This window comes from Pelecanus crispus, chromosome 6 (assembly GCF_030463565.1).
Source record: "Pelecanus crispus isolate bPelCri1 chromosome 6, bPelCri1.pri, whole genome shotgun sequence".
In the NCBI taxonomy this organism is placed as follows: Eukaryota; Metazoa; Chordata; class Aves; order Pelecaniformes; family Pelecanidae; genus Pelecanus; species Pelecanus crispus.
In genome coordinates this window covers 32,244,427-32,482,757 of record NC_134648.1, presented here as the reverse complement: position 1 = coordinate 32,482,757, position 238,331 = coordinate 32,244,427, and the positions used below count along the sequence as shown (strand labels likewise).

The following is a 238,331-nucleotide window of genomic DNA, read 5'->3' as shown; positions in this document are numbered from 1 at the left end:
AAGTCTGGTCTCTTCACACCTCTTCTTGCACATCTTGTTGATCAGTATAAAAATGGAAGGAAAACCAATTCACCAGTTCTGAAAGCCTGTCATCCTTAAAGCTGGTAAGATGGAGCTCTCAAGCTCAAGTGCTTTTTTTTTATTTTTAATGCATTCAGGGAGCAAACTGGCAAGTGCTTGAGATATTAAAGTGATTTCACGCTTGCCATAAAACTCCAAAAGCTGCTGTGTATTCAGGAGAATGACGGAAGAGTGCTCAATGTTTCATCCTCCTTATGTTCTTTCAAAATAAAACCAAAAAACAACTCTAAAGATTAGGCCAAAATCTAGTTGATTTTATTTTTGGTTCAATTAAACTACTTGTACTTACACATCATAATAATCTTCCCAAAGTGGTCAAGCTAACATAGTGTCTGATTCTGCTACAAGTCACCTCTTACAACAAAGAAATACACAATGCTATCAGGAAATAGGATCTGGGACAGGGGGAAGTGTGTGTGTAGATATATATATTTGTATGTATAAGAGGTTTTCCGTCTCAAATGGCAAACAACTTTCTCAATGTTACACAGGATGCAGTTACAATAAAAAACATTTAAAATGTCCAATGTGTAATTAAGTTACCGTGGGGGTACTAAAAAAGAGCAGATTGCTCAGTTCTGATACTTTTGCTGAGGCACTAGACCAAGATGTAACCTAGGTATTGGAGTCTGTTGTGCCTTACTTCCATGTTTCTCACAGAGTGGAGAACCAACCTGCACAGCCACATCTATAACAATGCACAGCCACATCTATAACAATGCAAGTGATTGTAAGTGTTATTAATGCAATCTAGCACAATCTCATGTGAAATATTCACATTACGAAGAGGCTGAAGTGATAGTATCAAAAGCAGGACAAAGAGTTAATGACTACTTACAAGGTGGTAGTAAACACCTCTGACTTTCACAGTTCAAATAAAATCCCAGTTTTGCCTGACTTGAGGGAAGACTTTTCCAGTTGTCAGCATAAGCAGAGTAACAATACAGGCTCCATGTCTCTACCATGCAGAAAAAGCTTAATTCAGTCATCAGTAAATTAATCCTTGTTGCCCGAAGGAAAATGTCAGTAAGTTATAAAAGTAGTTACAGAATATGCACTCTGGTCAGCCTACTGGAGTATGGTTGTCTCTTTTTCCAAGGGATTCTTCCCATGCGCCGTTTATCTGGGCAAGTGAAGTGTGTAATTAGGAAATGCTCTTGTTTGCACTTGCGGATGAATGGAGCTAGTTACTCAAAATGGAAGTCTTGAGCGTTTTCTTGAAGGTGGGTGCCGGCTCTAGTGTTAGGCGTACATCGTGAGCTGCAGCCACTGAAAGAAGAGTTGGAATTAAAGGATGAAAGACTTGTTGGCATCCTCCAACAAACTGTATTGAGACAGCACTGTCTCTCTAGCTGGAAGGCAGCTGCTTGCTGATACTTAGTATGAAGCATACTGGCAGTGGGGAATTTTGTCTTAGGCTTCTTGCTCCTATTCCTCCTTCCCTTGCAAAAAGTGAAGGGGGTTTTTTGTGGTCTCCCTAGCAGAAGACATGCTTTTAAGTTGAAACTTTCTAAGTCGTCTTAATAAGATTTTAAAAAAAGGTAAAGAACTATGTTAAACCCCATTATCAGTTAATGCCTTTAAACTAAAGTATGTTTGATTTAAATTGCCTCATGAAAAAAAAAACTTCAAAGGTTTTTTGTAGTACTTTAAAGATGATATGAAGAGTCCGCAGCTGTGCCCTTGAACACCAACTGGAGTCTTACAGAGCAGCTGTTGCTGGCAGATCATAGATACAGGTGTTTTCTGTGTAAAGTAGGTAGCAAAATTTTTAGGAGGTTTTGTGGACTCTTACTACTTGGATGACAGTTTCAGACCAACTCTCATAGGCTCCCTTGAGAATGTGTGCCATGAATAATACAAATAAAATTTAATATTGTGACTTTGTGTTAGAAATACTGGCATAAACCAGTTTACCTCCAGGACATTGAGCTTAATGATGCCGTCTCCATCTTTATCAAAGGCATGGAATGCCCCTAAAGCAAGGAAACAAAAGTAGAGTAGATTAAATTACTGTGTGTGTAAAGATGATCCCAAATAGCAAACCAAATTGTGCTCCTGCTGTGTTGTGCAAACTTGTGCAGATATTTACTTACGTGGTTAGCAAGTATTTCTGCTATGTTTTTCCTTAGCTAATACAAAGAGAAACACAATGGCTTATTTTCTTTTGTGTTTGTATGGGACAGCTGTCATATTTTAGATTCCCTAAGCACATAAACTATTAAAACTATATATAGGTAGTAGTGCTTTGAGTACAGCAATGTGTTTTGGGGGTGAGGAGGGGAGGCAGCGCAGTAAAACTGGGGCAGCCACTCACTGAACATGGCATCCAGGCGCACGAAGCAGCAGATGAAGCTGTCAAAGTCAATGTTCATGTTCTTGTCAGCGTAGCGCATGGTGATGATGTCGTAGAGCTGGTTGTTCAGCCGAAACCCTGTAGAGGACCAGAAACAGGGCACAGCTGGGCTGTGGCCGGGGGGAGGTGCTGGTGCCGGAGAGGGGCTCCAGGAGAGGTTTGGCCATCAGCGCTTCCTGGGCACAGCCAAAGCTTAGGCTGGAGGCTACTGCTGCAGCCACTACTAAATAAAATGAAGTAAAGCTGTAAGGAGCTTCCCTCTGTCCAGCTGAAGTAGCATTTTGAAATTACAACTTGGGAGGGCCAGTAGCACATGAGTTACCTCATGCTGTAAATATGAAGAGGAGGGGTCCTCCACCAAAGAGTTTGCAGCCTAGCTGAGCCTGATAAGAGCAAAGCAACAAAAATGGCAACAGAAGCCAAGGAGGAAGTTGCTATGAAAACAGTTACATCATGGTCAGAAAAATAGATAAGGAGGTAACTCTTCGGCATGGCGTTACCAAACTCTGGCACTAGCTGCTGCAGCATGTGACCATGCATCGTAAAGGGTCTGTTGTGATTTGGGTACTGCTGGTTCTTGGCTAAGTGCAAGGTCATGCACAGCCTACGTGCTGTAAGACAGAAATTTTTATTGCAAAATGTATTCTTAGTTCTAAAGTCAGGGTAGGAGGTATTTAATTTTTTTTTTTTAATTACATTGACAACTTTCCTGGTGAGAATGGAAACCTGGAAAATAAAAATGACCCACATTTCTACTGCAGCAGGAGTCCGAATCCAGGTGTATTTTTGTCCTTAGCAAAGGATCAAATCACTGATGTTTTGTAAAGTACATGATAGCTATCTGTTTCTGTTCCTTGATGAACTGGTAACTGATGTGCCAAAATACTACTGAAGATAAAGTGTCACTGAAATCATCACATTTAGGTTTATAGTGATGCTACAGATTTTCTGATTAAAGAAGCCATCTTGCTCCCTTAGAGAAACAGCAGCTGGTAAAGATATTTGCTGGAGAAGGCCTGCTGTCCAGGGAAAGAAGCACACCAATGAGCTTGAGACAAGAAGCAAGAGTCAAAAAAAAAAAAAAAAAAGTCAAAAGCCTCTTTTTGCAAGATGAATTTCATTAGCTGCAATTTTTGGAAAAGACTTTCTTCTTACTGCACAGGTAGAAGAGGAGACTGAGCCCACAGTGGCTTAGTGCCACTAAGAAACATGAGTGGGACTCAGGAAATGTCCATCCAGTTGCCTCTGATGCAATCTTGGACATTGACTTCCTCTACCTCAATTTCTGTGCCTGTACACTTGGGTTGAAGGTTTTCCACTATTCTTTGATTGTTACTTACACAAACATAAAGAATCCACAGCTTAAATGAAATCGAATGTCTTCAGGGCTCACTGGTCACCCTGAACAGCAGGACCCCGAGTGGGAGATCCTAAGGCAGCACAGCATCATTCATTGGAAAGTTTAAAGAGCTGAAGAGATCTATTTGGTGGGCAAGACATACAGACTTGCTGTTTGGATATTTGAGAAGCTCTGCTGGGGAAAAAAAGATTTTTGAATTTCTGTAGGGTGTCTTTTTAAAAGGCTGCACTATGTTCCTGATTTCACCTTGTGATAGATCAACCAAAATAAGGTCTCTTTGGCTGTTGGGCACTGAATGCTAGGAGAATTACCTGCATCATTGACTGCATTGCGCATCTCGTAGCTGTTAATTGTTCCCGAATGATCTGTGTCATAACGCTTGAAAATTTTCTGGAAAAAGAAGAAAAGAAATACACAACAGAAATAAAAGCTTGTACTTTTGTTGAATGTACCCACTGAGTGGGTATAGGATGTGTGCCTCAGGCACTTGGAGGCTTTGCCATTTGCCTTATATTGCTGCTTCTGGATGCTCTGGGTTGTTAGCACAGACCTCCTCTTAGTCACAAAGTAAAATAATTCAGACCCATGCTGTGAGAAGCAAAAAGCTCTCACCTAGAGACTCTCTGTGTTTGACTTATGTGGTTATTACTCTCTCTTGACTGTCCTAATTAAGCTTTTCATGAGGCCTGATTCTAGTTCCCATTGCCCTCCTCCACCAATTTGTATGCCTCTGATATTCTCATGGGGGAGGTTCTTACATGAGTGCTGGAGCTTCAGAGATTCAGGCTATTTGCTTAGGCTGTGAGTAGGATGAGGGGAGACATTACTTTTCTTTTTAGAAGCTAATTTGCAATTTTTTTAGCTTTTCTTTTTGTTGTAGTATGTGTAGAGAGGTCTGGTTTTCCCACACAAGCTTTCACGCTGCAGAAGCTGTGAAGAACAGCACTGCGGATACCAGCAATACCTGCCAGCTTTTGATCTTGTCCCAGAGATGTCGAAACTCATCGAAGTTTATCTTCCCTGAGCCGTCTGTCTGTGATGCGAGCATTCAGGTAAAAAAACCACAATATTTTGAAGAGAAAATTAATTAAGTCTGCAGCTACTGGTGAAGGGATGAATTTGAAACCGAGTTCAGGATCTCCTCAGCATAAGAGCTGGCTGAGCCGCGCAGTAAAATATCCGCGAACATTTTGGCTATTGTGCATAGTATTTTGTTTCAGGAGTGTGAAGTACTATTTGTACCTTGTGTAGAAGCAAACGTGTGGTACAGGAGACAGGCTTGCTCCTGGAGCTATTACAAAGTATATGAGCAGGATGTTTTAGAAGGCTCTTTCCAAATACGTCCAAATGTGAAGCTTACCCAACATCTTTAAGACAACTGAGCTTCATTCTAGAGTGAAGCTCTTTCTGCCTTGCTTAAAATGAATTGAGAACTAAGCAAAATGTTGACTAAAGCCATATCCAGAAATGTGTTTGGGCTCAAACTATTGTGGCTCTGGGTTGTAGCTAGAATTTTTAAGAGAGAAATATAGTAAATTTGTTGGCAAGAACTGTAGTTATGTTGAGTTGGTTTAAAAAAATTTTTTTTAAGAATCATGCTTTAGTAATGAGCTGGCAAGTCACTGATATCCAAGAAAGGGTATCATACTAACTGACTTATACTGTAGTTTTCTATTTTGGGATATTTGCATCTGCCAACTATGCTAATGTTGAAATGACTGGAGTTAAGATGTGCCAAACCAGGAATGCTGTGTTACCTGACTACAGACTGTAACGTACTGTTCGGGTTTCCTGGCTTATGAAGTTGTGTGTGTGTAGTGGTGGGAAATACGGCCCAAGTGGACTAGTGTGGTATCAAGCACTCCTCTTTCACCAGAAAAGGATACATCCATTAAAGCAATCATGCTGCGGCAGGATTCCAGTTCAAATCCTTCTGACTTTAGGTCCTTATCTGAAATAAATGATCCCAGGTGAAAACAGATCATGCAAGTCAGCAAGTGCTTCTTCCTCTTAGGTGTAACTCTACTCAAAGTAGAAGCCAAACCTACTTCCTTCATCCAGTAAGAAATGAGTGGTAGAGCAATCTGAAAAGACTCCAGGTAATGTTATTGCACATGAACTAGAGATTACTTTTCTTGGTCTGTTGTATAGAATAAAAACTTTAGGAACTCTAAACTAACTTCCAGGTAACTAAGCAAGCCCAGGGTCTGTAGGCTAAAGTTTGCTAAACAGGGAGAAAGGTCTGCCTCTCCATTAGAATTTTTTTTTTTTAAAAGGGCATTTGCAGGCTGCTAGAAATGCTATAGTATTCTGTGTGGCGCTTCCAATGAACATTTGCTCATTTCTGCATTATCAGTACTTGATCACTCGTAGAGAGCATCTCTATGAAAACTTCAGCCCGCTAAAGTCTTGGATGCAAAGTCCATGGAAGTTTAACTAGGAAATTTGTGAGTTTGATACTGTAAATAATTTTTAGAGTGCAACTCAGGGTGGAGGGTTATGCTATACCACAGATTTCTTTGTCCAGAGTTACTGAAAAACATGCTCAAACTCACGTTTTTTTACGACATTATTGAGAACATTCCTGAGTTCTTCAGCATTGATCTCCATGTCCTGGTGGGAAACGTGGCAAGAATATCATTAATTACAACATTCCTTATTAAGCAGATCATTTTATGGATAGATATGCTAAAAGTATGAAGTCTTTAGCTACTTTTCAGTATGGCATATACATGTTTCAAACTAGAGAGCATTCTAGTTCATATAAACATTAGTCCAAATCTTTCTTGAGGCTGCAGTATGAAGTAGGTCTAAAGTTACCATATAGTGTTTATTAAACTACAAATAGAAGAACGACCAGGAATTTCAAGCCACTATATAATTTTGTATAAGCCAAAAATCCCTGTAACCCATTTGCAGCCTCTTGATTTATGCAGTTCTTTGATCTGTTTTTACTTTTAATTTCCCTTATTAAGCATATACTGGAGGGCATTGTATTTCTAACTTGTTTATACGTGCTATGTAAAATAGCATCTTGTAGTAGTGATAGAAGTAAAAGCCTGAAGTTAAATAAGGCTCCCTTGTATGCAATGGGAATAGCTTATATGTACATGTGAGGATAGCTGTATACTTAATTGGATTTTGATTTGATTTTGCTTAGCTTCAGGTCTCAAAGGGAATTTGATGGAAGGAAATTCAAAGGAAATTTAAAAATTCAGTATTTTGAATCCATGACGCAGTGGATTTAGGTGCTGTTGTGGCTAGGCTGCTTTAATGGCAGAGACAGGGATCAGTTGCATACTCACATCCCCTGCAATCTGTCGGAAAATATTCCTGAACTGTTTTTCTTCTTCAGTCCCCTCACGAGCTTTTGCTGAAGGACGCTGAAAAGAGACAAGCAAAGAAGAGATACAACCTTAGCGCAGCAGGGAAGGGAAGGGGTCTGGGGGACTCACTCGTGCTTGCGTGAAGGAGTCTCATGGTGAATCTGGAGCTCTTTGGAGGAAGGGGTCGTCTTCCTTTCCCCTTTTTTGGCTAAATGTGTTCCTTGGCAAAACTGCTGAGTATTAACCCATTTCTCTTGGAAGGAGCCTAAATGATTACTTCCACTGACAGTTGTTTATCTTCTAATTTTTTGTTTCAAAACATTGCAAAGGAGAAGTTTGGAGCAGAAGAGGCATATCTGCTCCATAGCCACCCTGTAGGCTATGAATTGACCAGAAGGACTCAGGCTTGAGAGCTCTTTGTATGTAGGGGGTCCCTTGCTGGAGACAAGTAGCACATGAGACACAGGAAAATGATGAAAGTGAAGCTTTCTCAGACACAAGCAAAGAGCAAGCCTGAACTCTGAGGCTGATACTGAAAAAGGAAGCTATATTTTATTTCCCTCCCCCCCAATATTAAACTACAGGAATTATGTGTAACCAAGTGAATTTCTTGGCTTAGTTCTTATTTGTGTTTGTCTAAATGCCAAGGAAGGTTAAGATTGGTCCCCACTTCGCCACCTGCATGCTCTGGCAGTCGTGCAGCAGAACAGCATGCTCGCTGTAAGCAGCCACTCAAGCCGTGCCTCCAGATGCCACAGGCCTGGGTGCAGGATCTGGCTGCTGCATTTCACATCCCTTGCCCACCTGCAGGCAGAAACTCCAAATTCACTACCCTGTTTTCCTCCTCTCTGGTAGTGAGAGAAAAGAGGAGGGGTGCAGGAGCTCCTAGGGTTACTCAGGTGTGTTTTCTCTGGCCAACAGGGACTGGTATAGGGCTGTGTAATTTGTAGTGGGGAGAGTCTGTGACCATTGCCAGGAGCGCCTGAAGCCCCTTGGGTGCGACTTGCGCATGTGCCCTGTGTAAAGCAGGTACTGCTTCAGGGGGCTGAGCAAGAGTGGGTTGAACTGCACTGCTCGTGGGGAAGGGATCTCTCACAGATGGGATCCTTGTATGACAGCGCAACCAGGAGATGTTTTCAAGCAACTACATCCTCCAGCATAGGTGTTAAATAACTGAAGGGAGAGTGGCTGTTCGCTCATGCTCATTAGATCCACATAAACCAGATGCAAGTTGTGCTAAGATTTGATGAAAAGCTGTTAAGTATCTAAGTATGTTTGCCCCATTCCTGTGCTCTACCCAGCCACTCATTCATGCTAGCCAGCCCAAGCCCTATTTAACCCCTTGCTGCAAAACCTTTTTCTCATCCACATGGGTTTTTTCACCGTCTTTGCCAGTGTCTTCATCTGCTGTCAGCTCCTTATTGCTGTTTGCTCTGTCGGAAACAAAGATGATAGGCTAGAAGAAGAAAGAGAGCAAAAGAGAAGTGGAAATTACACAAAACATAGGGGAAGGCAAAGTATTTGGGGACACCCATTCTGTGGTAAAGCACATGCAGCAACAGCTCCTGCCCTGAGAGGGTGCCTGCAGAAGCCAGAGCTGGGAATGAAAGAAAAGAAAGAAAAGAAAAGGTGGGGGAATTTCTGAAGTTACTGCTCTCCTCATGCTACAAAAGCTGCAAAAGTCTTTTTGCAAAATATTGCAATCTCTGGCTTCTAGCTTTCCTTTTCAGAAAGCCAGTAACCATTTAAAAGTTACTTTTTTTTTTTTTTAAAGCAAAATAAGCCTCCCAGATTCTCAATTCTCAGTTAAACTGATGAACTTTCTCCTCTCTATGAAGGACAGTAGCACTGAAAGCAAACAGAATCTGAATCCTACACAGAAAGCGCGTGTTTGTGTAGGAGCCTGTTAATTATGTGAAGCTTATGTTCTTTCTCTGTGTTAATTCTTGTAGCATTCAGCTGTAAGCAGCCACATGCAATTGTTCTGTTAGTACATTTAAAACACGGAAAGCTGCAACAAGATGTAAATGTGTTACCATAGAGTATTAATTGCCATCAGCCTGTCTTGAGATTAAAATGCCTGGTTACGTTTTCAGGGTCCTAAATGTGTTGTGTAGAATTGAAAGGAGAATCCTGGACTCTGGTGAGCAGAAACTTCAGGAAAGAGGAGTAGCTGCATTAGGCAATGGAAAGCGAATGTGAGACTATGTGTCTGGAGAAAGGGTGATTTTTCACTAGAAAGGGGTGTTGGGATGCCTGTGGAGGGGCAGGAAGGAAGGAAGGGAAGTTGAGCAACCCAGAGGATCAAGCTTGTAAAGCTGAAAAGTTTCTGTCACCCTTTTCCCACCCCTTTGAGTGAGAGGGGTATGTGATTCTATAGCTATTTCATTAGATTTTAGTGTAGAAGGGCAAAATCTTTGCTGCCTGCAAATGGCTTCTTATCCAGTGCCCTTCATTAATGAGACCAGTTTCCAGATGCAGAGAAATCACTAATGATACCAAGGAACTCTGTTCCTGCTGCATGCATTGCACATGCTCTTTGTCTTGCTGGCACGCAGCACACTGCACAAGTACCCACCTTGCCCTTTTTCTTCTTCTGTACAAAAAGAAACAATTTTTTAAAAGGTGTTTTTAAACAGAATTGTAGATTTTGTGCATATTATGCAGAGCTGATGGTAAAATTTCATTTTTTTCTCTTTCCCTTTCTCACGTTTCTTTTTCTGATTCTTACACAGTTTCCAAATCTCAAAAAATGAGGGAAAATGCACCCACCAAGAAATTGCATACTGAAAGACAGAAATTGCAGAAACACAGCAAAAGTGTCCTATCTCATCTGGGGCTTTCTCTGCTTGAATAAAATCTCTATTGTACCTTTAGCTCTGACTATTCCTTTTCTTTTTCCCAGCCCATCAGTACAGTGGAGATTGGACTTCTGTGCCCACAGATCAATGTTATCTGAAGTGGCAATTAAATGCCACCAGACCTGGACAGCTTTTTTGTTATCATGACAGCAGATGGAAGGGGAACACTTCTGAGCAAGATTGGATGGCACTCTGTTCTGTGCAAGAGCATTTCCTCTGAATTTTTTTTTTCAAGACTAATTGTATTGTTAGCTCTAGTATATTCCCATATAGATGTGTAAAACCCCAGGCTGAAGAGTTAGAGCTTCTCATGGATGTAGTTTGAATCAGAGTATCAGTAAGACCCCTTTCCAGAAAGCATGTACTTCAAAATAAGGTACTTTTTTCTTTATTAGATGAGATACCAATTTCACAGACAAATCTCAGAGCACAGAGCTAGGCCTCCGCAGTAAATGAATACTCTCAATTGATGGAGGCAAAGGCAATGCTTAGCATCCAGCTTCTTTACGCCAGGAACAGACTTCAAATCTGTCAAAACATTTTGGTCTGTCCAAATTAGAAAGTAGCGTATATAAAGCAAGTGTTAATTAAAGTATCTTGATGAGAAATGTGGCCATAAATGGCTTCCTCCTGCAGGATTCCCTAGATGTGATGCTCCTCCCCTCCCTACTTCTATTCACATACACAGGAGGCCCAGGACAGTACTTACCGATGGACGCTCTGCCTCGATCATGTTTTCAACCTCCCTAGAAGAAAGCAGAAAGTAAATAAATCAGGAAAGTGGCTGTTCCCAAAACTGCTTGTGTCTGTAGCTGGTTTGTAAGCAGCCACTTGACCTTTCCAAACAGGCATTGGTGTGAGCTGGCTTCCAAGCATTGCAGCTGCAGGCTCTAGACATAGTGTTTCCCACTTTGAGCTGAGCATCCCGAGTACCACTTCCAGGAGCACTGCTGCCTGGTTTACTCCTCTAAAGGGTCTTGATAACACTGAACTTTGACAGCTGGGAGTAAAACAGAAGCTGTTTGGCCTAAGCAAAGTGATACTGGCTGCAGTTTGTTGAGATCTGGGAAACTAGTTGAAGAGCAGGATGGAAAAGAAATAACTACCTACTTTTATGTTTTATTTGTGACTGAGATTAGATCTGGTTCAATGATCTATCTGGTCAAAACTTCAGCCAGTGGCATATAGCAATAAAAAATAAACAGGTTCATTTTTGTTATTAAAAATGGTATGTTTACAAAGGATATCCTGCAAGTAGTAAGCTTCTCCAAAGACAATTCAAAGTAGGCTCTTGTTAGACTATAAGGGAAGTTTGGGGAAATAAGTTTGCAGCTTGGAGTTTGTAATGAGGTTAAGAAAATTAAAAGCAGGGTGCAGCAAACTGGGAACATGACTATAACAGTCTAGCAAGTTCACATCCACCTTTTTGGCCAGATAAATGGATCTGCAACTTACTCTGACAGACTTCTTTTCTCTGAGAAGACCCTCAGGATGAATTCTCCCTCCTGGTGGGGTTCATATGTCGATGGGATGATGACGTACTCGCTGGGAGGTAGCCGGAAGCGCTCAGAGATTTCTCGCATGTTTATATAGGTCTTACTTCTAGCTTTGGAGGCATTGTAGAGGAAAAAATCCTTTTGCAAGTGGTGCTTAGTACCATGCATCTGCAGAACAAATGAGGCGGTTGGTCTTCAAGGAAGTTTTACCCATTCCCCAAGGTAGCTTGTCACACAGGCAGTACATGGTTGGGACAGAAAACACATATGAAACAGCAGCTTAGCAAGCAGGGAGCTGACGAGGGATGCTAGCCTGGAACAGATATGGAGTCTGTCACCTTTAAGTTGCTACTGGCTGGGTCTAGTTGGCTTCTGAGGGCTGCTCCAGGGCCCACCTGCAGAGCATTGGCTGACTTCTGCTGTGTAGGCCCTTCTATCTGACTGTTTTGTTGGATGCTAAGTTGTGTGTAACCAAAGTTCAGCTACTTTCCTTGGAGGGTGGCCTGGCAAGGAATGGTATATGCAAACTCCTACATGCAGTGTGAAGGTGCTTTCAGTGGAAACCTGTCGTTGCCTGGACAAAACATGAATTCTGTATCTGCTAAAGAAACATGATAATCAAACATTGTATTGGTTCAAATAGAAAAATTAAGTCAAGAATTTTGGGCTAAAAAATTATTTTGTTGCAGAAATAACCACCTGTAAAATAGTCAGCAAAGACAACATTCAGACTGTCATCTTCATGTTTTCCAGGTAACATAGCCTTCAGGTGAGCTTGTTTGCAAAACTTGTGATGACAATGATTCAGCTACTGGCAGGCTCTGAAACACTTAATCTGTGTATTTTTAATACGTTTTCTTCAATGGCTGAAAATACCATTTTTTGTCCAAACAAATTCTGAGACTATAGAGAAAACTCTGTGGCTGCAGGATACAGGCCATTGGCATTATTTGCAGGAGGAAATGAAAGTGCTTTAGGGTGCTTCTGTGTGGGGTGTAATGCCAAAGTGCTCACTGACACTGCTTCCTGCAACCTAGCTCACTGACTGGCTGTGCAAGACATGGCCAGGTTGCATACGAATAGAAAAGAAGGGCAAAGGAAAAGGTGCAGGTGAAAATGGGGTGTGGGTGAGAAGGAATTAAAAATTACTCGCAAAGGGTTACAAATAAACACTCAAAGCAGAAAGGTTAGCAGTTTCACTTTTGTTACATCCCTGAAAACAAACTTGACTTGGATGGTTTCCTGCTGACTTACAGACAGGCACAACAGTAACACTAGCTGTGAGCATACACCAAGATGTCAATCTGCCTCCGTTCTGCTCATACCTCTTTGGGCACCTGAAGGAGAAACAAAGAGAAGAAACAGTCAGAGCTGCTGGGTGAGTCCACTTGTTTATAGATAATACAGAAGGGCGTTCACATAGATTTCTGGGAATGCAGACAGTAAATAAAATGCCCCAAGTTACATAATTTTTCTAAGCAATTTCTTTCTTCCTTTCCAGATTTCTTGGGATCTGCATGATGTCGTCCACTAAGATCTGAACTAAATATGTTTGTGTGAGGGACTGAGTAAATTGACTTCTTCATGAAGTCCATAGCAGGGACAGAGGTTAATTGGTTAATTGCTACGTATGAGTCTTGGATATCTGTCTCCTTTTTTACACTATTCTGTTAATGAAATGTTTAGTTTCAGCAAGGATGAAAGGGGGATTGAAGGATATATGGAAAAGAATATGTTAAAATCTGGCATTAAGTCACCATAAAAGCCTAAAAAGTGTGTTACTTATAGATGGGGTAAACCCTGAGTTTACTATGGGCTGAATGGTTAAAAAGCCTTGAATTTCCTTCCTCTCTTCCAGGTTTCCCCTGAGTTCCTTGCAAAGTAAAAATTGCAATCCGTGTAGTCAGGCTGAATGATTTAGTGGCACTCTTGGTAAATGTATACTGTCAGAATTTGTGACCATGGTGCTAAGAACAAAGTCTAGAGCTGGTACCTCGTAGATGGCAAAGCCAATGGTGTACAGGTTGGCTCCCAGCTTGCGTTCTTTCCTCCTATTTTTCTGCATCAGTGCAACAAGGAAGCTGCAGACAACCTCTTCATCCTCAGGATCATCATCTTCCTCCAGGAGCTTCAAGCGATACTGGGGATTGGTCCAAAATGTATCTGTGAAATCCCACCAACAACCCAAAGCAAACATGTAAAGCTTCAGTTTTCTAACAATACTCATGATCAAAGAGAACCTTTAAGTTCCCTGCCTGTGGCTCCTGAGGGAAAGGTTAAAATTGGGCTAATACGTATATACTTTTTACATGTTATGGGTTTTACGTAGTTCTAACCAAACTGCACAGCAAAAGAACATATAAAATGAAGAATTGACATCTGACAAACTTCCAAAGAACCTAAAGCTATCAGAAAGTGGATTTCACAAGTGAAATCTGTTGGAGTGAAATTGATCTCTCTTATCTTACTTGGGGCACTGTGAAGTATTTGAACAATGATTTATCTTTGCCAGGCCTGCCTTTTGGGCTTACAAGGTGCTGTCACAAACCTAGTGACAGATTTCCAGCTACAAAATCATATGCCTTGTCCACTGAAGAAGCAAGGCTTTTCCTATGACTGAGCACTGATCAGGCTGCAGTATGACTTAGCCTGTGGGATCTAATACAGTCCCTGGCAAAGAGGCCTTATCTCTCTTAAGACCCATTGCTCACCTGGATAATTGCGGCAACCTCCAGCTGAGCAGCCTCTCACCCAGCGCCCTTCGTTGACTGACACAGTCCAGGTATGGAGTTTGTCAGCTTCCAGCGTATCAGGTGTGAGGTTACAGATCTCAAGTTTTGTGAAGTGCCTCATGAAATCTTCAAATGATATCCTGGAGCAATTGAGGGGAAACTGAACCCAAACGGATTTACATGGTGGGTGGTTGTCCTAGTGAGGTGGAGGAGGGTGACCCATGTTACTGCCACTATTAGGGCAAATTTGCAGTAGGAGTGCCATGGCTAGTCAATTAACACACGTACTGCTCCAAACTGTGGGATGCTAGGCTGAGAGGATGGTACATAGGAAGGGTGATGGAGAGTTTCTGGAAGTGTGGCATAATTAGAAGGACTGTGCTGGTGGCACTCCATAAACCCTGGTGGGAGAATGAGGGGATCACAGAGCAGGGCTCATTGGGAATATGAAAATGAACAGGGATTACTGCAATAGTTTTAGCAGATTTAAGTAGTTCAGTGTGATCAATTTTTTATGTAGTTGCATATCTCCTAGCGAAACACAGGCTTTTGACTGATATTCTCACCAGAACTCCCCATCCTCCATGATCTTGTGCTGCAGGCGGATTTTCTCTGCTTCATTAATGAAGTTCCACTCCTCTGACCTTCAAAAGAGTACATAAGTTAGATTATGATTTGCAATACAGTTTTCATTTAAAATTTCTACTCTTTACTGTAAGCCTCGTAGAATGGAAAGTCAAGAGTCATCTTGCGACATCCATATAATTTTTCCTTTGTGAGCCTTGCAACCATTTGTTGTCAATGCTACCCTCCTCTCCACGTGCCCAAATAAAGAAGCAATTGCCCTACTTCTCTCTGCCTTCCCTTCAGACTTCCTCTTAGCAGCTATCAAAAAATCTGCTGAACTGTGTTAATTTTATTTAGCTTGAAGACAAAAGTGTTTGCAGACTCTTATTGCTGGAGCAGCTATTGAAATGCCTTTTAGTAAAACCTAGTGAGAAGCTTTATCCAAACTCACTCATATACTGACATCTTGCTTCATCCAGTTCTTTCATAACTTAAAAGATTTTTCTACTGTCACATCTTGTTTTGAAAATGGACATTGCCGAACTTGCTAGAAAGTAAAATTAGATTGACTGGGCTCTCTCAATTTCTATTGATTAAAGCCACTCTTAACATCTTTTTTAGGTACTCTTTTCTTTTTACAGCTTCAGCTAAGCGCTCAACTATGATCAACTTCAAAGTGCATGCGTCAAAATGACAGCAAAGACAATTCTCATTATTAATGTTTCATCATTAACGTCATCATTCAACATCATTAAATTTTATGGTCATGCACAAGCTGAGTAAGGGCAAATAAAGCTACTTTTTATTTTTTTCAAATTGCATGAAGCTCCATTTTACTCACTTGTCACTCCAAGGTCCGTTCCATTCCACCTGCCCCCAGGGGTTTCTCAGCCTAACCAGACGTATTTTTTCCCCTTTAAATGTTGTCTAATTGAAAAAGAATGCAACAAGAATAGACAGAGTGGGTTCAAAAGGAAATGTTCTGCCTGTCAAATTGCTGATACCAGTTCCTCCAGTGATGGTGCTTTCCTGGGCCATTGCCCAGCCTAACCTACTTGGGGTGAGTGTGGGAAGGCTGTAAGACCAGGAGGTGACCAGCTGTGGCCACCTTTGCCCAAGCAGAACATGGTGGAATATCCATTTCCCCAGAAAGCCAAAACTTGGACAGGTTTATTTCTCCACAAGGCTTTAATTTATTTAAATATAAATTTTGTTTCCTTAGCTCATAATTTGTTTTGCTTTTTTGCCCCCTCATAGCTTTCCTGACATGCATGGTTCTAGGCCAGAGTAGACCACAGCTCCCCATAGCTGGAGGAAAGGGACTGTACATACCTGTTCCACGGCTGTGACAGAGTAGGCATGACCTTTGACGAGCCCGCAAGACATCCGGGTTTCATACTGCATTGGCATTATGGTCTGTTAGGCACAAGATTAAAAATTTGTAAGAGTCATGCAAAGCTCAGCCAGCTGCTCTAAGGCAGGTATCGCCACCCAGGGCTTTTGGAGGGAGGATGACACCATTCAGGTGACAGGGTTTTTTGTTGTCTTCTCTTCTTTGTGTTTGCCAAGGTGGCCAAGCTTAGTGCCCACAGAATTAATGCTGGTTAGAAAGGAGAGAAGCATGAACTAAAAAAGCAAAAAAATTGATAATATCAGTTGGAAAGGACATTTTATGATTTACTTTTTCCCCTTTGTGGAGGTTACTGCTTTTTGCACTTGGAACATGCTAGTATATAGCATGCTTAATCAAAATAATTAGATTTTTCTATTAGTGGGACTATTCAGCCCTTTCTGGGATAGTATGTTCTTGTATGGCTCAGTAAGGTTATTACATATGAACTGGAAATATCAGAGCAGATCAATACCTAGAATACTTTCATCTTTGCACATGGTTGCAATCTTATCAGAATGACATTAAAACACCCTATTTAATATACTGTTCCTACTAATTTTCATTTTTTTAAAATTAATTTCCTGTGGAGACTTACATTTTATTCCATAATCATTAAAATCCTCATGCTTGAAATTTTTTCCAGCTGACTTTCAGGAAGAGCATAGCTTTCTTCAGCAATGTGTTGCTCAGGTGTAAATACATTTGCTGTCTTGGTAATCAACTGTGTCTGATAGATTTTTATTTGCAAATCTCAGAATTCTGTTTATCTGGGACATTAAGATTTGAGAGGAGGATGGCAGGTGCACACAGTCCGCTGTGTTTGTAGGAGAGATCACTGAGAATGGGGGAAAGGGAAGGCTCTGCTACGCACACATGGACCATGTGAGAAACTTCCTCTCCTCTGTTATGTTTGTCACTGAGAGACGACTGCAAGGCCCTGCCAGCAGCTCTGCCATCCCTTCTTGACACATCTGAGGGCATGAGAAAAGCAGGGATGGAAATGGAGAATTTATAAGGTCACACAGATACATTCTCAGCTTGCACAGGGAGGATCTCATCCAAATATTTCCTGGCTGCCGCAGTTATTTTCCATTATTTCCCTTCTGTTCCTCTTTCTTTCTTTTTTTTTTTTTTTTGTTGTTGTTCTTGTTTCCATACTTTTAATGGTAATAACCTCACATCTATTTCTTTTATTCTTCATTTCTACTCATGTTGTCATCATCATTACTTAGCAGAGCCCCTTTCTCTTTTCTATTTAAGAATATTAACATCTGCTGGTGTCCTGAGCCATTTCTCTAAAGTGCTTCTGAAGTCTGCCTTATCTGCCTCTTTCCATCAAGAGTCATGATTCCCACCCCCTGCCCCGGTGATGGTTCAGGAGTATATAATAACCAGCAGCAAAACAGCTGCCGGGGCAGCAACTTTAGAGAGTTTTCCAAAGAGTCACTGCGGAGGAAAATCCCCTCAAAACATGGGTGATTTGGGCAGCCATGCTTGCAAAACAAGACAGTCATACTGGACTTTCTTGAAGAATTACATCATTTCAGTCTTTTAGGAAGACTAACTATGGGTGTCAAAAGAGGAAAAATCAGCTATTTCTGCTGCAAACGCAGAAGCAGTTTGCACAACCAGAAGTTCGAGATGATGTAATTGGGGTGGGTGTTGGGTTTTTTTTCTCTCTGTGAAGTGAGACATGTAATTTCATTGTCATGGAAATGCACCTTCCTAAAGGGCAAGGTATGACAGCTGCCTGACAGAGAGAAGGAGAACACAACGTGTCCCTCTACATATCTGGAAGCTTTTAAGTTTCCCAGTATGGGACTTTTCTTCAACGGTTTTAGCATCCCTCTCTCTATTTTGCTTGATACTTAGGTATGCTGGAGTTACTTTGTATTTTATCACACATGTAAAACTCGACACGTTTTTCATTTTTCCTTGTTAAGCATTTTAAATTAAGATCGTAAAGGCAGTAATTTAAAAGGAGCATCCCGAGAGCAGACTCCTCTCCATTGGTGGGCAGAGATCTATAGCACACTGTCTCAAAATAAGTTCACCAAGAGCTTTTGTGCCTGGAGTGAGAGCCATGCAGAGCCTGCTTTTTCTTTCTTTCCCACCCCCTCTACACTCAGGAATCTTGTTCCATTCTGCTATTTTCATTTTTTCACTCTCTCCATCATTTGCAAGTGAGGGACTTGATAAAATACACTAATCATGTCTAAGTCCCAAATACAATAACCAGTGTGCCACTTTGACATATTTGATGTGATTTTGCTCTCCATTTCTACTGTACGGGTAAGCTCTGGAAATTATAAGCCTTTGCCACAAGCCAAGAGCCCTTTGCCTCAGTATCAGCAAAGCCCTCTAGTATCAGTCACTGTGTTTGAAAGAACGGAAATCCTTTAATATGTATGTCAAATAGCATCCGTAAGAACAGGTCTTTAGTGTTGGGATAACTCAGTGAGGCCAAATAAGTATTTAAAAGCATAGGTGATATGTTTGTCTAACCGTTCTGTCTGTAAATAAAAGCCCTGTGAAGTCAACCACTTCTGGAAACATACGAACCCAGGCTGGCCTTTCGTCTGTCCCCTGGTAGTCTACAGTGGAGTAAGTCATCTGTGCGTTTTCTAGATTCTTCACCATTCGAGCAATCAGTTTCCCAATGTCGCTCCGAGGAGCTGATCCGTAGGAAAAGCCTAGGTTATCCTGGTACAGAGAATGGGAGAAAAGTGTCATGCAGAAAGATGAGGCAGGGGGAGAGAAGAGAAATGATACAAGAAAGATGAGTGGTGAAAGGTGAGTGGCAAAAGATAGCCTAGATAACTTCTCTCTCATTACATGCTAGATGGTCCATACTCATCTACAGTGGTTGATAGCACTGGTTCTTCTTCTGCCTTCACTGCAACTTCATACTCCATAGTGGTTACTGAAGCTAGTTTTTTTACTTTCACTTGTAAATTAACCATAGTAAATGAAGACTATTTAAGACTATGCTGGCAATTGAAGGGTTGATTTCCCAAGCATTTGCACACTTAGCATCTTTGACATGAAAATTTGTATCTTAACAGAGTTGCGGCACCCCTCTACTAACCTTATTTTATTGGGCGAGGGCACTGAGGGTGGGGGGTGCTGGTTTTGCTGATCGCACCCCTTCTCCCCACCTCCATGTTCTGCTTCTGTTTGTTTCCCTTTTGGCACTTGCTATTTGCTTATGGGTGGTGTCTAGTGGAGATTACTCCATCTCCTAGAAATGGATGTTTGCTATGTGGACTAAACCAAGCAGTTCCAAAAGGTGGCATGGATTTGATTATGGATGAAGAGGTCCCTCTCCTCTGCCATTTCTTATGGCTCATCTGCAAAGTTCATATGGACTCACATCAATGGAGCTGGCCATGAGGGATCCTCTGTCAATGGCATGTTTCATGATTTTATAGATATCTTTAGGGGCATCCTTTATCTCATAGAACTCTGTGACTCCTCCAGTGAAGTCCTCCATGGCTTCGGTGGTGTTGCCTCCTTTCAAAGCTTCGTATGACCCATGGAGTCTTGGAAAGAGAAAAGAAAAGTAAGATTCTCTTTTACACAGATAAAGATACCTACCTATATATATATATTTTTTTTTACATTATATATATTTATTTTGTGTGTGTATATAAATAAAGATATGTAAGCACACATACTAAAAAAACCCACAAACTGGGGTTTGGTAACCCTCAAGTTTTAAAACATGCCACCTGCACACATCAAAAAACAAAAAAACCGAACCACCCCACCCCAATAAAGAAAAAGATGTTGAGAGTCAAATGCAGACCTCTGAATGAGTAGCAAAACCCCCTACAAAATATGTTTTACACCATCCCCAATTCTGAGGCATGAGAATCTATGGGAAAATGCACTAGTATGTTCAGAGCCTCTCTATGTGCTCATTATAGGTCCTGTACATAGTGGTTTAACCACCTCCCCAGCCAAAGCCTTGGTGGGGAGCCCAGCATGGTCCAGCTGGTAGTTTTACTTTGCATAGGCTTTTTCCAGGAGGGCGCTCCAGAACTCGTTGCGCTGGGAAGACTTCGTAAAGACCAGCTGGTTGTTGTAGGTGGGTAAGCAGTCATCAATGACGACGTCCACCCAGTCTCCATAGCGCCAGAACTGAATAAAGACAAGCAGAAAAAAACTCTGGGTTGACTTGGTGCAAGGAGGGGGAGCCTGGCTGAAAAGCCAGGCTGAGAGGGGAGAAATGTGGACATTAACCGCTTCGTAATGCGGCAAAAAGCGATGGCCATTGGGAGGGAGGCAGCTGGACTGAATTCCCCTGGGCAACGCATGCGGGACAGTGAGAGGTCCCTTAGGAGAGCCACGGGAAATGTGGAAAGCAGTCAATCTTTTCTGAATAAGCGGTTCTTCAATAACTTGTTTTTGACAGACCAGCTGCTTGCGGGCCTAAAAATAGATGCTCTTGCCAACTCTCAGCGTGTCTGTGCTGGCTGTAGTGCTGCGTCTGAGCAGCGAGGCAGGACTGGGCACCTGTTGCTATCCCTTAGGCGCAGGACACAGCGATTTGCAAATGCTTCTTTGGTGGGTTAATGCTCCCTAATTGCCTGTATGGTCTGGTCCTTCTGTGACTGCGCTCTTGGAAGAGTTTAGGGTGAGGCAATTCAATCCCTCTTCCTTCCCTGCTGTCACTCACACTTCCAAAGGGTGGAGAAGCAACAGAAATGAGCATGCCCGAGATCTGAGATCTCTCTTGGAAAAATACGGTTACATCTGCTTCCTGCTAGATGAAGGGACTCACCTGGAAGTGAAAAATGCCAGCATAGTTTTGTATAAAGGACTGGTCATGAGGTATGACTCTACAGAGTAGTTTTTTATTCAGGGTCAGGCAAGCAATGGCAGCCAGGAACCAGCAGTCACCTGTAAACAAGCAGAAGCAGCAGACAAAATGAAGGGACAGAGCAACTAGAATCAAAGGGAAAACCTGAGATACTGCAAAGAGACACATTAATTCATAGTAGAGCATGCCATCGCCTTTCAGGAGAGGGCTCTTCTCCATGTGTTCTGCAGTACTTTAGCACTTTATTTATTTGTACTCTGGAAATGCTCATTGGCATCATTTGTGGCTAGGTACATGCCTGTTAAATAGATAATGTTCCCTGTAATTTAGAAAAAAACTCCAATCTCATGAGCACCATCACCTATGTGAAGATTTCCCTGTCCCATGTGAATGCCTATCTGACTTCCCATGTCAGTTCTCCTTCCAAGCTTAGGACAGAGACCAGCTGAGAGAGAACTCTCTCCCAGGTGGACCTCTGTACAGCTGAGATTCAGTCTCTCATTTTCATTTTCTGCTCTCAAGATAACCCACTGTCCCAATCATTCTGTGGGGCCTCTTTCCTGCTTCATTGCTCTGATGCTTTTTCCTATTTTTGAATCCATGTCTGCACTGCTGTAAACAGTGTCCCCTTTAGTGCTTTTCACTTCCTCCTTCAGACTCTTGCACAAGTTTGCTGCCTCTGTGGGAGCTCTGGGAAAGCGATTTTCTCCCATAGTACTGTGTTCAGCAAAGGATGCCTCAACCCTTGATTAAAACCTCCTAGCTGCTACTGTAAGAGAGGTTATAGGGTAAGCTTGCCTGAGCAGTGTGAATTAGTGGGATGAGAGAATTATATGAGGTAGTGAAAACTAAACCTGATTGCAGGGAGTGGTAAAAGAAATTTATGAGACTGGTGGAGTGATAAAAGAGTTAGAAATACATATATGTATATATTTTGGAAAGCCATCTCTATACATATAGCAGTACATTCTAAGTTACCTATTTCCCCTTTAAGAAGGATGTGGGGTCCACTGTGAACAGGACTTTTCTAAACTATCCAATGTTCAGCAGAAGTGAAAAAGGTAAACAATGCTATGTGTAGTTGGGGAAGGAATGGAAGACAAAATAGAGAACATATGCCTGTAAATTCATTTGAGTCCACACCTTGGCAACTGTGAAGTTCTGGTCACCTCAAAAATAAAGGCAGTTTTAAATAAATGTAAAAAAAAAAAGAAAAAGTACTTGGAAGGTGATGAGGACAGTCACAAACACAGAACAACACTTAAATGAAAAGATTAACACACATTAGGGTGTATTAGCTTAGGAAAAAGATCACAGGAGAAGTTATAAAACCATGAAAGACATGGGAAAACTGAGTGGGGAATGATTTTACAAAGCAGTGCAGGTGAGTGCTGCATGGACAACTATTGCAGAGGCATCACTTATACCTAAGGAGTGGCTCTATATACCAAACTATCTTTGAGCATCTGAGCTTAAGATCTTCAGTATAGGGGTTGTCCTTGAGTACAAGGCACACTTAGCTGGAGGCCTTCAGAAGCTCCTGTATGGAAATAACAGGACTAAATACCTGAAAAAATACAACAGTAGCTGATTGGATTTTTCTCTCTGTCAAATAACTCCTTCTCTTTATCTCTTATTCTTGTCTTAACTAATTTTGTCCCTCCTCAAAGCCCAAAAGAAAGGCCAAATGGTGCTTTGTAACACACTCATGATGTTCATGAAAAGCAAAACACCCTGCAAAGCACCTTTTGCTTACAGCTCTTCCCTAGATTGCTACTAGGCAGATATCAACGATTTGCTATAGAGAGAAGGAGTCAGTAGGTGTGTAGTGGTATACTGAGGCAGAGGATGTCAAATATCACCTTGGAGGCAAAAGAAAATTAAGTGATGCAGGCTTTAAAAAGTGCAGAGTTGAAGTAAGAATTTCATACCTAATTCTCCTTGGCAGATATCTGTTCTGTTGGCTCCACCAATAATAAACCGTGGATTCTCACAGATTTCCTGCAAAATATAAACAGAAGGATGAGCAGGAAAAGCATGCATTATGATGCCTGTTTGCCATAGAAATAAAGGCTGTTTCACGATAATGTTTTCCTGTAGGATAGTTTGTGGATATCAAAATCTCTTGCAGAGTTTTCAGTTGCAGAGTTTCACTACAAAGATGTTTTGGAATCTGGATGTTCCAGACTTCATCCAGAGTTTTCTCCATGTATCTAGAGGGTCTAATAGCTAGCCTGGAGGGCTCCCTCTGTACAGGGCTCAAACACATTAAAATGGGAAGAATAGGTAAAAATATTTTTCTACAAAATAATGAAAAAAACCCCACTGGAGGAGACAGGAGAGCAGGTAGGTGGAAAGAGCATCAAGGGACCAGGTTAAATTCTTTAAAAATGACTGCAGGTTTAAGGTGTCCAACTTCCAGTAATGAATATGCTGGGGCATTAATAGGGTTGAAGAATGTATTTCATCAGGAATGAACCCCAGTAATAATCCTCCTTAAAATTTGCCCAGGATCAGATGTTTAATTCTCAGGAATAGTCAATTGCTGGTTAAGAGATTTTATTCTTTTCCTCATGTTGCAGTATTTAATTGCTAATGCTACATTGTCCTGGTTTCAGCTGGAATAGAGTTAATTTTCTTCCTAGTAGCAGGCATAGTGCTGTATTTTGGATTTAGGATGAGAAGAATGCTGATAACATGCTGATGTTTTAGTTGTTGCTGAGTACTGCTTATGCTAGTCAAGGACTTTTCAGCTTCCCATGCTCTGCCAGGTGCACAAGAAACTGGGAGGGGGCACAGCCAGAATAGTTGATCCAAACTGACCAAAGGGCTATTCCATACCATGTGACATCATGCTCAGTATAGAAACTGGGGGGGGGTTGGCCGGGGAGCAGCGATCGCTGCTCGGGAACTGTCTGGGTATCGGTCGGCGGGTGGTGAGCAATTGCTTTGTGCATCACTTGCTTTGTATATTATTATTGTTATTATCATTATTATATTGTTATTATTATCATTACTATTTTACTTTATTTCAGTTATTAAACTGTTCTTATCTCAACCCAGGAGTGTTTCTCACTCTTACTCCTCCGATTCTCTCCCCCATCCCATCGGGGTAGGGGGAGTGAGCGAGTGGCTGCGTGGTGCTTAGTTGCTGGCTGGGGCTAAACCACGACATACATTCAGAAACGTATACAGACATCATTTGTCTCTGCGGACAGGAAGCTCTTCTTTTGTCCTGCACTTCGGACAATGTACTGGGTTTGTCAGTATTTATACTAGTACAGAATGGGCACAAGATGCTGTACAGGCATAAATAATTAAGGAATTGCTATAGGGAGGGAAGGACTACGTAGGAACTACCAGCAAATGAGGTGGGACTATTGCAGGGTTACACAGAACCTTTTCTATATGGGACAAAGAACTGTGGGGTATAGGAAAGCCAAGGGAAGAAGTAGGTACAGCCTATCCTACACAGCAGAAAAAGTCCCTGCTTTATCCCATCTCTCATACTCAGATACTTGGTATGAGGAAGAAAAAGACAACACTTAACTTTTGGACCCAGCTCTTGTGAGGGTGAGGAAAGAAAGATATTGCAACATGAGGACCACTTCCCTGAGCTGCTGCAAATGGGGAAGAAGACAAAGTATAGTCCAAGAACCCAATCTGCTGGAACATGGCAGGGCTGGAGTGGGGAGAAGAAAGAAGCAGCAACTGACAATTGCTTGTGTGGTAGTAGAGGCAGCTGATGCTACCTCTGCGGTCTAAAGCTTTTTTCCCATGTCATCAGGGTAGCCCTGGATTTTCCCAGACTCATGTTTCAGGTCTAGTAGTTTCACTTAGCTTAAGCCCACTTTTTTTGATCCTTCACAGTAATCAGCAGAGTTGCTTTGATGTAAATATTTGGATTAGTCATATAGCCAGATAGATAGCTTCCGCCTTCCCCCAGCAGTCACCTTATTGTCCTCAAGGCAGGGAATGGAGGGATTGTCCTGTTATTTTGGGCCTCGGTCAGCTGTCCTGGGGTCCATTTCTGTCAAGGCAGCTGTTTGAGATGCCTTCATACTTTTTTCCACCCACTTGCTTTGTTGAAAATATTCTTCCTCACATTGCTCTCCTGAAAACTAGCTGTGAGATGCCAGGTTTTTGGATTGCATTTTTTCAACCTCTATTACTGTATTTTAGCTTGATCCTGCTCCTATTGAAGTAACAAGCTCTGAAATCCAGCATGCTGTGTTTTAGATGAAGGTAGTTAGATGGTGCCTAAGTGTTTCCAAATATTACATGTACAGAGATGACTGTTTCTCAGTGCAATTTATTGCATCGTGGGCTCAGTTGCATTGGAGGATGGTTGGTAAAGGAATGCAAAGGAGGGAATCATATAATTGTGTCATATGGACTAATTTAGCTATGACAGAAACGTTTTTCTTGCATTTCTTTATGGCGGCCAGTGCATTTAGTATACTGTGGATATGCTTTTAATATTGTATTACTCTGGTTCATCTCCAGCTGTGCTGGTTGTGCTGAATACAGCCAAAGTTACAGGGAATGGTTTCAAGGTCTTCTAAGGATGATGAGAAGTACTCAGTTAGCAGAGCGAGATGACCTGGTGTTCAAGATGCAGGTGGCAGGTCTGTCCTTCCAGCCTTCCTGGGTGAGCAAGGGATTGCTCTTCATCTCTTAGGTCGAGTTATCACACAGAATCCCAATAGGCTGCACTTCACTGATGCAATGATTCATCTAGAAAGAGTCTCCTCTGATCTGAGTGCCTCAGACTGCTTTGGTACTATCCAAAGGACCTTTGTGTTCAGTGGGTTGATTTGGTTCAGACTGTAATTTCATTACAAAGTCAAAGTTACAGCAAGGGAGACAGAGTATCCTAGAAAAACCCATCAGTAGTGCATGCTGCTTTCTGGGCAGAGGGTACTTACAAGTCAGTTGGAAGGGAACACTGGAAAATGCAAAGGCAGCATGCAACTAAAAATGGCATTTGACCTTTGTTGTATTTTCATTAGCTTTTCTCCTGTGAGAGGAAAAATTCCCCAGTCAGCTTATACTGTTGCAGCAAAAGGCATTCATTCCTTTAAAACCTGCTGTTAATAAACTATGGCATTCTAAGTAAATTCCCTAAACTGATCTGACACCAAGCTGGTTTTTGAGTTTCAGAGTTGGATTACCCTCATCTGAAACTCCTGCCTTGGTGGCACTAAATGCTGTCTTTGCGCTGTGATACTGCCTGCAGAGGCACACATTTTGTGATTACTAAATTCAAACAGCTTCACACCTGTGCAGCAGATGATCTAACTGATTCATTTTCACTCTAAGCAAAATCCACCAGTCTGCTGACTTGATTTGATTTGTATTCGTCATGAAAAGAAAGCTTTTCCTGCTGATTTTCTTGGCTACAGAGAGGATCACCACAGGGAAGTCATTGAACCTGGTGGTTAATGCTATGACCTCCTGGCTGTGGGCAAGGAGAATGACAGCGGTGCATTTGAAAGCACAGTGTCATGGCAAAGCCTTCCTATTAATGTCCTAGGGTTGTTAGATCCAAACAGGACTGCAGTAGGACCTCTCGATACTTTGTATTATGTTATAATACAGACTTTTTCTCAACTCTCAAAGATCACTGACCTCGTCCCAGCTCTCAGCTAGGAGAAGCTCCTGCAGGCAGCGTAGGTGTGGGAGGCTGAGGCCATTAAGAAAGCTGAGCACAGCCCATCACCGAGCTAGATATAACCTGGTGCATGTGAGAACAGCAATTTGGGCTTCTCTTAACTTCCATGGGTGAGTGAATGATATAATATTATGCATTAACTGAGGGGGATTTTATTTCCCCTCTATGTACCTAAACCACGCTCATGCACAGTCTGAACAGAAACACTGGATGGATCCTGCAGTCTTTACTCAGGGAAACTTTCAGGGCTGTCACTTGGCTTTTGCCCAAATTGAGTATTAGGAGGTCTGCCCTGCGCATTCATTTCGTGGCATGGCAGTCACCAGCTGGGTAGAATTACAGGGGCCTTCTCACCGCTCCCCATGCCACGGCTCACAGCTGCCTTGCGTGGCAGCCGTCCTTCTGACGGTAAGGCACAAGACCAGTCCTCCCTCGCAGCAGAGGCCAATCATTTCGGGAGGTGGTGGAGGTAGACCTGACCTCCGGGTAGCACTGCCTGCAAAGAGATGAGCCTGTAGGGCCAGATGCATGAGAGCAAGAGGTAGCTCTGGGGCTGGGATGCTAGACACCTCTCACCACCTCAGTAACAAATTGCAGGAGCCCCGAGGCAAAGATCAAGTCACAGCATAGCCATTGCCAGGGGAAGCTGAGAGAGCCCAGGTCCCTGCAGCCCACACGTGGGAGGGGGAGTTGCCCATGCCGGGCTCAGCAGGTGCCTCAGCTCAGAGCTGGGAATCGGGGGAGTGTCATCCATGTGGCTGACTTGCTGTGGGGTCCACATAAATCCCAGGTGCAAAAGCAGACTCACAGCCTTTCCATATGTCGGCACAGTATGCTGAAACCTACAGCAAAGAAGCACTATTCAGCTGAGGAACATCACCGTCATCAGTGCTTGGTTATAGTGTTGGTAACTGGCAAACACATGCCCTTTAGATTAACTTTGTGATTCCTCAAATACTACTTGGAGCTTCTGGAAAAACTTGCACTCAACAATCACACATGGATTCATGTCATTGCAAATAACACTCATTTAAGGCTAGCATTAATCTTTCGTGTATATTATATGCTTATACATTGATCTCGTGTGGTGGGGGGGAGCTTGGATACAAATTGGTTAGGTGGCATGACTCAGGTGACTCAGAAAGCCAGAGGCAGTCAGGAACAGGTTGCCTATTTCCCAGCTCTCTGTTTTAAATGAGATCTTGGAGCACATTCATCACTTGTTTATTTGCTATTTCTGGGGGTATGTGGCATATAAAATATGCCATAGAAATCAGGGAAAGGATCTAGAGTGAAGCCAGTGTTAGGATATTCTCTCAGGACTTCTGAACTATCTGGTATTTTGCTTTCTTTTAGAGTACATTATCAAGTCTGATTCAATTCAAGTTTGACCTGAATTTCAAAGTGATTAAAAATTACCACTTTATAAGCTAGTTGCTTTCTTCGCCAAAAAAATGCCATTGCAATTTAATATGAACAGAAGTTGTGCGTATCTTTACACACTATTACAAAACACGTCCTGTGCAGTTGAATCTTTACATTTGGTGCTTCAATGATTGCTTTAATCTCTTAGAAAAATACTCTTTAGCCCAGTATTACTACTTCATATTCATTTGACTTTATGATGTTCCATTAATGTGTCTATTGTGGCTATTTGTGTATATAATATTATCAGACAAGTCCTCCTACCAGTGCTATATAACATACAGTTTCAAAGTTCAGTGAAGCAAAGTCCTGGGTCAATCTGAGATCAGCACCAGCAGATACAAATCTTTTGCATCAGCACCCAAGAGAAGTCTCACTTTGCAGTTGTGGTATGGATGACAAGGTAGAGGGCACATTATAAAAGGAGAAAGCGTTATATGTGAGTCTCTCTTCAGGGACCTAATGGGTATAGCAATGACCTAAATTACAGGGTTTGTTTAAAAAACAAAGACATTTGCAACAGAAGGCACAGGCACTTCTGCAAATCAGACCTGGTGTGTCCCTGGTAGGACAGCCATCTCTATCGGGGCCAGGACTGACCAGATCTGTGATCCCACAGTATGCCAGTACTCGGGAGGTGCAGACTGCAGCTCTCTGGATCTCCTGCCTCTGCCCTACCTGCAGCTGGCACCACAGATACACCAGGTGCCTGAACATTTGTGTCAAAAGAACACAGATAGCTTTGGTTTTGATGCTTAGGTTGTATTTTGAGTCTTACACAGTCCCCAGCTTGTTGTTGCTACATGAATAATAAGTGCAGAGCTTCCAAACTTATTAATGAGTGGCTTAAAGAAATATCTTCGGGATAGAGACCCTGAAGTCTGAACCTTCCCAAAAACAAAGGCTTGATCTGTGCATGCTCAGTTACATTAGACAAGCCTAAGGTTACATTGTGGGTTTTTTTACGTTTTGATGCTTTCTCATATGCACACTTGCACTCTGTCTGCCCCAGGGTGCTGACACTCACCCACTGTACTGCTATATCACTTTCCTCTGTGTACGAATAGGGGAAATCCCATCCTTTAAGATGATTGACTTGCGGCTGCATTTAACTCATTCACACACATTTCCAGGAGCCAATGCAGCCGTGGTGATGACGAAGGAATGACAGAGCATATGTGCATAGGGCATGGCAGATGGGGGAGTCACGTTGCTCCCCCCACGCTGCTCACGTTGTGACAGCAGCACATGCCCTTCCTCTGTGTCTGTAACAGCTACCTGCAAGAGCCCCTGGTCTTTTGCTATTTAGTTACGTTCCCCTGGTTAGTTTTATCTATCACCACTGACTTTGCCATTGAAACATAGATCTGGGTGTTGGGGAGGTATGACAAATCTAGAAGAGGTGGCCAAAAACTACCAGAGAGAGGGAGCTGGGGAAGCTCCTCAGAACTGCGTCCTCACTGCTGAACAGGGGACGGCAGGGGCCGAGGCAGCGTCCCAGGGGCTGCCTCGCTGCAGGGGAGCAGCTGCCCAGCAGGAATGACAGGGAAAGAGGATAACATCCCTAGCAGGATGGGGAATCAATTGGGAATTGAGGAATGAGTCCTCTGCCTGTGAGAGAGACTCAGGGTGGGAAAGAAGAGGAAGGCTGGCTGGGGAATACCCACAAGATAGGAAAAAAAAATGGGATTAGCAGGCAGGAGTGGGCCCTCACAGTGATTACAACACCCACATTCATGGTAAGTGGATAATATCCTAAGCAACCTTTGCAAGTTGGCTAAGCAATGTTGCAAACAAACAACGGAATAAAAGCATATGTCATACCATAACCTGTCCTTTTATTTTCACAGATTAGGAAACCAGCAGAATACTAAAGTAAAGTTGTAAGTGAAATAAGGTAGTGTTTAAAAATTAAGCCCCAGCAAACCCATAACTTGTTGCAGAATGAGGAGACTTTTTCTTTGGTAGTTTCAGACAAGAAAATCCCTAGCAAATCATGCAAGAAGAAAATTAAATTCTGTATTTCTTTTTCTATATATTTCATTCCATCTCTTTTTTTGTTTCATTTTGGTTTATGGTATTATTTTAGTCATTACCTACACACACTCTCTGAGCTTCCAAAGCCCTAGCTAGTTATCTTCCAGGAGAGCTCTGACGAAATATACTTTCCAGTTATTCCCCCGGCCCCCCCCAACACACCCTTTCTGCAAAAATGTAAGCTCACAGTGAATACTTCAATTTACAGAAAGTAAAAGGCACTCAGCAAACATGTTACTTACATGTGGTCTTTTCCATTCAAACTTGATGGGGATTTTCTGGCTATAGAAGAGGGAGGACTCATTCGGTGGGAAATCAGGATCTTCATAGAGAATGTTTTTCTCCAGGCACTTCTTGTGAAGCTCTTCATAGGTCTTCTCTTTAACTCTGATAATGGGCTGGTTGCGACTTATAATGGCAGAATAAATCCCCCCTGTGCCCCCACCTGCACCTTCAGTTGTAGTGCTAACAGTAGTGCTGGGAACTGACCCAGCAGCTGTCTGCTGAGCCACTGCTGCATTTATGGCAGACGGCATGGGAATCAGGCTCAAAGCAAATGTTGAAAGAAAGCAAGATCTTGCAAACTGGAAGGAAATTCAAGAAAAGAGGAAGTTGCTGCGTAAACTGCTTTTTCTATCTGTTGAAAATCGCCTAGTCAAATTTGCAAGCAAAAAAATTCCATGTGGTTGAGCACATTGTGCATCTTCTCAAAGGCCAGTATTTTGTCATAAGAAATCGGAACTTATTCCTTGATGTGGAACAAGATAATCTGTTGGCTAACTCCCGTGCCTGAGTTGTAGTATCTACAGCATGTGTGTGTTCCTGCCCTGTGCATATAAGTGTCCAGAAGGGACAAGCTTTAACCCATGAAATCTAAAAATAACTACAGGCAAAGAGTGAGAGAGAGGGAAAGTGAGAGGGAGGGGGTTAGTGAGATGGTGTCAGTCTTCTGCGCAGCTCACACCGAGGCCAGGCATGTTCCTGGGACAGGCTCTGTGTGCAGGCTGACTCCTGGTGCAAGCAGCTCATCTTTTCCTTGAGAGAACACTGAAACTGGAAACTAAACTCCTGCTGGTTTGGGAACGTACTTATGAAGTACTGCCGGCCAATAAACTACTCCTGACAAGCCTGAAGAACCTGTTGTACTCGACTTGTTTTTTCTACCCTTTGCTGCAGAAAAGATATATAGAGATTTTTACTAGTAGAGAGGATTATTCGAAGACATGCTCCTAATGGTGAAAAAGGTTAATTATTTGATGCTACTAAGGTCAGGTCAATACCTGCCAGCTGGGTTTGGCTCCTCTAGAGAGCAGCTCACCAGCACTGATACACCTAGCTACCTCCCATGTAAAAGGCACCTTTTCATATAGGGGTGGAAAAGTCCATAATGGGCCCAGCGCGGAAACTGGGCCATTCTGTGTGTGTTAGGATATACCAGTCTTACAGGAGACATCTGACTTCGCACATTTATTTTGTCAAACAACAGTGGGATAAGGGACAAATTCACAGTCTCTGTGAAAGGAAAATCTAAACACATGTTGCTCTTCTCTATAATCCAGTTCTTTAAAAGGTGACATTGTTTATGTGTCAAGAAAAGCCCCCTAACATCTTCATTTTTCTTTGACTGGTAAGTCTTAAATCACACAATGACATCAGTGTTATTTTTGCCTAATGACACTAGACTCTGGCTTGTGTACACATTGCTGACCTTCTGCCCTAGTACTATGGTGTTTTCTAAAGCACCAATTCTTTTTTCTTTCTCAGCCATTTGCTTGGTTTACACATTTCAAATCAATAGTACAGTGGGCAAGCTCTACAGCTCATTAAAAAAATTCAGCATGGGGAACTTCTAAAGAAGGTAAGATAGTTGGCAAGCTTGACTAACCTCTAGGAGTATTAATCTTCAGTCTTCTAATGGTGGCCTAAATCCTTTTCTTTTTATCATGAATGCAAGCCTTCTTGCACCAACAGGGCAATCAGAAAGGACAGATTAAAGTGTTTGTGGAAATAGGAATGCAATTGCTTCAGGGTGGGTTGTCCAGATGCAGAATTGATGACTTCCTCGTTACATTTAGATGCAAGGATTGCAGGTCTCATATTTGACATTACTTTGCAGGACAGCTTGGCAGAGCCCTGTGTCACTCTTTCCAGAATATTTCAAGAGCAATGCCAGTAGTGAGATGCAAGGACTTCTCACTGCACAGCTTCAGCAAAAATGCTCATTTTGAATCCTTTGCATACGTTCTTTCTTCCATATTCTCCCTTCTTGCCCAATACAAAAATTCATCTATTGCATCTCATACACAGAGCTCTGTTTCAGGAAGAATGCCAGTAGCACAGGTGTGATATTTGACCAGCTCCTTGTGGGCTGCTGGGCAGGATCAAGTGAAGGATTAGCAGTGTGGGGTTTTTTTTTTTTTTTTCCCCTTTGGGTGTTCAGCAAGTGTCAGGGCATGACCTACTCCTACAGCCAACAGTTCAGATAGTGCCTGCATAGGGAATGGCAGGTGGACATGCACTTCTCACTTCTAACCCAATGTTGCTTTTTACAGATGTTCAGGAGCATTTTGTGGTTATACCAGTTCACAAAACAGCTTCTCCTTTTCTTATTTTTTACCAGACAGATGGTTTTATTATGTAGGTCTTTTTTGTGAGAAACAGCAGTTGCTAGTAAAAGAAAGACAAATGGTGTCTTTAAAGAAACACAGGTTACCATAGACAAGAATGGATGTGCTGGCTGCTACAAACAGCAAAATAACCCCTTTTTCCGTTAGAAATTAAACCACCTTTTGTGCTGGAATTTCTTGCAAGCGGAAGTACCCCACTAGATGACTGTTCAACAGAGCAAAAGTGAACTACATGGATGATAACCTTTCTGTTTGTTTTTTATGAAGTTTTATCTCCAGTTGTTTTCAGTAACTGAATTAAATTACTTTTTTTGTAAAGATATACTATAAATTTATTTTTTCATTTATGGCATAAATATGTGGAAAAGTATGTGAGTTGCTACAAATATCAATGTAAATTATATTCTTTGAAATTTATTTCCTCAGATCTAAAGACACAGCTGCTAAGAATTTCAGCAACTGATTCCTACTGAAATCCATAGAAATTAGGCACTTCATACCACTGAAAATTTGACCCATGAGTACTTACTATAATGCAGATATCATACTGAGGGCCAGAGTAAAAAAGCTAGTCATTCACTTTAACCAGATACCCTGGGAAGAATACTTAGTAGAGATTCTCAACAGTAGAAAGAAGGTTGGAATGAATAAAGCATGTAATTCGCTTCATTGTTACTTTATTTCACTTACTTTCCAACTTGAGAAATACCAGTTAAAACATTTCATTAAAATGCTCCAGACAATAATTATATCCTGTCAGAAGCGCTGCTATGTTTAAACATAAGAAGCAATCATCAATTACAGCTTAGAAGCTGATAGAAAAATACAGTCTGTCTCAAAAATAGGGTCTGTCTCTCTTCTCACAGATGTAAAAGATCTATTTGCTACTACTGTTCTACCTCGATTAACTTGTCTGCATTAAGCACAGCAGTATTCAGGCTGCCAGCTCCTGCAGTAGAGGCTCACACTGTCTGCTAAAAGGGGCTGACAAACAGCTCTGCAGAATAAAAAAGAAGGATCCTAAGGGTCTGGTGGGGAACAAACAGCACTTGGTAGTCAAGAGCGGAGTAGTCACAGTTTGCTCTCACACTTGCTGTTGCCAGAAATCTGCCCTGCAGAGGACAAACAGCAGCAGGTGGGAATGACTGACCAAGCACAGGGAGAACTTAGTAAGAAGAGTAGGGAACAACATACAAACGGACTGTTATGTTACCTTTAGTTGGCAAAAATGGTGACCATCCTCCTCTGCTTCCTAAGAGTTAATATACTGATGTTTTTAGAAAATACTTCCTTATCTTGCTGAAGGAAATTAAGTAAATTTTGCCCTTTTATATCCACAAAACCCAACTGATGGCATGTTCAGGTTTGACTCAAAGCAGAACTGGTTTTAAAATAATATGGTTGACAAGTGTAGCAAATGGAAAGGGCAAACAACTTGAGCTGTGGAGCAATAGTAGCCTGTGAAAAGAGATGCCTGATATGGAAAGGGCTGTGGGAATAGGCAGGATGTAGGGGATGGGGGACTCAGCATGTCTCCTAGTTTTCAAAGTGAAGAAAGCATCAGGACACACCAGTTCTGTTTGCAGAGATGGTGGGAAAAGGAGGCAAGGGAATATTGGAGTGAGTTGTAAGTGAATGGGGGAATAAGAATGAAGTGGGGCAGCTAAATACAGAATTAACCCCATTAAAATTAAAAATTTGCTTCATAAATACCAAGCTCAAATCTCAGCCAGATACTAAAAACTGACCAAAAAATTACTAAAATATATGTAAAGGAAGCCAAACCTTGGCAAGAGTTGGAAGATGTAGAGAAGCACAGCTTTCCATAAGCAGAGTTGCTTCACTGGGCTGGCTTTAACCAATGACATTCAATCATCCAAAAATGCCAACTCTTTCCTAACAGAAGACTTTTTTTTTTTTTTTTTTTAAGTAGTACTTGCAGAGAGAGGGGAGCAATAACATGGAAAATGTTTCTGCATGAGTCTAGCTGCTACCCTAAGCCAATATTGCACTTCTGTAGACCCGTGCCTTTCCAAAATCCAAATACCAGTTTCAAAGCCAGCTATTGGGGAGAATTCTGCACTCCCACATTACTGTCTTTTAGTACCGCAAAACTGACTGGCACAGCCTACTCAAATCTTACCTTCAGTGACTGAACTGTTTGGCTAGCCTGTTGTTTAGTTTCCTGTACAGACTGCCTAATTTTGCATTGTCATTAAGGACTAGAAAGAGGAAGTGTCTGTAACCATGCTGGGTGGCTCCTTCTGTTTTCACAAGGCAGCTTGCAGGCAGAACTCTGATGATAACCTCTGCGTCTGGCATATCTACTGGTGCTGCTTGTTGAACTGGCCCAGATCTGCTCTTCTCAAGTACTCCAGTCTCCGAGTAGTGGGATTTCCAAATACTTACACTAAACCCCATGCCAATGATCCACAATCTCACCCCATCAATTTACGATTTTTTGGTGCAAGTGAAGGCAGAACTCAATGCCTAACTGAAGCTAGCCTGGAGCAGACAGTATTTAGGTTTTTTCCCCAAAGATACAATCCTGGTGCTACTACTTTTGCTGAATAGAAGAGCTATCCAAGTTGAAATTAGTGCTTTCAAGGAAAAATTGTAGGAAATGTTAGTTTGGGGGTGTGGGTGGGAAATAGTTCTTTGATTTGATTGGATTCAAGTGAACATTTTAAGTCCTCCGAACTTATTTCCCCTCAGCCTCTCAATGAATTCTCTGAAGGTGCATCTCCTTTCAGTTGATGCAAATCTCCCAGTCAGCATTGACATTCAGGGCTAAATTTTCCAGCGTCAGCGCAGAGGTCTTCGTATCGTATGTGAAAACCACTTCTTTTTCTTTCCGATCTGAACAGGACAAGAGACTTTACTATATGATTTAAGAAAAACCCTTCTGAAACACAGTTACACATGACTCCCTCCAGTTTTTAATTCAGACTGTCCCTGCCACTGGTGGAAAGGATTGATTGAAAATGAAATAGTAGTCAAATCTGCCCAGTATGCACATAAGAATGCAGCAGAACTGGAAAAACTATTTCTTTTTTTCTGACCTTTCAAACTATGGTACATCAAACTATGGAACTATTCAAGGATTTTTCTGAAAAAAATAACCCTTGTTTCAGCACAGGCTTTCCCCCAAGCACCCTAAAAGTCCCTGAGATTGACAGGTGGAGGCAGAAAGTCCATGTCCACACAATTCCCGAAGTGAAGGGACGTGCTTGGAAAGCAGCCAGAAATTATAAGCCCTTTCTGTAGATGCTACTGCCTATCCATACAGGATCCCTCACAACTTCTAGAGATCCCCACATAGTCACGAACTCCAGACACTTTTGAATGAGCAAGAGAACAGAAGAGTAACCCTGGTTTTGTCTGCAAGTTTCCTGTTCTAGACTAGGCAGGCTTAAGGATCTGAGGAAATGGTCCTTCATTTGAAATGCTATCTCTGGTCATATTCTGTGCAGGACAAAGTTATCTGAACTTGTTAATTTTGAACCACTTTTACTGATGTACCTATTGCCTTACAAAGCAAGTGTTCTTCAGTTATGCATGTAATATTAGTGGTGAGTAGCTGCTGGCTCCTTTCACTAAATTCTGTGCTTGATATCAAAAAAGTAGCAAATAAAACTAAAAGACACTCCCTATGCTGTAACACTTCCTTTACAGAGCTGTCAGCTGGCCACCTCTAGTGAATGGCAACACAGTCACAGTATTTCAAGAAATTGTAGTAAAATAGAAGTCAGTTCATTACCCTTAGAACAGGCTGTCACAAAGGTGGGTTGCTGTCCAAATCCCAGAACTATCACCCGTTCAACCACACATGTAGTGCGGTATTGTCCACTTTCATCTGTGCAGCTGAAAAAAGAAAATTATTTCATGTACATTAGTTTCTGTCTATCAGTAGTAGTTGGGCATCATACAGAGAAAGTACTACCTTCAGTCTCACCCTGAAAGTTCCCTATACTGGTGTCCTTTCCATTATTTACGTTTCTCCTGAAACAAGTAAAACTTTCTCCCATTATCAGCTAATTTTTCACTGCATAGCAGATTTCACAAAGTTAGAAGAAAAAAAGTTTGAGAAGATATTTTGTGGCAAAAAGCACGGCTTTGACAACCATAACAGTTTTGGACTTTTGCAAAAATGTAGTTAAAACTCCTAAGTATAAATGTAAAGCTAATTTTAACATTTTTCAAGTAAGATGTTTCAATCTGAGGCACAACTGTCTTTCATTTTGAAACTTTCCTTCCCGGAGTGAACAGAATGTTGTACCATTCATCTCAAAATTACTTTTTTCCAACTTCTAGATTTGCTAGCAATTTAGCAACATTTTTCTTTTCCAACCTGAATTTTTAAGCTTTTCAGATTTCGTATCCCAGATAAAGAGATCTGAAGCATACTTTTAACTACATTATCCAAGCTAATTTGCTCTGTGTTAAATTTTGTAGTTTTAGGACCACCTCCTACATATTTTTGAACACTGAAAGAATAAAGAAATGTCTGTAAAATCACCATCTATGCACTGCACAGCCTCATGGGCAACATACCTCAATAGTAGAAGTGTCATAGTGACAAATTTAGCATCTCTTTCCTTACAAGCAGCTATGGATACTCTTGGCTTTTAGGTTGTTTCACTCAACCTGTGCAGGTTGTGTCCCCTTGTGCTTCCTTTCAAGTGCTTTTTTTTGGTATATTTTACCATGCTAATACATATGGTGCATTTGTTAATGACTTTTGGAAACTACATGTAGTGGTGTCTGTCTGTGATTCCCACATAGAATCATAGAATATCTCAAGTTGGAAGGGACCCATAAGGATCATTGAGTCCAACTCCCTGCTCCTCGCAGGACTACCTAAAGCTAAATCATATGACTAAGAGGATCATCCAGATGCTCCTTGAACTCTGACAGGCTTGGTGCCTTGACCACTTCCCTGGGGAGCCTGTTCCAGCGACCGACCGCCCTCTCAGTGAAGATCTTAGAAAAATACATCTTAGAAAATACAAACACTCCAGATGTTGCCTGTTTGCAAATCTCCCAGTTTATCTTCTTTTGTCAGATAGGCTTTACTTTTGCTGATGACTTTCTTTGTATTTGAGTAAATCTGTAGAATCTGTAGATTTGACTAGACTGAAACAACATGAGATAACTCAGTATTTCATGTTGCTGCCCTTAGACTTATGCAGAACATTGTTTACCCCTGCAGTTTCTGCATGCTCTGAGGCTTCACTAAGCAATAAATAAGACTAATACTTCCACATTTGTAAGAAGGCCTCATGAACTAGAAAAGGCATTTCCAATGACAGTGTGTTGGTGGCTTTCTTCCATAATTGCTGTTACCTGGAAGAGAGAATGTTCTTGTGGAAAGTGAATTTCCGATACAGGAACTGCTTCTTGTGGAGATATTGAAATGAATGCCCATCATCTAAGTAGAGCTCACCTATTGCATAGGCCTGTGAAACACACCAGATGGAGTACAAATTAACAGCAGCTTCTAGTGCTGGACAGTTGTCCTGGTTTCGGCTGGGATAGAGCTAATTTTCTTCCTAGTAGCTGGTATAGTGCTGTGTTTTGGATTTAGTATGAGAACAATGCTGATAACATACTGATGTTTTAATTGTTCCCAAGTAGCGCTTATACTAATTCAAGGACTTTTCAGCTTCCCATGCTCTGCCAGTGAGGAGGTGCAAAAGAAGCTGGGAGGGAGCATAGCCAGGACAGCTGACCCAAACTGGCCAAAGGGCTATTCCATACCATAAAATGTCATGCTCAGTATATAAACTGGGGGGAGTTGGCTGGGGGCAGTGATCGCTGCTTGGGGACGGGCTGGGCATTGGTCAGCAGGTGGTGAGCAACTTGAATTGTGCATCACTTGTTTTGTATATTCTTTTACAATCATCATCATTATTATTATTGTTTTTTCTTCCTTTGCTGTCCTATTAAACTGTCTTTATCTCAACCCACAGGTTTTACTTTTTTCTCCCAATTCACCGGAGGGGGGCAGGGTGAGTGAGAGGCTGTGTGGTACGACTGGGGTTAAACCACAACAACAATGAAACTAAAAATGTCTCACTATATGTTATGCTTCATAATGAAGGGTGTGTGTTTATTTCTCTTCAGTGACTTGTATCCCCAGAAGGCTCAGTGAGTCCAGCTCTGAGAGTGCTTGAAGACTTGGACATCTTGGTTTTGTAAATTGATGTGGGTGCCAGGTGTCACCTCATTTATTAGAAAAGACAGTTGTGGGAAGTTCTCTCTGTGTCCAAGAGGAAGTTTGTGGCCTGCTCATTCTCTGCTCCTTCCTCGAAGGGACTAGACAAGGACTGAGAAAGGACAGAAAAATGTTCTGCCTCTGCTATACTCAGATAGTCTCACTTTGAGGGAACAGTGGGAGGGAGGTGGGAGCCCCCCAGATAGGAGAAGTGGAAGAGAGCCATTGGGCATACAGATGCAGATACCATCGTGCTGATCGAACAGGTGGCAAGGACCTAAAAATGGAGTAGAAGACAACTTTGTAAAGGGAATGTCGTCTCAGAGTACCTCTGTGTCCAGGGCCACGTGGAGTTCATACGAAATGTCCATCATCCATTCAGTGGATTTTCCAGCCTTGGTCTTCAGAGGTATCACAGTGCCCCCCCGCTGGAATACAGGAATCTGCAAAAAAAAAAGCCAGGGTAAAAAGGTTCATATATCTGATCACATAATTTTAACTTGGAACGGGGATAACTAAAGCTTGCTTTTATAAAAGCTCAGAAATGAATTTTTACCACAAGTTGTGGCAGTGTGCCCCCCCACCCTGCCATAAGCAATAACCACCAGTGGGGGTCGTGATGGCTGCATCCAGCTTGTGCTGGACTTTGGGGACGGATAGCAACACAGTAGCCAAGGGCTGTCTGGAGCAGTGATCCAGAGGTCTTGCTGGTATGCAAATATGACTGTAAGTCAATCATCTTACTCCATAAATAGTGGGCAGCCCAGGGCCCTGTGAGCTCTCCCGCACTCCTCAAGGTTGAGAGATTCCTTGCCGCAACAGATCATCAGTAAGTGACTAACAGTATGCTAAACTTGCAATCTTAGCTAAGTGATATAAAGGACTGACTGTGCATATAGAATCCTTTAGACATAAAGCGCTGACCAAGTCTGGGACTAGGACTAGATCCAGCCACCCCTAGACTCCTCTCTGAGAAAAAGTTTAGAAAGCAAGGGGGTCCTTTCTGAACCTTATGACTTGATGGAAGGGTCTCCCTGACAGTTTTGTCTGACCCTGTCCTCTATGCAGTAAATAATCAAGCAGACCTTGCCATTGAATCTTTTTAAACCACTGTCGCATTTACCATTGAACTTTGTTAACTCAGTGTTTTATATCAATAAAATATATTTTTGCTTCTCTCTTATGAGTGAAGTGCACTCTTGCTCTATCCGTGACACAAGTACATAAAGAAAACTAATCAAGTAACAACAGGAATAGTAGTACTCTTCCTGTGCGTGTACAAGCCAAGTATCTTTGCTTGGAGAAGTCACCCTTACATCATCTCGCTTTTCTCAACCACCAGGACACATTAGTGTTCCATCTAACAACAAAGGAGATGGGACTTTTCTTCTCTACAAAAGGTATTTCAAATTACATTCCTACAAGGAAATTGAAATGTAATTTTTCTGATTTTGAATGTTGACAAACCAAAAAAACTATTTGGGGTGGGGGGGTTCTGCTCAATGGAAGTAGCATTTTAAAACAAACACATACATTCTCCAATGTTACTGGGATCTTCAGAGTGCCTGGATTTTCCATTCGTTTCAATTTTCTAAAATCATACCAAATCTAGGAAAAATGAAAAAAGAAAGAGCATGACATATATGGCAAGATCTGTTCCTTCTGCAGATGTAGTTACTCTTCTGCTTAACCTTACTGTCACTGTTCCTAACAGCCTATTTGATGTGTAAGAAATAGCATTTACTTTTTAAATCAAATGACCTTCTGGATGGAAAAAATAAATTCTCATTCCTGAACCACAAAAATAAGCTGATCTTTTCTACAGTTTGCATAACATCTTCTATGTCTTAAAGCATCGGGAAGTGCAAAACAATAAAACACCTTTTTTTTTTTTTAATCTAGAAATGCTGAGTTGCAGAATAAGCATATTTATATTTAAGTAAAAATTAACAACAAAGGTGCTAATAACAGGTGACAAAAAAGAGCTACATATGAAACTTCCCATGCACCACACTTGCCAGCAGTTTTATTGGCTTTAGGTGTGCCAGGCAGTCAATTCCCACAGACATCTTGAAAAAAATATTTTTTTTATCTTGTTTGGAGAGCCTAGTCTGTTTTTCTCCTTATACTGAGAGGAATTCTAAGTGTCCTCAGATGCATTAGTGGAGTCACAAGGTTTGGCATGGTCTCACACACTCCCCTTTGCTGCTGTCTTTCCTCTCATTCCTCACTAGAGTCTCAGGCTTTCCCTTAGGAACTATTTTCCCCAAATTCCTTCCCTTCCTCCACCTCTCAGCTGCTGCAGCCAAATGCTCTGTGTGGGAGTGGATCACAGTGCTGTCCTGCAGATAAATGACTTTACTTGAGAGAGGAACCGATCTCTGTACATGTCAAAGTCTTTGCTATACGTGTCCCAGGCTACAGAGGCTTATTATTTCCTTGTTATAATTTTCCCTCCCCACAGCTTCCCTCTTATTTCATTATGACCTTTCTTCAAAGATCCCTTTTCTTCCACATAAAAGAGAAGTTTAACCCAAAGAGAAATACATGAAAAAAGGGAACTGACAATTTAGTGAAGCTTTTTTTCAGTGTTCCGTCGCTCTCTACAACTACCTGAAAGGAGGTTGTAGTGAGGTGGGTGTTGGTCTCTTCTCTCAAGTAGTTAGCGATAGGATGGGAGGAAATGGGCTTAAGCTGCATCAGGGGGCGGTTTAGATTGGATATTAGGAAAAATTTCTTCACGGAAAGAGTAGTCAAGCATTGGAACAGGCTGCCCAGAGAGGTGGTGGAGTCACCATCCCTGGAAGCGTTCAAAAAACGGGTAGACGTGGCACCCTGGGACATGGTTTAGTGGGCATGGTGGTGTTGGGTTGATGGTTGGACTGATGATCTTAGAGGTCCTTTCCAACCTTAATGATTCCTAGTTTTTACCTTCATTAAAAAATAATCCAGCCACCAAGCCAGGAAACATGAAATTATTACTCTACCCTTAACTGGTTTAGTGGTGGACTTGGTAGGGTTAGGTTAGTGATTGGACTGGATGATCTTAAAGGTCTTCTCCAACCTAAATGATTCTATGATTCTATGAAGTAGCAAGCCTTGAGGGGAGATTTAAATTATAGCAGACCTGAGATTTGTGCAGCAGCTCTTGGAAAAGCAAGAAAGTAAATTTACTGTGAGCCAAGCATGCACGGTATCAAGATGGAAGGAAGGTTCAGAGTGGCACAGAATGGCCAGCCAGCACTTGGCACAGCAGCAGTGCTCAGCAGTTACAAGATGGGGAGCTGGAAGGTTGCTGTATAAAATACTTCTCTGGGCTGAAGAGCTGAGCAGCTTCATATTCATCCTCACCTCCTCTGACCCTGGAAGCAGAACACTCACTGCCTTGGCATCTTGCTCCGTGACTGGATGCACCAACAAAGCATTTCCTGGAGAAAAACATAAACATGGCTGTGGTCATCAAGGCATGTGTAGGGAGCTGATGGCTGCCTGGGTCTTGTTCTGTTCTGGCACTGGGATGCAGCTCAGCTGCACTGTATACCCACCAGCTTGGAGGCACTCCTGGGTCCCTCATAGTCTAAGAGATGACTGCCTGTTTGCTTTTTGGTTGAACAAAAAAATATGCTTTTCTAACCAAAAGAATGGAAGGCAGGAATGTCTTAAAAAAAAAATCCAAAAAAACCTGCTTACACTTATTGCACTGTGGATGATTCTTCTTTCTCCTAAAAAAAATACATTATGGACTGTACAGTTTGATAAACTTCTTCCCTCCTTGCCCACTGGTGATGCAAGCTGAACTCCCAGAGTCCTCTGAAATGCTCTGGTTCACCACATTTAGCTTTGCTGCTGTGTCCTGCCTACCTTGGTCAGATTTCTGTGTGAGAAGTGAACATCCCTTCATTTGAAAGCCATTAGTAAGGCACTCTTGAGCCCAGCGGTAACAAAGAAATTAATGAAATGTGACATTTCCCTCCCATTTCCTCTTCCTGAATAGGCTGAATGTGCTTTACATAATCATGCTCACCTCTTAAGCTTAGTTTCTGAGAAAACTGACTTTAACAACCAGCCATATCAGAGTAAAAAAAAACTATCAGCTTTGGATGGTAGCTGTTTGCTACTGTCATTTCTGAAGCAGACTGTGGTCTTAGCTGCTACAGTGAACTTCCATGTTTCAGGTCAAAACAGACCATGTTTTTTCAAAGTGACTAGTGAGACTGAACTCAGGTTTTGCATCTCATATGACCCCTATTTCAAAGTGCTGTTAAAACTAGGTCCCTTAAAGAGGTCTCAAGTTCTTTATTCAGTTACAGTATTTTAAAAAGTCTTGGGCAGAGTTTTCATGTTTTCTTTTTGTCATGTGACACTCTATCACCTCAAAAATATTTAACTCAAATTCCAGAGAATGAGAAGACACCTGCTTACCCAGCATGTACTCATTTTCCACGCCAAAAGTTTCTATTTTCCCTGGAAACTCTATCCAGAGAGGCCTGTAGGAAGAAAGATAGTGGGATTCAGTTAGTTTCTGCTCTCCCACCAGCCTGTTCAAGGCCTTCTGGCATTTTATTTTCAGGCTCCATTTCTTCCCTCTCTTTACAAGGCACAGCTAGCAAGAACTGAAGATAGGGCAAGGTCCTCTTCTGTGCCTTAAAGTACCCCTTTTGAGTCACTGATGAGAGTTCCCAGTACAATACAGGTTAAGACACTCCAATATACCTACAGTTTGGCCTCCTGCAGCCTTACTTTCTTCCCTCCTGCCTTCTTCCTTATAAACTTTCACTACATATGCCTTCCTTGTAGCAAATGAGAGATGGATGAGCTTTTCTGTCACAGTCTACCAGCAATGCTGAGACCTGATGAGCCAGTCCCTGCAGCACTGTCCTTCCTGTTCTCAGCAGCTCACTACTGCTTTTATAGCATGTCTCCCCCTGGTCACGACTGAAAAACCTGCCCCAGAAGTTAATTTTCAGTCTTTCTCAAAAAAGGGCAGTGCAGTAACCATCTGGTTACAGAACAGGAGTTGTATATTTGAAGTTTGAGAGATTATGACACTAACAGCTCATTCAGAGACAGGGTCCGGGTTTCCTTACATGAAAAGCCTGGTTCACCTGCTCACTCATAAGCATCCACTTGTTCACTACAGCCCTGCTGTTCATGTGATTGCTAATGAGACACATTTTCCACTCTGCTTGTCTCAGTGAGAAAAATACCATGCTGCCTCTCTAATTCTGTACCTACCGCAGCATATTTAACACAACTGAAGTTTTACTTAACATTGTGGGCAGTGCACATGTCAACGTAAGCTTCACTTCAAGACAGACAGAAACCCACTGTCTATGTCAGTGCATACAACAGGGGCATCTACGCCTATATATGTGCAGACAGATGCTCACACTATGTCTGTAATGCAAATCATCTTCAAAACTCAAACCACTCAACCCTTTTCGAAAAGACCTTTACCTTTTTAAAACTTAGGAGATGTATTGTATTTGCATAACAATAAGTAAAGGTAAATGTATTGCAAAGGACATCAATCTACCAGGGAGATTGATGACATTCATCTCTTGCTGAACGGATTGCTGCATTCAGTTCCACTGAGACACTTTCTTAAAGGCTAGAGAGCAGCAGAACAAAAGTTTATTTTCTAATCTCATTTCTGTTCTAGATTATTAGATTCTCTACTAAAAGAAAAAAATATAAGAAATACTGCAGAGATAAATGATCAAATTATCAATATGAAATAAGCTTTTATAACAGTAACAATTCAGCAGTAAGAAATATTTTCATGAGGGGCAAAATGGCCTTTATGTTTTTAGGTCAGCAAGTTCAGAGTTCATTAAGCACTGTTTTAAGTGTGGGTTGGAATACTGCAGTGTTCTTTATCATGAGGAGAAGTCTGGAGTCCACAGTACTTTAAAAACATGTTTAAAGACTGTGCAGTGTTTACTGAATTAGTGTGTTCCAGGCGTCATTTGGAAAAAAATCCAAACCACATAATTTTCCTCTAAGAACCCTACCAAAGCTTGCAGAATGCATGAAAATAGAATTTAGTAAATTTTGTGTTGTTTTTCTTTTTAATATTTAAATAAATAATCACAAAAGTAAGAGATGGTAATTTAACTTCCCTCCTCCAAGTAACTTCCTGAAGATAATCACTAAACCTCCTGACTTATGCTCTTACCTCATAACCGGTTCAGCCGCTGTGTGTGCCCGATAGAACAGTGTGTATAAGTATGGCAGGAGGACGTAGCGCTCTCTAATGGCTTCCCTGATGATCTGGGTGTTCTTCTCCCCAAAGAGCCACGGTTCTCGCCGTTTGCTCTCCATGTTAGAATGACCTCTGAAGAAGGGCTGGTAGGCTCCAGCCTGATACCAGCGAACAAGTAATTCTGGTTCTGGATCTCCAATAAACCCTCCCACATCAGCTAGATATTGTGCAGACAAATAAAAATACACATTTTTGGAAATTATTCTGAAAAATCTGAAGTTTTCCTCTAACAAACATTCCAAGTGTATAAATCCATGCATTTCACAGTGCCCTTGCAGTTCTGCTGTTGGGCCGCTGCTTGTCCAAATAAGACTGGAAAATTTGTGTAACAAGTTATCCTTTAATAAAAATCTCAAGAGCTTTTTGAGGCTGAGTGCCTTCTCCAGTGACAGAGGACTGTCATGGTGCTATGGAACACCTCTTTAGGATCACTGCTCCAGATGGAACACAAACACTACATAAGAGTCGGTGGAGAAATGATGGTGAGAGCCAGGTTACTGGCTTCTGAAGCCAGACTAATCTGTGAAACTGCCTGGAAATGCACTGTACTGTCGAGCTTTCCACCACCTGTGTTGAAGTCTGCCTTGGGATACAAGCCTGGTGGCACCAGTGATTTATGCATAGTGAGCAACTCCAGCTAAACACCTTACCTCCACAGAATGAAATCCCTGCCAGGCTGATGGTGAGAAGCATTGGAATGGATATTTTCAAGTAACCCCACTCTGCCGTGTTGTCTCCAGTCCACACTGCCCCTGGAAATACCCAGTTTCAGCATTACACAGGAAAGTTGGGCGCATGCTTCAGCTTATGCTTGCGGTTAAGGAAAGAAAAGAATGGTCATAAACTACTGGTGAACTACTGTTCATTGCAACTTTTTTTTCTTTATACATGCATGCTTCTGAAATATGCAATAAAGGCAGGTAGTGGTTTGTCACAGGACACAGGTTGTAATTCTGCCTTTAACTTGTACACACTTTGCCAGCCTTTCCCAATTTTTTTAATCACTTGCACTCTCATGAGCTCACCATGTCAGTATTTCTAAGATAGCTTCTGTCCTCTCTAGACTTAACTACTACACACCAAACTTAATGGAACAAAGCAGCATGGAAGGCATCCAGCTAGTCCTTACCATACTTCTGTGATCCAGCGAAGAAAGATCGTGTGAGGACAAATGGCCTCTCTTTTCCTGAAGAACGCCTGATGAGTCCTTCTGCAGTTGCCATTTGCTGCAAATCATTAATATAAAAGTCAGGAAGACAAACACTTTAATTAGGATATTTGCTATACGGCCTTTTTAGCCCTTCCAAGGTACCCACAAATAATACCTATTATTAAAGCAACATTTTCTTACTAGAATATACTTGAAGAAAAAGAATTATTAGTATCGTGTAGTCACAGCCAACATCATTTACATTGTTATGCTAGAGAGGCACAGATGTTGTCACATTTTCTTGTGACGAATCACAGAGTTTATTTCAAATATAGCAATATCCAGCACAGCAGAGTTTCAGTCCTTGATGGAGATTACAGAATACCTACCACTGTGTAAATTACCACATTAGACATACTCCATGAGAATAACTGCTGGTTTATGTCTCCAGATACTCTACCTGGTAGAATCCGTAGAGGTTGTGTACTTCCCGATGCTCCCAGTTGTTGTAGTGCACAGCATCTTTCTGCATTGTTAGTTCTGCCCCTTTGAAGACCGAAGGCTCATTCATGTCATTCCATACAAAGAGGATATTAGTGGATCCCTATGATACAGGGTTGCAATTAGAACTTAACAGAGCTATTGCTGTGACTTATTGTGTTTATCTCTGGTGGGTGTCAGATGAGTCTGGGGTATGAGTAGAAACAGCAGCAGCAAAGCAAGACATGGTAATTATACTCCTGTGGTCACTTGAAAGCTGGCATTCATCTCACCTCTCTTGGTGGCCCTTGTGGTCAGGGTGGCAGCCTACAAGCCCATTTGATTTCTGCAATTCTTACAAAACTCAGCAGGTACTTGCTATTCCTGCCTTCTGGTGAGGGAAAAGAGGCAGGGAAAAGAGAAGTGTTAAACAGCCATGAGGAAAAAAATCAGAGGCGGCCAGAAGAGAAAAACTGGAGAGGAGAAGCAGCGTGGGGAAATGTCTACTATGCGTGTCTACTAGGAGAGTGGTTTCAACAACCCAACTGCAAAGCAGAACTTCGGGGCAGGGGGGGAAAATTGAAGGTGTCCAGTAGGGTTCACCCAGACACTTTCAGCACTAGGTAGCAGTGCTGGAAGGAACGTCAGGGTGAAGTGACCATGAGCTATGAGAGAGCACTCCCACATCACTCCTTGTGTGTTATCATGGTAGTAAAAGCTGGAATTGCAGCAACTGTGTTAGATTATGCGTTGCCAAAATGCCTGCAGTTTGTCCACCCTACTGCTGCAACTAAGTGAGCAGGTTCACTGGTGGCATATGGATTTCAACTTTCTTAGTACAGACAAGTCCGTGGAGAAAATTCTTCTGTGGTACTTCAGCTTATCAAGATATTTTCCTCTACATTATGACAATACAGCTACAAAAGCCACCAACTTGCTTAGCCAGTAGTTTATCTTCCCCTTTTCCCCCGTTTTCAGGCTTTCTGGGATATGCAGATCAGAGCAAATAAATACACACCTTGTATGTTTTGAAGGCAAATTGATCTGCGTACCATCTTCGCACTTCAGGACTGGTGAAATCCAGGTAACAAGAGGAACCTGTGGATGTGGGAGATCCCAATTATTTACCTGATTTTAAGAGCATGCATGCATTCTCTTTGCACCTAAACACAGCGGCCTAAGGCTAGGATGCTTTCTACAGTGGGCAACAATAATGTGGTTGCTATTGTTTCTGAGACAAAAGCTCAAGAGCAAATTCCAGGTTGACTTGGAACTCAGTACTTCCCTTGCCGTGTTCTGCAGACAAACACAGGTAGATTCTGGAGGTCTGAAGCTCAGCACCATTTAAGGATGACTGGTAGCAGTTTGAAATATGTTCAGATGTGAACAGGAGGTCAGGGAGAGAGAGCATCCCTGGTATTTTGAGCTCAAACAGGAAAGTGTCACTGAGAAGCTGAATAACTACATCCTGCCATGCTACTAGAAATTGTAATACGTCCTTGATTTTTCCCATATTCTTTCATTTGACAGGATTGTGGGCTTTCTGTCTGCAAAGAAGGGGAACAACCTCCTTTGCCTCCCTGCAATGAGATCTCCTCGTGAAAAATAACATGTCAAATCACTGTATTGTGATTGAATCAAAGCCTTCAGTATCAGGGTTCACTTAATTTCATCCAGCCGACATAAGCTGTGCTCACTGCAACAGACCAGACTGCACTTCTGTTACCCAAGACAAGCTGGGAAGAGGGATGGCTGTTCTGATCAATGAAGCCAACTTTTTTAGCTCTAGGCACTGGGACTATCTGCAGAGCCAACAGACATAACAGAGGAAGTTGTACAGCTGAGGCAATTAGAACGTGTCTGTACCAAAGAAACCACAAAGTATTTGAAGTTATGAATATTTACAAAAAATGCAAGGAATGTAAGAATTTAATTTCACTTCCGTGGGTCCCAATTAAACTATTCTGCAAAATTTTTAAAATAAACAACTTGAAATGTAGAGACAGAGTGTTTTTTTACCTGGCCAACAGATGCCCTCAAAGTCTTGCCCATTTCTGTCTTTCACAAAATATCCCTTGTCTTTTGCCTGTGAATACAGGGTATACGTAGGATCAATCTTAATGTGGGGATCTACAATGACGACAAGCTGCCAGGATAAGAAAATAAAATGTATCATTAGCATCAACTGTACTGAATAAATCAGTAAGAGTTCACTTCTGATAAAAGGCAGATAATGATTTCACTTCAGGTAAAGAAGGTAGCTGTGTCACTAATTTTAGAAAGCAGTTACCAGTTCTTGTACATACTGTGCTAGACTTATGTATAATAGCTGAATTTACAAGGAGGGCATGAATTCATGCTTACCCCTCTGAAATAAGGGCCAAAAAACATTGTTTCAGATAAAAGCAAATACCCCAACCCCTAAAAAACACTATGTTTCATTCACTGCTGTATTCTGTGAATGCGAAAATATCTGACTTCCATGTTCATGTCCCTGCTTAAAATAATTTGCCTTAAAACACTTAAATATATCTTAGCTTGTATAGCATACAACAGCAACAGAAGTTTCTAATTTTTTTAAACATTCATGTATTGTATTTTGCAGTTACTTTCTGCTGCCATTAACTGCCTTGCTGTAAAGCTGAGAAAGTACTATAGCTCTAACAACTATAAAACTTGTATGCTATTTCAACAGTCCCGCGTTCATTGACTTTTGGCAAAGATCAAGCATTAAGTAATCCTACAAACTTTTAGATATTAAGTGTGTGCATTTTAATACCTCTATAATTCCAAGGAAGATATTTTAGTTGTAAGAGCAGAAATAAAGACAGACTAAGCTAACAGACTGCACATCATACCAGGACTTCACCAGAAGGAAAAACCATTTAGCTTATGGTAAGTAATTGTATCAACATAAAAGACAAATCTCAGTTAGTATAAGCAGAAAATAAAAAGTATTATCAATACAAAGAAGAGCTGACGTGACGATAGCAACTACCAATGGTGAAAGCTCATGTTAAGTAGAAAAATCTTCTACTATGCCCATCAAGGACAGCACTGGGCTGCTTCTGTAAGATGGAGCTTCGCATGGGTCAAACTTAGCCTGATGGTCAGGGTACAGAACAAACTATGAAATAATAAAATGGCACAAGAAACTGAATTAAACAAGATAGCTGGTGCACTGAAAGCATCACCAGACCGCAACACAGTCTAATTTACCCTGTTGTAGTTTGTTTCCAGTATCTGAAGTACCTTGGTTAAAGCTAGATTGGGTAGCTTTGCACTACAAAGAAATATTTTCTTTCTTCCTGCTATATTATTTACCTTGCGTTTTTTCTTCCTGAGATGTTCTTGCATCTTTCTGGGGTTCTGGAATTTCTTTCTGTCCCAAGTAAAATACCTCTTGTCATCTGTGTGCTCTATGTCCAGCCATATCACATCATAAGGAATGTCATGTTCATCAAAGCCAGCATCTACTGCCATGACATCTTGCTCATCCTCATAATTCCAGCGGCACTGATGGTAGCCCAGAGAAAAAAGCGGGGGCAGGGCTTGGGTGCCTAGGGAGAGTATATGAATGAAGGTAACACTGTTAATGACTTTCAGGATTGTATCTCGAGGCTCTAGAAAAGTTAACATGATTAATATGTACCTGTCTGGACCTAGGGAATGATGACCTAAGTTGAGTCTAGAGCATGTTCTTCACACAAAGTGACTGAACTCTTGAAATAACAAACACTACAATGGGCTCAACAGCCAGAAAGAGCACAGGGCTATAATGATAATTCAAGAGTGAGAAGGAACTTGCTGTTCCATGATGCTGAATTCCAGTAACTAATATAAATTTATTCTTTATTTTTTTCTAATGCAAAAATATTCTAGATTAGCTTAACTGTCATTAACGCAAACAATTAAATAGCTTTTAATCAGTAGAATGCAATTCCTGTGACTGCTTGAACCTGACTAGTGTAAACAGGCCCACAGGTGCTGCACTACAAGGAGAACCATGGAATTGCAACTGTTAAGAATTTTTAAAATTAGAAAACATGTGTGTGTATGCATATGGCAAAAGGGAGCTGGGAAACTTTCCCAAGCGTGCACCTTTGCCTACTTCTCTATTCCTGTTCAGCTGAACCACAGTCTCTCCGTAACAGCTGTGCAGCAAACAATCATTGCTAACACAGTAAAGAACTACCAGGGTTGTTTCTGTGCTTTTAATTCTCTTCAGTATATAAAGAATTTTGCTTTCATAAAATGTTAGTCCTCTTGCTTCCATTTTTTTTAGTCTCTTCCTGAGCCTCTTGCTTCTTTTGTTTCCCATATCTGCATGCCATCTCTGCTCCCTTCCCTAACAGACACACTGGACAGTTTCCTATCTTCTTTCTCTACTCTCCAGGATACATTAAGCCATAACTTCAGTCTTTTCTCATTATAAGGCAACGTGTCTTGATGGTGACTGGCAGTTCTAGCCCCCTGTGTCTCCTCTTCATCTAAGGGAGCAGTTTCAGATAGCAGTAACTATGCTGGCTTCTCAATTAGGGCCAAGTTTGACCAGCTGCAGATGCTAGGCAAAACAAGGATGGAGGCCTGCCTTCACAAAGCACCAGCCTTTGCTCTACAAACTGCAGTCTGGGAACAACTGGCCTCCTGCACACAATGGGCTAGGTAAATATTAACCTGCTCTTGGGTACAGCATGTTCCTCAGAGAATCTCCCAGGTGAATGTGCCATACTGACTCCAATTATGTGAGTTAGTACCTGTCAGTTGTGCAAACTGCTTGAAGGTATCAAATGCAGTGGGTCCCATCAGCAGGAAAACATCAATGATCCCACTTTCTGACATCCAGCGCACATCAGTTAGAGGCACTGCTCTCTGCTTAGCAGTCTCTGCAGCAGTTCTGGATGGCATGTGCTTTGAAAGAAACCAAGGTAAAACTGAGTATCTCTCTCTATCAAACTTGTTCAATGAAGGAGCAAAGATGGAAAACCACAAAACTCACTAACACATACCTGGCAGTTATTAGGAATACACACTGTATGTTTCTTACATATCCTTCAAAAATTCTTTACTTTGCATACTGCTTATACAAAATACAGAGTAATAGTTAAGTAGGAAAAATGGGTAATGAGAGGCAAAGTAATTAAAGCTTTTCTGTAATTAAAGACTATACATTTTCTGCAGGATCTTTGAGTAATATCTATAAGTATACCATAAGTAATAAAGAAAATTAATAATTTTAACCACATAATGAAGCCAGAATTTTTTTTCACTGTTTCAATTTTAAGAGAATTCATATGTTTGTGTTTCAGGAGTTGAGTGAGTTCATTTCCTGACCACTTTATGTTTCTTGAAGGTCAATGACATTCCACAGAAGAATGAGCTTGCTAAGCAGAAATGTTTGGCAATTCCAAGAATTTAAAAAGTCAGAAAAATTCTTCAAATCCAGGAGATTGTCAAGATTTTTGTCCACCCTTTCTTCTGTCTGCTACATCGACCTGTGTAGATTTTTTCTGCTCCAATATTTCCTCTCTGCCTTCTCCTGCAGACCTGTTAAGGTACAAGTTCTACAACTTGACTCTTGAAAGGAATCATCTTCTTGATCTTTTCAGTGGTTTAATACAACAAATTTAGCAGAAGGAAGGACAGGAGGAAGAGACTGACAATTCTTCATTAGGGAGCAAAAGATAAATCTTCAATAACGTTGTTATGTTCCTGTTGGCCCTGCCCTGGAGTGTTTTCTTTCATTATTAAATTCTGAGGAAAATGAGCAACTCACCTCAGCTACTGCCTTTGTACTAATATCCACCAGTGTTTCTGAAGAGTTCAGCCAGAAGATCCCTGAAGTTCTGTTAGGCTTGTGTGCTAAGAGAAGGGGCACTGAACCATAAACGCCTATTTTGTCATGTATCTTGTGGCCGAAGATATCCAAATTATAAAGCCGGTAGGCATCACCATCACTAGGACAAACAGACAGATGTGTTTATTTTATGTAAGCATCTGCACTAGGCCAAATTTAGCTCTTTTGCCATCCCACTAAACTCAGTGAACATTCAGTGAAAGCTCTGTATTATGGTCTTTTGTTTAGCATCCAGAGCTGAAATGTGGACAGCCTAGATTACTGCTTCTTTGCTTTGGTCCTAGCTATCTGAATCAAACAACATTTTTGCTGCCAGTGAGACTACTGCTTATTTGCTCTAAGTCCTAAAATATGAATTCTGAACTCTCCCATCCTCCCATGGAGTTGCTCTTTTTAGAGCTCTGCTTAAACATGACCAATCCTGCAATTCTGAAAAAAACTGCATGGAAAATTGAGAGAGAACAGAAGGGGTCATTCATGAAATTGTAGAGTGGAAAGGGAAAGCAGACCAACTTACTCCACGTGGACAGGGGCTACGATTCAGCTTGCTGTATCATTAAACTAAAATATACACTATATAATATACATAACTCAAGCTGTTGTCTGCATTAAATTATTAAGACAATGTTATAGCTCTCCTCTACAAAAACGATACTGCTTTCACTAGCAATCTGCCACCTTTACCTGGTGTTTTTCAGAAGAAGTGCTTCTGTGTGTTGTGGTATTCCATAAACATGGTCAAATCCATGTAAAGAGAAGTCCATGCCTACAGAACTAGGACCTGTGGGAATAACATTAAAAGGGAAGACCACAGAGTTCTATTCTCAGGCTTAGCTGAAAGCAACAGAGCAGAGCAAACTAACTGAACAAAAAATTATTAAGAAGCAGGTTTTAATAATTAGCCCGTTCACACTTGCTTTCAACTTCACTTTCATTATTACTTATGTACTATAAAGGTAATGTTTTAAACAGATTTTATTGTATTTATTCTGATTTTGATCTGCTTAAGATAAAATGAACCACTTCGATAGAAAAAAAAAATACATGTAGTAGTGGGTCACTTCTTTATTCTGTAGTGAAACTGCTTAAAATTATCTCCTGTTTCTATCCCAGTACCTACAAGCCAAGCTTTGCCACACAGTGGTACAGCAGAGTGGACTTCAGAGTCAGAGTTGCCTGTTTTCTATCGCTCTTCACCCTCAGCCAGGGGAGTAGCATGCACAAGAGCCTCTGCCAGTGATATCACCTTGTCACATTACTGAATCCAGAGCAACTTTTGGCAGGTGACCAGAGATCCTGTAGACTGACAAGCAATGGCTTCAGGATCAGAACCTGAATGGACTTTACTCCTCCACCACAGAGAAACAGAAAAAATGATGATGCTGGCCTAATACATCAGATACAGCATGAACAACAAGGGCAGCAGCTTCCTGCCCCTCTGTGTCTTGACTGTGAACTGAAGAAGCCCCTGTGACCAAAATGAAGGTTTTTCAGACTTCCCTCTCCCTACTGCAGCTGCCCGTGTAGTGCTGGTTGGTATGAAAATGTGCATGATAGTGGTAATGGACAAAGCTAACCAGCTCAATTAATGCAGAATACAACTGGACAGACAGCAGATGGTCATAAATTTTGGTAAATAATTTAAATTGTATTTGAACTACTGACCTACAGTTTTCTATAACCTTCTTATCCCTTAAGACTGCTTAGTATTTCCTTTTGTAGTCCTCCACTTAAGGAGTTTTTCTGTGATATTTATTAATGCTTAGATCTGATTTCTGATACGTCATGAGAATAAACCACAAGTGAAATCAATGTTATGTGCTGATACTAAAAGAGAAAAAAAAGAAAATAAAAAGGAAATAATGTATTATATACCAGTCAGCCAACGCAGATAGGGTTATGCTGTGTCAGAAATGGTACACAATGAGCTGATGAAATGGGTCACATTTAATGTGTCCCCTCCTGAACAGAGATCTAATGAATATTTCCAGTACTTTTGTCATATTTGTTACCCATCACTGATATCTGATAGGCAAGTTAAAAGAAGGAGTGAGTGAGACATTGATAACCATTAAACAGCTAAACAAAAAGCAGGCAGAAATATGAATGAACACAGATATATACAAAGAAGTAAAGCTGTTTTCAGAACTAGACTGAGACTTACCATGAGCTTTGATATCTAGGAAGCTGCCAAATTTCTCTTGCCAGAGACCCAGATCCTCTTGTTTCTCCTGCATAAACAGAAATAGCTTAGCCTAGCAAATGCAACTGCTCACACAATGTATTTCTAAGAAAAATATGTTTATTTACATGAGATTTGTACATTGTTAACTGTTTTTTTGCCAAATATGGTTAATATAAATAAATCCAAAACACAGTTCAGATTCTGCTGCAGGAATTTACACTGAAGAACTGATGGGCTGGTGGAGCACACATGCACTCTGCTACAGCATAAAAGTAATACCCGAAGTCTTGGATAGAATCATAGAATGATAGAATAGCCCAGGTTGGAAGGGACCTCAAAAGATCATCTGGTCCAACTTTTCATGGGAAAGGGAGCCTAGATGAGATTATCTAGCACCCTGTCCAATTGCATCTTGAAGACCTCCAGTGATGTGGACTCTATCACATCCCTGGGGAGGTTGTTCCAGTGAATGATTGTTCTCACTGTAAAAAATGTCTTTCTTCTGGATGTTCAACATGATTATGAAATGCAAAGATTGCATGGATGGAACCAAACAGGAAAACCTATACAAACAGAAACCAACCCACTCCCCTAAACAGTAAGGGTCAGACAACAAAAAAACTCTCCAGGCTCTCCGGAGTCCTGTGTGTGTAACTCAAATTTTGAACCTTGTGCCCTGCCACTCATTGTCCTAGAATTTCCACTTTTTGCAGCGTCTTTCCTGGTTTTCTTTTCTACATTCATCCCAGAATAAGTGGATGTGGCCTCTTGCAGCCGTGTGACTCCCCCGAAGCAAGCATGCTCCCTGGCAGAACCCAGAGTTCAGACACAAGTATGCTGAAGGCAGCATATCTCCTGCCATTTATAACAGGATGGTGGAGTAAGCAGCCATCTGCTCTACAGGAGGCTAAAATTATATCATGGGCATAACTTGGCCTCCTGAGAAAACTGGTATGTGCCTTTATGCACTGCCAGGACCTGGTCTTTTTTCAGAGAGAATCTTACTTCTGTATTAACCATGAACGTAAGTGGAGGCATATTTTTGGACTGTTATAAAACAGGTCTCATTCTTTTGAAATTCTCTTTGCAATGAACTGGGAATTTGAAAATAACCAAATATCACCACAAAACTCCCTTTTACACATCTACTCCAAATCAAGGGAGAGAACAAAAGAAAAAGAAATTCTAAATAAAAAGGCTATGGAAAAGACATTTTTGAGCCAGATCTACCTGACTGATGCCTTCTACAGCCCTGGTAAAATGCATAAACCTTTACTCAACTATGAATTTGCAAAATATCTCAATATGAAATACCAGCTCCCTTTTGAATTTCACTGGAAAGTGGTTAGGCTATGTTTATAAACACAGTACCAGAGGAAATAATGAACATGTGATTCTAATTAATCAATTCTCTTTTCTACAAAATGTTCATGCTGGAGTTGGAGTAAGCATGGGTTACCTTAAAGGAATCACTTGCTGCTGCCTCCTTGTTTTCTCCTGTAGGTCTTCTAGTGAAAACAAATACATAGAAATAGTCAGTTTATTGTTAACGTAAGGAAGGATTTCAAATAGAAAATTTGTATAGCACTACGCGTTGTCTTATACATTACACAAGAGTTTTGGTGCTTGACTATTCTGAAAATTGATGTCATAGTTCAGAGCTCTAACTGGCAAATAATTTTAATATTCAATGTCCTAAAACAACCTTCACTCCATATCTGAGTTAGTTTCATTCCTTGGCCTTTCACATTTATTTCTATCTGTGTCAGTGTTTCACCTGCCCAGAAAATCCTCACTACTTTGTTATTCTCTGTTAAAGGCTCTCTGTTAATTACAATTTTTGAAATAATGCTCTCTACGAGAGACGCTTGCTATGCTCTTTTCCTAGTCATGACAGCTCTGGCACTGTGGTTTCTCACCCTTTCAGCACTTTGCAGTGGGATTGACCTGTAAAATCTTGCAGCTATATGGCACGTTGTAAGTTGAACAAAACTTACTTCAAGAGCTTATATGGTGAATAAAACTTACCTAAACACTAAGTTTAGTCATAAAAGGAGACAAAACTAATAACCTCATCATACTATTATCACTCATCCCTGAGAAAGACAAGGGGTACCAGGATACTATAGTGTTTCACAGAATTGGCCATTAAATGAGGTTAGCATTTTGCACACGGCTGCTGCAAGGGATTAAAACAGTCTGCAGTTAATTGATCTAGAATTTCTTTGTTAAAACTTCACCATTGTACTTACTGATATGAAGTAAAAGAAAAGACAGATTTCAATGCATAAGAGCTTCTATCACAGAAAATGCAATTCCATTGAATTGTTTATCTTCAGCTGCAGCACAATCAGTACATACTACAATGCGATAGACAGATACTGTACCTATCACTGGGAGGTGGTTGTAGGTGCTCAAAATATAACAACCCATTGGAATTCATGCTCAGAACAGTCTCACCCTTGGACTGTAGCTCAATCTGGAAGGGGTCTGCTGTGACCTGAAGTTTGTAGTCCTTATTGACACTTGACAGCACCAAAATACCTGCCTCCTTCTGGGATATAAAGAGTCTGGCAAATGAAAAGCAACAACAGCTTTATATCAATCTGCAGCATGTGAAATCCACTGCAACTAAGTAACGATTTGAAACAAAAGATGGGCTGACAATATCCACATACATTATAAAAACCTCAAGGCTAACGTTGAGGCAAAGAACCCCAGAAACACATGCTGTGTTCAGGGTTCACTACCCAGTGCAACAGGTGGCTACAGAACTGCTATGAAAACTATCCAGAGTTTGCATTCCTTTCACATTAACAGGTAATGCCTTAAGTAAAAATGATGCATCATAACAATTAGGCTATTTTCTGATTGGGTCAAACAGCCTCAAGTTTCTTATGTATATGACAAAACTTTCTCCTATGTATTTAACATGAATTTTTGAAAGTAAAGTAACCACATGCATTTTTATTTTCTCTTCCTGTAATGACTTTGTATTGTAGAAAGACAACTGTAGTGTAGCGCAAATGAGGGAGAAGGGAGAACACTCTTGCAAACGAAGCTGTATAGGTTACTAAGGTGCTAAATCATGTTCCCATCACTTACCTCTGGGTGGTAGGTTCCTTTATCAGAACATCAGGAACTTTGTATCTTGCTCTGAGAGGAGCTGCCTCATCAATTTTAAGCCTGAAAATATTGCCTTCTATTTCACAAATTTCTACTTGTAGAAGAACCTGGGAGCAAGCAAAGAGATAAACTGGTAGTGATAACAAGTACCAACTTACTTTTCAACTCAACATCACCAAACACTTACTGTCTGGAAAAAAACATGCCTGCTTTCTGACTTAATGTTCTTTAGCATTGCTGAGCAACAGTCATCATTCATCTGAATTTACACCAGCTAACTCTACTGGTCCCCTTTGAAGAAGCAGCTCTTTTTAAGTGGACTCTTCACCTTCAAGTCTCTCATGTCTAGCATTTTGCAGCTCTCCCCACAAGCAGCATGGAAAACAGGGGTAGCATACCCTCATCTTGAAGTTTGGACAATTTCACTACTGTGCTGTCAACGTAAGAGTGGGATACTACGGAGATGTGGGCTTTTTGCAAAAACATCAGCGCTCTATGTTCACTAGTATTCAGTGGTGCTGACACTGATGAACTGTGTCAGAAAGACACCTAAAGAAAATGCGTAATACTGCCCTACCCATTTGCCCTGGTTTCGGCTGGGATAGAGTTAATTTTCTTCCTAGTAGCAGGCATAGTGCTGTGTTTTGGATTTAGTAGGAGAAGAATGTTGATAACACATCGATGTTTTAGTTGTTGCTAAGTACTGCTTATGCTAGTCAAGGACTTTCTCAGCTTCCCATGCTCTGCCAGGTGCACAAGAAACCGGGAGGGGGCACAGCCAGAATAGTTGATCCAAACTGACCAAAGGGCTATTCCATACCATATGACGTCATGCTCAGTATATAAACTGGGGGGGGGGTTGGCTGGGGGACAGCGATCGCTGCTCGGGAACTGTCCGGGTATCGGTTGGCAGGTGGTGAGCCATTGCATTGTGCATCACTTGCTTTGTATATTATTATTACTATTATTATTATATTGTTATTATTATCATTACTATTTTACTTTATTTCAGTTATTAAACTGTTCTTATCTCAACCCAGGAGTTTTCTCACTCTTACTCCTCTGATTCTCTCCCCCATCCCACCGGGGCAAGGGGAGTGAGCAAGCGGCTGCATGGTGCTTAGTTGCTGGCTGGGGATAAACCACGACACCACTGTAACTTGCTATTTACAGTTCAGGAAACTGGGAAGTCACTCTGTTGTAGCTCATACAAAATGACTCATTTTTCTTCCATGGGGGATCCCTACACCACAAGTCAGATATTTTTGTTTTTTCCTTTCTTAATCTATTCTCCCATGAGACACAAAACTGGCTGAAGAATTTTGGCCTGGTATCTTTTCCCTCTACCTGGAAGCCAATCAACCTCGCTCTCTGCAAAGGCATGAAAGGATGAAAGAGTTGTAAGACCAGAGGAAGAGTAGGCAAGAGAGAAAAGATTCATTTGGAGTTCCAGATCCTGCTTCCTAGGAAATATTTCATATTATGCCATCTTTGTATAAACCCTCAAATAGTCTAGGAAGCCACAGAGCCTTCAGTCGTCATTCTACCTTAAAATCTAGACAAAAAATGGGCTCCTTTTTCTGTGCTGACTGCAAAGGTCAGGATTAACAGGAGAGGCAGAAAATACATTTATGCAGAGTATCTACATAGTGCGATGGTTAGAGCATGGAAGAGAGCTGTAGTTCCAAACTCCCATAATCTGAAGATGGGTTAGGTTGTCTATTCCCTGAGTGAATCTGCTAGCTGCTATGCTGTTAAATTAGAGAAATAGAAGACACCCCTTTTCCTGGCTGTCTTAAATGCAAAGACGACTTCTTTTTCCCAAAAAACACAGGAATGCAAAGGTATGGTTAGGAGGTGCTGGAACATAGGTCTTCTTACTCCATGACAGAAAAAGAATTTATTATTTTGGAACAGTGGAGGAAATTCTGAATTAAAACCATTTTTTTCAGCTCAAAAGAGTTCTATTCAGATTTTTCATAAAGTCATTAAAGATTTTTTTTACGTTCCTTAAAATGTGTGTTCTCCTTGCACAGTCTCAAGTTGTCAGATAAATACTGACTGGTAAGGACATTGTTAGGCTGATACTTTGCATCATATCTTAAATATCTATCACTGAAGAATCTCAAAACCTGCAAATATTATCAGACTTGTTGATAATATTCATTGCTCTTTCTGTAAGCACCCTCTTGTGCTAGGTGGGATCTCACCTTATTCTCCTCATGAATAATTTGGAATTTGACATTCTCATCACTTAACGTGACTGAATCCAACAACGCTCGATACAAGGATTTTCCAGGATGTAGAAGTTTCTGACGCCTGTCAAGACAGAAAATTAGTTTTGGTCTCCCTAATTGTTGTGGCTTACATTACACAGAGGGACATAATATTGTTAGAAATGTTTAGTTAATAATTTTGTCTTGAATTTTTTCAAATACAATTATCATCAGCGCTTCAAGTCAAGGAGAAAACGAAGGAATACATTTCTGAGCAAACATACATGTTTGTGAATGAGATGTGAGAGGGATTTGGTCACCCATCAACACCCTACAGGTTTTTTTAAACAATAATACTCTTAATTCAAGTGTCCAACTACATTCTCAGTTGTCCAGTTAACGTTATTCTTCTTTCTATGACCCAAGAAATTTCAGCTGAATAATCTGTTTTTCATTTTCTGTCTTATACTCCTGATTGGTCTGCAACCCCCCGGTGAACAGCTTCTACATTCTGTTGTGATTAAGTGCTATATATTTGTAATTTGTAACCTCCTGAATATGCACTGAGGAAATTGTTTTTCAATAAGCCTGCTGACTACAGAGTTTTGACTACAGCTTTTGGCCCTGATGATGTTTTTGGACAGAGACCCTGAAATAGAGGCTCTTTCAACTGTTTGTAGAGGTTTTATGAACTATTGGAAGATAAGTGTCTTGGAGGCTACCTTAAAGGGAAGCTTCTTCATTAGTAAACTGACTTCGTTTCCTTGCAAACAGATATTGCACAAATGCAAGCAATCAGATAAAGGATTTCTTTCAAAAGCATAGCAAAGACAGGATCTGATGCTTGCCAACGTGTGGCAACCTCCTGCTGAGAAATTAGATGTGTTAAGTTAAACAACTAGAAAGGGCTGGTGTGAAAAGAGGAAGGAGTCCTGCTCCCACTGGCAAAATGTTATTTGGGGTTTTCTGAACATAATTTCTTGCAGAACAGAAATGAGTATCTGAAACTGTAACCCAGTATGTCAGTGGCTAATTGGTATAACACTGGGCAATCATTCCTTTCACCCAGGCATCACTGGATAGAAGACAATGGAGGATGGGAGTTAAAAAAAAGCTGGAGGAGAGGTATCTCAGTTAGAAATGGGATGAGAAGGATCACTTAGCTTAAGATTAGCTTTAAGAAACTAATGAGCTAGAATTTAGATTTGATGCTGAATTCTGGCCAAGGTACTTGTCCAACAGGACTGTAATCATTTATGCTATTGTCACAGACTAATGGTTTCTATTGAGAATTCTGTTGTTTTGAACTATCGATATTTGCTGGGTCCTGCACTTCGGTGCCAGGTCCTGCACTTTGGTCACAACAACCCCATGCAACGCTACAGGCTTGGGGAAGAGTGGCTGGAAAGCTGCCTGGCCGAAAAGGACCTGGGGGTGCTGGTTGACAGCCGGCTGAACATGAGCCAGCAGTGTGCCCAGGTGGTCAAGAAGGACAACAGCATCCTGGCTTGTATCAGGAATAGTGTGGCCAGCAGGAGCAGGGAAGTGATTGTCCCCCTGTACTCGGCACTGGTGAGGTCACACCTGGAATACTGTGTCCAGTTTTGGGCCCCTCAATACAGGACAGACATTGAGGTGCTGGAGCACGTCCAGAGAAGGGCAACAAAGCTGGTGAAGGGTCTGGAGCACAGGTCTTATGAGGAGCAGCTGAGGGAACTGGGGTTGTTTAGTCTGCAGAAGAGGAGGCTGAGGGGAGACCTTATTGCTCTCTACAACTACCTGAAAGGAGGTTGTAGTGAGGTGGGTGTTGGTCTCTTCTCCCATGTAGTTAGCGATAGGATGAGAGGAAATGGGCTCAAGCTGCGCCAGGGGAGGTTTAGGTTGGATATTAGGAAAAATTTCTTCACGGAAAGGGTAGTCAAGCATTGGAACAGGCTGCCCAGAGAGGTGGTGGAGTCACCATCCCTGGAAGCGTTCAAAAAACGGGTAGACGTGGCACTCTGGGACATGGTTTAGTCTAGTCTACCCTTGATTGGTTTAGTGTGGACTTGGTAGTGTAGGTTAATGGTTGGACTGGATGATCTTAAAGGTCTTTTCCAATCTAAACGATTCTATGATTCTAAGAAATATCCACATCAAGAGAACAACCTGTGTCTGAGTGTACCTATAGATAAAATATTGCTGGGGCTTTGTCAGATGAGAGGATTGTCTCTCTTGAATTTTAACAGAAGAGGTTTTGTATGTAAGGTTCCACCTTTTAAAATATGCTGATTATTGCTTGCTGACATGTGAGTGGAACACTCACTTTGAAAGATAAATCCTGAGAGTAGCAGACTTTCTGTGATTGAAAATCAACGTGTAACTACTTCCTGTATATTTTTTAATATTACTATTTTTTTTAAAAAAACCTCTACACTACAATTCTTCTCTTTACCTGTAAAAAGCAATCTGGTTGCATTCCTTAAAGGTACTTTTGTCCACAGCCTCATCTTGGACACTAGAAAGAGAAGATCAAAAAAATGGTTAAATGTGTTCACCAAACACCTGCTGAATGATCAGATGATGGAGGTCCTCCTCAAGAGGAGTAAGGATTAAAAAGAGTACAGACAACTGTGGTGACATACAATGTGTTGGACTTTGAACTACTGTCTTTGGATATGGGAATAATTTCGTACACATTTAGTTCCATGCTAAACCATTTCCTTTTAAACTTTGACAATTTTGTCAAACAACTGAACCTGTGACTAGCAGAGCTGAATTTCAGCACGAGTGAATTCTTGGGGCTTTGCATTTTGAAGCCAGGTCTCTCTCTGCAGTCCTTATAGTCAAATATTATGTTCCAGTAATAAGAATGGAGAAAGAGGCAGGATTGGCAGAAAAGGAGAAACCCTGCACCCTTCTCTTCTACCTTCTGATGGCCCTGCTGACAGCTCTATGTTATCTCTAGGCCTGAGGTAACTTTTAGATCTATTAGATAATAGTACATTTTTGGCTTGCCTGAAAAAATGGACTGCCAGTAGTGTCTATCATCAAAATACTTTCCACAACATGCTGCGTTCAGACATGCATGGAGGAGAGTAAGGTATTAGTACTGGCAGACAAAGAGCTGATGCTTACAAAATACTTATTAATTATATACACGCAACATATAAAATGCAGATGACAGCCATGAAGACTCTGGTGACACTGCAAACTAAATATTAATAGACCTGGATTATTATTAGAGACCTCACAGTAACCATGTACTTAGGCCATTTAATCCTTCCCATTTTTGCCTGAAGATACCCACGCACTTTTGGGTTTTCGCACCGGCTCTGTGGGACTCTCTTGCCATATTTAACACCCTGCTACCGGACTACCTTCCAGCGGTGCAGCCTGCACCCCAACTAACCTGCGCGCTGTGAAACCTGCTCTCTGGCCCCCGCTCCGCGGCCAGGTAGGCAGGAAGGTTTTGCCCTTGGCGTTATTAGCACCACACTCTAAACAACTGAGCTAACCCGGCCCTAGCAGGGGCGGCGGGGGCACCACCGCCACGGCCCCCGCACCCCGTCCCTCCAGCCCCGGCCGGCTCTGGGCCCTTGCTGGGGCCGGGCCCGTACCCCGCCGCTCCCCGTGGCAAGCTGTGGAGCCACCCCGGCAATACCGGGAGCGAGCAGAGGGCCGGCCAAGGAACCGCCACCGGACAGCGTTACCTGACTTCCCCCGGCGTGATCGCCTCCATGTCGGGGCTGCCCGCCGGCGGCAGGGCGCGGGGAGCTCCCCAGAGGGAGGGGCGGCAGCCGCGGGCGCTTCTCCCGTAACGGCCTCGCCTCGCCCGCGGCCGGCGCCGGAGGCCCCGGCGCTGCGCTCTGTCACCGGCCGGGCCGGCGATTGGCACCCGGGGACGGTGACAGCCCGGGCCCAGCCGGGGAGCGGCTCCGCCCCCCGCGCCGCTCCCGCCGGCCCTCGACAGCCGCGTCCCGCCGTGGGGAGCGGAAGAGGCGCGGCCAGCCCGGCGGCGGCTTCCGTGCGGCGGGGATGGCGGCCGTGCCGCGTTGCGGGGGGCGGCGGTGGCGGCCGGAGGCCGTCCTGCTGCGGCTGCTGGCGGTGCTGCTGCTGGCGGGCGCGGCGGGCGCCGGGCAGCGTTCCAAATGGCGGCTCCCAGTCCTCATGGTGAGTGTGGGGAGGGCGGCCGGGGCGCCGGGCTGGGGGCTCTCGGCCCCGCAAGCCGCCGGGCCAGCTGGCTGCGGCGGCGGTCGGAGCGTACGGGTGCGTGGCGGGGGTGGAGGTAGGGGACGGGACGGGGCGCCGCGGGGGTCCGCGGGAGGGCTGCGGCCTGTCGCGCCCGCTGTTCTGCGGTCCGGCCGGGGGCGTCCGCGCCTGGGCCGCTCCTGTGTGGGGCCTGACCGCACCCGGGGCTGCTGCGAGGGCGCGGGGCCGCGACGCGCCTCCTGCCCCGCCGCCGGGGCCCTCTGCCAGGCTTGAGCCCCCTTGGACGGCTCGGCGGTGGCCACAGGAGAGAGGAGGCTTCTGCGGGAAACAGTCTCGATGGGCGACGGGGGGGGAGCGTGGCCCCCGTGAGGTCTGCGGCGAGGGAGGCCGCCTCCCCGGCTGGGGCCTGCCCTCGGTGGGGGCTGTGCGGGGAAAGGGTGCCCCGCGCCCCCCGTGCGGCTGGGCTGGCGGCCCCCGCTGTCGGGCTGCGCGGAGACCTGGCGTCGGGAAAGCTGGGCCCCTGAAACGCCGAACCGGGAGAGAGGTGGGCCTCTGGGAAAGTTGAAGGGGTTTCCAGCACTTCGGTTATACTGCCTGTGTTTGAAATTGCGTGGAGAAAAGCTATTTTGCCTCACATTAAACCTGCCTTTACTAGGCTGTGGAAGGGCGTAACATGCGTTTTCTGTGAGGCTCTCAAGCTTCAGGAACAAAACTAAAGGATCATGGTGAACACTCTCTTGATTCTTAAAACATTTTTTTTTTTTTGTTGGATAGTCCACACCTTCTGATCAGCAAGAAAATGCTAATCATTTCAAGGAATGGTGATGAAATTGATTCAGTTTTGCAGAACAAAAAGCCCCAAGCCTCTCAAGCTGTCTTTAAGAGTAGGTTGAAAGGGTGGTGAAGCATGACTGGAAAATCCAGTAAGGCTGGCTCCTGATTTGGCATTCACTTTCATTGCTGTATTGACTTAAAACTGAGTGGAAGATGATATTTACTTAAGCTTAGTGACATTAAGACCACTAATATCTTTTCCTTTTTTGTGCCTTTGCAGGGGAAGAAGTTTAACTTTGGGAAGATTCTTTTCAGCAACACCACCATTTTCCTGAGATGTAAGTGCTTACAAGGGATTAACCTGCTCGCTCTGCTGTTTGACACTCTCCCTACTTTAACATTTGGGACTTAAAACACTGTGGTTAACTGGGCTGGCTGCAGTGACAGCTAATGTCCTAGCACTGGATGAAAGCTGTAGCTCTGATATGCTTGGGTGTGCTAACAGCCTTGAAGCTTCCCAGTTGTGATCTGTTTAGGCTGTAGCAGAAATGAATGGTTCTGTTCACACCCTCTGTAGAGAGGGCAAGATGGGCAATGGAAGCACCACTTCATCTCAGATAGCAGGTAATCAGGTGTGGGATGTGTTGAGCCCTACTGTGAGGTGTGCTTTCCCTATTTAAGGTATACTAAATTCCTCCAGCTGGGAGATCTGGTGCCACGTGGGACAGGGGCTATTTGTATTGCAGGGTGACTGATGCCAGTGTGCAGGAGGCAGTGCTTTTTGAGGCCCTGTTCCTTTTTAGCTGGGCTCTTCTGGGAGCGGTAAGGGGATGTTGTTGCACACTACGGCAGAGCTCTCTTGAGAGCTGTTTTCTCCTCCTGATCACAGTATGTGAGTGTGCTACAGAGCAAACATGTTTGCAGCCTTCCTGTTTCTTCTTTCTGTTTATTGCTCTTTGCTGATCTGGCCAGGGCTATGGGTTATGTAGGTTACTACCCAAAGGACAGTTTCTGTAAAATACTGTGTTACCTGTGAACATGAGGACAGCATTTAGATGGCAACTAGATGATGTAAGTGACTTGTGGAAGTGACTAGCTGATTTAGAAAGGCTTGAAATCTTTCCTGTGCACCTTGAGTACTTTAAGGGGTTGTTTGCACCAGTTCTTACCAGGGGATGGGGGGAAGCTGTTTGATCTCCAGCTGCTAATTGGGTAGTTATGCAGTTACAGTGCCTGTGGATGCCTTTCTGCACTTGTGTCAAATGAGGAAATAAAAGTCACTTTAGAGACAATTAGTGGGATCTGTGCCTTTGTCACTTCAAGACTTAGTTGCTGCAGTGATTATGCTTTTTTTTTTAACTGAGAAAATTAAGGTATCATGAGGATTAGCTGATGCTTCTTGATGAAATTGCATATTGCTGTGCTGTATCATGTTTAGTACTTAACTTACTGATTTTCAGGTTCAGTTTCAGATACCTGCCCTTCCTGGGACAGTGTTTCAAAGGGAGTTTGTTAAAGTGCCTCCATTAATCCCATATGAATCTGAAATAGGAGGCTAGTATTAAAGTGGTTATTAATGAAGGTCCATCATGTCAGGGTTAAGGTTTTTCTGCTTGTCAAGTGTAGCTTAAATGCCGAGTTTCATGGCTTGCAGCAAGACAATTGCCAGGTGTGCAGCTGCAGGATCAAAATGTAGAAATCTGATGCTTGGGGAGGAGTGGGGGGTTTGAAAGGGCATTTGGAGCTTTGGTAGGTGTTAGGCTTTGTTGTCTAAAGTTTAACAGAAATAGTGTTCTCATACTAACATGGCATCTAAGACGTGGGTGCCTGCAGTGAAGTGTGTGGTAAGTCTAATCATGAGGGGTACAGCTGAAGTAACCGAGAGAAGGAAGGAACTAAGGCATGGAGAAAATAAAATTTATTTGTTACAAGATAGGTTTGTGACAGATCTGGCGGTAAGAATTTGATCTCCTGGCTCCTGATGTGGACTTCAACTACACTGTGCTGTCAGCCTTTAAATAGGCATTAAGCCTTAAAATTCTTCAGTGAAGACACCTGTTTTACATACCAGTGTGATTAAAAGATTTACACAAATTTAGGTAATGAATCACTGAAAGAGGAAGAAACGAAGGCTAGGAACTTAATTTCAGCTTCTCAGCCTGGATGATACTTAAACTGCATCTGATACTGGGAAGCTTCAACTTTACATATTGTTTCTTTTCTGCCTGTGTCTGTGTGGAAGCTGGTCTCTCTTTTGTTTGCTGTCTGTTGCCTCTTCCATCTGCTCTGTGGTGTTTGTGTGGACAATATGACCCTTCTTGCCAAACATGATTGCTCATGGGTTGTTCATGTTTCTGATGAGCACCTGCATCTCCTCCTCCACCTCCTCCTTTCTCTTTCCCCTTCTTGATTTTTTGATTTTTTGTGTGTGTGTGTGGTGTATTGTTGTCTGATGCTTTCTGTTTCTAACTGGAAAGACTGCCACTGGTGTTTAGTATTGTCAATAATGAATTTATTTTTTATCTAGTACTCCTCTTAAGTGCTATTCTAGAAGGCATCTGGTTTCCTGTCTAGGATTGCGGTAGAAATCCTGCTCTCTGTAAATGGGTACGAAGACTGCATTTGAGTTGAATGTTCCTGTTTTGTTTGAAGGCAAAGGAACTTAGATTTCCACATTGCTGAATTCAATAAATTCCATGGATGCCTTTTCTGTCTTTTAGAGTACTTCATTTTCAAGGTTTCTGTAATTTTGGTGTTTGTGGATATTGGCAAATTGTTCTAGTCATGGCCTGTTTTACCTTTAGTTGGTGTTACTGCTGAACACAGTTTCAATAATCTTATTTTTAATAGGTACAAAGCTATTTAAAAGGCATTTTTGAATACCTTATATTTTTTGGTAGCACTTTTTTGAGAAGTTCCTCATCTGATCAATTTTATCAGAAGAGTCTTTGTCTAATAAGAATTTGCCATCTACCCATGCCATTGCAGTGCTTGCGATGCCTCTTAGTTTCTTTGTGCCCTCTGCAACATCTAGGGCTATGTGGAGAATGTATGCCTTGTTTTCATGCTTGCCAGAAGGTGTCATAAGGAAACTCTTATTTTTCAGTGATTGCATTCCAATCTTTTTTTTTTTTTTTTTTTAATCTTTGGTATTAGAGACTCAGTTTTTGAATTTTTAGCTCTACATATACTTGCTTTAGTAGTCATTGGGTTTAAAGCGGGATTAGTCAGTTAAAACTCCGTGGCAGGGTCTTTTTTTTCTAATTGCATTTTTTTACCTGCAGTGGTCAATATGGAAACATTTATTAAAAGCTCTGTACATGTAACAAATCTGTGGGTGGCTAGTCTGAGATGAATGTTGCCTCTGAAGGTGTGGGGATTTCCTAGCCACTAGAAACATGCTGTCAACTTGAAAGGGTTTTGCCATCTGTTGACTGTCAAAACCCGAACACAATCATCTAAATGGCTCTTCCAAGACTCTGAATAATCACTGCTCATTTTGTTTACAGGTGAAGCTTACCTTCCTAACTTCAAATTCTCTTCATCAGGCTTTAGTTTCAGAATGAGATTTGAAACACAAAAATCACACAAGCTTTTAGGGGGGGAAGGGGAAGTCTTGTGTTTCATTTTTCATGCATGCTGTTCTCTAATAAATCAAAGTGGAAAGTTGTCTTACTGCTGTTTTAGGTAGCATTGCAGCTTCGACAGAGTGAGCTAATGTATAGATGGCTTGTTTGTCTTCTGGGAGTGGGGGGGTAGTTGTTGATTTGCAAAATCTTACCTTTTTATTTATTTTCTTGGTGATGGTATTGGTATATTTAAATTACCTTTGCAAATTGCCCCTAGTATTAACGTGTTCCTAGCTCTCTATACCTCCTATGTCCCCCACATATCTTGGAAAGGGAAATGCTTTTGTGTATTGTAATCACTAGGAGTCACTGCTGTTCTCTTGTTTGGTATTTGCAGTTGCTGAAATATCCCTGATTGTCTTGAGAACAAAAATTTTCCAAATGATCTTCAGCTCTTGAATAGAATTGTGTAATCTTATAATGGAATTCTGTTTTCTACATGCTTCTTTCTTTCACTGAACAGTAATGGATTACTTGAGGAAAATATTTTTCTATTGTTTTGCTTTCAGTTTCATGTTTAAATATAATTATGGTAGTTTGGCACAGAATGGGAGGAAAAGCATGGTGGGTAGAGGGCGTCTTACATGTTCTTATCTGTTTTTTTTTTTTAGTTGAAGGCGATGAAAAAGCTTGTGATCCCTCCCAAAGTTACAATGTTACTTGGTACTTAAGATATTCTGACTGCTACAATGAAGTCTTCAACTTTGGGGTAAGAATTGTGTGGAAAAACACCGGTTATGATTTTAGGGGTAAGCAGATCTGGGAGTGAGGGGATTGGAGATGTCTTGCTTGCATCCTCATTGCTCTTTGGGCCTAAAAGGCACATTCCTCCGTTGGAAGATAACACATTTCTGGACCATTGGGAATGGAATGGAAAGGAATTGATGCACAGCTTGCTGGAATTACTGACTTTTCTGGGTTTTGGGTAAGGTGGAAGTGTTTGTCAGAATTCTTCTAATCCCAGAAGCTTAAGTAAGTGCATCAACTGTAAACTGAAATGTGTGAGTTTATGGTAGATGAAGATATTATTTACAACAATGCTTAATGACAGCAAATAGAAAAAATTGAGTATTTTCATTTTAGTCTAAAATCTGTTCTTTATGGATGCATATTGCAAGTATTAGCAATTTATACAAAATGTATAGTGTTTATACTAAATGGGGTAGAACACAACTGTGGTTTATACTGTTTAACACATTTTCCATGTTTACTTAAAATATTAATTATGAAAGTTGTAACTGTTAACCTAACAGTACTGAAGTCTTTAATCTTTAATATAGTAATGTAGAGGTGTTTTGTGTAGACTGAAGTGCATGCTGGCTGCTGCACCTGCACTGCAGGAATACTGGGATTTCTGGTTTGTGGGTTTTTTTAATTAGGTATTAATTCTACTCAAAGCCTGTATTGGTGTGTTTTTCTTTTTTTTTTCCTCTTTTTTCTTTTTTTTGAGGAAGAATAGTCTTGTGTGGTCTTGATGGCCTTTATCCTATTCAGTTCTGTTCCAGAGTGTGTGCAGAGGGAAGTTATGGTGCTTTCCAGGTCTCGCAGCTGCCTACTGAGGTAAACCATTTGGTATATTGGATGCTAACCTAAGTTCTGTTCTATGTTTGGCAGGATGAACAGGCAGAGTACTATTTTGGGGCTACGTCTGAAGAGCATCCGGGTTGGTCAGGATACTATGCCACGGCTTCTCTCCTCTTTCCAAATTGCTCTGAGCTCTTCAGGCCTCAGGTGTGTGTAGAAACTTCACAGTTTGCTCTGTTCTCTCATATGATATACAGAGAAGGTGGTTGGTAGTTCCTGTTAGATGTGTTAGCATCCTATGTAAGTATCACTGTGGGTTGGGAGGTACTTGTTTTTATTTGTTTATGACAACCAAACTGCAATGATGATTTCTTAATTTTGCTTTATTTAGTTTTGCTTGCTATTCAACATGTGGCCCACCATGGCAGGGGGGGAGAACACTGTAAAGTTCAGTGCTTCTTTTTGTATGTGGCTTTCTGTTCTGAATTTGTTTCACTTACAGAAGGCCAATGCTAGTTGAGTAGAGGTGTGAATCTGGCAGCAGAGTGAAGTTCCCACTAACTGCGGGTTGGTAAAGGACTGGCATTTTTTGCTCAGATAATGTTCATTTATAATAATGGAAATGAAAGTGTGTTGAGAAATGGATTACTTAAGCACTGATAGCAGACTAAAAGTGAAAAATAAGTAGTGCTAAAAACATGTTTGAAACAAATCAAATGGAAGAGAGAAGACAATGCAAAACAGCATAGGGAAGTAATGTGCAAACATAGGTTCTACACCAGCTGTGTATCACCAGGTGAAGCTGAGCAATCATACTAAGGACAGTGTCAATATAACACACTGTCTTTCTTTAATGGTGTACTTAAGAATTCAAGGCAAATTGTGCAGTATTGCATCTGTATTCAGCCATTTCTGATTTAGATGACAAAGGGTTGTGGATAGAGAATACTGGGAAATGTCTTGTAACTATTGAACCTAGTGTTGTGGGGGTTTTGTTTTTTTTTTAATAAAAAAGACATGCCTAAAGGTGACTTGAAAAGGGGTTTTAATAATCTGTTTACATGTCTCTAATTCCTTTGATATGCAAAGATGGCTTGAAAGGTTTTTTAAAATAATCTGTATGCTGCCTGCTTTTTATGTTTAATAATATGACAAATGTCAGTTCTACTTCTACTTGGTTTTATAGAAGAGATCTTGTGAGTTTAGCTGTGTAATGTGAACTTGGGCATCTTAACTGAACGTTCAGGTTGGTGAAACTGGGGTTTTAAAAGCCTAAGTGACTTTTTGTGGTGAGTTGACCCTGCCTGGAGGCCAAGTGCCCACCAAAGCTGCTCCATAACTCCCCTTCTCAACTGGACAGGGGAGGGAAAATATAATGAAAAGTTCGTGGGTCAAGATGAGGACAGGGAGATTGCTCAGCAATTACCGTAATGGGCAAAACAGACTCGACTCGAGGAAAATCAGTTTAATTTATTACCAGTCAAATCAGAGTAGGATAATGAGAAGTAAACCCCAAATCTTAAAACACCTTCCACCCCCTTCCCTTCTTTCTGGGCTCAACTTCACTCCCAATCCTCTCTACCTCCTCCCCTGCCCTGAGCGGCACAGGGGGACAGGGAATGGGGGTTGCGGTCCGTTCATTCTCCCCAGGGGAGGACTCCTCACACTCTTCCCCTGCTCCAGCATGGGGTCCCTCCCACGGGAGACAGTCCTCCATGAACTTCTCCAGTGTGGGTCCTTCCCACGGGCTACAGTTCTTCATGAACTTTTCCAGCGTGGGTCCCTTCCACGGGGTGCAGTCATTTAGGAGCAGACTGCTCCAGCATGGGTTCCCCGTGGGGTCACAAGTCCTGCCAGCAAACCTGCTCCAGCGTGGGTTCTTCTCTTCACAGGTCCTGCCAGGAGCCTGCTCCAGTGCAGGCTTCCCACAGGGTCACAGCCTCCTTCAGGCACATTCACCTGCTCCAGTGTGGGGTCCTCCCCGGGCTGCAGGTGGATATCTGCTCCACTGTTAACCCCCATGGGCTGCAGGGGCACAGCTGCCTCACCAGGGTCTTCACCACGGGCTGCAGGGGAACCTCTCGCATATTCTCACTCCTCACTCCAGCTGCAGTTTGTGTCGTGTTTTTTGGGTTATTTTTCCTCCTTCTTAAGTATGTTATTACAGAGGCGCTACCACCATCGCTGATTGGCTCAGCCTTGGCCAGCGGTGGGTCTGTCTTGGAGCCGGCTGGCATTGCCTCTGTTGGACATAGGGGAAGGTTCTAGTAGCTTTTCACAGAAGCCACTCCTGTAGCCCCCCTGCTACCAAAACCTTGCTATGCAAACCCAATATGCTTTTCCTCCAATTACTTTGAGAAGTCTACTGAAATTTTAACAGAAGGTATTTCTCTCGGATATTAGTTTTTGAAGTTTCATAGAAATTTCTCCTTTTGATTGTTCAGTTTTTTTCTTGTGGTATAGCAGTTTCACTGGATTTCAAGTCACCATAGTTCGGGAGAGTTGGCAAAATCTGGATATCTAATAGGCACCCACTCATCTAGGGACCTTTTTTTGCATAGACTAAGGTAGAAATATCCAAATCCTGTTTCTGTCTGAGTAGACTTAATCTACTAATGGAGATGGCTAACAGATTAATATTTGGAAAATACAATTAACTTCACTACTGTCATGTCTGTGGGTCCAGTTCTAAAAATAGACACCTGCTGTCTGAGAGGGGGGGAAGCAAATCTCACATGACAAAATACTAATCTTAAGTATTCAAGATTCCCTCCACAAATGGACAGTTGTTTGATTTAGAAAAATGAAAGCTCTCTAATACGGCTGTTCAGAGAATCTTTCCTTATAATGAAGTTTACTGGAAGCTGTTCTGGTAATGTCATGTTAATATAAAGTGCCTGTAAATGCTCTACTGTTCTTGTATCTTGCAGATTTTCTATAAAGAATTTGTTCATCCAGAGCCTCTCTCACCTGAGAAACAAGAGGTAAATTTTTTTTTTTCCTTTTAATGAGTGAGTGTAGGCATGGAAGAGATAGTTTTGGCATATTGATTTATCAACTTTTCTGTTTTTCTTTAAGGGCTTAAAAGATAAGAAGGAGAGTGGAGGAAATCACACAATGGTGGCAGATAAAACTGTATGTATATTGAATTTAAACATGGCTTGGAATCCAGCAGTCTTAATTTGTTGTTGGGTTTTTTTTTAATTTACATTTCTTTCTATAAGAAATTACTGGTAGATTTACAGGGATGGCGCAATTCTCTTTTTTTTTTAGCTCGAAACTAGGTAGTACTGTGTGGAAAAACAGAAAACAGTAACAGAGTAACTGGCTGCTAGATGTGAAATATAGAATTCATACCATTCAAACTGGTATAAATTAAAAAATAAATTTCTTTTTTCATAGTAATTTAAAGTAATCATTGATAAGATCTGCTTTAAGTGTGACTAATACTTAGCGATTACATTTAGTTTCATCTTTAACTAGTCAGTCTTTTAAAACATTGTCCCTAACAAGTTGAGTGATTATTTTTGATTTTCAAATCTGTTAGTATTTTTATTATATATTATGTTCAAGCTCTAACCAGGAACTGTTGTCAAAATAACTTCAAATTGAATGTCCTGGATGCCAACAAAGAAAATGTATTTAACTCCCTGCATACTTACAGGGCCATTTACCTTAAAACTGAAACATAAATAGCTGTGTGTGCAATTGTGAAATAAGGAATCAACGCAGCAAGAAATGGAGATATTTTAAAGCAAAATTAGTGTATAAAAAAAAAATCCATTTTCTTTTAAGTTTACTGTGTTTTTAACTAAATCTTTAAAATACAGTCAATATCAGCATAATCTTCTTTTGATACATAAATTTCTGTTGGCTTTAGGTCTTGTAGCCAGGAGGTTTCTTAAAAGAAATGCATGCCTTTGATACTGAAATTCTCTTGGAGAGGCCATTATAAAAAAAGTCTTTGTGGTAGTTCTGCAGTGGTCATGTGAGTGGCATATATGTAGATAAACTTTAAGATTAAAACTAAGACTAATTGGTAAATATTGCAGTTTCTGAGTTGGCTAGAACTTCTTCAGTTGTGGAATTAACAGTTTTGTATGCTGGAACTCAAATCTCTGATTTGTTTTATGGTGCAAATATTTATCTGGGGAAATTTCCTCTGTTAGTTCGCTGGCAGGGTTTGAGTCTTATAGGTGTGAGAGCTGTTGCAGGGGCAGTAGTAGTTTCCACAGGAAATGACTACTATGGACATTTTGTACTTCTCAGCTACCTCTTCTATCTTACACTATAAAATTCAGCCTTCACCAGGGAGCTGAGTTATATGTAGTTGTGATGTTGCCAAACAGTTGATTTTGGGAGGAAAGTAGCATCTCTGTGATGGTCTCCTAATACTTCTAGACTGAAAACAAGGAATAGGATGCTTTGCTGAATTCTTTGTAGCTTTTGCAGTACCTTTGAGATGACTCTTGCAGTAAGGCAGTATTAAATTTGCAAATAAGCTGTGACCACCTCCCAGGTCTTTGAGGATTCTTCTGGATTCAAACAACTAGATTTTAAGTATTATGTCTAATAAAAAGATTTAAAATTTACGTATCAAATATTTTTTAACAAGTTTTAGGCCTGGGAAGAGATGAACTTTATTTTTACATGGAAGATATTACCCAGTATGGCGAGTCTACTTCTTTTTTGTGTCGTCTTGACTATGCGCTGTCTTCACGTAGAAATTTTATTTTCAGGCAATGAACGCTGTTATCAAAACTTGGCGAGATGGGCCGTATATATTTATTGTGCAAATTGGAATTACAACTGCGAAGGATTCTACTACCCAACCTAGAAAAATGGTGAACCCAACATCTTCCTCATATCAAAATAAGCCCTTTACAAGTAAGTTACCTGTTTATACAGTAAACCAAAAATATACTACCATTTTTTATGTATACCAGTCTGAGTGTATTCTAAGGTACTTTTAATATATACCGTATGGTTATTTCCATAAGACACTATCACATAGATGTAAGTATTGCCTTCTACAACTATTTCTTATCATAAGAAAATCAGTGATTGTTGATGTCTTGAAGATCTGAAGGCTGTTGTTCTGTCAGTTTAATAATGGAAGTAAAGAAGAATCCCAAGCAGTTCAATTTTGAGGCTTGGTGTTGTGTTTCAAAAATGTCCAGACCAATGCAGTGATTTATATTAATAAGCTCAAATCATGTAGAATACAAAGATCATAATTGTCACCTTGAAATTATATTATAGTATATCTAACAGTGCATTGATAACCTATCCACACTTTAGAAAAGTTTGAAAATCCCCTTAAAAAGTTAACTTACGTGTGTTTCTGAACTTTCCTGTTACGCATGAATCTCCAGCACAAATTACTTTAAGTACTGCCATGAGTTACTTGGTAATGGAGTGTGTGATTTTAATTGCATGCTTTTAGCCGAGTGTATTATGAGTCTTACTTAACTTTCTCGGATTAAAGTGCGAGCTAGATTTAAAAGCTATGTGAAGATTTGGAATTTCTTTATGCTTGAGTGAAAATCAGTTAAGTACTTTATCCTGGTTTGCTTCTTTTGGTTGTTGTTCAATTTGGTTATTGGATTGTCTTTTGACAGTGACAGTAGAACTGAAGGGGCCATATGAGTATCTCTCACTTGCAGACTATCCTCTGATGATTGTAAGTAAAAGAGCTTTTCTTTGCCCTATACAGTTGTCAGTTGATTTGAATCTCAATTAAATACTCTCCTTCCATACTTTAGGAAACACAAAGCCAGTGTCTCAGAAAAAAAATAATTTAGCAGAGGATGTTTTTTGGTTTGGTGGGGGTTTTTGGGGGTGGATTTTTTTTTTTTTTTTGGTACTAAATACCAGGTAGGGAAAACAGATGTAGATTTCAGACATTTGCATGTGCCACTGATGTTGTCCTTCTCTGGATTGTTTGACTTGATGCCTGTCAATTTGTAGTTCCAGAAGTTATCAGTGTCATTAGCTCAAAACTGAGCAGTTTTACGGACACTGTTTTTCTCCTTAGCTTGTATCTTAGCAAATTTTCTATTCTATGCTTTTGTTTACAGCTACCCTTTCATTTGTCACTGCTTGCTTTGTTCTTTTACAGCTTAATCTTCCTTCCTCCACCAGCTGTCTTACACCCCATGAGGAGGTCCTTAATACTGCCTAACAGTGAAAGCATGGCTGAACTACAAAAGCTTTTTATTCAAAGGAGTTGTTGATTTGGTTGCTAGTTGCCTCTGTCCAGGAAGCTAAGAAAATAAAAGAACTTAAATATTTACGTAGTGTAGACAAACTTCAGCTGGCAATCAATAACAAGTAATGTCTCTAGCCTGACTGTATTGGCAAGAGTGGCCTGTAAATAGGAAAGCCTGACAGAAGTAAAAAGCCTCCCACAGCTCTGTTGACATGTAATTCACTAATGTGAATATCCTTATGTGGCAGGTCCAGAAAAAGGTCTCTGTCGAAATGTTTCTGTAATGGAGCATCTGAATGTGAACTAGCATGCCTAGGCCCTTACTGTTCGAACTTCATGGACTAGTCAGACGTGAAAATCTGTAAGGATCAGTAAGCTGTTCTCCTAAGGAAGCTGTTTTCAGTTTGTAAAAGCTTCAACGGATTGTGCAGCTAACTTCAATGCTTGCTTGGTTTAAAAAAAAAAAAAAAAAATTACCTTCTGCAAGAGGAGAGACTCCTTGATTATTACTGTCCTATACTTTGGCAAAGTACTTCCTGCTATTCAGTTAATGTTTTACTCTGTCCTTCTTAATCCTCTTGTTAATTTCAGTGTCCTTACTGAAAACTTAACTTGCTCTGTTACGGTGCTGCCATTTAGAAAGCTCAGCACTGAGTAGTATTGTCAAGCTTATTGCTTGCCGTAAGAGACATATACCCTGAAAGTTCTTCCAAAGCAAGTAACACTGGACTGGGAAGGAAAAAAAAAAAAATTGCAGAATGATAATATTTAAATGAGTATCTCGGTTTCTTTTTCAGTTCCAGATTTTTGGCTGATCTAAAGCTTGGTCAAAAACTGAGTTTGCTGGAAATTAACTTTTTAGAGAAGTTGTCAAATTATTTGAACAGAGGGATTACAACCATCAGTTATTTATCTTTATTCTGTGCAATGGTGTGTAAAGGTGACTTGTAAGCTTCTTTGCAGAGTACTGTAAATGTACGATGAAGTTAGTAATAGAATAATATGTGAGAAGGGGCAGAGTGTCTAGTACTTGATGATTAAGAGCCTGAGCTCTTACATGAGTTTTTGAAAGCTAGTAGCACTTGTTATCTTCCTTAGAAAAATTGCACGTGAATAAATTGGCAGACTGCTCTTCAAGAGAGAAATTGCTCAGAAATTCACTTACTCTGATTCCCTTTGGCAGCGAGAAATTAGACTGTCACTGTAAAAGAATCCAGAGAAGACAAACGAAGCAATGCTTATTTCTAGTCACTTTTGTATATAAAAACTTCAAAAGTTGTTATACTTAGGGAGAAAATATAGCTATTTTACAGCTGTGGAGTGGAAACAAGGAAATTATTTTCCTGGGTCTAAGGTTCCTATTTCTTGCTTCTTTTTGTGTAACAGTTTTTCATGGTGATGTGCATTGTGTACGTATTCTTCGGAGTTCTGTGGCTTGCATGGTCAGCCTGTTACTGGCGGGATCTCCTGAGGATCCAGTTCTGGATTGGTGCTGTTATCTTCCTGGGAATGCTTGAGAAAGCAGTTTTCTATGCAGAATTCCAGAATATCCGCTACACAGGGGAATCTGGTAGGTACCAATTGCAGCTTGCAGTTTAATTGATGGGCCATAGCGCTGATGGCTTATGCTAAATTGGGGTGACAGATGCATATTAAGTATATGCATCTTGAAAAACTGAAACTTGAGGATTAAAACTTGAGGATTGTTTTAAAGCAAAGAACAGGGAACCAGAGTTTCTGCATTTTTTATATATTGTAAATATGATCATCTGTACTCTTCTAAAGCTAAATGCTGTTGCTTTCTCTGACTTCTGAGTGTAGTGTCTTAGGGATTGTTGTGGTTTAGCCCCACACAGCAACCAAGCACCATGCAGCCGCTCGCTCACTCCCCTTGCCCCGGTGGGATGGGGGAGAGAATCGGAGGAGTAAGAGTGAGAAACACTCCTGGGTTGAGATAAGAACAGTTTAATAATTGAAATAAAGTAAAATAGTAATGATAATAGTAACAATATAATAATAATAATATACAAAGCAAGTGATGCATAATACAATTGCTCACCACCTGCCAACCGATACCCAGACAGTTCCCAAGCAGTGATCGCTGCTCCCTGGCCAACCCCCCCCAGTTTCTATACTGAGCATGATGTCACATGGTATGGAATAGCCCTTTGGTCAGTTTGGATCAACTATTCTGGCTGTGCCCCCTCCCAGTTTCTTGTGCACCTGGCAGAGCATGGGAAGCTGAGAAAGTCCTTGACTAGCATAAGCAGTACTTAGCAACAATTAAAACATCAGTGTTATCAACATTCTTCTCCTACTAAATCCAAAACACAGCACTATGCCTGCTACTAGGAAGAAAACTAACTCTATTCCAGCCAAAACCAGGACAGGGATGTAAAATGCTAGATTCTGGAGAGTACTCACTGTAGTGCTGGCTTGAAGTTTAAAATAGGACTTCCTAAGTGTAGCTTGTAATTAATTTCTGTCAATTGGTATTGGCCTTGGAAAGAGACTTTGAAACTCTTTGTTCAACATGACAGCATTGCAGATGACTTTTGGTATTCAGCTCAGCCTGATAACCCATTTTAAGCGATTCTCTCCCCATAAAACTTTGGGACTCTGGTTTTGAGCTTTTAGGATGGATGCATACAAATGAAACTCTGCAAGTAAAACTTCACTATTGACTTTGTTAATTGGCCACACCCATGGTACAGAAGGTTTTGTTGGTTGACTTGTTTGGAAGATTATCCAGGCTGATCTTATGTATAAACATTTTATGGATCATTTACTCTCCACTTTCTATGGATGTAAAATTTTTCAGTAGCTTTTTTATGCTTGACCCATCTTTTCTAAAAGCTTACTCCAGATGTAGGTAATAAAAAGATTATATACACTTTAATAGCCTACTTTCTAAAAATAATTGTCTGCTCTCATACTACAGTTGCATGCAGTAGTTAATAAATTATTTTATTATATTTATTAAATTAAAAAAATTAATAACCTAGCTTCCTCCTCTTTTGGTAGTTCAAGGAGCAGTAATACTGGCAGAACTGCTTTCTGCTGTGAAGCGCTCATTGGCTCGAACTCTGGTCATCATAGTCAGCCTGGGATATGGGATAGTCAAGTGAGTAATTCTGATACAGGTTTTTGTGTTCTATAAAAGGCTTTTCACTGGTGGTTTTTAATAACTTAGGGCAGTATTCATCTCCCTGTACTTTGCTACTTAAAAGGTAGGTGCTTTGGTTAAGTGCTGTAAAGATCTGGACTTCTTCACTAGTCAACAGAGACATACAATTCCATATGGTGATTACTCTTCTTCCCACCCCCTTCTGTGTACCACTGTTGGGTAGGTTTCTGAGTCACTGTTGAGATACTCCGCTGACTGGAATGGGAGCTTTATATACCTTCGTTCTGGGCAAGGAGGAGCTTCTAGAAATGGGGTAGGACAAGAATCACCGACAGGGGAGGGAATCTGCTTTAGGAAGCTTCTGCTGCCAAGATTGCTGCTCATCTGTCTGTCCCCAGCTGTATTCAATGGTAAAACAACATGCTGTGTGGTAGTGGAAGCTTCTACCAAGTATGGGTGTGCTGAGGGAATGGGTGAAGAAGAGGTGGGCTGAGACTTCTTTAAATGTTTTTAAAAAGCCAAACAGGTTAACTAGGAAACAGGACTGTTACCAGTCTCTTCTTTAGTCGCACCATACCATAAGACAAAAATGAATAGTAAGCTTCAGGCACCATGATAAAATTATTTCTGGATCTAGAAGTGGCTTGTTACAAGGACCTTTTATTCATATGCTTCGTACCTTATTAGACTCAAGTTGGCATGACTTCACTTCCCCCCCCAGTCTAAACTGCACTTTGTTTTCCTACAGGCCTCGCCTTGGAGTTACTCTTCACAAAGTAGTTATGGCTGGAGCCCTTTATCTATTATTTTCCGGCATGGAAGGTGTTCTTAGAGTCACAGGGGTCAGTAATAACTGCTTGAATTTTCCCACATGCCACAGATACTACTGGCTTTATTTACTTATATGCTAAGGGAGAATCCCAGGCTTATGCTGAAAGAAGGGAGCAGAGACAATGAAGTGGTTAAACTCTGAGACTGTGGATATGGATTATTGACAATTATTTTAAGTTTTATGTCTTCTCTATTTATTAGGATGTAATTCTGTGTATTTTGAAATAATTCTAATAGTTTTGTGATTAGTCAGGTTTCAGACATTCAGGCACTACATCTGCCTGGACCCTTATGTCTAATACTTCAGATTAGGTAGGGCTAGTCGCAGACACAAATGTACAGCTTGGGTCACCTGGCCATGAGTCTGAAAAAAAAAATGGGGGAAAAAAAAAAAACCAAACCCAAACCACCCAACCGAAAAACCAAACCCAACCAACCAAACCCCATCACCAGTCCAATTTTGGAGGCTGTACCTGGGGAAGTATATGTGAGTGGTGCTGCTACTTGCTTCATTAAGAAGCGCATCTCAGGGTGTAGATTTCTGTTGTTCTGTTTTTGGTATTTTGGGATAAGGTATTTAACTTGTCATATATTTGGTACTTTTTCAGTTTTTCTATGACACTGTGGCTCTGATAGCAAACTTGGCCCTGTCCATGATTGATGCCTGTATTATTTTGTGGATATCCTTTCATAAACTGCAGAATGTTACAAGCTTATTTACAGCTTATTATTTCTGTCTTATACTTAAAAGGATAAAAAGTGATTTGCTTGTTTCAGTTAGGACTTTGCCTTTGTGTGTACATCAAAAACTACCAATTTTTGCCACTTTCAGTCAAACTCATTGTTGCCAGTTTGTCCGTGGATAGTGTAAAAGATTTCTAACAAGCTGATTGCTAGTTTTCTGTAATGGAAGCGGCCGAGCACATTGTCCCAGCAGTTGCCTCAGCAGAGGCTCCTTTTAATGGTGCTAGATTGACTTAATCTGGAAAATTACTTGCTGGTGGAGAACTAAGAATTGACAGTGTGGTATTGTGAGTTCTCCTCTGTGCATTGGGCTAAACTCTTGGTTCAAACCCCCTGCTTCTGTAGTAAAACTCAGAAGCGTTGTGGTGGAGTATTTCTGGTTTTTCATTAAAAAAAAAAACCCACAAACCACCAAACAACCCTGACCCTCCTCACTTCTTCTGTGCCTTGTTTCCTTTTCAGTTTGTTCTTATTGGCTCTCTCTTTGTCTCCAGGCCCAGAATGATCTTGCCTCCTTGGCTTTTATTCCCCTGGCTTTCCTAGATACTGCCCTGTGCTGGTGGATATCCTTCACTATTTTACTTGGTGGGGTGTGTTTTCTTTCAAATTTTGGGTTTTTTTGGGAGTCTTTTTGGCTGAACTTTTTCTTTTAATCAGCTTTGAGTATATGTTCTTTCTACTTCTGCTAAAGTTAATAGAACCTCTGTAACTGAGTGTTCAGGTAAGCTTCTGCTACAGCCAGTGCAAGGAAAACTAGTAGACACCTGTGTTAGAGCAGCTGCTGAATATAACTATTAAGTCTGTCTGTTGTCAGTCTCTGATTGTTGAAGTGTGAAATTAATTTGTTCCAGTGTAGCACTAACAATACTGTAGTAGTAGCCTTTGGAGAACAGACTCAGTTTATGTTTTGGGGAGGTTTCTTAGCCACATCAAACCTAAAATTCTTTCTGTAAAAATTTGAACTCATCTTGAAGTAGTTAGGTGACAAAAGGGTGCAGTGTTAACTTTTTGGTGTCTTGACATATTACATCCAAACCACCATAATCTCATGTGACTTTAGCAATTGCTGTCAAATGCCAAACTCAAAGCCACGTATAGTAAAATCCCTATAAAGTGTGTTTAGTGAAAGTCAATCACAAAACTCTATTTACAATTTGAGTAGCTTGCTGCCCAGCCATGACAACCCTAATTCTCTCAGACAGTGATGTCTCTCCTAAGCACTTGCTTTGTCACTATAGAAATGAAACTGTAGGCAAAAGGGTGAAGACACCTGTATGTGCTGTCTAATTGGATTTTAACTTGCTTCTAGTTCAGACTTGATTTTCCATTTATCAGAAACACCTTTGACACTTTTCTGGAGGAGTGGGCCACAGTCCAAAACAGATACTTGGATACCATCTTTGTGTGACAAGAGTTCTAGGTTTAGATGACGTGAAAGGGGTGGGTCCTGCTCTTTAGCACCTTTGCCATATGATGAATTTTTCTTCTACTGAGTCTGGTCTGCTTTTTTAGAGGACTAAGCGTGTGAGTGGGAGAGCTGTTGATCATAAGATCTGTGTCCTCCTAAGTCGGTGACTAGCTTGTCCCTTCAGAGGCTTTCCTTGACTTTCCATACATATTCATCAGCTTAACTCAAACAATGAAACTGCTAAAACTTCGAAGGAATGTTGTGAAACTCTCTTTGTATCGGCACTTCACCAACACACTCATCTTGGCAGTAGCAGGTAAGCAGAAAATTGTTAATCAAATAAGAGCACTTGCCATTTCCATATGTGGCTTGATTTGATCACTAAAGCAGACTTTGAGTTGGGTGACCTTTCTGTAAATGCAATCAAAGTACTTGGTATTTCTAACACTTGATGCATTTCTAATAGTTGGTGTATGCCAAGTGTTACATTGATACTTCAGAGGCAGTGGATTATTAGTCCTGATGTTAATAAGATGAGTAGTTCTGTGCAGCTCCTCTAACTGAGCACTTGCGTCCCTCTTAAAGCTGCCATGGGCAAAAGATTATTATCCTATGCTGTTAACTTCACAGAGGTGGTTTTTGGCAAAGTCACAGTATCACTGTGTACTAGTGTACTGTGGGATTTTTAAGATGTCTGAAGACCAGATAGCTGAAGACCAGAGTGATTCTTGGAAGAACAGTATTCTTAATATTGTAATGCCCTCTGTGTTCTGGAAGAATACAGATTCAGATTCTCTTCCTATGTGTAATAGCGAAGAAGTGAACTTCAAGAATAAATCTGTTGGTGCTTCACGGTGCTCAGCTCCTCATCTATTTGGAAATGCTATCCATACAATGAGCAGAAAACTTCTAAGCACTGTGCTTTTTTATTTAGACAAACAAAAAGACACATTCCTTTTAATCAACAGCTCTGATTAAATTCCTCGCAGCATCTGGTTCTTAGTCATCATAGAACACCTTAGTGGAGGGAAGCCTCATCTTCTAAAACTGTGGTGAGGGCATAGTTTGAGCACTGGAACTCTTACGGGTCAAGATCTGAAAGCTTAGGCATTCAGGCAGATCAGATGGTTCATCAAGGTAGGCTTTATTTGTCAACTGATCATGAAACCATGGTTTGGAGACTAGATGGAAGTAGTATAAGAATAGTGAATAGGGATGAGGAGTTTGACTAAATACTTCATACTTGACTTGTGTCCCTGAAGAACCAAGAACAAAATATACTGGTCTGTGCCTAAACTACTGTATAAGGTCAGGGCAATAAATCAATCTCTTGTTTTCCAAAACTAATAAATTGGATTCCAAGAATTCGCTATTTAAGTCTTTGCCCTTTGTGTGGGAAACATGGTCCTGTCAGTAGTATATTTGGATTAGCATATTTTGCAGTAATAAGCAGCTTGTTTGTTTTAATCTTGCAGCATCTATTGTATTTATCATCTGGACCACCATGAAGTTCAGGCTAGTGGACTGTCAGTCGGTGAGTTTATATTGAATGCTTTCTGCGATTGCTGCTTCTTGATAATACACCTGGCAGTGTAATGAGAGTGAGATTGTGCATTCTGGAACAGATTTTTCTGTGGATTATGTCTAGAGTAATGTATCATGCTAAAATTCTCAACTGTTGTGGTAAACGAGCCTCTTTGTCAGATGCCTGTAGTTTACCTTTGGAAAGAGCTGAGCACATGGAGTCTTTCTGCACAACTTTTCCTATTTGTGCTGCTGTTTTCCTTGACAGGACTGGCAGGAGCTATGGGTGGATGATGCCATCTGGCGTTTATTGTTTTCAATGATCCTTTTTGTCATCATGATTCTGTGGAGACCATCTGCTAACAACCAAAGGTTCAGCTTTTCTTACCTCTTTCTAAAAATACTGGGTTTTGGGAATGCTTGTTTATCCAAAGAAGTACTGGTGGGTGATTTTTAGTTGTTGTATACTGATCCATAAGGATACTAAGCAGTGTGTGTAGGGGCTTGAGGAAAAGTAAGTGTAGGAAGTCACATAGATAAAATTCAATCTGTTCCTGGTGGTGAACTTATTTAAAAGTGACTTAAGCTTTTGATTATGTAGTTTAGCATAGGTCTTAAAATCAATGAACTACACAGAATAATCAAGTCATGTGAATGTCAGGGTAATGAATCTCTTGGGTGGCAAGAGATAGCTTTCATTCTTTTCCTCCTAAAGGTTTGCTTTCTCACCACTGTCTGAAGAGGAGGAGGATGATGAGCAGCAAGAGCCAATGTTAAAGGAAAGCTTTGGTAAGAGAAAAAACCTTTTTCCCCGCCTAATTTCAGTGTTGAAGAGACGCTTCTGTGGAGGAAGGTCTCTTGCTCTCTGACAAAAAGTTCATTATTGCTGTAAAAGTAGTGTCAATGCCTCCCTGTTGCCATTGATTTATGCAGTTGTAGAGGAAACATTGGCTTTGTTTAGTGTTTACATTGCCTGTTTAATTCTGGGGTTCTCAGATGATATTGAACACAGTGCTACTGTTGTGGTTGCTTTACTGTGACTGGACTTTGTTTTATTAAACGTGTCAAGCCACAGGTTTGGATCCAGCCATGATGATGGATATCTGAGGATCTCTTGGATATTGTTGCTAGGCAGTGGTTTAGTTTGCAGTTCTCTTTTAAAATCCAGTTTAAGGATTTTCATTTATTATCTGTTCTCTGAACTCTGCAATCTTCTTAATTGTCCATATTAGGGCCTAGTACAGGAATACCCATATGGATGAATATGTTTACATATTCATGAAATCTCATATGAATGAAAGAGCGCTGCTTTTTAACACTAGGTTATGTCTTTGTCTCCACTCACTCCCCTACTACTATAAAACCCTCTCTCTTCCCTGCCTCCCATCTCCCTACCATGTCTATTGTTCTTGTTACACTATTGTTTATAAGTTGTGTAAAAGGTAGGGTGACATATCCACTTCTGCTGTCTGTCTACAAATCAATTCTGCTGGGATATATCAGTGCTGTTTCCCTTGTTTAGGAGCTGAGGAGGGGTGTGAAAAAAAACGTTCCTTAGGTACGTTTGCCAAATCAGCTATATCTGGCTGTCTGCCAGGCTGGGGGATGCATGTTGCCTCTCAGCTCTTATGTCAACCAAGTGGCTGGTCAGCAGTCAGTAGGTGAAATAAATTTTGGAAGTTTCATGTCTCAGAATGGTTGAGGTTGGAAGGGACCTCTGGTGGTCATCCTGTCCAAGCACCCTGCTCAAGCAGGGTCACCTAGAACAGGTTGCCTGGGATTGTGTCTAGATGGTTTCTGAGTACAAGGATGGAGATTCCACAGTCTCTCTGGGCAACTGTGTCTTTAAGTTCTATGCTACTTAGTCTGGCTTAAAAAGAAGGACTAGAAACTGATATTTCCCAGGTAAAATTGCAAAATTCAGGAAAAGATAGGTGCTCCACCTGTCAAGAAAAATACAAGCCTTTCAAAGGGAAAGCATCATCTTAATGAGGAACTTGTCTGTCTTACTCTGTCTCTTTGGATTTGATGAATTATTCTGAATGAACACTCAAGACTTTCACTTACAGTCTATGAACAATTATAGTTCAGTTATCCCAATCTTTTTTTCCTTCTTTTGTCTTCAGAGGGAATGAAAATGAGAAGTACAAAGCAAGAACCAAATGGGAATGTAAAAGCAAACAAAGCTGTGAGTATACTCTCCCTACCTCGAAGGATATAGATGCATCTCTCTTGTTTGGTTGCTCCCCTGCCATAGTAGCTCACAAATATGCAAAGTGTTCAGCCTATAAATGTGAGTATCCTGGTTTGCTTCAGAGTGGGAGTGAGTCAAAGTATCATGTTTACAGTACTTTTGAAAAGAAAGTAAATACAGGTTTTTCATCTAACTCCTTGTAGGTACAATGGAAGCTTTAGAATTTGGTCTGTTCTTCAGGAAGTTTGCACAATCCAGTATAGATAGAACTGTATCATACTATATTCTGATAATGAATAATACATTATTTTAACAAGTTTGTCAGGCTGAGAGGGAGGCTGGGCCGTATTTTAAATAAATTAATTGCCCTTCTAATTTTGAGATTTGTGATTCATTACTCGAATGGGGTGATTTGTATATTATTATGTAGCTACCTAAATAGTTTGGGTTGAACATTTTTAATATATCTGCATTTTTTCCATGTGGCTTATAAGCAGAGGTGGTTTCACATTCAGCTAGGAGGTAGAAAATACGCCTCAGAATCTTTTCATGGAATTCATGCATAAATTCAAAAGTGGAAAGAACCTGTAGGATTTGATAATAACAGCAGTAATATTTTTGTTGTTAACATTGTTTTTTCTCAAAGGTTGGTTGCAACTGTATACTACTTCTCTAAGGATAACATGAAAATCAAACTTTTCTATTTGGGGGACAGGGGATCAGAAAGGATCAGGTCTCCAGCTTCAAAGCAAGTGTGCTTGTGTTGTGAATTAGAGAGTGTCCATCAGAAATGGGAAATCCTGACAATACAGTTTAACTTACCTTTGCAAAATCTAGCTTTTGCTTTTTATAGTAATTTTTCATCTGTAACATCTTCTAAAGATAATGTTAATTTGTGGGAGACTAAACTAGATTATGTAAATACCCAAAGTGTCCTGAGGCCCTGCTCTTCCTAGTCAGCATTAAACTATTAGAGTTCACAGTAAGTTATAGGTGGGGTTTTGTTTTTTCCTTTTTTCTTGGAATGTGTTTTCTGTAATCCAGAAATCAAGTTGAACGTGGGTTTTTGGGTTTTGTTGTTTTTTCTTTAAGTGATATTATAAATACATTGGGTTTTGTCAAGTAGGCTGAGAAGAAAAAGGCTTGCATGTGACAGCATTTTGGGAAAATTTACTTCTGTTTTCCATTTAATTTCGGTACTTGTAGCAGGAGGATGACCTGAAGTGGGTAGAGGAGAATGTTCCTTCGTCGGTGACAGATGTGTGAGTATTTTTATAGTCACAATAAAAGCAGGTTCCTTGGACACAGGAACACAAATACATTAGAATGCCTTATAACTTGTGTGGTGCACTACTGAGTTCAGCCTGGAATTGGCCTCTGACTACTTAGCATGCTTCCAACTTGACTTTATGCAGTCTGTCAGACTTGCAGTTCATGCCACTTGAACACATGCTGACTTAAGGAACACTGTCTCTGACTGTGAGACCACAGGCTGATTTGTTTGCACTTCACTGAAGTTAAAACTAGATAAATAAATCCAGAAAAAGAACAAAAAAAACCTTCTCTTGCTGTTTAGTGCTCTGAAAAGTCCTTTGAGTATCTTGCCGAATGTAAACTACTGAATAATGTCATTTAGTTCTCAACTTTATTTGGTATGTCTGAGTCATTTTTATGCTTCTGGCAATATCATCAGCTATGTAGGCAGTCCATATCTATTCTGCTTTTAATAACTTTTACATCGTAAAAACGTCAGTGTCTAAATTTTTCATAGCAAAACACAAGTTCACAGATTAATTATATTCACAGATTTGAACAGGTAATTTTGGCAGAGGCTCTGGATTTAAGTACAAAACTCTGCTTGAAGTTAGTTGAAGACAACAAATCAGGTGAAGCTTCAAGAGGATGAAAAAGTTCATTTTCTCAATTGAATTTGTTTCTCCCAGTTCTAGTACTTATTTTTTGAAGAATGGTAGGATTCCTTAAGAAAACAAGGACTAGACTGGTATAAGGCAGGAAAGGGCACTTTGAGGTAGTCTGCTGCAGGGTTTTCTGTTCTTGAAAGTATGTTGATCAGGGTTGTGAAGAGATGAGATCCCAATAGGTGGATGGAAGTTTTATTGTAGCTGAAAAGGCTATGGTACCAATGTAACTTGCTTGATTTCTGGGATGTGTTTTTAGAATATGGTCCCATATTGTAAATGTCTTCAGCGTAGTTCAGCAGTGTTCCCATATGAATGATGCAGCTTATTTCATGGAAACTTGGAAATTGTTCAGACGGTAATGAGAAGCTTAGGGAAAAAAAAGAATTTTAAAACTGTGAAGGTCATTGAGGATATTCCTTGGGCTCTTCCTCTTTTGTATGTCTTTCTCTAATTTCTATCTGTTTAATTGAAAGGTCTATCTTCATTACTGCTCTCCTGTGACCTAAAAAGCTTAAGGTGAAACATAAGGCTGAAAATGGTTGTCAATAATACGATCTCAGTAGGTGCTCTAATTATCTTAACTGTTTCTCTTTGGTTTTTTTTTGGCCCACCCTGCAGTGCTCTTCCAGCTCTTCTGGATTCAGATGAGGTCAGTAAACAAATCTTCAGTTCAAATTAGTCTTCTGACATGCCAAAGGAGTCATGAGTCAGCTTGTTCAGGACTTGGCTTACTAGTACTGGACTCTCTGATCGTGCCAGTGCAGCAGTAAAATATTACAAGGCGGGGAAGGATGGTGGGGACAACCATGATACACTCAGAGTACAAATGTGTATTCTAAATGCGTATTCTAAAAAGTGGTATATCTGCTGTGTAAGCTGGACTCTTGACTTAAAATGCATACGAGTGTGCATTTGTTGTGAATATGCAAAGCATACCACGTTATTTCTGAATAATGCAAACCTACTGGGGGAAATGACAACATTGGGTATTTTATTTTTCAGGAAAGAATGATTACACACTTTGAAAGGTCCAAAATGGAATGAAGGAGTAGCTTTTTGCTATTGGAAGTGGAGATGCCTCTGTTAAAGTTGCTTGGTGGAGCAAGTGCATCCTGCTGACTTGTTTCTTGATCTCAGCATTGGAAGCTTGATGCTTTATTGTCATGAGGGCGTCTTGCTGTGAAAGAAGTTCACAAGGACATTATAAACCTTTTGGAAATTTGAATTTACAAAGTTGCTGCAAGTTTGGATTTTTAAGCAATTTAAATGTGTACTATTCCAGCACCTTCTGTAACTTTTCAAATATTTAATCTGTGAAACTAAAATTCCTAATGTCTGCTTGAGGAGTTTATATTTCAATGCTATAATTGACACGTAGAGGTGAACTGCCTGTACCTTTTTTGGGGGGAGGGTGGGGACAGATAAAAATAAGCACTGAAGAAAAAACAGACCTGTCTTCTGGTAGATAATGGCTTACTGCTGTTGTATGTCACGTGTCCAACATGAATGAGAGGTTTTTAGAGAGAACTCCTGTTAATGAAGAAAATTAAGATGCCAGAAAGGAAATATTTGGAAAAGTTACAGTGATAAGAGTTTTTAACAAAATCAAGTGCAATTTTATTCATAACACTGTGTAAGAAAGATTTTCTATTTTAAATGCCATTGACCTATAGGTAACAGCTGCATGGAGCTAGCACTTGCTGTTGTGGCACATCTCATTGCCGGCAATGTGGTGGATGCCTGGAAAAATGATTTGCCCCCATCTTCTGTGTGTTGCATGATTTAATTTAAAAAAAAAAAGAAAACCAACCAACAAACCAAGCCACAAACATCACCAAACCCACTCCTGCAGTGCTCCTCCACAAGTGCTTGACTACTCACATTAAGCAGATATTAACTAGACATTTCAGCAGAACTCTTCTCTGTGCATGTGTAACATCTTCCACTGAGAAGTCAGCACTCTTCTACAAGAAGATGGCATTGCTTTCTAGGGTGCAAGCACTGCTTACCTTACTTGAAAGAGGCTTTGATGGGAGTACACAGTGCTGGGATAGTTCTGTTCCCAGTGTCTGTTTAGCATTGCCTCCCATGTAAGCGATCTGACGATGGGCTTTCCTGTCCCAATTGGTCCCTGTGGCCAAGAGGTACTTTGAGATCACTGTGTTTCAGTCCAAGTTGCAGATTTCTATTCTATATAATTGCCTTTTTTTTTCTCCTTTTCAAATGAAAAAGAGCTTTTGGACAGTGTTCTGGTTTTACTCTATGCTTGGCTGTAGAGGCTTCACTTGCAATAACTTGTATGTGGGAACCCATGGTGGACTGTATGTCAAAAGCTCTAATTTGGGTTCATAACCTTTACAACTGATAATTACCAGGTGAGCAGCAGCACAGCTGGACTTCTAAAGAGCTGATGTGGGTGCTGCTGGAATGGCATAGGGAGTTAGCTTTTCTGGTTCTTTACTCATAGCTACGTCAGCGGAAGTGAACATGTGCCTGTACTTCATTCCACTGTAAGGTCTGGTACCTTAGCTCTAGTTCATCTTTATCAGCAACTTATGCTGAAACATGGCACTTTACAGTAGAGTAGCTGAGGCACAAGTGCATAGTATCTTCTGCTAGCTGTGCCGTGGGGGCAGCAAACCCTCAGTGGACGGGCAGAGGGGAAAAAAGCTGTGGCTGTAACACCTCAGTCTGCCTCTGCAAGGATTGCTGGAGCTCTTCTGCCATCCCCTTTAGGCCACAGGTAGAATCTTTAATTAGAAAACACTTTGACTTCTAATTTCCTATGCTTAATTGATACAGATGAAACAAACATTACCTCCATGTCTGTTTGGGGAGAGAAAATTTTGTGAAATAAAGCTACATGAAACTCGCTATTTAATTTTGGGTTTTTTTAAGTCCTATTGTTTTTGATTGTTTGGGGTTTTTTGAGACAAATAGGGGAAAAATATTCTCTACTGGAAGCACAAAAGAAGTTTGTATGTACCATTTAATAAAAGCTAGGCAAAGAGTAGAAAGGCTTACATTGTGTCCTTCTACTTTCTTACTGCCTGTTCTCTCGCATGAGAAAGTGTTAACCTCTTCACAAAGCTCCCTCACTTTTGTTTAATTCTGTATTGCATGGCATTTATAATGCAGTTATTCCCAATTTAGCTCTGGGGTTTTTTTTCTTGTTAAGCTTGACTATTAATAGAGTGGAAGTCTGTCATTTGAAAAGCTAATATAGATAGGGAAAATCATAAATTTCTGAACAAAAGTGAAAGATCTAAACAATTTCCCTAATTGCATTCATAACTTAATTTAAAGACTAAAATAAATGTAGTAGCAGTGTGGTGCTTTCAGCCTACAGCTCCAGCGAGTTTGAGCAGTCCTCTCTGCCCTTCTACCCTTCCATCCCTGTAGTAACTTCCATCAGTATTTGAATTTGTCCTGAATTCCACAGGGGGCTTGTTGCTCCCTTAGCTGTTCTTGTTTTTTCCACTCGTTTGGCAGAGTTTCTGTATCCTTGGAAGGTAGCATCTGCTGCCCAGCATGCAGCAGGCGCGTGCTGTGACTTCCTTATTTGCAGTCTTGTGGAGAATTTGTATCGGATCCCGGTTCACACAGTATCATGTGGGCAATGGCACACGCACAACTACTGCTGCAATTACAATTGCAGAAGAAGTGGCCAAAAGCAGCAGATGTGGGTGAGGAGTGAAGAGTTGATGTGCAAAGGAGTTGCAGCAACGTGGCGTCTCCCCTGACAGCACACTCGGTCAGATGTGTTGGTTCTACTAAGGAACTCTTTGCCTCTCCTGATTCTGGTTTTGTTCCTCAAGATGTGTGGGCTCCACTACTTGTCAGGAAGGCTTTGTCAGCAAGCTAGCTTGCTAGAATGCATAAAACCAGAAATCCTGCAGGATTGTTACCTTTAATTATGTACACAGGGAAGACAATGCAAATTTATACCTGTTCTTTCAAAACAGGTAATTTTAAACCATACAGACTACTCTGAAGACTTGGTGAGCAGGAGGGAGAAAACACATTTACTCTTAGGTCTGAGATCTGCAGAAGTTTTTAGTGACTAGAATGGTGTATAGAAGCTGAATTTTCTTTAGAAAATTTGGCTGCTGACTTCAAATATCTTCAACAAGCTGTTCCTAATTGAGATAATGCTCTACTTGCAGAAAAAATAAATGTCTGCCAGGAATTCAAATATCAAGGGAGTTTTTTAGAGTTCTTGTGCCTGGTTAGTTGTGTGTGTGTGTGTGTGTGTGGACTTGTTTGTGTGAAGTAGCTGTGATATTAGTGATGCAATTGTTGTAGCATGTGCATGCCACGCAGAAAACTGAAAACAAAGTAACAGTGGAGGAGATGATGTTGTTGACCAGCTTTTCATTAGGGTGACAAGATGTTCCTGCTAGGAGCTCTGAAGGAGGGACTGAGTAGTAAGAGATCACATAGCGTGGTAATGAAATGCAACAGGCTTGATAAGCACAGAGTGAGTCAGGATCATAAGACCTGTGGTTGGGAAGAGTATGTTTGTCTTATTCCACAGATGTAGGGGTGTGTGAGTTTGTGGGCTTTTTTTTAATCCTTCTGTTACTTTCATGTTGTATGCTAAAGTAGAAGTATGCTACTTTTTAAAACTGAAGAGGCCAATGCCCTGCACGTAATCTGCACTCTGGTAAAGATGGATTATAGCCATTTGCATGTGAAGTTACTATTACCCAGTGTTACTGAAACTTACATTTCCTTTCACTAAATTGGTGCTATGTTCCTCTTTTGTAGGACTCCTAGGTCAAGGAGACCAGATACATGCCTGAGGGCCATAACTCCTTTGGCAATTTGCAGTTCTGGTATCTGTGAAGGGGACGTGACTTAGCATGGTTTCATGCTTTAGCAAGGTTTCATTCCTGAGCAGGAAAGAAGTTGGATGCATGAGTGCCACACTTGTTCTCCTGTTCCTGTGCTTCGATCTCCCAGCACAAAGCATCCTCAGTCCCTGTTTTCTAAAACAGTCTGTTTGTGAAGATGCTCAGAGAGCTTAGCACCATGTGCTTTTTTAGTTTGGTTTAGTTAGGTTAGCTTCTAGGTCAGCGGTGGTGAACGTTGCGCCTTTCCACGGCCGATGTAAATGCAACCATGGCCTGTTCTGGAAGGGACAAGGTAACAAGCAGAGATTGCCTCCTGGAGACTGAACTCCGCCGGCCAAGTTCATAGGATAAGTTCATGAAAGTAAAATTTAGGATCTCCAAACGTAGATGTTTACTTGCAGGGGATGTTTTGCTGTTCTCATCTGGTTTCCTTAGGCTGCGCAGGTCAGTTTTTGGTTTTGCATACAGGGCGACTTTCCTACCTGCCACGGTTTATGTTAGCCAATGACAACCTGACGCCTCCGATGCTAACATCGTTGTGGGGAGACAAAATGAGTGTCTTGCAGTCCACCCCCTTTTCGTGCTGTATGAAGACGCGGAAGGGCTCTGTCAGGGCGACGAGGGTCCCCTCAGGGGCGGGGAGCGCGCCCCCTCCGGCCGCTGGTGCTGGCCGTGCCCACCCGCGTTTCCCAAGCCCCCGGGAGCCGGGGCTCCGCGGCGGCGGGGAGGGTGCTGGTTTTGCGGGGACTGCGCCGGGGCGCGGCCCCTCTGTGTCCGGCGAGGAGCCGCCGCACGGGGTCCGTTGCCGGCACGGCACGGCACGGCACCGAGGGGGCGAGGCGAGGGCGGGAACAGCGCGAGGGGTGGGGCCTTGGCACGGAAGCGGCGGCGGGGCGGGCGCGGTGGCCGCCGGGAAGGGCGGGGAGCCGTGGGACGGCGGCCGGGCGGCGGCGGCGGTGGCGGCGGCGCTGCTTCCCTCGGGGCTGTTCCCCCCGCACCGCCTCTGCCGCCGCCGCGCAGGGCGGGGGGAGCCTCCCGCGTCGCCTGCCTCTCCCCGGTCGGCGGGCGCCGCGGTCAGCCGGGCCCGGAGGAGCTGCCGCCGCTGCCGCCATGCACGACGCCTTCGAGCATGTACCGATCCTGGAGAAGCTGCCGCTGCAGATCGACTGCCTGGCGGCCTGGGGTGAGCCGGGGGGCCGCGGCGCTGCCGCCGCTCCCCGCCGCTCCCCTCTCGCCCTGTCAGCTGTGCTCGGGGCCTGCCGCGCCCTGCCCAGCGGTGGGCCGGTCCCCGGCCGGCTGCACGCCGGGGGGGCCGGTGGCCCTGCCGCCTGACGGGCCTGGGCGTGCGGGCAGCGCGGCGGCGTGTTTTGGCTCGTTGCCTTGGCTTCGGTGCCCGCGGCAGGGGGGCTGCCGGGGCCGGGGCCCCTCGTGGGGGTGCCGGCGGCGGTCCTGCTGTGGAGGAGGCTGCCATGATTTTCAGGGCTGTAACTGTGGCTCGGTTAATTTCTCCCTAAAAAGCGTTCCCTGCGTTTTAGCTAGAATTTTTCTTGGAAAGCCCGTGGCATATTCAAGTCTAAGGTTTAGAGTCTGCATGTATTAATGGCGTATAAACGGAGGTTATTTTTTTGGGTATACCTGACAGTCAAGGTTTTGGTCAGGTGATTGCACCAGCTGTCATCATGGTAAGGCTTGATAAGGCTTTTTAAACTGCTTGAGCAGTTTCCATCAGATGTACTACCATAGCCCAAAATTGGCAATTCAAAAAACTACAGACACTGTGGAACTGCGACCCCTTTTAATCTGTCTTAAGAACAAAATTATAACCTGAATAGTAGTGCCACATTTAAACATCGGTTGTTTATGCTGGAGTTATGTAGTAGAGAAAATGTGAAGATAGTTTATTCCTGCGTTGAGGCTTTATCTGTTTGAAAGTATTTACTCTGCTGAAGTAGAAAAAAGCCTAAACCCACAGGCATGCAACAATATGGTTGTGTAAAAAGAGGTGTAATTCTTCTCTACAACTTTTCTACCAAATAGTGGAAAAAAGGTCTCGTGGGAAACAAGATTTTATTAAAATACCAGTCTCTTTAGTAATGAGAGAGCACTAGATGTAGAAAGAAATACTTGTGTGTGCTTCTTTCCTATATGATCTTCAGCAATGAGGAAGAATTTCAGTCATATTTCATGACCCAGTAAAGATTCTATGCCTTCTGCATGCTATAAATGCTGTAAATAGGAAGTGTCTGAAACTGCCACAGAGCTTGTGTATAAAAAGGTTCTCTCTTGTAAATCTTAAATGGCTGTTGGTCATCCAAGCAATTCAAATGCCATTTAAGCAAAGCTGCCACTGTCCTTCCAGGCACAGCTGACTATTTCACAGAGTTCTTATAAAAACTTGACTATTAAAAAAAGCCAAACCAACCCACCCGCATAGAACTCCCTGTTTTTCTTCCTGACAGTTCCTCCCATTATGTAGCATTGTTCCTCTCTGGGAGATAGTAGTGTCTGAAGAGTAGCTTATTGCCTCTTCTGATGGCACAAAAGATGCAATGGTTTGTTTCTTCACCTTTGTATAAACAAGTGGGATGTGATGTCTAGGCTGTACTCTGTTTTACTGCTTGATCTTTGGCCATCCTCTCCTGAGAATGAAAGCACTTCCACTGGAAAGATCATAGAAGACATTGCGTGTAGTTGCCACAGAAAGTCCTCTTTGGCATTTGAAACAAGTTTCCAAGTGTTCTGATAAATGTAGCTTGGCTGGGAAGGGCAGCAGTCTTTGTTGAAACTAATTAGACTTTTCCCCGTCTTTGTAGAGGAATGGCTCCTTGTTGGTACCAAACAAGGGCATCTTCTGCTTTACAGGATCAAGAAAGATATAGGTAAGTTGATTTTAAGAATGGCACAAAAAGTTGATTATGTTGTTTTTATTTCCTGGACTTTAAGAGGTTTTAGTGATGTTAACACAAGTATGTTTAATTGCTGATTTTTTCTCACATAGTTTAATGAATATTTGTGTGGGCTCTTTAGTGAAAGTGTATATACCATTTATCAGATGTGCAAGAAAGATAGCAAGTAGTATCAGCCTTTTTTCTATTTTAAAGTATGTTTTATATCAGATCTCCATATGTTTCAATTTATAGTAAGTTAGTGTAATTTTTGTGAATACGCTGCAATGTGCTAGTTGCCAGAGGTTTGATGTTTGTCTTCTGTTAATGAAGGACTGGATTAGTGAAAGAGCAGCTTTTTTCAGTGGGTCCATGAGCATCAAGGGATGGGGAAGAGGGATCCCTCCTAACTAGTTCTGTCGTGTATTTACTCTTCTCCCTGCCTCTTTGACAGTCATAAGTGTTCATAGTCTACTCTGGAGATGCCACAAATAGAGCTGTTCTATTTTTGGTTTAGTTAAAATAAATTTCTACTAAACAGATTTGTATTTGCATTATCTGCTATTACATAGAAACTGATGATATTGAATGCAGTAATGTAGTATGGGACAGGAAAGAAAAAAACAAAGATCTGTTTCCAAGTTCATCAGCTCTTGCAAGGATTTTCATTTGTAGCTACTTGGATTCTAGAGACTGAATTCAGCTTGCTTTTTCTGAAACTTGTAGGCTGTCTATTCCAATCAGAAAATGCTAGTCTTCAGTTGCTAGTGTCTTATCTCACATGGTAAATTTCTCCCCCTTTTTTGCATCAATGCCAGGAGAGGTTATGTCATCAGAAAGTGTCTGTAAGTCTTTATCCCTAAAACTCCTTTTAAACCCTTGTGGTGTAGTGTTTATTCCTTGTCTACTTTGCAGTGATGTGCTCCCTCGCAAGTTAAATTGCTGATATTTTTGATGGATAAAGTCTTTATGGGTATCTTGTATCTCTGGGTTTCGAAATACCTAAACATAATTCTTGTAATCTAAAATTCCAGCAAGGCAAAAATGTAACTATTGATGAACTCCTCGGATGGGTATGAGGAGCGTAATTTAAATTTTCACCTGACTGTGTAGAAGACCTTCTGATGCATTTAGCTATTAAGTAAAAGATACCACAGATATGTTAGTCATTCTTCCAGTGTTAAGTGGCCAAGTTTGATTTCATAATTCTTTGTATTAGTGTAAGATATATTCAGCCATAAATTTAAGGGCAACTTCAGTTTACAAACTCTCTCAAAATCTTTTTGGTAGGTTGCAATAGGTTTGAAGTGACACTAGAGAAATCCAACAAGAACTTCTCAAAAAAGATTCAGCAGGTAGGAAATACCATCTTCTTGATGTGGGGACAGTTTTCCAGTGTTTTAAAGCAAGAAATGAAATATGAAATGTACTTCTGGAATCTCTGCGAAGCTTAACAAAGAATTTCCCCAAAACTATAGATTCTTCTAGAGGCAGCACAGCCTGGTGTTTTTGCCCTCTCTTTCCGTAACAGGAATAACCTTGGTTTGGTTGCTAAAGCAGAAAGCAAAGAATTGGAACTTACAGGTTTATTTTTGGCTTTTATGGAAATGCTATTGCTAGCAGTAAATCTTCAGCTGCTCTGACTGAGCATGTTTGTAAAAATGATGGTAATACACCAACAGACTGTAGTATATAATTTGACTCTCGGATAAGATGCTATAGGAACGTGAATGCAGTTCCTCTTATTTGGAGTTTAGAACTAAAGTAACCTATTATCTATTGCCAGTCTTAACTACTGTTTCATTTTTTTGGTCAAACCTTGGCTCATTGCTTTCCTGAGTATCGACATAAGCACTTATTTCAAAGATTTTGCAGCCTCGTTCAGCAGCACTCTGCATATCCTTTAGAAGTACTTCTGTACTAGTAACATACCACTTGTTTATAACATTTTTTACTAGCTCAGGTTGCAAGCTCTGCGTGCTAGCTTGTAAAAACTGGGTATAAGCGAAAGGGGTTGCAATAGCTGGAGGAAGGTTGTGCATAGATAGCTGCCTTGCTGTTTTCGTTACTTTGAGAGTATCTAAGATGCATTTTTCTTAGATTATCTATAATCAAGCCTTGTTCAGAGGCTTAGTTAGTGAATGGAGTTACTAATAGAATTCTTTCTTTCAGATTCATGTTGTTTCTCAGTTTAAAATTCTGGTCAGTCTATTAGGTAAGTGAAGAAAATGTTTTGATATTTAATCAGCTCTTCTCGATGCAGTTACTTGGCTGAATGTGGCACCCTTTCCTCACACCTGCATAGTAGTCTAGTTGTTGAAAAGTTGTTGTGTAGGATTTAGGCTTTTTCGCTTTGCAGAGGAAGCATTATGCAGCATAGTTTGAGAAGCAGCTTTGCTTGTTGTAAGCCACCTTGGAGAACAAAGTATTAACACTAAGTTTTGTGATTAAAAATGAAAATATACACACACGCACTAAAGTGCGTGTGTGTATATACATGTGTGTATATATATAGTTTGTCTGTATTGGCCCATGTGTATATACACATATATATGTACATGCGTGTGTGTGTGTACTGTGTGGTAGGGGCTAAAACTTATGTCCAAACTTACTTGGTGTATCAAACTTCCTGTTGATGTGTAACACCAAATTCAGTTTATATGCAGATGGCGATCTTTTGCCATCTTGTGGAAGATCTAAGTTTGCTTGTCTCTGGCTATATTTGTTAACCTTATGATCTTCCTATGTCTTTTTTTTGCTTATGTTGCTACTCCCTTCTTTATGATCTCCAAGTCCCGGCTCTTCCAACTCCAGCATGTGTAGATTTCTGCTGCCTGCGTCCTCGTGCGTACAAAAACTTGACCACAGCACCCTCCATTTGCAACCATTCACTTTCTGCTAATTTCAGGAGCCAGTTCAAAATGGTCTTTGTTCATACAATCTTCCATCATGAACTTGCTCTGCTCTGGCCTGCTTGCTGTCCCTTCCACTCCCACTTCTTCTGCTTGGTTAGCACTTGTTCTCAGTTCCTTCATGTAATTTTACCAACGCTGGTGTTAGTTGTCTTTTCTGCATTTATTGTCTTGTGTTTGTATATGCCTTAGCACTTGCTTTTCAGCTTTTGGGAAAACATTCCCTTTCCTTTCTTACAGCTCTTAGTTTTACAAGTTCTTCTTTTTATGTAAATATAAAATGTGATAACTTATTTGAATTAGCAATGAGCTCTACATGTATTAAATATTGAATAATAATTGGAATTTTGTTTAAAACAGAAAATAACATTTATGTCCATGACCTGTTGACATTTCAACAAATCACGACAGTTTCCAAGGCAAAAGGTGCATCTCTCTTCACTTGTGATCTTCAGGTAAGAGGAGGAACACAGTGGCACAGATGTCCTTACTGTTTGTAATAAGGTTAACTTTTTTATGTTGCTGTATAGAGTAGGTTTGTTAGTTTTGTGTTATATGCAAGTTGCTTGGGTACTAGTGCTTTTTAAAATTAGTACCTGCTGGATGTTGAAGCTTTGCTTAAAGCAAGAATTTTTAATGTAGTCACCTTATTTTTTTTCCTGTGCTTCATAAGACATCTTCCCGTGCCTGTTGTGGTGGTAGCCTTTAACCTTCTGATACAAAACTTCAAGGCATTTTTATCCTGTAGTAACTTTGACTGCTGTCTTTTTTTTGAAAGGTCCTCTTCAATATAAAAGCCATTCCCTTCCCTTAAATCGCCAGTGTACTAACTCATAGTGGTTCCCTTCACCCAGCATCTCCACCACTGTTTTTATTACATTTTTGTTTCTGTTAAACTGTATTGGCCCAAGGAGTCCCATGGCAGTTGTGGTAGATTCAGGCCATAAAATGGTTCCATAAGGTACAGCAATCCTCTGTTCATATGCTGTGGTTTATTAAGTGACTCATTTCTATCCAAGTGAGTTTCTCAGCCTACCCATGTCATTCTGAAACCTTATTCATAACTAGAAGAGGTGGCTTAGTGCTCTCTATCACTTCTTATCTCTTTGCCCCATGGGAGCTTAGTATTAAATATTTTCTAAATAAGTACTTAGGGGTTTTTAGGTGTTAAAACTGGTGATGTCTTTCAAAGCACCTTTAAATGTGATCATTCCAAAGTGCCTTATTGTTTTGCGTGTACAGGCACTTAGCTTTGCTAGTATTCCTTGTCAGGAAACTTTTCTAATAGGCTAGAATATTAAACAGCTATTAATGTTTTTACCGGTCAGTATAACACATTCTTTGCATTGTTCCATTTCCTCCCCTCTCCTATACTGCATTGAGTTCAAGCTATTTATCCTAGTCTTCAGGGCTCAGCTGATAGCTCTGTACTTATCTTCTGTTTGTGTGTGTGTATGTCTTTGCTGCTTTTTTTTTTTAAATTTTTATTTGGTTTTATTTCCTTGGTGTCACAATCTCTGCAAAAGTTCATTTTTAAGTATCCCACCCCTCTTCTCTCTGTGCTTCCTTGTTTAGGGAGTGCCCTTCTGGCATGGATGAACAAAGCTGCTCAGCTGACAGCTTTGCTTCAGGCTGAGGATTCTTTTGGCCTTGTATTATCTTACTTGCCTCTTAGTTTATGAGTGCCTGTGAGTTAGGCTTGTCTGTTTTCACAGCAGTCAGATACAGGAGAAGAGGTGCTCAGAATGTGTGTGGCAGTGCGGAAGAAGCTACAACTTTATTTTTGGAAGGACAGAGAGTTCCATGAACTACAGGTGAGTTGTGTTGTTTCTGTAGTCTAGCATGCCTCAACAGGGAGTGTAGTTGCTCTTTACTGCTTGCTGTGCAGTCCCTGTTTCTCAGAGGCACTGCTGATTTTCAGAGCATTGACTCCTGTTGATTCTGCAGTGATTTGACAATGAAGCAGCAAATAAAACTGAAAATACATGCTTGAAATCACAATTAATGGCATTAATACAGTTTCATAAATTAAATCGAAGGCTGTGTTCTATACTTCAAAATACTGGTTGTAGTACACTTGTAAGTCAGTGAAATGTATTAGCGTGCAGCCTCTATAAATGTATACCTAACAATAACACTATGGAAGTGGGTCCACTTCTACCCAAAGTTTTCCAGGTATGTCATTAAGTCAGAAGGTAGTTACTGACAACAAGCACAGAGAACTTCACTTGAGAATACCAGAATGACAAAAATAACCAATGGAAATGAGTAGAGAATTCTTCAGCTAGGCTGCTCTTCTAGGAAGTTACCAGCTAATTCAGAGCACACCTCATTACTGTGCATAAATCTAGCCTTTTAGTTGAATACTGCCATTCCTTGACCAGCAGAAGTTGGTCTCATGTGGTGGGGACTATGGTGTCAACAGCAGTGCTGCCTGTTGCTCTCTGTGTTGCCAGATTTGACTTTTGCTTTTCTCTTGTAACAGTTGTTTTAACCTGTCTTCCTTAGGGGGACTTCAGTGTACCTGATGTACCGAAATCTATGGCCTGGTGCGAAAACTCCATCTGTGTAGGCTTCAAGAGGGACTATTATCTGATTCGGGTAAGACTGGGGTTTGGAATACAGTGTTTAAGAAGATTTTGGATAGCAGTAGACACTATGGAGGCTGCTCCTGTGGTTGGGGATTTAGCTAACAAATGTTTATGAAAAACAGCATCTGGTACTCTTGCTATGTGGTTTTGGAAAGGGCAGTCTAAGTCTGTCCTTTTAAACTGATGTTTTGTCAGGAAGTGATCTTCTGTTTATCACTGTAGAAACCAGTGTTTAAAGCTCTTGCAGAAACAAGGCATCAGAAAAGGTATATTTTGGTTTGGCAGCAGTCTGTGTAAGCTCAGTTTGCATTTTATTTAATGTATTAAGAAAGGAGATAGCTCTAAAAGGGAAAAAAGATCAAGAATATCTTCTTATCTGGGAGACAGTGGAGCTTAACCATTTTTCTTTTTTTGATTCTCTTGCTGAACCGTAGTCATTTCTGTTTGAAAGTCTCTAAACTTACTGTCGCTAATTTAGTATTACAGTTTCCACTTACGCTTCATTTGACAGCTTTATTTGATTCTCTCTTCTGCCTTTACAATTGGCTTCTGCCAATGTTATAGGAAAATGAGATGAAGATGAGGTGCACCACACATATGTACGTCTACGTACATGGGTGGCAACACTGATCTGTAGTCAACAGGAGAACTACACAGTAATTTTTAGTTACTTCAGACTGACACTGCTCACAAAGGAAGTGATGCCTTTCTGCAGCACTCTCCTAGATGTTGATTCCTGCCCCTCTAGTGATAGGAGTAGTTGTGCAGCTGCTCAAATAAATGGGGACTTCCTGTCCAAGTGTCTATTTTGGGTTGACTGTTGCTTGACCGACCCATACTTGAATGGCTTCATTTCACTAAGTAGGCAGAAAAAATACACGTTTTATGGTATTGTTTTTTGCTAGCTAGCTGTTTATTTGTGAGAATGCTTGAGCTGTAATGCGAGGGAAGCAGCAGGAACATGTAGCTGGAGGTGAAGAGAAGGATTCTCTGTTTTAGTGGCAGTGAGTTGTTAAATCAGCCCTTGGTGGTTTGGGGTTTTTTTTGGGGGTGGGGTGGGCATGTGTTCAGTTCCCTGGACAGCGTGTGGCCACAAGAATGAGTGAATGAGTGGCTAGGGAAGGGAGGAAGGCTAGGCAGGTTGCTTGGCTTTTAGTTTGTTTTTTATGCGGCAATGCTCTCTCATGCCAGAATAAAACCATGTTAAAGTTTTGGCCTAAATGAAATCCTCTGCTTACACCAAGAAGTGTTTTGACACTTTAACTGATGCTGCTACTATGCTATGCATTTTATAAACCTGTATGAACTATGTACTTCGCTACTGTTAGAGTAACAGGAATACATAGCTCAGACACAAGTATTCATTCCAAATGATGCAGAAGCAAGATAAATGATGATACGCAGAAAATTTTATTGCTACTCTTTTTTTTTTTTTTTATTGCTACTCTTCAAAATTGCACTTGTCCTGTTAGTGATTAGTCTGGGTTGTAAATTCCTCTGGGGGTTTTTGGCTTTGGTCTTATGCAGCTTTGAAATGAAGGTTATTTTGAAAAACAGTTTTTTTATTTTCTTTATTATCCTAGGTGGATGGAAAAGGATCCATCAAAGAACTCTTTCCCACAGGGAAGCAGCTGGAACCATTGGTAGCTCCTGTAGCAGATGGAAAAGTTGCAGTTGGCCAAGATGATCTAACAGTTGTGCTCAATGAAGAAGGGATCTGTACACAGAAATGTGCCTTGAATTGGACAGATATTCCTATAGCCATGGGTCAGAATTAGCAGTAATTTTTAAAAATGTGCTTCTTTACTCCTTTGTATGTGACAAAATTGTTATGTTCCTGATATTTAGAGACTAGCTGGATTTAGAGTGTGACAGTTTCTAATGTATTTCAAGTTGTACTCTGAGTGTGGAAGGTTTCATGTGTTTATTTTTGTTTCTTCCTCTTTGCTTCTAGTCTGTATGCCTATCTCGTCCTCAGAAGATAGGCATATTGCATATGTTTTATAAAGGGACCAGATTTGAAACGGAAGGTAGTGTGTTAAAGCACTGTAGTTCTTCTGGGCACCTGAGTGCCACAGAAATTCTTTATGTTGAAAGATGAACAAAAAGCCTGGTGGTAGTCTATTAGTAAATTGCTGTCAGTGTTGGGCATTGACTTTTGTTTTTAATAAGCAAAAAAGGGACACATTTCAAGGGGGGGGGTGGAAATTGAAGAGGAGCCTTACTTTAAGTCATGGTTTGTTTCAATGCATACTTGAGACCAATCAACTTACATTTTTCACTTGTTTCACTAATAGAACACCAGCCTCCCTATATCATTGCTGTTCTGCCAAGGTATGTGGAGATCCGCACTTTTGAACCCCGGCTGCTGGTACAGAGTATCGAGCTGCAGAGACCACGCTTCATCACCTCTGGAGGGTATTGAGTATAACTGATTATAACTTTTGTTGGTCTGTCTGGGTGTATGGTAGCACTCTGAAAAATTGGTAGAGGAAGAGCTTTTCTAACTCCCTCAGCTTAAGAAGTAGCATTGAAGCAGTCTGTTGTTTTTTATGAGCAGATGGGTAGAGGCCATACCTTAAGGAGTAAATGACAGAGTTGAGTGTCTTTGGGAATTTCTGATCACTGGAGATAACATTCTTCTCCTTTCTGCTTTGCAATATTGCTCAAGTTGCCCTTGTATCTGGTTGATCCGTGTGTGTATTAGCCAGGATTGGTTTTTTTGGGTAGGGTATTGCTCCTTCCTCAGTGCTGGAACTTAGTAACTGACCTTTTTTCTTGTTTACAGCACAAATATTATATATGTGGCAAGTAATCACTTTGTTTGGCGGCTCATTCCAGTGTCCATAGCCACACAGATCCAGCAGCTTCTGCAGGACAAGCAGTTTGAGTTGGCTTTGCAGTTGGCAGTAAGTACTCAAAAACTTTTGGGTTTGCAGTGGATACGCTTGTGCAAAAGTACACAAAAGGATCTTTTCCTTCTGCTTGACTGTAGCTAGTCTGGAGAGTGTAACCTCCCTACTGTCCACTTTGCACAAAATGGTAAAGTCTAGCGTTTTTTGACTGAAGTTTTAGTTTTGTGCTGCCACTTCTCCCTGTTGATCTATTGTGGTTTAGATGTTGATGTATCATCTTGTATGTGAAAGCTGATCTCTCCTAGTTGTTTAATTGGTTACTTTCTTTTAGACTTTGAAGTCAGTTGGAATTCGAAGTCTTCAGACTCCTTGTAAACATTTTTGCTTGGAGTTGTGTTTTGTTTTGACCAGGATTTTTTTTGTAATGGCTGTCTGTATTACTCCTGAAACGTAATAATTTCTTAGAGATGCTGAAGCAGTACATGTAATTATATTGCTATTACTGTTTTAGGATTTTCTGGTTTCTGGAAACTTCCTGGAACTACATTAAAATTAATTAATTGCATTTTGTATCATTAACTTGAAAAAAAAATTTTGAAAATGCAAAGGAGTGAAGAGATAGTTGCTGTGATAGAGCGAGTATATGGATAACCAGAGGTAGCTTTCAAACCCTCCAGGTTATCTCAGTGACACAATATGCTTAGCACCTGAGAATCGCCATCAGAGGTGTTCACTTTGGAAGATTTTTCTTCTTCTTCTTTCTTACTCCAAAGGATAATACTCCTGTTATTTCTGTAGAGTGTTTCATTCTCATTTATGAGGCCCAACAGTTTTTAATATTCATTAATTTGTATGTGTGTAGGAAATGAAAGATGATTCAGATAGTGAGAAGCGACAACAAATTCACCACATAAAGAACCTCTTTGCCTTCAACCTCTTCTGCCAGAAGCGCTTTGATGAATCCATGCAAGTTTTTGCCAAGCTTGGTACAGGTAAATGCTTGGGTTAGCATTGAGATACCCGGGTTAGGAGGAAGGAAGTGAAGCTCACAGACTATTGTGTGTGGGTTTTTGTTTGTTTTCTGTTTTGGTTTGGTTTTAAAACAGGGGTGTCTTGTGCAGACCCAGTCCCCCGTGAATGCAAATAGCCTGGGCAGCAATATAGCTTTTTTTGTGAAACTGGTCATAGTACTTAATTAACTTCAGTCAGTGAGTTAAGTTCAATCATGAATTTTCCCTTTGTGCAGAATATATTTGTATTGTAGACTATGTTACAGTGTGCGTAGCATGTACACAGACCCTTTAAGTTGCGGGTTTCAGCAACTGCCAAAAGCCTACTTGTAGCTTGGAATGAAAAATAAGGAACACCTGTAGATTTGCTAAATCCTTGGACTCGGACCAAACTGAGGATCCTTAACTCTGTTTCCTGTTTAATGGACCAAGCTACTGAAGCCAGGAAACTTTTTTGTGCTTTTGGAAGTCAAAATAGTCTCTGGTGTTATTCTTCTGGTTTGTACTAGGATTACTGGAATAGCACCTGAAGACTGGACTGTACCATAGAATAGTGCTCAAGACTGAGATTGTTTTATTGGTGACAGCACATCCTTTGTGAATTTAAACCTAGAACTTTTGCTTGTTTTGATGACACTTAACATCATATTACTTTGGAAAACTACAATGAAAGAAAAGGACTGAGAACTCAATACTTTTAACTTAAATTAGAGGGCAGTAATTTTGAATTTGCTTAAACTCCATGAAAATGGGTGCTCATTAGTTACAGATGGTGCTATTCAGTTCTTGTTTCAAAAGCACAGTAAATTTTCTCTTGAAACATTGCTTGTTCCTAGAAATCCTGTCCTACTGTCAGAGTTGTTAATGCTGGGATTCTGCAAGAAGAGCAGTAAGAGGATTATAATAATGGCTTGTCCTCCAGGTGTGCCAAGCACACAGGTTGGAACTTGTGCTTGGACTTTGAAACAGTCTTTCTCTTGCTGCTTTTGCCTTGTTTTAGCTTCTTTTCTGTAATAAGCAAATTCTATTATCTGGAACCTTGTGGACATAGAAGTTGACTACAACAGCTCTGTTGGAAAGCTAAGCTTGCTTAAAGGTTACATACATTTAAGAGTTTGCAAAAATAATGTTATGAATGGTTACTAATACTAGTTATTTTTTGCTTAGATCCCACTCATGTGATGGGTCTGTATCCTGACCTCCTGCCCACAGATTACAGGAAACAGCTACAGTATCCCAACCCCCTGCCAGGGCTCTCTGGGGCAGAGCTGGAGAAGGCACATTTAGCTCTGATAGACTACCTAACTCAAGTGAGTGCTCCTATATCTGTTTTTAGAGCAGGGTTATTCCGTTTTAGCATACTTTTTTGGTTAACTTTGATGTGCAGGAAGCAGTACGCCTACTCCAGCTCTGTCATGCTAGCGTTAATGGGCTGTCTTCATGGTTGGAAACTAGGAGAAAGCAGGGGAACTGGAAGACATGAGGTGCCCCGCAGATATGCGGGAGACATCACATGTGACTTTTGTGAAGACTGGACAAAACTTACTCATGGACCAGATCTGAACATGAGTCCAGTATTTTATTTCTAGTAGCCTTCTAAGAGGGCTTGAGCTCTTGATCTTTTGGTTTTGTTTGGTGACTATTGTGGAGGGCACTCTATCCAGGAGACACATCAAAAGCATGCATTACAAGGTGGAACAGGAGGTAGTGGGTACTGCAACTTCCTGTCATCTTTATTTTCTTGTAACTGGGATCTGAATTGTTCTGTTGCCATTCTTACTAGACTAAAAGGAAGTTTGTGTCTGAAGGAGGATAATTTTTGTGCCTAGTAGTTCAAAATCTAAATTGTTCTCCAAATGTTTTAAATGTCTCCTCACTTCTCTAAAATGTCTCTGTTCAGGTTAACCGAGTTTCCTTCTGACTTTTCTCAAGACTCTGGACATCTTGCAAAACTATAAATTTGCAAAACAAATGCATACACCTGAATGTGGTTGGAAAGGTGATGTGTTGAATAGTTAGTAACAATAAAAATTCTTTAGGAAACAATTGATTAAAACAAGTTATTAAATTGTTTTAAATCAGTCTTTTTACTTGGTGGGTTATATTTGCTGAGGTGGGATGGAGAAATCCATGGCCTTTTCCTGATAAAATGTCATTTGATGTTCTACAGAAAAGAAGTCAGCTAGTGAAGAAGCTAAATGATTCTGACCATCAGTCCAGTACCTCACCGCTCATGGAAGGAACACCCACGATCAAATCCAAAAAGAAGCTGCTACAAATCATTGATACCACCCTGTTAAAGTGTTACCTCCATGTGAGTTTCTGCCTGACCTAGAGGCCTTTCCTTTATCATGCAAGCTCTGTTGGAATTTCAAGCTGAAACCTTTGAGAAGGAGGATAAGGAGCTATTTAAAAAATTCTCGCACAACTGTCTCTTTGGTTTAAAAATGATCTGTGAAACTTTGGTGTTAGCTAGTTTGCTTACTGGTCAGGAAGGAGTTTCATGGAATAAAGCAGATGTGTCCGTTTCTGGTCGCTGCCTCTGTCAAAAGAACGTGTCCTTGCCTGTGTGTATTGAAGTTCTGATGAATGCTGCTTGTGTTGCCTTCTACTGTTAAATGCAGGAGAGTATGATCTTTGCTGTCAATGATGTTTTTCAAAGCTGACCTCTGTTGTAGAAGGGGGGAATAGCTCTGATATATTGTTTTCTTTCTGTCCCAACAAATTAGGGAAATGAAAATGGGCCTTGATTTAAGATGTTAAACTGTCACTTCTTATGCTATAAGACTTTTTTTTTTCCCCCTCTGTTCCAACTCATGTTTTGTACTATAAGCTTAGGAGGTGCACATGTTTAAGTGCTCCCTTTTTGCTTGCAGACAAATGTAGCACTGGTAGCACCATTGCTACGTCTGGAGAACAATCACTGCCATATTGAGGAGAGTGAGCATGTACTAAAGAAGGCACACAAATATAGCGAGCTGATAATACTGTATGAGAAGAAAGGTCTGCATGAGAAAGGTAGGTATGAGGTTGGGGTGGGGGGAGGAGAAGGGATAGGAGCACGTATTCCTAGTATTGAGTTTTAATGTGTCTTCAGTGAGCAGGCAATATTCTGAAGAGACTTTGTTTCTGGGTCTGTCTTGTGATTAAATCAGTCTTTGTTCCTGTTACCCGTTTGGCCTGTGTGTTCAAAAAACAAAACTTTGTTTTGTCTTTAGCAGAAAAGGAAAAATGCACTTTTCTGGTTCAAGTTGGAATGATACTTGTGGTTACAAAGGAATGAACCTTTTTGTTTTTCTGAAAGCATTACAGGTACTGGTGGATCAGTCAAAGAAAGCCAACTCACCGTTGAAGGGTCATGAGAGGACAGTGCAATATTTGCAGCATTTGGGTGAGTGTGGAGGAGAGCATTATTTTTGTGAAGGTGTTAACTCTTGTTGGGCTTAGTGGTTATTCTGCTGTTCAGCAACTTGCTACAGACTTATCATACTAAAGGGTATCCTTGTCATCTTGTCTGGTTTCTTGCATAATGCAAACTTCAAGGATTAGTTTGTGAGCATCTTGTTGAAACTTGACTATCTTATTGGAAAACATTCCTTATTTCTGATAAAAAATTTCCATTGGTAGAAAATATGCCATAGTATTCTGCGTTTTCTTCCAGTGATAATTTGTCATCACTGACAAAAGGAAAGTCTAACTTCTGGGTTAGGCTTTCCAGCTGAAAGTCTAACTTCCAGTTGCTGGGTCTTGTAGTATCTTTCCTGAGATGAAGAATCCTATAGGAAGATTTTGTTTTCTGTATAGGCAGATGTAGGTTATGACCTAACAGTTGCAGATGCTGGTCACAGCATCATGGTCGGACTTGCTTGGTTGACTATTCATTGTGAACTCCCAAGTCCTTTTTTGGTTTTTCGAGAATAGTCCCCTCCCATCCAATAATATTATTTATTTCTAAATGCACAACTCTTTAAATGTATCACACTACTAGTTTGGTAGTGAGTAGTTTATGGGGGAAATACCTTTGTTCATCTCCCAGTCTTACACTGTTGGCAAAGCTTGATATTTTTTCTGTAATTACTTCTTTTAAGAACTGCTGGCTTCTGTTAGCAACATGTTTATTCAATGATAATACATTACTTACAATGACATTGAGATCTTTCCAGTTTGTGCCATGTGTCTCTCTTAAACGCTTCTTATTCTTTGGTGGTGTTTGGTAGTGTCATTCATGTTAGAGAACTGTAGGTATATACAACTTTACAAAACAAACTTTTAATCTTATTTAAAAGTAATTCTGTCATCCTGATAGGTCAATTGAGATTAATTCATGTCAGCTGTTCATTTGTTTTACCTGAGATTGATGATGTTTAAGACCTATAATTATCCAAGTTGTCTGGAATGCTTTTCTAAAATCTTGGCAGCTTGCTAAATTTCTTTTAATCTTTTGGAGCTTCTTTGGTGTCTCAGGACCTCCTGGAAATCAGTTTTCCTGTATGCTTCTTGCTCAGCTCTTTAAAATTGGTAAAGAATATTTGGGTCTGTTCACTTCAGAGTAATGAAATACAGTGGAAACAATCTAGAAAGTTAACTATTGCTAATAAATGGAATGTTTTACGGTAATGTAACTTGCAGCTTTTCCCCCCAAGTAAATAGCAGAAATGTAATGCTGTGTGTCTGTTTTTAACTGCACTACCCATTCTGCCTTGATTAACTGATAAGTCATTTCTGGGAGTCTCTGAAATAAGATGATAAAAGCATTTCAGACTATGGGGTTTCTACAGATTTTTCCCCTCTGCTCCCCCTTTGGTGAGGCTTCTGTAGTTACGAGCTTCTAATCTAAGTAATAATTGATTTCTTTAAAAATTTTTTTTAAAATTTTAATTACATGGAATGTATTTTAAGGTGCTTTCACTTACATTCTGATTGAAGTAGAAACTCTTCTTTAGTCATCTCTTGTCTCTAGGTTTTTGGACATTTAATGAAGTGTTCTTAAATAGTTCTCAGGTAATTATAGAAATTTTTATCCAGGCTTGTAGCTGTGGTCTTTTAAGTCATCAAGTATGTATTACGGATTTGAGTTTGCTACTTGCCATGTATCAACAGAGCAAGCACTTACTGTTTGTCGCATCAAAGCGAGTATTAATTGTTAATTCTGTGATTAGCCATGCCCATCAAAAATACACTTTATCTGTGCAGAGTTAGGCACAGGAGAATGATGTATTTGATTGGGTGGTAAATAGTGTTCTGTATTATGCTATTCCTTATCTGTTAAAATAGTGTTCTGCAGAACTTCTTCCTATTATAGCTTGTATTTAAATTAGGGATTTGCTGACAAAGTTTAGAAATTCAGTATCTGCTTTAATTCTAGCAGCACAAAACATATTTGCCTGTGATCTTCAGTGTGAATCCCCATGCAGCTGAATGTTATGTGCTGAGGGAGCCAGTTGTTTTGCAGTGTGGTGTGATGTGATGTTGGCCTTTTAGTATTCTGATCTATAAGCTTTGGTAATAACTTGATGAGTTCCTTTCTCCTTCTGCCATCTTGAGTGTTTTGAGTAGGTTGTAACTTCATGTTTGATTTGGTTGTGATTTCTCACTTGTTTATTAGAAGTTAGACTTTCTCTTCTCTGTCTCTTGTTCTACATGAGAACTTACTACCATGATTTGTCCTGTCCTTTAAATAAATTTTCTCAGTGAGGCTGGCAAATCCATTACCATACAACGCCCTGTTAATTCAGAAAGTGAATTGAAGTTCAGTGAAATTCAGACCCGTGACCTTAGTACCCTTTGCCAAATCACTGTTTTGTTTCTGAAACTTTGAAATTGGCTCTTCTGGGGGCTATTTTAATTGTTTTACTTCGTAGCGCTCATCTTCTATTTTTTTTAAAATACTGCTACTGTGAAGATGCTGCTTATTTTAAATACTTAAAAAGTAACTTACTCCTGATAATATTGTGGGATGAAGAAAAGCGAACAATGGCTGCCTTTTTATAGGGTTGGTGTAGGTTTCTGTTTCTTGTATAGCTATGTTGTTGCATTGTTCGGGCAGTGAATACCTCAGTGTGTTGTGATCAGGAGGGTGGGGGGAAAGTCATATTTTCCTAGCATGTTTTATAAACTTTGAACTAAGTTGTCCATTGAAAGTATTCTTTCAAAGAGGCAGGTCCTAAATTTTCTTAAAAGCTGAAAAGTTATTACCTGTCTTGTAGTTTCTGTGCCAGTTACTTCAGTACTAGGATGCTTTACTACTTGTTATGAAGTATTTGAGCATTTGCTATAGAATTCATTAGACTGACAGGCTGGAAATAGGCTGAAGGAAATTAGACGAATGAAAGTACAGTCTTTTTCTACCCTAATAAAAACAAATTGTAAGGGAAGGCTTTTGGAATGTGTTTAAGACAACTGAGCTTGATTTTGGTCTGAATTGTTTACGTTTGGTGGCACTTAGTATTTGAGTTAATTCTTATTCCTTTTTAAAATTGTGTTTGTGAAGTAATGAAATTGTGGCTTTAGCCTGGAATGTGTGATTCACTTGACTTGAGCGGGGAAAAAAACCAAAACGGATTCTTCCTGTAAATTAAGCTTTGCTTGGCTCTGAAAGCATCTGCTTGTGTTGTGAGTAGATAGATCTTTAGGATTTTAACATTGAGCACTGCTGCTTTTTGTATTCCAGGAACAGAGAACTTGCATTTGGTATTTTCCTACTCTGTCTGGGTGCTAAGAGATTTTCCTGAAGATGGACTGAAGGTAAGTGTGGTTGAAACAGGCACCTTGCCACTGAGATTCTTAGTGCAGCGTATGGAATTGGGAGAACTCAATGTAAGAAGCCATGTATTAATGCTAAATCCAATTAAATACAGAATTTATATGTTCTATGTTCAGTACTGTGCTAAGATTAGCAGTAGATAGAGCAGGACAGTTCTTCTCATGCTTTTCCATTCTTGGAATACCTTATCTTGTAATAAGTAGCTAGGAACCTTTGATACAACATTTAGTGTTATTTATGTCATGCTTTTTGCACAAGGCCCTGATCGAATATTTAAATATCAAATGTTAATTTGCTGTTCTTACTTTCCCTTTCCTCTTTGATATAGAACTGACTTCCTATATTTGGGAAGTGTTGGGTGCTGTAAAAGAAGAGTGTTAACTAAGGCAGAAGTGGGGATGTTTGTTAGTCCTTTCAGGTGCAAGATAGCTTCTGAGTGCCTAAATAAGCTGCTCAGACTTTTTTGTACTTCTTGTGCTTGTCTTTGGACATATGTGATGATGTGGCAGTGCCTCAGGGAAAATACACTGTAGCACTTTAAATTAAAAAAAAAAAAAAAGAAAAAAGAAAGAAAAAAAAAAAAAGAAATCACCATTCTGTGAATAAAATTTTGTTTAACAGATATTTACAGAAGACCTCCCTGAAGTGGAAGCTTTGCCACGAGACAAAGTGCTCAGTTTCTTGATAGAAAATTTTAAAAGCTTGACTATTCCTTATCTGGTAAGAACCCAATCTGTGCTAGTGCATTACATTCAGTACAACATGTTACATGTAAGGCTTTAGTTCTTCAGGCGTTGGAGCCTGATGCTGTCTCAGAGAATGCTAGCTTTGCCATAAGTCGTGTGAAGGAAAAATAATTAAAATACATGAAATCCTGAAGACGAGCTTGGTAAAGGCAAGCATGGAACTGTTGCTTGCTTATAACAAATTACTTCCCAGAGGAAGTTTCTGTAACTGAACATGTATTTACAGGAACACATCATTCATGTCTGGGAAGAAACCGGTGCAGACTTTCACAACTGTCTGATCCAGCTGTACTGTGAGAAAGTGCAAGGCTTGATGAAAGAATATCTCAGTTCTTTCCCTCCAGGTATGTTTAGCCTTTCCTGGTGGGAAGACTGGGGGCATGGGACAGCACAGGGGAGCCTTCACAGTGTACTGCTCTAAGCCTTCCCTCTTCATATCCAGAAGAAGATATCCCAAGTGATGACGGAACTGGAACAATAGAAGTTGTGGGTTTGTAGGGAAGTCTAGTTTATTGCCTCCCTAGAGATCTTAAGGGACCAAGTGACACTTGTTCATGATTAAGTGTAATGGCAGCTACTGCTCCCCAAATTCTACACATTAAGGGTAGGGAAGGGTCTTGAATAACTGAGTCTATTGTTTGACCAGCCACTTGATGTGTTTTAGGGAGATGAAGTAATTTGGCAGAATCCCAGCCCATATAACAGTTTTGTCAGCATTTGTTTCCTCCTCATAATAATTTATCTTCTGTGTACTAGTGGAGTGAAGTGGTTGTCCTACTGTAGCTTATGTTGTTTTCTTCCACATAGATAAAACTCCAGTGCCTGCTGGGGAGGAAGGAGGAGACTTGGGGGATTACCGGAAAAAGCTTCTACTTTTTCTGGAGAAGTCTAGCTGGTATGAACCTAGTCGACTAATTAGTGACTTCCCCTTTGATGGTGAGTTCAGTTTCTATAGGTTAACTAAACCCTAGCTTATGGCATTGTACAGCAAAACCTCCTCACTTATTGTAGAATCATGGTAACTAGAAACAGAAAAGATGGCTGTATCTCTATTTGTAGGCCACTGGTGTATATACTAACTCTGTTTTTGCTGGCACAATTGGGTTTACCAATCTCTGCAGGATTCCTCTAACTGTTGGCCTAAGCCCTTGTGGCATCTCCCATCACTTAAATGTTTAGCCTAACTTTTCGATGAGCCTGAATTGCTCAACAGATCTGAAGTTTGTTGTTTCTTAAGGTTACTTAAGAATTCATAAAATGTTACACTGAGACTAGTGTGAAGTAGCCTTACAGTCTCAGTGTAACTTTAACCTGTGTTGAGACTATAGTTCCTTCTGTTAGTCTGGTCACTAATGGAGCTTATGTTGTCATTTTTCTGTGTAGCTACTAGCTAATCCTTCATGCTATCACTAGGTCTCCTAGAAGAACGTGCTCTGCTCTTGGGTCGTATGGGGAAGCATGAGCAAGCTCTATTTATTTATGTTCATATTTTGAAGGACACCAACATGGCTGAAAAGTAAGATTTTTTTTTTTTTTTTTACTGTTTTACTCACTGCCCTGTGGATAGGATGTGTAGTGAAATGTTGCTGTATGTGGAACATGAACGCTGTGAGCCTTCAGGATCTCCTAGGTTTCCATGTTTTGTTGACTTTTAGGCTCTTCCAGGTATCTGTTCAGTACAGATGATGATGCTGAACCCTTGAGGCTTACCTTTTCATGCGTTTCTGTCATTGCTCTTCAGAGCAATATGACTGTCATCAGTGAGATCTTTGTTTCCACCTGTCCTTAGCTTGTGAACTTCTGTATGTTGTTTTGCTTCCTTTCTCTTTTGAGAGACGTTCACTAGCCCATATGCAAAGTTAAGCTCCTTCAGTTAGCAGAATCCTCTCTAGGAAAGATACGGCATTTTGTTAGATGTATCATGTCAGGGAACCTTCTGAGTGAATCTTAAAGTATTTAGGTGAAAATGGAATTAACTGATACTGGCAGGTATATCTGAACATCGGGGCCTGTTCAACGTAGCTTCTTTTAAAGCTATTTTCAGCAAATGCCTGTCAGAGGACGTTCAACTCTGGTATGCAGTGTGCTCTAATAAACACCTTCTCTTTGTGATTCAGATAAAGTAATTAGATATATCTACACATATTTTTATGTTTTGATGTGTTGGAGACATCTTTTTTCCCTTTTTTTACACAGCTGAATTAAATTTAGTTTCTGCATGAAAGCTTTTTAAATTGATAGGAAGTAGCAGACTTGCACAAAATCTCCCTTTTTCTCAGCATTGTAATGCAGAGTAAATGGTGCAATTTTGTTGTGCAGCTTCATTAATTGATCAGAATTGGATGTATGGTCACCTGACTTGGATGGCTTCAGTAATCAAAGCTTTTTGAATGTTAATTTTGTGGACTGATTCTCTAGGTTCCAAAACTGTCCCTGCATTTCACTTCATTCTTCTCTGTTCTAGCTACTGCCATAAACATTATGACAGAAACAAAGATGGCAACAAAGATGTAAGTAGCTTCACTTTGCAGTCTTCCTTTTCAGCAGATGTATTGGACTATTCATACCATGTTACAGAGTATAATGTTTTTGTTCTGTATAGACTATTTCAGGGTGTGTGTAGGTAGAACCTATGTATAAGTTCTTGGAATTTAGGAATTAGTAGATGATTAGTTTTTTGTTTTGTTTTTTTTTAATTGTGGGGGTGTTAAATTTTTTTGTTGTTGTTGAGAGTGTTACTGTATCACTGGAGTTGAGCATATATTCTGTAGCTAAAGTTGTGATGGAATTCAGAAGACAAAATGCGGTGTGCATATTCCACGTACTTCTACAGAAAAGTTAAAAAAAGAAAAAAAGTTAAAAAGCAGTGAAGTGTTGGTTTCTAAAGGTTATGAATGAGTTATGTAAGATGAGGGAGGTGTGGTTAAAACTACTTTTATAGAAAAACTTCAGTGTAGAATGCAAGTCTTAAAAGGCCTTGAGCATCATTGATACCTTTCAGGTTTTGTTGTTTTAAGATAAGAGCTGTTTAAATGAGCACTTCAGAATTTTGAATGGCATGGGTACAACAATGGGTACCATTACTGGGTTCTACCAGCACTGTCAATTGTGGATGTGGGCAGTGGTTTCAGAATTTTCCTTTTGTGTGCAACAGGTCTATCTGTCGCTGCTCCGGATGTATCTCTCCCCACCTAGTGTTCATTGCCTGGGACCAATCAAGATGGAAGTGCTGGAGCCTCAAGCCAATCTGCAGGCTGCTCTGCAGGTTTTGGAACTACATCACAGCAAACTGGATACCACCAAGGTAAGAAAGACTTGTTAAGTACTCAGTTTGTACTGTTGGCAGAAGGTACTGGAGTAAGCAAGTGAACAGAATGTAACAGTGTCAAGCTAAATGTGTCAATTTCTATTCTATTTTGTTCTCTATTCCTTTTTAATTTTTCCTAACTAAGTATATTTTGTTCCAGGCGATAAATCTACTCCCAGCAAATACACAGATTAGTGAGATTCGGATCTTCTTAGAGAAAGTCCTTGAAGAAAATGCCCAGAAGAAAAGATTTAATCAAGTACTCAAGAATCTTCTCCATGCTGAGTTTCTGAGGGTAAGTACCCACCACCTGTCATTTATGAGAATGGTGTTTTAAAACTGATACTCAATATTTAAATTAACTGTTCCTTATACAGAATGTGCGTCCCCTAGATGGTGCTGTAGTGCACCTGAAATGCGTAGATGTGCATCAAGTAGATTCAATGTCCCTTTATCGGGAGATGGCAAGTACATTCATTTTAGTTTGGACAAGGTGTGTGCATTGGCTGTGAGTCTCTGGACTCACTGTGCTCTGGTGTGCATTGCAGGATTATCTTGGAGAGCATGGAATGGATTTCTTTCAAATAAACTAAACCAGATGATGCACTTCAGTAGTTCACCTGAACACCCCTTAGTGATTAGAATGCCTTAGTCTGTGGACCAGTGTGGCAGGTTCACCCTGGCTGGATGCCAGGTGCCCACCAAAGCCACTCTATCACTCCCCTTCTCAACTGGACAGGGGAGAGACAATACAATGAAAAGCTCATGGGTCGAGATAAGGACAGAGGGCGATCGCTCAGCAACTACAGTCATGGGCAAAACAGACTCGACTTGAGGAAATTAGTTTAATTTATTACCAGTCAAATCAGAGTAGGATAATGAGAAATAAAACCCAAATCTTAAAACACCTTCTCCCCACCCCTCCCTTCTTTCCGGGCTCAACTTCACTCCCGAATCTCTCTACCTCCTCCCCACGAGCTGCACAGGGAGACAGGGAATGGGGGTTGCAGTCATTTCATCACACGTTGTCTCTGCCGCTCCTTCCTCCTCAAGGGGAGGACTCCTCACACTTCTCTCCTGCTCCAGCATGGGGTCCCTCCCACAGGGGACAGTCCTCCACAAACTTCTCCAGTGTGGGTCCCTCCCACGGGCTACAGTTCTTCATGAACTGTTCCAGCGTGGGTCCCTTCCACGGGGTGCAGTCCTTCAGGAGCAGACTGCTCCAGCATGGGTCCGCCACGGGGTCACAAGTCCTGCCAGCAAACCTGCTCCAGTGTGGGCTTCCCATGGGGTCACAACCTCTTTTGGGCATCAGCCTGCTCCAGCGTGGGGTCCTCCCCGGGCTGCAGGTGGATATCTGCTCCCGTTAACCCCCATGGGCTGCAGGGGGACAGCCTGCCTCACCAGGGTCTTCGCTGCGTGTTGCAGGGGAATCTCTGCTCCGGTGCCTGGAGTACCTCCTCCCCCTCCTTCTTCACTGACCTTAGTGTCTGCATAGTTGTTCCTCTCTCCTCACTCCAGCTGCAGTTTGTGTCCGGTTGGTTCCTCCCCCCCCGCCCCTTCTTAAATATGTTATCCCAGAGGTGCTACCACCATTGCTGCTTGGCTTGGCCTTGGCCAGCGGTGGGTCTGTCTTGGAGTCAGCTGGCATTGGCTCTGTTGGACATAGGAGAAGCTTCTAGTAGATTCTCACAGAAGTCACTTCTGTAGCCCCCCTGCTCCCAAAACCTTGCCACACAGACTCAATACAGCCAGACTGGTTGAAAGTAAAATCCTGCAATTCATATAGTGTTGGGTGTTCAATACCACCTGCTCTGCTCTACAGACCTGCTTCTTTGTGCTGTACAACTTGCTAATATAGATAATAGCCACTGAAAATGAAATCATGTGACGGGTTTTAGTTTCACCAGACTAGAAGGGAGCTGTGGTGTGTGGCATTGCTTTTTGAGCAAGTTGGGGTTTTTTTGTTTTTATTCTTCTGTAGGTCCAGGAGGAGCGGATCTTGCATCAGCAAGTGAAGTGCATTATTACAGAGGAGAAGGTGTGCACTGTATGTAAAAAGAAGATAGGTAACAGGTGAGAGAGCATGTGCCTTAAAGCTTGTGAAATTGAATCAAATATGAATCTTGTACACGTAACCTAAGAATGTTGCAAAACTTGCAATGAGTATATACGTGGAGAGAACAGCAGTATGAGGGTTGAAGAGCGTTTGAATTGGAAGTTACATCACTCAACTGGGTGGCTGGGAAAACGTCAAAGCTTTAGTCAGTGAAGTGTATAGCAAGAGTTTAATCCTGCTTTTGACAAAGGATAATAAAATCCCTTCAGAAACTTGTAAGTCTTCCTACTTCACAACTCTAGAAGGCAGAAAATAACTTCTCATACTGAATTTGGAAGATTTTCTAAGAACACTGCCTACTACCTGTTTCTTAACTGGATTTAAGAAGGATGATATGAAGAATCTCAAACTAAGATACATTTGTAATAGTTTCCCATATCTGATGGCTTTGTGGTTCCCTGGCTGTTTTACATTTTGTAGCCTAATTATCTTAGGATGTCTAAAAGTAGAACTAGTTTACTTGATACCTGGATGCCAGTAACTTTTCTTCTACCACTCCTAGTAGGTAATTATGGGTTGGTATAGAATGCAAATTTCATTTGCACTCCTTTTCCTCTTTGAACTCTAGTGAAATGCCACATGACTTATTCCTTGTTTCTCTTGTTGATGTGAACCCTTCTGAGATATGAGTAGCATTCACAATGATAAAGGTTCTTTTTCCAAAACATTTTCATGAACATAGGTCTAAATATACTTACTGCTGTGCATATTGTTTTGCTGCTAGTGTGTAGCATGTAGCATCACAATTTAAATTTGCATATGCAGTATTGTTTTAGTTGTCTGGAAGTTCAACAAGGTTTTGAAGGTCAATTGTGTCAGAATGTCACCCAGTCTTTAATTTGTTACCAGTGACTTCCAAGTAGTGTGCCTATAGAAATGAAAATAGCTACTACTTTTTTTAAATGACCCTCTTACAAAATCCATAGAATTCTTTTGTCTGGTTTTCTCAAGAATATATTCAGGCTGTAATTCAAACAGCAAAGTATCACTTTCATGTAAGCATCTTTTTCTGATTCTGACACAACTTGAATGCTCTTGTTTCAAGAGGGAAAACTGTATTGACAGTTGATTTTTGTGTTCTCTTTGCAGTGCATTTGCTCGATACCCTAATGCAATAGTTGTGCATTATTTCTGCTCCAAAGAAGTCAACACATTGGACACCTGACCTTGTCATGGTCAATCTCAACATTCATATGAAATTCAGAACTGATGACTTAAGAAGTTGATGCCTCTGCGATTTTTGAGGCCTGTTGCTAGGTTCTCTTATACTGGGTAGAAGTCAATTGTAACTGTGGACTGACTGTACCTATCTGGCAATATTGATTTACTAGAAAATGACTTTAACCATGTTATTATAGTGCTGGCAACTACACTGAACCTCTTAGTACTCAGATGAAGAATAGAAACTGATTTTTGTAGTGACTTTTGTATTGCACTCCAACCTTGCAAATGAGTTCTTAGACAACTGTTGGGCATTCACCACAAGTCAAGTTTTGCTATAAAACTTGCCTCCATAGGGTGACAACGTTGTGATTTGGCCTTGTATGTAAATAGTTTTTTCAAAAAAGAAAATTCCTTTAAAGTCTTTGCAGCTGTATCAGTGTTGCATGGAGATCACCAGGTGTTTGGCATAGAGAAGGCTTCTGTGCCTATTTCTAGACCTAGAAAATACAATTTTACTTTCATCTCAGTAATGGGAATGTTTAAATGCTGGCCAAAGGAATCCTTTTATTGATATTCAGTGTTATCACCTGACCTTCTGATAAGCAGAAGTTCCACAGGAGGTAGTCAGACAAACCGGAGATGCCACTAGTAAGCATTTTTTTCTTTTTACTTTAGTTTGAGAGCTGTAAATTGAATTAACTTGTGTGTTGTTTGCACTGTATGTGTTCACTCTTAGCATGAGTGGAAGCTCAGAGACTATTCCAAGAAGTTCACATCTGCACTCATACCAAAAAGCAAAGAACACTCTGTAAAGCAACTTCTGAAGGGAGTGAACTATAGTTACTGCTTGAGCTTCTAGACTACACTTGGGATTTGTGTATATAAAGTTCTTTGGTCTCTGGTTCACTCTCCAGCATTGAAGTAAAATACCGACTATTTCAACATCTCTCTATTTTAAATGCTCTAGAACTGTGTTCTGCTCAGGCTGGTACTGTTCTTAAGTTACTCTTGGGGCAGAAGTCTTAACTACAAAAACTAGATTGTACCATACTCCTTGTAGGCTGTAATATTTTTGTCTAACTTATTTTTCCACAAACTTTAATCTATAGCAGATTGGTATGAGGGATACTAAAAAGTTTGATCGGTTCAGAAAGAATCTGTGCAGTGGTAATGAAAAGGCAGCAGTAGCAAATAACCCAATAGCTGGATGTCTGACTCCCAACATCCTGGTCTAGCAATACTTATAAATATGTAATTATTAAATAGTATGGAGCATGGCATGTAACTACCAGATACTGCCTCTTAATGAACAAGTAGACAAATAAAGCCTGTCTGCCTAAGGTGTAATTGGATCTCAGTTAACGCTACAGGTTTACTTAAGCCATTGTTATGTGAGTGTTTTTTAGGAACAGATCTGCTGTAGGCTGATAAGTCCCAATTCACTTTCATTTGCCAGTGTTAATAGTTTCCCTTGATAACTGTTTTTTCCCTTTCCACATGTGTTTGTATTTCTTGTTCATATGCCGTGCATTCTTATGGATTTCTTGGTCCAGTGTTTTGCTACTTCTGTACCTGGATGTCTTGGGCAGTTTTGCTACTGATGTCTTTCTGCAGAGGCTGGGTAGAGGGAATCTGTGGTGTTAATGTTTTTAACCTTGTAATTCTTCTATTTGAAGAAGAGAGCCTAAAAATACTTATATTGGATTTGCACATTCTGTATAGATCTTTATATACTAGTTCAGGTACAGAGGGAAGATGGTTTGGGAGAGTTGTGTTTACAGGTCATTTGAGAATGAAAGAAGGGTATTTAAAAAAGCCCTGTATTCTTTGTATACAGATATAACAATATTGCTCTGATTTTTACCTATCTTATGTTTAGTACTGTTAGTCTGATTTTTATTTACCTTCATTATCAGCTACCAGGAGAGCTGTATTCACATTATGAGGATCTTTGTGCTCTTACTTTCACAGTTAAGGTTGTACCTCTGTTCACCTCCATTACATACCTTTTACAGAGATGTGGTTTGTGATGTAATTTTTTTTTTGTTGGTTCTTATAATGTGGTTTGGGTTTACTAACCATACAGCAGGTTTATCTAAAGCAATAGATTGTAATAAATATTGTGAACCAGTGTGTGTTTCAATCATTGTGCAGTTAAGCTTCTCTGGGCTGCTGTAAATGATTTTATGTATTAGTCCTCACTTTCTCCTGGAAGTCAGACCCAATGCAGGGGCTCCCAGTATCACTTCTGCTTGAATATGTGTAACTCAAATGAAGCTATGTCATATGAGAGCTATCATCACTTCTCAACTTTTTAGATCTACAGGTTTTTAGATCTACAGGTTTATAGTATGCTTGTGAATGTTCTCAATATCCTACTAAAAACACTTTTGTATTCTCTCTTTGAAGAATGTTTTTGAAAGTCTTATACCATTAAATATGTACTTATTAGAGAACACTAAAATTACTGACAGTTTTTTTTGAGTGGTGGTATGCTATTTCCAGGTGGGGAGGGGTGTTGAGCTCTGTGTGACCCAATCAGGAAATGTTTAGGTTCACAGGTTTGCAGTTGCTTGAATTGCAGGTCATAGACTAGTCTAGTGTTGGAAGTAGAATATACATCTTCAGTTTTCCCATTCTATAGAAATGGGAGATATCAGCACTGCAGAAGAGTCTTTGTGTCCATGTTAGACTAAGGAGTATATTGGTATTTCTGGAGAAAACCAACCCACCAAAAAAAAACCCCAAACTGGAACCTTGATAGTATCCTTTGGAATATTAATCTCTTGCAATTTTGCAGCTGCAAGTTATTGCATCTCAGCTCTCCTCTCAGTGCTGCTAATGGGAGCAAAAGGGGTCAAAGGTGCACTATCTATGCACATTTTAAATACTATATAGTATAGTTGGTGATGGTGTCATTTGTTCATACTTCCTGACAAAAAAATTACTGAATGAAATGTAGATATACATTTACTTTAATCACTATGGGGATGCTAATCCAAGCAGAGGTGAAGTTACCAGGTATGAGGCCATCTTTGTTGCTTCATGTTGATGCTATTTTGCTTGCTTGTTTTCTTAATCTGCTAGGAAATGACAAAAGCAAGTAGCTTCTCTTTGGATATTGAGTTGGCTGTCAACAGTGTCTGTAGATAGCTAAAACTGCACACAAACACTGTTTGCTAATGGATGATCTGTTGATTATGAAACAATTCTTAAGCATATGTTCTAAAGAGCTTTCAGTTTTTCTTGAGAGAAAAATTCAAGAGAAATTCTATAAACATGAGATCCTTGTGCTGAGATTTCATTGGAAGAGGACAGAACTTCAGGAGAAGAGAGGTAAGCCTGATTTTAAATGCAACTGGACACTCACAAGATAAAATACAGGTTTTATATACTGCCTGTAATAAACTGTTGAGAATATTTGTGATTCCTCCATGTTATCTTACTGTGTGAGGCAGCCTCAATTTTCCTGTAATTTATGGTCATGAGATATATTAGATTAAATACAAATGAATCACACTTACTGTTCTGTAATTTTTCTAAGATAAATAAAACCTGATATGACACTCCACACCTTCGATGCAGTGGTATGTAGAAATGCAAAGAAACTGCCTTTTCAGCCCAGTGTCTATCTTCACCATACCATTTAGTACCACGTGAGAGCTTTACAGCAGTTGCTGGCTGTTTTGCAATGGTATTATGCTTGCTTTTTCCCTATGCCTTGACTGTAAGTCTGTGACCTCACTAACTTGTACCAACTTGTTTGTGTTGTAAATGTCGGTGCCTATGTTTTTATTAATTTTCTTAAATTCTCATCTAGTGAGTGACACTAATGACAGGAAATGATTAATGAATGGGACCTCGATGAGAATGTGTCACATTCTCATGTTTGTATGGAGCTGGTGACATGCTGCATTACTGGCTTTCATACATTCTCTGCCGCTTTCTAATTGTTGAAACACTTAAGTTTGGTTTTGGGTCTGCTGTTTCAGTTTAAGCTCTTCAGGAAAAAGCTGCAGAAAAGCCAACTGCCAGCAGTTGTTAACTAACTAATCACTTCCAGTAAACAATTTCCTTCACTAAACTATTTTTTAGACTCAAAAAATCTGCTGTATCTGTTGCACAATTTTTCAAGCACCTTTGGTGGAAGAATCAAGGCTATGCTACATGGAAATGAGAATAAAGAGGGGACTTGTGCAGGCCACTCACATAGTGAGAGGTTAGATGTGGTAAATTAATGTTCTCTGAGACATCCTAGTGCAGCTCAAATTGTGGTGTCTCCACTCAGACCTCCTTGAAACTTCTCTGAACAGCTACAATCACAAATTCGGCTGTGCTTCAGGCTTGTAAGATGGGAATTTCTTCCTATTTAAAAATACTCTTAGCGTATGCTGAAACTCTGAAAGGGTTTGAAATGGCCAAAGTCCTAGACTAGGTTGCTGGAACTCTGAAAGAAAATCCGTACTGCGCATTTTGAGGTTGGTACAGTGATGGAGCGGCGCTTCCTCCTAGTCAGGGCTTCCCTCGTCGGTGCTGCTTTGCTGCCCTTACCGTGTTTTTTACCAGTATTTGAAGAACCTGCCAGCGTGTTTTTTACCAGTATTTGAAGAACCTGCCAGCGAGGTTTTGCACTGGATTGTTTGGCAAGCGCAGGCCACACCTCCGCTTCTCGCAGCTGGAGTGCAGCCCAGTCCTGCGCAAAACTTCAGACGGATCCTGTAGCCAGCGGCCCGTCGCAGCCAGGCGTCCAGGGACTCGGTTTTCTGCGTTTCCCTGTCAGGTTTTCCGCAGAGGCGACGGGACGTTTTTTCCATGTTCTATGAGGTGCTGCGGGGCCCATTTCCGCCCAGAGTGCTGCCTTTTCTGGCAGCCGTGCTTTTCCAAAGAAAGGAGAGGAAAGAGACTGGGTCTTATCACTGGCGGGTAAGACAAATTGTGGTGCTGTCTTTGCGATGGCATTCTTTAGCTGATGTGTTCGGCAGTGACTTCCTGTTACTGTCTGCGTGGAAAACCAGTCCTGTGCTTCTGCAGGAATTGATCAAAAAGTTTATCATTAGGGGAAAATTTTGGATAACAATGCTAATATAGATTCCAGGTTTTTACTAAAGTCGGGGTCTGTGTGAGGCAATGAGCAGGTCTCTCTTTTCTTAGGTTTTGGGGTACAGAACTGAGCTGATGCCAAGTACTTTTGGTGGGAAACTCCAGCATACTGGGCTTCTCATCAGTAGAGACAAAATGGTGCTTGTATGTTTTCTTGCAAAATATCCTTGATTACCATTCCCTTTCTTTTCTGCTCTCTGCCTTATCTCACAAGGCTTAATAACCTAAAGATTACTTCACCCCCTGTTCATAAGGCAGTGCAACCACATTAGATAGAGTGGTTTCAATGTGTTTGTCCTTTAAATGGTTTATAATCATTCCATTGCATAAGATGGTCTGACCTCAATTTTGAATTGCACTAAACTGTAAAGAAGCCTTTGCATAGGAGGTGTGATACATCATCTGATTACCTGTCTCTCCCCTAAACAGCTTAAAATTGAAATGACTGTTAAATGTCACAAGATGGCTTGCTGCCTATATGCCTCTCTGCGCTCCTGCTTGCTGTGTGATAAAAATTATCTTGACTTTTTTTTACGTTGTTGTTTAGTACTTGGGAAGTCAGGGTGGAAGAGACTAGTGTTAGCCTGCCATGATTTTCACTAACCAGTAAGCCACTGGATGTGATGTTACCCCTCATGTGCTTACTATATAAATAAATAAAAAAATTAGACACTACTTAGTGAAGTTTTGCTGGCTGGTAAGGGGAGTTTTGTATGGACTAGTTAATAGCAATTGAGCAAGGAGAGGGGCAGCAGATCACCCTTTTGGCTTTGTAGGCGAATTCAATATGATCAGATATCTTTAACTTTCAAAGTTTAGTCTTAGTTTCACACATCTAAAGACAATCAACATAAACTGAGAGCGAGCTCAGTGTTTGCCACTGCTGTTGTGGTAGTGAGCTGCTTGCACTACTGATATCACCAGGCTGATTATAAAACTTGCCCTCCAGAAGACCATGGTTCTTAGGGCTGGGTCTGAAGTCTCTTTTTGTGACTGTGAGTGCACATTTCTGGAGGAGGAGGGAAAATGAAAGGGGTGCCTAGGAAAGCTGGGAGTTTGCTTTTGGGTTTAAAAGCAAACTTGTGGCACTGTGGCTGAAATAAGGAGGATTATGGGCAGCAGTGTTTACCTGGGAGCAGGAACAAGACGCGGGGAAAGTGCTCCCTTGGTAAATTGGACATTTCTTTGATCGCCTGATTTGCCTGGTAAAAAAGAAAATATGGCTTAGAAGTTACATTTTTTATTTGCTATTGACACCATTTCTGTAATGAAACTGGCATGTTTATTGCAAGTCCTCCACATCCACCGAGAGATGTGAAGTGGATCCCAGCACTTATGGTACAAAGGCAGGTGTTCTGGGCTATATGAGAGTAAAGACTACTGGGTCCTGTAGCTGGATTAACCTGTCTGCAGTTGCTTGCTGCTGCATCAGCACCTTCAGTTTAAAAGATACAGACAGTTGTTAGCGGGTTGAGTGTTTGAGAATTCAGTCTTGTACCCTCATTTAAGGATTTCAAATTTTTTTGCTTCAGATGCACTTTCCTGAGCTCTGGAAAAAGGATGATTCTGAAAAATCATTAAACTGCAAACTAGAAATTTGTTGTTTGCATCTGTCACGTACACTGGTACATTGTCACATATCCTGGTATAAGCAGAACTATCATTATTTGTCCTTCATTTCCCATACAGACTTCTTGTCTGACTTTTCCCTGATGTGTTCAGATAGACCATATCTGATACTCTCATGCTTCATTACTCTGCAAGCTCACTTTCTAACATGCTTGCTGTGCCTTGGCTAAAAGATAAGTAGAAAAGGCACTTGGGAAGGTTCTGGCATAATTGATAGCACAGGCTTGGGTGCACAGTGAAATGTCTGTTGCATTATATGCCCTTACATTTTCCACACCCATGTCATAATTTATCCTCAGCTATATAATGACTGAGTGCAGATCAATGGTTGTTAGAGACCTTTGGAAAGGACGTTGACAGATGGTGTGCAGTAAAAGAGGGATATGCTATCTTCAGGGTGTTCTGTGCTTCCTCTGCTGAATTCCTCTGTGTCTGGATTCCAGGCAATAGTCAGGCTACATGAGTGAAGATTGCTTTGACAGCGGTGGGGGTGTGATCATGTAGCTTCATTTCTCAACAACCTGAAGAGTTGCAGCACCTTTAGTAAGTCAATGAGAATAACCTACGCAATCCTGAATTTCTCTCTGTAGTCCATTCCCCAACTTGACAAGGTATAAAGCAGGTCAGGCTTTGCCTGAGGAACTAGTGTCAGTGATTGAACAAAATAGACACGATTAGGAAAGATTTAAAAAGGAAGAAAAACTAGCATTTGAAGGATAGAGCTCATGGTGAAATTAGATGTGAAAGCAGGTCTTGTTCCCAGAAACAAATGAGGGAAGGAGTATCTTCAACATGTTGATGCTGCAAATAAGAGCCCTTTAAGAGTAATAATAGTATAATTGGAGTTTATTTGCACAAATTTAATTTGGCACCTACATGTGAGATATCTTAGACTATGTGTGTAATTTTTACCCTTCACTTGTTGGTCAGGGTGGATGGCACTCACTTAGTACAAAGATGTTCAGTATACTATGTAAGTTTTATTGTGGTGTTCAAACCCTGTTCTGCAAAAGCTGGCAAGTATCTTAAAGTTATAAGAAATAAGGAAAATTCCACAAGTATGTGACTGCTTAACATAGTACAGTTCCATTTATGAGATAAGGAACATTCAAGAAGAATTTGATAGTTCAGGGTTCATTGGTTTTCTTGAGATCCTAGTTAGTGATATCTAGGGCCTACGTTTTTATATAGTATCTGGCACTCTGCAGCATTTTGTTGTAAGCGAAGATCCTGTTGAATTCACTTGTAGATGAATACTTAGCATACCTGAAATTAAACTCTGGCCTCAAGCCAACCATGTAGAAAATGATGAACATGAAGTAGTGACCACTTGTGAAAACCATTTTGAAATGGGATTTAAGAATAGAAAACGTTCTTAGCTGGCCAGGATTGTGTCATAACTGATAGAAATGAGGCAGAATCCCATTCTCTTCATGAGCCTTACGCAATTGCTTCTGTCCAGTCTCTGCACTAAATCCCTTCAAGCTGTTTTCTCTTGTTTTCCCTACCCTTCCCCCCTTCTCCTTCATGATCTTCCTAGGGTTCAGTCAGGCTTTTCTTTCCTCTTCTCATCTGGGCATTTGGATACTAATACTACTTTCCAAAAATAGCCTCCCAGAAGCTTTCAAGAGCAAGGATTACATTTTGATCTATGCTGGTACAGTGGCATGCATGTCTGGAGTGCTGATACCAGTAACAGTCCCAAATGAGTAGGAATTTAATGTTTTGTCTTTTCTTGCTCAAACTGCTGTGAAGTATGTGTTCCTACAAGAAAGTGGGTTTTTTTTCCTCATTGTAAACAGCATATGCTGTCTATGTCTTTAGACCATGCTGTTAAGATTCTTGCCGTGTCTGCTATTACTCAAGCATGCATGTGCCCTTGACAAGTAGTCTTAAACTAGCCAAGTCATGATTAAAATTATTTGAGCAGCTTTAGTATCTGTTTATCCTTCAGCAGGAATGAACTAATGAAGCAATTCAAAATTGATCTCTAATTAGAGGAAACCCTAAATAAGAGACTTACTTTCTGAATTCTGTGGGGACTTGTTGCTGTGCTTAAAGGGGATTGAGTTTCCTTCTAGACTCCTTTAGTCTTCCTCCGGAACACTGAAAGCACTGTGTATGTTCCCAAATTGACTCATTAATAGTTTATTTTGGGCTGACTGGTCTGATCCATTTCTCTGGACCGATACTAGTGTGGTTATAGAACAGGCATTGCAGTTGTTATATGCTGACCTTGTTCCTCTCTTTTCAGTGGGAGAAGCACCCTTACTACAACCTAACAGTAAAAGTCCTCCGAGCCAGAAACATCAAGGGTACAGATCTGTGTAAGTATTTAGTCAAGGTATTATGAAAACAGATGGTTTGTACAGTGCATACCTGTAACACAGGTAGCATCGTTATGGGAACTTCTTACCTACACATAGTGTATTGCCTTTATGCCTTAACAAAGGCTTCTCTTGCAAAGCATTATATGTATTTTAAAGGCTTGATGTGAGGCCAAGCTGCAGATTAACCCTGCTACTTTGCAGAACAAGATTAGAAAAGTCCTGGTAACCTTTTACTTCCCTGCTCCTTTATGTGTCCTACTGTGGCCCATTCTATGTTCCTTTGCCTGGATTCAGGCTTCTGGTCATGGCAAGTTTTGCCCTTGCTGCTGCTGAACAGTCTTTCTTGCACCTAGAAGTAGCACTCTTCAATTCTAGCTTCCAAATGTTTGTTTTTCCCAGTTGTAGTAGTGCTTTCTTTCATGTGTCTGCTATTTTGTTGATGTCGTTGAAACTTTTTAAAGGAGGTAGGTGGTTGACTGATTCCAAGCCAAACTGCTTTTCACCTGTTCCTGTTTTTTATAGTATGGTATGTATTCCCTTCCTCTTATGCATCTGTATTGAGTAAAGCTCTCAGGGCTGTTTGGGGCATTTGGATCTTTAAAACTCATTTGAGATTTAATTCTGTCAGATTTAATACAGTAAGGTAGTCTGCCTGCCTTAAGTTTATATCTGGCATCCAATATCAAACTACTGAAATGCTAAATGACTGTCTGGGGAATAGAAAACCCTCCTGAAAGACTGAGGGCGAGAATCACATTGTGAAGTTCTTTGTATGGCCTTTCTGGTCAGCTGGAGTGAAGAATGGTTCCCATACTTGCATAGTTAAAGGGCCCTTAACTGGAAGAAGGAAGGACTCTGAGACAATTGGTTATTTTCAGGGAATGGAAACAGAAAGCTCAGCTCCTGGCCAAAATAGGTGAGGGTATAGCAGTGTGTGGATATTGTCTACTTGGACCTTTAGTAAGGCTTTTGACACTGTCTCCCATAAGATTCTCACAGTGAAGCTGATGAAGTGTGGGCTGGATGGGTGGACAGGGAGTTGGATTGAAAACTGGCTGAATGGCAGAGCTCAGACGGTGGTGATCAGTGGTACAAAGTCTAGTTGGAAACCAGGAACTAGCAGTGTAACCTAGAGATCAATTCTGGGCCCCATATTGTTCAATGTCTTCATTAATGATCTGGATGACAGGGCAGAGTGTACCGTCAGCAAGTCTGCCAATGTTACAAAATTGGGAGGAGTGACTGGTACACCAAAGGGTCACGCTGCTGTCCAGAGGGACCTCGACAGGCTGGAAATGTGGGCTGACAGAAACCTCATGCAGTTCAACAAAAAGAAGTGGAAGTCCTGCATCTGGGGAGGAACAACCCTGTGCACCAGTGTATGCTGGGTGCCAATAGGCTGGAAAACAGCTTTGCAGAAAAGGACCTGGGAGTCCTGGTGGACAGCAAGGCTGGCCGTAACCCAGCAATGTGCCTTTGCTGCCAGGAAGGCTAATGGTATCCTGGGGTGCGTTAGGAGGAGTATTGCCAACAGGACGAGCGAGGTGATCCTTCTCCTCGAACTCAGCACTGGTGAGGCTGCATCTGGAGTGCTGTGTCTGGTTCTGGGCTCTCCACTACAAGAGATGTTGGAGCTACTGAAGAGAGTCTAGTGAAGGGCTGCTAAGACTGTAAACAGACTGGAGCATCTCTCATATGGGGAAGGGCTGAGAGACCTCGGACTGCTTAGCCTGCAGAAGAGAAGGCTCAAGGAGATCTTATGGATGTACACAAGTACCTGAAAGGAGGGCGTTAAGAAGATGGAGCCAGATTCTTTCAGTGGTGTCCAGTGATAGGGCAAGAGGCAATGGGCCCAGTATCAGCAGTAATCTTTTTTTGAAAAGTTGCTCCTCCTCATCTTGAATAGTAGTCTCTCTTATTAAGGGCTTTATAGTTTAGATGAACCAGAAAAAGAAATATAGGTAACTAAAGTTAATTTCGCTGCTGTTTAAAGATGTGTACTTCATTAAAGGCTTTTGCTTTACAAGTCCAGCCTTCAATTTGCACGTTTCTGTGGTGCAGTGAGATCTAGAAAATGAGTAGCTCATGGGAAAGGGTATGTTTGAGTAAAGTTGTTCTGATGTGGGAAAGGGTATGTTTGATTAAAGTTGTTCTGATGTCTGTCTCTACACTCTCTGCTGTAGTGTCCAAGGCAGACTGCTACGTGGAACTAAAGCTGCCCACTGCATCTCCCATAGTCTCCCAAACTCAGGTTGTTGACAATTCTGATAACCCAGAATGGAATGAAACTTTCCAGTATCGAATCCATAGTGCTGTCAAGGTAAGGAGTGCACTTTGTGGAGCTGGTTGGGCTACCTGCATTTGTATACCGGCTTACTTTTGATACTTCATGCAAAACCAAGGGATCTTTATTACCCTCAAAACCAGTATTACTTGTAAGGTGTCAATCTTCTTCAGTGGTACAAAAAGCTGTACTATGCATGTCCAGCAATAACCACAGCAGTTTGTAACTGCAATCTTGTGTAAATTGCAGCTAGAATTTTCCATAAATGTCCTTGTGATGCAACTCAAGAAAGGGAAGTTACGGTACTACCTGGTAGAGTTCAAGGAAATTCCTTGATAAAGTAAGTTTCTGTTTGAGGATTGCTTCTACTTTCACAGAGTAGCTGTTGCCTTACACAGCCAAGTGGCTGAGTGAGGATAATGGGAACTAAATTTCAAATCACTTTGCCACTTAGTTCATTCAGTTGAGTTTTGCCATCAGTTCCTATGATCGAGAAAAGCAAAACTCGGACTCGTAGAGACAGTACATCTGTCTGCTGTCTGAGCAGGACCTAATAGAGTATTGAACAAAATCTTCAGATTATCAGCATTCATTCTCAAAGTAGACACTAATGGTAGAGGGAAGGAAATTGTACTTTAAAAGATTAGGTTTAGTATGCCACTATTGCTTTGAATAACATCCTAGGCTTTGGGATAAGGTGATTATTAACAAGCAACTATCCCCCTTACTGGAGTACCTTTCCATAATGGTTGGTGACAAAGGTGGAATGGTAGTTGAATTAAAGGTAAGAAAATTGCAAACTAAGCTTTAGAGCATGTGAGCTTTTTCTTCCCCTGAAGGCTCATGAGGCCTCAGTCATGCCAGCACAATTCTAAGTTCAGTCTTGTCTCCTTGAAAACAAGTTGCTGCAAGGCCACTTTTTGGGTGCCATGTGCACTCATTGTGTCTGTTTCAATTAGTTTCTGCTGGATGTACCTGCTCTGAGACAGGGCTGAGCAGGAAGTGATAAGTCCCTATAACATCCTGGACTGAATCACGTGGAAATTGCTGTTGCTTCCTCAGGCAAATCTGTGCCTGAAGCTGGTGGAGAGTACTGCCAGGTGTATTCAGCTGGGGCTTTTCTATAGTTGGGAAGCTCAGAAAACCTTTAGCTCACACTGTCAACTGGAAGCTTTTTGCTTAACTATGCTTTAAGTCCTGCTGGAAATAGTGAATTCTCTTCAGGAGTGGGAAAGGGGAAGAGTATTGATTAATGCATAAAATGTCTATTGTATCCAGCTACTCGGGTTTGTGGAAGTGTTTCTGTCTTTTCATCTGAGGCTGTTTGTTTCTGTTTGGTTTTAGAACATTCTGGAATTGACACTCTATGATAAGGATGTCCTTGTCAGTGATGAGCTCACTTCTATCGTCTTCGATGTAGGGGGCATGAAGCCAGGTCAGCCCCTGCTGCGCACTTTCAAGTTGAACCCTGAGGTTAGTCCCTGGTTTCTATCCAGGTCAACTGTGAATAGCTGCAGCTCATCATTATAGAAATCCAGCAGTATGTGCTGGTTGATCTGTCTGTGTTGTAGAAGCCAGAAGGGCAAAATACGTCAGCAGGTAGTAACAGCATATATGCTTTTACTGTCATCTGAGATGTTTCTAAAATCTCTAGTGATTTTGTGTGTGTGTGTGTGTTCCACAGTCTTTGGGTTGCCATGCTAAATGGAACTTGGGATGACTGCTGTCTTTCAGAAGATGTTAAAACACCTTTAAAGGGAATTGATTTTTTCAGGAGACTAGAGGGGCGTAAACTGGGCTTAAAATGAATGGTATTTGCAGTCAGCAGTCATTTTGGGGACTGCAGACTGTCTTTAGTTGATCATCATCAGTTTGCAGTGAAGAATTTTATTGCTGCAAAGGTTACCTCTGTATTTAAGTCAAAAGCCTAAGAAAAGCTTATTTTACCTGAGATATGTTCAGTTACATTTAACCTCTGCTTCATGTGGGTGACCTTGGTGCATATGAGCTGCTCTTGGTCCCTGTGCACCTGTTTATGGACTTACAACAAGAGAGCTTGGTTTACATAGCTAAAGCTATATCACCAGTCTGATCTTTTTTGTAACTGCCTCAAACACATTGCTACAATAGGTCTGTATTAAAGGTGAGCTAATGATGTGTTTTCTTGAGAAATGGGGCTTCAGTGCTGTTGGTGTGGTCAGAAGCAGACTAACTGGTATGCAGTTAGCCAGGAGGTGTTGGGCAGTGTCACAGGCACTCTAAATGATTTGTGATCATGGAAAGAGGCTTAGTAACTCCATTGTTCCCACTAACTCTGTCCTGTTTGCTGAGTGCTTAAGCCATCTTGATCAGTAGTTACGGAACTGGAAACCTCATTTCAGTAAAGAGAATTACCCAAACTGGCTTCTACTCGGTTATTTTTATTATTACCCATTGCTGGTTGTACAGATGGGCAGTGATGAGATTACACATAGAAGTCCTAAAGCAATGAAGAGGGACTTCAGGGCACTGGGGCGATTAGTCGCAGGATCGGGAGCGCAGGTAGTGTTTTCCTCAATCCCGTCAGTGGCAGTTAAGAGTGCTGAAAGGAATGGGAAAACTCACCTGATTAACAGGTGGCTCAGAGGCTGGTGCCATTGGTGGAATTCTGGGTTTTTCGATCACGGGGAGGTTTACACAGCACTGGGCCTGCTGGCGGCTAATGGAGATCGGCTGTCTGCAAAGGGGAAAAGGGTTCTCGCCCATGAGTTGGCAGGACTCATTGAGAGGGCTTTAAACTAGGTTTGAAGGGGGAAGGGGATATAAACGGGCCTGCTAGTGAGGAGCCCAGGGGCGGCATGGCAACGTTGGGGGCGAAATCGATAGCCCAGCTCAAGTGCAGCTACACCAATGCACGTAGCATGGGCAACAAACAGGAGGAGCTGGAAGCCCTTGTGCAGCAGGATGGCTATGACATAGTCGCCATCACAGAAGCATGGTGGGACGACTCTCATGACTGGAGTGCTGCACTGGGGCGCTATAAGCTCTTCAGAAGGGATAGGCAGGGAAGGAGAGGCAGTGGGGTGGCTCTGTATGTTAGGGAGTGTTTTGACTGTATAGAGCTTGACAGTGGTGATGACAAGGTAGAATGCTTATGGGTAAGGATGAGGGGGAAGGCGAGCAAGGCGAATGTCCTGTTGGGAGTCTGCTATAGACCACCCAACCAGGATGCAGAGGTAGATGAGGCATTCTATAAGCGGCTGGCAGAAGTCTTGCAATCGCTAGCCCTTGTTCTCGTGGGGGACTTCAACTTGCCGGACATCTGCTGGAAATACAACACAGCAGAGAGGCAACAGTCTCAAAAATTCCTAGAGTGTGTGGAGGGTAACTTTCTGATGAAGCTGGTAAGCGAGCCTACCAGGGGAGGTGCCTCGCTTGACCTGCTGTTTACTAACAGAGAAGGGCTTGTGGGAGATGTCATGGTGGGAGGCCATCTTGGGCTTAGCAACCACGATATGATAGAGTTCTTGATTCTGGGCGATGTAAATAAAGAGGAGGGGCAGCAAAACTGTTACCATGGACTTCCGGAGGGCAGACTTTGGCCTCTTCAGGACGCTGGTTGGGAAAGTCCCTTGGGAGGCAGTCCTGAAAGGCAAAGGGGTCCAGGAAGGCTGGGCCTTCTTCAAGAAGGAAGTCTTAAGGGCGCAGGAGCAGGCTGTCCCCATGTGCTGTAAGACGAACCGGCGGGGAAAATGACCGGCCTGGCTGAATAGGGAGCTTTTGCGGGGACTCGGGGGAAAAAAGGAGAGTCTACCGCCTTTGGAAGAAGGGGCAGACAACTCAGGAGGAGTCCAGGGATCTTGTTAGGTCCTGCAGGGAGGAAATTAGAAAAGCAAAAGCCCAGCAAGAAGTTAATCTGGCCAATGCTGTAGAAGATAATAAAAAATGCTTTTATAAGTACATCAGCAATAAAAGGAGAGCCAAGGAGGATCTCCATCCCTTGCTGGATGTGGGGGGGAACATTGTCACTGAGGACAAGGAAAAGGCTGAGGTACTTAACGCCTTCTTTGCCTCTGTGTTTAACAGCCAGACTGGTCATCCCCAGGGTACTCAGGCCCCTGAGCTAGAGGATAGGGATGGGGACCACAATGGAGCCCTCATAGTCCAGGAAGAAGCAGTTATCGACCTGCTATGCCACCTGGATGCTCACAAGTCTATGGGGCCAGATGGGATCCACCCGAGAGTACTGAGGGAGCTGGCAGAGGAGCTTGCCAAGCCACTTGCCATCATCTATCAGCAGTCCTGGTTAACAGGGGAGGTCCCTGATGACTGGAGGCTTGCCAATGTGACGCCCATCTACAAGAAGGGCCGGAAGGAGGACCCGGGGAACTACAGGCCTGTCAGCCTGACCCTCGGTGCCAGGAAAGATTATGGAGAGGTTCATCTTGAGTGCACTCAACAGGCAAGTGCAGGTCAACCAGGGGATCAGGCCCAGCCAACATAGGTTCATGAAAGGCAGGTCCTGCTTGACCAACCTGATCTCCTTCTATGACCTGCTGACCCGCCTGGTAGATGATGGAAAGGCTGTGGATGTTGGATATTAGGAAAAATTTCTTCATGGAAAGGGTGGTCAAGCATTGGAACAGACTGCCCAGAGAGGTGGGGGAGTCCCCATCCCTGGAAGTGTTCAAAAAACAGGTAGATGTGGCACTTTGGGACACGGTTTAGTCTAGTCTACCCTTGCTTGGTTTAGTGTGGACTTGGTAGTGTAGGTTAATGGTTGGACTGGATGATCTTAAAGGTCTTTTCCAACCTAAATGTTTCTACGATTCTATGATTTTAAAAGCTGCGTTTAGGTCTGGTATCACGCATTTACTGTAAGCTTAGGGCAGGGAAAAAGATGACTGGATCAAAGTCTGTGCAAGACAAAGACAGCAATGAGCTAAGAGTGCAATCTGCTGAAATAAGAAATGAAAGGAAGCACAAAGCCTCATGTAGAAACTGTTTGCAGATATGGTGCTGCAGTGCTACTTGAGCCAGAAGAGGGTGGGTTATTTCTCATTAGCAGAATAATGGATCTGAGAGACAGCTCTCACTTGTGTGCACTTTTCTCCTCAAACATAGGTGTGTCTGGTTATATAAGATATGCCTGGGAGGAGAGGAATTCTTAAAGAACAACAACAACAAAAGGCATAAATTTAAACCTTCCAAAATTTAACTGGAGCTTTTGTAAAAGCAACAAAACCAGTTACTATAGTTTGTAACAGGAAGAAAGCTTAATCTCTTGGGAAAACTTATCATAATTGTATTCAAGATCAAGGGTCATCTGTGTCCAAATTTTATTTTCAAAGGCTAATGAAGAGCTGGATGTAGAGTTTTACTTGGAGAAATGGTGAGTCTTACCTGAAGAGCTGAATGAACTTGTGTGCTGCAGATATGTCGTCTTAGTTGCTTTTTCTGTGCAGAGACAGTCTTGCCCATAAAAAGGTTAATGCTTTACAGTCCTCTGTGGTGTTTGAGTTGATTCACCAATGGCTGATCACAAATATCCTTAAAGCCCCAGACACCAAAACTTTTGGGGTACCAAAAAAGAAACAAAATTTTGCTGGGCTTCATGAGAATGGCAGTGCTGCAAAGGAAATGAAGGTTTTGTGGGTGACGTTACTTAGGAGTGGAAAGCTTATACAGTTAACCTTGCAATATCAACAAATGAATACTTTATATGCCTGCTAGTTTATCTAACCTATTTCTGTAGGTTATCAAATGAGATGGGGAGACCTTATAGCACATGCTTATAGTTGCAGAGGAATTTTTTCTTCAGTATTTTTCCCCCTATTGTTCTGTGAAAGGAAATATACTTGGTGTCAGTCTAGTTTGCATAGATCTCTCACAGTGAGGACCTTTCTTCCCCACTGCTTATCCAGGCAGTTAGTTTGTGAAGTAGGATGAAGCAAACTAAAAATGAAACTCATTGGCATTAAATCTCTTCCTTTCACAGCTCAGATGCCCCTGCAGAGGTATTGACCAATGGAGTCCTTGTGGTGAGTGCATGGAAGTCAATTACATATATGTTGGGCTTTACTCCTGAAGGTAGGTTTTTAGTATTCAGAGGACAAGAATTGTTAAGTATTCAACTCCTGCATCCAAATAGCTCCTATCCTCTCCAGCATGTGCCTCTTTAAAACACCAAATTAAAAAAAAAAAAAAGCTTCCTCAGTTTTTAAAACTTTATACCAACTCACAGAAAGGCTATTTTTTTTTTTCTTTTCCAATGGGGCTGTTTTAAAAGCTGTAAACAAAAAAATGTCTTTAGGAAGCTGGTGAGTCTTGCAGATTGTATTGAGTTTTCTAGCCTAGATGGGGCCAGGTATAGTCGCCCCTTCTTATCTTAACACCTATGATTTCTAAACTTTTGTCAGTGCCATTATTAAGTAGGTGATAACTTTTGAATCTGAGAGTGGGAGGCCTCGTCTTGAGAGATTTGTCTATTCTCTTGGGGCAATCAGTCTAAAAAAATCTGTGTGTTATACATTAAAAATACAGGTGTTACCACCTCTTTCCTCCCCCCCAAAGGAAAGGGACTGGAGTGATGTTTTTTAATAAGGAGAAAAGGATGGGAAAGAGTTCATCATTGTTCAGATGTAGAGGTTTTCAGGAAAAATTGGTGGCAGTTAACAGCATCGTTCTGCAAACTATTTCACAGGATAGTGTCTTTTGTTTTCCTATTTCCCTTAGCAAATCAGTCTTCCATTCAAGCAGTGGAGTAGTTTCTTATCTTTGAGAGCAATTATGGCCAATAAAGTATCTCATCTGCTGTCCTAGAAAGGGAAGCTGATGATTGAATGGTGTGAGAGACTAAATTTCATGAGGACATGGACAATCCAAGGACAGAAAGTCATGGCAGAACTTATGAAGTGCTTGCTTGGATCTGAACAGGTTCTGAATAGGTATTCACACATGCATTTTAAAAAAAAAAAAAAAAAAAAGGTAAAACAACAGAAAAACCCCAGGTATTGAGAATTTGTAACTATGAAGTACTGGTTGCAAAAAAAATTAGTAACCAGAATAGGACAAATGGTTTTGATTTTGAAACAAGAGCAGATAATCCCTTCCTGCCGAAACAAAACTTGTTCTTAATTTGAAAGATCAAAATAGTCCTTAATACTATTTGACAGCTTGCAGCTGTAAACCTAAACCTACTGTGGTAGGTGGATTAAGTTTCAACAAAGTGGACTAAAACCTCATAACCAGAGCTGGTTTCTTCTTTTCATAGGTTCATCCTTGTTTGTCTCTGCAAGGCACTGTCAACAAAGAGGAAAAAACAAAAGAGAAACAGCAAGGTAGGGCTGCCTGCAGAGTTTAAGTCAGATACTTTTCAGTATGTTTATTCCTTGGGAGAGAGGGGAGACTTGATTCTCTGTCTATACAGTGCATTTTTATTTACTGACTACAAAATTGACCTTTTAAGTTAATTTTATTTTTAATACTAAATAATACTGGGTCACTTCCATTGGGTACCACACAAGAGAGTCTTTGCTTGTGTTTTCATAGTCTTAGCTATACTTGACAAGTATCTGATTTTCAATATTTAAATAAATGTTTCCTGTGGCCTAAACTTCTTACTCTTATGCACAGGGAACTGTGAGGTCAAGCTGTCTGTTCCAGGGGCATATCAGAAGCAGTTGTGTATTCCTTGGAGACCAGACAATGGGAAGGATTATGGAACCTCATTTGTCTTTCATGTGGATAAAGAAATGTGTCCAGAACTGCAAGTGGAGCTGCAGCAAACTGTATCTGTCCTACAGGTAAGCATCTGTGCTGACTGCTGCAAAGTTTAGAGACCATTTTTGAATAAATCCACTTTAAAACCAGTGCCTTCAGTCCATGAAAATGTCCTTAAACATAAATTGAATGGCCTTAATTTGATCATAAGAAGGCCAGGGACTTTTTCGGATGTTCTGGGATGTCAGTTTTGCATATATTATTCAGGTGTGTGCGGATGTCAAAAGCTTGCATTGGAAGCAAGTTTCTTGTGGAGTAGTGTTTATATGTGGTGCTAGGGACCATCTATTAGTAAGTTTACTCATCACTTCCACATACACCGTTTTGATCAAACTTAACTCTGTAATGCTGTAACTGCTCAGATCAAAATTTTCTGGGCTAGAAGCCTGTCTTGAATGGATTTCTCTGGTTATATATTAGCAATTTATGGGCAGGGAGAGAAATTTTTCTTTATCATTGCTTTTTACACACTACTATTTTTTTTTTATTTTAAAAATTGAATAAAAATGTCAGACTTCTCATTGGATCTTTGACATTGGGTAAGGAGGTGAATTTGTCTTAAAATTATACCCTCCCCAACACTTTGAAATCTGTTCAAACTTGGGGATTAAAAAAATGTGAATCTGCACATGCTTGCTAGATGAAGACATCTTTACTTTCAGCTGTTGAGATACTCCATAACAAGTCTTTTCTATTAGAAACTTGTAGAGCATGTGCCACATCCAGAGGCTTATTTAGCTTTGCCTGTCGCCTCACAGTTTCTACAGGTACTCATGCGGTTTGTGTATCCCGTAGGAGTGACTAAGTATTCATTGTGATGACTGCTCCCAGTATAGCCAGACACCAAAAATGAGAGCAAGGAAACTATTTATTCTGTGACGTTACTCATCCCCACAAGCAGTTGGGCAGCATGAATGCAGTTTGTGATCTTGACTACTCTAGAGGCAGCTGCAGAGAAGAGAACACAAAAAGGAATATGGAAGAATAGCTTTGCTGGGGTTGATTGGGCAGCAAGCATGAGCCAAAGAGAGAGACCTGGACTTAAATAGACAAAAACTCAGAGCAAATGCATGATAGAAGTCAACCATGGAGATTGGCCCAGGTGATAAACCTCAACCAAACCATCCTCGGTATCTAGCAGAACACCCTCCTTCAAGAGCTGGCACAGAGCACAAAGCTATCCAGTCTGACCTTTCCTCCCTTATCAGAGGTAGGAGGGTGCCAGGAATGTAGCAATGTTGCTTTGCCCTGGACCTAAATGCATGTTATTTGCCCTTGTTAGGAGGACGACAGTGGGCTTAGAGGGATGTTTGACTCGGGACAGCTGGTTTTGGTCAGAACACATCTGTGAAATCTATGGGTAGTTCCTTGTTTGTCTTCAGTTCTTGTGAGAAGGGGGACAACCTGTTGTTTCTTTCAGCTACTGCCTCCTCCCAAGGGTTGAGGCCTGTGGTGGGTGTAAAGGCTCCAGCCCACCTGTTAGGCTGTGTAGGTTTGAGTGTGGCCCTATGATATGAGGGCTTTTTTTAATACGCCTATTTTAAATTTAGGAATCTTCGCACAGCTCTGTATTAAGAGAGCTTGCTACTTGCTAATCCAGCCTGGGAGAAAACTCAAAGATTTCCTGGCAAACTTTAATTTGCTCTGCTTGTGAAGATGATTATGTTTTTTAATTACATGCTCCCATTTGTCCCTAAGGGTATTATCTTATTTCCTGTTTTGTGGGGTTTTTTTCTGTATGTCTAACACTGTTGCCTTGCTGGTATCTTTTCCAAATCCTGCTTTAAAGACAGAATACAAGTTCACTTGTGAGCTTTGGGGGAAATTTTATATTTGGAGATGAAGATTGTTTGCTTGTGGCAGACATCTATATTTAAAAAAAAAAAAAAAAAAAAAAAGGTAGCTGTTTGAGTGACAGAAATATTCCCAGCAAAGATCTGTGAGCAGAGAGCAGGATGATCTTGAAAAGCCTTAGACTTTTCAGAAAGATTTAATTATAATGACCTTAAGGATTTTTTGCTGTTTTGACATATGAAACTCGTATCTTTAACTTTTTTCTGGAGAGCTCAAGTAACATTTTGGCTTTTATTAGGATGGTATGAACGCTGATATTGAGAAGCATACTACAGTTCTGGGGTTCGGGACTCTACCAGTTAACTCCCTCCCTATTGGACAGAAAGTTGATAGAGTCGTTTCTCTGGGAGAGGTAATGTCAACATTTTGCACTTGTTTTAACATGCTTGGGATAACATTTTTCCCCCATCACCTGTAAGAATTTGGAAAGTTAAGCTGCACATGATTCTTCGGAGTGCTGTTTTCTTGGATATCTAGAATGAAATACTGAGATTACTTAGTGCAATTCTTCTCAAAATGTTTTCATGGTTTGGTCTTACAAAATAAAGTTCATCACTTTCCAAAGCAAAATATCTGTTAGGGTGTGAAAGAAAAATATCAGAGGAGGAGAAAAGCAAGAAGCTTGAAGAAGAAATATCCCCCCGCCCCTGCTCTCTGAGTATATGTTTTTATTCTCTGTGGAGACTATTGAAAATGTCTGAAACCAGTTCCAAGGGGAATATGTTCCAGAGATGTAGTTTTGCGGGTGAGAGTGCTGTTCTGCCTAGTGTCTAATGACCCTGTTGATGTCATAACCTCTAGTTAGTAGTTCCCACCTATGTAGTTGCTATCAGTTGCAAGATGTGTTCTCTTTTTTTCACAGGGACAAAGTTTGGATATGAGTTTGAAAACTGAAGAGAGGTGAGTGGGAACCTCAAAGACCTCTGAAAATTAGGAAAGGCCTTTATTGTCATAGTGAAGGAGCAAAGTGACTCTCCCTCCTGTTCTGAGGAGTTCTGTTGTCTCCATTGTTCTCTTGGGATAGATTAAAGAAAAATATCTTTGGTTATTTTTCTACTGAGGGCTGTGACTCTTCACTTTGCAGACACTATCTATTAGATTTGTGTCAGTCCTCCTGAAATCTGAACAAATTTTGTATTCCTAGTACTTAAATGTAAAATAGCTGATGGTGTAAATATTAAGCAGCTTTGTTAGGTACAGATAGTTCCCAGAATATGTGCAGTGCTGTACTGACAAATAGGAAAAGACATCTCTGTGTGTGAAGACCTTGACCTATAAAATAGAGGAAGGGAGCAAGAAAGGAGTGATAAGGAAAGAATAACAGAGAAAACTGAGCAGTTGGCTAGTAAGTTGATAGGGTCATTGGGTATATAGTCATTAACTGAAGATCCTGCTCCCGTTTTACAAACTCATAGCAACTTCATTGGTATTCAGTTATCCCTTTCTGCCTCTAAGTTCAGAAACTTCTGTTTTAAAATTGCTTATCCCCTCATTTCTCCACCCATGTCAATACCATAATCTCAGTTGCTCCTCATACAATCTTCTTCACCTACTGAGAACCTTCCTTTGTGAAATTCCTGAAGCTTAATCTGAATCCTGTTTGACCAAGCTTTGTATTTAGACATTAAGGGAGAAATATAATAGGGAGAAGTTTCATTTTTAATTCCAAAAACTGTTGTTACAAAATGGCTGGTGTGTAGACATTGACTAAAACTTCATTTAAGAGTTTGATCCAGTGATTCAGATCAGCACCTAGATTGTGTATTCACAGAAATTTGCTTTTCCCTGGTAATTACAAATCCTCCAAAATTTTGGGGTATTTTTGTCTTAATTTCTATTTCAGCACTTGGGATCTTGATATACGTCTGGGTTTTGACCTCTGTAAAGAGGAGAGAGAATTTTTGGACAAAAGGAAGAAAATAGTTTCTGAGGCACTGAGGAAGACTCTTCACTTAAAAGAATCTCCTCCAAAAGATGAGGTATTGATCACAGTGCTGTAGTAAGACTTGTAAAATCCTTTGTGCTTTCTTGATAATTAGATATTGTAGGATTCTTTGCCTGTAACCAACAGAAAACATGGTTTGCATTTGTCATGCTTTAGCCCCAGCCAGCAACTAAGCACCATGCAGCCGCTCTCTCACTCCCCCTACCCCGATGGGATGGGGGAGAGAATCCGAGGAGTAAGAGTGAGAAACACTCCTGGGTTGAGATAAGAACAGTTTAATAACTGAAATAAAGTAAAATAGTAATGATAATAATAACAATATAATAATAATAATATACAAAGCAAGTGATGCACAATGCAATGGCTCACCACCCGCCGACCGATACCCAGACAGTTCCCGAGCAGCGATCGCTGCTCCCCGGCCAACCCCCCCCCCAGTTTGTATACTGAGCATGACATTTTATGGTATGGAATAGCCCTTTGGCCAGTTTGGATCGACTATCCTGGCTGTGCCTCCTCCCAGTTTCTTGTGCACCTGGCAGAGCATGGGAAGCTGAAAAGTCCTTGACTAGCATAAGCAGTACTTAGCAACAACTAAAACATCAGTGTATTATCAACGTTCTTCTCCTACTAAATCCAAAACGCAGCACTATGCCTGCTACTAGGAAGAAAATTAACTCTATCCCAGCCGAAACCAGGACAGCATTCACCATGGCATGAGCTAGATCCCTGTGATATTTCAATTCTGAAGTCTCAAATGTTGTTGTATTTCTAAAATTGAGGGGGGCGTGTGTGTATTTTGGAACACAAAAAATTAGGTTTTCAGAATGTATGTACTTTCTTTAGTTGAACTCTTGTATCTTAGGCTTTGAGCTCTGAATTGTGATGGGGACAGTCTGTTTCAGAATGGTTAAATTGAAGCTCACACCACAGGAACAGCTTCCTAATTGCTGATTTGAGGACACTTACATCTAGATATCCTGATACCTTGCTCTGATCTTTGGGTGCTGTTATAAGAATGATTGCCTCTTTTGTTCTTATGTGCATATTGTATGGCATGCAAGTAAATGTGTGATAATATACATAACAATTTCTGTAAGTGACTGTCCCTAAGATGACACTGCTAAGTTTTATAGTAAACAATATATTTAAATTGCAAGTAGAGAAAGGAGTTCTGGTTGAAATCAAACCTGAAATTACTTGAAATGTAAATAGAAATAGAGATTTTTATCTGTTATTTTCATAAGAATGAGACTTAAGTGGGATTAGTTCTGTAATTTATTGGCAATTCAAAAGTCTGTGATTGTGACTCCTGAGTTTGCTGTCTGCAGGTTCCAGTTGTAGCGGTACTGGGATCTGGAGGTGGGATGAGGGCACTGACATCGTTCTATGGCAGTCTTGCTGGGCTTCAGCAGCTAGGCCTTTTGGATGCCACAATATATCTGTGTGGGATTTCTGGCTCTACTTGGTAAGTTACATGCAGTGTTGATTCCAGAAACTTATAGGTGAATGTGGTAGTGTTGATGCAAAATAAGGCCAAAACTGCATTTGTGCCATCTGTAGATAGACAACGAAGTCAAATATTTTATCAGTTCTCACCTGTGCATTCTGATGGGGATCCTAAAGAGTCTAAGAGATTCATTATCACTTCTAACCCATACAGCTACTGGCTAAATCTATGAATCTGCTGCTTTTGCAAGCCTGGCAGCTGAATATTAGAATGTATCACATGAATAAAACTGTTGTGTGTTCCCTCAGACCCCTGACTGCAAAAACTTTCCCCATTTCCTTGCTCTTGCCAAGATGATAACTGAGGTGGTGCAAGTCACTGGAAATGTCCACATGCACCACTACATCACTACCTTCCAAAATGTCGTATGTGGCTGAATAGAGGAATAGCGCTGGCTTGCCCTTTGGTGGACTGGAGCAATGGGCATGTTAGACAGGGCTAGAATGTGCATGTTAAACATGGCTAGAATGTTTCAGTAGCTCAGTTCTTGGAGTTTGTGGTGAATTTATCCCTCATAAGTACACATTTTTTTCGTGAAATGATTTCACTGAGGAGTTGTGCAACCTGACAGTACAATCCTCCCTTCCAGAGCTTTGTGTGTTAAATTAACTCCTATGTACCTAGTATTCTTCCACTAATGTTGTGATCTGGCCTGCGCTGTTTGGTTCAGAGACAGACTTTCAAACAAATGTAGGCATCTGTTCATGTGGACAGCCCATAGTCCCAACTAGTTTCTCATTTAATCAGACCTGTGTTCTGATGAAGGCTATGGCCTCTATTGCTGTGTGCAGTAGCACCCTTGCTGTCAGCCAGTCTCTCAGGGTTTTTATGGCCTGGAGTTAACTCGTATTCATGGACTGGTTTGTGTGTGCTTGCATATGATGCTTGGAACATCCTTGAAAGGTAGGTTTGCAATCGGGTTGAAGTTGTCCTGTAGGTGTCAGGGTTTTCAGCATGTTTTAGAGTTCAGAGATCCATTATTATGGTCTCTTTTCTCTTCATGATGTTTTATCTTTTAGCTAGACTTCTCAAGCTTGCAGTTCAGTGCTGCAGCACTAATTATAACTAGCTAAAATTATTGTTTACATGAGGGTCATTATTACTGATGACATTAATATTAAGCATTTTCAGGTGTTTATCAACATTGTATCAAGACCCTGACTGGTCGCAGAAGGACCTTCAAGATGCAATCAGAAGAGCTCAGGGTACTGTGTCCAGCAGCAAAGCAGGGGCATTTTCCCCAGAACGACTGAAATACTATTTCCAGGAGCTGAATGCAATGGAGACTAGTGGACGGAAAGTTTCCTTTACGGATTTGTGGGGCCTTATTGTGGAATATTTTCTACAACAGAAGGTAAAAGATTTCACGTTTGGATGTTGTTGTGGTTTAACCTGGCAGGCAGCTAAACACCACGCAGCCGTTTGGTCACTCTCCCCCTCCCCAGTGAGATGGGAGAGAGAATAGGGGGGGAAAAAAAAAAGTAAAATTCATGGGTTGACTTAAAGACAGTTTAATAGGACAGAAAAGGAAGGGAAAATAATATCCAAAGCAAGTGATGCACAATGCAATTGCTCACCACCTCCTGACTGATAACCTGCCAGTTCTCAAGCAGCAATTGCTGCCCCCCTGGTCAAGTCCCCCCAGTTTATATACTGAGCATGATGTCATATGGCATGGAATAACCCTTTGGTCAGTTTGGATCAACTATCTTGGCTGTGCCCCATTCCAGTTTCTTGTGCACGTGGCAGAGAATGGGAAGCTGAAAAAGTCCTTGACTAGACTAAACCCTACTTAGCAACAACTAAAACATCAGTGTGTTATCAACATTATTCTCAAACTAAATCCAAAACACAGCACTACACCAGTTACTAGGAAGAAAATTAACTCTATCCCGGCTGAAACTATGACAGATGTGTACTGCTGTTTGTCTTCCAGGTGGGAGCTCTGTCCACCCATGTGTTGTGTGTCAAGAAACCAATTACTCTCTACCTTTGTGAGCTGTTCTGGAATAGATGGTGTTGTGGAATAAACATAGGGAGTTCTCTTCTCTTTCTGCCCTGGGTTTCCCAGCACTCTTTTTTAGTAAAGAATTTTGAAGTCATATAGATCAGTGCTATAGAAAAATGGAGTGTTTATTTGGAATGACTGTTATTAAATTAATAGCTTTTGTATTGGGCAGGTTAAGCCTAAGAGAATGATGTTGGTTTTGCAAAATAGTGTTACTGTTCAGTATTTGCTATGTTAATTGAAATCAGAGGGGTAGCTAGTTTATTAATACACACCAGACACTGTAAATACGCAACTGCAGAAATATTTTGGCAAAATCTAATCATCTAATCAAAAAGGGATTTTGAATTAGTAGTATTGTTAATCAGAAAAGCTAAGCAACAGCTTCAAATTATCAAAGTATGGGTACAGAACTTATCTGACTAAAGTGTGCTTCTCCTTCCTTGCTTGTGACCAGGAAGATCCATCAAAGCTGTCTGATCAGCAAGAAGCAGTGAAATGGGCCCAGAACCCCTATCCTATCTATGCAGCTGTCAATGTGAGACCCAATATTAGCAGTGGTGACTTTGCAGGTATGAACATGGGAAATTTATTTTTGTTTGCTTTCACCTATCCAGATCCTTGGGTAATGAGTAGCTGACAACAGGAAACATGGCTCAAGCAGCAGTTGGTAGTGCAAGGATACTGACTGGCAGAGTGTTATCATCCTGATCACGAATGCCTTCATCATGGCTATAACGGAGAAATGAGATTGAACTCTGCTGGCCACTCCACGTGTTTTGCTAGAAAGTGCCTGAAATTTTCAGGAGCTGAGAGGGAAGGTTCTTACAATACAGAAATCTGTATCTGAATTGGAGAATTGAAGTCCTTGGTAATTAGGTGACCTACTTTCTTTTATAGTCTTAGATAATCAATTTGTGTAGGATTCATGTAAAATGATGGATTGGCAACCTTGTAGCATGCATCATCAAAACTGTGGTATTTAGCAGCCTGGGTTCTTGCTGGTTATACAATTACAGTAAAAAATGAAGGCCAGTCCTATTCCAGGTCACTTGAAACTTTAAATATGATGCAACAAGTGAGGGTAGATACAGTGAGACAGGAACACAAAGGCTTCTGTCCATCTGTGTACCACTGTGGGACATTCTGTTTGTTTGTTTTGTTCTGGAGGAGTGTGTGTGTATGACAATGAATTTGATTTGTAAATATTTGTGGAAAGCTTTCAAGCATGAGGGGACACTTTGATAAGCAGACAATGAACTCTGACACAGTGGGTCAACTGAGTTTTCAAGTCAGTACTGTAATAGTTGCTGAGAGATGGTAAGTAGAGTGAAGAAAGGCTGAAAAAAGTAAAGTAGCTTCCATTCATGATGGAGAAGGGAGCCAGCAGAATGGTTTAAAGTGGAAGTAAAATAGGCAGGTTATTTTTGCAGTAACAAAGTCAAGATGGAGCAAGATGGGATTCTTTTGATTTTTTTTTTTTTTTTTCTTTTCCCGAAAGCCAGGAAGAAGGGAGGTTGTATTTAGTCAATGAAAGCCTGTACAAGAGTTTATATTAATCGTATGTAAGACAGAGGCTCACTGAGAAGAGTGGCAGGGAAATCCGTAGTGATGGTGAAGAAAGTGTAGGGAGACTCCCTTCTGTCTCCCTTGTGTGAACAGAAATCAAATTAGTATTTTCACCTATGTTTACTCTGGGATGAGTAAATGTCCTGTTGGCTTGTTCTTAGAATGGTGCGAGTTCACTCCCTATGAAGTTGGATTTCGCAAATATGGAGCTTTTGTCCGAACAGAGGACTTTGACAGTGAGTTCTTCATGGGGCGGCTCATCCAGAAACGTCCAGAGCCTAGGATTTGTTTTCTACAAGGTATGATCTTACAGTAACAAATAAAATGGGGAGAAGAAAAGGAGCTACGGTGCTTTTGGGACTCATCAACTTAAACCCGTGCCTTTTTGTCTCTTCCTAAAGAATTTGAAGAAGGGAAAAATGTCAAACCTTTCTCCAAAGGTTTAGGTATAGTTTCGTAATACTACAGTCTGATGTCCTGAGCCTGCAAGAAGACTCTATTATGAGCTTCCTGTCTGCTTTAGGTCTTCCCATTCACTTGCCATCTTTCCCTTGCTGATACAAGAGCTTTTCTCTTGGAGAAGTTTCTGCATTATATTATTACCTTAGAATTTGTCACATGATTAACTCAAAGGTTTAAACTCAAACATCACCTGAGTAAGGGTCAAGTGACAGCCCTCTCCCGTGACAAATGGCAGCTGAATTATAGGCCTTTTGGTTACACTGTGAAAAAGCCTTCTGAGTATTAAATTCTTCTACATTTCTCCTGAAGGAATGTGGGGCAGTGCCTTTGCTGCAAGCTTGGATGATATCTGCCTGAAGGTGATTGGTATAGGACTGGACTTTCTAGACTCTTTCAAAGATGTTATCAAAGTTGTAGGTAAGAACATAACATCAAAATAAGATTTTTTTCGAAAGATTCCTGGTTTTTGAATGATCATACAAACAATGTGACTCAATGCGCTGTGTGTAGTTTTCAGGACTAGCATAAAAGATGGATTTGGACAAATCTCTCTTGTACTGTGTATTATTCCCTTCCATCAAACATACAGTGAAGAGAGTAGTTATAGTTTTTCAGTACGCTTTCTCTTCCTCCTTTTTTAAATTTTGTATCTGACTTTGACTATAAATTTGGGCTAGTTCTGGGAGCTGTTTTAAATGCATATTACAGTGCAGGGGTCTTAATCATAAGAATAAGAAGAATAGAAGCTGGACTGCTAAGCAGGAGGTGGAAAATAGGTTTTCAGTTCCCTGCTTGGCCTGATTTTTGTAATCTTGGATAAGCTGGTTGTATGTTTATGCATTGTTTTCCATTTGTACAGTGCCTCCCTAGCAGTGAAAAGGAAGTGTATTAAAGGCTGAGAGTCGCTCAGGTGCATAGTTATAGCCTTACAGTAAGTAGTGGGAGGACAGATTTTTTTTTTCTTCTCTGCTTTTGCAGCTCTAGTTTTTTTCCCCCCATGCTTTTGTTGTAACTATAAATGCTACTGTGTGTGGATGACTGTTGTATTATGAGACAGAAGCGGTCGTCACTTGGTAACAAGGGTTTCTTTGTGTGGGTTTGAAATTAATATGGACAATAATTTATGAGTAATGCTATTCCCTTTAAAGAGGGCAGGTAAATTATCCAACTATAGAATATTCAGCTCATTTAAATTTTATTACAATGCTTTTTTATTAGAGGACAAATTCAGCCTTAGGACAGCTGGTTAAATATTATAGAAAAAAGTCTGATTGAAATGTTGGAGCTGGACAGGCATTTTCTATGTATTCTGCATCCTTCTGTGGCTTCTGCAGACGACTGCCGAAGATTCCATTTCCGAGATCCAACACGACTGAAGACTCGCTTGGTTATACCTGGGGGCCCCTTGTTACAAATTTTTCAGGATTTCTTCAAGTCCCGGGTCACGTGTGGAGAAACCTTCAACTTCATGCAGGGATTGTACCTTCATAAAGATTATGTTAACATCAAGAAATTTGTGGCTTGGAGAGGTAAATAAGTCTGTGTGTATCTGGGATATTCAAATAGTGCCTTAATATTCTGTAACAGTCCATGTTACAGAACATAAGTGAGCTTGACTTTGTTCCACTGAAGTCAGGGAATTTACCTGTTCTTACACCATAGCAAAAAATGTGATCCACTGTGTTATGTTCTGTCATATAAGGCAAGCTCATCATCAGACTTTACAGGTCAGTCTCCGATGAATGTGCAGGTTGGAATGCCTTTTTTCTTCTTATATGCTCAGCATAACCTTTGTTTGTTGCTTGTACTGAGAGGTGTGTAATGAATCATTATAGTTACTTGTGTTACTTGGAGTGTCTTCCAGGCACTCATCTGGATGCGTTTCCCAACCAGCTGACTCCCATGGAAGAGAGCTTGTATTTAGTGGATGGTGGCTTTTCTATCAACTCTCCCTTTCCTTTGGTACTTCAGCCAGAGAGGGATGTGGATGTTATCTTGTCATTCAATTTTTCCTGGGAAGCTCCATTTGAGGTGAGGGATGTAGGTGAGCATTATTACATGAAGATAAAAGCACAGAATCATGTTCACAATGGCAGCAGATCAGTTGATGTTGAATATAAACACTAATGCAAGAGTGCGTTAAAGTAAATCTTTACCTCTTTCACATATTAATTGTACTATCCTTTTTACTGTGAACGTCATGAGGAGATGGAAAGTGATGACTATAATAAGATTCAAAATTTTTCAGAAACCTAAATAGATCGTTACCTAAAATATGAGTATTTGCTTAGCTCATATGATTCTTGTTACTTAGATGTACAGTTCTAATGGAAAAATGGCTATTGGTGATTTTCTTCATGCAAACAAGTTATTTCCTGTATATACAAGCGTTTATTTTAAGTGCAGAAAAGTCAAGGTGGATATATTTAGAGTAACAAAACATAAAAAGTTTCAGCTGCAAACTGTTGATGTTTGGTAGCAGTTCTCAGTTCTGCTCTTCATTCTTCTTCTGTATCACCACCCAGAGAAATTGTTTCTGCCAATTTGAAGTTGGATTTCTGTCACTTTTTTTTAAAGTCTCTCTTTCCCTTTCATGACTGTAATTAGATGATCTTAGAGGCGTTGCTGGTATTCTATGAAAATTATTTTTGTTCTTCGGCAACAGGTTTTAGAGCTGACTCAGAAATACTGTGAGGAGCGAGAAATTCCTTTTCCAAAAATCAGATTGAGTGAGGAAGATGAAAAGAAGCCAAAAGAGTGTTACATGTTTGTGGATGATAATAATCCAAAGGCTCCAATTGTCCTGCATTTCCCATTGGTGAATGACACCTTCCAGAAATACAAAGCTCCAGGTAAGGGAGCTGCATCTTAAAGAGCTATTTTTACAATCCTTTGGGTGTGTTGACAGGGAAAATTCAGTGGGCTCAGTGTCCCTCCCTTTATTCTTCTTAGTATTAACCTGTAATTATTAAATTGTTACTTTCATGTAAGGTGGAATCAGCTTCCATTATTTTTTTGGGAGTGGGAGAAGAGGCTGACAAGTAAAAAAAAAAAAAAAAAAAAAGTAAAAGCTGGAAGAATCGAAGTTAGGCAATATTTTTGCTTCTTTCTGAACCTTTCTGCCCTGCTACCTGATTTTGTTACTTCTAATTACACTGAATATATAGGAAAGCACTGTAAATCAGGTTAAATGATAAGTTAATTTGCTTATTGGATATGAATAAACCACTAAGCAGCAAAGTGTTGGGGACCAATGTGTATTTCAGATCATGTAACTCAGTGCTAAGTGTCCTGTGCCCTTGTAGCATAAGGTCAAGCGATAAACAATCCTTGTTTCATTTAATGTGATTAATATAGACTGTAGGGCCCACCTCAGTCTATCAGGCAAGAGCACTGGGATGAAACATAGAGCTGTACCTTTAAGAAGAGACAGACAAAATTCAGTGTCCTATTTCTCCCATGCTGGGAGGAAACAGCATCCTGAAGAAAACCTTTGGAATACATGGAAAAGAATGTGCAGGACTGACGCAGGCAAGGGAGATCTAAGGCACTCTGTTAATGCTATCTGTATTAATATTATAATGACTGCCAGGCCCTGGCTGCGTTTCCTCATCAACGATGAAGAGTTTCAAAGTGTTGGGCCTGAATATGGCTCAAGACTGCTATTTCTATAATAGCAACAAGCAAAAGTGTTTTTGGCAAATTACTTTAACGTTCATCTTCCAAGACTGGTATTTAAATTTAAGTGGTAGGGTGCTAAGAATATGAGTTACCATATTTTGAAGAGTATATACTAACCTCCTAAGGTCAGTTGAACTCAGGATGTTAGTGTCTTTTATTTTAGTGTAGAACAGCGCTTCCAGGAAGAATTGAGCTTTGTATTTCCTATTTTGAGCATGATAATCATGGATGCACTAAACAGTTTATCAGAATGAAAATGTTTTTAGTCCTGTATTTTGGAGGCTAGTGGAAGTAGAAAGGACAATAATACTTTACCTTCAGCTTCCAAGCATTTTGGATCCTGAAGGACCTGAAATCTCTGAGGAGCTTTGGGGAAAAATTTAAGGTTCAACAGAGTTACCTGTAATATCCTCCTTGCAGAATCCTACTAAAATGAGTCTATCACCTCTGGGGTTTTTTGTGTGTGTTCCCCACCCCCCTACTCCCCTTACTGCAGGAGTTAAACGTGAGTCAGAAGAAGAGAAATCTTTTGGTGACTTCGTCATTGAGGCAAAAGATTCTCCTTATCGTACACTAAATTTCACCTTTGAGCCATACGATTTCAGCAGGTTAGTGGAAGTGAATCGCTACAATGTTCTGAACAGCAAGGACACTCTCTTCAAAACCCTGAACTTGGCTCTGCAAAGGAGAAAGTTGAAGAAAGTCATCAATACGTCCAATACATGAGCAGCTTCCATGGCTTTCACACACTGCAGCCTGTCTGTATCCTCAGCTATGTGGCTCAAGACAGAATACTGAAAACTAATAGCTGGAAACTGTCTTCTTGGGAAGGGAGTAGCACATGTGACACTGAAAATTCATTCCAGAAGACAGATGATCTTACAAAAACCCAAGGGATATACAGTACAACAAGGATATTGTTTTGTCATGTGGGAAAGAGTAGGGAATTACCTAGCCCAGTATCTTGTCTTACAGTGGCTGGTACCAGATGACTTAGGGAGGTCTGTTCAAACAGTTCAAGCATCTGGAGAATCTTCCAAACTCCACTGAGTGAAGCACCTCTTTTTGTCAGAGGTGTGGCGGTGTTTGAGGAAACACTGATTTCTTCTATACTGTTACCTCTCTTGCTTTTTGAACCTCCCTTCATGAACTTTTACAATTTGCATCATCTGGCAAGGAACTCCACAGACTCCACTCTCTCAGATGCACTGAGAGAGGAAATGTGTCCTTTTGCTTTCAACTTGGTACTGGCTGATGCCCATGTACTTTCAAGACTGAACGGTCATTATCTGTTTTCCATTTTTGCCATTCATGGTTTCAAAGATCTCTGTGATATTTCCTTCTTATCCTTCTCAAGGATTATAATGGCTTTTAGGTTTCCAGAAGTATAATATAGAATACCATACTTTGGTAACCATTTGGTTTTGAGGAAATAATAGTTCCCTTTTATCTTTAACAATTAAAGACACATCATGGGATTGTGTTGCTGCTTCTACAGTTTGATCATCATGAGCTGATGAAACTTTAAAAATTCTGTAAGTCTCATCTTTCTCTTTCTGTGTAAGAGGAAGGAAGGCTCCTTTGAAAAGTCTGAATTAGATATTTTTTCCTTATGCTTGGACTTGCAATTGAGTCAGACCTTTAAGGAATTTCTGTGTGTATATATTTTAGAAACATCAATATTCAAGGTAGGCACGTGTTATGAATGTGAATGAAAAAAATAATATCAGATGCTGCTATGCTGTGGGATGGAATTCACCTCACTTTGCAGAAAGCTCAGAGAAAAGTACTGAATTACACAGCTGGAAAATACCTAATACAAAAGAGTGGCAAACAAACATTTTGTGGCTTTTACATTGAGCTGAATGTACTGATTCTGTATTTGAAAACTGGAGACAGGAAATTTGTCTTTTCTGAAATGATGTGAAGATGGGTATGATTCTTGATTTTTTTTTTAATGTGTTTCTCTTTTAATAAATATTAGTTTTGCTAATGTGCTTTTCACAATTTTTCTTATGAACACTTGTGTTGATGTATTTTTCCTTATTCCAATAAAAAGCAAAACCATCAATGTAATACTATATTGCATAGTTTCTTTTATTGTATCAGGATACCTGACAGTGGGAAAGTGACTTACCAAGTCCATCTGGGACTGGTGCTGTACATCAGTAGAGGTAATCTCTTCATTGTGAGATTTCTCTTTGAGTAAGCATGGCTCAAAACTCAATTTTTTGGATGTATTTCAAACAATGACTTCATCTGGGTGGTTAAACTTCCTTGATATCTGGAAGGATGTATCCTTTATGTCCTTAGCATTTATTTCTTTAAGCTGAAATAAGAGAAACAGCAACTTAATATAATTTTTCTTTATAATTGGTGCTGCACAGCTACCCGCTTTGTAGGATTTGGACATACGCTGTATTTGCTGAGTGACTTGTATATTTTTCCATGTAAGATTTTCAAGTATTCTTGTCTCAGCTGCCTTTCAGCCTGCCACCATGCTATGCCTTTGAATGTAGTAGTAAGATGGGAGTTGCATTTGTTCTTCCTGAGTTGTTCCTTCCCCCCTCTGCGCCTCCCCCCTCCCCCCATGTAAATCTGAGTTGAACTGCATGGTTTGATTCACTTCTACTTTCTTGGTTTTGAAGTCCTTTCCTAATCAGGCATGCTTGGACACTGTGGAGATACAGGTATTTAGATACCAGCACATAGATGGGAAGGTGGAATGTTTTTCTCTAAAAACTGTATCTGCTCAAATTTGCTAAGCATATACAATGGAGTCTTTTAAGGCACAGCTTCTCCATAAGTTCTTCCACAGTGGTACGGCTTCTTTGTTGGAACAAGATATGGGGCCCTAATAGTTAATTTCCTAAGCTGGTGTGTAAGTAGCCACCTCATTTGAAACTCCATGTTATAGCAGGAGAGTTGTCCACAGACAAGTCTGTGCACTAACTGTATGGCATATCTTCTTCAGTCTTGTTAAAAAGCTTCTTGTCAAAATGCTTCTTGTCTTGTAGGAGGAATGTGTCTTTTGTCCTGGCATTTGAATTCAAACCTAGTTGTTAAGGACAAATCAGCCTGGCATCTCAAAGCAAAGGAACATTCAGGACAAATGGGAAGCAGGTAGGTTTGGGGTTGTGTGGTTTGTCATCCCCCGCCTCCAGCCAAGTCGCAGGGTTGGAGTGCTCTCACAGAGGAGTGCCAATGGGGAAAGGAGCCCTGAAAATGGGAGGAATGCACGAACTTTTGGTTTTTTTGGAAGAACTTGCATGGGTGCTTAAGTCTTGCTCTTGCCATACAAGAGTAGGTATGCATGCAGGCTGCATGTTAGTCTGGAAACAAGATGTGGACAAAAATAGCCTGCAGGCTAACCTGTGTTTCTAATATCTTAGTTTTATTCCAAGGAAGGCCTGGTTGGTAAAAATTGATTGTTCTGAGATGGATTGCACTCAGCTAATCATATACTTCTTATGACTCATATCCTTTCATAATCCAAACTAGCCACTCGGTGATTTCCTGATATCAAACACTTGCTTATTTGCCAAGAATGCTTAACAGCTCATCATATTAGCGTTCAAAAGGGAATTTCTCAACACATTAAGTTTTTTGGTCGCCATCCTATAGTGTCCTGCAGGACATGAACTACTTTGGAGCACCATGGAATTTTACTTGCCAGATTTCCTTTTCTTGCTGGTATGTAGAACATGAAGTGGTGTCCTTGATGTAGTCTTTACTATGCTGTAATTGTGGCTTTTGGTTTTAGACAGACAAAATTTATCATGAGGTTCTGGGAAAGGTTTTGTGGCCTTATTTTGTGGGGGTTTAGGGAAAGGGAAGTTCATGTAACCTTTCTTGATTATTCTGTCACTGTCTGCACCTAGTGGATTTTGTAACTCTTGCATCCTTTTCAGTCGTTTTTATATATAATGCAGGGTTCACCAAAACACTTCTTATGAATTAAATCTTTCACAAAAAGCTTATAATAGAAGATTTTCTGTATTCCACAATTAAAGGTGTTTCTATATGTACACAGACATATATACTGGAAGATTGCTGGATAACAGAGGTAAAAAATCACAACAAATATTTTGACTCGGTGTTCTTGGTGAAGGGAACTTGAGCCATTTAAATAACCTTATCTTCAGATTAATCCTGTGAAATAATTCAAAATATTTCATATTTGACTCGAGAGAGAGAGTCTACAGAGACTTGGAACTGCTGTTACCAACTGTTATCCCAAGAGTGCTACTGGGGCTCTCATTTCAGTTTCTCTTATCCCTCCCCTTCTCTGTGTCTCAGATTGTCCAAAAGAACAAATTTTGCGTGTAGCACTTGAGGGCCGTATATGGCTGATGGTGCTGCAGCAATGCTAATACTGAATAGTATTAAAAATTTAATTTATTTATTTTAATTCATATGGTAATACTATCGTAGAAATGGGCACAGCATCCTGATCATGACTGTTCCATCTTTCTATGAGCAGCTATTCACTTAGCTGCTTTTCCTGTCTTTTCTTTCTTACAAACGTGTTGCTCAAAATCTCTTGTCTAAACCACACTGGAGGAAAAATCCAAGTCCTGCAACTTTCAATGACCCTGGGTGCTTGTATCTAGCTCCTAGTACACCTTGAGGCCAGGTGCAAGGTGGTTGTCCTTGCCTTGAGCCATTGTGGGTACTCCTGGCTCTGACTGGTGCTTCTGGTTGTTGGCTGTGGGCTCTCAGAAGCTGCTGGGGCAGCTCCAGGGCATCAAGGGACTCCTAACAGAAAACCAAACAAATTCAGTGCTGTAAAACTTGGCTGGATTACTACACTTGCTGCTGTTCATGCTGTGGGCTCGAGGTCCAGCTGAGCAAGGCTCTAGTGCAGACAAGGTCTGAGCCATGCATGGCTTATGTTTCCAGACAAAAGGTATCTGTGAGTGGGACGGAGTCAGTTGTCAGAGCAGTACGTAGAGACAACAGATTTGCACCATCATACAGTTGTCAGAGGGGTACTGACTGCACTCTGGGAATCAGCTGAAGATGTCAAAGGAAGTGGAGAAACTGGGTCCTAAGTAACAGCAACTATTTTTTTACAGCACTTCTGTATTTGCCCTGTGGCGGGATAACTTGGGTTATTCTAGTTCTTCATAAATGTTCAGAGTGAATGATCTGTATAAGTGATAAGCATTTAAATGAACCTGGATTTACATCCCAAAGTGGTTTAATTTATGTTCAAGAAGTAACAGCTGTTCAGGATTGCTTTTTCCTCTGTTCCAGGTAAAAGACATTTTTGTAGTCTTCCATAAAATAATTAATTTTTAAAGTATGGAGAACAAGGAAAGAACAAGGAAATAATGTTTTATTAAAAAAAAAAAAAAAAGAACTAGCAAAATATGGCAGGAAGTTAGTAGTTAAAGAAGGGTAGAGTACTAAGCTACTGCTTATTCTGTAGGAAACCACATGTGATGATTTGCAGAAAAGTAAGGCTTGGGAGCCATTCCTAGGGTAATGAGTTTCCAAAAGGTAACGGAGGAACAAAGGGATGATCCAGTTTGAAACATAGTTGATAGAATTTTTTTTCATACAGTCCTTAAACATGTAAAAATGGATTCATTGCACAAAGCTGTCTTTGAAAAATAGTCATGAGCAGGTTGAGAGCTTGTGGGTGAAAATTAGAGGCTGAGCCAACAAAGGAAACCTCGTTGTTGGTGTTTACTAAAGGCCACCTGATCAAGGTGAGGATGAGCAAGACAATACCTGAGTTACTTCCTAAAGAGCCTTAAAAATGTGGAAAACCCACTGAGAAATTGAAAGTGACAAAATTGTCAAGGTGAAGAACTGTGGTTTTCATTATGTTAGTAAGAATTGGAAGTTATGCCAGTGAATTAAATTGACTCGCATTTAAATCACAATCACTTCACTTTGCTGTGCCTAGAGCAGAATAATTTTAAAAACATTTTAAAAAAACCTTTTTGTTTTGATTTGAACTAAGCAAATTAACGTGGTACTTCAGACTCTTAACAACCTAATCTTTTAACTATGATCACCCTTAAAAAAGAGCATACTGCCTGCACCTGCAAGACCACCTATTCATACAAACAGGTATTACAGATAAGGTAGCCTTCCTTTTGTGGGGTTGCTAGATTGCCATGGACAAGGACCTGTTTGCATTCACAAAAATGTGGGTTTCTTTTCCCTCCACAGATAATGATCAAGTTATGTTCTAAGTAGCTGAGAAGCTCCTCTAGCTGAAGCTTCTTTTCAGCTATAGTGCTTAGCAACGAAGACTTTGTAATTAATTGTGCTCGAGGTTGGTGGTATTGTATAAGGAAGCAATGAGTTCTTATATTTTTTTAAATAAAACACTTTAGGAAGATTTTTATAATAAAAACTGTGTTGTGGATTTTTGAAGCCTGAAGTAGTGAAGAAACAATATAAAATGACTAATGGGACATCATGTGCTATTCAGAAAACGGTGGCTTCATATGAAAATAGCTGCTTGTTTGTCTTCCCTTCCAGTGTCAAAGGCAAAGTGCTATGTGACAGCAGATCTTCTGACTGCATCTCCAGTCACTTCCCAAACACAGGTCTTATTGTAACTGCAGTGATTCAAAGTGTAATGAAACTTAAAATGCAAGCACCACAATGCCATGAAGGTAAAACTTATGCTGCTTTGTTAGGTTGCTCAGGGAAGCACCAGATAAACAGCAGAGCCAGGGCAAAGGAGGGAGAAGAATCTTGTCATAAGGGGTAGCAGAGAGGGCAGACCACTGATGGCCTGCTGCGGTGCGTGTTTAAACCAGCTCTGTGGAGCAGAAGTGTTAGTAAAGGGCTCAGTGTCCTAGGAAAAGCATTGTCTGGGAAAATGCCCAGGAGCATGGAAGGGAAGGTATTGTTTTGTTAAGGGTGTTGTATTTTGGAGCAGGATGGTTGAAGAAATCTTTGCATTTTTCCAAGGAATTTATTTACAAGCCAAAGAATGTTATTTATGTTGAACTTTACCTCTCTATAGTGCTGTGCAAAATCTTTACGGTATTGTTAACTCTAGTAGATGACAAATATGTCTGGAATCACACCCAAAAATCTTAAACTGAGGCAGAAGTGGTACTATCTCTATTGCTTTTGATGTGGTAAATATGACACCAGGCCAGACTTTTAATCACACTTTTGTGCTCAGTTGCCAGCTGAGACACTTTACTTAACACCTCAAAAGGGAAAAAGACAAACATAGGAAGCAATGTCTAATCAGAACATGGTATGACATGGCTTTGAAAAAGGCAATGAGATGCAGAGGTGTTGGAGGTTGAAACATTTCCAGTGGAAAGGGGAAATACTAATACTGTTGGACAAAGTTCTGGTAAGGTCTCATGTAGAACAGTGCATGTTGACTGATCCTGTGCTTGAGGAAAATTAACTCATAATGGATGCGTGGATGAGGAAGGATGAGGAAGTATGGGAAAGGGAAAACCTACCATTTAAGAGGACATGAGATGACTGTAGGTTAATTTGCTTCTCACAGCAACAATTGAGAATGGACCTGTTTGCTCTTTATGAAAGCAACCTAGAGAAGGGAGATAAAGCTAGAAGGCCCATGTTGGTGTGAGAACAAATATTGTTAAGGAATAAACTTAGGCTGAACATGAAAAGAATGTTTCAGAGTTTTGTAGCACCTGTCAAAGACTTGACAATGGTTAGGCTAACTTATTGGTGGAGATCTAAAGTAGAAGCTGATGAATTGGTATAACAAATTATTTATACAAAGGTATGTCAACATTATTAGACTGTGTTCCGTTGTTGCATATCTTCTGGGTTTGTGATCAGAGCTCAACAACAGGTAGGAAGAGTCCCTAGACTCCATATAAGCAAAGGGAGCCTGTATTGTTTTCTCCTTAAAATAAAAACTACTGCAAGCAAGCTGAAGCAGGATACAATTGCCCAACCTGAATTTTCAGGGAAAAAGTACTTCTGTTGCTGTAAAAAAAATTTGCCATGCTCAGTGGCTATAGATGTCCAGGGACTTGGAGGATGAGATCTTAATCAGACCAGTCTTAAGCCTTCCTATATTATATTGTACTTTTAGGAAATGAGAAGTTTAACCACACCAGTTTCTTTGTAGTCTTCCCTCTGGGCAGTGTACGTACTAGGCTTTTCAGCTTCCATTGGGACAGGTGGGCTATGAAATGAAATCATTGGGAGCCTGAATGTTGTCTCAGGCATCTGCAGCTACAGTGGTCTTCAGACATAAATCCCATACACCGGTAGAGATAACGAAGTTTTACTTCAGGGCAAGTCTCACCTTGCTGTAGGGTTTGTTCAGGAATTCAAATAAATGTTTATTTCACTACTTCAGTTGTGCTGTAACACAGTTGTTCAGTCCAACCTTGTTGCTCCTGCTTTATTTGGCTGCATGCTGATATATGGAATAGGACATTACTGCCCTCAAGCTGCCAGGAAGCCTGTACTTGCTCTCCTTCCAGTCTCCTCCAGCTTAGTCCTATTTAAGAGTCATAGCCATGATAATTTGGTGTATATACTCCTCCTGCAGCACAGTGAGCCCCGAGAGAATCCATGCTGCATGTGAAACATTAGATGAGGGTAACCTCAGGAGTGCTGTCTTTACAGATTGTCTGGGTGTGTTTTTTTTGGTGAAACTGTTGTGTTCTGAATGAAGGTGAGGAAACAGACTACTTACTACCTTTTTACCTAGTAATACTCTAGGGCAGTTTCATTTTCCTTCCCACTTCCTCTCTTGGAGGTAAGATACTCTTGATTGCAACAGGTTGAGACATGGTGGGAACTAAGACATGGATGTAAATCAAATTAGATCTGTGTCAGAAATGGGGCTTCACCAACAGATGGCCAGACCCAATGTAAAGCTGTGTTTGAGCAGTTACTCAAACATTCTTTATTGCATGCAGGAATATTGATAACTCTTTTCTCTGTGAGACTATAACTTCTGACTGGTTTTCCCAAATATCAAACTGGGAGGAGGGGGAAGATCGCAGCAATGGTATCTTACCTCACTTCTATTGACCCTTCATTTTCACAGCACAGATGCCCCCCACTAAGGCCATCACCACTGGTGTTTTGGTGGTGATGAGTGAAACTTTGTCCTGAAAGTGACTGGATTGTACAGTCTGTGCTTCAGCACTGACACACGTACCTGCATGCTGTTTCATACCCATCACATTTTTCAAATGCATTAAAGGGAGATAGTGCCCTCTTCCATGACACTGCAAGGACTCTTCACCCACTCCTCAACAAGGCATCACCTGCTGTATTTATAATCTTAAAATATCGTAAGACAAGACCTTGAGCAACAGGAACAGTAACTTCATTAGCCTGTTGCAAGAGTAGGCTGCTGTATTTAGTGGGCATACCATAAAATTGTATTTATAACTATCCTATTTCCTGCAAATGTCTGAGCAAATCTCTCTGAAATGAACTGTATTTGACAGAAGGACCTTTCTATTTCAGGGCAAAATATGTTAGTTAGAATCAGGGTTAGTAATACAGGAGAGACCTGGGAAACATTCTGTTACTAACTATAGGCTTCGTAAATTACTAACTACAAGCTTTGTTGTGTACCCCATCTTCCCTGCTGCAGTTTTGTAGGTGTGTAATCATGCCTATGATTTTTCCTATGATTTTGACTATTGCACTTTTATCCACAATTGCAGTTAAGCTCAGCAGTGTTGTGGGTTTGTTTTTTTTTTTTATTGTTGTTGTGGGATTCTTCGTTTTGGTTGTTTTTTTGTGAACTGGTTTTTGGGTTGCTGACCATCGCAGTTAAGTCAGCTCAGGTCTGCCAAGGGCTGCAAACCAGAAATTGTGATGAGAATTCCAGAGACTATGACTCATGCCTCATATAGTTTCAACCAAGGGTGTTGATGTAAATATCAGGCTTAGGTTACCTGAAGGCTGAACACATAGAGCTGAAAAGCTCGATTAACTAGGCGTGATAACTTGGAGGAGAATAAAAGCTCTTCAGAACATTATGGATGAAAATTCAAATCCTTTTTTTTTTTTTTTTAAGAGGAAAAAATCCAGCAATATAATGGGTAAATTTTATATGCAACCTTCAGCTTTAAAACAAACAAAAACTACAATTACATAACCCCAAGGGGGAGAGGAATTTTATAAAAGGCTAATTATGGTTACTGGCCCTGCCAAACCTGATCACCACAAACATTTCCTTCTGCTTTGTAACAAGTGGTAATAAAATTGGTTTCTGCAACATTGCTGTGAGGTTAACCAGTTCCTGTACCTTTGCAGTACCTTCTTTTCCATCTCCAGTGCTACGGATTCCTATTGCAAAGTGGCTATACGCATCTAAACCTAAACTGTAATGCAACCATTGCACAACTGTGGCGTTGTTATACCCTCATCAGAGTTAGACTCATTGCAGGCACATCCATGTTTTAAATGTAGGGTGTGGGGGTATTTTTCCTTCAGCATTCCACCACACAGCCAGTCACTAACACTGTAGAGCTATGGAGCTCCCCTGGTGTTAAGATTATTTCCCAACTCACCAGGGATTTTTTTTTTTTTTTTCCTGCTAGCAAATCAGGGAAGTTGAAAAACAGAGCTGGAAATGAGAAGCTTGGCAGGGGAGTGGCTTCAAAGTGATGGGACTGTATTTTACAAGTGCTTCGTGAATGGTTTGTCTGCAGAAGTTAGCCTGTGTTTTGTAATGAGGTGTTCTAGAAAATGACATCTGGGCAGCTGCATTTGTTACTCCGTTGTGAAACACAGCAAGTTTAAGCATGTTTTATCTGCGAATTTCACCTTGGCCTCTACTTAACTGTCAGAGAACCAGGCATCTGCTGCTGATTGCCTCCAGAATAACTATATTTCATAATTGTGTTTTGCTTTCATAGACATGTTGAATTCAAAGGGTGTGTTTTAAATGACAGGAGGACTGCTTTGGTATTTTTATTTTTGCATCTACTTGACTCAGTAATCGTATTTTCAGAAGCACTGGGAAGTTCAATTATCCTTTAAAAGGTGGATTCTTTAGCAAGCTCTGTAGTTTTTAAGGTATTTCTCGTGGTGCTGGAAAGACATGGAAATGCTAGGGGAAATGAGTATTGGGCTGTCAATTGAAATAACAATAACCAGCTATCTTTTTCTTTCCTACATTACTGTGTTTCTGGAAATATGCACAAGCAGTGCAGGAAAAGTATTTATGGATCCTGCTCTGTTCTGAATGGCACAGAAGTATATATGCTTAATGCACTTATTAGTCAGCTGTACACTTATGCTCTGCCTTTAATATCTGATTTTTGCCATTTGCTTTATACTGTTGACCCTGACTCAGAGGTCAATGTGAAATCCTCAAGCTCTGTTGTGCCAGTATCCCAAGAAGCCTTATTATGTGGACCCTGTTTCCCTTAGGAATACAGACAGAATTAATTTGAAAGCAATTCCCAATAAATTGTAATTTTTTTCCTCTCTCTCTTTTTTTTCTGGCTTTTTTTGAGGCATCAAGGCTTATGAGATCATGTTCTCTGTGCATGATGTGTATTCTACTCTAATATTTTTTTTTTAACCTGTGGCAGATCCCAACTGGATTTGACTTATCAAAGACAAATCCTTAGAAGTCCTGTGGAAATAGCTGGATGGAGGATTGAGACTTTTATTAATGCCCCCCTCGCTGATGACAAACCACCCCCAAGGAGAACACTACAGTATGTCTTCGCAGTGTTCTGAAATACTGGTGAATCCACTGATTTTTATTTTTTTTCTGCCCAATGGTCATTGAAATTACTTCATTCATGATATAAGTAATTCAGTGGGATTTCTGAGGCCCATGTAAACGCTTGTTGCTTCTATGTGCTCTTTCTCTTCCTACAATCAGCCCTTAGGTGGCACTCTTTCAGAGGAAAGTACAGCAGCTGTGTCTCTACCCCTGATCTTTGCTCTCAACACCATCCCAGAGATGCTGCTTTCTGTTTGGAGGTCTAACGCATCTACTTGTCCAGAGCCCCTAATCCAGATGCTCCTCCTATGACAAACACTGTTCATATTCTCCTTCAGTTCTGTAAAGTTAAAGTATATGGGAATCAAAGAGTGGAAGTTTGCATCTCCCAAGAATTCTTAAAAAAAAAAAAAATTAATGAGATGTCACACTGTGACTTCATTAAGCAAATTCTGGTTGAGCTGGGCTGAAGTGTGATAATTGTTTAACAAATGAAGAAAACAGGCACTTTTGAAATTGGATGAGTTTATTAGTCTAATGTACCACTGTATAAATTACATAGAAAAGGCAAAATGTCATCTGTTATGATCCCATAGGAATTTATGAATATACTAAACACTAATTATTGCTTAGTGGAATCATGGGAAAAACTCTGGGGCATTTTGGAAATTCTCCATGGCTTTTGCTTTTTTTCCAAGGGAGAATTGCAGGACTACCTGAGTTTATCTGAATATCTGAATTTTTTCCTTAAGTCCTCCTTTTATGGCACCCATTCCACTGTGGTAAAATTTAAATTGCTCTAATAAATCAAAGCCTCTCTTTTACTCTAAGGAATTATTCTAGGATGGGGTAGAGGGACAGTGATGGAGACAGCCATTCATGACTCATATCTGGAGGGCTGAAATATCTTGATTCCTTTGCACAATGAAGATAGGTACAGACCAGCTCTCTGACTGCTGTGCTAGTGACTGTCTGCTTTGCCAACTGGCAGCTGGACTTGTTCCAACTGTAAACCTAACACTACCAAGTCCACCACTAAACCATGTCCCTAAATCTTTCAAATACCTCCAGGGATGGTGACTCAACCACTTCCCTGGGCAGCCTGTTCCAATGCTTAACAACCCTTTCGGTGACAAAGTTTTTCCTGATATCCAATCTAAACCTCCCTTGACGCAACTTGAGGCCATTTCCTCTTGTCCTATCCCTTGTCACTTGGGAGAAGAGACCGACACCCACCTCACTACAACCTCCTTTCAGGTAGTTGTAGAGAGCGATAAGGTCTCCCCTCAGCCTCCTCTTCTCCAGGCTAAACAACCCCAGTTCCCTCAGCCGCTCCTCATAAGGCCTGTGCTCCAGACCCTTCACCAGCTTCGTTGCTCTTTGAACATGCTCCAGCACCTCAATGTCTGTCCTGTAGTGAGGGGCCCAAAACTGAGCACAGTATTCAAGGTGTGGCTTCACCAGTGCTGAATACAGGGGGATGATCACTTCCCTAGTCCTGCTGGCCGCACTATTTCTGATACAAGCCAGGATGCTATTGGCCTTCTTGGCCACCTGGGCACACTGCTGGCCATGCATAAATAACTGTCCAGATAAAGTATATGAATAGTTAGGCCATTGTTAGTGGTTTGTTTTTTTTTTTTAAATACTTCATTAGACGCTGCTGCTGCACACCTACTAGCTGTCTTCCTTTGCTGTACTGTGTACAAATGCTTTCCGAAATAAAAATGGGGGAGGGAAGCAAGCTTCTCGCTGTAGGTAAATAACTAAAGTGTCAGAGTGGTGTAGGATGATAATCATAGTCACTGGAGAGAGTTGGGCACTTCCAAAGAGCAGTTCAGCCTTTAGGCACTACCAGAGAATATTTTAGCCAGTTTCTTTTCATTAACTAGTGATGGTGACTCAGCTGCAATTACAAACTCATACTCAATACTTACCTCTGCCCTCCCATGTCTTTGTAGGAAAAGCCCACAGCTGTAACCAAAGTAGTAATAAAAGTGAGTGTCAATAAATAACAAGCACAGAAGATGTATTGAGGTCTTGTCTTCTTTTGCTTTAGGAGCATGATAAATTCCATTGCCCGGTGGCTGTTAGTTCACACACACGATTGCACGCCTGACTAGTGGTGTACCCACTTTAGAGCCTCTAGTGTGGGACCACCCTGTCTCCTATGAGTTAGTGATAAATAGGTGGTATCTTCTGGTCTGAGCTGAAGATGCAGGTAGATCCTGGGTGCTGTGACAGCATTCCCTCGTGCTCTTGAGTAATTCAGTCCTTGGGAGCTGTCTCCTCAGCAATAACACAAAGCAGCTTGTGCATTTGTTGTCATTGTAACTTATGTCAACTGACTTCAGATTATCTTGAAGTACTTATGAAATAACCTGAGAAAATTGATGCAACTAATTTGTAAATAAGGACTAAATTGGTAATGTGAGTGTGAATATTTTTTTCTGGTCATGCTGAATTGTGTTAGAACAAAACTTTAATTCTAAGAGGATATGAACACAATTGTGCAACTTATGTGCAACAGACAATGTTAAGTCAAACAGGTAATTTGTTATTGTCCCACAAGAAAGATGTTTCCTGTGGTCTTCTCTGTATTATCAAAGCAGAAAATGCAGCTTAATGTCTTTTGTTTTTCATCTTACCTAAATGCTTCAAACAGATGCTCTGAAAATTGCATGGAGACTTAATTTCTTATGGATTTCAATCACTGTTGCTTCAGATTGTGTCAGAATCTAGGTCAAAAAGGGATTATGAGTGATTCAGTTTGGGATGTTTTATTTGGGTCATGTAAATGAAGCCTGATATTTAGAGATGGTGCCTGACAGCTTTTGTTTAGGCAGTTATGAAGAACAAAATTGTTAGTATTTTTAGAAATAAAAGTGGACCCTGTGGCTGCATTGGTGTATCAGAGCTCAGATCAAGAGGTCTCCTTGGCTCTTTATCCCAGCGCCTTTCTATCAGAAGTTAGTGGTCTTGCAAGGCTTGTGAGTGAGACCGTGAGGGCTTTTCCCCCTTTGCCTTATATTAAATGTTAAATAGCTGTAGAAACTCTGCAAGAATTTGGAGATGTCACTGATTATCAGTCTGAAATTTCTGTGAGAGGAAAGTGATTCTGAGTCTGTGTCAAAATTGATCTGGGATCTTTGTGGCAAATGGGAGTCTCCAGCTCTTGCAACTAACTGCCTCTCAAGAGGCTGCAAGCCTGTGCTGGTGCTGCTGCAAGCAGTCTGCTCCTCTGACACCCCAGGCACCTGTGCTGCAAGTTACGTGGCCCAGTTTAAGTGCCTGTGTGACTCCAGACCTCATATTGCCATGCAACTAGTACTGCTGAAGGCTTCTGTTCTTATAATGGTATTTCTGAAATCCTATCTTGTCTTTCTGGCCTGTGGCTTTCTGATTTCTGACTCACCTGCACCACTGTTCATGATGCACAATATCATGTTATAAAGTAACTTCCTACTATTGCTGGACTACGTCTGCTTTTGCATGGGAGAGCTGTTTCACTGGATTTCTTCTTTCTCATGACGTGCAGATGAAGCATGTATAATATAGCAGCATCGCTGCCTGAGCAGATAATATTGCTTAATTTAATTTAAGAAATCCACAAAAGGCCCAAATGTGGAGAATGTGGAAAGGGTGGGAGTTGAATGGGGAGCATGGCATATTCTCTAACTGGATGGGTAACTTACTCTTGAAGAGAATCCACTGTCATCAAACTGAGCCATAAAATGACTTCAGAGCCTGAGCTAAGTGATGTGATGGCTGTTGTGTTCAGCCTCTTGTAACAGCATGAGCTGAATCTCTTGTTTCAAATCGGGGAGCATTACTTCAAAAGCATTATCATATAATCAAAGAGAAATAGATCTCTATTGTAATAAGACTGCTCCACAAAATAAAAAAAACAACTGAATAAAAAAACCTGTAGCTGGGAACTGATCACACTTTTTTGCATGAATGATAGTACAACCTAAAGCAGGAACTTTTATCTATTCAATGTCTGAGTCTATGAAAGACCAGACTAATTATAATGATAATTTTAAACTTTACCTAAGGCAGCTCTCCTCTACAGAACAGTTTGAATAGTCAGATACTTTCATTAGAAATGGTTGGAAGGCAGATTTATTTTTTTCGTAAGAAGTCCTGCTGCATCAAAAAGGGGGTTTCTGTCTGACTTAAACACTTGGGGATTCTAAAAAGTAAAAATAAACTGTTTTTAAAAAAAAATATTTCAAGTGCAATTTCTTACTCTTGTATAACAGTTGGTTTTAAAATGTTTAATGCAATAGCTGGCTTCTGTCATATTTCAGTAATGGTACTAGGTATTTTGGTATTATGTATTGAGTACTATTACAGAAAAATAATGTGAAATTATTCTAAATTGAAAAAGAAATCAAACTCAACAATTTTAATATCTATGTTTAAGTATTTTGGAAAAAAATCATATGTAGTTATTTGTGTTAAAACTTATATGGGTTTCTAACATAATTTAATTGAAAGCAGCACTTTTGCTAAAAACCATTTTGGTAACAGAAGCTCCTGCTGGCTCTGCTTACCCCGTAACATCCCTTATGTAACAGAAATAAGAGAGAAGAATAGCTGCAAGCTGTTTTCTTTAACTATTTGCCACTGCCCATGACAGCCAGCCTCCACGTTGTGGCTGTAACTTGTAGTGAACTTGGCAAAACCCCTTGCAGCTATGCATCTGGCTGGAGGAGCTGGTGGGAGCTGGAGTGCGGCTGTTCGGATGTTCAAGTCACTCCACTTGGTGCTGTCAAAGCATGGGTATGGATTTTAGGACTAGAGAAAGTAACAGTAGATATCAGTAGTTGCAATGTTCTGTTAGGTCTTCTCTAGTTTGTGAGGGTCACAACTGCCCCAGGATATCCCTCTGTGGTTATTCAAATCTTATGGTGGTGGATAACTATTTTATTTTGGGATTAGCCTACGATAAGATGTTTGACCATCTCCTCCTTTCCCCTAAATCACTATGGTATTTAAAAAAAAAAAAAAATCTTCATGTGGCACAGAACAAGTGCATAATTTGTGCTTTTGAAACCAGTGGGAGGTGGAGCTATGAGTCAATCTATACAGGTCTTCTTCCCTGCCTCATTTGGTTGGAAAATAGCGTGGTCCAGGAGCACCTGCCAGCTGTGAAGACATACAGACTGGACCATCATAGTGTTGCCTTTTATGAAACAGAGATACTAATGGGATCGTCAGCCTATTCACCTTTGGTAAGAGAAAATCATTGGTGGGGTAGGAGGATCTGTTTGGCTATCTTGGTTGAGATTCATCAAAAGCAAATGCTTGGGGAATTTTGATCCTTAAATGTCAAATGGGCCTGCAGTGGGCAGATTTGTTAGTAAGAACAGCAGATAGATGGTCTTGGTGAGATGGAGGTGCATGGGATCATCATGAGGAGGAGAAATGGTAGGGTCCCCTGCTATTGCCATGGCGAATCTGAGTAGAAACTGAAAGCTAGGAATTGTTGACTTCTGGGTTTCATCACTGGCCCCTCTCTTGGCTTCTTGTCCCCAGGATCGCTTCATCCGAGCAAACCCGCAGAGGAAGATTGGAATCAGAAGGAGGAATCATGAAAGACTGCACATCACTGAAGATGGGGTACTGTATAACGGGCAGCTTCTGGGGTTGCACAGAGAGGTCTGTGGGGTATGAAAAATGGCCGTGCTACCTGCAGTCTTCCATCAGCCTTTCCCATTTCTCCCTAAGCTTAACTGTTATTGTGAGAGGGGTTTGTTTTTTTTTTTTAACGGTTAGTTAAGGGAATATTTATTTCTTCTGTGAGTGTGTTCTCTAGAGTGGAAAACATTCACTATGACTTAGGGGTTGGGAAGGTGAGGAAGGTGATGAACTTGTGGTTTAGATGCTGGGCAAGGAACCGGGAGAGCTGGATTTTAGTACTGATTTTACTGTGACATCACTATATGATGGTAGTCGTACCTCATAACACCCAAGGCTCTGTCTTCAAATTGTTTTTCCTTTGCTTTATGGAGGCAGATCAGCAGATAAAACGGATTATTCAGTGTCTGCCACTTAATAATTCTGAATGCTAATTTTTATGAAACTGAACTGGTAAAAGGTGTTGGAAGGTACTGAATGTGGTACATTCTGGATATGTAACAAATTATTCCCTTTTCTACATAACAGCTGGTTGAAATGATATTAAATGATAACTTAAAAAAAAAAAAAAGTGGTTTTTTTCCTCTGCTGAGTTTCCTGAATCTGGTCCCTAGCTGTATTCAGTACAGAAGTGTGAGGCTAACTCTTGATAGATCTGGGAGAGCAGCGAACTCACTACCTGCTAGCACTATGGAGTAATAATTGGTTTTGTGCCTGCATATTTTCTTAGTATTTCAGCCATCTCATGAATAAGTTTTCTCCAAACTCCTGGACATGGGTGGTACTAAATCTGAGGATGAAAAATTAATCCTCTGTATTTGGGATGCAAAGTTGAGCTTTCAGCATTTTGGATCATCTACCCTTGTCATTCTATCTCCAGAAACATTGCTGCCTAAAATTCTGCTGAGGTTGATGGGTTTCTTCCAAACTTGCTGGTTTTGTTCAAATGGCATTTTCTGAGAGAAAACTATCGGGTTGAGAATTTTTCCAGTGGGCTGTAAATAGCATCTAGCCTGGTAACTTACTGCTTTTTAGATGGTTAATCTGCTCCTGTCAGGACACTGGCGTATCAAAAGAAGAGGTACACAAGGAGGTCCTAAGGAGACAGTTTCTCAGAAATCATGATGCTTTGAAGATTTAATTGCTCCTTTCAATTTAATTAATGGAGCTACTGCTTCTGTATGTAGTATTTTACTTCTTCAAGATTATCTTGTCTTTCCTGTAACCAAGTATAGGGTTGTGTGTAGCTGTGGTGGGGAGTGGAGGGAGAAAACAAAAAATGGAGAGGGTTGTGGAGCCTTCAAGCTATTCCCCTGTAGAGCCCTACACTATGGGATGTCAATATATTGCTACACCTCAGTGCTTCTGCTTGCTAAATCAATCAAGTCGGCCTAGTGTTTTTCCATGTGAACATATTTTTAAAATAATTTATTATGCAAAAGTCCTGAATAAGACAGGGCATTCTGAATCACCTATTTGTGCTTTTGCTTTCTTTTATTTTGTGTGTGTATGTGCATTCGTATGCAATTATAATTTTTATTCTTCCTTCTTTGTGTTTAACTGTATAATCTAATACACTGACAATTTTACTCTCATCCTTATCAAATCTGTAATTCGGTTTGTGTTCGCAACTACATTGTTTAGAGATTTTGTGATTCATGCTTTCTTCAGTTCTGGTTTTCCTCTAGCTCCTGGTTTACGTACATATATCCGTTCTGCATGTTGTGGTAATATGACTTCATTTTGATTAATGTAGACACTATCTATGGATGACAGGTTATCTTTAGTCAGTGTCACACAGTGCCAAAAAAAAAAAAAAAAATCCCAGCTGCTTCTGCCTTATGTCATGTCAAATTTGCACTGAAATGCTAGACCTGCCTTATAGGGAGCTGGACCTATGTGTGAAATGGAAGAATGCTTACCCCAAGCCTCTGATTTCAGCCTTCCTCCTGCTGGGGTAACTGAAGAGCTCTGGAGTCCCATACTGGGCTGTTCACTTCTAGAACCATTCTCTCCCTCTTTTAGTCATTTATTTCTTTTTAAGGGATAGGTATTTTGGTATGGTGAAGGATGTTATGGTATGTATCCCACAGCCAGGTTGGCCAGTAGCAGTGATATCTTAACCAGGGCATTATAAAATGGAGGGTATCTGTCCTGGTGCAGTAATGTTACATGGCAGATGGGCAGCAGTCCCTGATGAAGGAAGGCAGGCATCCCATGGTCCCCAAGCCAGTACACCAGGAAGCTCTGTGCTGTAATCTATTGCACTCAGCCTGAAATTTGAGGAGCAAACCCTGCAGTTTGAAGGTAGCTGGATTTTACAGGGGCAATTATATAATGACTTTTTTTGTGAAAACTATCTTGTAGTATTTTTTTACTACTCCTTGCTTTAAAACTTAACCTCTGAAACCTAAAACTTTAGAAAACTTAAACACAACTGGTTAGTAAACATAGCTGGAATCTGACATTATATGGTGTCAAATCACAAGAAAGAATTTCTTCTCACAAATAGTCTCAAATAATTAAAATGAAAACATATTCACTGCATTAATGAGAGAATGGCCTTTGCTATGCTATAGGATAGGCTGTTAGTTATATCTGAGTTATTTGCTAATAATTAAGGTATATTTCTCATTGTTCTGCAGCCAGAAGTACCTCAGTTGTGCTGGCTTACTGTAAAAATTATAAGCATGAGAAATCTCCGCAAAGCAGATCTGTGTAAGTATCACTGATGGCATGTTTATAGGTTAGCAAGAAAATCACCGTCACCTGAATATAATGCTCTTGTACACCCGTTGCTTGGATTACAGTAATGTCTCAGTTTTTTTGGCTGAAGAAGTTGTCTCTGTTTTCATTTTTGTTTAGACTTAAGATAGTTTAGAAAACAGTTAACAATAGAAATGACATAGAATAGAAATACTATGTCGGGAAAGAAGTTACCCTTCCCTTCACCAGCTGCTCCATGATATTTCCCTTTCCCCTAACTCTTCAGTTCACATTTATCCACAGGTAGCCCATTTCCCTTCTGAAAGGGGCACCTTTGTGAAAGATACAGGAAAAATCAGTAGTTGTGTTGGGTGCTGCCGTGTGTGTGTCTTCATTGCTATATCACTGTGGATGACTTGTGCATTACAATTAGAACCAGGTCAAAAATTCTTCATTTTTTTTGAAAAAATGAAGATTCAGGAAGTGAAGTTTTATGTGAATTTGCTTGGAGCCTGGCAAATATTTGAAAATAGAATTAAAAAATCAGGAGAGCCGGAATACTTCAGTACTATTGAAATTGAATATTTTGGCTTTTGTTATCACATAGAATTAATGTTTTAAAACTGACTTTTGTTTGGAATTGACGTAAATGTAGATAGAAAAGTTAAATAACTCTAAATCCAGAACGTTTTCCTTTGTGTCTAATGAAATATTTAGGACTCTTCAGAGGTTAATCTTTTTTTCCCCTTACTGGGCAAAAGAAACAATAAAAAAGTACTGCTGTAGTAATTATGCATCTTTTTGTTAACCCAGTGAGCCAAACTGATTGCTACATCAAGCTGTGGCTGCCAACAGCTTCATGTCGGGAAGCCCGGACAAGAACTGTATGCAACTGCAGAAACCCTGTCTGGAATGAAACTTTCCACTTCATGATACAAAGTGAAGTAAAGGTAGGATCTGCACCTGTGAGAGTGAGCAGATGCTTTCTGAAGGGGACATCTTCACCTGCTGCATGCAGACTCTATATGGGAGCCTTGAGGCTTACATAGAGGCTTGAACTCAGTTCTGCTGAGGAATAGGATGGTAACAGAAAGATACAGAAAGCGTCAGAGACAGCATGAAAGATGCCGTTTCCTCCTAGCAAGTACACATGCAAGCCTTGGTATGGATTCTCCGGTGCTCTGACTGGTGTCTGTCATCTTCTAAGCACTAGAACCCCATGAATTGGATGGGAGGTTTTATAAACTCTTTAGAGGATTAGTTATATTTTCTTATATGCGACTGTAAAGGTATTTTTGCTGTACGTTGCCATGAGCTTGTAATACCTGCTTTATACAGTAACAGCGATGCCGTTTGTAAATTATAAGAGGTACCATAACTTAATGCTGTTTTTTAAAAAAATTAAAATATCTTTTAATACTAACCATTCCATCATTAAACAGGCATCTTTTCAAAAGCCTAATAGGCTATAAGAAAACAAACTGTATGTCTGACTTACAGACTTACAATAGAACCATGGCTATCTCATGCTTTGAATGAGTGTAAGCTCAGAGGGTTATGGATCATCTGGAATACAGTTGAATGCTTCTTTATGTCCCAGAGCAGTTGTAAAAAAAAAACTGTTAAAATGTTTGTAGAGTTAGCAGAAATAGATTAGCAGTCAGAATGCGAGTGATACGAGGTCTAGACACAGGGTCAGCTTCCTATGGCTTAATAGTGCTGCATCTTCTCACACTGCTATGGGTAATCTGAGCCCTGAGGAGTTGCGAGGGTAATCACTACAATTTAAATTTTGTTAAAAGAGTTTGTTAATGTGCTTTACCTTCCATTTGTAAAGGGCTGTTTGCCCTCTATTATTACTTTCTGCTGATATGCCAAAATTTCTCAAGATAGTAATTTTGAATCCACAAAGGATCTGATGAACAGCATGTGTAATCTCTACTCTATCCAGTGCATGTTACCATCATGTACATCACTTATGCTGCCTTTCTTTTGAGCTCTTGTTCACTGCCAAATCTGATGATTTACCTCTTGTAGGGTTAGTCCCTGACTGCAGTCGGAGCTGCAGAGGCTGTGAACTGAGCTCCACGCTGTTGCAGGAGTCTGTCCTCATTGAACAACGTGAGGGCTGCATGCTGACTCTTGCTAGACATTCCTTTTGGGCTCAGTAGTCCCAGGATGTGGCGCTTACATCTGCCTCTCTCCTCAGAACATCCTGGAGCTGACAGTCTGTGATGAGGATACTTTTACACCAGATGACCAGCTTTTGACTGTTCGCTTTGATGTAGCTAAAATCCAACCTGGAGAAAAAGTTCACCTGAATTTTGAGTTGAGTCCAGAGGTGAGAAATGAAAAGACAAGTAAAATTTAAGTGGATAGATAAAATAATACTCTTGATCAGAATTTTGTCCCAAGTTACTACCTATATTAAACATTAGAGTTGTTCTCACACAGAAAGACTTTGCTAAAAGGACCTTATTAAAGCACAAATGCTCAGGGTTTATGAGAGGTCAGAAACAGTCACCCCTCTGCATGATTGCAATTAGATGCAAAATGGCTTTCCTATTCTGAATTTTTTTTTTGAGATTTCAAAAATGTCTTTTGAGAAAAGCAGAGAGAGCAAGAGTCAAAAATGAAGCAGCTGATGGTTAGAGGTCTTTTTGCTGTTGTAGGAGACTGAAAGAGCAGGGATGGGATCAAACCTGGCCCCCTTTCCAGGCAGCTGCCCTGAGCCTTTGGCCAGTAGCTCACTGGGGGTACCTCTTCTCAGCTTCACCAGGGGTTTTGTCTTGCACTTGCAGGCAGTATGCTTGGTAAATGATTATATATTCTCACGAAAATCTCTCACTTTTTTTTCATCCTTCTGATAAACAACAACTTTGTTGTTTTTTGTTTTTTGTTTTTTTTTTTTAAATTCTCAACAAGTCTGTGTTTGATCTTTTGTTACAGGGTTACAAATTTCTTTTAGGGGGACTGAGCCAGCACAGGATGGATCGGGCATGATGAATGACAATCTCCTCAGTATTTTATTATTTACTTCTAGGTCCATATGTGACCTAGGAGTTTTATATGTTGCATACGTCTCAAAGAATATTGCATTTGTTTGTATTAAAGAGTGGATAAAGAGTTCCTTATGAAATGTTTGGTGGGTGAAGTTGCTGAGAGGACACATGGAGAAATCACACCCATCTTTTAAGAGAGCAAAATAAGTACTCGGATTACTTTCCGCAAAATATAACACCTTCTCTGCTTGGAGGCTGTGTAGTAATGAGACTTCAGGGCTTTTTCACACTTCCAACAAGGGCTTGAGTTTACATTTCCTAGGAATTGTGTGTGCTCTGGTTTATTTCTAAACCACTGTGTCAGGCTGTCTGGAAAACACTCTTGCCTGTTTTTTATATTACTATTGCTTTGGGGAGTGTTCATTAACTACTCTTCTAGAAAAGCCAATCCTTACCAAGGATTTCAATATACCTGCTCCAGCTGGCTGTGGCCTTCTTTAGAAAAAGCCTCATGTGACGGAGATCATCTGAGGTGTGATTCAAGCTGTGATATTGCTCTAAGGCATGTGCAGAGTTGGCTTAACCCATTGGCTTAGCAAGGTGGAAGTTGGGGAGATAGGACAAGGTGAGATGTGTCTCAGGAATGTCTTGGTCAAGTTGCCCTTATTCAGATCACGATTCCTGCTCAGGTGCCCATGAGGCATCACAGATTATGGTCTGTACATGGATTTTTAGAACACTTAGGGTTAATTTTTTTTTTTTTTTTTTTTAAAGTGACTTAGTAATGGAACATGCTGGGCAACCTTAATAATAGGCAGTACTGCCACCTCTGCCCATAATGATTTCTTTCATCTACCAAGGTATCTCCAAAGGAGGGCTGAGGAGGCTGGATGGGTAATGTCAGAGCATCTGGGTTGCTTCCTGCTGTGTCTCTTGCTCACTGTGTGGTCTAACAAGTCTTCCCATTGCTTTGCTCCAGGTTTGCACCCACAAAAATATGAATGGGACTTAATAGAAATATAATCTGTGTCAGTGTATGTACAACAGCATAAGAAGGGTGGGAACATAAGGCATGCACAATTAGGCAGATGTTACAAGCCAGGGTCTCTGGGACATTGTTTCTCATGTTCTTTGGACAAAGTTGGAACAGACTGTAAGTGAGCTTGGATAGTACAGACTGGTCACAATATGATGCTTGATAAAGTCTGTCTTGCATCTTTGTAAGGTGACTGCTTTCTGAAATCCATCCTTCAGCCTTCTGTTACAAACTGTTGCAACCACCCTAGTTCTCATGAAATGGAGACTTTGGGAGAAATAAGCAAGCAGAACCACCTGCTGCTGGGTTACATGCCACAGATCCAGCTCTCAGAGAAGCCACCTGTGATATCTCATTTACTGACATGAACTAGTAAATACAAAAATACTCACTTTTCACCTTTACTGTAGTGATGATTTTACTTTGGCAGCTACATTATCAGACTTGGCATGGTTTTCACAGTCTCCTCACGAAGTTAAAGTACGCTGTGCAGCCAGACAGAAGGGATATTTGGCAGTAAAGCTTAGTTCTTCTGAATATGAATGAAAAATTTTACCATCACTTGTCAGAAAGAGATTTATATCTTCCCCTAGTTAGTGTTTTCCTCCTTGTGGGTGATACAGAAGATCTCTCTGATCTAGTTTTTGTGTGGTATTTCCTGAATTGGCTGTGTCCCATACAGACTGATCCAGCAAATGGCTGCAGTGAAGTAATACAGTTATTCAGTCCCTGTTATGTTGTTGATGTGTTACCCTTTTCCGTTGCTGTTCCCTGCTCTTATACTCTTCCCCCTTTTTCATCTTGATTTGGCCCTTGTGAGCTCTTTCCCTCATTGCCCTTCACAGCTTCAGACTTCCCTTTTCTCTCTTCTTCCCTTCTCCTTGGCAATTTTAATTTTCCAAGTTGGTCTCTTCTCCCACTTTTTTTTTTTTTTTTGTTTATTCACTATACTCTGCAAATTCTTTTGTTTTAACCCAGACATCCTCACCACCCAGGTCCGTTTATTCTCAAGCATGTTCTCCTACATCATTCACCTGTTATACTTCCCTTCCTCAGCATTGATTGTCCCATCTCTCATCCTACTAATAAATTAATAATGGGACCTTCACCCCCTATTCCACGATACTTACTCTCCTCTTCTCCTTGGGGTGACAGTTGGTTTGTAAACAGTAAAGTGGTGGAGAGACGTGAAATGAAAGGGCAGCCAAAGAAGGCTCCATCCATTTACATTATGATGCAGAGGGTGTGGGAATAGCAAAACCTTGGAAGGGAGGGTTATACAAAATAATCAGAGCTCCTTCAAAGGAGAAGTTTACTTGTTCATTTTCCTTAAATGAAAAATAAATCTTATTTTCAGAATCAGGAGGAACTAGAAGTGGAATTTCTACTGGCAAACATGTGAGTATAGCCTAAATGTTACAGACTTTGTCATCAGAAAACTTCACATTTTAGAGAGTGGTCCTGCAGCATTGGGGAAGTGGCTCCATGTACCTGTGCTCAGACATCTATCTTGGCATCTTCCCCACAGTTGCTTTTCTCTCCTGAATCTGGTGAAATCCCTTCCTGAGTGAGAGTCTCACTTACTATTTATAGCTGGGGGTGGGTGTTTATTTTATAATTCAGCCTAAGGAGAGATGATGCTGATCAGGGGAGGTAAGAAAGAAGGAGTGTCCCTAGGAGCTATGGGCTGTGACCTGGCAGTGAGCATGAGATGGAGGTGAAAGATAGAAGTGCTGATGGCACTTGGCAGCTAGAAAAACTGAGCTCAGAGAACTATTTGCATTTAAGGCTGGGTACATAAGCAATAATCTTTTAAATAAACATTTTCCTTTTTGCTTTTCAGTCCAGGTGTATCTGAGAACATCATTACTAATGGCGTACTAGTGGTAATTGTTTTATTTTTTTATGCTTATGTTCTTATCATAGGGCAGAATGGAAGGATGTAGTTGGAAAAACTGTGTCTTTAGGCATAGCCTTTACTCTTTTTCAGATGACACACAGGTGTGGTTGTAAAGTTTTGAACTTGGTCGTGCTTATAGTGCGTTCTGTGTTGGGGGAGGCTTGGACCAGTGCTCTGCCACAGTGCCAGTGAACTGCTCACTGATGAAATGGCAGTAAACAAGGAAACTTGGGAAGGGAGTGAATCCAGTGTCACTGTAGAGTTTATTACTGAACATCCACCTTGGAGCCAAGGGCTCTTTTTACTCCATGTCTGAAGTACTGTGTGATGTTCCTGTGCTGCTACTTCCTCCTAGGCAGCACTCTCTTGTGAAGTTTCAGCTTTATCCCAAAGGTATATCCCAAGTACAGGCCCATCTGCCTAGCTGTTCTGCAGAGTTGTAGGTATCCTTCAGCTCACTCTTGTGTAGACAAAAATTAAGGCATGGCCTAGATGGGGAGAAAAATTTCTTGTGTTAACTGTTAGGGATTGAATGGTATTTAAATGTAATGGGACAGATCCCTGGCTGTCTTAGCTCCCTTGACCACAGTATTGCTTGCATGATTTATACAAGAGAATCAGCCTCTGCAATTTCTTCATGTTCACAGGACATCATGGCCAAGCCTGGTGTTTCTACAGGACCCCTAGATCCTCAGTGAGGATCCTGAACTATTTCTGTGACTGGTGATTTTGTTGCTTATCTCTTCCAGTCTCGTGAAATTTCCTGTTTGGAAGTACATGTGAATGAAAGAAAAATGAAGAGCCCTTACACAAGTGAGGTTATTGATTTAAATAATTTGTCATGGCATTTTGTGCTATGGGAGATGCAGCTGAATCTAGATAAATATATGATCTGTTTTAGTCTGTGTTTGTATCAGGGCTGCTTGGGGATTGACGTGTATCCTGAATTGCCTGCTTGCTAGTAGTGAGAATCCTCTGGAGATGGTGTGACTGTGTAGCTTAAGGGAAACTATGGAGGTGGCTGGGAGACTCAGAAACATCACTGCAGTGTGATGGAACTGAAATACCTGTGATGAGAACAGAAAGTAAAAGAGGGGAAACACAGCTATCGGGAGTGGAAAGACTATGGTGGAAACTCAAGGGGTGTGAACGCTGCTAGTTCCACTGGCATCTGCTGGTCTAACACATGCTCTCTGTCGCTTGGCACAGGAGAAGTTGCAATGCTGCACCGGCCTTTTGCTGCTTATTCAGTCTGACCCTTGTCCACACTGATTATGGGGGAGGAAAAAACATAGTGGCCCAAATGAATGTTGACTGCACTAACACTGAATCTTTAACTGGGGCATTTTTATTGTTATTTCTCAGGACTGTATGTAGTTAACGTTCCTCTGTGGTTTGCTTCTTGTTCTTAGGGAGAGATTTCACATTCACAATGAAAGGATCCTATGAAGAAACCCAGGATGTTTCCATAGGTCCTTGCTGCAGATGGGGAAGCAGTGAAACCACCATGTTCCACTACATCAAGCACAGTCAACCCAGACTGCACATGACGCTGCCAAAGGAGCGTTTTTTCTGTGGTGTATGTTTTGCTTGTGGACAGTGCTAACAGCTAAAGTAACTTTTGGGAGAAGCGTGATGAATTAGCCCTTCTCTGGTAGATTTGTACCTATGGGTTGTAAATAGTTTTCTCGTTATAACAGGGTTTTTTTTTCCCCACTTTAATTCAGCATAGCTCAGCTAGGAGGGAAATGGATGTAAGTAGTCCTCTGGCTGTGCCTCTCCATTCTCTGGACTTGGGAAAGAAAGTGACAGTGATGAGAGTGAGTAATCTTTGACAGCGTTTGGAATTATTTCAACAAGTGTAAGCTGTATCTATGTGAAACCTGGTCCGTTGTTAATTTTGTCATTAAAAATGTACTAGCTGAGTTGTATGTAAGCTCAGCTCTGCATACACTTGAAAATGTAACTATTATTCAGGGAAAAAGTAGCATATTCGGAATTGCTGGTTGCTTTAAGAGTATTTTAAAAGCAGGATCCTAGTGATGATTGTGTGTAGAAGGCCTGAGAAGAGACCGAAGATTTATTATTAGACTATATATCTGAATAATTGCTAATACTCTAAAACTTGCTTTTCCAAGCTTTCAATTCTATTTAAAATTTATGGTGTTTTCATTCTTGATTCTCAGGGTGAATCTTATGAGGTGTCTGTGAAGGAAGAAGATGGGTAAATCTTTTATTTCTTTGAATGATTACTTAGGCCATCTCCTATCCTTTCATAGTATCACCTTTAGATGAAAGGAAGCTACAGCTTAAACTAGCTCATTTTGAAACCAGGAATAAAGATTGTAATTGGTTAAAGACAACTGAAATATGGGGAAGGGTTAACAAAATGATACATGCCTTTAAATTGGTTGGTAAGGGTTCAGCATAGAATAGGTGGTAGATAGTCATGGGGTATAACCAGTCCCAATGTTTTTCCTAACATTGATGCTTCCTAATTTTGATACTTAAGAATCCCTCTGTCTTGCAACCTTTATCTATAATACATACACGTTTATGTGTAACACATTTCTAAGATGTTTTGAACACCGTTATGCTTTTACTAGTCCTCTGCAGGTTGTTTTTCAATGAAACAAGCTGACAGTAATTAATTGACTGGCTTGCAGTGATTTTCTGAAGGGCAACATTACCCCCTACTGATTAGTTAGCTGCATTGCAAGCACTAATTGCAGACATGATAAATCAAGAGTTTTTTACTGAATATTAATTATGAGTCACGGAAGGGACAAAATAACCTTTTGGCTGAAAAAACCCTGAAACAGTAGCCCTGTGAAAATAGAAGTTATAGAATTAATGATGCACATGATGTTCACAATCATGTACAGATATGAAGGGATACACTTCAGAGACATCTTCTGACTCGAGTATTTACAGCACAAGTTCTTGGCAGAGATAAGCCTAACATGGGATTAGGGTCATTTTGTCTAAAGCGTGTTAAATTTAGAGTAACTGCTTAGGGCCCCTCTGCTCTTCGGGAAACACATACATAGCAAGAGAATGTGAAGAGGTGTCCAAATTTCAGAGCTCAATGTGAAACAGCTTGAATTCAGTTATGTGCTTTGTTTTTCATCAGCAGAGAATTTGATTTATTTAATTTCCTCATGGTTGCATGAAATAGTTCAGGACATGATTCTGGTCTAAAAATCTCCACAGGAAGGCAGAAATACAGGGCCTGTGATATCCATATACCTGCTTTCATTTGCATAGGGGAACCTTCAAGTGTATGGAAGTAGCCTTTCTTTAAACTGGCTTCTTGTTGCTGGTTTTGCTTGATGTCTCAAGCAGTAGCTCTAGAAATGGCTTACAGGTAATATGTCTTGTTCTGTTCTTATGCTCTAGTTGCAAGAATTTAGATTTGCGGTTGGGGTTTGATCTATGTGCAGAGGAGCAGGATTTCATCTGTAAAAGGAAGAAGTTGGTTGCTGCTGCTCTGAAAAATGTTCTTCATCTAGATGAGGACCTGCAGGAGGATGAGGTATGTGGGACAGCATCTTGGGAACTTGAAGTATTCTGTCCTACTTTGAACGAAGTGGATGTGATGTACTTGCATGACTACCCATATAGCTCTTGCACATCTTCTAGGCTAAAATGTATAGGCCAGATTGTCACTTGCACGTAAGATCATATCCAAGAATTTTTGGCACAGAGGATGAAAGAGGAACTGTCAGGAGGTCAGTTATAGCTCCTTTATTCTCTGCCAACCTCCATCCTTGCTCAGGGGCACCTAAAGAATGTATTTGTTGAGATGAATGTATGTACAACCAAACTTGGTGAAATTTGGTTGCTTGGACTGAGACCATTTCTCCTCAGTTTGGCACCTCTCCCCTTCTCTGCTGCTACAGAAGGCTCACAGAGGAAGGCTGTGACTCTCCCTTAGCACACTGGTGCAGCAGCATCTGTCTTGTGTGTTTTTCAGTGTGTTACCTCTTGCTTTCTGCTCCCCTGGGGATCCCTGGACTCAGAGATAGCTGCTCTGTTACTGGAGGACAGTAATCTGTTATGGGGCTGTGATGCTTGGCGCAAGAGTCAGGGAGACACTCTTCTGCAACTGGGAGAATGTGCCTGTGTGAGATTTCCTCCACCGCTTTGCTTGGCTCTCAGCACACCCATCCCTTGATGCTGTGTGCTGGACAGCATTTGTCAAGCAAGGCAAAGTGTTCATGAACTTAAACAACAAGTAGAATAGGACTTGTTATTGTTAAATGAGAATAAATGGTTATTGAGTCATGTTAATTAAAAAACAAAAACCAAAACGAAAACCCCCAAGTAGATGGTAAAATACAATGAATACAATAAAATACAATGAAGACAAGATTAAAGGTAATGACAAGATATATTCCTAAAACTGAATAAATACGTTGTCTCAGTTTTTAAGTGCTACCTATGGGGCAAAGGGAGGATGGCTAACAGAATTGCTGCATCCCTGAGGAAAGTTTACATATAGCATTGATGTCAGGGAAGGAGGAGGCCATCTGGGTAACAAAAAGGATGTTTAAAAAAAAAAAAATTATAAAGCTTTGCACCATCTGCCTGGAGAATAGCAAATATTGTATATAAACTTAGAGGAAGAAAAAATTATGCAGACAGCTTTTGCTCTGCTCCTCTGACCTCAGTTATACTCAGGATTTAAAAATGTGTTTTGAGGGAAAGATGTAAGGAAAAATGAAAAACATCCAGAAAAGACTCTCTTCAAATCTGAAAATAGATTATGCCATACAAGAGCCATGCTTACAGCTTCTGACTTACCAAAGCATCACCAGTCAGGAAGATACTTTCAGCATATGCTAAGTCCCACCAAAGTTTACACAACTCAAACACACATCGAAGCACTGCCATGAAGAGAGTGAATTGGATCCAAACCTACCTGAATCAGGGTGTTGCTGTTACTTTTTCTGCATGCCCATCACTTTGTTATTTCATCTGGTGATGAATGACTCTGCGCCTTTGTGTGTTGAGCAGGTGCCAGTGGTGGCAGTCATGACCACAGCAGGCGGAGTGCGGTCCATGACGGCTATGTTTGGCAGTCTTCTGGCTCTCCAGGAGTTAGGTGTTTTGGACTGTGTGTCATACCTCAGTGGTTTGTCTGCCACAACATGGTAAGGAGAGCTGGGCTTGTGCTTGCTCTTTGTGTTAGCAGAGTGATAACCTGGTGAAGCGTAATGCCTTGCTGATGAATTTTACTCGGTGTGATGCTGGGACTTGGCTTCCTTTAGGTGCTCATCCATTTCATGGGACCGCTCAGTGCTGTAACCCTTATTTCTTCTAGCTACAAGAAACAAACTGAGTGAGAACTACTGTATTTCCATAATTGTACTGAAGTGTTTAGAGAAACTAAAAGAAAAGAGCAGAAGCCAGGGTGATTTACCTGTATTTCCCTGCAGTTCAGTGTAGGTGACAAACCTACCTGCAGCTGTTCTGTGGCTCGGATACGTGCCTTTCTGCCATGCCATATATTATGAGTTCTCCAGAGGGCTGAACTTGTTTCTGTCATAAACTCGGTGCTTGGCGCAGAGAATGGGTGGGAAACATGGTTATTTTTTGATGAAAATTCTGTGTGACTCAGTTCCATTTCTCACTTCCCAGTTACCTGGCAGAAAAGATTCCTATGTTAAGATTGGGGGGTAGAGGTGTCTTGGTGTTTCACTTTTCTTGGTTATTTATGGCTATCAACGAGGGACTGAATAGGGCCAGGTAGGCCGAAAAGCTGGCATTTTCTTGGGAATATAAGAAATGGGGATTGCTTCCTGGGGGAGAAGTAAACCTTTTGATTGCCAGTGCAGACAAATCAGATGTTAATCGTGAGCCAGAGAAGATGCTGCAGATGTGCAAGAGAAGCAATGCAGCTGAAGTCCTGGGGACTTGAATCTCTGAAAGGATGCAGACCCGATCCCCTAGCATGCTTGAGAGCAATGAGGAAATGAAAGTAGGGAAATATTGTTTTCCCTTTGTATACCTTTTGGGTTATCTAGTTGCATGTAACACTTCAGAAATCCTCTGATATTATGTATTACCTATTATATTTGTCTGTCTCAACTCTTATGTGGCTCTGAAAAGGAGAATTTAAAAGAAAAGTCCTGAGAAACACGGAGTGTCATGCACACGATGTTGACTGCCTTGCATGACTAGCAGGGGTACAGGGCTTTAAAACATTTTGCCTCTGGAAGGCTGCTCTAAAAAGATATGTGAGACAGAACCAAAACAAGTGGGGTGGGAAAGAGAAGGGATGACCAGAATCTGCCCGAACTCTGGAAATTGAAATCTCAAGCAGAGTGGCCCTGTGTGTGCCAAGAGTCTGAGGTGACCTGCCTGCTGCATGCTTAGGGAAGGGAGCTCTCACACTTGTCCAGGGCAATGTTTGCTGCTAAACTCCTGCTTAATGTTTCACACAGTGTGTGAAACAGGTGAGGGAACTGGCCTCAGACAGAAGCTGTGGCTTGCACCTGGACAATCAAAGGGTAATTCTTAACACAAAAGCTTGTGTTAAGTTATGGTGTTGCTTTATTACTCTTTTGATTCTGAGAAGAAACACGATAGGATGATTTTGAATGTATATTATGTAATTGTATAGTCTAAATTCTGCCTGAGCTTTGAACTGCTCTTCCAAGGTAAAAATTGGAGGGTGAGAGCCTCAAGTATCCTGAAACAAAATGTTTATCTGTGGTACAAGCCCATGAATTGTCATGTACCCAGTGAAGAACCACAGTATGTTTCTTTTTACCAGGACCATGGCAAAGTTATATGAAGATGCAAATTGGTCACAGAAGGATCTTAGAGGGCCAATTGGTGATATCAGGAATCATGTGATCAAGAGCAAACTGCGCTGTTTCTCGTTGGATCATATGAAATACTATGAAAAGGAGCTTTGTGAAAGAAAGCAAGAGGGGCACAAGTTGTCCTTTGCAGATTTATGGGGACTCTTCATTGATCGTATGCTACATCATCAGGTATTATATATCCATTCCTTTTTCCAGAGGATTTCTAACTTTTCGTGTCTGAAGTTCTGGATTCAGTTATAGGAAAAGCTCTCAAAACTTCTGAGGGGTCTTTCTTTGGCTTTTTAGAAGAAAAATAACACAGCCTAAAATGTAAGCCTCTAGGGGAAATGTCTGAGCATGTAAAAAGTCAAGGTATTAATGAAACTGATTTTCTATCTTTAATTTCAGATCAAGTGAGCATTCTAGTAACATAAAGAGGAGAGGTGACTCTGACAGAGCTAAGTTCAGGCATAGCAATATATAGCCATACCAGCAAACAAAGCTGTATTCAATGAAATGGGCCCTGGTTGACTTTTATCTGCAGCACCTCCAAGGTCACTAAATATCTTTATCTTTCCTTAAAGCAAATCATATCCTAGTGACTGTGCAGACAAGTTTCTCACATTTTCGCTCTATCTCCCATTCCAAAATTCCTGGAAGCATCAGTGATAACGCTTTGGTGAAGGCTGATGATAGGATACATGTGAACACATTTGTGTGGTCAAACAACTGAAGTACACAGAAAGAAATCTGCTGAGGTGTAGGAGATGTTTCATTGATAGTCCATGCTTAGATACTGTATTAAGTCCATGCATCATGTTCATCTCATTCATGTCATTCAATGACTTCTGTTTTTTATAAACAGGAAAGTACTCACAAACTCTCTGATCAGCAACTGGCAGTAAATCAGGGGCAGAATCCACTGCCCATATACCTGTCCCTCAATGTCAAGGATGACTTTAGCACTCTGGATTTTAAAGGTAATGATTATTATACACACTTCTATAAATCTAAGGAGTTTCCTTTCAGTGCTGGGTGAATGTCAAAAGGTTTTACTGTAAGTCCAAGCTAGTAAATCTTTTAAATAATTTCTTTTTCCCCTGTCCTCCCATCTGGGTTCTGACTTGGATGAAAAACATGCATCCTAATACTATGGTAGGGAGATACCTGTGCAAAGACACTGCCTTGTGAGGGGCAGAGATCCCTTTTGCTGTCAGCCTTGAGACCCACCACTACTGCTCTTTCTCTCTCTTGTCCCCAACTACTCCTCACAGCCTCTTTCAGCTGCTGGGGTTCCTGCCCAGGCAGCAGTAGTCCAAGAGAGCTGTGAAGAGCTGGGGGAGGAGGGCAAGGAAGGGAGGAGAAGGGAAGATGTGGAGTGGGGTGAGAACAGGAGGCAGCTCCCAGCAGCCAGAGAGGGATCTGAGGAGGGGCAGCACTCTGTGCCCTGACTATTTCCACAGCATTTTCTGGCCCAAAAGAAATGGCAGGTCCTGCAGCTGAACCTGATTATCTGCTTCTAGGCACAATCTGCAGGCCCAGTGTGTTCAGCCAAGGTTTGTGTGGGTTTTAGTCGGAGTTTTTTTAGCTTCACGAGGCAGTGATTATCAGAGTCTAAGAATGAATGGTAGCCGGTGTCACTGCTGGCTCAGAAGAACTAAAAATGCCACATCTTGTGCAGGACCTTAGCAGCTGGTGGACTTTCAGCCCCAATTTTTGCTTTCTAGTACAGAAATGGATCTGAACCCCAAGCTGAATGGATTTTCACAGTGTTAGTGGAGGAGGTGAATTTACCTTTTGTATTCACCAATCTAACACGCAGTATGTTGAAGGGCACCTGTTTTTTTCAAAACATGGTGGTTTGAACTGCCACCAACATGTTGAAGCCTACAGGCCTTATTCTTCCAGCTTTTGATTTGCTAAGCTATTATTTTTACATGTGTTCAGGTGGCTGCAATAAGTACTTCTTGATGCCTTATTTGCAGAGTGGGTGGAGTTCACACCTTACGAGGTGGGTTTCCTGAAATACGGGGCCTTTGTTCGTTCAGAGGATTTTGGTAGTGAGTTCTTCATGGGCCACCTGATGAAGAAGATCCCAGAGTCCCGCATCTGCTTCTTGGAAGGTGATTTACTGTCTCAGGAAAACATCACCTTTATTACCACATAGTTGGCTAGACAGAGTTGGCATCTAATAACTACTGGTCTGCAAGTAGCAATACTAGTACACCAGATAATCTGATGCAATTTAAATCTCAAATGAACCAGCCAAAAGTGACAAAAGAGGAAACAAATTCTTGAGACAAATGCAATTAATTTGCTGAACTTCTTAGGTTAGACCAAAACAGAATGCACACATTAGAACTGATCTTTTGAAGTATTTAAAATCACAGTCTGACTTTTATAAACAGCCAAGTTTCTAAAATGGCCTAGTCATAAACCAGACATTATGTGGAATGGAATGGCATGGCATTTGATATTCATACTAAAATTTATAATATTTCATAGCTAAAACAGCGCTAATTTAAACAACCACAGAGACTGCATCCAAGTAGCTTGCCATAGCTGTGCTCTAAAAATTCAAAGGAGTATTAAGCATGGCTTTTTCTTTTTCTTTTTTTAAACTTTCAAGGCACATGGAGTAATATATTTTCCCAGAATTTTATGGATGCTGTCTACCTCTCGGGTCATTCAGAGGACTTCTGGCACAGATGGACCCGAGGCACTGAGCATGAGATTGGTTAGTTATTTGGATTACTTTTCACTTGCATCTGCATTGTCTTCACACCTCTCTGAAATGTAAAACCTGACATTTGATAAAGAGTTTGGTTTTGTGTCCTGTTTCTGGGTTAGGGGACAGCGAGCCTTTGGGAATGAAGGAAAACCAAGAGAGAAACAGTTGTGCTGGAAAACAGGAAAAAACAGTGCGCTGCTCACTGTGCAACATCCCTGGGGAGTTTTGTTAGTCACAAGAGGGTTACCATGAGTCCTTTGGGGAGGGAGAGGCCAGATGGGGAACAACAAGGTGATGCTGTGATACTGAAACTCACCTCTGCCCAGCACAGTCTGCATGTCGGTGCATGCACTCTGTCACAGATGGGGCTGTAGTGGTTTGGCTGCCCAGCCCCTCTTTCTTCATTATTATTAGTATCAGATGAACACTCTAAACAAATGCAGACATATACCCTCTCCTCATTCTTCCTACAGAGGAACACCCTGCTCTGCCCAGGAAGCCTCATGAACAGACAACTTGCTTATCCATTCCCAAAGGTTGCCTTTCCAATACTCTTCGAGAAATGATGACCGGACGGCCAGTGGTCTCAACTTACCATAATTTCCTCAAGGGCTTGCAGCTACATAACAAGTATTTTGAGAATGAGAGCTTTTGCATGTGGAAAGGTAATTGTAAATTGTTTTAGATGCATCTTTGAAGGCGATTTGAGTGCTGATACTTGCTGAGGACAAATATTTGATAAGTTTTAGCACAAATGCAAATTTTGATTACTATTATTTGATAATACGTCTGTGGAATTAGTTTTGCTGAGCCCCAGATGATTTAGTGCTGGTCTTGTTTCTGTCTTGGAGAACCCACAGCAGGCTTGCTTGAATTCTGTTCTTCCTAGGAAAAGCTGCAAAAGAATGACTTACAGCTTCCACTGAAGCTAAATAGCCACAAATTTACACCAGTTGAAAAAGCAGCTTAATATATCACTTTGGATGAAGCTGAGTCCCAGAACTGCTCCCTCTTACTGATCTCAGAGTTGAGCTGTAGATGCTAAAATTGTGTCAAAGACAAATATTTAACTGTGAGCTTTGTGTCAAAGACTAATATTAGTGTGGGCTGTCTTTTCTTTCTTTCCTTGTTATGCTGATTTGGAAAAAGAATGGACTTGCTCTTACAGTAATTAATTGATAATATAAGTTTTTGACTTTCAGACACAGTGCTGGATTCTTCTCCCAACCAGCTGAATGAAATGGGTGACTACCTCAAGCTGGTAGATACAGCTTTCTTCATCAACACCAGCTGCCCACCCATTCTGAGGCCAGAGAGGAAAGTGGATGTCATTTTGCATTTAAATTACAGCGGAGGATCACAGACTCTGGTGATGTTTTGTAGTAGTGATTCTTTATCTGTATGACTCCAGCAGCTGAATTACCATGTTTCTCTTTTTTCCAGAAAATGGTCTGGTTGTTATTAAGTGAAGTGGTCATATCAGTGATACTATTCAACACTGTGACCATAATGTCACTGTCTTTATTGGGGCTATTTTCAGTAGTTTTCTGGGACACACACATGGACACAGACACATAGAAGATTACCTATTCTGTGTATCTGTGCAGACTTGTCATTGTGGTACCAAGTTCCTTGATAGTTAGTTAAATTACTTTTACAGTGTAATTAGTTAATAGATAATTTTGCTATTTTTGAATGAAAATTTGGAGTTTTTCCTTTTATGTTTGACTCTTGGTGTTTGCATAAGTTTCAGTCAGGTTTTTGTTTTGCTGTGTTTGAAGAAACATTGAAGGGTGTATATGATTGAAATTAATGTAATTTATTTGTAGGAAGACATGATGACATTGATTGTTAGATGCACTGAATGCAAACATTCAGGAACGTGTGATCTGAGATACTATGTGTAATCAAAATTTCCTGATCCAAGTCCTCTACTGTGCCCACTAAATCACAAAAATTATCTGAATTTCATATAAATTTCAGAAAACAGTAACCTTGCTTTAGAAAAGTAATGTTAGCAAATCAACCAAATTTCTATTGCCCAGGGTATATTAAAATCAAGAGGGTGTGCTTGTTCCAGTGCATAGTTAGCCTTATTTGTAAACATATAAATCAATCACAGATTGCGTAGTGCAGCAAAATATCAGTTATGGGGCTTGGTAGCCTTATTTCAACCTCTCTTGGTGTTGCAACTCTCCTCTGTTGAACCAGCCACTGGACCTATTCTCAGAGTACTGTTTGGAGCATGGGATCCCATTCCCTGGCACGGAGCTGAGCCAGGAAGACCGGGAACACCTGAAGGAGTGCTATGTGTTTGAGGACAGTGTAGAGGCACCAATCTTGGCCTATTTCCCACTGGTGTGTGATACCTTCCAAAAATACAAGGCACCAAGTAAGTTAACAGCATTAATCAATCATTTTTTGAGGTTGTCACATCCAGTTTATCCATTGAATTTGTTCCTCTTCTAAAACAAGAGACAGGTAAGCTTCTCAGTTGGCTAAGTTATCACATTCCCAGGCCTGTAGTGATGGATATAGTGTTGGCCAACTAATCAGGGATTGAACTGAAGAGTTTCAAAATTAAAAGCATGAATAGCTGTAGCTTGAGGCAAACCCCCTTATCTGGCATCTGGGATAGTTTGTATTCCTTTGATAATAAAGGATGGGAGGCAGGTACTAAGTTATATCCATTGGTAGCTAACAGTCACTTAACAGTCTTGTAATGAGATACTACGTTTACTTTGTTAACAAAACTAGAATCTTCTTGTTACTTTGTTTACATGAAAAAAAAATGTGAGAATAGAAAGTGCTAAAAACACATAATGAAGCAAAGGATTTGCCAGAGTAACAAGCCACTTTGATATCTGTCATTTTTGAAAAGTTGCCAGATTATTTTCTTTAGTTCAGCAATAGAATAAATAGTGATTTGTTTGTTTCACCAGAAAAAACTACTTGGCAAATTCAGTTTCATTTTACAAATACTTCTGCATGTGTCAACTCCAGTTTTCTTGTTGCTAATTTAGTATGATTCTGGAAACTTTCCTCAAAACCGAACAAAACCCCATGTACCAGCTTATTGGAAAAGACCTCACGTAGTTCATCATCTTATTTGTCCTGCTGCATGTACTTAAAGTCTTAGCTACCTGAGAGGGAGAATTCCTAACCCAGGAGCTTCCTGGTGTCATTTTCTGCCAGTTGGTAGATAAGGAGCTGTCATCTCAGTACCCAGTGGAAAAGTTAAAAGTACAAAATTCCAAATCTGCAAAAGTGAAATATCCTGATGGAAAACTTTAATTTAGAGAGGAAAGCATTTTGCATGGAACAGTTGTTCTGCCAGTCAATTCTTGATCAGCTGTGACTGTAGTCAAGCAGTGAAGTGGTGGATTTTATTAGTGCAGCAGATGTGGTATCTATACAGTAATTAAATCTTGAACTATTTCCCTGAGAGAATTCAGTTTCTTGTGGCTGTTACTGTGTATTTTGCATTGCATGGTAGGAGTCTTCCACCTCAGCAACATTGCTGTGTTGAACTTTGCTATGTTCTTACTTCAGATGTGGAGCGCAATCCCACAGAGATGGAGCAAGGAAGAGTAGATGTGTCCAACTGTGTTGCTCCCTATGGCACTGGTCTGCTTACATATACTGAAGAGAATTTCAACAAGTTGCTGAACCTGTGCAGCTACAACATCCTGAATAATAAACATTTAATTCTTCAGGCTTTGCGAACTGCAGTGGAACGAAAGAAGAGATTTAAAAACTGTTCATCACCTCAGTCGTCTAAACTCTCTTAAAACGTATTTTGATGAATCTTGTCAGAAGGAGATATACAAATGTTTTGGTAATGGACTAACAAATATTCAGGGAACATGAATCCATACAGAATGAACATCCATGTTAGCTGGTTAAAAGAGAAAATTATGTATATTATTCAGAACTGTGTGTGAGGACTAATGCTGGTTCTGGCATTAAGTCATTGGCAAATCATGCTTACTTTTAAAAATTCTCTTCACTGTTTTAGGGAATGGAAAGGCAGTTGTAGAGCTGTAGAGTCCTATTTGGATATACTGCCATATAAGAATAAGATTTCAACCTCACAAAAGTCTGTGCCTGATCTGGATGCAAAGCTTGGTGGTATGTGGTCTTTGAACCAGAGACCAAAGCAAAGATCAAGCAAAGCTTTGCCTTGTTCACAGATCTCTGCTTGTGACATTAAGGAGTAAACCAGATACCAAAAATGTTTGCACCAGGAGAAGGAAGGCTGCTAATTGAAAAATGGAATTGCACACAATGTCTTCTATTTTCTCAGTATCTATCTGTTAGGCAGAAGTCTAACCTTCCATGAATTTACCTGCTTTTGGTTGTCATTGCACTGAATCTACATTTTTGATGGACTGCCCCAGAGTGATCAACATGTAACAGCCTGATTTTTCTGGCAACTGTCTGATAAAAATCATCAGCCCCATCCCTGGAAACATTCAAGGTCAGGTTGGATGGGGCTCTGAGCAACCTGATCGAGTTAAAGCTGTCCCTGCTCACTGCACCGGGGTTGGGCTAGATGACCTCTAAAAGTCCCTTCTAACCCAAAGCATCCTATGATTCTGTGATCCAACTGCATTCATTTTTGCTGGACTTGTCTCTGAACTATTGCGTACCAAGTAGATTTTGAAGCTGAGGATAGCAGTTAAGGTTTAAAATCATACACTTAGTGGGTTTGGAAAAACAGTTTTGACAGCCTAGCCTTTGGCTGTAACGATGTCTTCATTTATTAATCTGCTGTGAGCTTACAGATGTTTGTGATGGCAACAAAATTTGTGATACCAACTCTTTTGACTTCTGCAATGTTATCATGGTCAGTGTGTAGCTGCTGCTGCAGTTTTATTCCTACTGCCATCCAAAACACAGCCAGGGCAGTGTTCATGAGACATGCATACTAATTTTAGATAAATGTTTGTTTAAGAAAATATATTTAACTGGTCATTCTTTGATCTTATTTTCTCTTGTACATACCAATGTACATACAGTGTAATAGCTACCATTCACATACTAAGTACCCATGCATAATCTTATTAAAAATAAGTGTCTTACAGATGCAATCATTGAAGTATGGATTTTTTTTTTTAATTAAGTTCTATGGAGTCAGTTCAGCCAGTGAGTTGATCTAGAAAAAAATGCTTCTTGCTTCTGATACCAAGAAATCAAATATTGAGGGAACAAAGGCATCCATGAGCTTTGCTAATGACCTTTGAGGAAGGATGAAAGAGAAGCTGCCACTTCAATAGTGGAAGATGAAAAATGGAAGGAAACTCTCCTTTTAAGAGTGCAGATGACTGGGGTGATAAGGAGACCTTTACAAGTCCAAATACTGGTATTAGCAAACACCAAGATATTTATTCAGTAACACAGAGTGCAGCACTTGGCTAGCACTGTATATATGTCTGTATTTTCATCAGTCTTTTCTGTTCCCCTTTGCAGTCATCTCATTCATTACACTGGTGTGATTTAAAAAAAAAAGTACATCCATCTGTATGCCGGCAGTATGCCTGCATTACCTTGGGAGAGTGGCATCTTCTGTCTCCCTCTCATGTGCCATGGTCAGAAGGTAATGCGCTCTGTCATCCAGTCTTACAGATCTCTGTTTATTAAGCAGGAGATAACATCATACTTTGTTACCTCTAAGACAGTCCTCCTTCTGTGCATCAGTTCAATTAACAGGTGATAATGCTAGCAAGTATCTCCTGTCAAGCTTTGCTGCAATATGAATCAAACCAATAAAGTCTCCCTTCATAAGAGAAAACTCTTGGCAGTAACCTTTGCATCTCCTTTTCACGGATCTAAGGTGGTCAAGTCCAACAACTATTTTCTTTTTTTTTTTCAGTTACTGATAAATCTTTCTTGAATTTCAACTCTGCCTTCTTAACCAGAAAGCCAGTTTTCCCCCTTCTTTTCTTGCCCTTGGTTAGGATAATTTGATGTTATGTCTCACCAGTAAGACGGCAATAGTTGTCTGTGAGCAAAGGAAGATGTCACTCTGACAGCTCAGTTGTGTTCATAAGTTTATTTTTAAACAATAATGAAATGGGGTTTTAAAAATTTGATTAATTTTTTTTGCTAAGTGTCTTTTAAGTATTTTAAAGATTTTCAAGATTTTCAAGATTCATTTTTACAGCTCCAGGAAGATGTAACAGAGGCAGTGCAGTTTGTGCCTGGTGTATTCCACTGACTGGTTTTTGGTGGTTGCAACACTTGGCACTGGGTCTTCAGCTTTACTCACCCAGGGTGTGGTGATGATGTGTGCTTTTTTGGCAGCAGATCCAGAAAATTAGGATGGCTTAGAATGAGCTGAGGAAAGGGAGTCCATTTTAAGAAATCTGGGCCTGTTGGGCAAGCCACTGAAAAATCTTAGGCCACCCAAATTGTCTAGCTTAGCAGCTTGATATTTTGACTTGAAGGAAAGTGTTTCTGTTGGGACCTGGCTCCAAGGGTCTAACACTGCATGAGGCTAATGCTTTCCCTGGGCTCACCAAGCTCAGTGGTCTTACCTTGGTGGCTTGTAAGTTTTCTCCACAATGGACTCATTTGGTTTCTTGTCTGGGGAATGAAAGGTTTCTTTTTCTGTCCTATTAAAACCTGTTCATGTTGTTTGCATTGCAGCAATACCTCAGAATCCTGCCTGTGATGTGATGGTGAAAGGTAGTGTACAAGGAAAGGGGAAGAGATGTTTGTTCAACATTAATAAAAAATTAATCAATATTAATCAAAAATAACAAAGGAGACACACTTGGTATTACTGGTGCTATTTTTTTAAGGAAGAAGCTGAGGCTCAGTGATATACCAGCTGGATTTTTCAAAGTGATTCAGCATTGGCCTAATTGTTCTATTTAAGATCCAGGTAGGTCAACAACAATTTCTTTTTTTGAAAACACCCGTTTGTGACCTGTCACACAAGCTCTGCTAAATGTAATGGTATGATCCTGTAAGCAATTAGCTGTGAATCTTTATAGTCTCTGTTAGGACTCAAACATCTCTCAGGCTGGCTGTAGAAGAACTTCCCCCCTTAATTAGCTGTTGACATGAGGTGACTTCCTGATATTCTGGGAACTGGTTCAGATTCAAATTGACTCTAGATTTCCCTGTAAAGGTCCTGGGCTATGTGTCTTGCCACATTTATGCCAAAGGAATTAGTGGCTAATTAGCTGACACAGGCTTACACTGGTATTCCTCATGCCTGTGGTCTGAAGGGGTTAGGGAAGAGAAAAAGATGCCTGAACAGTGTGTGAAGTGTTGAATGAACCTGGAAAGATCAGGTGACCTCAGACTGTTCCTGCAAAGAAAGATGCTGCTGGATGATCAGATCTACACAGTGTAGAGAGAGGCAGAGATAAAGGTTGTGGGCTACTGCTTTTTGAGACAAGGACTGGATTTGAAATTATGTTGCAACAAATCTGAAGGCAGGATTGCATATATTGGGAACAGCTGAGCCAATATTTGACTGATGATTTTTGGATGGCAAAACTGCCCAATTGCTTCAAGTGAGTGAGTAGGAGCTGCAAGATTTTATCTCTCCAAAACATATCAAAGGCATGTGGTATCATTTTAATGACATTTCTCAATAGTCTTTTGAAGCCAGAAGTCCTCCTTCATATATGTCATAATCAGAATAGTGCCTGAAGTAAAAATATAACCACCCCCACCCCGATCAGCTAGTGTGATCTCTTTCTCCAGTGAGTGATTTTGCACCTTTCATTCTCAGGAATTTAAGTTCAGATTGAAGGTCTTTCCTCCTTACAAATGGATGACACAAAAACTTTCAGACTTTTTTCTCTAACCTGTGTCCCCTGTCACCTTCTCCAAGAACGCTTTCTCAGGAAGTCCTTTGTTGCATCCTATGTGATTTTTTTTTTTTTTTTTTGACCTTATGTGATACAAAACATCAAGGATATTGTAGAGTATTGAAGGACAAGTATATTGAAGGTGTTGTATGTATAAACATGAAAATAAAATGCCAGCATATTAATGTGAAAGTTAGGTGGTTTTGTTTTTGTTTTTTAAATGCCAGACAGTTGCTTTTTGCAGGCCAAAAATGAATTTTTCAGAGACTGAAATATGATACCATGGGGAAGGAAGAGACGTTTTTAATCCATGGTAAATCTTCTTGTGTGCAGAGATTATTGAGTTTAGATCCATTGTTAACTGGAATTTGACTTGGACTGCTTACTCTCTTGATTGGCAAGATGAGGTCTGTTTAGGTTTTGTGGCTTATGGAATCATTTAAAAAAAAAAAAAGAAGAAAAAGGAAAACAAACTGAAAGGCTAGAGCCAGGGAAAATCCCCAGCTATAGGTCTGACACTGTATTTGTTTATTTGTTAATTTGCTTTATTTGTTAGTACTGAGTATTTCTTTCCTCATGTGACATCTGGCTATCATTTTGTAACACCTCTAGAATGTTTTCTGGATGTTTACCCTTCTTGTTATATACAAGGTGTTTAAATGGTGACCAACTCCCGTTGTCATCCCAAAGGTGGTACAAGGATACTTTTCTCTTGCAATAATATAAACTCCCCCATTAGTCATACATTTCTGTAGTCCTAGATTATCAGAAGGTGACAAAATGGTATATAAAGTAATTGTGGGATATTGGATGCAGCTGTTATTGCTACCTGCAACTTAACCTATTGCACTTAGATATACAATTATCTGAATATCATGTTGGGGAAACTAGTTCTTGCAGCAGGGTAATTTAGATGAATTTTGACTACCTCAGATGAGCAAGATATTTATATTTGCTCCACTTTGCCTTAATTAAGACACAGATACAAAATCATGTGCAAGTAAATGTGCACTACAAAGTAGATGGAGAGCAGAAGAAAATTGTATCTTCCTTTTTACTTTCCTTGTTATTGCTCAGAGCTTTAAAGAGACTGCTGTGTGTTCCCTCATCAGTAACACAGTCTCTCTAGTCTTTAAAAAGCAAAGTAAGAGTGTAAGTAGCATGTATATGAAGATCACTACTGGTTTTAAATTATTTACTCTGGAAATGTGATTGCTAAAAAGAGCCAATATATGGCTCTTCAGACTTTGAGTAATTTCACCCATGAATTTACTTACTGCATGCTTGATGGTTGTCTTTGAAATTTTCCTTGAATTGTAGAAGAACTAAGGAAAAATGCAAAAACCCCAACATGATGCTTAACCTTTGAAGTAGTAATCTTTTTTAAATCATAATCCTAGGGACACATGTCTACCTCTAAAAAGCCAGTGGGACAAACTACAAAACCATGATTTATTTTGAAGCAGATTGTGTATTCCTTAGAGACACCAGGGAATTAAGCCATCAACAGTTCAAATTTTCTCAGTGATGACAAGGACTTACTGTTACGGGTGTTATGAGAATTTAGTGTTTGGTTCTATTACGAACTTACTGCATGAACGAAAAATGGTTGAGATCATAATTCTTGACTTGCACAAAGCTTTTGAAGATACTATGTTCCAAAGTCTGCTTGTGTGGCTTGGATAAGCACTTGTTAAGGGAAGACAACGTTAGCTACAAAACTTGATGGTGGTCATGAGCAGGAGAGGAAGAATTGTTTAGGAACATATCAAATGGGAGCCACCTTTCTCAAAGGGGAGAGAGGGTCTTTGCTCAGGAGCTTGCGGGACTCATTGACAGGGCTTTAAACTAGATGTGAAGGGGGATGGGGAATATATCAGGCTTGCCTGTGACAAGCTGTGGGATGGTAAGCAACAGTTAGAGGGACGGGGTGCTACTGTGAGCCCTCAACCTGTTGTCCAGAGGCATGATGGGGACGCTGCAGCACAGTTGAAGTCTTGCAGAGATGAGCTGGGCGCTCCTGAGATAGAGCTCACAAGGAAACCTCCGTGAAACACCTCAAGGGAAACAAGGGATGTTCTGCTAAGAAGGTGACATGGCCAGCAGCACAGATGAAATGCCTCTACACGAATGCACGCAGCATGGGGAACAAACAGGAGGAGCTGGAAGCTGCTGTGCTACTAGAAAGCTATGGCCTGATTGTCATAACCAAAACTTGGTGGGACGAATCCCATGACTGGAATGTGGCTGTCGATGGCTACAGGCTGTTCAGAAGGCACAGGCAGGGAAGGAGGGGTGGAGGCGTTGCCCTCTACATAAAGAAATCGATACACTGTGAAGAGCTGTCCCTGAAGAATAGCCATGAGCAGGTCAAAAGATTATGGGTAAGAATCAGAGACAGAGACAACAAAGGCTGCCTGATCAAGGGGAGCCTACTGACAAAGCCTTCTTCCTCCAGCTCCGGGAGGCTTCACGCTTGTAGACTCTAATGCTGCTGGGAGACTTCAACCACCCTGACACTTGCTGGAAAAGCAACACGGTGAGCTGTAGGCAATCCAGGAGATTCCTGGAACGCATAGACGACAACTTCCTAAGCCAGGTAATAGACACCCCTGCCCGAGGGGACGTGATACTGGACCTGACGGTCACCAATGCAAGTGAGCTCATTGGTGACGTCAAGACTGGAGGCAGCCTGGGCTGCAGTGATCATGCGTTGGTGGAGTTCACGCTCCTGAGGGACATGGGAAAAGCGAGGAATACAGTCAGGACCCTAAATTTTAGAAAAGCAAACTTCCAGCTCTTCAAGGAGTTAGTCAGAAGGACCCCCTGGGAAACGGTCCTCAGGGACAGGGGAACAGAACAGAGCTGGCGGATCTTTAAGGACACCTTCCATAGAGCACAAGAGCTATCAGTCCACAAGTGCAAGAAATCAGGGAAGGAAGGGAAGAGACCAGCATGGCTGAGTTGAGACCTGCTGGTCACACTAAAGAGTAAGAGGGGACTGCACAGGCAGTGGAAGCAGGGACAGGTGTCCTGGGAAGAGTACAGGGAAGCTGCCTGGTTGTGTAGGAAGCAGGTCAGGAAGGCCAAGGAGCAGCTGGAACTGAATTTGGCAAGGGATGTAAAGAATAACAAGAAGGGCTTCTACAGGTATGTCAGCCAGAAAAGGAAAGTTAAAGAAAGTGTACCCCCCCGATGAACAAGAATGGCGACCTTGTATCAACAGATGAGGAGAAGGCTGAGGTACTCAACAACTTCTTTCCCTCAGTTTTCACTGGCAATCTCTCTCCTCACCGCTCCTGAATCGATGGACCAAAAGATGGGGACCAGGGGGGTCAATCCCCTCCCGCTGTAAGGGAAGATCAGGTTCGAGACCACCTGAGGAACCTGAATGTACACAAGTCTATGGGACCTGATGAGATGCATCCCAGAGTCCTGAGGGAACTGGCTGATGTGGTTGCCAAGCCACTCTCCATGATATTTGAAAAGTCATGGCAGACAGGTGAAGTCCCTGCTGACTTGAAGATGGGCAATGTTGTGTCGATTTTTAAAAAGGGAAGAAAGGAGGACCCTGGGAACTACTGACCTGTCAGCCTCACCTCTGTGCCTGGGAAGATCATGGAACAGACCCTCCTAGAAGCTATGCTCAAGCACATGGAGGACAGCCAGCATGGCTTCACCAAGGGCAAGTCCTGCCTGACCAACCTAATGGCTTTCTATGAAGGAGTGACTGCATCAGTGGACAAGGGAAAAGCAATGGATGTCATCTACTTGGACTTCTGTAAAGCCTTCTACACAGTCCCCCACAACATCCTTCTCTCTAAATTGGAGAGATATGGGTTTGATGGGTGGACTGCTTGGTGGATAAGGAATTGGCTGGATGGTCACATCCAGAGGGTGGTGGTCAATGGTTCAATGTCCAAATGGAGACCGGTGACAAGTGGAGTCCCTCAGGGGTCTGTACTAGGACTGGTGCTATTTAACATCTTCATCAATGACATAGACAGTGGGATCGAGTGCACCCTCAGCAAGTTTGCAGATGACACCAAGCTGAGTGGTGCGGTTGACATGCCAGAAGGACGAGATGTCATCCAAAGGGACCTGGACAAGCTGGAGAGGTGGGCCTGTGTGAACCTCATGAAGTTCAACAAGGCCAAGTGCAAGGTCCTGCACCTGGGACAGGGCAACCCCCAATATCAATACATGCTGGGGGATGAAGAGATTGAGAGCAGCCTTGCCAAGAAGGACTTGGGGGTGCTGGTAGATGAAAAGCTGGACACGAGCTGGCAATGTGTGCTTGCAGCCCAGAAAGCCAACCGTATCCTGGGCTGCATCCAAAGAAGTGTGGCCAGCAGGTCGAGGGAGGTGATTCTGCCCCTCTACTCTGCTCTGGTGAGACCTCACGTGGAGTCCTGCGTCCAGCTCTGGAGCCCTCAGCACAAGAAGGACATGGACGTGTTGGAGCGGGTCCAGAGGAGGGCCACAAAAATGATCCGAGGGCTGGAGCACCTCTCCTACAAGGACAGGCTGAGAGAGTTGGGGTTATTCAGCCTGGAGAAGAGAAGGCTGCGAGGAGACCTTATTGCGGCCTTCCGGTACTTAAAGGGGGCCTACAGGAAGGATGGGGAGAATCTTTTTAGCAAGGCCTGTTGTGACAGAACAAGGAAGAACGGATTTAAATAAAGAATAATAGATTTAGACTAGACATAAGAAAAAGCAATTTTTTACAATGAGGGTGGTGAAGCACCGGAACAGGTTGCCCAGAGAGGTAGCGGAGGCCCCATCCCTGGCAACATTCAAGGTCAGGTTGGCTGGGGCTCTGAGCAACCTGATCGAGTTAAAGCTGTCCCTGCTCACTGCAGGGGGGTTGGGCTAGATGACCTCTAGAGGTCCCTTCCAACCCAAAGCATTCTATGATTCTGTATGTTTTGGGTATGGCAATGATGACATTATTTTGAGAAAGGGAAAACATAATCTGAACACCAGGAAACCATTCAGTGGGCAAAATGCACTGACTCTGGAATAATGGTCTAAATTGTGAAGTGGTATCTTACGGATCTTAAAAGCGACGTGGGTAAGAGAATGTAATGTCAGGGAGTCTTGTCTTGGCTGTGAAACAGCTGAGAAGGTGTAAATGTATATAAGTACCTATATCTGCTGGGATAACTTGGGAAGTTGAGTTGGATAACCTACTCTCTTTCCTTTGATCGAGGATGTTTTACAGACATTTTTAATGAAAGCAGATTCCCACTTTAAATTTTAATACTGGAATTTTTCCAGGGAAGAATTCTTCTTTCCAAAGCTGGAAAGACTAGTTTTGTGAGAGTGCAAGTGATTCTCAGCTGTTACTGCTCCACTTATTTAACACAGATATAAAGTAATAAAGACAGAAGTTAAGGGAGATTTTTTGTCTTTGGGGTAGGGATGCTCATGTCCATTGGAAATACCTTTTTGGTTGTTCTTTCAAGGAGCATTTCAGATGGTGCAGGTTCATGTTTATGAGACATTTTCCTTTGATTCCATATCTATCAAGAAGGCTGTGCGAAGTGTGACTATGGAGAGAGCAGCAGGCTATTAAATAATTTAGATGGAAACCACTGCACATTTTGGATAAGACCTTCTGAAAAGTCATCACGTGCATCACACAGACATCAGCGTAGAAGGAAGCAACTTGTGTGAAAAAAGAGGATTTTACTCTAGCGACGTTCCTTGGACAACACCTCCTCTCTTCCTCTGTGCAGAATTGCTTTGATACTGACTTCCATGGCACAGAGGAGGGCATTTAGGTGGTATCCACTACAGTTTGCAAGGTTACTTTCTTTACCTGCATGAAGTGAATTCATCAATATGAATGAGATTGATTTAAAAATAATCACTTGGATCTTGTGATGCAAGAATGAGTACTAGCCGCCTCCTGTCATCAAGCAGAGAGGCTGGAAAGAGTGTGGCAGAGCCGGGTTCTGGTCTTGCACACTCCAAAATCTACCAGTCTGCATATATATGCTAATTTAGGGCTACTATAATACACTGCTCTTACAGGCAGTGAGTCATTGCACACTAGAGCGAAGAGGAATCGGGGAGCGTTTTGTGCCCCAGTGTTTCCCACAGGGTGTCTGCTGGGCCTGCTGCGAGAGCGAGCACACACAAGCTCTGAGGATGGGTGAAATGCTGTGCTCCCTGGGCCCACACAGGAAAGCACAGCCCTCTCTCCTGCCTCACCCTTCCACCCCCGAGTTTCGCCTACTGCTTATAGCTCCTCCCTTCCCTCTTGTTGCACTTAGAATCAAACTGCAAGATTTCTGGACATGCATTCGCTTTTTTTCTAGATATATGCTAAATGTCCAGGCAAAGAATACTGAGCTCGTGGCGAGGTCACTGAGTGTAGCACAGAGATGCCCAAAGTAGCTTCAGGGGAGCATGGGTCCTGCAGTCACTTAGCTGTGGCACTGCAATGGGGTCACTTACCTTGCTGAACTGTGTGCTGCTACGGGAAGACTGCTACAGGTATTTGAATTTGTGGTTTGGAAAGAAGCTGTTGAGATCTCTCTCCACCACCCTGCAGTATGATCGTGGCAGTGTAGAGATACTCTGAGAGCAGTGATTTAATTAGTCACAAGCACTTTGCTTGAGGGTTAGAGTTGTTGCATAAATGCAAACCTTTTTATTAGCAGTAGTATTTTCAAGAAAACAATCCCTGGGCAGAAAGGGGCTTCAGTGTCCCCCCCAAAATCACAGTAGATAGAAAAGAAATTGCTCTTTGTTCTGCTGACTCAGTTGAGGTGCTCTAATAGGCTGCAGGAAGCAGGGAGGGGACTGCCTAATGACTGTAAATAATAAAGGGGTGGGGCAGGAGAGCCTCATCATAAAATCCCTATTCCTCCACCCCTAATGTGCATGAGGAGTTCCTGCCAGCTGTACGACTTGGTATCTTTTAACATTGGACTTATATGCAACTGGGGCTGCAATGGGATCAAATTTAAGTTCAAATGAGGTAAGCAAAAGAAGCCAATAGCAAACATAAAGTGGGTAAAATTATCTGATATTCCGGTTAAGTTGATCACAGAGGAGAACAAGCTGTTTGAGGTGTAAAGGCAACCCATGGAAAGCGAGTTTGCTGTTCCTCAAATCTCGTGGTTGCAAGGATGGTTTTCCTAGTCTAGCCTTTTACAGAACCTCGTGGCATGTCTGCATTTTCAGGCTATGTTTTAGGGCTAACATCACTTACTATGCTTCCTTGAAAAAAAAAAACAAACTTCATGTCAAGGACATAAGAAGCTGACACAGAGTTGTGATGGGTTTGGTGGTCAGTAAAGCATCTAATGAGTGTCATTAATGAACATAGCTCTAAGTATGGCTTTGAATGTGAGATGTTTTTAAATGTAAGCTTAAAATAGGAGTTTAACATGTAGCTTAGTTTTCTTAACTTTGCCTTGTGTTGTTTTTCCTAGAATTTTACGGGCACCTCAGCACCAGCGGTGAGAACGGTAGGTAGTAATTAGCTGGCCCTTCATTAAATGCTGTCCAGTGCTGAATGTAGATCACCAGAAAAAATGTTAGGAATTCAATGGCTCGGGGGAAAACTGTACTGCAGTATTTACTGAACACTGAAAAGCTGAGCCTGCAACTTCAGCTCTGTAGATGAAATATTACCTTGGCTTTCAGTAAACTCTAGACTGTCTTCTGTTGGTGTCTGGTGCTTATGATGCTGTGAGTAGGTGTTGCACTGTATCTGGGCTGGTTTGTACTTCACCTATATCCATTTTTTTCTAATTCCTCCCTTTTTTGTGTTTTGATTTCTTTGGATGAAACACCCACTTGTCTTACAGGTTATTCCTTCATAAGAAGACTCTGTTTAAATGGGTCTTTCAGTTGTTCTTAGGGCTCTAGTATTCCTTGTAGTCTTTCGTTGCATTGTAATGATCTGTTGTAGAGTTTGCAATTCTCTGTGTAACATGGTGTTTAAAAACACAGCATCAGAACAGGTAAAACTGTGGAAGAAATGTGTTGTGTTCAGCCTCCTGACAAGCCCAATCTCATCAGCCCGGTAGGAGTGGGACCAGTGCCCAAACTTCTCTGAATGCAAAAAAAGAGCAACAAGGTGTTTTGTAAAGCCTGAACTGAGGATGAATTATTTGCACAGGCAAATGAAAACTCCCACAGCAATTAGCAGACGTTCATGTTAACAGGTATTAGCATAAAGGAAAATATATCAGATAAGCTGCTATGAGCTAGCGAATGGGAACAATGGCAGTGGCAACAGGATGAGGCTCTCTTCAGACATTTGCAGTGGGTTTGGGGCTGCCAATATCAGCTGCAACTCTCTGGGGATCTGTAGTCGGAAAGATGGGCTCTTGCCCCTTCTTCAAGTGACGTGGGGGTTTCCCAGCCAGGTTTGTTTTGGGCTTTGGTTCCACGTGGGCGATTGCAGTGATACAGAGATTCTCCCAAATGGTGGTAAATTTGGTCTGCCTCATGAAGGTTTGCTGTTCATGATCGTATCTGATGCCTGATTGTGCCCAAGAGCCACTTGCCTTCTCTGTTCAAAATGAAATGCTGTGGTAAAGCAAAGACTTTGCAGAGTTTCTTCAAAAAGCAGCTTTTAAAATTACGTTTAGGCCTCTGTGTATAGTCTTGCACCCCTAAGGAAGTATGCTAGGATCACAAAAAATGTTACATTTTGTCCTGTAAACTTAGCCTGTGTTTAGGGGATCAAGCTGGGTTTTTTTTATCCTTATTGCTTTTACATTGTTAGTAGGCCTCTAGGTGTGAGACCTGTAGAGTTCAGTGGCTTTAGATTGTGCCTTTTGTCTTTAGGGTATTTAGGGTGGCAGACCTGACCTGAAAATAGTACATAGAATTTAGGGTAGGACCCAGAGCCCCTTCTTTCTGCCCTGACTCTTTGAGGCTAACAGAGGCAAAAATCAGGAAGGACCTGAGCTTCCCCCATCGCCCCAAAGTTGGTATTTAAAATGATAAACATATAAGCATAATATATCTGAGTTGTTTTTTTGTTACTCAATGGCTCAGTTAAGGAAACCAGCTTTCATTATCAGAGTCAGTTTCAAGGCAACCCATGGGATGTGTGTGATGGAAACTTGAGTGGCCATTTTAATGGGGGAATATGTAAAAAATTTGGTGAGAAAATGTTGGTAGTGCCCTTGGGCTGATGGGCTAAAAAGTAATACTTTTTAGGTGACTGAAATTACTGTATCGTATTAAAATAATATAAGCTTGTGTGGTCTTAAGAAAAAGCCGTGTTGAACTGTGGAAATGCTTGATTTGATTTCTCTTCTAAAATTTGGATTTATTCTAAAGTGCAAGTCCAGCTATGGAGCTGTAAACAGAAGGAGAATAAAAATCATGTGAAAATGGCAGTCTGAAGCTACACAAGTTTTATATATCTCTTGGAAAGAAACAGGCCTTGAGTCACTGCTGCGCCATTTGTTTTTATTCTGGAACAACCCCAGTGACTTCTGACTTAATAAGACCCAGCTATGGGATATTTTAAAATGGATGAAATAAATACAAAAAATGTAGTTCAAGGAAAAGTGTTTCTTATGCATTTGACCTTGTCTGAGGTGGTAGACCTGGTAACATAATGAAATCCTGCCTGCCTTGAGGCTCCAAAACTCTTTGAAGCTAAAAGGTGCCACATACCTGACCCAGAAGCACGGCAATGATCTGTGTTTTAAAGTCCTGCCACTCTTTCTGACAGGTCTGTCTTTGTTGGTCTTCACCGTTTTTAAAGTAGCAGTGAGATTTCTCTTCCTTTTTAAAGAGACAGCTAAGGGAAGAGTGCTCCGCTCCAAATAGATCTCACACACTGTTTTACTTTGGTAATTGCCTTTTCTCTTGATGTAAATTGGGGATGTTTTATATGTTTCAATCCTCAAGAAAAAAAATTCTATAAAAGACTTTTGTAGAAGTATTAGCTTTGAATTTTACTGAAACAGAGCAATTTTAGAGCCCAGGTATGTAACTCTTACTCATATGGATGAGCGCTTGCATATATGAACACTCCCATTGACTTCCCTGGAACTAGATATGTAAGGATTGCACAAGTGCCACAGGACTTAATTGAACTTTTATCTGACGTAGGATAGTGTGACCAAGTCCTGCATTTGCAGTCTCATATATTTAAGTAGTTTCAACAGTGATTATTAAAATGCCTGGCTTGTGTTTCCGGTTTATGAGGTAACAATCATGTCTCAGATGAAATAAATACAGAAGCTGAAAGTCGAGGTGTGCATAATAACTGACCTCAGAGGCTTCTGGCCTCAGAACTTACCCAGCCTGCGATATGGTCATCATCACATTAAAGGGTAAGATGTGGAAGTCCTTGCCTATTACTAGCAGGTTATCCAGTTAAAGATATGCCCCTCAATAGCTTTTCTGTGTGACTTTGAGTAAATCACTGGCAGCTAAACTTGACAAAGCATTCAGGCACCTAAAAGTTAGGAGCTATAAGGTCTGACTTCCATGTCACTAGTATGGGAACAGACTACAATCCAGAGTGAAGCACTGAGGATTGATTTAATATGTTTGGAGAGTTAGATACACCAGAGTGGGAATTGTAACAGCTGAGCAGGGAACTGCATAAATAGGTACATCCAGCTAACAGGGACAGCTGAGCACAGAAACACTCTTAGATCCTATCTCTGTGTGCCACTTAGGGCTGCAGGGAGATACCACTAGCCACTTGAGATGCACAAAGTAGAGGTCTAGATGCTTGTTTTCAAAGAACTGAGCAAAGGTTATTCCTTTAAAATGGTGTCCAGCCTAGCGGTTATAGCACTTCCCTGGGATGGGAAACTTCTGCTGAAGTCCATCCTTCTATATTCAAGGGATGCAAGCCCCATCCTTCCTGGGTAAAGATATGCTCTGTCTCTTCTGCTGAAATAGCACTGCTGAGGACAAAAACATTTAGAATTTTTTGGGTGGGAAAGCAAGGACCAAGCATAAATGCAGCAAACATGTCAGTAGATTTGGCAAGGATAGAGAAGCCTTGGCCGTTGATCACTGTGCCTTCTGTGTTTTACCCAGTTCTACCTAATGCATATAGAAAAGCAGTTCTGGCAGTTCAACTATATAGTCTGGGCATGATGTCTTTTGGTTGCTTTTGATTGGAGACCATAATCTTTTCTTGTTTCCCCCAAAAGAACTAGTTTTTTTCTTTCAAGGTGTGTCTGTCCAGGTTCTCCTTTGTGGCCATGTTTGGGATAATGGAGCAGGTAGAGGTGTGATATACTCTGAGACAGCTGAAATGTCCCACAGATGACAATTCAGGTGCTTGCGAACTGTGCACCATGAAATTGTGCCCTGTGCTAGAATCTGGGCAGATTAAGATAATGTAGAACAAATGTGCCCATATCAGTGACTGCTCCGACCCTCCTGCTGCTGTCTCACTGACCTTCAACTCTGCGTCTTCGGGCCCCTTGCCAACCAAAGGGAAGCGCAAGAGGATATGCCAGGGATTACCCAGGCTGTTTTGTGGAGGCTGTTCTTCATCTCTGCTGCATTTTCAGAGGTGCCGAGGTTTTTGTTGGTGAGGACAAGGACCTGCTTCATTACAGTGTGTTAGCGTCCAATGTCACATCATGGTCCCAGTTGCTTAACACTTTGTCAAAGCATTGTAAAAAACTTCAGGATAGGCCTTGTGCTACAGCTGGAAAGACAAATAGTCCAGCAACAGGTATAGTGTGTAGGAAGGAAATAGTAGCAATGTACATTTTATTAGTTAACATCAGTACATAGTTTTTACTTTTGCTGCTTATTATTAATACAGGCACTTCAGATGCAAAGTAATAAAACCCATGAGTTTGTGTTAGGACACTGTATTAACTTTACTAGGGTATAGTATGTCTATGAATGCAGGAGTGAGAGGGTGTATGGGTAGAGTTAATATCTGTTCTTACAAACTGGTAGAGATAGAAAGATTAGACAAGTTTTTTGGGCACAAAACACCTGTTTCTGTTCTAAAACAGAATCAGTAGACTCAAAGCTAAATACCCATTTTAAGCAAGTGCTGAGAGAAATGGTATCTGTACATACATTGGTTTTAAAAGGAAAGATGGTACCTATGAAACAGAGGAGATGTTAGCGTGGGAGAGGAGAGAAAGATGTTAAGTAGTTACCTCCAAGGTGAAATGGGGAAAGAGTTAATTTATAGCCTGAGGAATATGAAGACATATTAGTATGAGCCATGGAAGTTATGAGGTATTATAGAATTAATATCTCTGAGCCCAAGGTATCTGATATCTAGTGGAGTTGTGAGTTAATTCCCAAGACCATCTCTGGAAGGAATTTTGTAGCTTTCTGCTGGGGATCAGGGCTAAAGGTCAGAGATGGATCAGAGTCTTCATGAGAAGTATCTTGTCACTGTCAGCTGCATTTCTGGCCTTTTAAGCTGTGCGTGAGGGCTTGTGCTGGTGCATGGTGGCCACTTAGCTCTACTTGCACACCTACTGTGACAGTGTTTAGTGTCCCAGAGACAGTCTGTTCTAGTGCAGGCGGTGGTGTGTAAGAGGTGAGGACACCCATGCGTGTGCTGTAGGGGTGTTTGTTGTGGTAAGAAGAGTGGTGTTGGAAAGAAGTGAGCTTTATCAAAACAAGCTCTCAGCACCTATTCTCAACTCATAAGTGGTTTTGAAATCTGTTGCTTCTATTTCAGACTTGAGAAGGGTTCTGTGCCAAAAATTTGTATAGTTTTTCCAACTGCTCCAGTTGATTTGATAAATGATACTGGCTCAACCTTAAAAACCTTTTTTTATCTACATCCTTAGAACTTTAGGGTTATAGTACTCTGTGACTATAGACTGTAATATTAATCTCAATGTCATCTTTTTTTTTTTCTTTTTTTTGAATGGTTATGCAGAGACCAGTATCTCCTTTCAACTTGCTCACTGTAAAAATACTAAGAGTGAGGAATGTCCGGAAGGCAGACTTACGTGAGTACTTCTACTATTGTTGGATGTTTCTTGTAATTCTTTAAAGAAAATATTTGGTCAATGTTACTGTTCTTAAATTGTGTCGGAATAAGAAGATATGTTGCTGCAAGTTTGCAAGAATTATTTTTATTGTGATGCTGAAGTGTTGTTTTGTGCTCTTAAGTGTAAAGAGGTGATGCAAGGTGATGCATTTGATCTCTTGCTTTCATACCTCCCTGTATGAGACATATTTACTACCCTTGTGACATCAGACTTAGCTGTGGATCAGAGGGCTGCTCTTTAAAGGATGAAAATTCTTGCACTTTTGAGTAAGAAACCTGAGTATTCCCTACAGAATTTCTGAACAGAAGAAAGGAGAAAACTGGTGATGCAAATGTAAAATCAGCAGTAGTAAGAAAGCCTATAACAAGCAGAAACATTCTATTACTTCTGCAGAATCTATAAATATGCAAGAAGAGATGATAAAATCCAGCATGTCTGGGAATTTATTTACCTAGAGAATGGAGCAATTTAAAAGTCAGACAAAATTAAACAGAACATTATGGTGAGAGTTTTAAAGGAGTTTAAGTGAGGGATAGTGAGGGGAAGTGAGAAAAGGCTATCTAGAACAGAGACTACAAGAGAAAAATGTCACAGCCAGATCACAGAACAAGAATTAATAGTGAGAAGAGACCAAGATAGAAGAAATATCTGCAGTAGGGAAGTCTACAGAGTCTGGTGATATCCAGCTGTGGAAGCCCTGTAACAATTCACCTTCTCTGCCTCTGCAGACTAGTGGGCATCAGCTTGTTGAACCAGTGTGGCAGCAAATGTAAAATGAAAATCCTCAGTGGAAGAATGAGCCTTGCAATAGGTGGAAAGTACAGTTTGCTCACTCTCCAGATGTGACACTGACTCACCCAGGGGAGGGACAGGTTTAATTCTCAATTTTAAAATTTCCAATTCATTGAAGAGCTTACTCACAGCTTCTGTTCCACAGATGTGGGTTCTCAATAGCCCAATTTCCTGGGTGCACTTTCAAAATGCAGCTATGCCACTGAGTCACTTTCATGGGGAAATTTGAATGGTGAAATGTCTGTATAAAGAAGCTGGGAAAGCTTGAAAGAAAAAGCCAAAATAAAGACAAAGAGAATAAGAAAATTCAAATTGAAAGACCACAAGAATATATTGGAAAGATGTAAAACAAAGAGGAGAAGTCCACAATATGTTCACCAAAATCTTGCTGAACATTGCTCAAAATTAAATTTCTTTTGGCACACTCAGAATTTCTAAGGAAACCAGCTGAAATTTTAGTTAATGTACCATATATTTTGAAATGTCAACTAATATAATGGGTCAAGAGTAGAGGCAAAACTGTCTTCTTATCTGAGGTTGGATTTTGTGGTTTCTGGCAGGAAGAATGTGGTTGGAACACGTGGAAGTTGTGCTTAACAACAGTATTTTTGAATGAATGACTACTATCAGAGAACATATCTCTGCTGCACTCAGTTGTGGTATTCTGGTTACTCCTGCATCTTCTGCAATGTAATACTACTGCGCTTATTTATCTTTTTCCTTTTATTTTTCAGCTTTAAAAAAATCTGCCATGATTTACTGAATGCCTTGTTTACTGTTTATGTCTTAATATTTTTTTATTCTAGAAATGACAGATGGCCAAGCTACTTTGTGATATTTACAGTGTCATTTTGAAAAAGGGATTTGGTTCATTAGAAAAAGTGAGAATACCTTATAAGATGCAAAGTTCTGGGTTTCTTAGAGATTAACGATCTATTTTAAGGTGCAGAAACACACACTTTATGGGCTTACAGTTGTATGCACTGACGTTTTATTTAACAAAACCCAGAGGTTCAAATGCCTAAGTGGTGATTTGCATCAACCAAATATGTGATCTGACCAGGCAGTCACTGCAATTGCATCTGCAAAACAGCATGCACAATTCCACTTGCATTTGTGTACTCCAGCAGGTTGCCTGCTTACACTTCAATTCATTGTGGCTGTCCTTCTCAGGAACGAATTGCTCACAGATGCTACTTACTACAGTGAATCGTACAGTCTTTCTTCACGAAGCCTGTTGGCATGTCTGCCACATCTTATTCCCTTATTTCCTTGTGTTCTGGTCTAAAGAACAGATGAATATCATTACCCCCTTGAGATGTGCTGAATTCAGAGCTTGGCCTTCCCAAGGCTTTGTTTAAAGTGTATCTGACAGAGAGATTTGAAAACTTTTCAGCGAGAGTATTTTCTCAACAGACAATTTGTTTGCTGAGGAAACTCAAATTATTGTGGAAAAAAAAATTCATTTTTTGTCTGTAGTGGGAAGGATATGTCAGGCAGGCTTTACATTTTCTGAGGCATTGAAAAGGCATTTGAGAATCCAAACATTTCAGTTGGTTTTCCTTGAAACCTTGGTATTTTCAACTATGGGAAAGTATCCCTTTTCTACCTGTTTGTAAAGGTAACAGTATGCTTCTTGTTACAATTTTGAGTTAGCATTTATTTCTTCCACTTTAGTTTTCCTGGTTTTCTGATTAAACTTTGGTGTGTCTCATTTCAATGGTATTTTTTCATATTTTCTTGTTAGTGAAGTGTTTGTGGTTAATTTATTGAAGTGAATCTTTCTTCTTGGTCTTTGATTCTCACATTCCTATTTATGAGTGAAAAATAAATATTCTTTAAAAGTCTTTCTCCTTAGCGTTGTTCCAGAGCAAGATAATTTTAATAGATTTGGGTGTAGGCCTGGAAATCTAGACTGTGTTTTGGACCCTGACAATGACTGCATTATGGGATCTTGGGCAAGTCATTCAAGTTTTCTCAATGTATTTATTTGCTTAATCCTTACATTGCCACTGTAAAGTAATTCATCAGTGTGTCTCAAGCTCTTTGAAAATGGAAGCTCTAGCATTAATCACCATTAACCATTTACATTTTCAGCTGCTTACACTTGTGCCTCTGCCAAATGTCTGATCGGTTGTGCTCTTCTGATCAGGTTTGGCTAAGGGAACTTTCTGGAAACACTTTCCTTCCCACTGTTGTTATCTGATTGTGCATTTTCAGTCATTTGCTGGTAGTGATAGCATGGTTAACTACACGATAAAAGCACAACGTGGGAGAAATATGGTTGGTAGAAAAATCTAAATCTGTAGTTGTTACTGAAAGATAAAGAGGAAATACATGAAGAAAATTGTACTTAATATGATGTAATGACACTGTTACAGGTTTTGAGCATGATGCAGGGATTGACTATGGGTTGAATTATTTGACCCCTTCTGACTCAGAAGGTTGCTGTAAGAACCAGATGACTGGTTGAGTATTGCTAATGTGAAATAGGGAGGGTATGTATTGCATTATAGGTGTGAGAGAAAGGCCATTGGTGCCTGTGTCAAGCTTCTGCAAGTCTCACTCCATGGTGGTCCTCCCCCCAGACATGGGGGGTCAGAATATGGAAGAAGCTTAATTCTTTGGTGACACTTACGGCTACCTTACCCAGACTTGAGTGATGGAAAGATTTTTCTAGTCTGCAGATACAGTGGTAGGAAGGAATAGGATGAATTGTAACTTAACCCTGCTGCTGAGACTGATTTTGTTTTCCAAAAGACCTGCTAGGAAAGACAGAACTTCTAAAAAAATTAATCAAATACATGAATGAATATGAAATTGGCATATTCTGATTTGTGATAAGGAAATCAAACTTTTCAGCTTTGATGGGGGAACGCTTTACTTTTTGGCAAAAAAAAAAAAATCTGTCATTCTTCATTTAAGCCAGCACTTTGATAAAGGCTTTCAACTAGTTAAGGTATCAAATTTGGGGAGAAAATGCTAGAAGACAGGTCTCTCTGCAGCCCAGATCGAAGGTTGTGAGGTGTGTTACCTGAGCAACGGAGGAACCATCCTAGAGCTGATGTGAGTGTGCGTGGCAGAGGGCATATACCAGTAGATATTCGTGTGTTTTGGTAACATTACCCTGCCCCAGTCATTTGGATAGTCATAAATATAAAGCTAAATGCAGCACAGATAGGTGTGCTTGTACTGCATGTGGAGTACACTGCTATTTCGAATAAAACTTTATATTGGGAATGAACATGGCAAATATGTGAGGATGTTTCTGTTTTCCTGTGAACACTTCATTGTATTGTTTACTCTTCACCCTGTATATTTTAGGAAGAAATCCCCTACTGTGTTATCATTACGGTTAAACGTGCACAGTGCAGTAATTCTTTCTCTGGATACGTTATCACTCTGCTCATCTTCTTGTTATACAGTCACCCTTTCAGATTGTTACGTGACACTGTGGTTGCCTACTGCCTCAACTGAGAAGGTTCGGACCAGAACCATCAGAAACAGCAAAAACCCCGTCTGGAATGAAGCTTTCTGCTATAAGATTGACCGCCGAGTCAAGGTAGTGAAAATAAATGGGTTTCACCATTTGTTGTCTGCAGATAGTCAGTAGATTATGCAAAACTACAATAAACCAATAAGTATATAGCTAGTTTCCAAACACTGGAGGTGTTAAAGATTCCTCGGAAAAAACTCTGTTGCTTACATCCTCCTTGGTATTGTTCTGTTCCAGCTATTTGTTACTTAAACATCCACTATACTGAGGCAGTGAGAAGCATTTAAATGTCCTGCAGAATATGGCCCTGCTATCCTATTCCTGATCTTGACATATACAAGTGAAACCCAAGATAAAGATCACATAAAAATAACAGTAAGGTCAGTTAGTTCTAGGTAGGGTAGAAAGGAACTCCTTTAAACATTCCTTATGTACCTGTGCCTGTTTCATACATTTAGAGCCAAAGGCCATAAAATACATGTAGAAACATTTAACACAGTTATTTATCACAAATTCATGAATGTTCTGCATGACGGGCCTGTCTTGTTTCATTTCCGCAGGCAGACAAGCCCGCTTCTTTGTGTATGTACAGTTATCAGTAATGTAAAGTCTACTACACCTAAATCTCTTTCCCTTTTCTGTTTGTTTCTCTTTTTTCCTTCTTCTAAAACTGGAGGAGGGAGGGAGGAAAACCTAGTCTTGAGATTTTCCTGCCTTATGGAGCTCTTAGATATAGAAATAGCTCCATGATATTCTTAACCTCTTTTTGCAGAATGTGCTGGAGCTGAAGGTCTGTGATGAAGACACAATCACCAGGGATGACGAACTCTGCACAGTTCTCTTTGACATAGATAAACTCACTGTAGGACGTACTGTTCGAGTGAAGTTCCAGCTGAATCCACAGGTGAGCAATGGAATTGGTGAGAACAAAAGGAAATTCTTTCCTTCCATCTAAATATAATCCTTTTACAGTGTTTCATTATAGGAATAACCTCCTTACACTGTATTTTGCTGCTATTATAAGAAAGACTTAAAAGCCCTGCATGAGTATTCCATGATAGTTTTTGTTAAGAACAAATCTCTATGCTAAAAATCCAGGATGGAACCAGCTAGAACTAATTACCTGGTGCCTTAATTCTGAATATTTCTGACGTGTTTGTTGGTTCTTGGTATGAGTTCTGAATTTTCAGCCACTTCAATATTATTAAAGCAGTTGATTCTTTTTGTGTTGGGAATTAAAATCTGAAAAATGACTGTTTTAGCAGAATAGTAGTTCCTATGTCTGCATTCTCATACGGCATTTAGATTTCAAAAAACTAGTTTTAGTAACTGTTTTTTCAGTATCTTAAAATTCAATATCTTCAGTTGGCACTGTGGGGTTTTTTTGCAAATTATTCTTATGTTCTGGGGATTTTCTTAAGTTCTATTCTGAATATGTATTTTACAAATTATATGTAACTGGGGAGTTATGTATGAAGAAAAATAAGTAACATTCCTTTCTTTTTTCTCTCTCTTCAGACACGTGAGGAACTGGAGGTGGAGTTCACATTGCAGAACACGTGAGTAGACTCCTAATTCTATATAAATTGTTGTATTCAGTATAAAAATAGTCTGGAAAGCTGGTTCATATGGGACACTTCTTAAACATACAGTTTCTGAAAGCAGTATCTAGATGTTTTCATTCAAGTCCAGTAAACTGGAGTTTCAGAATACATATTTTTAGATTTTAAATATCTGAAAATGTCATTTTTACCCTGTTTGATCGCTGCCTCCTGGACACCAGCTTCCTTCTGTCCTCTTTGTCATTGGATCAATACACAAGGAACTATGAGGACAACTACAACATTAAGGAAGTTTTGACCCTTAGAAGAAGGAATGCCAAGCCTAAATGCCTTATGTCACCCTTTCTTGGGGAATATGGCTTTTCAAATCCAGAGCATTATAAAATGCTCTCCTGTAAGTTGCTCTATTTAGCTCATCTGGCTACACATGGGGAGCTGTGGTAGACTTGAGTATCAGTTCCAGCAGGGAGAGGAACTAAACATTCTGCATAAAGAAAGGAGCAAAGTTCACCGTGGGAGGCTGAGGACTGAGGAAGAACCAGGAAAACTGGAGGAGCAGCACTAGCTTCACTTGGTAGGCTTGGAAGCTGTTGGTGGAGTTTGACTGTTTAGGGGATGTGTTTGCTTCAGGTAATTCATGCTGTGGAGAAATCTGGGAGCCTGGCGCTCTAACTGGAGAGGGCGTATGATGCAGGGTCACGGGTATTCTAGTCTGTCTCCATAATATGCTTTATGATTGAGGAAGTTACTTGAGAGGATTTCTGTTACCAATTTGATCCATGTTATTGGACTGAAAGTGTTGTTCAAACAACCACAGAGAAGGGATGGTACTGCTGGGAGCTTCTCAAGGCATTCAGGGCACTTCAGGAGGCCTAGCAGGACAGTAAGTTGGTGGAGAGTTTGAATAATGTGTTTATTCCTGACAGAAGGGGAAACTGGGACTTGCTGGAGAAAGGGCAGTAGCTCAGTGTGATGAACGGAGAAGGAAAGATCTCCCAGTGTTCACATGCAAAAAACCCACCAGAGATAAAGCAGTCGCAGAATCTCCTGTTACAACTCATGAAAACTCACCAGGGTGGATTGTTTGTTGTTTACTGTGCACCAAAACTGGCAGAAGGCCCAGAAACAGCAAGACAAATGGTGCTTATCACAGCTTAGGAATGTCACAAAATCAGTAACAGCAACAGGGAAGGGAGCTCCAGTAGATATCCCAAATGGCCTGCCTACAGTCTTCCTTCCTCTGCAAGTTAGAGGATGGCTTGTGGAGTTGGTGCGTAGAATCATACTCTAGATAATCCTGTCTTTTGATGAGGGACATCCAGGCAGGTTGTCTGGCTTGGATGTTGTGCATGAGTGGGTTTGCATATGGGGTTGGAGGCTGGAATTTTTCTTGGAGCATGTGCGTACCAGCTCTGTGTTCAACTCTTCTCTTGGACCTTGCAACCAGTTGCCTTTTCCTGGAGACACATTCAATAGACAAAGTCAGAAATTTAGCAGTTTCTGCAGGTGCTGAGTAGGAATTCTACTGCTTGGAAAAAGATGGTTGGGACTGTACAAACAAAAAGGAACCTGGGCAGTTCCAAGGAAGAGGTTTTAAAAAGAATCACAGTCATGGCTCAGTTGCTACAGCAAGAACACTTCTGATCCACTTTTTTCATTTATAGTGTGGTACCCAGGTGATGAATGTAAGAGTTGTGGCCTGAAGAACTCCACACGCAAAGGGAAGAAATTGCTGTGTCATAAGTTGGCCAGGGAGGGCATGTTCCTGTGAGGTCCCAGCAGGGCTGAGAAAAGGGAAGATACTTCTCTAGGAAAGTGGACTTCTTGTCGGAAGGCAGATAAACATTTCTCCTATTATCCCTCCTTTGCATTTCTTGCATATGTGTGGCAGTCAATACTGTTCTGCCCATCAGTCGAGCCTGGAATAAAGGTGTAAGCACATCTGAATTGATTAAATATTGTGATCTTGGTAGGGTATTGAAAGTGGTTTTTTTCCCCTCCACATAGAAAAGTGTGATATCAGGAGTAATTAATGAAAGGGTTTGTGCACTAAAATTGGAGACAATGGATCACATACCCTGTAATAAATGAATGAGCCCTGAAAAGGTCTGAAAGACTGAACTGAAGCAGCTGAGATGGGTCACCAGAAAGCTATGGACCAAACCAATCCCTCCTGTGTTGAACAAGCTCAGCAGGTTTTGGCAAGGGTTTTTGGCATTGCTGGGTGGGAGAAGCGTTGACAGAGATTAGAGATAATTTTCAGAGGGGGAGAGCCAACCATAGTGCTAACAAGAAGTAACAAGTAACAAGTTAGCTAACAAGCTAACCATGCAGGACAGTTTCTCAAATCTGGTATTGTGATGGGAACAATGAGAACATACCTTTTTTTTTTTTTTTTTTTTTGGTAAATATGGCAGTTTATCTCTGAAATGAATAATTATTCCTACCAGCACATTTTGTCTGACACGATTTATCTGAAGTAGTTTTTCATTCCTTCCCCATCTTTATTCCGGACTTTACCCATTGCAAGATTTACTATATTAGCCTGTTCTTTCTTTCCAGCATTTCAGACAAATAATATCACACATGAAGTGTAACCCCAGGCCAAGAAACTTTCCTGGGTTGCACCTCCGATAGTGGCTTTGTCACTCTTATTTTTGTTTGCCTATCGACCTCACTGCAAAAATTGTGTTTTGTGTTACTTTTACCAAAAAACATTGTAAAAAATTCCCTCATGATACACTGGTGGGCTGTATGAAATTGGTTCCCACATTCATTCCTGTTATCTTTAATTTAAAATGGAAGAAAACCTTCATTTTGGTAGCTTGGTTTCCACAACTACAAGACGAATACCCTCTCTAGTTTTGCCTCGCTCTTATGCCACTCCTGCAGTACCTGCAAATGCTTACCTCTCTGCTGCCACTACCTGTGGCAGGCACTGAGACACACACGTTTGATCCTTACGACATAGAGGAAGGCATGCTCCTTCCTCCAAGTGCCTTTTCACCAGCAAACAAGCCAAGGGATTGCAAACGCCTGCCCAATGTTTTATGGGCCCATAACACGAGCCCAGCTGGCGTGAGAGCTGCTGCCCTCAAGCAGCAGTGACAGAAAAGGTAAGGTCATTGTACACAGGTTGCTGATTTGCATACTTTAATGCTTTTGTGTTATTTTCTGGTGATTATCAATGGTAACATGGACTTTCTCCCTTGTATTTCCACTGGTAGGGTCCAGCAACAGCATGAGCCACTACGAGTTGCTACAGGGACGGGGTCCCGCTGGACTAGGTGGCTTCGCTCACTCAATATCCCCCTCCCCTCTGACTTCTACTGAAGCCCACACCTGATATTGAGCGGCCACAAAGAGACTTCCGATGAACTAAAAGGTATTTTGAGTTTTCAAGAAGAGGTCTGAGTACATACCCAGGGTATTTGCTGGGTCTGCTGATCATCTTTTTGGCCTTTTTCTGTCCTTCAGATGTCCCAAGTTGAGGAGGTGCATCTCAAACAACTCTTAGAAGAATGAAGGACCACTCTTACACAACCTTTCATCTCAGCTCCCCGTCCCTTTTCTTTTTTTTCAAATGTGAAAGACAATGTTTAGAACAAAGCCCACTTAACACAAATAAATGTAAATAGGTGTACAAAAAGTTGTATAAAAGTTAAATATTAATTATTGAAATATGGCAAAAGCATGATTTTTAGAAAATAAAAGTCTTTTTTTCTTTCTGTAGTTCTGCTGTGTTATTTTGAGAAATTTTCCCCATGTGTTGGGGGGACCAGCAGATCATGCTAGCCATTTGTTTTTGGCACTGCTGCGGAAACTCTCGGAGTAGACTGAGTCTCCATCCGTCGGGGGCCAAATGTGCTGTTCATATTTGTGTTTGTAGCAGGAAGTCACAGGGCCTCAAGGAACACTGAAGGCAAAAGTTTTAAGTCGAGAAAGATGACAACCAAAGAATCTTTGGGGTGAATAGAGTTTTCTTTATTGAAATAGTACCATCCCCCATGCTTCTCTTGGGTCGTCAGAAAGCTTGGAAAAGTAGCCTGCACTATGTGGAAGCTACTAAAAGAAGGTGAAGCTGGATCTGACATGAAAGAATTAAAATTTTGTACATAGGTATCAAACAATCCAGATTCTCTGGTGAAATGGATCACAGTAGTCTACTCTAAATGCAAACTGTAATATGAGAATCTGTGTGACTGTAACTTCCCACACAGTATTGCCTGTTTCATTATAAGTCACGCACGATCTAAAAAGGAGAAGGTGGCAGTTTGATTCATACCAGGTGTTGGGAAGTGATCCCTGGGTTCACAGAGTCCACTGCAGTCTTAGGCACCCCTTCAATAGCATTTTAGTGGAGAAGTATGTCCAGGGTCTCTGTTCCTGGCTTGCCCTGCCACAGGCCATAATATGCTCCCAATTCTCATAGTAAAGCTGAGGTCTGCATTAAAAAAGGCCATAAATCACAAACTGTGATGGAGGAGAGGACAGGACTGTTAGTATGTGTAACACGGGCTGTCTAATAGCAGGTTGGTCGTTAGGGAAATTACCAGCTAGTCCTGAAAGTGGATGTTATTCAGTGCTCCAAAGATAGGGAAAATACTCAAAGGTTCCTGCCAACCTGAATAGTAAGAGCTCTTCTGCACTCAGTTCAGCTGTGTTTCTAGCCACAGCTGATTTCCAAAGCTTCAGAGAAAGGTGAGTGCCTTTGCTGCTCTTAAAACAAGTGTATGGATCACCAGCTTAAAAAAAAAAAAAAAAAAAAAAAAATTAAAAACATCTGTCTTCTGTTGTGGCCAGCAGGAGCCTTGAAATTCAGGATATAAAAGTTGTAAGTGCTGTGTGGAGAGTAACCAACAAGTGACAGCAGCTGGGCTTCCTTACAGCAGCGGCTGCAGAGGTAACACACCAAGAGGGACATCTCAGCCGTTGGTGCTTAATTCCTGTGTTGCTCTGGTTCTTCCTGGGAGCCTTTCAAGCTGTTCTGTCCAACAGTGCAGGTTCTTGCACCCCGTTTGAAGGTCATGCTTTGGACCTCCTAACTATCAGCCTAACTTTATACTTTGCTGATACCAATGCCTCAAATAATATTACACTCTACTGGATATTTACATCCATGAAGAGCCATCTTTTCCTGTCTTTCCACCTTCATTTCAGCAGGTTATGCAGGCTGAGATCTTTTAATATCCACCATGCTGTTTCTCTGCATTCCTTAATTTTTTTAATGATGTATTTGAGCATAGTGACACCATATGTCATGTAATGTTACAACTATTTGACTACAAAACAGTAATTAAGTGCAAAAGTTTGTGTCTGAAACAAAAATTGAGTGGTGTTTAAACCCATTTCCCTGCATGCAGGTAGTATTTTTTGCCCATTCCTGATGAATGTTCTTTGAACTCTTTTCAAAAAAAGATCCTACAAAACTCTTAAAAATTCTTTTTTCCAGTGTATAACTGGGTTTTTTTTGGGTGGGGGTGGGGGAGGTGGGGTGGGTGGTGTTTTTTTGGTTTTTTGTTTGTTTGTTTGTTTTTGTTTTTTTTTACAGTAAAGCTTTTCCTGAGTGTTCTGCACTGTATTTAGCCAATTCATATTTTTCTCTTAAAGGAAAATACTGTTTTGGAAATGAAACTTTAAACTGTTATGAGCTTTGAAATTTTGGGAGAATTCTTTGTCATGGGAAATTTTACAAAGCTGTTTTCATGTGTGTTTATACCAAAATCTAATAGTTGCGATAAACCTTCTCTTAAGATGGATAATAACAATGTCATTCATCTGATCTTAAAGAAAGCGTATTGCCTGGTTTCAGCTGAGATGAAATACGTACCTCAACTATATAACTATGTGAGACTACAGAGTGCGTAATCCATAGCTTGTAAAATCTGAATAAACAACTCATACTGTCTGCAGCAGGCTGAGGAGTTGGTGCTCAATCCTTATAATTTTATGTATATATGTATTCCCTTTGGACTAATCTGAGTTATTGAGATACTGTATGAATTTACATCTGCAATTTAATAAAATGGTAAATTATAATCTTTAATGAGACATTGCCTGATTTTTATGAGGGAAAAATATTTAAGAATATAAAAATTGGTGTTTGCAGTATATGAAGCCTGTTCTACCCCTAGATGGATAAGTGGAAACACATCTACACATATAGTGATATATTAAAATCTCATGTGTGTTTTGCAAATCACTTTATAGAGGTGAGTACAATTTCTTCCACCGTTATGGTAATTTTTGGAAAATTGTGGAAACCTAGACAAGTGTATTAGATTTTCAAGTACAAAACCTTGGGTCAGACTATGTAATGATCAAAACAATCAAGATGGATGTAACAGCCTCCAGCTCTCCTCAAGCTCAGTATGTCACGTATCAGAATTCATTACATGGTTTACTAAAGCAAGTATGAAAAACCACAAGAGTAAAAGCCGATTTCATATTCTGTCAAGGGTGGATTGAAAAACTTGCAACTCAGCTTACCATCTAGAACTATGCCTGATAAAAGCTTTAAAGTTTTTTTGAGTGAGAATGTTAAAGTCAGAAACGTCAAAGTTAATGGGGTGAAAATGAATAATGTGTTAACTCATAGACTTAAATATTTATCTGAGTTGTCCCACCCATGACATTATATTTTCTGTTTTATTTTTCAGTCTGGATTATCCTGATGGCATTATTACAAATGGAGTCCTAGTGGTAATGTATATTTCTTACCATCTTTCCTGTGCCTGCATAACAAGTATTCATATTTTTAACTCTGTAAACTTTGAGCTGTGTCCCAAAGCCAGTACTATCAGCCACACTGTCCTACTGAGAAAAAGGACCTGTTGTTGGCACTAAGGATCACTGTTTTCCCATCACTCCAGTGTAGTGCAACCTTCTGCAAAGGCATGCTGTGAGGCTGCTTTCAGCATGCATGTGCCACCTACTTTCTTCTTTAAACTTGAATTTCCTACCCGTTATTCCCACATTGCATCCAGAACTATCAGGGCTTAATGAAGAAAGTGATAAAACGCTCATAAGAATAGTCTCATATCTCAATATGCCTATTGTTTTTAATAGGTCTCATCTTCTTTACTTAACTGTGTCTCCAGGTTCAAGCAGCTCATGAGTTGTTCCTCTTTCAAACTCTAGAAAAAAATAATGTCACTATTGCCCTCATGTTATCTGAAGACAGTAATAGATAATAATTGTGTTGCTCATTGATCACCTAGAGGGGTTGCTTGAGAACAGTATGAATCACTTGCAATGACATTTACACTTCTCTCAATTGTCATTTATCCTGTCTTGCTACAGGCACGTGAGGTTTCCCGTTTGGAGGTTAGAGTGGATACAGGGAAGCTGAAGCAGCAATCCACAAGTGAGGTTATTGCTTCATTAACCTATTGTTTTTGTGTTGTGATTCAGTTGTTATAACAGATGTTGAAAAATTAATAATCTGTTGCGCATGTTACTCTAGCTGTATCACGTAATACTTAGTTTCGTCATGCCCCACCTTGCAAAAAGATTGTATCTGTCAAAATTCAAGTTAGTCAAGTATTTAGTTCTCAGGCAAATCTTAAAGTGGTGCAAAAATAGAGCCATATATGCTAGAATTAAAAACTTGGAAAAAATTATTAGCTCTGTTTATCGCTTGTTCAAAATGAAAATTTTTAACTAAGTTGGATCTTCTTTTAAAATTATCTTATAATTAAATTAATATGTAGAAATCTTATCCTATATGTTTAATTTGGGTTTGAGTATGTACAAAGTTTCTGCATATTCAGGGTTCTAAAAGAGGGTTTTTTTCAGTTGCTTGAGTAAAAAAAATAAACTTAAGCTCTTAAGTTTAAATGTAAAATTGTATCAAAGGGGTCTGCATAAAATGCAAACCACCACCAAATCAGGACTTTGTCTGTAAAATGTAGCTCTAATAAATATAGAAGAACTCTTTACTAGTCTTTAAGTTCATTTAAATAAACAGTAGCTTGTTGAAAGCTGCTCATGGGGCAAGACTCAAAAGATCATGGCTGTTTCAAGATAATTCATGAACCAAAAATTGATCTTCAGGAAAAATTGTAGCAATGGCTGAGTTGCATTATAGGAAGATTCAGACTGAAATGTAAAATGGGGAGGAAAGATTAGTGACCTAAAATTATATGCCTCTTGGCCCTTATCTTGCAATAGCATACGATCTCTCTGTTAACGTAAAGGCTTTGCTGTACAAGAAACACAGCCTTTTGGTTGAGAGGTTGTTTCAGTTTTGGTGACATGAGGGCACATGTCAAGTAGTCTGCTTGATTTTTGGGTTTGAATCATTTGACTATTGTAGTGGACACAACATACAATAAAATGTACACAATGAACCAGAACAGACTGACGTCAAAAAAATGACTCTCTTATTCAATGTGAATAATCCAAAATGCCTTTAAACTGACACTCCTTTAAATCTAAATCTTGGTTTTATTTATTCATTGAAAGCACCTACCAAATAGCACACTACAGTATTTAAAAAATACGTGATTTCTGTATATTAATGATTCATACAGATCCACCAAGATGTTTTATATCAGTTTTCAGTCTGTTTCGGCCACCCAAAGTCTACTTAATCATCGTGGTGTTAGGAAAATTGGACAAAAAGCGTGCGGAGTAGAAGCAGATTTTATTTATTAGTTATGTGTGTTTGCTTGGAATAGTTAAAACTCTCTTTGTTCCCTGCCTCTGTGTTTAGACCAGGAGCTTACATTTACAGTGAAAGGATCTCATGAAGGAAGCCAGAAGATTTTGCTGGACTCTGACCCCAGCCTTAGGATCATAGTATTTCACTGCGTCATAAATGACCAGACAAGACTGGATATCACATTACCAGAAGAGGTATGTTCCCCTTCTATATGTTATCAGTAACCTCAATGAAATTAGAAGAAGAAAGTAATGTAACCAGTGAACTGAACTAGCCCTCTTAGTAGGAGAAGTTCTAGAGATGATAAACTTTTCATGTGCACATTCCTACCACTTTTTACATTGTTTCAGCTGGCAGATAAAAATGAAACGGAGAAATCTGGGGTCCTTTCTTTCCCTCTGAATTCACTCCCTTTGCAGAAGGAAATAATAGTAGAAGAGGTGAGTGCTGTGAACCTTTTGAAATAAGTATTTTCATAATGTGCTTAATATTGTCCTGCTAGAAATAAAGTTACCAGGTGAACAAAATCACTGTGTAAAACTGTACAGCTATTTTTTGAAAATGTTAAAAAAATTAAGACTGTCATACTCACTTTTAAGGAAGCAGGTGTTAATAATTCTAATAATATGAAAATCATTGCAAACCTGCATCCCAAAATTAGAATTAAGTGGTTTTAAGGAACAAAAATTATGGTCATATGCACATGTATTCCAAAATTTCTTTTTGGGTATTGGGGTAATTCCAGAATGGCTAGGAATTTAAAAAAAAAACAGTCCAGAATACCAGCTTAATTCAGCTCTTAACTTGTCTAAATATGATATTGAGAGTTCTTTTGTATGTAATTTTTTTCTTTTTTTTTTTTTTAATAAGGTAACTTGTCTCATTTTTGTTGCTTCTTCTAAGTGTGCACACTGTGAGCTGGTGTGGTGTAACATGCAAGCTTACGGCATGCTAACTGCCCCAAACAGACAGGCTTACTAGATAAGAGAGAATTTGATTCCAGAGCAGGGAGTGAGACTTTGGTTAATTGTACCAAAATAATGTCCTTAGCCATATGAATTATTATTTGAGAACCTCCTCTCTTACTGAATGAGTCTTGTCTGAACTTGAAGGAAAGAAATGTTTCAAAATTTGATGTTAATTAGCTTTATTTTCTGTATTTCTAGGATCATTCCTTTGACTTGTGCTTGACAGCAAGAAAATGGTAAGATAGCCTCTTTTTGTCCTATCATCCAGGATTACTGTAAACTAGTTATCTAGGTTTTTTTCTATGATAGGTGGAGAGATGAACACATGCCGCGTGAGTGCCTTGTCCTGTACTCACGTGGTGCCTGAGGTAAGTGCAAGTCTGCTGCAGTTACAGGATCATGCAGTTCAGTATGAGTTTATAAGCCCTGGTAGGTTTCTTCAGAGCCTATTTTATGACTACTATTCTTAGACATGAGTAAAACTGCACTACTCACATACTAATTTTTTTTTCCCATTTATGGCAACAGTCAGATCTGCATAATGACTGAAATAAATTCTATTCCTCTTTAACTTTGCAAAGTCACCAAAACAAACATAGGGCAGCCTGGCTTCTGCCCCTTTTCCTGCTTCACTGAGCAGAATGGGAGCTGGGACCTGAGCAGCTGCACCTCTACCTGCCTACTCGCAGGGACAGAATTGCACCAGTGATAGGTAAAATGGAAGACAATGAGGTTTTGTGGTACAGCTGAAAACTTCATATGGTTCACAGCATCCTTAGTATGGGATAATATACAGAAGGGAAGCAAGGCGGATGTTCAGAGCATGGGAGCAGTCTGTGCAGACAAAATTCAGATCATATGAAGAAGAGCTATCTGCTCAGTTTCAACCCATAATAAAATATATTGAAATGTAAATCTAGGAGATACAGGTTTATAGAGAGAGCAAGTGAGCAAGAGAAATTTTAATCTACCACTAAAAGACTTGTTTTCTTTTATAAGTTCAATCATTTGACCTTATTCTGTTTTCAAAATTAAACTGTGATATACCAAATTTGCTGGAGAACAGAGGTTGCTAACATTAACCCTTGAAACATTTGTGTTTGTGAAATATTGGCAAAAGTAATGTTCAGGATAGAGTTTGCAGCCACCAGAGGGTGATGTGACCCGAAGATTTGGTCAATATTGAGTCGTCTTCTCAGTAATGAGTATATTTGTGTCGTTGAAGGCACAAAATATTAGTTGCCATTTGATTGGTTTTAGTACCTTTTTTTCTGCAAATTTTTTGGCTTGTGCTTCACACTTCTCAAGGGAGAAAATACAGTGTGGCTGTCCATGTGGAAAAAATCATAGAATCATAGAATCGTTTAGGTTGAAAAAGACCTTTAAGATTATCCGGTCCAACCATGATGATGGATATTGTTATATATTTGCAGAATGAAGTTTGCAAATGCTTATCTAGAAATCTGTTCAGCACACAGGTGAAAGGCTGGATTTCACGGGATAGAGGCTGAGCAGGTGATGCTGCAGGACTTGCTCTGCAGTTCAAGTTCCATCACACAGCTCATTAGGACCTTCACTTTAAATACTGTTAGTGAGCTGTGAAAACCTGAGAAGAGGTGATGGTGGCATGATGTGGGTTTTCCAGGATGTCATGGTAACAAAAAGGAATGGATACAGCAAAAATTACTCCTGAAATTCCCCCTTTTGGTGATCTTTCCCTGGCTTGTGTGTCTTGTCTTTGCGCCCATGTTCATCAGAAGTCTAAAGCACCTTGCAAACTTCTCTTCATCCTCACTACTACTCCTTGCTGGCAATAGAAATGCTTCTTTTTCTTCTGTTCCTTGATCAATATGCAGACTTGGAAATAGTTTGTTTTACAGATGGTTTGTGGAGTTTACTGACTACCTGCCCTACAGGTCTTGAAATCAGCTATAAATGACATGTGCATTGATTTGTCCCATTGTCTGTTCCAGCTCAGGAGACCTGGATGTGCGTTTGGGGTTTAGTCTGTGCATGGAAGAGCAGGACTTCCTGCGGAAAAGGAAGAAATATGTTGCTGCTGCTCTGAAAAAGATTCTTCGTTTGGAGGAGGATCTGAAAGAGCATGAGGCAAGACAATAGAGTCCCTGGTAGCAACTCCTCTCCAGAGATCGGGGCCTGGCTCACAAATTGAAACCACAAACAAAAACCCAGCTTAATTAATCCTGCTGTTCTAGGGCAGGCCTGGCCACCTAGGGAAAGAGATGAGCAAGAGAAGCAGTAGCTGGTTCATGCAGCAGAGCGGGGAAGGCAGCCCCAAAAACTTCTCAACAGGTCCTCAATTCAACACATTCCTGTTTATTCTTGATATTGCTCATGGGTCTCAGGAGGAATATTTATAGTGGACAGACATGGAACAGCTGGGAGATGCTGCCTGGGAAATAGTGTACCTTAGCTCAGTAACAGAGGCAAGGTGGTGCTTATGGCATTTGTGAAGGATTTTGAGGGGAGGAAGCAAAAATTTTCACACAGACATCTGAATAAAAGTCCTTTGGGTGGTTTCTGCAGCAGAAAAGGTGTATTGCTGGGAAAACTGACTACCAGAATAAAACTATCAGGCTGGAAAAGAAGAGTGAATCTTACAGCATCATTGGGTTGTATAGATGAAATAGCTGATTAAAAGTGTAGCTTTATCACTGTAGCCCCACTCCTGCCTCCGTAATTCAGTCATAAGTTTTGTAACTGCTTATGCCTAGCTGGGTTGTTGAAAATCAGAGAAGTACAAACATACCAACACCAAGAATCCTCTTGAGCTGACAATTAAAAGAAATAGTGCTGTCAGTAAGGTACAGATTTTTAAAAAGTCATATTTTAGATTTCAGAGCAGAGAATAATACAGGAAATAAAGTTTTCAAGAAAGCTGGAAAGAACATTTTTATGTAGCTGTCTAAGAGTTTCCTGACACATGGAAAAGTGGTTGAGGTGGTAAGACCAAAGCTGGCTTTTGAGAGGGTCTAATTACTCTGGCTCTACTATTCATGTATTTAACTTTAAAACTGTGGAAATAAATCCCCTCTACCTTGTTAAGTCACTTACATTTGAACTGGGGGAAAAAAAAATCGTTTTAATTTTAATTCATAATGAAAAGGTTAGAAAATGTAAAAATCAAAATATAACTTTTTGAAATTATCCTAATTTTAGTTAACATGATCAGACTTTTCCTCATTATTATTTCATAAAATTTCCTGGATTTTAAGTTCTTAAAAAGTTTATGGTAGGAAGAACATCTATTTTGGTTTTTATTTTTTTTAATTTCATAGAATGGGAGAAATATTTTCTTCAAGCTCTATTCATTGACTTTAGAACAGCAGATAGCTTGATGAAATTAGAAGCTAATACTTAAAAGGTATAAATAGATATTTTTCCATAGGGCATGTAGGCAACCACACAACCCAAGATACCAATGGAAGCAAAGGGTGTACTTGATCAGAAAAAGATTGAGAAGAATAGTCTGTTTCTTCAGTTACATTTGGACCTTGGAGGGGGAGAAGCTCTATCAATGGTTGTGCTTCAGGACATAAAGTAATTAGTGGCCTGAGGCCAGGAAGGCTTCAGCTATTGTGTGGTCTGGCTGATTACAGGGTGCTGTGTGTTATTCTGAGACACTGGTCATTGTTAGAGGCAGAATCACGGATCCCTAATCTGCTCTGGCATGGTAAATCCTGTATTTTCTATGGCAGCTTCTAATAATACACTTTGAGAAGAATTCCAGGGTGATGAGGTTGATTTTCAATTATATATTAAGTAAACAACCTCCTGCCCACCCGGTCTGAGTGGGTAAGATAAAAGCCTTCCTTCTCCCATCAGTCAGGTGGTGGCAACAGAAGCCTTTTGCAACAATCGCATCCTTTTTGCATGAAATAACGTCACTGCTTGTATCAATGCCTGTAACCTGTTATCTGATTCCTGCAGTAAGAAGGATTGCTTGTCTCTAATATATACATGGATTTTGCTCCTTATGCCTGGCTGTGTTGAACAGGTGCCGGTGGTGGCCATCACGACAACTGGGGGAGGGACGAGATCACTGACAGCGATGTATGGCAGCCTGCTGGGTCTCCAGAAACTCAATCTGTTAGACTGCATTTCCTACATCGGTGGTTTATCGGGTACCACATGGTGAGAATGACCCAAACAAAGTTTATGTTTGCGCTCTCTTTGCCTAACACTGTTGACTATTTGTACACCACCATCAGCTTATATGGTATTTAGTGAATCAAAAGCATTTCCACTTCCCCCACAATCTCCTCTGTGTTCATGTAGAGCAAAGAAACAAGACATACTAAGAGATCAATTGTCACATTCATCAGCTGCTCTTGTCACCACACTGACAAAGTCTATGTCTGATATTTTCATGTAAATGCTCTATTACCTTTTCATATTTTATCAATTATGCCTTAGACTGAATGCAACGAATTTGTCTTTAGACTGGAAATTGAAGAAAGATGGGAAGAAGAATTTATGCCTGCCATTTGCTGGTTATTCTCACTTCCATTTTGGATTTAGAGTGCATCTCCCTCTGGTAAAAGGTGTATTTGGGGCTAGTGGAGTTAATACTGTTGTAGACAGTCCAACAAATGACGCCAAGTTACTGACCTCAGAGAGACTGCAGCTATGGTTGCTCATTATAAAGTGCTCTCTTCTCCCAGTGAGCATATGGCAGATGATGTCATATTTAAAATAACTTAAGTATTTAATCATGTGGGTTTCATGTAGCTCCACTCCTCTACACCTTGTTGGAAGTGGAGACAGGTGTTTTTGCACTGACTGTGTATCAGTCCTTTATATAAGTACAAACCATAATGGCAGGTTTATCTAAGTATTTGCCAAAATTCTTTTAAGTTCTCCATATGTATGCGGAGGTCTGAGTGTACCTGTCTGTGTTATGATTTCAAGGAGACAAGTAAGAATGATTGTACCAGGACATGCCCAAGACCCAAGAACTGCCCAGTTCTCTCACTGGTAGGAGCCAGTAGTGGATACTGGCAACAAGTATGAGACTAGAGCAAACTAGTAGTGACTGTTCCGTAGAATACTTCCCACCTTCCAAGAAATGGATTTTCTGAGGACTTGTGGAGTCTTTGTGTTTAATAGCCTTGGGTGGATTTTTTTTCTCTGTTGAATTTCTCAGACCATTTTTGAGCCCACACTAACTTTTATCATCAAAACCAGGAAAGCTTGGAGGTTTTGTTTGCTCTTGAAATGAGAGTATTTAAGGTGTATTTAATTTTCAGTTGTGAACCCCGTATGAATTGAGAAACAGGCAAGCAGGTTACACAAAAGTTCTCTGAAGCTAAACCACAGCATTGGTTCTCTTTCATTATTTTCTTCTAATGTTTCTTCAGGACAATGGCAAACTTATATGAAGATGCTAATTGGTCACAAAAATATCTGGAGGATGCAATCAAGGAAGCTCGCAAGCAAGTAACCAAATCCAAGATCTGCTGTTTTTCTTTGGATTGTCTTAAGTACTATTATAATGACCTGATGGAGAGGACTAAAGAAGGACATAATACTTCTTTCATAGACCTTTGGGGGCTTGTCATTGAATCCATGCTACATGATAAGGTATTACTCCTTTTTTCCAGAAACCTGATGAACTTCTGTAGCTATAAAGGAGAAGAAAATAAACCCTGGGATGCCATTCAGTACCACTAATGCAAATAATTAATTTAGTGGTTGATTAAATTCTGTATATGCAGATCCATTATTAAAACAGTACGCTTGGTATAAAGTGAGGTTATCCTTGAACTGAAGGAGCCATGGCATTGCAGTCAAAGGTGTTCTTTCTTCTTAAAGAAAGAAAAATCCTGAGAAAAAATTATTTTGAAATGTAAACTAATCACTTTGGACATGAAATATTCTGACTAGAAGAGGCACTTAAAATTTTGAAATAACTTCACTAGCATAAATGAATATATGCATTTATAAAATGACTTAGTTATAGACTGCATGTGGAGATGGTTGAAATAGCAGGAAAGACCATTCTGTAAACATGTTATCAAGTTTAAAGAAAGAATGATAGAAATTTTGGTACTTCAAAAATAGTATGAATTAAGTAGTTTCCTTCTGGTTTATATACGAGGAAATTTTAAATGGTCATGTGCAATAGAATTTATTCTTGGATATGAATATATTTGCAAAGTATATTAAAATATGGTAAACTCTGTCCCCTGAGATCCAGCCAAGGAAAGTACCTTACCCTTCAATTAGCCACATATTTCTTCCTGGGAATGTTTTTTTCCCTTGCTGAATCTACAGTCAACCTCTCTGCATATCTCAAAATCTGAGAACCCATACAGGGTGTAGCTGCTGTTTATGGGATACTTGCCAATTTTGGAATATCCCATGGCAGATATTTCTGTACAATCCAGTGAGATGAGAATGGGAAGGAGAACCTGGATAAAGCTCATAATTCACACTATATTATTTCAAGTGCAAGTTGTTTTTCACTTCGTTCCATTAACATTTTTTAATCAAAACCAGAAAGATGAGCATAGACTCTCGGACCAACGACAGGCTGTGGATAATGGTCAGAACCCATTGCCCATCTATGTGGCCATCAACCTCAAGTCCAGCTATAGTGCTCAGGCATTCAGAGGTAATGGTTATGATCTAGATTTCTTAAGAAGTCTATAATTTAAGTAATCTGCCCTAAGACTAAATTCATGTAATCAGCTTTAATAATACAACAGTCCTTTCATTCTAACAGCAAAAAAGCCCTTTTAAAATTTTCACGTAATGGTGACTAACACTTAAAAAATCCAAACATTTCTAGTCTTTAGAATCTGAGTTCTCTACACTGCCAGAAGCAAAAATATATTTATACCACAGCAGATGCCAAACTCACAATTTATTCTGGTCACAAAAACCTTGTAACAAAACTAATTTTTATGATGGTTCCACGTGGTCTTATTTTGAACAATTAAAGGGAAAACTTTGAATTTTGGGGTCCAGTGGCAGGAAAATCACTATTTTCTCTAGTATTAATTTTCACAGTGTTTGTTTAATATGAGCAGCTGAGTACATGACACCAGGTGAATGCTAAGCCCTCTGTCACTGGTACCCTTAAGGGAACAAGTTATAACTGAGCAATACACGCCTTTTGGGGTATTATCTGCACAGAGCAGTTATGGTTTCATTTAGATGAGGGCTTTCCTGCTGGAGATTGCTGTACCAAAAGATGTATATTCTCTCAAGGCAATAGTACTGCTATAGCTAGGGAACAGCATATTACGAACTAGCCAGTGTCTTTCTCATGATTTGTTCCTGCTCTCTAGTACTTTTCTGTTTAGCAGTAGTTAACACATTATTGCCTTTTCATGATCTGACTGCTGTCACCGTAGAGTGGCTGGAGTTCACTCCTTATGAAGTCGGTCTCCTGAAATACGGCGCATCTGTTCGCGCAGAACATTTTGGAAGTGAATTCTTTATGGGAAGGCTGGTGAAGAGGCTCTCAGAGACTCGGATATGCTACATGCAAGGTGACTATTGCTTAGCGGGAAGGTGGCCTATTCAAGTGGCAGCCGGCGTGAGTGAGCACATGGTCTGTGGTGGACAGCCCTGGGAAGACACTAGCAAACAGGTTGAGCAGGTGTGAGTTTGCATTAGCAAGGACATACTTAGGAAGTATGGCCAGAAAGATATCCATCCAGACGGAAAGGAAGCATCCAAAGGGAAGGACTGAAGGTATGTATCAATTAAAATTCTTCCAAGACTACTCCATCAGTTTCTATTCTCTCTTTCTCATTACAGGCATGTGGAGTAGTATATTTTCCATAGATGTGATGTATGTCTGGAATTTGGCTACTGATTCAGAGGACTTCTGGTGTAGATGGACCAGAGACAGAGTAAAAGATATTGGTGAGATGTGTTTGTGTTGGGTTTTTTTGTTTGTTTGTTTTACTACCAGTATATATTGCTTACATTCTGTGCAGAGGTCTAATGCTTAAAGAGATGCTGTTGAAGTCAGGGGGAGAGAGATGAGGAAACCAGAGCAGAGATGTCGGCTAAGAAATTTTTCTGCCTGATTTAGAACAACTAAACTGTGCTGCTTTTGGCAAAACTTTGGCAAAGCTGTGCCTTTTTGTGAAGGACATGCAGACACAAAACCAGTCTCCAGCAGACACTTAAAAATAATGTTGTATTAAGAACACATCTTAAGATTGTTAAGTTAGCATATGGTCCTCCTTAACCACTCATACAGTCAGTAGAGAAAACATCTCTTGCAGAGGGCTGTTTTCTCCACAAAACTGCCCACGGAGAAAGCTTGCTCTTGCTGTTAATTGCACAAGGAGCCTGGAGTGACTGGCCTCCTAACTTAGCTAATGTTTGCAGCTGGGTGATATTCACAGGCTTTCTGAAGGTGTCCTTTGCAAAAGCCAATGTTGTCCTCCTGTATGTTTTGGGACTCAGCTCTCCCCTGCACCACACGCTGCAATAGAGGTGGGCATCGTTCGAGGAAGCCTGGAGTGGGAGGTGGTGCTGAGTGCCTGGCAGCTTGCTGCCTGCAGGTAGCTGGCATTTAATTCACTGTCTAATGCTGAGTTTTATTTGGTAGTATAGATCTTAAGAGCTTATAACTATGATGAAATTGCTACTCTACCCTTGATTGGTTTAGTGGTGGACTTGGTAATGTTAGGTTCATGGTTGGACTGGATGATCTTAAAGGTCTTTTCCAACCTAAACGATTCTATGATTTTATGATTTACCTTCGGGGTGGAAGATGGTGACGACTGTGTTTATTAGTTACTAAATTTTTTAAAAAATATTGATAATTTCAGAAAGCTGCCCTAAACTCAGAACTTCATCTTTCCTTTTTGCAGAGGAAGAACCCTTTCTGTCCATGAATCCCTATGAGGTAGACACATGTCTATTCACTCCCTCAAGCGCCCTCTCCTCTGCTCTGCGAGATGTCTTAACAGGACGCCCAACCATTGCACAGTACCCCAATTTTATCAGAGGCTTCCAGATGCATAGCAAGTACCTGGAGAGTGAAGGATTTTCTACCTGGAAAGGCACAGTAACACAGCATGTTTTTTAGTAACATTTTGAGGTTTAGGTTTCGGAATTCATTTAGGATTTCCAACAAGGAGGAAGAGGCAAGACTGACTTCTGAAACGCCACTTCTCCCTTCCACAAATGGAAGACATAGAAGCCAGATTTGAACAGCATTTCATTTTTTTTTTGGGGGGGGTTGAAGGGTGAAATTGAATTTGGTTGTCTGGAGATGGTGTTCCAGTGGACAAGGTGAGCACAGCCTGAGGAGCCAGGAGGGATCTCCCTTTTAGGGCCAAAGCTGCCTGAGGTGTCCAGGAAGGAAGGAAGGAAGAAGTGGTAGTGTGTCACTTACTCCTGTAAATCAGTGCTGCTAGTGAGTCAAAGGAAGGCAGGGAAAATGGGGGGCAAAATTCTCCATTCTCCTCTCTTTAACTCTCTGCAGAGGAGCACTCAGTCTTGTTTTTTATGTGTTGTAATGAGAAATGTTTGTGTTTCAGACACAGTGATAGACTCTTTCCCAAATAAACTGATGGAAACAGCAGACGATGAGCTCTCCCTGGTTGATACTGGTTTTTTCATCAATACCAGCTACCCCCCACTTTTGAGATCAAAGAGGGAGGTGGATGTCATCCTGCATTTGAATTACAGTGGAGGGTCCCAGACACTGGTAAGAAAAGCCATGGTCTCTGAGATCTTTTTCCTTCACGGTCTTTTGGTCTCTAGCACTCATCAGTTAAACCAACTAATTTTCCAGTACCGGAATGGGAATTAGATGTTTTTTATTTGATTTATTGTTTAGATTATTAGGTGATTTATTTCTCAGTAAATAATAAGGATATTAGAAGACAGTGACGGATATAGGCATTTTAAAATCATCAAGATCTTCACTGCAATGGATCCAAATGTTTTTGAACAGCTGACTGAGGAGCATTCTGGAGCTCTGATACTGGTTTTGGTTATCCTTGAACTGAACAAGTTACAGAGGCAATGGAAAGTCCTGACAATATTTTAACAGATTAAATGAGAAAACCTGTGTGTCTCTGGGCCTGTTTATCTCATATCAGTCTTAGGGAAATGTACTGGCTGATGATGGACTTGATTAATAATGAAAAATAATATAATTAGTGTTGCATATATAATGAGAAGAATATAAAAATAAACATAGGCTTATGGTAAATATAGCTGTTAAAATTTTGTTTTCATGAGGTCATAAGGTACGTTGATAAATTTCGTAATAGGGAGTCATTATCAAACAATCACAAACTATGCAGAGGACAGAAAGATTGGGAAAGTGGTAAATAATGTAGTCAAGACAATGACGCAGAATGAGCTGGACTGATGTGTTCCTTCTCCATTCCTGCAGTTTCTTTGCCTTCCCCTTCTGAACCTGTTTCATTGGAATTATAAAATCAGTCCTATGGCTTTTGGCTCCATTTACAAGCTCAAAGAAAGTGACTGTTTTCTTGTTTTGCCTAAAGCAATGCAGAAAATAAGATAAGCTGTAATGTGTAGTGTGGTTATGGCTGTTTCCGTCTGAAACTTAACATCTTCCCAGAGGAAGATTCAAGCCTTAGAATGTTAGCTGCTGGAGTCTGAAAAATCCAGGTCTCTGGATCTTTTTTGAGTTTTGATTCTTAATATTAACATTATTTTATTCGTTCATCCAGCCTCTGGATCAGATTGCAAAGTACATCTCGGGGCAAGGAATTCCATTTCCCAAAATTGAGATAAGTGAGGAAGACAGGGAAAACTTGAAGGAGTGCTATGTGTTTGAAGATGCTGAAAGTCCACATGCTCCAACAGTGCTTTTTTTCCCCCTAGTAAATGACACCTTCAAGAAATATAAAGCTCCTGGTAAGTCATCTGTGGCTAGCAATTTTAATAAAAAGTCACTTGCCTAGTGTGTCCTCTCCATTTCATATCTAACATCGCTCTGTCATCTCTGACCTTCTTTCCAATGCTGGCATTATCAGTCTCATCACTGTCAAAAATAACTGGTCTGTGTCAGTATGCCTGAACTGTGAGAACTCCAGAAACTTTCCTAATACATTTGAGATGAAAATAGGCATTGACTCCACAGGACTTAGAAGAGCTAGTATGAAGGTAAAACTCCCAAAATACGTACAGCATGGGTGGTAGGTCCTCAACACAAGCTGTTTTACTCTACAGACATGGACTTGTTATGCACCACTGCTTGCAAACAAAGATGGAGGCAAAACCTTCTGGAGGTTTTGGTGGTAGCTGACTCATCTGGGTTTTGTTCACATATTTAAAAGTAATGTCCCAGATTGAAAGCTGAGTGGACAGAGATCTTTGTTTTTAATATGAACTATGCCCTCTGTCTGAGTGCCATCATTTCTCCTGAACTTTCTGTGAGAGAGTTGTTATTTCACCCAGTACAAGAGTACCTTGTTTTTCTTTTGCTTGCACTTTTCTAGTTTGGGTTACAAAGACTTTGTGTTGTCCACGGACTAGTCTACAAGTGCTGCTGCTGATAACCAATCTTGTTCTCATTCTCAGCTCTTTGGGTTTATATCATTTTTGGACAGAGGCTTGATCCAGAGGCTGACGAATATGGTGCTGCTCTACTACTCTTACGTCCCTCTGGAAAATCATTTCTTTCCCTCCAAATCTTCCTTTTCTACCTATAATTACTTAAATGACTGATATGAGCCACATACTGCAGTAAAAGCTTATTGGTGCATCTTCTTGTGATTTGTCCCTCAGGTGTGGAAAGGAGTCCTGAAGAGATGGCTGAAGGCAAAGTTGATGTCTCCACCATCCTCTCCCCATTTACAACAAGGGAAGTGTGTTTCAGTGAAGAGAATTTTGACAAACTGGTGAATCTGACTGATTACAACATCCTGAATAATGAGAAGTTGATTATTCGCGCCTTGCACTTGGCAGTGGCACGGAGGAAGCAGCGGAATTATTAGCCACTTCCCACTAGCTTCAACCTTCCATGTGGTATTTCTTGGGTTGTCTGTTATCTGGTGAGATCAAGATGTTTGATGCTTGCCAGTGATACTTGCAGTAGAAATCACATCATCCTGAGAATGTGCTGGACTCCAATTCATCCTATTTACATGACTGTTCAGAAGAACAGATTGGAATTTACCAGTGATTTAATCCAAAATGAACTTCAAAGCAGCAAATTTGTGTTTAGTTTTGTTACCTTGTTACTTTACCAATTGATATATATATATATTCCATATAAATTAATATAGTGTTGTGTAAGATAATAATAAAATATGTAGCACATTAAAATGTGAATCAAACCAGTATTTATATGGTTTTTTTTCTGTCTGGCAAAACAGCAATCCCTTGAATTGGAATTTCTCTGGTAAATAGCTAATCCATTGTGTTGGTCTTGCTTAATTACTGAAGGTTGTCATCCCTGATTTGATTGTCTGTCCACTATGAGGGTTTTTTTTAACTGTCTTTCTTCACTAATCTTTGAAAATATCTTTCTTAAGTTACTATCAGTGTTGTAAAAATCTACACAGTTTTCACCATCAATAAAAAATACCCCTGAATTAGGTCATCATTGTTTCAGGTGGTCAGATAAGTCCTCTGAGCTGCTATTAACAGAACCATCTATATTCAGCCTAAGTAGTAGTCATGTTGCCCAACTTTCCTTTCATTTCCTCTTGGAGTTGCTGCTGACTGCCCTGTCTCATTCATCTTCACCTGCCTTGACTGTTCCTGAAAGATGGCCTTGCATTTTCAGTGTTTCATAAGATGGGAAGAGGCTGCTATCTGCGTAAAATAGGGCAATGGAAGAGGACCTTTTGAGATCCCTTACAGACATACTTTTTGCAACTGCTCAACACTTTCCTGCATATGGTTTTTGCAGGGATTGTCCTGAGAAAGTGGTTCCTCATCATCAAAAATCCTAGAGGTCTTCTGGGGGAAGGTCGCTGCCAAAGGCTCTCTTTCACAGTAACAACCCTGCACTGTGGAGCTGTGATACACGAAGAGTCTGGTCACAGCAGCTCAGAAAATGCTTGGGATTATCTTCCTTTTGATAATAAAAAGCTCCTACTTTTGCAATGAACTTCAGACTGAGTCACCAGGGCAGAATTGGTGTTAAGATCAAGAGTCTTGATTGTGCTCAGAAGTGACAAATTTATTTGTATGGAATGAAGTTCTAGGAAATGGATGGGAGAAAAAGATTCTCTCCTATGGAAAAAACAGCTGGTGATGCATCTTAGAGCAATTTGGATTGTGGAAGAGGAAGGAGTGGACCATGTTTTTCACCTATGAGCATGTTCATTGTGTTCATGCACCTGAAACACTTGAAAGGGCACGGTGTAACCCTGTTTTCAGGTACAGCATTGCATGTTTAAGTCTAGATTATTAGCCCTCCATGTGTGAGGCAGTTGCAACTGTGTTTCAGGTCCAGAACACTAGAATATCAGCTCATGGCATCCCCCTGGGTCTTTTCCAGAGATACCTTTGGTTTTACTCCCGTGGCTTCTAAGACCTTTTTGCTGGAAATGAAACACAGCAGGATGGAAGAAGTTTCAGTCTGTTTTACAGGGGAAACTTACTCAACAAGAGGACGGAAAAAAGACAGAAAGGTGCATGACACAGCCTGAGCCTGATTAACCCTGTTTTTCATCAGGGCTCAGCAGGGATCAAACATCATTAGCCCATCTTCTAACCATGACTAATTACTGTACTGACATAGGTGTGCTTCATCCCAAGTCAGCCTTGGGGTATCTCCGCATTGTGTCCTGCTGGCTGATATGAAACCTGCCTTTCCTTCTCTGAGGGAGTTCCTCCTACTCTCAAGATCATTCTGCAGCTCCTCAGCTTCCCCAATATTTCAATACCCTCTTTTGAAATAGGGTGCCAATAGTGATTTTATTTTTTTTAATATCCATATAAAATACTGATAAAAATATGTAATAGGCTTATAACTCGGCTGTTTGCAATCTCTCTAGGAATATTTTCCTTTAGGGTTACCTTCCTTTGACTACTGCTTTTTGTGATCTGATAGTTATCCGTCCTTAATGTGTTTAAAGTTTTTCTGGGTGACATTTGTTGCATCTAGTTCTTAAGTTAGAGTGTCTTAAAATGCCAAATGCTTTATGAAATTCAAATTATATCATGTCTGTGAAGTTACCTTTATCAATCAGTTCTCAACTCATTTCAAAGTAAAATGAGATTATCTTGAATTTGATTTTTCTGTTACATTTCATAATAGCAAGGATGATTTTTTAAAAAAAAACAAACTCCTTTTTTTTTTTTTTTTTTTTTACTTCTTGTGTACTCACTTCATGTACTCCCTTGCTGAGACAGGGACCACCTCATGTCATATGCAGTGCCCTGCACAGTGAAGCCTTGTAAATGTGAGGACATAAAGAATATGTGAGAACATAAAGAATAATTAACATAACAAAAAGACCCACAGGGATCCTATGAGCTGATATTCTAGTGTTCTGGACCTGAGTTTCAACATTAATTTCACCCTCCCAAGTGTATCATCTTGGAGATCATTCACTGAAGTACCTTAATTCAGATGGACAAAGTAATAACATTTTTGAGAAAGTGAGTGAGCTTTTAAAGCTTTGCCTTTACAAGGGAAACTCTCTTACAGTTTCAACAGGTGATATGGGAATTGTTTCGTGCAATATTTGTCACTGCAAGATCTGCTTGGCTGAAAGACACCTTACTGCCTGAGCTGAGCAAAATGGAAGGTGACATGGGGATAAAAACACTGACAGATGTGTCTTTAAGCAAAGACCCACCTACTCCCTATAGGCAATAAAAAGCTACAAAAAATCTTTTGTA

General features: G+C 40.7%; 7 protein-coding genes across 11 annotated transcripts; 5 read left to right on the top strand and 2 right to left on the bottom strand.

The window, feature by feature from the left end:
• Positions 1-837: 837 nt before the first annotated feature.
• CAPN3 (calpain 3) lies at positions 838-30,669 on the bottom strand. 2 transcript variants are annotated; one of them, XM_075711818.1, is made up of 24 exons: positions 30,376-30,669; positions 22,929-22,998; positions 20,959-21,077; positions 20,182-20,315; positions 19,546-19,714; positions 18,735-18,875; positions 16,112-16,195; positions 15,621-15,706; positions 14,779-14,856; positions 14,192-14,352; positions 13,474-13,643; positions 12,806-12,817; positions 11,440-11,648; positions 10,694-10,730; positions 9,702-9,719; positions 8,478-8,579; positions 7,103-7,180; positions 6,353-6,410; positions 5,684-5,748; positions 4,762-4,830; positions 4,109-4,187; positions 2,399-2,515; positions 1,999-2,057; positions 838-1,350 (listed from the first exon to the last, which is right to left on the bottom strand). In XM_075711818.1, the coding sequence occupies exons 1-24, from the start codon at positions 30,667-30,669 to the stop codon at positions 1,324-1,326; spliced, it is 2,436 nt and encodes an 811-aa protein (XP_075567933.1). In that variant the 3' UTR covers positions 838-1,323. The 2 variants fall into 2 exon arrangements, with proteins under 2 accessions (XP_075567933.1, XP_075567934.1); XM_075711819.1 differs by having other exon boundaries at positions 9,702-9,716.
• Positions 30,670-32,835: 2,166 nt separating this feature from the next.
• GANC (glucosidase alpha, neutral C) lies at positions 32,836-63,977 on the bottom strand. 3 transcript variants are annotated; one of them, XM_075712590.1, is made up of 24 exons: positions 63,949-63,977; positions 62,691-62,753; positions 60,251-60,359; positions 58,020-58,147; positions 57,302-57,484; positions 56,374-56,422; positions 54,894-54,960; positions 53,414-53,510; positions 52,649-52,829; positions 51,630-51,783; positions 50,197-50,432; positions 48,892-49,018; positions 47,891-47,970; positions 46,853-46,996; positions 46,372-46,468; positions 45,893-45,994; positions 45,156-45,399; positions 43,400-43,464; positions 42,329-42,405; positions 40,511-40,585; positions 39,307-39,420; positions 38,107-38,219; positions 36,521-36,624; positions 32,836-35,619 (listed from the first exon to the last, which is right to left on the bottom strand). In XM_075712590.1, the coding sequence occupies exons 1-24, from the start codon at positions 63,975-63,977 to the stop codon at positions 35,510-35,512; spliced, it is 2,748 nt and encodes a 915-aa protein (XP_075568705.1). In that variant the 3' UTR covers positions 32,836-35,509. The 3 variants fall into 3 exon arrangements, with proteins under 3 accessions (XP_075568705.1, XP_075568706.1, XP_075568707.1); XM_075712591.1 differs by lacking the exons at positions 58,020-58,147; positions 60,251-60,359; positions 62,691-62,753; positions 63,949-63,977 and having other exon boundaries at positions 48,892-48,958; positions 57,302-57,392; XM_075712592.1 differs by lacking the exons at positions 32,836-35,619; positions 38,107-38,219; positions 58,020-58,147; ... (1 more) ...; positions 62,691-62,753; positions 63,949-63,977 and having other exon boundaries at positions 36,583-36,624; positions 57,302-57,392.
• A 296-nt stretch (positions 63,978-64,273) lies between these two features.
• On the top strand, positions 64,274-89,731 carry TMEM87A (transmembrane protein 87A). The gene is made up of 20 exons (XM_075711850.1): positions 64,274-64,408; positions 65,502-65,559; positions 69,462-69,559; positions 70,465-70,581; positions 73,305-73,358; positions 73,453-73,509; positions 75,114-75,261; positions 75,996-76,057; positions 77,972-78,155; positions 79,610-79,709; positions 80,461-80,554; positions 81,152-81,223; positions 82,903-83,011; positions 84,171-84,229; positions 84,488-84,591; positions 84,935-85,008; positions 86,346-86,407; positions 87,620-87,675; positions 88,954-88,984; positions 89,338-89,731. Exons 1-20 carry the CDS (start codon positions 64,274-64,276, stop codon positions 89,377-89,379), a joined length of 1,716 nt encoding a protein of 571 aa, XP_075567965.1. The 3' UTR covers positions 89,380-89,731.
• A 4,570-nt stretch (positions 89,732-94,301) lies between these two features.
• Positions 94,302-121,966, top strand: VPS39 (VPS39 subunit of HOPS complex). 2 transcript variants are annotated; one of them, XM_075712100.1, is made up of 26 exons: positions 94,302-94,374; positions 96,005-96,070; positions 96,889-96,921; positions 97,367-97,431; positions 98,249-98,291; positions 99,349-99,443; positions 100,704-100,802; positions 101,497-101,589; positions 103,163-103,346; positions 103,877-103,997; positions 104,368-104,488; positions 105,297-105,426; positions 106,612-106,754; positions 107,615-107,758; positions 108,321-108,462; positions 108,749-108,835; positions 112,115-112,188; positions 112,829-112,927; positions 113,180-113,297; positions 113,761-113,889; positions 114,367-114,469; positions 115,418-115,463; positions 116,108-116,257; positions 116,421-116,555; positions 118,245-118,336; positions 119,469-121,966. In XM_075712100.1, exons 1-26 carry the CDS (start codon positions 94,302-94,304, stop codon positions 119,542-119,544), a joined length of 2,661 nt encoding a protein of 886 aa, XP_075568215.1. In that variant the 3' UTR covers positions 119,545-121,966. The 2 variants fall into 2 exon arrangements, with proteins under 2 accessions (XP_075568215.1, XP_075568214.1); XM_075712099.1 differs by lacking the exon at positions 96,889-96,921.
• Positions 121,967-124,355: 2,389 nt separating this feature from the next.
• Positions 124,356-152,402, top strand: PLA2G4F (phospholipase A2 group IVF). Its single transcript, XM_075712370.1, has 20 exons — positions 124,356-124,466; positions 128,527-128,599; positions 130,786-130,922; positions 132,231-132,359; positions 136,217-136,257; positions 136,864-136,906; positions 138,139-138,205; positions 138,501-138,670; positions 140,740-140,853; positions 141,364-141,401; positions 142,345-142,480; positions 143,778-143,914; positions 145,088-145,310; positions 146,422-146,536; positions 147,695-147,832; positions 148,305-148,412; positions 149,330-149,524; positions 149,860-150,026; positions 150,661-150,847; positions 152,173-152,402. The coding sequence occupies exons 1-20, from the start codon at positions 124,356-124,358 to the stop codon at positions 152,400-152,402; spliced, it is 2,559 nt and encodes an 852-aa protein (XP_075568485.1).
• Positions 152,403-168,572: 16,170 nt separating this feature from the next.
• On the top strand, positions 168,573-190,986 carry LOC104038944 (cytosolic phospholipase A2 epsilon). The gene is made up of 21 exons (XM_075713148.1): positions 168,573-168,599; positions 168,904-168,987; positions 171,651-171,723; positions 172,525-172,661; positions 173,921-174,052; positions 177,107-177,147; positions 177,593-177,635; positions 178,399-178,462; positions 179,062-179,228; positions 179,377-179,469; positions 179,836-179,873; positions 181,049-181,184; positions 182,669-182,805; positions 184,431-184,653; positions 185,330-185,444; positions 186,450-186,587; positions 187,094-187,201; positions 187,669-187,860; positions 188,398-188,564; positions 189,407-189,587; positions 190,748-190,986. The coding sequence occupies exons 1-21, from the start codon at positions 168,573-168,575 to the stop codon at positions 190,984-190,986; spliced, it is 2,535 nt and encodes an 844-aa protein (XP_075569263.1).
• An 11,002-nt stretch (positions 190,987-201,988) lies between these two features.
• LOC104029349 (cytosolic phospholipase A2 epsilon) lies at positions 201,989-235,468 on the top strand. Its single transcript, XM_075713150.1, has 21 exons — positions 201,989-202,015; positions 202,473-202,508; positions 207,899-207,971; positions 212,231-212,367; positions 213,074-213,205; positions 213,820-213,860; positions 220,523-220,565; positions 221,166-221,229; positions 222,580-222,722; positions 222,879-222,968; positions 223,695-223,732; positions 225,470-225,605; positions 227,515-227,651; positions 228,878-229,100; positions 230,019-230,133; positions 230,879-231,016; positions 231,288-231,395; positions 232,358-232,549; positions 233,030-233,199; positions 234,200-234,386; positions 235,260-235,468. Exons 1-21 carry the CDS (start codon positions 201,989-201,991, stop codon positions 235,466-235,468), a joined length of 2,439 nt encoding a protein of 812 aa, XP_075569265.1.
• The last annotated feature ends 2,863 nt before the right edge of the window (positions 235,469-238,331 follow it).

Excerpts from the sequence above, each read along its gene's own strand:
- CAPN3 (XM_075711818.1), bottom strand. The coding sequence starts at position 30,669 with ATGCCGTCTGCCATAAATGCAGCAGTGGCTCAGCAGACAGCTGCTGGG. Across the intron at positions 7,181-8,477 it reads CCCATGTGGATGAGAAAAAG|CGTCCTTCAGCAAAAGCTCG; the intron begins GTTTTGCAGCAA and ends GTCTCTTTTCAG. Across the intron at positions 5,749-6,352 it reads CAATAATGTCGTAAAAAAAC|ATAAGGACCTAAAGTCAGAA; the intron begins GTGAGTTTGAGC and ends CATTTATTTCAG.
- GANC (XM_075712590.1), bottom strand. The coding sequence starts at position 63,977 with ATGGAGGCGATCACGCCGGGGGAAGTCAG. Across the intron at positions 62,754-63,948 it reads ATCACGCCGGGGGAAGTCAG|TGTCCAAGATGAGGCTGTGG; the intron begins GTAACGCTGTCC and ends TTCTCTTTCTAG. Across the intron at positions 46,469-46,852 it reads ACCTCTACGGATTCTACCAG|CAAATGGCAACTGCAGAAGG; the intron begins GTAGAGTATCTG and ends AATGATTTGCAG.
- TMEM87A (XM_075711850.1), top strand. The coding sequence starts at position 64,274 with ATGGCGGCCGTGCCGCGTTGCGGGGGGCGGCGGTGGCGGCCGGAGGCC. Across the intron at positions 65,560-69,461 it reads CACCACCATTTTCCTGAGAT|TTGAAGGCGATGAAAAAGCT; the intron begins GTAAGTGCTTAC and ends TTTTTTTTTTAG. Across the intron at positions 84,230-84,487 it reads GGCTAGTGGACTGTCAGTCG|GACTGGCAGGAGCTATGGGT; the intron begins GTGAGTTTATAT and ends TTTCCTTGACAG.
- VPS39 (XM_075712100.1), top strand. The coding sequence starts at position 94,302 with ATGCACGACGCCTTCGAGCATGTACCGATCCTGGAGAAGCTGCCGCTG. Across the intron at positions 96,071-96,888 it reads CAGGATCAAGAAAGATATAG|TGCCAGGAGAGGTTATGTCA; the intron begins GTAAGTTGATTT and ends TTTTTGCATCAA. Across the intron at positions 100,803-101,496 it reads GAGAGTTCCATGAACTACAG|GGGGACTTCAGTGTACCTGA; the intron begins GTGAGTTGTGTT and ends TGTCTTCCTTAG.
- PLA2G4F (XM_075712370.1), top strand. The coding sequence starts at position 124,356 with ATGTTCTATGAGGTGCTGCGGGGCCCATTTCCGCCCAGAGTGCTGCCT. Across the intron at positions 128,600-130,785 it reads CATCAAGGGTACAGATCTGT|TGTCCAAGGCAGACTGCTAC; the intron begins GTAAGTATTTAG and ends TCTCTGCTGTAG. Across the intron at positions 143,915-145,087 it reads GGGATTTCTGGCTCTACTTG|GTGTTTATCAACATTGTATC; the intron begins GTAAGTTACATG and ends AAGCATTTTCAG.
- LOC104038944 (XM_075713148.1), top strand. The coding sequence starts at position 168,573 with ATGGGATCGTCAGCCTATTCACCTTTG. Across the intron at positions 181,185-182,668 it reads AGGACCTGCAGGAGGATGAG|GTGCCAGTGGTGGCAGTCAT; the intron begins GTATGTGGGACA and ends TGTGTTGAGCAG. Across the intron at positions 188,565-189,406 it reads GCGGAGGATCACAGACTCTG|CCACTGGACCTATTCTCAGA; the intron begins GTGATGTTTTGT and ends CTGTTGAACCAG.
- LOC104029349 (XM_075713150.1), top strand. The coding sequence starts at position 201,989 with ATGGGATCAAATTTAAGTTCAAATGAG. Across the intron at positions 213,206-213,819 it reads AGTTCCAGCTGAATCCACAG|ACACGTGAGGAACTGGAGGT; the intron begins GTGAGCAATGGA and ends CTCTCTCTTCAG. Across the intron at positions 232,550-233,029 it reads AGGATTTTCTACCTGGAAAG|ACACAGTGATAGACTCTTTC; the intron begins GCACAGTAACAC and ends TTTGTGTTTCAG.